Genomic DNA, 279,084 nt, shown 5'->3' on the forward strand with positions numbered 1-279,084 from the left:
ATGTATCCATTTTGCTGCTAATTTTCATATTGAACGAGCGCTGCTGCGCGCATGCGCGCCAAATAGGAGCGCAATAATTCTTAAAATCGGAAAATTCGGAAAATTAATATGCGATATTTTATAACACTAGAAATATCTTCTAATTATAATAATTTATCTTTAGGATGTTGGATAAGTTGCACTGAACTTCAAGCAAACAGAAGTACTTCAGTGAAGTAGCCTATAATTCAGGGAAGTTTATTTTAAGAAACTAAATGCCTATATGAATATACAAAAAGTTTTGGGTATAGGACCTATGCTACTTAATAAAGATGATGTATACTTATTTAGAATGCTGAGAATTACAGCTTTTAATGCAATATTTTTTTGGAAAGCAAGAATCCCCAGTTTTAAATGAGTAGATTTAGTTTCTAAAGTACATTATGGAGAGGATAACATTAAATTAAGAGCAAATGTATACATTTTGAAAAGATATGTGCAACTCTAAAATCAAAGAATATTCCATAAAATAAAGGAATATATATTATTAACTACATTTTTATATAACACTCCCTCCCTTTTATTTCTAGTAATTTGTTCTTTTATTTATTTACTTATTTAATATTGCATATTTGATATTCAAATAATATTACTTGAATAACTATTAGGAATTATGTGTCATTATAAGAGTTTGATATAAATATGTTAATGTTAAATTTTTATTACTATTTATTTATTGTTTTTTGTCTTATCCCCCTTAAATCATATGTAAAAGTGTCTATGAACTTTTTGGTTATTGTTCTATTCATGTGTGTTTTTAGGCTATGTGTTGGTGGGTATTATCACAAAAGAAAAAAAGTAGAAGGAAAAATAAGGAATATTTATTGGGGGAAAATATGATGTCTTTAAAGGAACTGTAAATTTGTATAATTGTGTTAAATGTGTTTAAATTGAAAGACATAATAAAGTACATATATATATACACACTAAAATATTTGTTATTTGGACATTAGATGTGCCTTATTTAGAATTTTAAACCTGTGTGTATATTTTTATGATAGCAATAACTGTAAAGGGACTATTGTAATGGGGTAAATCAAATGTAGGCTAATATACTGTCAATTACTAAGCTCAGATTCATCTTACCAGTTAAAATTTAAAATTTAAAATTTGCTTTTGTAATTATTTATTTTTAATTTTGTGATTTTAACTTATGCTTTACAAAGCTTTTTTTAGATTGTGTTCTAATGTTCTTCTAATCATAAACATGTACTACAGCTGCCAAACAAAACCAGAGAGAAATGTATTCATAAATCTTTAAAACAATCTAATTAAATCTTGGGCACAAAACATTCAGCCAGTAAAAAAAAGAAAACCTGTAGTAGATATATATACAGTGCTATGCATAAGTTTAGGCACCCATGCTAAAGTTGACTAAAAAGAGGAATAAAAAATCATCTTTTGGAAATTGAACTTAATGCCTTAATTTAAAAAAATAGGAAAAATCCAACCTTTAAGAACACCAATTTTCTTTGTGAATGAATAATGTATCGTAAATAAATAAATGTTCTTCCTTAAAATACAGGGTGCATAAGTTTGGGCACCCCTATGTTAAATTCCCATAGAGGCAGGCAGATTTTTATTTTTAAGTATTTAAAAAAAATTTTTTTTTAGGATACTATGCATCCTGATAAAGTTCCCTTGGCCTTTGGAATTAAAATAGCCCCACATCATCACATAGCCTTCACCATACCTAGAGATTGGCATGGGGTACTTTCCATAAGATCATCTCTCAATGCAAATCAAACTAGCTATTAGGCTAACTGAAATAAAACCATGCCAATCTCAAGGTATGGTGAAGGCTATGTGATGATGTGGGGCAATTTTAATTCCAAAGGCCAAGGGAACTTTATCAGGATGCATAGTATCCTAAAAAATTTTTTTATATATATACTTAAAAATAAAAATCTGCCTGCCTCTATGGGAATTTAACATAGGGGTGTCCAAACTTATGCACCCTGTATGTTAAGGAAGAACATTTATTTATTTACGATACATTATTCATTCACAAAGAAAATTGGTGTTCTTAAAGGTTGGATTTTTCCTCATTTTTTAAATTAAGGCATTAAGTTCAATTTCCAAAAGATGATTTTTTATTCTTCTTTTTAGTCAACTTTAGCATGGGTGCCTAAACTTATGCATAGCACTGTATATATATATATATATATAATATATTGTATTTAGGCCTATCAATCTATCTATATATATATATAGGTCTATATTGACTAATTTATCATTCTAGCCTTATTTAAGTTGATTTTTTGTATACTGTGTATTTATTTTTGGACTAATAGTGGTTAATAAAGTCCAATAATGGTATGAGAGAGTGTCAGTGGTAATATCATTGTGTTCCTATTGGTCAGTGTTAGAGGATCTGTGTAACAACTGAGGCTTAGCCTGACAGTTAGCCTGCCCTGGACCAGGCTAGTTTCCCAGCATAAGTTGCCGGGGTAACTGAGTTTGAACTTTTTTAAGTTTGATTTATGAAACCGAATCTACCAAAAATAAGCCTGACTAACCGAAATAAGCCTGGCTTATACTCTAATCTTGGTTTATGGAACAGCCCCCTGCTGCTGATTTGATGATGTTGTTTCGCATCTGTCAGATGCGCGTGTGTGTGTGGTGTGGCCTGGCCGCGCAGTGGAAATGCTGTTCTTATCGTTCTGTTCTTTATTAACACTGCTTATGATGACTTACATGCTTGTGCTCTGATTAAACTGTGGTGTATTCAAGCAGGTGTAGTTGTGTTGGCCTATTTTGATAACAGATGCATTTTAGGCTGTGCCCACCTGATTTTCTCTGGGCCCACCCACATTGTGATTCCTGGCTACGCTACTGAATGGGTTGTAAAGAAGTTTAATTCAAATGGGCGAGACATACAAGTATCAAACTTAGTCTCATTATTTGATAGGCTACATTAAGTATCCTTACCCCTTTTAAAGAAGGGCGTGTTAGAACTAAACTGATGGTTTGCTCAAGGCTGTAGTGATGGGTCGTTCGCGAATGAGCCGGATCTAAGAGCCGGCTCTTGTAGGTGAACGACGGGAGCCGGCTCGCATGTCTGAAGAGCCGACTCTATTTTTAAAAATATAGCCTATATAAATTAAATCATTATGTAGGCTAATAATGAAATAATGAATGATTTTAATTGCATTTAAAATAATTGACTAATTCAAAAACCAACAAAAACATAATTATATAGGCCTAAAGGCGCACACACATTTGTTTCGACTGTCTGATCAGCCTCACATTCTGTTCCTGTCAATCATACACGCGATGTCAACCAATTAAACTGCATGAGGGAGGGCCGAGCTAACTCACACACACACATACACACACTAGAGATGCGGATAAACCGCGGATCGGGCGGATGACGTGACGAAAAATAATATTTTAATTAAATTCGGGCGGGTGGCGGTTGAACCAATCAAATGAAAAAAGTTTCAATAGTACAGCTGTCAGTACTATTGGAGGAGGCCTAAACGTCTCTTAGATGAGACCGTCTGGGTTATTTTGTTATTTTGTTTCGATATTAATTATATTTTAAAACAGCCAATCGTAGCCTACCAATGTGGAATAGGCATTTAAAAGAGACAGATCATGGTCTGATATGACTCAGAAATGGGATGACTCGGGCAATGGCAGTGCAAGATGTTCAGAAGAACGCAAGAGCTAAACTTCTACAAGCTCAATAATATCCACATTAAAAAGTAAAAAAAGAAGGTAAGAAAAATAGTCAGTCATAACTTTGCCAATTAATTAGATGTGCAAGGCAAGCAGGCTAGTTTTTGGGTTGTTATGGACAATTAAAAATGTGAATATTCACGTTGCACAGTTGTGTGGTGGACTTTAAGCGAGTTAAAACATATTTTTTAAAGAGCCGTTTGTGAGTCAAAAAGAGCCGGCTCTTTTCAGTGAGCCGAGTCAAACGAGCCGGCTCACGAAAAAGAGCCGGAATGCCCATCACTACAAGGCTGTTGATCTGCTGAATTTCAAACAATGCTACAGTATAACTTCTTGCTTTCCTGTATTCTGCTTTAGCTCTCTTTCCCTTGGTAAACTGTATGCATGTATGTGTGTGTATGTTAGAGTAGTTTAAGTGACTAGTTAATAAAATCTTGTTCATGTCACATGTAAAGTTGTCCGTGTCTCAAGCTCATAACTGGAGTCACTAATCATAGTTTTTGTCTACTTGCTCTTAGTAGTACTGTAAATTAAGAAAGACATTTCCCATGCCCCGGAAATGTACATTTCTCAGAGTTATTAAACAATTAATCCTGAGTGTTCACGGGACAAACAGGTTAATTGATTGTAATATTAATTTACGACATTAAGTTAATTATATTAACTGATCCAAATATTCATAATCAATTATAACCAGTTATTATTGATTATTAATATTTCATAGAGCTAATTTGCTACAATGGGAAGACTAATCAATAAAAGTATATAAAACTTATTTCACTGCATTATGTATATATATAATATATACATATATAATCTTTGAGATAATGAAAGAACTGGGATTATGAAATGTTGAATTGATCAAGTTTTAACTGTCATGAGATTCAAACCATTCAGACTTAAAAATCTTGCACTTAAAACCTGGACTTTTGTATGATTTGTCACCACACCTGACACAAACCAATATTTTATGTTAAAATGTGAGGAGTTTTTGTTTTAATTTAAATTTAAATGATCGTTTTTTATATATATATAGATTTTTTAAAGGCTAAGTGATCAGGGCATTGGCAGATCTACAGAAAGGAGACTATAGACCGTGTTTGTGTGTACATACTCAACTGCATAAAAGAGAGAGGGAACTTGACAAACAGACAGAATGGTGAGTAAATTGATTATTAGTAATTCCAATTTCAAAGTCGTTTTTCTGATGTTGTTGATGTTGAACTACAAGGGTATTGTATGTGTGAGTGCAGGTTGTAACTGCATTCCGGGCCGTGGAGCACTGGTCGATCTACGTCGTTGAGTTGTGGCGGGCCTGGGTCGTGGAGTTGCGGTGGACCTGGACCATAGGGCAGTGGAGGGCTTTGACCGTACAGCAAAGGTGGACCTGGACCATGGAGCAGTGGCAGGCAGGCCAGGTCTGTGGAGCAGTGGAGGGCCAAGCTCTACATCTGCTGGAGCTTGATGTGACTTGGCTCACCACAGGCGAGACATCCGCGATCTCCTTGCCTGTCTTTCTGTATTCCGGCCCATTCAATCATTCCTGCCATATAGAAATGGACAATAGGCCCGTCGAGTACCAAACTCCGGTCTCGGGCAATGCCGCCCTCTTCCCGCGCAGGAACGCTCTTCCTTCAGCATCAGCCCGCCGCAACAGGCCCTCAGCAAGCTGCACCGCAGATTCAGTCCCGGCCAGCTCACACTCTCCACCGGCTCAATACTGTAAGAACACAGCCCAAATCCTTCTTGTTTTTGCTAAATCACGAGCACAGTCTACCGGATACACATTTTTGATTGTGGGAATACATGTTTTAAACTGTTTCTGTACAAGTGATTTGCCGTTCTAAACTAACAGGCTGCTTCCTTGTAGCTTAAACACACACATGCAAACAGTAGCTCGCACATTTCGTGCAGTCAGATCACAGGCACAGTCAGACACAGAACCATTAAGAACTCATTGTCAATGCTGTCCAACGATTTATCAACAAAATCAGTTAGAAACTGAAAGTAATATAGCATAAATGTACGAGATGGTCCTCACTGCAGAGCATAAAATCCGGGGGGAGGAGTCGGATAAAATCCAACTCCTCCCACCTTACATACCTAAACCTACTAATCTCCACCCCCTGATCCCTAAACCCACCCCTAAACCTACCCATCTCCACCCCTAAACCTACCAATCTCCACCCCTTATATAAGATCCGACTCCTCCCCTCGGATCTTGTGTACTGCATTGAGGTGCTACTGTAAATGTACAGTAGTCAACATTTGAAGTGGATCAAAAAAGTGCATTAAAGTTGTTCTAAGGCTAGAACGGGTATTGTTCGAAATTCAGGTATAACTTTGATTAAAGGTTTTGATCCACTTCAAATGTTGACTACTGTATTTATTTCTTGAAGTAATTTAAACCCACAGCTTCACTATTGGTAAAGAGACACTGCACAGATTGGTAGGACAAATTCATACATGCATTCATTCTCACTAATGCATTCAAATAAATGTAATCTTACCATTCCACTTCATCTGATCTGATTATTTAGTGATTTCATTAATTGTTTAGAGATCCTTTAGTGATTGTTGAACACAATTGAATAAATTCAAGGTGCACATTTTTATTATGCCTTTAAAAGACTTCTTCTTTTACCATAAGCGAGTCTCTTGAACTTCACCAAATTAAAGGAATAGTTCACTTTAAAATGAAAATTCTATCATCATATGCTCATCCTCATGTTGTTTCAAACCTGTATGAATTTCTTTCTTCTGCTGAACAGAAAGGAAGATATTTAGAAGAAAATAGTATACTTCCATAGTATATTTTTTTCCTACTATGGAAGTCAATGGGACCCAGAAACTGCCTGGTTACTGACATTCTTCTAAATATCTTCCTTTCTGTTCAGCAGAAGAAAGAAATTCATACAGGTTTGAAACAACATGAGGGTGAGTATACACAGCAAAAATATGTTGGGAGATTTGTCACCATGGGTGTTAAAATTATCACTTTCCGGGTGAACATACAGGTCCATCTTTGCTAGTGTTAAACAACACTGACGAAAGTGTTTATTATTCAAACACTGCATTAGTGTATCATTTTATCACTCAAGGTGTTGAGAAATTATCACTCTTAAGTATACACATTTAACACTTTATGGTGATTAATCACACAACCCCAGTGTATTTGTTCTATGTTGATTTAATGTAAATAATGTAAATACTTATTTTAAAATGGTAATGCAGATTAAATAAAAAAAAATTAAACCTGTAGATATTTTCCAAACACCAAGTGACTATGAATTTATTTGCACATAAAATTTTAAAATATTTTAATATATTAAACCTACAACTGAATAAAACAGCTCTGTTAGTCTCCAATTAGAGACTATGCTCTGTTAGTCTCCAATGCAATAGCAACTTAACAATGGTATGAAAATACACATTCATTGAGAAATATTTCTTAAATATAAATCTCTACTGAGTTTCAATTCAAACAAATTTATTTCTTATTTTTTTCAGCACCATAGGACATCTGTACACAGTGGCGGTCTTAACATAGAGGCATAGGTAGGCGGCTGCTTGGGGCCCCCTACCAGCGGTCGTAGTAGGGGGGCCCCCAACCAACCTCAAAAAAAGAAAAGAAAAAAAGAAAAGAAAAAGCCCCTTGTCATCATGAACGCTTCAAAAGCATGGTACATTTTATTAATATTCTTAAGAAATACGTTGAAACGTTGAAGTAGTTGTTAAAATTTCCAGTTAATGGTCATCTGTACCTACACATACACCCCCTACTTTCACAATGAAATGGACTAGCCCGTAATTGTGCGCGGCGCGAAAGATAAACACGCAGTGTGACAGGAGGACTGGGAAGTACAAAAACAGAGACGAAGCAAGATGAGTCTAAACCATAGGTCTAAACGTGAAAATGAAAAGTTTCCCAAGCGGCTCAAATAAAAAAAAAAGCGAAAAGACACTGATAAGTATTTGGCAACGCTGCCTAAAGATTACAAACTTTTTTACGGCTACTGTTGGGGATACAGACAGGAAGAACAATGTCCAAAGCGATGAACATGCTGCTAGCTGTGAAGTGGCTCTAGGTGAGGATAACGTTAACACACTCACATGGATATACGTGGATTTGCTTAGATCCAAATGCAGTGCACTTCTCCCCAGTTCGTCCCTCTTACCCCCTCTCACTCACTTAAGTTACTATAAATACTGTTTTGGCGCTTGTAAATGTGACGTGACCCGATCATCTCAACTAGCTAATAGTAAATAAAAACGAATGAACAATGTTGAAAGATACAGTTCAACTTAGCGAAATTCCTCATACATAATATTGATCAATCAGTGTTTTTCAACAGCGGAAAGGGGTCAATAAAACAGCTGGAGAACAATTGTCACATAACATTTACCTCAGGAAAGCCAATTAATGACCATAATATAGGCTATAGCAGGTTTGTTGGCTAGAAAAAAAGAGCTATATAGAGTATTTTGCTAAATATGTGTACTATACATATTTAATATATTTTTACTTATAATGCATTTTTATTACAATAAAAACTTTAATGATATGTTTAATTTGAGATATTTTTAACCTTAAATAATAATACTACCAGCTGATAGGGCTCTCTGTATGTTTACAGCATTATGTGAGTTTTTTTTTCTTGAGAGAAATTAACGCCTATCTTGTGTACCTAATATTTATCCAAATGAGTCAATATTGAATCAAATCACAAGAATTGAATTGAAATCGTGAAATTTGTGTCAAGCAATAATAATAAAAAAATTTAGCTTAGCAGAAATTGTACCATGTGAACATTGTAACATGTTTCTGTTTAGTTACTAAAATGTTTTGACAATCACAAAACTTATTGTGATGCAAGATTTTTCAGGTGATATCTGAAACCTTATTCTCTGTTGGGTTCCATCGTAACTATTAGTTTGTGTAGTGCTACTGTCTGTGTGTTCTCTGCTTTCCATCTTCATTTTGGTATAAATAAGTGTATGCAGGGTTTAAAGGGGAAGGTTTTTTTTCACCTCTCCAACCTTTACTTCCCCGTAGATTAGCTTTACCTGCCTATTCTTTACCTACCATTCAGTCGGTACAATATTTTTTTCGTTCTATTTTAAAGATCGAATGGGGGGCCCCATATATACCTTCGCCTTGGGCCCCCAATTTGCTAAATCCGCCACTGTCTGTACATGTTGATATACTTTGTCAAATAATCTGCACAGACACATTTTCAATAGAAATTGACTCAAAGTTTTTTAACAAGTAAACATACACTGCAATAACATCTTTCATTTGAAAATACAACAACAATTTAACATGTCATCTTTAACTCAATATTAACCATGTCTGGTTTAAAAATATACATTCATTCTGATAAAATATACTATTCCTTTATAGGCTAAATAATCACATAAAACTACTGAGTGTTTCAAACAAGTTCATTTCCATTAAACTGTTTAACAGTTTTGCTCTCAACTCTCAAGTGCGTGATGATTGGCTGGACGTGCTAGGATGGATTTTGTAGACTGTTGTCAGGAAAAAGGTGAACATGTTGCAGAGAGATGCGTCATATTGTGCACCAAAGACAAAATGAGCTTTAAAAAGCTCAAAGTGAAGTACTTGCTTGACAGGGTATGAGATTCTTGTCGACCACAATGTAGAACTTAAGCACATCTGCTTTGGTTTGTCCAGTGGCCAGAAGATAGGGCTGTCTGTCCTCCACCTCTGAGAGATGGTCCTCCAAACTTCTACAGGACTGATTAATAACAATATAAAAATTACTTAAATGCCATAAATTCTAGCATACATTTAAAATCAGAACATAGTATATTTACCACAAATTTAGACTCTTAAGAGAAAATTACATCTTTGAAACAAAAAAAAAAACCTTACATGCTTTAGTTATAACAGTTCACTATTCTTACGGTTTGGTTTAGTTATGATATTTGCAATGTTTAAGAGAAAATCCAGAACATAAGCTAACCTTTTCAAATTTCAGGAGGCAACCAACAGCATCTCTCAAACTGATCTTGGCTCTTCCTTCCAGAGGGTTGGGGTGCAAGGAGGTGTAACAGCAAAAGCAGGGAGGCTATTGCTAAAACCTGTGCCTCTCTGTGCGTCATAGTATTGTTCCTGTTAAAGAAACAAATTTGGGTAAAACGAACACATTAAAAAAAGCTAAGATTTTAAGTTTCAAACATCTTGAGCAACAAGCAAAGATACTTACATAGCCTGTCTTCCCTTCAGGATCGTTTAGGTTTGGAAAGAGAGTAATAATCCCAAGGGCATGCATCTCTCTTGTGGCCTTAAGTGGTATCCTTCTGCAATAATAAACAATATACCATGAAGTCTATTCTGCTCTGTTTACTTGGGGTAAAAAAAAATAGCATTTATAAAAACTGTTCTTGGTACACTTGGCGTAAAAGCAATATTAATGTTACAAATATTACAAAATTGATGTCTGTTTCTCAGCCCAAACGGATTGGATCACTTTAGAAAACATGGGTTAAGCAACTAGATTATGTATTGTACACATTGTCTATAGAACAGCATTTTTTTATAAACTGGAGAACATTTTCTTTAAGATGGGTTAGATCCCTTGTCTTACCAACCTCTTTTGCAAGCTTGGAATCATCCAACCTGGGTCTTTTGGAAGGGAATGCAGACGTTGTGTTGCCTTCATTGCATTCAGTAAAGGTTGAAGACTTGCTGACAGAGTTCCCATCAGTCAGAAGAGGGGACAACTCGTGTGCATAAGTGGAATCTGTATACAGTATATACAAATATTACTAGCAAAAGTGTAAACATCACCACAATTTTAAAATAAGACCAGAAAAGTATAAACATAATAACCATCATTAGTATGTAAACTAAAGCACATGCCCCTTTCAGCAACAAGTTCAGGAAATACATCCACTTCCACTTTTATAGAGGTGTCATCCGTTACCTTAACAGGTGTCTGTTCTCGAATGGCAAATGCTTTTTTTGCTGTAAAACAATAACTTCATTACCACCCAAAAATAATTATTTATCATTAAGACATCAAAGTACTTTGTGTATTTACTGTATAATATAGCTTCATTTACAGACTTACCTTCAGTGACAAACTCCAAAAAGTATGGCTCTTTGAGTTTTACATATTTTCTAGTGTCCATGTATTGTGTTCTTGCCTTTACTGTCCAACCTGTAAAAGTTAAGCAAACTTGAATGACATTTTATACAAACAAAAATGACACAGAAAGATAAAAATACATAAGATACAAATGCAAACAGAAAACTAATAAGAATTGAATTTGTCACCAAATGCATATGACAACATTACAGTGTGGGCACAGGCGTTGGTTTATGTGTTTGCCAGTGGGTGCTTGTCCTCCATAGGAAAAAGCTAACTAACAGACTCAATATAGGTCACTTTGTTTTACTACAGATTCTGTTTAATACCCACACACAAGAGCTACCACACTATGACAATTGTCAAAACAATTAAAACTTTATATTCACACATAAGCACTAAATACTGTTAAAGATTTACAACTATAAAGCTAGAACTAAGTTTTACAGAAATACTTTCTAACTTCAGGTCACTCACTAATGCACATCTGCTCAACTAATAATACAAAATAAGACAAAAAAATGCCTCGTCGGAAGAAACAAAACCTGTTTACCCGGGCTTGAGTTGCTATCTGTCGGCTGACGCAGCGTTTCCCTCCCGTATCGAGCACGTTTTTGCGTGTCTCACGAAGAGACGTTTTTGGGGCACTGTGCATAACGTTACGCGTATCAAAGTACCACAAGAACGATGCTAGATAGAACATACAAAGCGTTCCGCTCTTAAAGGAGAACTCCGGTCAGTTTTAACATTGAGCTCATTTTTTATGTACATTTGGAGTGCTGTCAGTACAGAGAACAACAACAAAAATCGGTGTTGCTTACACCGTGTTATCCTGTTTTTAAAATTTGCACCCTGTTGACTTCAATGGGGCAATATTAAAACCTGCTTTTAGCCTCTTAACATCCTTGATGTGTCATTACAAGTGCCCAGGTCATGTGAGTGATTCCTTCAGAGTGAACGCGAGTGAATCTGACTGCAGTAGATGTGAAAGATATGAATAAAAGTGATGTTTATTCAGCCAGCGCAAATACCTGTGTTTACATCCTGTTTTCGGTCGAAGTCCATAGTAATCGATTGTCGAGTTCACGCGCATTGGTTTAGTACGATCACGCGCGTGAACTCGACAATCGATTACTATGACACTTGACACATCAAGGATGTTAAGAGGCTAAAAGCAGGTTTAAATATTGCCCCATTGAAGTCAACAGGGTGCAAATTTTAAAAAGAGAATAGCACGGTGTAGGCAACACCGATTTTTGTCGTTGTTCTCTGAGTTGACAGCACTCCAAATTTACAAAAAAATGAGCTCAATGTTAAAATTGACCGGAGTTGTCCTTTAAGATAGTCTATAGGCCTCACACATGCGCAGCGCCGCCGTTTCCTTCCGTGCTCGGCCAAATCCGTTAGTGCTCGAGCCCCGGGGCGCAAGTTACACAAGGAAATATTACTTCAATAGCAATCAATTCGATTAACGTCAGCTTTCTCGTTTGCATGACATTTCAAAACACCAGAACTAAACCGTAGTTACTGGATGAACAATCCTTTACATCTTAATTTAGGTCTAACGTAACTTAACGTTACCCAAATGGTAAACTCAAAATGAACGGCGGATCAAAAGAGCGCGAAATTAAACTGAGGCACACAACATACTGACAGAGTAAAGTCAACCACATACCTCACTAATTACCGATATTATGATATTTCAATACTTATTTTAATACTTAAAGACGATTATGCAGTGTCGACTTTGTGTATTTATCTTGTGATAAATTAGAAATAACGTTAGGCCTAATCATACTGGCTTAAAGACAGTCAATATTTGGATAAAATTAGGCAAATAATGAAGTTATTTTTCACACAAACAGTATAATAAAAAATTAAAATTTAAATCACCAGATTTTATCACTAGCTACCCAACACTAGGTTTTTTATCACTCAGAAATTTGCTGTGTATGATGACAGAATTTTCATTTAAAAGTGAACTATTCCTTTAATGTGCGTGTGCTCTTAAATTACTTAAATGATATTCTTTAAAAAAATTACTTTATTTTCTCTATGCTTTTCTAACCTTGTTTAACTTTCTTTTCAGATGGAAATCTTGAAGATACCTAAAATTTAGGGAAAGTTTACCCTTCGTAAATGATATGTCCCATCCATCATTTATTCAGCATTTTCAATGACTCGGTATACTAAGCTCATAAATCGACTACTTTTGTTCCACTTTTAAAAAAGTATGTCAATGAATGGAGAGTTTTAGTGTATTAGTAAATCTTCCCTATTAAATGACCTTGTTGCCTTCACATGAAGAGGGCAGCACTGTTTCATTAGAATCTTAGAAATTGAAGGCGAGTTATAAATACAGTATCATATGTTTTCAGACAACACAGCATAACAGATAAGACTGACATAAAAACAGTAATATATAACTTATGTCTGATTATAATATAAAAAAGTTCTCAGTTTTCTTATTATAGTGTACTTTGCTATACTTTGTATTATATTTAATGTTTCAAAATATTGCATACTGTGTAGTGTTAAGGAATGTTTAGTTGATAATTATTACCTAAATACAATTTATTTACAATTTATTTTTTACTTTAAGCACTCCATACAGAAATTGGGCACTTGTTTCTGGCTGTGTATCACAAAAATGGGTAGAATAGAAAGTGGGCAATAGAAGAGGGCCTAAAATATCCAAGAATCTCTCTAGCAACCGTAGGCCAAAAAGACTGCAGCTAAGTTTAAAAATCCTCATAGGATTTAAATAAATATAAAAATCTATTAACACCATAACTTCACCATAATAAGATGTCTAGTTTTGCCATTCACACTAAATAAGTCACATATATATATATATATATATATATATATATATATATATATATATATATATATATATATATATATATATATATGCAAGTGAATCAACAATCACGTTTGTTTTCATTTAAAATCTCTCAGTGCGACTGGTACAATGGTCTCATCTCCACAGAAGTCAATCAAAAGGTAATAAGGGTTAAGAGTTTAGAGATACTTTGCTTACTGGGTGTGCACTTTTTCCCAGGGTCCTTCATCTAAACTACCTCCTGTTCCTCGACAAGGTGCAAACTCCCTAGGTCCATAACCCTAGTCAAAGCAAATACCTATTATAAGTTCATGCCCCACATTGGGGGATGCTTTGTCTTGGTCTGGGTATTTAAATGTATTGATTATCTTTGAATTGATTTTGTATTGTAATTGTTACTTTTGGATTTATTCGGACTTATTCTGAAATTATTAACTTTATTAAATTACGTTAAATCCAAAACACCACAAATTTATGCTCAGGTTAGAAACGGACTAAAATCCAGCTTAGGTGGAGCAGAGGACCACGCCGACTGAAATTTCAGAGCTCAGACTAACACATTGGCATTAGTCATGTATACTTAGACTGTAGAGGCTAATAATGGGTTTTACGTTTAGAGCAACAGAGTGTAGTTAGACCAATCTAAATACAGTGAGCCTCAACCTCTGATTATTGTAATATTATTCTAACTAAGTGTACATGGGAACCCATTGCATGATTATACAAAGTTACTATTAGAGGAAGTTAAGTTGTTCAGCTTGGTTCTATGGTAATGGTCATGACCTCTGGTTAGATATAATCTTACCTTAATTAAGTGTGTTCAGATTTATGGGGACTAAATAATATATTCTAAAATGAGCAAGTAGAGTACGGTCGTCTAGAATATTAGTCAATCGCATCTGTCTAATGACCAAGACTGACGAGTTTGTGATTATGAGAGAGTATACCCGGCCGCTGCGAGACTAGGAATCCGGATGAACGGGTGTAATTTCAAAAAAGAGTTAAATAGAATGTTCGAATTGCATTCTAACCTAAATTTGAGGTTGTTATAAAATCAGATAAACATTTAATTGGAAATAAATTGCCACACTGAAAAGACAGAACGTGCAGGAATCCTTCACCGGCTTTTCGGAATCTGTTGTTGGACCGATTGGGCGGGCCTTACAAAAGCTTTTTATTACTTAACAATAATCGTGAACTGACGAATTCCATGATCGAGAGGAAGTGACATCTTTGAGCCATGTTCAAATGTTGGCAAGTTCTATTTTCATGTAACATTCTTAATTTGTTTTTTATTCATCCTTGACAAGATTTTTCAAACATAGCATGACTACCATGTCACAGAAAATAAAAATAAAAATGTTTGTTTATATTTTTGTACTATTTATAGGCAAGTCATGGTTACACTTTACTTTATTGTTGGCCATCACTAACTGACACATTTAAAATAAAATAAAAATTTCAAAGATTTTTAGGAATATTGATGTTGTTTATGTTTTATTGTCTGTGTGTGAAAGAGGACAACAGTAAAAGAGTTAATAATTTTAGCATGTTAATGAAATATTTTTTACAATATTACAATACTGTTCTGAAAATCCATTTCCATTAAAAGGTTCTGAAAAATATTTGCATTATATGGACAAGCCAAAAAAGTATACAAAAAAGTATACAAGACAAAAATTTCAGATGGCACTTTTGCATCTGAACTCTTCATATCCTTTCTCATCTGTTGTTTTTATAGTTTTATTTTTCACTGAGCTGCAAGAGATCAAAATTCTAGAGCATCCAGAAGTCATTCCAGTAATGGCTGAATAAATCACCTTTAGTGCAGGAGTGTATCTTAAATGAAGGCGGACCAAAAAGCAACCTTGAGTTTCGCTTCTGAGAGGGAGGCAACTCAACGTGGAAAAACCCGTCCACTTCCTGCTGTTCAAATAATGCAGAAAATACGACAGCCCTTTCATGAAATCACTCGTTGAGGGCATTCCAGTATGGCTGAGTGAGAACAGCGTTAGAAATAAAGGACATCAAGGGATAAAAAGAGGAGGAGGATGATGGAGAAACAAAACTGTAAGAAGAGACAGCTGAGGGGATCGTCCTCCCTCTGCACATCAGAGAAGAAGAAACAAGCCAAGAGACAAAAGTGCCTCAGTGAGTCTAAAGCATTTTTACAAATAAAATGACAAGACAGTATTATTAATCAGGCATGTCCTTTAAAATATGAAGAGGTGCACTTAATGCTAACTGATTTGATTGTACTTGTTTCAGAATCATCTAAAGGACAAAACAATTCTCAACTTCCTGTTACATGTGGTTGTAAAGAGGGCATCTTGCATTTGAAGAAATATAATAACAGTAGGTGCAGAAACGTTTCTGTTAAAGAATGCAGTAATGTTTATGAGGAGCTACAGTAAGCTGTTGAATGTCTCAAGATTGTTATTGTGGAGCATCTAACATCCAAAAGCTCTGAAACAAGACATTCCAATAGTGGTTGAATAAACTGTTTTTCTGTCCTTAGAACAGGAGTGCATCTTCAGTGAAGACCAGTGGTTCACACCCACTGAGTTTGAGAGGTTTGGGCTGATGGACAGGAACAAAAAGTGGAAAACCAGCATCCTTAGCAATGGGATTCCACTCAAGAAACTCATAGAGGTACATAAGATCGGTTTCTATACATAATCAATACTAAGAGTTTCAACTAATGCACTTGAGTGCAATTATAATTACCTTCTTTTTTTATCATAACCTTGGTGATTAGTGAGTCGAAATTCATTTGAGAAATTCCAGTTAAATAACAGTTCCCTGATATAAAATGGACACAGGGAAGACAACATAACACTAATGATGACATATAGATTCATGACATATTCTGAATTTGTGCCATTTTCTATTCATAGGATGGTTTTCTTACATCTAAAAACTTTGTGAAAAGCAAGGTCCGGGACGCACAGGTTTGACTGCTATTGGATGGTTTTCCGATTTGATGAAGGATTTGCAGGGATAGTTCACCTAAAAATGAAAATCCTGTCATTATTTACTCACCCTCAAGTTGTTCTAAAACTGCATAAAGTTATTTTCTTCTGCTTAACAAAAAAGAAGACCATTTGAAGTATATGTACAAACAGTTGCTGGTCCCAGTTGACTTTCATAGTATGAAAAAAAAAAATTATATATATATGGTGAGTAAATAATGGCAGAATTTTCATTTTTGGGTAAACTATCCCTTTAACCTTTCTAGACTGAAACTATCACATGTGACATAAGTTAAGAGTGACCAAGATGTTCATCAACATTTCTCCTTTTATGTTCTGCAGAAGAAGAAAACGCCTGTGGGTTTAGAACAACAGGGTGTGTAAATTATGACAGAATTGAAAATAGAAACTAAATATTCCTTTAAAAAATAACTTACAACAGTTATTCAAAAAGATATTTAATAAAATATTCTGTTTCCTGAGTATTCTGTTTGTGTATTTGTTGTAGAATCAGATGAAAAGGAAAATCAAGATGATGATGGTGATGATGATGATGATGATGATGGTATTGACATGAGCGTGTTTGAACGTCCTACCCTACCTGTTACCTGCGGTTCTGGCTCTGGCATCCTGCACAAATCTCGCTTTGCCACAGGTGTGTGAGTGAGAATAATTATTTTGAATATTAATGTGTTGACTGTTTTACATTTCTTACTATAACAAAGTTAAAGTTCAGGGAAGAAATTAGAGGGAACTGACAAATGTAACTTTTAATCACCAAAGAAACAAACAACAAAACGAAAATAAAGCGTTGCAGACAACTGCGTATAAATATAATAAAACACCAAAATAAATTCCAGGCCTTCATTGTCCTCTTTCGCCCTTCACTGTCATCGCTCCTCCTTTTATCCTCCCAGAGCTCCACAGTGGGACTCGACACTGGTGTGGCGGGCAGGTGACGCTTATTATAGCACTAGCGCCACCGGTCTTGCTCCATTCCCACGGCTCTCGACCCCGCCCTGCTTACCACACTAACTAAGTGTTTCGAAGACAACATATTGACAATGAATGTAAATACAGTGCTTGACTGCAGTGGTACAAGTCTTTTGCTCACTCAGTTTTGTCTTTCTTTTTTTTTTTTTTTTTTTTTTTTTTTCAGGGCGTTGTGGGAGATGCATAAGAACAGAGAACTCCTGGCTGACCCCAGGAGATTTCATCAGATTGAACAAACCAGATGGAACATGGAGGAAAGACATTGTTGCCCATGGAATGCCCCTTGGAAAACTTATAATGGTAAAAGAAAATATATCATATAAAGCTACAGTATTAACAGACAAGGCAGTCACGTTGGGCCGTAACGACCGGGCCCTTCAGAGTCCCAGAGTTTTTTTTTTGGCTTTTAGTATGAATATGTTAGTCTTAAGCCCAGGATACACCAAGCCAACAATCGGCCGTCGGGCATTGTCGGGCCGTTTTTTGAGCATCGGTGTGTTTTTCGGTGTGTTGGCTCTAGTCGGACACCGTCAGGGTTTTTTTGGGGGCCGATTCAGCATGTAGAATCGCCGCCGGGGAGAGAGAGACTTCAGATTGGCTGTTCAGCTTAGTGAATTAGTCAGTGCACGAGAATAATAGCAAAATAGCGAGCAAAGAAGTCAAGACAGTACAGACAGAAGGCTGTTCTAATTTTACGTCATCTTACCAGAGTGTTCCTTGGCGAATATTTGAATATTAACATGAGCGGAGTGGAATAAAGAAAGTGATCAGCAGGATTGATATTCAAAATGGTAAGAACGCACTGCTTTGTTTATGGTTTGTGTATCTGCATCTTTCAGCGTCGGTTTCCCTTTTTGAATGATGAATATAGACAAATATATCTGCAGAAATAGACGGTTGTCTTATTTACACGCAGGCGCAGAATACGCATGCTTGCTGACAGTCGGCTGTAGTTCTTTTGTGTGTTCAAGTGCAGCTTTTTTGCCCCGACGCGAGGCGACAACACAGTCAGCTTTCATCAGCGCTAGTTCTTTGGCGTCGGTTTGGTGTGTCCCTATACCTTTACTTTTATCTATACGCTAATGTACTCCAAAACAATGACAAAATTAGCATTTAGAAAATATAAGCATTCAAAACTTACAGTTCACATTCAGTCAGTCACGCTCGACGTTACGTGGGGTCTCGCCTGGAAGCCCAATCACCTCCAAGTGGTAACAAAACGAGCCAGTGAACACTGGCCGGTGAGATTTGCATGCCGAGTCACACCTACCCGGACATACCGGTATAAGTAGGTTACTCACTTCATTCATATTTTGCTTCGGAGCCGAGCGGTTGTAAAGCGATCACTCATACCATTCACCTTTCAAGAGAAAGAGTAAATGTCTTCAAGAAAGAAAAGAGCAAACAGCAATTTGAATTGCTAACAATGAGACCTACTCCGAAAACAGCCATTTTAATTGTTATTGCTTGCAGCTTGTCGTGGGATCTCTCTGCCGGTATGAAGGCGCATCCAGCAGTGTCTCGTATCCAGCCTTGCTGTGCACGGAAGAGTGCAGTGTTTCACCACTCGGCGCTTTGGCATTCAGAGAAGTTTCCCTAAGAGTGCAAGATGTTTTCATGTTGGCATGGGTCCCTCACATGACAACAGTTAATGCAACTGCATCGGGGAGTGTGCTTCGGTCCTCTGGAGAGGATGAGGAAGCTGGGCTGCACCCCTCTGGGGTGGTTGTTCACGCTGATTCGGATTCAGAGTTGACGGCCATGCTTTCCCGGGCCACAGCGGATATCAGGGTTGAGTGGAACCCTTCACTGTCTCCGGAGCGCTCGTGGTTGGATGATTGGTATCTGGGTGCGGCGCACAGTTCACAGTGCTTTTCAGCCTTTTCGGCCTACGCAAATATGCATTTCCCCCGGTGAGCCTTCTCACACAAACACTGTGCAAGGTCAGGGAGGACGGGGAGCAGGTCTTGTTAGTTTTGCCATAGTTGACACTATCACTTCAGCTAGAGCCCCATCTACGAAGTGTGCTTATGCTTCACAGAGTGGTGTTTCCTGGCGGGAAGACCCCCGGAAATGCCCGATCGGCTGCTTTCCTTCCTTGAAGGTGTATGTCGCTGCCATCGCAGCACATCACAATGCTGTTGATGGCAGGTCACTGGAAAAGCACAACCTGGTCATCAGGTTCCTGAGAGGCGACAGGAGGTTAAATCTAAATCCAGCAATGCGTGTACTCTTTTGATGACGAAATTGTGGTCACGTGCACTTTACGCTAACGCTTGTCTACGCGTAAAAAGTGAAGTATACTTTGGCCTTAAGCTGTACTGTATCTTTCAACATATCCTCAAATGTTCATTATTGTTTATTTCATGCTGTTACTCGGGGCTGCCAACTCTGGCTGCCAGAAAAGTGTTGTATTGGTAATGCTATTCCGAATTTAAAAGGTCACTTGTTACAAAATGAATCAGTTTTTTTTTAAGTGAATTGTTCAAACAATGATTCAGTGATAAAAAGACTGGTTAAATTTAGAATAGCATAGTATATATATTCTTATAATACGCTATATATACTATATATACTCTCACTATATACTCTTATAGTACACTAGCCTAAATATAAATGTAACTTTATAAATCAATATACACTTCTATATTCTTACATACTTTTAAATATCTTTATATGACAGTAATAGTAAAAGTAGGCTAGTATGCTATTTTGATTTCAGATATTCACTTGTTTTTTTCCTGAATGTATTGATGTTTTTGATATCTTGTCGCCACCTACTGGTGTTTCCACCACTAATGCATAGACTACCAGTCTGTCTGGGACGCTGTCTGTGGGATGACAGCGGCCAATCAAGTTTTATTGCAATAAACACAATAGCCTATGATGTGTTTTCACATACTTTCCAGAAAAGAGTTTTGGAACCACATACAGTCAACTGTGATCAAGAAGACCTAGTAAGAAATCATCAGTCACAATTACAGTCATATCAAAAACATTTGATTCTTAACGTTTTAAGATGGTACAGTTTTATGTCTTTATGAACTCTTGTTCCAGCAGAATGATGACGTGTGTTTCGTGTGTGACTCTGGGGGAGTTCTGGTGTGTTGTGACGAATGTCCACGAGCTTTTCATTCACACTGTCACCTACCAGCTGTAGATGGAGACTCACCTGGGTGAGAGAGAGAGAAAACCTTTACCTGGTTTAGTCAAACTAAACAGTTGACGTGTGTAATATTGTGTGTTTTGTCTGTACTGAAGCCAGTGGAGCTGCACATTCTGTGTGATAAAGAATATGGAGGATTCCAGTCAAAAGACCCAGGACGTTTTGAGCAGTCCAGTCTCTCAGTACACACTGGTAAAGCTTATGCAAAACGTTTTGTCTGTACAATGGAAGTCTTTGGGGTCCAAAATAACATTTCTTTCATCATTTAGACAAAAAATAATAAAAACAAATAAATAAAAAAACTTGTTAGAACTATCACCTTTAACAATTTTGTTTGTCTGTCTTTTATCTTTCAGCACTGCCAGTGTTTGCTGTTACACCTGCTACATGAGAGCAAGACTGACCCCTGCACTAATGTAAAGCTTCTGTTTGTTTGTTTTAGATTATTTAAAGTTGGAATGTAAATATACACTCACCTAAAGGATTATTAGGAACACCTGTTCAATTTCTCATTAATGCAAATATCTAATCAACCAATCACATGGCAGTTGCTTCAATGCATTTAGGGGTGTGGTCCTGGTCAAGACAATCTCCTGAACTCCAAACTGAATGTCAGAATGGGAAAAAAAGGTGATTTAAGCAATTTTGAGCGTGGCATGGTTGTTGGTGCCAGACGGGCTGGTCTGAGTATTTCACAAACTGCTCAGTTACTGGGATTTTCACGCACAACCATTTCTAGGGTTTACAAAGAATGGTGTGAAAAGGGAAAAACATCCAGTATGCGGCAGTCCTGTGGGCGAAAATGCCTTGTTGATGCTAGAGGTCAGCGGAGAATGGGCCGACTGATTCAAGCTGATAGAAGAGCAACTTTGACTAAAATAACCACTCATGTTTTCTTGGCACACTTTAGGCCCCTTAGTGCCAATTGGGCATCGTTTAAATGCCACGGCCTACCTGAGCATTGTTTCTGACCATGTCCATCCCTTTATGACCACCATGTACCCATCCTCTGATGGCTACTTCCAGCAGGATAATGCACCATGTCACAAAGCTTGAATCATTTCAAATTGGTTTCTTGAACATGACAATGAGTTCACTGTACTAAAATGGCCCCCACAGTCAACAGATCTCAACCCAATAGAGCATCTTTGGGATGTGGTGGAACGGGAGCTTCGTGCCCTGGATGTGCATCCCACAAATCTCCATCAACTGCAAGATGCTATCCTATCAATATGGGCCAACATTTCTAAAGAATGCTTTCAGCACCTTGTTGAATCAATGCCACATAGAATTAAGGCAGTTCTGAAGGCAAAAGGGGGTCAAACACAGTATTAGTATGGTGTTCCTAATAATCTTTTAGGTGAGTGTATAGTATGTGACGTATGCACTGATATTGTTCAGGTTCCAAGATACAGTGAGAACATTTGTGGTCCCATGATGCTGGGCAGAGTGAAGCTGAACCTGGAGAATAATGATTATCAAACAGTGCAAAAGTTTGTCTCTGATATCGAATACGTTTTTCACCAATGGACTTCCAAAAGGGTGAGTTTCACTCGGGCTTGCAAATGTTACTAATGACAGGGGTCTTAAAAATTTGCTTATATATTGTCTTATTTTTATTGACTGAATTTGGCATTGTTCTTTGTCTTCTTTGTAGGATAATGACTTCAGTAGAATGACCTCTAGGCTAAAGGAACTTTTTGAAACCATCTTTAGACTCCTATAACATCACGCCGTAACAAGAGGTCCTTGTCACGGTATATATATTCACTGTCTCCTCTCTCGTCTTGTTGTTGAGTGTGTGTGTGTGTGTGTATGGGCGGAGCCGCTGATCACTGCTGCTGATCAACGCACCCTATTTAGTCTCTCTGTTGTCACCTTGTCTTTGTCAGAGCGTTGTTAGATGTTCCGTGTGTTCCTGCCTGTTTACCGTGTGATCCTGCCTGTGTGTTTATCATCGTCCTGCACTTCTGTCACCCACACTACATACTTCCTGGTTTCAGGATACAGTTTCATCCCCATCATTCTTCATCGGAGGCCTGGGCTGTCCTCAGCATCCTTGTGCTGCCAAGTGCAATTCATCCCCGGACATTATCTTTCACCACTCTCACCGTCTCTGACCTGCTCACTTGAATAAATATATCTTGAACTTGCGATTGAATCTTCTCCGTCATTTCATTACAGTCCTTCGACGTGACATTTGTGTGAAGGCTATTGTACAATTTAGACTTCATTTAAAAAATAGTGAAGTTGTGAACAATCACTATTAATTCGTGAATATGTTTCTTTCACTTGTGAGGTTATATGATACTATGGAAGCTTGTTTCAACAAATATCTAATATATCTTGAAATGTATTTATATCTTGCAATTCTGACTTTATTTCTTGCTATTCTGCAAACTTGCTAAATGCAAGTGTCTGACCATAAAGCCACAATACTAACTTTGACAACAAGGTGTTAATCATTTAAAAAATACCTTTTCCTGAATAGTACCGGTTTTTGGTTTCAAAACACACCACGCTGGATATAACCTGCCATGATAACATATCCTCGGATAAAGTCCTGCGATCCAACAGCTAATGCCAACACATTGCCTCCACATTGCATAGGCTATTGCATTTCACTCTCGTTGGATGTCACATTTGCATAGGCTGTACTATTTAAATTCATGATTGGTTGACTGCCAAATTAAAATCTTAAACAGAACGATACAATAACGTTATAAACAAGTTCATAATAGATTCTATTCGGAATATTTAAACTTGATTTTATTTTCGTTTTTATTCCTGTTAAAATTTCGTTCATTTCCGGGTTTTGTTTTCGCTCCTTGAACCAGTTCAGAGCCCAGGGCCTACATTTATAGCAATAAACTGAAGGGTGTGGATTTTGAAATAAACTGTTGCTTCAATGTATATCTAATAAGTGATTATAATCAAAGTATTCATCAATATTTTTCCTCTAAATATCACATGAGTTGAATGACTTCTCTACACTGTAAAAATAAAAGGTGCCTGGAGGAACCTTTTGGGGTTCTTCACTTTGCCACACCGGCGGAACCATCTGTAGATCCTCTAGGCACCCTTTAAAAAGGGCCGGTTCTCTGAGGAACCACACAGGTTTCCTGAGGAACTCTTATATAAGGCACTGTGTGGAACCACTTTGGGTGCCTCCAGGAACCAAATTTCATTTTTTTTTATATTTAATTTCATGGTGTTACTATGGTTACCTTTGACTTCTATTATAATAAACAAATTGAACCAAATACAAAATAAGAATTGTTTATTACATATTTGATATTCATTTTTATACATACACTTCCATGCACATGGGAAAAAAAGATAACTATAGATTAATATCAATGAATACACAAAAAAATAGTATAATACATAAGCAACATGAATAATCAACCATGTATATACAATAGATAAACAAGAAAAGACATATCAACAAAATGCATGGAAACACATATGTTCCACAAAATAAATCACTGGTGAATTCCAGTCATTTCAATAAGAATCCACACGATCAGCAATTTCGTTTGTGGTCAAAAATGTCACTATGGGACCAAGTTGGTGTGAGGTAGCCTACTTAAAGAGTTAGAAAAGTGAAAAGGTACAGCAGATTCGTTTTCCGTCTGGTTTCCCTCTTTTCTGGTGGATGGTCCAGGCACTTCAGTGATTTTCAGGTCTACAGGAGGATTTTTATTCTTGTTCAAACTTGTATTTCAGCTTACCGAGATCCCTGCAAAGTACAAAATTTACTGTTAGTAATGTTATTAAAGTGATAGTTGTGAAATTTAAATAATTTCCTCAGCTTTGTGATGTTCCAAACCTGTTTGACTTTCTGTCTGTGGAATCCAAAAGCAGATCTCAGGCATAATGCAACCCCAGTCACCATTCAGTTTCACTGCATGAAACACAAGCAGAAAAAATTGTGTAAATCATTCATGAAACCATTCTTATGTACACTTGTCTAGTTCAATTCAATGCAACAATTTATGTAAAAATGGTTAAGCTCCAAAAATGTCCCAGAAAAGATCCTAAAAATAATCAACGAGTTCACAACTCATGTTTTATGGGTTGTGTTGTAAGTCTTCTGAAGCCATATAATATCCTAGCAATATCCGAATATCCTTTTTTTTTGGTCGAAAAATACTAAACTTGAAGTTATAATTCAGAGTTAAAATGTCTTATATTCAAATGCAAATGATAAAGATATAAGACAAAATGCATAGCATTATTTGTGAACCAAACCTGTGATATTATTTTTCTGAGTAACATGATTGAGATTTGAGAGCATGAGGGAAGATTTTCAGAGAATAACTGATTAAAAAACACAAGTACACAGTCAAACAATACAATTTCACACAGAGAAAGTTCATAGTAATAAAGTACTTGCATGTGGTGCAGGTAACTTACTGTAATTCAATGTTGCCACTGATATGTTCAGATCATTTTAGAAATGTAATGGTTGTTCTGGGGAAACAAAAGAACAAAGCTGATTATTCACAACATAATATTTATTGACCAGTAAATGGCTTTAAAATGGTATTTGAGAGAATGAGGGCACCTGTAGCAGTAAATTTAGGCTATAAAAATAGACCAAACTATATTAACCTGCTTTTGTTATTCATAACAAACGCCAATGACGAAATAAATTAGTTAGGCTATATCAGCAATTTGAAGACACAGTTGTACAGAATATGTTGAATTGAATGACTAAATCAATCATTTCCATTTGTTCATTAGATCAACGTAGTTAGCATCGCGGCTAAAACCTTCATACCAGATACTGTGCAATAAACAAATGGTAAACACTGTAAAAACGTAGTAATGTATAATACATTTAGTTTATATATGTGTGTGTTTGAATAGTAAGTAGACTCTGTATTTATATTTATTTGGCGAGTTTACAAACCTTGTAACGGAGAGCCGAACAAATGGCGGAAGCTTTGATGAGAGGAGCCGTTACTTCAAACCCGATGACGTCGATCAGCTGAGCTTTGTTGCGCGCGAGCAGCGCGAGCATCACTGAAGCGACGACAGCAGAGGAATAGCAGCAGTTTCGTGACAGAATAAAACTTCTCTCCTCCTGGTTCTTCTTCATATTATTAATATTATTATTATTTAGTGTTGTTGTTTAAGGTTTAAATTACTTAATAAAATAGGCCTATACTAAATAAATGTAAGCTACCCAAGTGAAAAAGACGTAGGCTACTGTTAAATATATTAAAATGCATTAAAGTATATTTGTATTGTAGGTCTACTAAAAACACTCAAGTACATTTTTAATGCATTTAATAGTACGTCTTTTTCACCTGGGTATGTATACTGAATCAAACTTAAGTAGCCTATAATAATAATAATAATAGGATAATAATAATCTTATTCTGGCCTCACTGAACCATTGGGTTCCTCCAGATGCTGGCTTTAACATAAGAGATCTTCCAGGAACCACTTAAATGTTAAAAGATATTCCAGTAACCCTTTTATCACATTCAAGTTCCTCTATTTTCCCCCAAAGCACTTCGAGGTCTCATGGTAATGAAAAGGTGACTCCAGAACCTCTGAACTAAATACAAAGTGCTTAAAGGATCCCATAAGTTCCAGCAAGAACCTCAAAGATTGTCAATGCTCCTCCAGTAACCCTACTATAGGAGAAAGAGCTTTGAGGCACCTAAATTACATTTTGAAGTTCCTTGAGTATCCGACAGGATATTTGAGGCTCCTTTAGTTTTTACAGTGTAGGCTTGTGAGATTTTTCTTTGTTATAGAAGTTACCAGTGTGATTACTGAAATGTTCTTTTCATGTAATCTCTAATGTCTGTATTTGATATGAATGCAGTAACAGTGCTTGCTCATTTAGCCTGGCTTCCAGAAATGAAATATGGAAAGATGTTTTGTTTTGTTTGAGAAAGGTCTTCAACATGTGTCAATACATACATCTGTTTTTCTAGGGTACTCTGACAACTATGATCACAGGGGCCAATGAAGTCTATAGTTTAAGGGACCATCTCTTTGTAAAAGCCTTACTTTCCAGTTAGACTAAATTGTAGCTCTCCTTGAGAGAAAGAACTTATTATCTTGATGTTCTGAGCGGACTCTCCTGTTTATGGTTAGATCCTGGCCAAATCCAACCTTGAGGAAGCTGTGTGTCAGTGTGTGTCTGTTAGTCTTCTTGGTTACAGGTTAAAGGAACACGCCGACTTTTTGGGACTTTAGCATATTCACCGTATCCCCCAGAGTTAGATAAGTCCATACACTTTTCATCTCCGTGCGTGCCGTAACTCTGTCTGACGCACCCACCGCTAGCCTAGCTTAGCACAAAGACTGGAGGTAAACAGCTCCAGCTAGCATACTGCTCCCAATAAGTGATAAAATAACGCCAACATTTTCCTAATTACGGTGAATATGCTAAAGTCACAAAAAGTCGGCGTGTTCCTTTAACCTGTAACCAATAAGACTAACACACACACTGACACACAGCTTCCTCAAGGTTGGATTTGGCCAGGATCTAACTATAAACAGAAGAGTCCTCTCAGAACATCAAGATAATACGTTCTTTCTCTCAAGGAGAGCTACAATTTAGTCTAACTGGAAAGTAAGGCTTTTACAAAGAGATGGTCCCTTAAACTATAGACTTCATTGGCCCCTGTGACCATAGTTGTCAGAGTACCCTAGAAAAACAGATGTATGTATTGACACATGTTGAAGACCTTTCTCAAACAAAACAAAACATCTTTCCATATTTAATTTGCTAAATGAGCTAAATGGGCTAAATGAGCAAACACTGTTACTGCATTCATATCAAATACAGATATTAGAAATTACATGAAAAGAACATTTCAGTAATTACACTGGTAACTTCTATAACAAAGTAAAATCTCACAAGCCTAGAGAAGTCATTCAACTCATGTGATATTTAGAGGAAAAATATTGATGAATACTTTGATTATAATCACTTATTAGATATACATTGAAGCAACAGTTTATTCCAAAATCCACACCCTTCAGTTTATTGCTATAAATGTAGGCCCTGGGCTCTGAACTGGTTCAAAGACCAAAAACAAAACCCAGAAACGAAAAAAAAATTAACAGGAACAAAAACGAAAATCTGACTTCTGCTGATGAAACTGCAAACTATCTTCAGTAAATCTTTTTTTTTTCATTTATTATAATTCTGACTGTAAAACCCCTTACAATACTTTGTTATATTACCCTGGTATTTAAAAAAAAAAAAAGTCAACACTGCTGCCACCTCTGGATTTGTCATACAGTGCTGAGGGAGTGACTGTAAGTTTTTAATTTTTCTGACTGCTGTGCTGGAAGCCATCTCTCTCTATTTTTTCCCATATTTTTCTTTTTGATTAGCATCTGTGAGTGTGGTTGCAAGACAGTTGAAAATACAAGACAGGAAGATTTAAATTAATTTCGTGGAGAAACAAGTAATGTAAAGTAATGAGTTTTGTATCAAAGAACAAAATACTATGGCATAATTTCAGCAACTTTTGACAGTTTTTAAAAAAAAAGTTTTTACATTTTTTATTTAAAAAAAAACATGTAGGCCTATATTTATAGCACTACACTTTGCTATACACTGGCATTAAAAAAGACTCAATAATCTCTGCATAATTTATGCAATGATTAACATAGTAAATATAGCAAACTTGTTTAATATTTTAATTTGAAAAAACATGTAGGCCTTCATTTATAGCACTATACTTTGTTATATTACCCTGGCATTAAAAAAAGGAGTTACAATGCTGCGACCTCTGAGTTTACAATAAATGTGCTGAGGGAGTGACTGTAATCATTCTCTCACTATATATGTATTTTTTCATATTTTTCTCTTTGATTTTCATCTGTGGGTGTAACACAGTTAAGAGACAACAAGATCTAAATTCATGTTGTGGAGAAACCCAAAGTTGTTAGGTAAAGTAATGAGTTTTGTATCCAAGAACAAAATACTACGGCATAATTTCCGTAATGATTAACATTATTAATATTAAATTTTTTTTTAAACAACAACAACATTCAGACTTATATTTATAGCACTACCCTTTGTTATACACAGGCATTAATGAAGAGTCAATAAAATAACTACAAAGAAAAAAGGACAAGGGTTAAGCAACAAAACATACCTCTACAAGTTTACATAGCTTAAGGGCTTTTTTGTTTCTCATAAAATGTAAAGATTTGGAGACCACCACAAATTCCTTTTGGAAGAGTGGAAGGGAGGATTTACAAAAAAAATAATCTGTATTTGTGTATAAATGGTTGGCCAAAACCATAATATGTTGCATGTATTGTCGAGACACTGTCCCAGCCATTTTAGCGGGTAGTTCAGTGTTGTGGCAGGAGGGACAAAACATCTTGTTCCCTTCATCATGGAACGGAGGTTATATTGCAGGATACAAGATAGACTTGAGAAATTAGATAAATGCCAGACAATCTGGTTAAGGAGCGACCAGACCCCGAGAAGACAGGATCTTGCTGGAAATTACCATTTGAACTCACCATTTGAGACAAAAGTCTCACCTCAGAATACATCTCTTTCCCTCATCCCCCACTCCTTCTCCCCCATGCGAAGATCACCAAAAAAATCACCCAAGAATCTAAATGGTTTAATGTGAATGATTATCATAGAGTATTATACATGTTTAATATCATTTGAAATGCCTCAGTGCGACTGGTACAAATGTCTTATTTCCAAATAAGTAAAACAAAAGGTAATAAGGTTTTAAGAGTTTAGAGATAACTGGCACACAAAGGAAGGTGGTCTCCAGGTAAATGGTCTCCTACCCCCCAAAAGGTGTAACCTCTGAATGCAAATTTCCATTGTTAGCACATGTTTCCATGTGAAAGAGGTTCTGTCTATATAATGGAATGCTATGATGCTAAGAGTGACCAAAAACTCTTAGCATTATGTATTTTAATGTCGGGTTTGCATCTCTTCTCTTTATTCCAGAGCATTTGATGTTTTGTATCGATTATCTTTGAATTGATTATGAAATTGGCATGATACATTTACCTGACATAATAAATTGTTACATTTGATTATTCTGATTTAATGATGCACAGATATCATTAAAACCTTTTCATTTATGGAGTCAGATGAAATAACGAGAGAATACATATTCAAATGTATTGGATTTAATCAAAAAATACTTTGCCACGAGAAAAGACAGTAACACGCAAAGACCTTCCACGCTGGTCGGATGCTGGACCTTGGGCCAATCGAACGCGAGCTAACAGTAACAATGTAGTGGCATTAGGGGTCCCAATGGATAACGCCACAATGACCTGAAACGTGCTACGAGGTTTGGCGGTGTATTTGCTACATCATAACCTTCCCAATACCCCATGTAAGCCGTGTAGTCCGTCATACCATGCGGGGACAGAGAGGTCAGTACTAACAATGGAAATGGGTTGCTTCAGCCATTTCTTTTCTTGACATTTTCTGTTTTTTTTTTTTTTTTTTTTTTTTTTATAAGGATAAATTTACAGATGTGCTGACCAAGACTTAGCGCTGGGGAAGTGTTCTTTCTCCTATGCAGAAGAAAGCACACTACAGAGACAACATCCTGCCCGAATGGAGGTTAGCATGAGGAGAATACATTACATGGACTTACCAAATGGGAAGTACCACACATGGAAGAAAGTCCCACACATGGAAGAAAGTCCCTATGGTACACTGTAAAAACTAAAGGAGCCTCAAGTATCCTGTTGGATACTCAAGGAACTTCAAAATGTAATTTTGGTGCCTCAAAGCTCTTTTTCCTATGGTAGGGTTACTGGAGGAGCATTGACAATCTTTGAGGTTCTTGCTGGAACTTATGGGATCCTTTAAGCACTTTGTATTTACTTCAGAGGTTCTGGAGTCACCTTTTCATTACTATGAGACCTCGAAGTGCTTTGGGGGAAAATAGAGGAACTTGAATGCGATAAAAGGGTTATTGGAAGATCTTTTAACATTTAAGTGGTTCCTGGAAGATCTCTTATGTTAAAGCCAGCATCTGGAGGAACCCAATGGTTCAGTGAGGCCAGAATTAGATTATTATTCTATTATTATTATTATTATCCTATTATTATAATTATTATAGGCTACTTAAGTTTGATTCAGTATACATACCCAGGTGAAAAAGACGTACTATTAAATGTATTAAAAATGTACTTGAGTGTGTTTTTAGTAGACCTACAATACAAATATACTTTAATGCATTTTTAATACATTTAACAGTAACCTAGTCTTTTTCACTTGGGTAGCTTACATATATTTAGTATAGGCCTATTTTATTAAGTCATTTAAACCTTAAACAACAACACTAAATAATAATAATATTATATAGGAGAAGCAGGAGGAGAGAAGTTTTATTCTGTCACGAAACTGCTGCTATTCCTCTGCTGTCGTCGCTTCAGTGATGCTCGCGCTGCTCGCGCGCAACAAAGCTCAGCTGATCGACGTCATCGGTTTGAAAGTAACGGCTCCTCTCATCAAAGCTTCCGCCGTTTATTCGGCTCTCCATTACAAGGTTTGTAAACTCGCCAAATAAATATACAGTCTACTCACTATATATTTAAACACACACATATATATAAACTAAATTTATTATACATTACTACGTTTTTACAGTGTTTACCACTCGTTTATTGCACAGTATCTGGTTTTAGCCGCGATGCTAACTAACTTACGTTGATCTAATGAACAAATGGAAATGATTGACTTATTGTCTTAGATTGATTTAGTCATTCAATTCAACATATTTTGTACAACTGTGTCTTCAAATTGCTGATATAGCCTAACTAATTTAGAAAATTCTCTGATTCTTGGCGTTTGTTATGAATAACAAAAACAGGTTATAGTTTGCTCTGTTTTTGTTTAGCCTAACGTTAACTTGCTACTTACTACAGGTGCCCTCATTCTCTCAAATACCATTTTAAAGCCATTTACTGGTCAATAAATATTATGTTGTGAATAATCAGCTTTGTTCTTTTGTTTCCCCAGAACAACCATTACATTTCTAAAATAATCTGAACATTTCAGTGGCAACATTGAATTACAGTAAGTTACCTGCACCACATGCTGTACTTTATTACTATGAACTTTCTCTGTGTGCAATTGTATTGTTTGACTGTGTACTTGTGTTTTTTAATCAGTTACTCTCTGAAAATCTTTTCTCATGATCTCAAATCTCATTCATGTTACTCAGAAAAATAATATCACAGGTTTGATTCACAAAAAATGCTATAGACATTTTTAGTCTTTTTCGACAAAAAATAAAAATAAAAAAAAGGAAAAAGCTATTAGGCTTCAGAAGACTTGCAACACAACCCATAACACATGAGTTGTGAACTCATTGATTATTTTTAGGATCTTTTCTGGGACATTTTTGGAGCTTAACCATTTTTACATAAATTGTTGCATTGAATTGAACTAGACAAGTGTGCATAAGAATGGTTTCATGAATGATTTACACATTTGTTTTCTTCTTGTGTTTCATGCAGTGAAAGTGAATGGTGACTGGGGATGCATTATGCCTGAGATCTGCTTTTGGGTTCCACAGACAGAAAGTCAAACAGGTTTGGACCGTCACAAGGCTGAGGAAATTATTTCAATTTCACAACTATCACTTTAATAACATTATTAACAGTAAATTTTGTACTTTGCAGGGATCTCAGTAAGCTGAAATACAAGTTTGAACAAGAATAAAAATCCTCCTGTAGACCTGAAAATCACTGAAGTGCCTGGACCATCCACCAGAACAGAGGAAAAACAAACGGAAAACGATGCTGTACCTTTTCACTTTTCTAACTCGTTAAGTACCTCACACCAACTTGGTCCCATAGTGACATTTTTGACCACAAACGAAATTGCTGATCGTGTGGATTCTTAATGACTGGAATTCACCAGTGAACATTCACAGAACAACAGATCATTTTACTGCACCTTAACTCTGTTTCGGGTCGAAGCCTCTACTTCCTCTATCTTGTTTCATGAGAATACTCAACAACCATTTATGAACACTGTTGATTCAAGTCACACATTTAAGATTTTCAAAAGCCATAGTGTACATTACAGTCTCCAGTCTAACGGCATCCCAGACTTAAACATTTTATGATTCAAAATAGCTGAATAACTAACAATCTGAGATTTCAGTATAGAGATAAAGGTTACAGCACAATGAGTGTATAGCACTGTTGTTTGTTTTTAGCATCTGATAGAGCTTTTGGACTTGGAAACAGTGATGTCAGAATTACCATCGGACTGAAACACAAATGTTTTAAAGTTAAGTATGATGGACATTTTTAATTAGTTCAAATGTAATTTTATTTACATTGATTTATTTCGTGGAACATATGTGTTTCCATGCATTTTGTTGAGATGTCTTTTCTTGTTTATCTATTGTATACATGGTTGATTATTCATGTTGCTTATGTATTATACTATTTTTTTGTGTATTCATTGATATTAATCTGTAGTTAGCTTTTTTCCCCATGTGCATGGAAGTGTATGTATAAAAATGAATATCAAATATGTAATAAACAATTCTTATTTTGTATTTGGTTCAATTTGTTTATTATAATAGATGTCAAAGGTAACCATAGTAACAACATGAAATTAAATATTTAAAAAAAATGAAATTTGGTTCCTGGAGGCACCCAAAGTGGTTCCACACAGTGCTTCATATAAGAGTTCCTCAGGAAACCTGTGTGGTTCCTCAGAGAACCGGCCCTTTTTAAAGGGTGCCTAGAGGATCTACAGACGGTTCCGCCGGTGTGGCAAAGTGAAGAACCCCAAAAGGTTCCTCCAGGCACCTTTTATTTTTACAGTGTAGGTCCTACCTGAAAAGGGAGAGAGAGTCTCTGCCCAGGTGAAGACACAGGGTTTACTGACAGGAAAATCGAACAGTGGAGAATACATCAAATGGGAATACCACTAGGGAATTATCTCATATGGAGCACTTAGCCCAATTACACAGGCTTCCATGGCATACCAAGAATAATGGGCATGGTAGCGAATTCCTCCGCCAAATTTGCCTACCAATTTGTTAAAGGTTAAAAAGATTTCCAGGGTTTGACGAAAGGGAAACTCATTTAACCCTTTTGCACATACGATCACACCGGTGTGATCAGTCTTGGCTGGACCCTGGGGCGTACGATCTCACAGGTGTGATTGGAACGGTCAGTGCATCACATGATCAAATGTTAAATTCAAATGTGCTTTCGCGCATTGACTGGCGCTGAGCCAGAGACGGACGTGCCAAATGCTGTCATATATCACAACTATTCAGTGTTTTGAACCACATAATGTTTATTTTAGGTTTCAAACATTTAAAATCACATAAGTACTGTACTAGCAAAACAATGAATTTGAGTTTGTAAAATACACACTGATGTCTGGAAGCAGAATAATAATCCTTTCAATTATAATTAGACGACACGTTTTATTCACATCAGATACACATTGTGTAAGTAGCTTTAAAAGTTTTTAAACAAATTTTGTACAAAAGGATAGGAATCAAATTGGTTTCAAGTGCTTTTTATTAGGAGGTTGTGGTGCAGGGGACCTCCAACATAAATTTTGCCTAGGGCCTCCAAATGTCTAGAACCGTCCCCGTGTCCACTGCATTGTGATGTGCCACTATAGCAGCCACATACACTTTTAAGGTAGAGGGGACAGCCACCTCTCCAACCTCTTCTACAGGAAGGAAGCACTGATCCGACTGCACATCTCTGTGGGTCTTCCCTCAGGAAGAACACCAATCCTCGAACAGATGTCACATCAGACAGTAACTACCTCATGGAGGGGCTCTGTCCTGAGTGATTATGTCTAGCACCATAAGTGATAGTCCAATTAGGTCTTTGCCATCCCATCCAGGGGCCAGACCTGGAGGGTTCCAGAGGTCTGGGCGTGGGTGCCAAATTGTGCCCTGCCCCTGAGAAGCATGGCAACAAGAAGTTTGCAGAGCTCCATCAGGTGTTCAGAAACAACAATGATCCTTTGATTTATTTAGAGAGAAAGAAACCAGAATACTAGTGTGTTCCAGGGATTCTGCAAAGGAGCAAAATATGCTGCAATATTTGGAGCCTTGATTTGTAGTAAGCTGAAAACCCCCATTCTCCAGAGAGCAACAAGGCTGCAAATGATATGGCAGGAGAGATGTAGACAAATATTCCAGCATTGAAATGCAGCAGGTCAAACCCGGAGAAACACATTCTGAAAACACTAGCAGAGGAGGAGGACTTTCAAAAGTTCCTTCATTACATACATTTACAGAGGAACCACTTTAAAGATTTCATCAAAGCTGAAGTGAAAGCATATATAACAGGGGAGAACTCCCCAGCTCTTGCAATGATTAAGGGGAACATCAAGAACAAGGGGCAATGTGTCATTACGGCTGCTGAAAAAGCAACTCAGATTGTCTGAAAGACAAGCTTAAATACAGCAAAGAACATCTCACTGGTAACTGCTGTCAGGACATCACTGACTTTGAACTTCTAAAAGAGGTTGTGAAAAAATAACTTCAGCCCATCACAGAAGAGTCAAACAAATACTTACCAAAACCCTCTGATACTGAAATGAAAATGTTCAGGGAACAACCAGATGATATTTTAATTGAACATTTCTACCAGTGCTGCTGGGTTCATTCAGTGTCCCTTCTGTAAAGTTATCCGTGTTAACACAATAGAGGATTATCTTGGAGATCACATTACTCCCTTCCATTGTATCTGTGGGATAAGTCAAGAGGGATGTTTTACAAAGGTACAAGCTAAGGTGCTTGGAATTATGCACATCTTCAGTGGCAAGTGAAACATTACTTATTTAGTTTTATGGACAGAGTATAGAACAGTTGGTCTGGATTTTGAGGAATGGCGTCGCCTGGTGTCAATTCTAGAATGATTTGGAAGATTATTGAAAACCTTCAGTGGTTATGGTATGATTCCAAATGAATAGATCCTACACATAAAAGCAAGTTTTGGAGAGTTTGGAGAAATGCCTGTAAATTGAATAGCCTTACATTTTTTAAATGGAACCAAAGTGTCCTATAAGACCCAAGTTCTATTGTTTTAAGTTGTTACCTTTATCATCATATTCTTAGTATTCCCATAATATTATACTGTAATTTTTAATAAAATAATTTAAATACATTTTCTTAAAGTAAATTATGTTCATTAACATAATCAAAATATTTACATGACAAAAACAATTTTAAGGTAAGAAAGTATGGTTTAGGTTTTGTTCGCATGATGTTTATGCAATAATAACTGGCTGTCTGTACAATTTCCCGTTTAAATTATTTATCATACTTGTAGATTAGCATAAAGCTTCTCATTAGATTTTCCCCCTTGATGCCAAGTTTGCGCTTGCTAACAGTCATTGCCAGAAGAGGGCAGCATTAAATCATGAAAATCAGCAAGAGTGACGGTCAGAAACAGAACAGAACACATAGAATACAGCATGCAGGTATAATCCGAGATGAATGACAGAATCATAGACTTTCCTGTGCCATTTGAATGGTTTCATAATTATGAAATTTCCATAAAAGTATAATGGTAAAAGTGGTAATTTCGGTTTATTTAAACTTTTTTGAAAAGTTAAGTTTGGGTGTTTTTTTTTTTTTACATTTTGTGTGTGTGTGTGTGTGTGTGTGTTTTATTGATTTATGAGGACAGAAATTTGTGGGAAAAATGACATGGGTATTACACCCATGATTTATGAGGACATTTCCTGGGTCCTCGTATTTAAAATGGCTTTAAAAACGTAAAAAATACATAAAGTTTTCTGTGATGGGTAGGTTTAGGGGTCAGGTTAGTGTAGGGGGATATGATATAGAGTTTGTACAGTATAAAAACCATTACGCCTATGGAATGTCCTCACAAGTATAGTGTGTGTGTGTGTGCGTTTAATTTTACATGTGGAAGCAGAGGTTATTCAATGACGGTGAATTTTTATTGTTATTACATTCACAGTTAATTAAACAACACAACAACAGTTTGCAGCAATAATGTGAAAAATGTGCAAAAAACCTGAATAATGCAGAATATAGATGATCACCTTCTGGGAATATTACATTAATTCCATTCATCTATCAGAAATTTTGTGTACACTTTATAAGACGGTTGAATTAGTGAAAGATCTGTGATTTTGTAACAGATGTGGGGGCTCTGGCAAGATTCACTGTCAGAGATTTGCGTCTTTGTGGATTCTCAGCTAGTTTCCGTGCATCTTCCTCTTCCTCTCTCCAGAGCTCACGCTTTTTCCTCTCTAACTCCTCCTCATCTTCATAATTCTCCTCCAGCTCTCTCTCCTTTCGTGCAATTTCCACCTGTCTCTCCTCCAGAATCTTCTCTTGTTTTTCACGTTTCTTTCTTTCTGAGTTCGGGTAAAACGAATTTGTGTAGCAGCCTCTGCCATTGATGGCCACCAAAGTTTCAATCTTATCCAGAAGTTTAGTCACTTGCTCCAAGTTTCCTGTGTTCTTGTTATTAAAGAACACAAATCCACCACTGCAAGTGCGAATAAAGTTTCTAAGGTCTTTGTCTGAGCTGGCAATCACGTCGTTCTGCATTTTCCCTTCTAGTCGATCTCCATGTGTGAAAAGAACAACTGTGTAATTCCAAACGTTCTTTCCAAACATGTTCTGGATCAGCTTATGCATGTTCTTGTCCTCGTTGGTTAAGTTTCCCACCGGCAGAACCAGCAGAAACACGTGTGGTCCTGGTTTATAGAGAGAGACAGATTTCATGATCTCCCTTATCACCTCCTTCTCTATTCGATTGATCTTACTCAGTCCTGGCGTGTCGATTACGGCCACGGGCCGGCCGTTGATGTTTCCAGATGCTCGTTCACAGAACTGGGTGACTCTGCTCAGTTGCATGTCCGTGTTGAAGGCGTTCTGACTGAGGATGGTGTTTCCAGTTGAGCTTTTTCCAGATCCCCTCGCCCCCAGTAACATGATGCGCAATTCCTCTGCTTCAGCTGGAAAAAGATTATGCACATATTGAATCGAATTCAGTATATACAATGAAAGAACATGAATTATGTTCCAAATCTAAGAAAGCTCCTTCAATGTCAACTTTCTAAATACGCAGCCTTGTAAGAAGCATCCTGACCTAAATTCACCATTCACCTGAAGTTAGCATTTTGACTAATAAGCATAAAAAAACAGTACTCTCAAGTACTGGGGGAAATAGTTCATTCTCAATTCGCCTGAAATATATTTCAAATTGACACTCTGGAAAATGTTCATAAAGCTCCTCGCAAGGCATTCTGCGATTCTTCAGTATTTAAGATCGGCTCAAAAAGAGTTTAATTGTGTCAGGACTCAGGAATGTTTTTAATGCTTAAAATGCTATTATGTTTAACAGTTTGGAAGAGCACATATGACTTTACAAAACCTTTTTTAGTTTCAGTTCTGAGCATTCTAGGTATTCTGATCTGAAGTGTTTGATTCTTGTTTTTTTTTTTTTGGATTTACAGCACTGATTGAAGTGATTTCATGATTTTTTGAGTAATAAGTAATTGATTATAATCAACATGACAGTGTACAAAACTAAAGTAGCCTAAATTCACGTTTATTTTTACGTATCTGTCAGTCTGAGGTGTCGTTGCCATATGGAAGGCCGTAAAGACAAATATGCACCTGTTCTTGTTATGGCCCTTTCAGACAGGACACGGAATGCACCGCGCTATGAAACCCATTTATTTCAATGGCTTGCGGAAATCAAAGTGGATGAACCGCTTACTGTGTGTGTTGGAATTTCCTCTTCCTCCTTGCTGCTCTCTTTCTTCTTCACACTAGCAGGAATAGTGCTATTGCTCGCTTCTTAGAACGGGACAGATACATAGTTTGCTTTGCTGCTGACCGAAAGGAACAACAACAATCAAATAACTAGACGTATAGAACTCCCGCCTACTTTGCTCTGGCCAGCGTAGCGCAAATCGCTTTGTATCTGAAGGGCTACGCTGAACTTAGCGGCCAGCGCCTTGCATGTAGTTAACATAGATAGCGTTAAGGCATAATTCGCCTTTGGCTAAGCCACACCCTAGAATGTAGATTGACCAATCACAGCGCAGCCAAGAACGAACTCCGACAGAGGTCCGACACTTTTTCACAGCGCTCCATTGACTTTAACGCAGGCGTCTCATATTTTTGGTCTCGGCAGGCTATTACTGTCGTAGTTTTATAAAAAATACGGTTAAACGTTGTGCCTGGGGCATTTAACACAGATACGCGTTTCCCAGAGAGGTTGGAGGGGGGTGTCCGTTTTTTTCCCTTCCCAAAACCGAAGTCAAATCCTGACAAGTGTCGTCTTTGGATTAAACTGTGTGTGTGGACGTCCTCACAGTCAGGCAGCTAAACCCCTCAAGGATCAACAAGCACACTTTTGTGTGCTTTAAATTTTGCTTTTAACCTTACTGTGAAGTTATACTAGTTAGACAGTTTTATGCTGTTTGTTTTAGCTAACTTTGTTATTCAAGATATTTTGTTATTCAAGATAGGATAACATTAACGTTATGTGTTTTTATCTTGAATAACAAAGTTAGGCTAGCTAACATCCAGCCGCTAGTCAAAACATACAATCCTGACTTAACTTACGTGATAACTAAACTATCGCTAAGCTTGCTTGCTAGTACTAGCACCATGATTCTTCATTAATTAGGGTAGAGAACCGAAATCATAACCTAAAACTGTCTAACTAGTATAACTTCACAGTAAGGTTAAAAGCAAAATTTACCTTAGAGCACACAAAAGTGTGCTTGTTGATCCTTGAGGGGTTTAGCTGACTGTGAGGACGTCCACACACACAGTTTAATCCAAAGACGACACGGTTTTGGGAAGGGAAAAAAACGGACACCCCCCTCCAACCTCTCTGGGAAACGCGTATCTGTGGTAAATGCCCCAGGCACAACGTTTAACCATATTTTTTAAAAAACTACGACGGTAATAGCCTGCCGAGACCAAAAATATTAGACGCCTGCGTTAAAGTCAATGGAGCGCTGTGAAAAAGTGTCGGACCTCTGTCGGAGTTCGTTCTTGGCTGCGCTGTGATTGGTCAATCTATCTTAGCGTTTTTGCTCCCCCTGCTGGTCTTTTTATATTCTGCACTTTGAATTGGTTTCATTCAGTTTCCGGGGTTGGGTTCAAAAGAACAACACCAAAGAGTATAGAAGTACCAAGAGGCGAAACTCAATAGAACGTTCCATTCCAACAAACTCCCCCATGCGCAGAGCTGCAGCTCCGCCATCTTGGACTGAACGCAACACAGCTGTCATAGAATTGAACGATACCGGTTCAAATTCAAAAGCGGTTAAATGAATTAAAAAGTAGTTTCTAGTTTTTAATATCTCTAGAGCAGACATCCCATGTCTGCCGGAAGATCCGGGAGTCTCCCGCATATTGATAGCGGCTCCCTGATGCCCACAAATTAGCTAAAATCTCCCGTAATCTAGAGCGAGCGAGCAAGAGCGCGCAGCTCAAAACCGTGTAACGTTAGAGCACACGGCAGAAAGGGTGAGGGAGCGAGAGATATCAACATATCAACCTAAAATGTGGAACACAACTTGTTCATATTTTTTGCTTAAATTTTCTTGCAGTTCTAGAGTAAATATATATTTTGTACTACATATATTTTATATAAAATATAAATAATTATATTTTTAAATTTATACATTTTAACAAACTCAAACTTGTATAACTTTTTTCTGTTTCACTTTCATAATTTATTTCACTTCAACAATAATCTGACAAATTAAAACAAGACCAACCATAGGTCTATATTCCAAAGCATCCTTCAATTACAACCATTTAAGTTTGGATAACGTTAGTGATTTTCATGTTTATGCGAAAAAAATGTGACAGTTAAAGGGTTAATTTAGGGATAACAATGAATTAATAAATCGGTCATTTTGCCAGGTTAGGTGTTCGTATAACTTATCTCTGAAAGTATGCGATTTAAAAAGCCCATTTCGAGTCTTGACAATTTCGACCAAATACAGAAAATTAGCAAACTGTTACTGCGGTTATGGGATAGCTTACATTAACGTTACAGCACCTGTTATCGTTGACGTTAGCTCACTTTAAAGTTAGTAAAAACCTTTTCTACTTTACCTCTCTGGATCTTTGGGGAATCTATGAAATGCTAGTTGATTGGTTGTACACTGGTAGTTGTTGCAGTTGATGGCAGAACACTGTTTTCTTTGTTTCCAATTATTTCCAGACATAATGTTAATGCTGTATACGGTAGTTGTGCTAACGGTAAAGCCGTTGGTTCAGTCCAAAATGGCGGCCACGCTACCGAAGCGCCACCTAGTGGCTGTTGTCAAAACTGCAACGGAGTTTCGCCTCTTGTTACTTCTATACTCTTTGACAACAAAGCACATGGTAGAGCATATCGAATTTGCCGTCAGTCCATAGCAACAACAACTCTTAAACAAGGCACTGCCTGTAAGTGGAATTTGATTATTCGTAGCTTGTTAAAACATGGTTTGATTCAAATGGTCAACCTTACGGTAAAGCCTTAACTTTTAATGGGATATCCTTCAAACAGGCAGTCCCACCAAGACTTTTGCAGGGCTTTTCTCAAAATTGCAAAATTGTTGTGTTGTTTTGCAATAAAAAGACTGAAGAGATAATAATTATTAATTAGTTTTACAGTAATAATATTACTTGAAAATTATTTTGAAAGTGTGATCCTGGTCCCCCATACACAAAGCAATGGTGTCACAAGCATAGAAATACTTGGGTGATGAAAATGTTCAAGGTCTCTTGTATTTATATGTTTTTTGAAGGAATTTGTGTTTTTTTTTTTAAATATACAGAGATTAAAAATGTGTGTCTTTACGCCATTCCATAAAAGACATTTGTCCTTACGGCCTTCCATACCATTATGCCATTATATTGCCTATGCTATGGGTTGCATGTCTTGCTTCGGACTTGACTGACGGTGTCAGTCTCCGTTTTCACATAAAACTCCGGAGTAGTCTGGACAGCAGGCGTAACTGTAGCAAAAGTTATGCATTTTAAAACGAAAATGCACTATTGTAAAAGTACTCCACAGTCTACTCAGGAACTGATGCTCTTGAGCCAAATATGGTTCTTTCAGTGAGTATATGACTCGACAGCCAGAAAAAATAAACCAAACCATACCAAACCAATTTTTCTTGTGTTGATTCAATTAAAAATCCACATATAACATAAAATATTATATAATTCATTGATGTCTGTTTGACATAGCCTCTAATACACCGACCAGTCGTCATCTGGGCACAAGAAGTTCAAATTTCAATGGACAACGTGAAGTGGCGCGGTAATTTTCCAGTCATTCGTAAATCGTTTGAAAATTATATGGACAGACGATTTTACAATTATGAAGCGACCTGAATCTGCGTCGTTGAAACAAGGATGTTAATTGACTACAAAGCACTGCACAAAACCAGCACCAAAAGTAGCATTAATGGTAGGCCTAAAGGCTGATTTATACTTCTGCGTCGGACCTACGACGGAGCCTCTACGCTGTAGGCAACGCGTTGGTTTTCATTTATACTTCTGCGTCGTTGTCCGCGTAGAGTTGACGCGTTGTTACATTTTTGGAGAGGTGCACGTCAGGGTACGCCGACGGGTACGCGCGCTACACATAGCCTACGACGTAGCTACGGCGTAAGTTCGACGCAGAAGTATAAATTGGGCTTAAGTAGTATTGAAGTCACTTGTATTTAGTCTATATATATTGATACACCGTTTACCATTTGATCAAACTATCATAGTTGGTTAAATGAAGCCCAGGCGCCAACGCCACGCCACGCCACCTACAGGCCTATTATGTAAAGTGTAGGCTGACAACAAAATGACTTTATTATTTTAACATTTTTGATAATTATGCAGCAATAGTATGTACAGTACCGGTCAAAAATGTGGACACATTACTAAGTCTCTTATGTGTATCAAGGCTGCATTTATTTGAGGAAAAAAAGGATTCATCGATGAATAAAAAGTAAAAAAGAACAGCATTTAATTAAAATAGAAATGATTTTATAAGTCTTTATTATCACTTTTTATCAATTTAACACATCCTTGCTGAAAAAGAAAGAAAGAAAGAAAGAAAGAAAGAAAGAAAGAAAGAAAGAAAGAAAGAAAGAAAGAAAGAAAGAAAGAAAGAAAGAAAGAAAGAAAGAAATTACTGACCCCAAACTTTTGAACGGTAGTGTATATTGGTAAAAAAAGATTTCTATTTTAAATAAAGGTTTTTTAGTTTTTAAACTCAGAATCCTGAAAAAGTATCAAATGTTATAAGTGTATAGTTTAAATTATTTTAAATTGTAGTAATATTTCACAATATAACTATTTTTTCTGTATTTTTGATCAAATAAATGCAACCTTGATGAGCATTATATATATATATATATATATATATATATATATATATATATATATATATATATATATATATATATATATATATATATATATATATATATATACATATATATGCCCCTTTTAACATTTGAGCCCCTGCCCCTGAACTCTCTGCATGTCCCTGATTGCCAGTGGTAATTAATATCATGCTTACCATTCAAGGAGGGTAATTTTGAATTTGCTTTGAGGTCTTGAATATCTAAGCCAAATAAAGAACAGATTAATAATTATGTGTGTGTGTGTGTATATATATATATATATATATATATATATATATATATATATATATATATATATATATATATATATATAATTATTGTTCTCACATTTCTGCTTACCTTCCAGGGTTGGTGACATTGAGTTTCTTCTTACATTTTCGTATAGTTCATCAATCTCAGCTACATAAGATATTAATATTCATTAGTTTATAGACCTCGTATATCTTTCAGTAAAAGAACAGATTCTAAGAATGATTTGATTTGAATGAATGGGTTCAGACTTGATGTATTGATTCAGTAACTCACAGCTCAGTGATGATTCCAGTTCAAAGGTTTCTTTCTCTATTTCAGCCTTCAGACTGTCCCACAGGTTCTCATCTGAAGCCATCGCTCTGTTTAATGGAAAGCAAATTAATGAATGAAATAAGTGCCTTCAATATTTGAGACTCACTTCCCTATTCTAACAGTTTAGTCTCTTTATTTCTTTCTAGCATATATTATTTAACAGATATATTTAAGAAAATACTCACAATGGTCAGAGCTGATGTTTATGATTCTGGATCCACAGACAGAGTGTAAAGTGCTTGAATCTGAGTTCCTTCGCCACTGTGATTGACTGAGAATCCTGTTTAACCAGTGTCTTTAAGGGTTGCACAAAACGAATGAGAGGTCTTCTATCTGTCTTCTAAAAGGCATTTATGATAAGAAATGGAGCTAAACATCTTTCAGATATGCAAACAATTTCAGTAGTTCAAGTGACATGAGTAAAATGGGATGGCTGATCATAGTTTTACTGAAGGATTTCATCCAGTCAGACTCTTCTGTTTGCTATCTGACACATTTCTCAGGTATGCTGAGCTAACGTGGAATGAGCTTTTTTAATTAAGAATGAAGTTTTGATGACTTCGATTTCTGTTTAAATTACAAAAAAATACATAAATGAAATATTTGTCAAATGACTTCAAAAATATTGTGGAAGCAGCCAAGAGTATTAATTTGCTCATCTACTGCATTTAGAAGTTTCTCTTTGAGACGATAAATATTGCTCAAAAATATTTTCCTTCTTGGGTAAAAATGGGGTTCAAATTCAAATTTAAGATGACTCGTGCAGTTTTTAATATTTACACACTAGTTAAATGCAAAAAATAATGATCATGTTAAGTGTTTCGTCTGTCAGGATGTGATGTGTGATTTGTTGTCAGGAAGTGCATACTGAGATAACACCTGTGAGCTCAGCTATTCAACAACAACAAAACCCTTCAAACGGTGTTATCTCTGGATGCCATCTGTAGCTATTTTTAAAAATGTCTTTCATTTCCTAACTCAAGCATAGGTAAATTCAAATCAGAACACTCTAAGAGGAAAAGATATGGAACCTTCTGTCAGGCACATCATATATGCAACTTTTTAGGCATTCTTTTTATGGAATTAATTTTAATAAATTTAGTTTTAATTGGTATAACCCAAGGGCGTAGGTTTGATTTTGAGATTGGTGGGGACATCCCCAGAAGCGGAGGAATCAGGAAATTAATAGGATAATGTTTTAAGCCGGTTTTTAGTCTAAATGACCTTAAGGCCGGTGACACACTGGATGCGTGGCGTGAGCGTCTCAGCTGCGTGGCGTGTCCGTTTTTATTTCGGCTCCCATGTTAACAGGTTAGAACTTGCACACTGCCTGCGTGACACGCGCGTCTCAGGCGCGGCTCGAGCCGCGCGGAAAACGCGTGCCTACTAGAAATAGAACCGACGCCTATTTTTCACGCGACACGCAAGCGTCTTGGAAGCGTTTCCAGGCAAAATTGAATAGGAAAAGATGTTTATATGACATTTTGACACGAATACATATTAATAAATGTCATTTTGATGTTTGAAAGTGTCTAGGGTTTGACATAAATGCAAATATAAATGCAATTTAAAAAAATATTATCGATTTTCAAATACTGCACCTGTCAATACAGAACGAAATATTCTATAGTCTATATTGCCGTCAACACTGCCGACGTTGTCTTTGCTGCTATATATTTATGTTTAACATGAAGTATAGGCCTTCCACAACTCTCTCCCCATGTCACCAATATGTCACCTAGCAGCAGCAGCGCCGCGTCAGACACGCTTCTGGTGTGCAAAGACATGGAAAACGCGATGCAGCCGCCACGCAGCTGACACGCAACAGAAACGCCACGCTCACGCCACGCATCCAGTGTGTCACCGGCCTTAATACGTTAATTCATTAACACCCAAACATTTAAATCATTTACTCACCCTCAAGTTGTTTCAATCCTGTATGAATTTCTTTCTTCTGCTGAACACAAGAGAGGATATATGTGGACATGGCAGTGGCACACAGCAATACTGTCAAGTGTCACTTGTGAGCATTGCTCTCTGAGCCATGTTTTCAGTGTCCTAACTTATTTCAGTCCAGCTGATGAGACTGGGATGACAAGGATTTAAACTTGATCAAACAGGCCTCTCATTTCAACAAGACCAAACCTTCAACAGATCAAGCAATGTTATTTTTTCATGTTTTATGGGGACTTCCCATAGACATAATGATTTTTATACTGTACAAACTGTGTATTATACCCACCTAGACTAATCTTACCTATCACAGAAAACTTTCTGCATTTTTACATTTTCAAAAAAACATCACTTAGTCTGATTTATAAGCTGTAAAATTATTGTAAAAACGGCTGTCCCCAAATCAATATTTGACGCGATTTGCCCGTGTTCTTGAGCACAGAACTGTTGATTTCTCCCTTGCTTACCGCATCTAGGTTTCCTTCGGAGGAGTTTTTCCGAAATAGAGCTGGTAGTCCCGCCCATCCGTAAAACCCCAAGTGGACCTCTAGGTTGAAAAATCGTCAATGCAAGTGAATGGGAGAAAATAATTATTTTCTGGTCCCGTTTGAATTTTGCCATGAATGTGAACATGTTGTCTGTGAATTTTTTATATAATCTTTCATGTTACGAGTTTGACAGTATATGGTATGATTCTTCGGCTAGCAGTTGTGGAAAAGACATAACGAGAAAGACTACATGTCGCCTATGTGACGTCACCCCATAAAGTTGACTTACCCGTGGTTTTCGCCAACCGCAACGATTTTGTCCTCTCCCTGAAAGAAGGCGGTGAAGTGCACCAAAGACACATGTTTAGCGGGATCCGTGAGCTAGTGTCCGTGTGCTGGTGTTGACGTTTCAAACGCGTCGAAAGCAGCGAAGAGTTGTAGTCCACAAAGTGCTCACACACAAAGTCTAACCGTATCAAACTTCTACACGCTAAATTGTAGCATTCTTCACACAAAACTTTTTTTGGTTAAAAATCATTTTTTGAGCAAGTAGGCCTACATAACCAGCTAGTGTTCAAAACTATCTCCATACCTTAGCCCTATTCACAACGGTAAGCTTGTAGTAATGTATTCTAATTTGAGTGGTACTGGTAAGTTTCCGCGGGAAATAGGCTACGAGCTTGCCGCCGTCCGTCTTTGCGTCATTACATCACGTCTGTATAGCCTACATAAAGAAGGAGACCCGACTAGGCTATATCGCATGTGAGCAGATGCTGCAGGTGGCGGATCATTTATAGTCTTAAATACACATAGTCACGCAATGTTGATAGCATAATGTGGCGAGCAGGAGGAGGCCGAGGGCCGTGAGAGAATGATGCGAGCGGAGCGGAGCTAGCGTTTTCAATTCATTCCTATGGAAGTCGAGCTTCACGCTCGCGCAGTGCATTGTGGGATTGATAGCGCCACCACCAGGCACCGCGGAGAAGATCACAAAGCTTATGTAGGGCCAGATGGCAGTGCTTTGTGGGAATCGGACCAAGATTTTTTTTCTCTCGCCTTGTCTATCCACGTCTCTCGCCTCGTCTAGCTCTGCCAAAAGAGTAAACCTTGAACTTCATGCACAACGTTATAACGAACGTGGTTGACCAGGCCTGTTTGTCTGAACCGCGAGAGGCGTCAAAGCTTACACTACTCCTGCGTCATACATCGTCATTGTCAAGTGTCTTTTGGCGTAAGTCGACTTACGTACGGCCGTCTGCCGGAAGCTAGTTATTTTAGTCTATACATTTTAAATATGGATATTTTTCTTACACAAACGCATCGCTACACTTCAGAAAACCTTTATTAACCCCCCCAGAGCCATTTCGAGCACTTCTATCATGGATGGATGCGCTTTGATGGACTTCCAAAAAAATAGTGCCCATTATAACGCTTGGAAGAGCCAGGACATTTTTTTAGATAACTCCGATTGTATGCGTCTGAAAGAAGAATGTCATACTGTATACACCTAGGATGGCTTCAGGGTGAGTAAATCATGGGCTAATTTTCATTTTTGGGTGAACTATCCCTTTAAGTAAGAGTGTTGAACTTTCTTCTCCTGCTTCCTATTCTTCTGTAGCCTAGCCTAATCCAGAATGGCAGCACAGCTGAAAGCTTTGAGTTCCTCTCTTTACTGCATTAATGTGCATTTCCTTCAGCCTGAGGCTTTTTCACTTTTGGTGTGAAAGGGCCTTTACATTTGCCAAAAACAACCTATGTTTCTTTTGTTTTAAAAGAGCATAAACAATAAGCCCAGACCATCCCAGATGAGAAAAGTAACGTATCACATTCCATAACAAGTACCTAAATAATGCAATTAGATATTTTTCTTCAAGAGAGTAATGAAATATTGTAATGCATTACTTTTAAAAGTAACTTTTCCCAACACTGATGTAGTCATTTAAGACATTTCTCCTTATATAGAATCTTTTTGGCATGAAGGATTCTTTAAAAATGAGACAAGAACCCCACTGAAGCTTTTTTGACATATTTAATGATGTAACCATAGTATAAATAGACAAAATATGTTGGTATAAACAAAATGTGGCTAATTAAATGCAACAAAAATGCTTGAAAAATTATTATTTACAAGATATGAATCTACTGTAGATTACTTAGGATGAAAACACAAATGGCAAACTGACGTGCCATTAAAAAAACGTACACTTTGAAAGGCATACTTGCAGTAGGTCATTTACTGTTGTTCTTTAGTATAGTATTTTAAGCAGTGGAGGGCAGCACTGAGACAGGACGATCCCCAGGATGACGGAATAACATGAGCATGTAGTCAACCCAGTGTTAACCGAGTACTTTGGTATTTAAGCATCAACTGCAAGAGGTTCGAAAGAAAGAATCTCTGACACATAAGTGACACTCAACAGGAAGGAAAAAGACAATCACAGTTGCTTTACAGCTATGTCGGAAACTGGCCAGCAAAATAATAGGTTTTGGTTTGTTATTTCTTTTTATCCTGAATAGAATTCATTTTTACACTGGCGTTCTACGCATCACATTTAAGAATGGTACAGGCAGCAGATAAAATGATGCTCATTTCCCCTTGTTGTGTTTATAATTATGAAATATTTTTAGATCAATCAGTGAAGAACTACAACAGATCAGTTAAGAGAATCATACCTGACCGGAATTTGAAGGCTTTGCTTTTTTATTTTGACATTTCATCCAGATTTATTCCATCTAATTTTTCTTTATTGAATAATAGTGATATTTGAATTTGTCACATTGAATATCAAGTTTTATGTCTTATGGAGTGATGGAGATTTGTGTTGCAGGGGAAGATATGTATGTACATGTATATGTTTGAGGTATCTTTATTATTAGTTGATTCAACTTAGTTGCATCATAACTTAATTGAGTAGAATCATTATTTTTATTTTATTTTTATGTGATTTGATTTAGTTTTGTGCCCGGAGGAGCCTCATGTAACAATACACTTCAAAAGTGGGTCAAGGACACTGTTCAATTTTTTTTACATTTTAACAAATAATATAGCAAATGTTGGCCTATTTAATCTACATTCTTTTTGTTAAGGTGCACTATGTAATTTTTGGCCCTCTAGCAGTTAAAAAAAAAAAAAAACTTCATGCATTTTGCAGAAGAACATTGTGTAACCTTAAATTTGCTAGTTCATTCTATTATTTTATTTTACTATTTGTAAATAGATTTTTTTTATGTGTGGAAAAGAAACAGATGTTAAACAATAATAATCTATTTAAGAAAATGTTTTTCATATGAAATGGATCTCAAGCTATTAGCTGAAGACGTTACTGTAGCTTTACCCATTAATAGACACGGTACTTCCTTGAAAATAAATTCCAGCACAGCTACAACAACCATAATGAAATGACCCTTCACAATAGATAATACTTTACAATGAACCCTGTTAGAGAGCTACATATGCGAGTTTATCTGTTCAATAAAATACCTTACTCACCTGTTGAGTGATGAAAACACCATCTCCGCGTCACTTTTGCAACATTTCCAATCCCTCAGTTCTCGTTAGGAATGCACCTATACCACTTTTTAGAACTAGGCAGATACCGATACTTTCATTTTTGGTAGCCTACTCACCGATACTGACACCTGTATTTTCATTGCATTTGTCATTTTTAAATATATGACGTAGAGAAACTAAAAGAATATAAATCATATTCATTGGTTTAATTTGTTTAGCAATATATAATGCTTAATTATACCTGTTAAAATGTATTAATCAACTTACTTTATTATTTAAATGTTGTTAATTTTGAACAAAATAAAGTTGCATAGTGCGCCTTTAAGAGCATTAACTCTGCAAACCACCGCCAGCATTTTTGATTGCATTTTCACAAAAATTTCATGGCCCCCAGAATATTTTGTTGTATGAATATCTGAACATGCAATAGCCTATATTAAAAGAAAGAACATACCCTCTGCTTTGTAAAAAAAAAAAAAAAAAACTTTTTATTCTAGCTTCATGCATTCTTTTTTTTTATCAACACTTGAATATGGGCAAGTTTCATAAAAAAAATAATAATAATAACAATTTTGCTCAGTCAAACAAAAAATACATTTGAAGAATTTGCCCTGTCCATTTCTATCTCACTGTGCAAGCGGACAAATATTCATATAAAAACACAAACATTGTCATATAATTGGACAAGTCTCTAAATGGAAGACTTTCGGTCTGGGTGCCGTTTGGCTAGTTTGAAGGACATTTTTTGTTTGCCTGGATTCTCAGCCATTTTTCTTGCATAATCTTCTTCCATTCTCCAGAGTTCCTGCTTTTTTCTCTCCACCTCCTGCTCAGTTTTGCAGAGTATCATCAGCTCTCTCTCTTTCTGTGCAATCTGGTCTTTTCTCATCTCTAAAACTTTCTCCATTTTCTTCCGGATCTTTCTCTCAGAGGCCGGGTAGAAAGACGTTGTGTAGCAGCTCTTTCCATTGATGGCCACAAGGGTCTCGACTTTCTTTAGGAGTTCTGTCACGGGCTCATAGTTTGTCGTGTCCTTGTTATTGAAAAACAGAAACCCACCGCTGCACTTATGGATGAAACTGCGTATGGATGATACTCCTTGTCCGAGTATGCGATAACATCATTCGCCGTCTTCCCCTCCAGACGATCTCCGTGAGTGAACACAATGATGGTGTACTTCCAGATGCTCTGCCCAAACATGCTCTCAATCAGCTTATGCATGCTTTTGTCATCATTACTTAAGTTCCCAACAGGCATAACCAGCAGAAACACATGTGGTCCTGGAGAATAGAGAGAGGTGGACTTCAGGATCTCTCGGGTTACTCTCCTCTCTGTGTGGCCTATCCTGTTCAGTCCCGGCGTGTCGATTATGGCCACTGGCTGGCCGTTGATGTTTCCAGATGCTCGTTCACAGAACTGGGTGACTCTGCTCAGTTGCATGTCCGTGTTGAAGGCGTTCCGACTGAGGATGGTGTTTCCAGTTGAGCTTTTTCCAGATCCCCTCGCCCCCAGTAACATGATGCGCAATTCCTCTGCCAAAATCATGAAATACCAAGATTTCAATCATACAATATAAGAGTTTAATATAACTGCTTAACCCTCAAAGTCTCTCCAAGATCATTTTAAAGTCACCATGAAATCAAAAGTGACATTTCTAATTCTAAAATTCATGTGCCATCATAATCTTTAATCAAAATAACTTCAGTACAGGTTGACACTACATTGTTTTCTAACTGATTATAAACATTTAAAATGTGAACATATGGGTGTCATTAAATGTCTTACCTTGTAAGTCTGTTGATGCAGTTAAACTGGTTTTCTCTATGTTCTGCACATTTTCATACAGTTTTTCAGATGTTGCATCTGTGAATAAAATTTTGTGTTATTAAGTTCTCACACAAAACACATTTTGTGTTGACAGACCAATTTCTATGTAATCTTCACTTTTTTAAATGATAGACATTGATGTCCCTGATCTTAAAGTTGATAGTCACTGACTGTTGGAATTTTGAATGGAATTGTATGGCTTTTTGGGATGTCATAAGGTGTTGTAAACGTTTAACTCTGTGACTCACAGCCCGTTGATGAGTCCAATGCTGAATCATTCTCATCTTCCTCAAAGTCAATCCCATCTTCCTCAGACTCATCTATATCTTCATCTGCCTTCTTACTGTCCATCTTATCCTGAAGAGTAATTTTCTGATGTAAAAAGAAGAGAATTTCAAGTATCATGCTGCAGAAAACCATTATCTTATTCAGTTTTTTGTCGTTTTTCAGTAAAGATATTATTCAATTTAAATATCAGATATTTTAAGATATTATTTTTCTTATCTTGTTAGCATGTCTTTTTCTTGTTTGAAGCATAAACCTCTCTAACTTTCCTTAGATTTATGCTTAAAACAAGAAGAAGAAAAAAGTCTTTGAACAGTTATTTTTATGAAAAGTTTAGTTTTACTCTGTTTATTCTGATCATAACATCAAGGAAACGAGACAGCAACTTACCACAGTTGGTAAAGTTGATAGTGTTAAGCCTGTTTAATACATGCACTGATCAGCACCTCCACACTTGCATGAGACGAGGAAATTTGCAGGGTTCATATGCTGTGTTTGTTGTGGAAGATATGTAAAATATTCCACACAGGTATCGACTTTAGTTAGAGGGCTGGTCTTGTTAAAGGATGCAATCACTTCACTCAACAAGCGTGTCTTCCATTGAGGCATGAAGACTCGTTTAACATGTTAGTCAGGAATATAAAGAGTGTTTGGCAAGCACTTTTTTGTTGGGTGAATTCAGGTTGATTGGGACACTTTTCCCCAGTCATCTCAATGCCAAAAAGTGTCCCACTCAACCTGAATTCACCCCTAAATGAAAAATGCTCCTTGAGAGTGGAAGCTAGATTTTAACCTGAGTAACAGAGTAGATTAAACTGACAACATCTGAGCACACACCTGCACCTGTGTGCACAGTCACAAAGATACTTCACTGTAGTCTGAGCTGTATGGTTGCATTTCAAAATATCTGTCTATATCTACCTATTCTTCTGTTTTTTAAAAGAAGTCTGCTGTGCTCATCATCAAGCCAGCATTTATTTAATAAAAATACAGAAAAAACAGTAGGCTGATATTGTGAAATATTATTACAATTTAAAGTAATATACAGTTAAATATTAAAATAAATGTAATTTTCTATTTGAATATATAATTTATTTCAGTGATACAAAGCTGAATTTTAATCAGTCATTACTCCGGTCTTCAGTGTCACATGATCCTTCAGAAATATATTGTCAGCTGGAAAGATTTGAAAAAGAAACCCATTTCATCATATCTGAGACAGTTATTTGTCATATTTCCCCTAGAAAGTGTCTATTCAGCGTAATAATAATAAAAAATCGCTTATAGTTCCCTTTTATTCAAACCTGTGGGAGGGGTTTACGTTTCTGCTTGTCTACACAACCTATGTACACAACGCGCGGTCAAGAAGAACTTTTGTCCAATCATCGTTGAGGACATTTCTACAAGCCTTTTCATTGGCTCAAACGGACCCGGAAGTTGATCCGCTTGATGTTGACAGGGAAATATCTGCTGGAGCTGTGTATCATTCCCAATTCTGAACTCAGAAACCATATTATTTGTTTGCAGTCTAAATAAATTAGAGAAAAAGAAAGTCACTTTGCAGTTGCATCTTCCAGTTTGCGAGGATGGGATCTAAAGATCTGAAACTCCTGGATGTGTTTTCATACGAGAGTCTCGTGCATGCAGTCGCCGGTGCGATGGTAAAAACTCAGTTTTACATGATCACGTCACATCATCTGTAGGGTTTTTATATGATCTCGTTGACGGCTTTTTGAACGATGACACATGTGCAGTTATCACACATTTTGATCTGCTTTTCTGAACTCCACCTGCTGCATGACAACATTAAAAACAATTCAAGGAAAAATCAATCAGTCAATAAGTCTTCATAACATTTTGATTGCTTTGAACCTTTAAAGTCAGCATATTAAATGTGACACACACACACACACACAAAAAAAAAATCTAATATGGTAAATTTGCTCTTATATATATCATCTTTTTAATAAAAGTCATTTGTTTGCAGGGCAGTGTTACAGCAATGACTGTTTTCTTTCCTCTTGACACAGCTCGGCTTCGGCTGCAAGGTAAACAGTGAAACACATTGATTTTTGATTTTCTTTTTGCCCCTTTATGGTTTCTGTGTTTTAAAATATGGGACCACATTTCTTTCTGTTTCTGTGCAGTTGATGAAAAGCGGAAAGCCAAATCTACTCCAGCCATTCTGTCGGAGATCATCAAGGAAGAGGGTCTGTAAGTTATTTCACATGGTTTAAATCAATTCATGTGGCATCATCTAAGCCAGGGTTCACCAATCTCGGTCCTGGAGGGCCGCTGTCCTGCAGAGTTTAGCTCCAACCAGCTCCAACACACCTGTTTGAAAGTTTCTAGTATGCCTAGTGAGACCTTGATTAGCTGGTTCAGGTGTGTTTAATTGGGGCTGGAGCTAAACTCTGCAGGACAGCGGCCCTCCAGGACCGAGATTGGTGAACCCTGATCTAAGCCTTAAGGTCTTTTTCATTTTATTTCAGGTTGCAAGCATAACCAATTACCAGTCTTTTTTTTTTACTTAAATCTTTAATCTTTAATCTCTCTCTCTCTCTCTCTCTCTCTCTCTCTCCCTCTCCCTCTCCCTCTCCCTCTCCCTCTCCCTCTCCCTCTCTCTCTCCCTCTCCCTCTCCCTCTCCCTCTCCCTCTCCCTCTCTCTCTCCCTCTCCCTCTCCCTCTCCCTCTCCCTCTCCCTCTCCCTCTCCCTCTCCCTCTCCCTCTCCCTCTCCCTCCCCAGGTTAGCTCCATATAGAGGCTGGTTCCCTGTAATCTGCAGCCTCTGCTGCTCAAATTTCGTCTACTTCTATTGTTTCCATAGTCTGAAGGCCACCTGGCTGCAAGGTCAGAGGTCAACGCCAGGGCGAGACCTCGTCATTGGCATTGCTGCAGGTTTGCTTATTTGAAAATGTACTGTATGTGCTTCTCATAAATTTGATCATAATTATAGTAAAAACAGTAATATTATGAAATATTATTATCATTTAAAATAAATAAATGTTTGATTGACTTTTGTTTGAATATATTTTATTTAATATTTAATACAAAGAACAACATTTATTTTAAATAGAAACCGTTTATAACATGTCACTTTTAATCAATTTAATGCATCCTTAATAAATAAAAGTAGTGGTACTTTATCATGGTTTCCACAAAAATATTAAGCTGCACAGCTGAATTACCACATTTTACCGAATTACCAAAATATGAATTACCACAACTGTTTTCAACATTGAGAATAATCAGAAATGTTTCTTGAACACCAGATCATCATGTTAGAATGATTTCTGAAGGATCATGTGACACTAAAGACTGGAGTAATGATGCTGAAAATTCAGCTTTGACATAACAGGAGTAAATTATATTTTAAAATATATTAAAATAGAAAACAGTTCTTTTAAATTGCAATAATATTTCACAATATTACTCTTTTTATTGTATTTTTGATCAAATAAAAGCTGCCTTGGTGAGCATAAGAGACTTCTTTCTAAATTGATTATCTTATTTATTCCAAATATATATATATATATATATATATATATATATAGATATATAGATAGATAGATAGATAGATATATAGATATATATATATAGATTATATTTCATGTTTCCTCATCTTCTACTATATGCATGTACTGTAGCTTGTGCTAGGACTAGCATAAAGCTAACTGTCTGCCTTTAGGTGTAGTGAATGTTCTTGTGACCACTCCACTCTGGGTAGTCAATACCAGACTGAAACTGCAGGGTGCGAAATTCAGAAATGAGGACATACAGCCCACACACTACAGAGGAATTATGGGTAAAATATATCAGACATGATACTAATTTCATTCCCTTTAATTAAAATATGTGATATCATTAGTTGACCTGTCTCTCTTCAGATGCGTTTGTACAGATCATGCAGCAGGAAGGAGTGGGAGCGTTATGGAACGGGACGTTTCCCTCCCTGCTGCTGGTGCTCAATCCAGCTGTGCAGTTCATGATCTACGAGGGTCTGAAAAGGCATCTCCTGAGGGGTGTGAGCAGAGAGGTTAGACTACTGATACAAAAACTGGTCTTCTGGGGACTTCTTTTATGATGCTCTAAAGTTCATAGTCTGAAACTCTTACAATATTAAGGACAGTGCAGTAATGGATTATTTTCAGTTAGAGGTTTTTCTCAGCAGACCCGATTATGACAGCACATGAATAAACAGATGAGTCTGTTCTTAAGATCTCAGTTGCCTGGGAAACAGTAACAGCAGCATTTCTGATATTGTAGAGTGTGCAGATGATGATTAGAAATGTTAGAGTGGATCTGCCCATTCAGATCAGCACTCATGAGCGAGCATCTGTCGAGGATGAGTAAACCACTCCACAGATAGTGTATTGATTCCATAGTGATATAGCAATTACGATTATGCAAACACTAAGATGTCACAGAACATTCAGTTTCCATTGAAGTTCCATTAAAGTTTAAATTCAAATCAGGCTTTTTGGTTTAAACTTAAAGGGTTAGTTCACCCAAAAATGAAAATTCTGTCAGTAATTACTCACCCTCATGTTGTTCCAGCCCCGTAAGACTTTCGTTCATCTTCGGAACACAAATTAAGATATTTTTGATGAAATCTGAGAGCTGGATCACTCCTCCATAGGCTGCTTGGTAATTTCATCTGCCGGTCCAGAAAAGTTAGTAAAGACACTGTTAAAATAGTTCAAGTGACTACAGTGGCTCAAGCTTAAGTTTATCAATACTTTTTGTGTGCAAAAAAATAACGACTTTATTCAACTATTCATTTTCTTCTGTGTGGGCCTCTGAGTGAGTTCGCGAGAGCGCCACGACGCATGCGCGAGAACTGAGAAGATGACGCAGATGGGTCTCGATGTAGTGTTTCTAAAGTGTGCATTTCCTGGATGTCCAAATCATGAGAAACCAACGGGAAAATGTAAAAGTGCCTTACCAATGCCGCAAAATGAATGGCTTACCTTTCACACTTTCCCATCAAATGATCGTGAGCGTCATCTTCTCAGTTCTCGCGCATGCGTCGTGACGCTCTCGTGAACTCACTCAGAGACCCACACAGAAGAAAATGAAGAGTTGAATAAAGTCATTATTTTTGTTGTTCTCGTCACTTGATAAACTTAAGGTTGAGCCACTGTAGTCACTTGGACTATTTTAATGATGTCTTTACTAACGTTTCTGGGATGGCAGATATCAGTTACCTAGCAGCCTATGGAGGAGTGAGCCAGCTCTCAGATTTCATCAAAAATATCTTAAGTTCCGAAGATGAACGAAAGTCTTACAGGGCTGGAACAACATGAGGGTGTGTAATTACTGACAGAATATTAATTTTGGGGTGAACTTACCCTTTAAATGTGCTGTTTCCTCTGTGTTGACAGGGTGACTGTAAATGGGTTTGCAATGTGTTCAATTGTGATTGAAATGATTGATTTTCATTTTAGGGTGAACTATACCTTTAATTGATATGTTTCACTGTGATTCTGTCTGATTGTTAATAGCTGTCCTCGGTGGAGGTGTTTCTTATTGGAGCCATTGCTAAAGCCATAGCAACCACCATAACCTACCCACTACAGACAGTTCAGTCGGTTCTACGGGTAAGACCAGAATACATTTGGATTATATTTACCCAAGCAGGTCTCATGTACATTCAAAGGTTTGGGGTCACTAAGAAAGTCATTTTGAAATGAATTCATTCTTTTTCGAAATAAATTTTTTTTTTTGAGAGATATCCATCCTCCAAAATGCTTGTCCTGTTTAGAGTCATGGGGAAGTAGTCCATATGACAGAGCCATTTTAATACTTTTATTCAGCAATGATGTATTAAATTGATTTTATATTGTTACAAAAAAATAGCTGTTCTTAAGAAATTTCTATAACACTTAACTGTAAGGTTTCATTTTTAACATTAGTTAATGTATTAAGTAACATGAACTAATAATGAGCAATACATTTCTTACTATATTTGTGTGACTTTGTTAATGTAAGTTATTAAAAATCAAGCTGTTCTTTGTTCATGTTAGTTCACAGTGCATTTACTAATGTTAACAAATACAACTTTTGATTTTAATAATGTATTCGTAAATGTTGAAAATAACATTAACAAAGATTAATAATTGCTGTTGAAGTGCAGTTCATTATTAGTTCATGTAGTTAACTAATGTTGACAAATGAAACCTTATTGTAAAGTGTTACCAAAATTTCTATTCACCAAAAAATCACGTTTTAAACAAAAAATATGAATTACCACAACTGGTTTCAACATTGATAATAATAAGAAATGTTTCTAGATCAGCAAATCATCATAGAATGATTTCTGAAGGATCATGTGACACTGAAGACTGGAGTAATGATGCTATGATGTTGAAAATTCAGCTTTGATCACAGGAATAAATTAAAGTTGAATAAAAACTGTATGTGTGTGTGTGTGTATATATATATATATATATATATATATATATATATATATATACACACACCAAAATACTGTACAGTTTGATTGGACGTGACCACTGATGTCAACAACAAAAGATAGTTGAGGGAAGCATTTTCTCCTCCCTTTTAAGAGTGGATTTATTTATCTCTCTTAACTATCCTTGGTTAAATGGTTAGTTTCATTTGCTTATAATCATTTAGCATTATTTTTCTCTGCTGTCCCTATCAGAACAGATCTGCAGCCCACCAGTTCAGAACCACTGTTAGACATTAGGAATCCACACCTCTTCTAAAGGTTTTATTTTGTTTGTGTTCTGATAATATGGTCTATTTAACCTGTCCTGTCCCTCTGTGTTCAGTTCGGACAGCATGGCAGGCCTGCAGATCAGTCCAAACTCCTGAATAGCCTGAGATCTGTCATGTATCTGCTCATCAATAGAGTCAGGTGCAATTACACACTCTCAAACTCTCAAACACACACGTATTCCATTCTTAGCAGCTTAGCTCACTCACACATGTTATTATCTTATGACATCTGAACTCCTCCTGTCAAACTGACATGTTTGTTGATTGATTTACTGCAGGAAGTGGGGCATGCTGGGATTGTTTAAAGGCCTGGAGGCGAAGCTGCTTCAGACGGTCCTCACTGCCGCACTGATGTTCTTGCTGTACGAGAAAATTGCCAACACCACCTTCAGGGTCATGGGGGTCAAACGCACAGTGACGTCCCACTGATGTCATAGGAACTACTCATGTGTTGAGCAGTGGTCAAATGATGTGTGTTTTATAAATGGACGAAATATACAGGACCAGTCAAAGGTTCAGACACACTTGACTCGGTTTGTTTTTCAAGATATTTAAAAACTTTTGATTGGCTTACATGCTTGATATAAACACTGCAGGCAAATTTGCATATTGCCAACATATGAATAGCTCAACAAAACTTTTTTTTAATGGTTGAGTTGGACTGAATAGTGAAAGGAAATTCAACCAACTAGTGATAAGCATAAATGGAAACTCCGTCAGTACAGTATCCCATGATGCACCTCATTGTTTGCAAGAATGTCCAGAGTGTGCAGAGCTGTGATTTAGACATTTAATCATTTAGCAGATGCTTTTATATGAAGAAACTTTGAAATAAGGAACATCACAAGCAATTTGTCATAAGAGCAAACAATGTTGTTATTGTCATTTTCGGTAATTGAGATGAAGCTGAAATAAAATTAAATATAGATATTGGATAAAATCCTTAAAAACTTGAATAGCTTAAATGAAAATAGAAATGTTGCCTTTGCATCAAATTGAAATAAACAAGTTTAAGTACTAAAATTACTTTAACTGAAAATGTTTTATTAAAGCTATATAGACATATTTAACAAAGCAATTACTAAAACATAACCTAAAATTAGAATGAAAATATAATATATAGCTAATATAGCTAATTCAAAATATTGATAAATGCTATAATAGTATATAAATAATACTAAAATAAAACTGATTCATTTATGACCAGATTGAAAGTATAAACCATAAATGAAGTGTGGATACTTTAAAGAAGCTAAAATATAGGTTATTTTTGATTTGTGAATTTTTGGGGGGTTTTATGTAATTCTTTCTTTCTTTAGTGTTATTTTGTATTTTTAATGACTTCTATTGAGAAATTTGGCAAATAGTAATAAGGAGTGTGTCCAAACTTTTGACTGATAGTGTAGTAATACTAATTAATGTAGTATATATGCACAATTACTGAAATCAACCCCACTTAAGTAATTAATGCAATATACTCATTAATGCAAAATTGCCTTAATGCCTTGGTCACTATTTTATATAGTATTTTGAACTAACCTTGTTTACGAATACCAGTCCAGATACAAAGCGTCAAAAGGAATGTAATGCTTGTGACGGATCTGTTTTGTGAGAGAGATCATTGCTGTCAACAATGGACCCTGATCTCAGATCAGCCCTCCTGCATTGACGTACCATATAGAAACAACCAGGGCTGCGTTTCCCAAAAGCATCGTAATTTACACCAATGGTCTATGATCAACTTGGGCTTACCATGCTCGTGGGAAAGGCAGTCAAGGCTGGTTTTTCTGGTTCTGTTTAAGTGGTACTCGATTTTACTTGACAACTCAAAGCCACTGAGGCTGTAACAGACATTTAACCTAAAAAGTCTACAGCCTGAACTTTAAAATATCTTACTTTTATCATTCTTGATAAGGGACTGGAATAACCAGTTAGTGAGTCAGAATCACCACATCTGAACTCTGAATGTTGCACTTGCACACAGATACTGCAAGACACCGAGGCTTATGTGCATGCTTTATAGACAGACTCATATGTGAATCCATACAGATATCAAAATGCATTTGGACAGTAAAAGCATTTCAAAAGTCTCTCTCATTGCTGATGTCCACACTGTACTGAAATGTAAGTGGAATCGTCAGCATACTGTTACAGATGTTTATGAATGTAAAATGTGGATGTATTTTCCCTTGAATGTCAGAATGATTATTGATGTTGATTAATATATTAATAATCGCAATCCCAGTCAGATGATTCAAACTATAAATACTTTAGGATACTGTATTTATTGATGACTACTTAGATTTTATAATTGATGTCACATAAAATTTCTGTAATATTTTTTTATACAATAAAATAATTGATCAATGATAATGTGGTACAAAATGGAGTCGTATGCACTGTTTTGCCGTGTTTCAAGGTGTAAACCTCCATATTAACAGGGTCAGACAAACAGATTGCGTAAATTGTCCTCGAGGAGGCAGTAATCACTCTTTTTGCGTTATTCAACTCAAAATTCCCAGACTAGTGTCCATAAGAAGTTTTCCAAGTCCCTAAGATTTTAGTGACTAATTAATATATTTTTAAAATAATTAAAATATTTTAATTATAAAAATATTTGTAATAAATTATCATTGTTGATTTTTTTTTTTTTTTTTTTTTTGGAAACAAACAGACAAAGCCGAATTGTGGGCCACAAAAAAAAATCCCTAATCGTGTTATGTTATTGGATATATTTGTACAGTTTAAAGTATGTAGTATATACAATTTTTTATTTTATTTTGTAAATAACGTAGAAGCTAACTTTCATTTTACCATTTGGTAAAATCTCCACGCCGAGCTCCCACCCTCAACCGATGAGCATTCCGATTGGCCCTCTGATTCCACCGAGAACAGTGAGCAGCGCTGTGATTGGTTTAGTAGGTCATCGTTCAACACAGTCGACCTCGTTTGTTTACAGATATGGCTCTGGTTTGTCCCTGTCGCGGAAGTCATTTAAATGAGCCTATTGGTTATTTGCGATGCCAGTCTTCTAAGTACTCGCCAACTATTGGATGGCTCATAAAAATGGGCGGGGTTCCGGTTGAAGTTTTCTGGATATCGGAAACGATTAGTGAAGTCCAGACCATTGGAATACCAATAGATGATGAGATGTATCAACCATTGTAAAGTAAGACAACTGTTAAACTCATCCCTTGGTTTGACGCGCTACCGCTGTGCAGGCGCAGTCTTTTGATCCAAGACTTTCAGGGTGTTTAATATTGCATCACGAGCTTGCTGGAAGTTGCATTGTGAACGTTAGTTGGGAACAGCAAGCACATGGTCTGAGTTTGCTTGCCAGGATACTGTGCCATATGTTTACTGGGTGAGACAGCATCTTTTTTGGGGTTGTCCTGCATATGACTGAAGATTATTAGGGATACAGGTCACCTTGACCACAGTGGGCATAGGAGGGTGCTTGTGGTCCTGATGCTGTGAAGGTGGGACTGTTATGTAACGTGCATCATGACATGGTGTCTTTATTCTTATTATATTGAATGCATCTGTCGTTAGGTGAGTTTGCATATTATGACAGCTCTTAGAACATGTTATTTAAAGCTTTTAAAGTGTGTTCTTTTGCCTTTGTTCCAAAAGTACTATGGTTATGCCATATGTTTTGTTTTTGGACAATATACCTTGGTAAATAATACAAACAATACCAGATAGGTTTTGACATTTATGGTACTATCATACCATGTACAATATCAGTGTATGTGAATGTGGTATCCAAGTTCCAAGGTGTATGAAATAAAAATAATTTAGACACTTCAGTTAAAGTCTAAAGTCTTAGTTTAGTTAAATGCTGATGGTCATACAGATGCGTTTGATCTCTGTATGACTGCATTATTGCTTTATAAACAATAGTTTAATGTCCTGTTTTGCATTCATTTTGTTGGTTTTTTTTATATAAATGATTTTTAATTAACTTAAAAGTTAACTTTTTTTAGTTTATTTAATAATATAACATTAAGGTAAATAGGTTTATGAAAAAGAATGTGAGTATTTCTTAAAATTAGACATTTATAAAAAAAAAGTGACTTTTTTAATATATATATTAAATGGGTTCAAGGTTCTGCTGTAAGTGTCTTGAGATGTATTGTATGATGCATAAGACTTATTGATCTGTCTTTCTGTCACATCAGCGTTTTAACTGCAGGTTGGAAACATGATGAATATACAATATTTAACATATACACAATAATACCACGCAGTTTATGATCAACAGGCATGCCTTCTGCTTCACACACTGTGTGTGTGTATGAACTAGGTCAGCTGATGATTCATAGTGACTCAGTAAAGTGGGACAAAATGAACTCGAACTTCTGCTTCATTTAACACAATATAGAGACTTTGAGACAAACCAGCTTAAAATGATAAAAAACAACAGTCCTCACTTATTTCTGTAATATGTTTCTTGTGCCTTAGTCACTCTTACTTTTGTCCTTTTGTCTCGCAGCTCAGGTTTCAAGGAATGTTGAAGTTCAACTTTATCAGCAGAAGAAATGTGCAGCTTGTACTTTTGATAAAGCACTTTAATTCTTCTGCTAAAATATGTGTTATTTGGGCTGTAAGATTGTCTAATTTGTCCTTTAAGTTGTGGTACTGCTGTTCTATGTGGATAGACTTCTGGTTATGGGCTACCGCCTTTTTAGCATTTTTAATTATTTGCTAACTTGCAAGCATTTTGCTTTCTGTTATGTATTTCATATCATCTTTGTGACAAATCAGCAGAATTTGCAACAGCAATGCTATCTAGCTTGCTAACACAGATGAGGGTTTTGTGGAAACTACAAAAATGACTGTTAGCTATATCATTTCCAGCTTCTTGTTTTGTAGTTTAAACAAAAATCTTGTGAAGAAAAATATGAATATTTCTAAAATAAGTATTTCTAAAACATTAAATATATTAAACATTCTAATATATTAAAATAAAATAAAAATGAACAAATATTAAAATGCTTAACATGATCATTCTTTTGTGGTGGGGTCTGTGTTGACATGGTGAGTAAAAAAATGTAAACTACTACTGGCAAATCCTTATTGTCAAATCCTCATGATCGTTTTACCTAATACCCCTAATGTGAACCGATCTCTGAGATGTTTTTGGTAACATTTTTTTGGGCCCAATTCTCACTATTAACTAGCTGCTTATTGGCATGCACATCACTAGGATATTGGTTGTTTATTAGTACTTATAAAGCCTTATTAATGCCTTATTCTGCATGACCATATTCTACATCCCTGAATCCTACCCAAACTTAAACTTAACAACGACCTTACTAACTATTTATAGGCATTAATTAGGAGTTTACTGAGGCAAAAGTCAGTTAATAGTTAGTTAATTGTGAGAATTGGACTCTTAACTTAAGTGTGACCATGTTTTTTATTAGCTAATCTTTTGCTCTTTCTTTTCCTACTTTCTTTCTTCTAGTTGGTGGTGCGTCACACCTGACATGGAATTACTCCGGACTCTTTTGAACAGGGAATAAATCAGGTAACTGAATCACAGGCACCTACATGTAAACACTTCTGGGTATTTTCCACCTCACAGCTCCTTGTATTTATTTTGCTGTTGTTCTGCATTCCCAAAACCCTGTTATTATCTTCACTTCTCAGAAACTCAGTGCTCTTTAATTTGGCTTAGTAGATTAATATAGTTCAAACGGCATGTGAATTGATCATCTCTTTTGCTTTACTAGTTATATAGTAGCATGAAATAAGACATGAATGAACATCAGAAGGTATGTTGAAAGATACTGTACAACTTACCGTAATTCGTATCATGTCTAGTGTTATCGCTCAATTAGCATTTCAACTGTGGCGAGATGTCAAAAAACAGCTTGTAAACAATGTGTCACATAACGTTATATTTACCTCAGGAAAGCCATTCAGTGACCATAAACTCGTTAGTTAGCTAGAAAAATGACACCCTTTAAATGTTTATATTTAAAAAAAAACTACTTCGATTAGAACCATAATTGTGTAGGTAATTTAAAAGGTTACTATTATAAAAAAATAAATAAAAAAAATAAAAATGTACTCAATTTTACACAATTAATTTTAACCTTTAATAGTCATGTACCCATTGACAGGGTTCCCTGTATAGTTTACAGCTTTAGTTGACAGAGAATGATATCCTAGAGAAAAGTTGACATGTACTATACCTGATACACATCCAAATGAATCAATATCAAATTAAATTGAAATGAAATTGGTATTGAATTAAATGGAATCGCAAGCTTGTGATTTGAAATCGAACCCAGTCCTAGTTTGTATTCATAAAGCCTAGGAGTAAAAGTCAACTTGAAACACCATACACACCCCATTTTGCTTTTGTAATCTGATAGCCTATTTCTCAGAAAAAATACAAAACAAAAACTGACTGAAAGTCAGTTGGGATTGCGGGCCACTTGGATACTGTTGGCCTGTTGGCTGTTCCTGGCATAGATTAGCCAGCTGCCACTTTGCAGAGACAACAGGCACACGGCAAGATATTCTGACTCAGTGACCTCATCTATTTGGTGATGTGTGTAGTCTTAAAATGTTGACTTGTCTATGCCCCACGTGTTTAGCTTGGTAAACAAAAGAAACAACCATCCTGCCTGCTGTTGAAGCCGATAATAACGCCAGAGAGCATTTGTAGAAGGACAATTCATCCCAGAGATAATGGTGTTTTGCATTCTGACCCAGATAAAAGCAAATGTGCCTGACCACGAAAGCCAAAATAAGAAACTTGACCTCAGTTTTACAATTCAAAGACCTGAGGGAAAGACCTTGCTTATGCTGGAGGCTTGGCTTTAAGTCATATCCTGATTCCATTCCTCACCCATAAAAGTAGCCAAAACCCCCAGGAATTTGTTTGTGTACTGGCTTTAATTGCTGGGAGGTAATAAAATAGTGTATTGGAAAGACTGTAACTTCTGAATAGGGTAAGCAGTAATCTTCAAAGTGATGTACGATAAGTGATGTCAGTAAAGGCAATATGTTCCCAGCAGCTGAGCATCAGTTTCTCATAAAGATCAATAAATCATATACATTTTGTGTAAGTGTATAGTGTAATTATCGTGAGTGTGTGTTGGATGTCAGAGTCAGGATGTCTCGGTTTTAAAGTTCATCCATCCATCCATCCTGCTCATCAAAGCTGCATTTATTTGTTTAAAAACACAAAAAAAGTAATATTAAGAAATATTATTATAATTTAAAATAAATGATTTCTATTAGAATCTTTTTAAACAATGTTTTCCTGTGATGGGAAAGCTGAATTTTTTGGCATCATTACTTCAGTCTTCAGTGTCACATGATCTCTCAGAAATTATTCTAATAGGCTGATTTGGTGCTATATATGTACAGTGAAGAAAATAAGTATTTGAACACCCTGCTATTTTGTAAGTTCTCCCACTTGGAAATCATGGAGGGGTCTGAAATTGTCATCGTAGGTGCATGTCCACTGTGAGAGACATAATCTAAAAAAAAAAAAAAATCCAGAAATCACAATATATGATTTTTTAACTATTTATTTGTATGATACAGCTGCAAATAAGTATTTGAACACCTGTCTATCAGCTAGAATTCTGACCCTCAAAGACCTGTTAGTCTGCCTTTAAAATGTCCACCTCCACTCCATTTATTATCCTAAATTAGATGCACCTGTTTGAGGTCGTTAGCTGCATAAAGACACCTGTCCACTCCATACAATCAGTAAGAATCCAACTACTAACATGGCCAAGACCAAAGAGCTGTCCAAAGACACTAGAGACAAAATTGTACACCTCCACAAGGCTGGAAAGGGCTACGAGGAAATTGCCAAGCAGCTTGGTGAAAAAAGGTCCACTGTTGGAGCAATCATTAGAAAATGGAAGAAGCTAAACATGACTGTCAATCTCCCTCGGACTGGGGCTCCATGCAAGATGTCACCTCGTGGGGTCTCAATGATCCTAAGAAAGGTGAGAAATCAGCCCAGAACTACACGGGAGGAGCTGGTCAATGACCTGAAAAGAGCTGGGACCACCGTTTCCAAGGTTACTGTTGGTAATACACTAAGACGTCATGGTTTGAAATCATGCATGGCACGGAAGGTTCCCCTGCTTAAACCAGCACATGTCAAGGCCCGTCTTAAGTTTGCCAATGACCATTTGGATGATCCAGAGGAGTCATGGGAGAAAGTCATGTGGTCAGATGAGACCAAAATAGAACTTTTTGGTCATAATTCCACTAAACGTGTTTGGAGGAAGAAGAATGATGAGTGCCATCCCAAGAACACCATCCCTACTGTGAAGCATGGGGGTGGTAGCATCATGCTTTGGGGGTGTTTTTCTGCACATGGGACAGGGCGACTGCACTGTATTAAGGAGAGGATGACCGGGGCCATGTATTGCGAGATTTTGGGGAACAACCTCCTTCCCTCAGGTAGAGCATTGAAGATGGGTCGAGGCTGGGTCTTCCAACATGACATTGACCCGAAGCACACAGCCAGGATAACCAAGGAGTGGCTCTGTAAGAAGCATATCAAGGTCCTGGCGTGGCCTAGCCAGTCTCCAGACCTAAACCCAATAGAGAATCTTTGGAGGGAGCTCAAACTCTGTGTTTCTCAGCGACAGCCCAGAAACCTGACTGATCTAGAGAAGATCTGTGTGGAGGAGTGGGCCAAAATCCCTCCTGCAGTGTGTGCAAACCTGGTGAAAAACTACAGGAAACGTTTGACCTCTGTAATTGCAAACAAAGGCTACTGTACCAAATATTAACATTGATTTTCTCAGGTGTTCAAATACTTATTTGCAGCTGTATCACACAAATAAATAGTTAAAAAATCATACATTGTGATTTCTGGATTTTTTTTTAGATTATGTCTCTCACAGTGGACATGCACCTACGATGACAATTTCAGACCCCTCCATGATTTCTAAGTGGGTGAACTTGCAAAATAGCAGGGTGTTCAAATACTTATTTTCCTCACTGTATATGCAAATCTCTATACATCTACATCTATATACATTCACAGTCTGGCCCAAACAGTACATCTGGTGTTCTGCAGTCCCTTTTCCCAAACTTCCCTGTGTTCATCGTCGCTCTCAGCACATTTCTCTTACCGCAAATACTCCCACTCATATTTTTAGTATTACTTCACAGAAATGTTCTGTGAACCAACAAAAGGGAAGAAAAAAGCATATCACAGAAAACAAATGAGTTTACAAAACAATTTTACTGCAGTGCTGAGAATCTGAGATGTTAACAGAATGCACCTGTCAATCATATTTTCCCGTTGTGACATCATTCATCACCATGGCGATAGATTCCAGCAGCACTGTTTTGCTCAGATGGCCTGATGAGAAGTGTGTGTGTGTTTTGTGTGACTCACTCGGCACATGACTAATCTGTTATCTGCTCCTCTTCTCTGTACTCGAACCCTGTGGAGAGAAATGCGTTTCTGAAAGCACCTGACACTCCTTCTAGTTCTATCAAAACCAATTCTCTTGTTCTGCAACAAAGTGTTTTGTTTTCTGCTAACTTTCTGTGTAGAGGGAAAGTCTGATCCGTATGACTTTTTCTGTTCCACAAAATAAGACCGTTTAAGAATCTTAATGTAGCTTTTTCAGATTATACAGGACAAATAACCTCATCAAGAGCTCAGTGAGAAGCCTTACTACAATGAAATCCACTGACATTTTTCGTTTGTGATTCATGTCATTGTTAGATGACAACAGAAACATTAATTTTTAAAAAAAAATTCACCTAATTATGCTCAAACTAATTAAAAAAAAAAAACGAATACATTTTGCTCCAATATTAACTGTGCTTTACCAATTAAATAAGCTAAATTCATTCATATGGCTTCTGCTTGAGTTTGCAGCTTTGTTGATGCTTGCAACTTCTCAGTAAACTAGCTGAATCAACAATGTTATTTCCCTGTTATTCAAAGCAAGGTGATAGGATCTAACAATGATCTTTTTTTTCTGAAGAGGGGATTTTGTAACCTGAGATCAGTTCTGATGGAGAGCTCGAGAGTTTTTCATTGAAATTTCACTCAAGATGAGAAATCTGTGAATGCTTTCTGGATGTTAAAAACACAGTCATGCATTGTAGAATATTTCAAATTGTCCGGATCTTACTTGTAGCAATTACAAGAAATTATTCAGGACATTTTAAATATTCCATATTGACAGATCCAAAATGTTGTACGCAATTCTGATTATAAATTATTATGTTAACCATATTTTCTCATGTTGTGCTTTTTTTAACATGCACATGAGAGAACTTCCCCTGTAGTCAATAATTCAATCCCTTAAAACTCATATTTGAGCACCAAAATGGCATATTTAAACGTCTTCATGTCTTAAAATAGCTTGAATGTAACAACCTTGCTTCATTTAGCCTAGTATATGCAGTGCCATGAATATGAAAATTAGCCCCGCCTCCACTTACTCACAACAGCTCACAGATTTATGAACTTAACTGAACTTTATGAACTTAACTCGCTCAACTTAACTGAGGTAAATGGTATCGCTCTTTACAACGTCGGACACATAACAGTAATTAATATGATTAGCCTTTAGCTTGACTGTTATCAAGTCAAGTTGCTAATGTTACACAAAACATGTTCCTGTTCACCATCTCAGAGTCAGACAGTTGCCTTCTAACAATCCTTAGAAACAACTCAGAACGTCAGTGGAGAAAGACATATAGTTCTGTTATAACATCGTAACATCATATACATAATTCACCCGCTATAATGCTAAATGTACCCAACAGAAAAATATACTGGGAATTCATCGGTTCTCTTTAGACTCCCCTACTTCATAGAATGTAAATTATGCTAAAGCCATCCGGCACCTTGTTGTAATTAGTTACAAGAGACTGTCTTTAGTTCACTGCAGTTTAAAGAAGAAAAATACTCGGCAATGGTGTTGACTGACGAATTTGCACGTTTTATATAGCATATTAAAGTGCCACATTTAAACAACATTTAAAAACTTGATTTTCACCACAGGGGTCTTAACAGAAGATGCAGAAATTCAAAAATTCTGCTTTTGAACATTTAAGTGTTTTAGACGATGCAGACATTCTAAAATTCTGTTTTTGGACATTCCAATGTTCAAGATGTTGCAGACATTCTAAAATTCTCATTTTTTGAATGTTCTTGATGTTTCTGGCATTCTAAAATTCAAACGCTGTAGATGTTGCTGAGAAATGCAGACATTCAAAAATTCTCTTTTTTTGAATATTCAAAATTATATAGATGTTGTAGACATCTTAAAATATATATATTTTTTCAACATTTGAAATGTTATAGATGTTGAAGACATTCTGAAATCTGCTTTTGAACATTTAAACAATCAAAATCTTGTCCCATTCAGCACATGAAACCATCTTTCAGGTTCTGTAATTGAGTGTAAAAAGTGTAATCTGAGCTCTAGGTTTGCCGGGACATTTCACCATGACACAGAATATGTAAAGGTCAGAGCAGAGTAGACATGCTCTCAATTTTCAAATGATCTTTAAAGATTACTAACATTGGAAGTTGATGGTTGGAAAAAGTGAACCCCATTAGCAGATGCGGCCATGATTGAATTTCTGACTCAGTGTTGGGATGATACCTTCGCAACCTGTCACTGCAAAGATGCTGCTTTCTGCATGTGAAGTGTTATAACATGTTACCATGGTGATGGTGTTTGTCATCTGCTTAAAATGCTTGCAGCAGAGTTTGTGTTACCACTGTTTTTTTCTGTTGCAGTGAGATCATATCTCTTCACTACACACACACAATCCGAGATGAATGCCTCTTTTCTTTTTGTAACTAAAGGTCATATTCACAATGTTTTACTTTTTTCCTGGAAAATATCCTGTACATACTTTGAAAAACTGTTGTCAGAAATGATAGTTTGTTCCCTTTAAATGGACATAAGCCTAGCAAATTTAAGATAAAGTAGGGTAACGGTGAATGACTAATGTAATTATTTTTAATAGTCTGTTCTCTTTTTTTCCTTTAGGGCTGTTTTTGACCATGGCGACTATGGGGGAGGAGTCAAGTCCCAGTGTCACCATCCCTTCTCTTCCCACAGGCTCCGCCTCCAGTCCACAGAGTGAAGCCGTAGCCAATGAGCTGCAAGAACTGTCTCTTCAGCCCGTCCCCAACTTGCTTCCTATTCACGAGAGAAAGAATGGTGAGTTTATTATAATGCCAAAACAATTACATCTAAATACTAAATCTAAAAACATGATGTCTGGTATGACGTCAGAACTCGAAAGTCTAATTCGCCACTGGTTCCTTCTAGATTTTCTTCCAGGAACACACTCGTCACAATATTCCTCATTTAAATAATTTCCACCCAAGGCATCCTCAAAAAAGGGACTAGGCTTTGAGTTGCATTAGTGGTGTATTGAAAGGTTATGGTAAGGGGCGTGGCATTTCCGAAATGTGTTCTAAGCGGGGGACCAATCAAAACACACTGGTCCAGCTGACCAATCAGAACACATTGCACTTTTCAGAGGGAGGGGCTTCGCACAGACCGGAACTAAACAGAGCGTTACAGAGACTGAGAAGAGAGGTGCTGAAACAATGTAAAATATGAGAAACATTTTTAAACAGTTTAGACTCTAGCATGACCTATTCTAGAAGACCCTGAAAACAAAAGGGCATTTTGTAAAAGGGCATAATATGGCCTCTTTAAAACAACTGTTTTTTGTCATGTGAAAAATTAAATCATATCATATAGAAACTTTGTATAATGTGTAATTACAACCTATGCAATGCCACTGAAAACATTTACACTTTTAAGAGAAAGAATAGCTCATCTTAAAATAACCTGTGAAAAGGCACCATCTCACAAGTCCTGGACAGATTTTGTCCCTCATGTTTTTGTCTGGGTGTCTTAATGAGAAGAATATTTCACATTGATGGCAGTGTCACTGTCACCACATCTAGCTATGGGGGGAAAAAAAACTAAAGGCACCCTAGATAAATGTTTGATGGTAAATTTTCCACCACAAATATGTTAACTACTATAACAGTTAACTACTACACCACAACTACAACTAGTTACAACTACACCACAAATATGTTAACTACTATAACAGTTAACTACTATAACAAAAGCTAAGGCCGTGTGTCCACCAAAGCGTTATTAGCCAGCTGAAAACGCTAGGCGCTCTGCTAAAAACGCTCAGCTGTGGGCGCTTGAGATCGTTTTGGCAGCGCAGCGTTTTTTCAGTTGAGACGGTTGAGACCGAGACACTTTGCTTGTTATGATACGGAATATCCGCGAAAATCTTACTAGTATCTAATTTCACACATATTTTGTTTCTGTGTTGATTCTATATTAAAATGTCAATACAATGTAATGTATTTTATCTGGCTCTTGATTTTGTTCCGTTATTATGCTTGTTGTCATCTGTTGACGTTGTACAAGCAGAATCATGTGGCGGACGCGGTTGGTCGGTGTGGTATTAGTCCCGCCCCTCCTCCACTGTGATTGGTCGGTTGGGTAAAAAGTGACAGTGATGAGCGCTGCGTTTTACCAAAAGTTTTACATTCTTCAACTCTCGGCGACCAACTCAGCGTGTTTGAAAAAACACGCCAGCCGCGAGTAAAAACGCTTTGGTGGACACACGGCCTAACAATGAAAAAAAAACTTCTAAAGTATTTATTAATATCAGTTGATGCACATTTCAACACTTGCTGATACAGTATCTGTTAACATTATTTAATGGACCCGAGCTGACAAACTAGCAATGAACAGTTGTATTTTTATTAACTAATGTTAACAAAGATTATCAAATACTGTATCAATGTATTTGATTAAGTGGTAAGGTATGATTAATTTTAGACAATGTTTTATTTCGCAGGACTTTTGTAAATCTAGCAGCCAAATGGCAAGGAATTTTATTCTCATTTGCACTTATCGGATGCTGATTTTGGATCCTCTGTGCAATCACAGATTTTAAAAGCCGATTTTTAGTTTATTTTTTTATTTAGCTTGAGTCATACACACACACACACACACACACACACACACAAAAAATCACAGTAACACTTAACAATATGGTTCCATTTGTTAACATTAGTTAACTACTATAACAAAAGCTAACAATGAAAAAAAAACTTCTGAAGTATTTATTAATATCAGTTGATGCAAATTTCAACACTTGCTGATACAGTTTCTGTTAACATTATTTAATGGACCCGAGCTGACAAACTAGCAATAAACAGTTGTATTTTTATTAACTAATGTTAACAAAGATTATCAAATTCTGTATCAATGTATTTCCCACTGTTAGTTAAAGGGATAGTTGACAAAAAATTTAAAACATTTCTGTCATAGTTTTCTCTCCCTCATGTTGTTCCAAACCTGTAAGACATTTGTTCATCTTCAAAACACAAATGAAGGTATTTTTAATGAAATCTGAGCAATTTCTGAAAATCTCAAACCAGCTCTGTAACACAAAAATGAGTGAATTTATCTGAATAAAAGCCTAAATTAAATATGTTCGTCATATAAAGTGATCGTGTCTCTTCAGAAAATGTGGACTAAACCGCTCAATTCATATGGATTTGTTTTATGATCTCTTTAGGAACCTTTTGAACATGTTGTGTAGCTGTCAACGGAGGCACAGAAAGCTCTCAGATTTCATAAAAAAAAAAGATTGTGTGTTCATTTGTGTTCTGAAGATGAACAAAAGTCTTATGGGTTTGGAACGACATGAGGGAGAGTAATTAATAAAATAATATTCCTTTTTTCGTTAACTAAGGGAACCTTATTGTGAATAGTTACCAAAATCATAAACAGGACAAAAAGAAAGTGCTTCTACTGGCGTGCACAAGTGCATAATAACACAATGTTATGATCTGATATTATAAGCCTAATGTTATGGTTAGCATACATGCACATGGCCGAAATGTGACATGCTCACACGTGGCTAAGCTGATTAACCGTGTTCTGCCTCATAGCAATGACCTGTTTAGCATGTGGTGATCGGCCTTTGGCTAATAATGGTTTCTAGGTTTATTTTGCATTGCTTATTTTTGTAAACACCCACACTTGCCTCCCACAATCTCTGTATGTTCAGGGTGAAAATGTGGTTGGAGGAACTGTGTTATCTGTGAGGTGTTGCTACTGCCATCCAGTGGATCCTATCAGCACTTTGGTATTTTTTTTTTTTTTTTTTTTTATCCTGGAAAAGTATTGGTCAGCCTGAAATCACTTGCACTACAGGGGTTGAACAATGATACTGAAACAATGGCCAATAAAGTGTTGGAGGTTTCACACCTATATAAGCACGGCCTGGTGGCCAATCTGCACTGATTTTATACATCAGTATTAGCAGAGTGAAGGTTGAATTAGCAGAGCAATAGTACAGCTGCACATAAAGTATTGCAATACACACAACATTATGGGAGACATATCAGAGTTCAAAAAGGGACAAATTCTTACTGGCTCATCTGTGACCAAGACAGCAAGTCTTTGTGGTGAATGAAGAGCTGTGGGATCCAGGGTAATGTCGGCATATCTCCACATAGAACGAACTACATACAACAGGAGTAACTGTTGATGCAAAAGAGGAAGCTGTCTGAAAGTATTGTCCAGTACTAACCCAGATTGTATCCAAAAGATGTAAAAGCTGCCCAACTCACTGCAGAATTAAATGTGCACCTCGACTGTTTGTCAGGAGCGTCACAGAGAGTCAATATTAATGGTCGGGCTGCTACAGCCAAACCTTTGGTCAGTCGTACCAATGCCAAACGTCGGTTTCATTGGTGCCAACTGGGCAAATCTTAGACTTGGGCTGTGGACAATGTGAAACATGTATTGTTCAACTTCACTGTCTTTCCCACAAAAGTTACGGCGTGGAGAAGCCTCACAGAAGCTTAACACCAGGACTGTTGCTGCCCAGAGTGAAGCACGGGGTGGATCAGGGTCAGTGATGGTTTGGGCTGCGATATCATGGCATTCCCTATTGTGCTTGATGGACGCATCACTGCCAAGGACTGCCGAAACATTCTGGAGGACCGTGTGCACCTAATGCTAATACAAGTGCCGTGTATCAGCATGATAATGCACCAATACACACAGCAAGACTTGTGACAGAATGGTTTGATGAACATGAGAGTGAAGTTGAACATCTTCCTTGGCCTGCACAATCACCAGATCTAAATATTTTCCTACATCAGCATCACATAGTGACCTGGCCACAGTCTGGAAGGCTCAAAATCTTTCTTGCCACTGTGAAGGAATTGTATGTGTCATTCCCAAGATGAACTGATGCTATATTAGCTGCAAAATGAGGCCCTTCACCATACTAATAAATTATTGTCGACCAGGTGTTTCAGTTTCATTGACCAACCATATATATATATACAGTCTGGCAAGTAAGTATTCATTTAGCAGATGCTTTTTTTTACCATCCCTGATTGACCTGATTTAAGTGCCTTGTTCAGGCTAATGGATCGGCCCTAGCGAGAAGGGTCTGGCTGCAGACATGCACTCTACTCTGTCTACTCTTGCACTCTCTGCACAGGAACTGGAAATAAGTTGCATGATGTTGTAACAGATTTTGGCACTTTGATTTTTAAAATTTGTTTCTTATAATAAATATTTTGAAACAAATATAATAGTGTCAGCAATGAAACTCACATTGATGTGTGTTTCAGATGACATGAAATACAGTCAACCCAAAATTAACATTTGGACGCTTTTATATTTTGTTATCTTATCCGTAGTCATTTATTTTACAAGTGTAACTTTCAGCAGGTGTCTGAATAATTAAAACTGTATGTATATTTGGCCACATTGCAGGGTTGCCGCTGCAGTATCAGATACTGTCATACCAGATCATGTTTTGGATGTCAAATGGGGTGTTATTTTATTATTATTTACGGTATATACTATAATAGTATTTATTAATATTTGGAGCTAGCTGTTATTTTTGTATTTTCAGTTTTATTTAAATTTAGTGTTTTTTGTCATTTGTCTTATTTTTTTTTATTTTTTTTACATAATTTAATTATTTTTTAATTTCTTTTTTAAAATACTTAGTACTTTTATGTAATCTTATTTAGGTTAGATGCCAAGGCAACATTTAAATTTTCAATGTTAAGTTTTTAATTTTATTTAATTTGATCCTTTTTAATATTATTTAAATACTATTAAATATTCTTAATAGTTTTTGTTTTACTTAAAGTCTGTAAATTGCGATAGTCTTTTCTTCTCTATTGTGATGTATATCCGAGTGAAGCGGCTTCTCGAATAAGAAAAAAAGTATGGCGACCCGCCTTCACATCAACAAACACGTCATCTGAGAAGTGAAGAGATGTCACTGCAAGAGGGAGAGGAAGTTGTTTTGATGAAATATTACAAGGACACATAAATAAATAAATAAAAATTATAAATCATTTATAATAAATATTGTAGTATTCAATAAATAAAGAATTGTCAATTTTGATTTCATGGTGACTTTAACAGTAACAACATTAATGAGAGACTCCATTTGCCACTCAGGATGTAGGAGACAGGACTGTGTTTGCATATGCACACATTTTATTCTTCAAATGCGCAGTTTGAGAATTTTTCAGTTTCATTACTTGTACCCGTGAGCCAATCACATTTATCCATAAAGCTCAAGAATCTTTCTCGATTTGTCGCCTCCGAGGATATTTTACACCCTCACACTTCAGCGTGTAAAATCACATGCGGTTCAGGAAAGAGCCTGGGCCATATTTGCTAAAAATGGCTCCTAAAACACCTGCCAAACAGAGCGATTTTACACCTTAACAGTGAGGTGTGGCTGCCAGACAGACTTTAGATGCATTTCCAAAAATTCTGCAGTCTTAAATAGCTGCAACAGACAATTGTTCTCTCTACAGCTGCCTGAAAGTCTGCACATTTTTAGGAAGTCGTAATTCTCAGATTTTCATTTCAGCCATGTATTCATACTAAGAAATGAACGTACATATCTGTGTTATTCTGTCGGGAGAGATAAGTCATTGAGTGCAGAGTGGGTTGCCTTAAAAAAACACACACTACTCAGCACAAATGTGTGTGTGTGTGTGTGTTTGGAACGAATGACTTGAGGAACAGCTGCGGTAGTGCTGTCACACACAAACACACACACACACACCTTTCCCTGCGGATAACTTCAGTCTCCATGCTGCTACTGCAACAGCAGGAGCTTTGGATCATTGATGTGGCTGTTTCTTCTCGTCAGAAATCTCTCTTCTTTAATTTTTTTATTTCTAACTTTTCCATCATTTTCTACTCTCTTTTTCCCTCATCTGGATTCCTGTGAGCAGAGCAGCAGCTTGGGTGTTCTACGTGAATGACTGAAACAGATGAAATATGAAAGACACTAATGCTGAATGAAGTTTTTGAGTCAATTGGAACGTCTCTTTGAGGGAAAAGCAGTGAATCACTTCTTTTTGCCGCAGAAAGATTAATTTACCTTTTGAAAACATGACCACCATGCTGGACACCAGCTCTTGGCTCCACGCTGGCCCCGCCCCTTTTGGATCTGCTCCAATCAGCCGCGTCATGAGGAAAAGAGCTGTCCGATTGGACCGTGAGCGGCGTGCTTGCCTGAGTCTGAGAGAAGGTGTGGAGTCGTGTTGCATGTATGCATTCAGACCGACAAACACACTTAAAGCCTTTAGCAAGTGTCTGAACAAGGCCCTAACTCTATTCAACTTTGCCGCATAGATCAACCTTATACTACAGACACGAACTGTGGGGTGCTATTACGGTTTCATAAATATTGATAAATATATATATATAGATGCAAAAGCCTCTAAGTGCCATCTGAAATTTTCTTCTAGAATGATCATTTTTATCAAGCTCGTATATTTAAGTTCAGTAATTTCACTTAAATGGCAATGAAAATGACCTATTATTAGTCATTTAAGTGAAATTACTGAACTTAAATATACTAGCTTGATAAAAATTATCATTCTAGAAGAAAATTTCAGATGGCACTTGTTGTAAAACTATATACGTACGCCACCAGTTAAAAATCGTGCTTATTAGGATAAATGTCTTTTTTTATGGTCAGTTTTCTCTTTTAGGTCAAATACCATCATATTAGAGCAACAGTTTGAACAGATTATTGCTAAGAAAGTTAGTATATCTTTGTAGCATGAATAATAACTCACCTTATTTAGTGGCACAGAAGTTTGAAAGTAACTCTATTGCCCTCTGGTGTACTGAGTTTTGTTACTTTAAGACTAATACATGAGCTTATTTTAAGTATGTTGTTCAGCCGGGTCATACTTTGGCCAAGTGCTCATGTACTTGAATGTTTCTAGTCTAATACAGTCTACAAACTAGCAACTGTGCAGCTATAGAAAATCTTTCAAAACCCAGTATCTTTCTTCTAAACCTGTTTTACATCCATTAAGGTTTTTTTTTTTTTTTTTTTTTTTTAAGTCTAAAAACAAACACATAATTGAACGTTCGCAAAGACCCGCCCCCTTTAGTTACTGTTGCTATGCCCGACAAGCCACGCCGCTCTCACGCCTCGAAAAATACATTGCGGAGCAAAGAGGACTCTGATTTGACAGTTTAGTCACACCAAGTTACTTTTGATATGAAACAAAGTCTTAACCTTCAAATATGGTAATTTTTTTAAAAGAAATTTAAACCATAAATACCGTTTTGATGCTCTTTAATGTGTCGTGACAGATCGCTGTAGCGCCTCAGTTTAAGCTGCTCGTAAACCGATCATCTCTTCCTTCTAGTTAATTTATAGCATCAAATAAACATCAGAAGGAATGTTGTTTCAACCGTGGAAAGACGTCAGTACACACCGTTTTTCAAGTTTAAGTCCACAACGTTAATCTACTAACTCTCCTGACTGCTTTGTCGGACAAAAATGGCGGATTCGGCAGATTATGATTGGTCAGATCGCCTGTCAATCAAACTCCCTGCAAAGGGTGAATTAGTCGTATAACTAGTTTATAAATTGGCTGTGGCTTAGCAATCAGATCTAATTAGATCAAATGTGAGCTGTGATATTGTTTTATTGAATATTTTATCAGTGAGATATGTAAACACATGTGATCCACTAAGCTGTTTGCACGTGTTTGTGTGGCCGTGCGTGTTGTGCTTGGCGTGCCATGGGGGTGATAAGGGAACCAGAGTGATGACATTTCCCTCAATCCAGGATGAAGAAGCATCAGCTCATGCATGCACACACGCACATAAACACACACACACACACACACATGCTTAACAGCACATTTAGGTGTCCTGCAGGTTGCAATTTGAGACGTGAGGCGTAAATTACAATGATATCCCCAATAACTCAGCGGCAGCTCAGCAGCCTGCCACACAGATTGAGTGTCAGGTACAGAATAACTGTCAGGACACAAATAGAAACATATGGACTACAAGGTATCAAGAAAAATGGAGAGATTCCAAACAACTACCTTAAGTCTTGCATTGTGAGCTTAATTGTGATATTTGTGGTAAGAACGGAAACCATAAGTAAAGCAACTCTTTTAGAGGGGTTAGATCAGTTTGTATTCTGCCTTTGTTGAATCCTTGAATCTGATTGTTTGGTTGCAGGGTATTGATTAATTTTCTTCAACTACATGGCTATAAAGTAGTTTCAGGTATATAAAATATATCAAATAAAATATTATAATCTAAACTCTTAGAAATAAAGGTTCCAAATGGGTGATTTAGCATCAGTGCCAGCATGGAAAGGTTTCCCAAAGAACCTTGCAGTCAACAGTTTTTAAAATAACCTCTTTTTTCCCATAGTGTGCAGATAATTCTGAAGAAAAAATCTGAAGAAGCCTTTTCTACTATAATAACCTTTTGTGGAATGGAAAGGTTCTATGAAGAACCTTTATTTTTAAGAGTGTATGGTCTTTTTTTCTTTTGGGGAGACATTGTTTGGAGGTCACATGCATACGCAAGTGATTCGCAATCTAGTTGTTTATTTTAGCATTATTCGGTTCAAGAAAAATATGCTGCTTCATTAAATATTAGATGTATATAAATAATATTTAAATATTTTAGTTTAATATTTTCATATAATTTAAATGGTAAGCTTCACCATTTAACTGTGTGGCAAATGTATTTATGGGATATAATTACAAATAGGCTATAGTACAATATGTGTGCTTTTCATCTATATTACTATTTACATAATACCTGTGTAATATTTATATATAAATAATATTTACAAATAAATTATATTTTATATGTGATTTCGCAAGAAGTACTGTCTATTACTGATAAAAGCCTAAAAATATTTTAACTGTTAAACTGTGTTAAATTATAAACAAATGTGCCATTGATTATTTAGAAGCATCATCAACATTATTTGGGATTAGGAGAAATTACAAACCCACAATGGAGCAGAATATTAGCGTGCTGGGCTTGTGTACATTACAGCCTAGTTAGGACCTGCATCCCTTTATTCTCCTCATTTGTTCACACTCTTCAGGTCTCTGATGTTGATTCCTTTTTCACTCCAATACGGATGAAGTGCTTCTTTGCTGCAATTTGTGCTGAAACAACTAGGAATACACTTACACGTGGGTGTTACGATCATTAACTCGCAGTGTTGAGGTTTAATGTCTGTTAGCACCGTTGTCTTCCTGAAACGTTTGCACACGCCTCCTGTCAGCCATCTCGATTTCACCTCCCGAGCATCTTTAGTGACCTCATGCTAGATCAAAATTCAGAAGCACGTCAGCTGTTGCGTTGACCAAACGCCAGATCACAATTTAGCTGCGCAACAGATGCGACACTGGCTCTATTCCACAACACAAACAGGTGCTATAGGCGCTTGGTTAATAAATCTAACCGTACTGACAGGTTCTGACCTCAACAACAGCAGCCATGTTAAAAAACACGTCTTCAGGCTTTTGTGGTTGTCAAATGAATGTTAAAATGATTTTGTTATACAAACTATGGTACCTAACTGTATGTGTGTGTATGTACTGTATTTTATATACAATTTATTTAAAGGGTTAATTCACCCAAAAATGTAAATTCTGTCATCAATTACTTGTTCATCTTTGAAACACAAATTAAGATTTTTTTTAAAGAAATCTGAGAGATTTTGGTCACTTCATTGAAAGTCTATTCATCCTAAACTCTGATGCTTCAAAACGTTCATTAAGAGATCATAAAACTAATCCTTATGAATCGAGCAGTTTAATCCAAGTCTTCTGAAGAGACACGATCACTTTACATGATGAACACATTTGATTTAGGCTTTTATTTGCATATACACACTGATCAGCGAACACTCATAGAGCACTCAAATGTAGTAAACAGAAACTCAACCGTACTTGCTTGACGCGCGAGAATCAACTTCATTAGTTCTCGCGGAAGTTTAATAAAAGCCTAAATTAAATCTGTTCGTCATATAAAGCGATCGTCTCTCTTCAGAAGACTAAACCGCTTGATTCATATAGATTTATTTCATGATCTCTTCATGCGTCAGAGTTTTGGGTGAATAGACTTTCATTGGAGTGACAGATTACATTAGAAATATCTTCATTTGTGTTTCGAAGATGAACAAAAGTGTTTATAACAACATGAAGGTGAGTAATTGATGACAATTTTTGGGTGAACTAACCCTTTAATGGATATTAATAAACAATATTTAATAAAAATGTTGTATCTATCATATACCGGTATTGTTAATATTGCAGACTGGATATTTTCTTTTCTACATGTATTAGCAGCTCTTACTGTAGTTCCACTAACATCTAGATTCATGTTCACTTTACACCACCACACGGTTAATGACGACACCAGGGAGCAAATGTGACAAAATGTCAGATGCGAGAACCAAAACCACAGCTAGAGATGGCTCGATTTAGGCTCGTATCATGTTATTAATCTAACACAGAGAGGCCTGTTCCTACCACATGGTGTTTAGTTGCAGATTTGTTACATGAACAACTTGGATATGCATTCTCATATGCTATAAGTTTGAAACCTGCAGGGTTATGATGCCAAAATACGATTCTGATGCTTTGTTTCCGATAAAACCGCTGACACATGGCAAACCTTTTTTTTAATTGCGCTTCTGTTGGTGTTTCTTCTAATGAAGGAGAAGATGATTGACTTTTGCACGACATTTGTAGTTCGGATAATGACGATACTTTAATGCTTTGGTTAATCCAAATATGAGCCAATGAGCAAGAACCTTGTGCTGTCTCCTTATTTTACCTCATGTATTGTGGCTTTACTTATAAATCACTTGATTAACCAAATGTATGTTGTTGCTGTATCTTTGAGGTTTCAAATCAACCCCAGATAACCTGAGAAAATGTTTGCTTGAAGTGTAAATATCTATAACTCTAGCGTCTATATTGTATTATTCATGGTAGAAGTGCCAGGATCATTTTAATACAAGTTTCTAGGTTTAATCGCGATATAGATTCAAGTACTCTTCAAGGCAGTTTCATGGAATTGACAGTCTTTCTTCCTGTGGTAAGCCGTGGAAACATCTCGCACACTTGCTTCTGTTTTTAATTGTATGTAGAAACAGGAAGAGGAAGTATGTTGTAGTCTGTACTCTCTCCTCTATGACTGATAAGCTCTCTGTCGGCTGTCAGGAAGAGCTTGTTCGAGGGGAGGATGAAGGAGACAGATCGAGCTGCTCGCCGGGTATTTGCTCAACTTGTGTGTCTTCTGTCATGATGTGTTTCCTTTCGTTTATAGCCTGCTGTCTTCTGAACATGCAAATATTGAGGCGTCGAATCATTTTGTGAAGAGTTTGTAAACTTTTTTTCATTTGAGATGCCTTTCTGTTTTGAGAGATTCAAATGTGTTAATTGCACAAGACCTGCCTGTTAGCATCTTTTTTGCACTTTTTACTGGGTTTTCAGTCTATGAAATGTTTCATTTTTGTGTGTATATCAGTATAGTTATGTATTTGTGCACTTTTGACGTACATCTGAATCTAAATGTACAGTTTATCAGTCTTTTCATTGTGTAACAGTGCAACTTTATATCCAAATAATTGATGAAATGAGTTAAGTGAATTAAACAACAGGTTAATAAAGAGGGTTAAAAATACTCAGTTGGATCAGAGTCGTTTTGATCCTTTGATAATTGACTGTATATCTTCATCTTTGACTTTATTTTTTTCTTCTAGTGCTCCAACTCAAACTTCAGCAGAGACGGACTCGAGAAGAACTGGTTTGCCAGGGGATCATGCCACGTAAGAACCACTCACACTCTCCTAGTAGTACTAGTTAATAATCTGTTGTTATTTTGCACTTCTGTTTGTGGATCTTTCTGTAGTACATCTCAAATGTTCTGTTCCTTGAAGGTGTTTTTCCTTCTTTTGCACAAGTTTTGTCACACCTGGCACACGGTTTTCATCCTTACATAAATCTGGGCAAAATGTAGTTGCCTTGTGGTTAAACTTAGCAGATATAGCTAGTCTCTCTCATCCTGTCTAAGATGCTGATTTGGTTTGGTAAACATAAGATAGACTAGAGTCAAACTCACTTCCTTTGTGCTGTGGTTTTACAGAGCATGAAACGACGGCCCATTCATCTCAAAACTACAACTTTTCTGCTTAACTGTCGGGTCATCGCTATTCTGATGGTGCCTACGCACTCGATTTTGTCAAAAGGTTTCCATCTTGTGTTGGCTGGAGATTTTAATTTAAGTCAGTTAAAATTAAAAGATAGTTTAATTTGAATGCTTGATGAGTAAAATGAGTAGCTAGAGGTTTCACCCACACATAGATCCAAGCTTTTTTTTAGGTCAAAACTTCGAAAGTAACTCAGCTTGAATAACTCAAGACATCTCTCACTCTTTTCCTTTTGTACTTGTTCTCCTTCACCAAGTCTCTTATAGAAGAATGGCCAAATTATATGTAATTACTTGTGTTGCACCTCATAGCTAAGTTGGTCCTTGCTAAGATGTTGTGCAAGCAGAATTTTTGACATTTGGAATTCGTGTCTGCTGATGTTATTTGGGACTTTTGTCATTTTTAGTCATTTTGTTTCAGTGCACAAAAGCAGCCAGGTTCATGATGGTTCTGGTGTGCTTACAAGTTTTTTTTTTGGTAGTTATCAAGTTCATCCAGGTGAGAAGTTTGAGTCACGCCATTCTATGTTGGTGGTGAGTCTGAGAGTCATGTTAAGCGTCCTGTTCACACATAACTGAGACTTAAACACTAAACTGGCCTCACACAGGATGCACTGTTTAAAAAATGCAACTCTTTTAGACACATAAGCCGGAGACAAACTTAAACGCCTGTAAGAACGATTATGAATGTAATTTGATACATACGACTGATCAGAGAGAGACTGACTTATTACTGACTTATCTCCAGGATATGATGTCAACAGGCTATTGCTTGGAAATGTCTTGTCATTATTATAGGTCTGGCTGTATGATATATCATAAACAGAAGAATGTTCCTTACCACATGCTGCTATACATGTCATCTATCTCCATCTAATCATTATTTTTGTTTTTGATCTTCTGATGGTTTTCAGCTTTCTCTTTCTGCAAATTGTATAGTTATATCGTATGGTGTATAGCGAAATGACCCAGTACCCAAAATACTATCAAAACACTCCAATGCAGCCTCCATTCTTTGCAAAAGATGGATAAAAAAGCGCACAGGAAACAAAAACCTTGAAAAAATTATAAACGACCCCGCCAAATCACAGAGATGCCGATTCGCACGGGACTAATATTATCACAGGACCTCGGTGTTCGGCGAAATATGGTAGGTCATATGCTGGGGAATTTTTACTTTACAAATTACAGACATGGCCGATTCGCACGGGATTAAGATCACAGACAACCTCTGCAATTATTACAAATTACTTGAGGTCACCAGGTAATACTTATCCCGTGTGAATAGGGCTTTAGAAAAAAAATTATCCGTGAATTTATATGGAAACAAGCTTTAGGTGCTTTCCATCTTTACTCTCCTCATGTTACGTTGCATTCGTAGATCTGACAATATTCCAGCCACAGGAAACACTAACTGATAAAGTGAGTTGTACAAAACCTTTCTTTTTAGTAAACTTTGTGTACACAAACAATGTAGTCAATGCTCTCAAGTTCATGTGTAGAGCCCCTGGTGATACTTTATGTTGTGTCGAGCCTTCTTCTTCATGCCCCATGCACTCCCATTCAAACCGAAAATACGGTCAATCTTAAAAGCGGTATTTCCATTCTAATTATGCTTTTACATGAAAGTTTGATTTGGGTAGATTAACAAAAAGAGCCTAGGTTCAATTTTGGCGAGAGTTACCCTTTCAAACCTGCTGCAGTCGTTGCAAGAGTCTGTAAGTGTGTTCAGTTGAGTCTTAGGATGTTTCAGCTAGTCGTTAAGTGTTTCGTCGGCATTAACAGATCTGAATATTTAAAGTGATTCATTTATCAGTCTTCAAGAATATTATAAACTCATTTGCATGGACTATTATGGGTTATTCTGATGTACTCCTACAATAGTTGTACACAGGGCTTGACATTAACACCCGCCAACCTGCCAAATGCGGGTGGATTTCAGCTGTGGCGTGTAACGCAGTCACTCCTATTAGCCACTTTGGCGGGTTGAATTTGATATAATGTACATTTTCAACTGCACTGTAGGCATCTAAAATAATATACTAAGTGCAGTCTAGTGTTGTCAAAAATAAAAAATTTCCGATACATTCGATACTGAAATATCTGAAACTATTCCGCTGGAGACACAATTCCATCCGCGCGTTCTCGCTCTCTAATCTCTCGGACAGCAAGTGACACACAAATCCTTTACTCACTTGTTTCATTTGCTCCGGATGACTATTGTTGGTTACAGGGCTTGCATCTTGCCATGGGATTTCGCGTATTCAGCATAATACCCCATGGTATCTATTCATGTAAAAATTGTGGCCAGTGGAAATGCTGGCTAGCATTGGCTAGTAACTTTGGAAAACCACTAGCCATAGTGGCTGGTGAGCAAAATAGTTAATGTCAGGTCATGGTTGTACAGTGCTGAAAGACTTTCATATTGTAGGGTGCGATTAATTGTCACTAGCTATGTTTCCAGATTTAATTTATTCGAATAACTGGAATATAGCATAAACAAATTAATAAAGCAGTGTTTCCATACTTTACAATGTTTTTAAGAAAACAAAAAAGATTTTTTTTATTCCGTTTCTTTATTATTATTATTATTATTATTATTATTATTATTTTTATTGATTTTTTTTAACCAGTGCATTTACAAAACCAATTACAAAATACAATTCTGTCCCATTTTGTTACCAAGTTTCCAACTCCGCTAATCATGTACATGAGAAACCTACAACCAGTTGCATTCGTCGTTGCCATCCTCTGATCTCTCTAGCTCTACTCCTTTATGAAACATTATGCATAAACTTCTAAGAATATCTAGTGGAGAATCACTAGTTATATAATCCAAATGATCGGACTGATGTGATGCTTGAAGCTATAGAGCATAAACCATTCCCTTGCTCTGGCCCTTCATCTGAATTTGAATACGAGTTTGCATTTTGAATTAAATGTCATTCTTTCAAATGTGTAAATACCCTGTAACCGTGTCATGTTTTCTCCAGAGATCTGGTCTAGCTAATCAGAGATCTATATGTATTTTGCATGTCTTTTTCCAATTTTAATTTACTGCAAGAAATATGATAGTTTAGTATTTTAGTTTACTGTTTGAATTGGTAAAAAAAAAACACTTATCCGTTTCCAATATGTGCTATGTTTAACCTACTATACTGTAATTATGATATGACTAAAGATACAGTATATCACACATTCCTTGCATGCTCACAACACCTACTAAAAGATTTTATGTCAATTTATGTTTGTTTTGTATGAAACATTGGTTGTGTGACTGGCCCTTTAAGAAGGCGTGTTGAAAGTGGAACCACCAAATGCTTGCTTAAGATCTCTTCTTTGAATCATCTTAAAAAGAAAAAGAAATGAAAACTAGAAAAGCAGAAACAGAGAGTTCAAATGAAGTGGTGCTTCCCTTTAGTAGGTTTATGTAATGCTTCATACTGGTCCCACAATATCTTCCAGCATCTGTGATCCAATTTGAACCCAGTGTCTGCTGATATCAGCATCTCGCTTGGCACACTGACTGGACTGTCAACACTGTTCGACCAACAACGATGATGCCATTTAAAACACCATCTAAGAAGCAATTTCTTAGTGTTTTCCTTAATTTACTTTCCTTTTTTTTATATATATATATATATATATATATACATTTATTTTTAATACAGTGCATAATCAGAAAAAAAGTAGGTTTGGGAAACTCTTTTGAAAGCAGTTATAGCAAATCTATACCAGGATTCTACTCGTCTCACGTTAGCCACTCTACATGGCTGCTCGCTCTAACATTAATGTTAACCTAGAATAATGTGCGCATATCTACAGTAAGTGTTTGTGCGGAGAGTGGAAGCTAAATTAGTACAGCACTTGCAGCATGACATGTTTCACTTAACGTGTATTTCTTTCTAAAGATGCTGTACTGCGGAGATAAGTCAGCGTTGTTATCTTTGCCGGCGACATTGACTCAGAAAACACTTGTTTATTAATAAATATATAAAGCATAAACAAGCAACTAGTTGGCTAATGGCTTAAATGAACAACTACAAGTTGACTAGAAAAATCTTCAGTCCGGGGCAGCTCTATACACTACTACACGGTTGAGTACATAGTGTATAGTGCACCATTTGGGACAACACTAGTGTTGCAGAAAATAAACACTGCAGCTTTAAGGTTCAAGAATTTAAATGTTTTAATTGCAGTAGATCTCCAGATATTTGTATTGCAGACATTAAGCGTGTAAACCTCTAAAACGAGTCTAAGATGAAGATATTTTGTGCGCTCTTACTCGTAATGAGTGCATGACTAGCCATGCTCTTTATTGGGTGGGTTACACACACACAGACACACACACACTCCGTTGAGTCAGTGAGCAGGTGATAAGCAGTGTATTTAAATACATGCCATGTTTCCCATTATATCTGTTAGTAAAAGGTCAGACGCCTGCTATACTCATCAAAGCCATTTGCTTTCCAAATCCTTTTGATTATACGGAGCAAACTATATACTCTGTAGAGAGAATATAGCAAGTTGTTTGGATAGAAATGGTCTTTCCAAAATAGAAATAAACAGCTATGACAGCAGATGGCAACTTAAGGGGATCTTTACAGCTCTCACCCAATAACTGTCTGGATCTAAATATGGAGCCCAAGGGGAAGGAAAAGCCACCAGCAAATCTGCAAATGTGTATCTGCTCTTTTAGAGTATTCCTAGGCCCTACTTTCACTGTCTTCTCCCTTTCACTTCCTGTGTGTGTCTGCGCTTCCTGTCAACTTGAATGCCCTATTTCACTCTTATCTGCCTTGTCTGATCACCCTTGACTGAGTCGACATGCTTCCCCCATTAAAACACATTATTACAACCTTAGAAATAAGTACAATTTGACCTTTTGATGCATCAGAATCATCAGGCCTGATTGTAAATTTATTATTTTTCTAATATCGAAAAAATTATTTAACAGCGAAATTGAATTGAATGCTTTTTTATTTTATTTTCAGTTTGTCCTTTTTAATTTAGATTTTTTATCATCAGTTTTCACTCTAACTTTTAGTTTTAGTTTTTATATATATATATATATCCCTTGTGCATTGTTAGAATTTACATCCTTTCGTTATGTTTGTGGCTGAAAACAGCCACTACTTTAAACTGCTGTAAAAATGTATCAGATAAATATTTTTTTCAAATTTTTTTGCATTAATCTATTAATCAACCTCAGTCCTGCTCAAAAATATTAAATGTTTAAAAAAAATTCAGGATTTTAACTCTTTAATTGCCAAATTCGTAAATGATGTCACTGATTTGGGGGAAAAAAAACACAAAATTACTCATTTTCAATATAAAATGTGATTGTGGACTTATCACAGTCTTGGACATGTCAAAGATTAGAAACAACATTGGTTTTGATGCATTGTTAGTTTTTGTGCAGCATCAGATTTTAACTTTTTCTCCCTCATTTACTGTTCGTGGCTGTTTTTGCCCCATTGACTTCCATTATAACCACATTTTTTGATTGCAAAGCCATGACACCATATAATCATGCATTTTTGATTGTTGGTGGTTTTCCCTGTTGGGAAGAGGTAAAATTTGTAATTTTTACTGTTGATAACCAGGTGGCACCATTAACCCTTTAGATAGGCCTGTGCCAAAAAAAGCTTAGTTTCTGGCTTTTACATGGAGTTATATGGAGTATAACAGCATAATAAAGTGTGTGTGTGTGTGTGTGTGTGTGTGTGTGTGTGTGTGTGTGTGTGTGTGTGTGTGTGTGTGTGTGTGTGTGTGTGTGAACTCACCTTGATGCGTCTGAGAAAATCAAAATATGCACCTCAGCTCTCAGAACTGCATGGAGTAAACAAAAACAAAGTAAGTGTATTTATGCACCTGCTGCCTTTTGATGGTGAGAAATGCAGACTAAACAAAAACAAAGCAAGTGGATTTAAACGCGTGCATGCAAGCCTGCTGGTCATTTGATGGTGAGAAGAGCAGCAAGCAACATGAGAAAGGGCTTGACTTGTAGTGAAGTTTTAGAGATGATTATGCAGCCTGACCCTTCCAGCGAGCTGCAGGATGTTTCGTCTTCTCCCTCTGACACCACAGACTCAGGAGAGTCAGATCCTGATTTGGATGTGGCACCCTCATCATCCACTCTAGCTTCCACTGAAGGCGAGGAGGATTCGGAGGATCCTGGATCTGGGTGGATTGGGAGAAACGGCGAAGTGTTGTTTTCCACTAACGCGGAGACAACTCTCTTTCTTCAGCCTGCCAGTGGCGTGACTCCAGGGCCGACGCGCTATGCCATCACAAGGCATAGTCATACATGTTTGTATGACTGTACAAACATGTATGTGTTGACGCAAGTCATGCTGACAATGAGGTCAATCATCTCCTCCGTAAAAAACAGATTGAACACGGAATCCATGTTCTGGACCCTTGCGAAGGCATAGCGCGTCGGCCCTGGAGTCACGCCTCTGGCAGGCTGAAGAAAGGGAGTTGTCTCCGCGTTGGTGGAAAACCACACTTCGCCGTTTCTCCCAATCCACCCAGATCCAGGATCCTCCGAATCCTCCTCGCCTTCAGTGGAAGCTAGAGAGGATGATGAGGGTGCCACATCCAAATCAGGATCTGACTCTCCTGAGTCTGTGGTGTCAGAGGGAGAAGACGAAACATCCTGCAGCTCGCTGGAAGGGTCAGGCTGCATAATCATCTCTAAAACTTCACTACAAGTCAAGCCCTTTCTCATGTTGCTTGCTGCTCTTCTCACCATCAAATGACCAGCAGGCTTGCATGCACGCGTTTAAATCCACTTGCTTTGTTTTTGTTTAGTCTGCATTTCTCACCATCAAAAGGCAGCAGATGCATAAATACACTTACTTTGTTTTTGTTTACTCCATGCAGTTCTGAGAGCTGAGGTGCATATTTTGATTTTCTCAGACGCATCAAGGTGAGTTCACACACACACACACACACACACACACACACACACACACACACACACACACACACACACACACACACTTTATTATGCTGTTATACTCCATATAACTCCATGTAAAAGCCAGAAACTAAGCTTTTTTTGGCACAGGCCTATCTAAAGGGTTAATGGTGCCACCCGGTTATCAACAGTAAAAATTACAAATTTTACCTCTTCCCAACAGGGAAAACCACCAACAATCAAAAATGCATGATTATATGGTGTCATGGCTTTGCAATCAAAAAATGTGGTTATAATGGAAGTCAATGGGGCAAAAACAGCCACGAACAGTAAATGAGGGAGAAAAAGTTAAAATCTGATGCTGCACAAAAACTAACAATGCATCAAAACCAATGTTGTTTCTAATCTTTGACATGTCCAAGACTGTGATAAAAGGTAAAAAAAAATCCAGTCCACAATCACATTTTATATTGAAAATGAGTCATTTTGTGTGTGTTTTTTTCCCAAATCAGTGACATCATTTACAAATTTGGCAATTAAAGAGTTAAAATCCTGATTTTTTTTAAAACATTTAGTATTTTTGAGCAGGACTGAGGTTGATTAATAGATTTATGCAAAAAAATGTGAAAAAAATATTTATCTGATAAATTTTTACAGCAGTTTAAAGTAGTGGCTGTTTTCAGCCACAAACATAACGAAAGGGTAGTAAATTTGCCCACAGTGTACTGTTGAGTTTTTGAAAAATTTCAAAGCATTTTCCCAAAATATGTGTCAAAATAAGATTTGTCACCAAAAATCATTCCATTTGCTGAAACACAGAAAAAGTTATAGCCAAATTTAGACTCAAAAATACCCCATAGTGGATGAAAACATCCCCAACAGCACATAAGGGATATATATATATATATATATATATATATATATATATATATATATATATATATATATATATATATATATACAGTGCTATGCATAAGTTTAGACACCCATGCTAAAGTTGACTAAAAAGAGGAATAAAAAATCATATTTTGGAAATTGAACTTAATGCCTTAATTTAAAAAAATAGGAAAAATCCAACCTTTAAGGACACCAATTTTCTTTGTGAATGAATAATGTATCGTAAATAAATAAATGTTCTTCCTTAAAATACATGGTGCATAAGTGAGTACACCCCTATGTTAAATTCCCATAGAGGCAGGCAGATTTTTATTTTTAAGTATTTTTTTATTTTATTTTTTTAGGATACTATGCATCCTGATAAAGTTCCCTTGGCCTTTGGAATTAAAATAGCCCCACATCATCACATAGCCTTCACCATAGCTAGAGATTGGCATGGTTTTATTTCAGTTAGCCTAAAAGCTAGTTTGATTTGCATTGAGAAATGATCTTATGGAAAGTACCCCATGCCAATCTCTAGGTATGGTGAAGGCTATGTGATGATGTGGGGCTATTTTAATTCCAAAGGCCAAAGGAACTTTATCAGGATGCATAGTATCCTAAATTTTTTTGTAAAAAAATACTTAAAAATAAAAATCTGCCTGCCTCTATGGGAATTTAACATAGGGGTGTACTCACTTATGCACCATGTATTTTAAAGAAGAACATTTATTTATTTACGATACATTATTCATTCACAAAGAAAATTGGTGTTCTTAAAGGTTGGATTTTTCCTAATTTTTTAAATTAAGGCATTACGTTCAATTTCCAAAATATGATTTTTTATTCCTCTTTTTAGTCAACTTTAGCATGGGTGTATTCACTTATGCATTGCACTGTATGTATACATATATATATATATATATATATATTATATTATATTATATTATATTATATTATATTATATATATATATATATATATATATATATATATATATATATATATATATATATATATATATATATATATATATATATATATATATAATTATTTTTTATTTTTTTTAATAGGTCTAGTTTAAGTTTAGTTAGTTTTGGATTTAGTTTTAGGGTAACACTTTATTTCAATAGTCCACTCCAGACATTTTGCTGACTATAAGTAACTTTGCAAGTACATGCCAACTTATTCTTCTAACCCTGATCCTTAACCTTACAGTCTACTTATGCTCTGAGAATTAGTTGGCATGTGGTTGCAAAGTAACTTACAGTTAGTAGAATGTCTGAAGTGGACACAAAAATCTAAATAAAGTGTAACCGCTTCTGTTTTTTGTATTTTTGTAATGCCAAAGAATACTAAATGTTATCATTACAATTGTCAGGGCTGTCTATAGAAGTCATATGTTATAAAATAGTTTGAAATATGACACTATATTACACTTATATTGACTATTCTGCATCAAAACCTAAAACTAAAATCAATTTGTGGCCAATTTTAAATATTTCTGAATTTTTTTTGTTTTTCAGAACAAGTTAATAAAAATGTTTGGATGTATTTTAAGTGTACGTTAATGATGCTAATACCACTATGTTGGTGATTGATTTAGTCACAGTAGACGTGTTACTGTTGAGAATCATTTATATCTGTGTTATTAGCACAGTGAATCACATATCCTGGAATGGCTTGACGTGGATGTGGTTACAGGGACTTTCTGCTTAAATTCTGATTACATAACCTAAAACAAAATTAAATGTCTTTGGGCTCTGCATAAAGCCTCTACAGACATCTATGAATGTAGTTATAAGAGATTTACTACACAAACTAATTGTGTCTGTGCCATAATTCTCACCTTTTCTGCCTTAGTAGTTTCTCACTGGAAGATAAACGACAAACATTGCCATGTTTTTGACTGGCGGACCATTGTGAATGTCAGCTTTAGTAATTGGTCTGTCCATGATTTTGATGTCAGATAAAGCAACTGTATTTTACCCCAATTATACAATGAATCCCTAATATCAAGATTAGACATTATGTTTAATAGGGTTTTAGAGCTGAAAATGATGATAAGAGTTCACACAGATGAAGTGGTTTTTCACACTAACCTCATAATTTCTCTCTCACACACTGTTCTCTCTACAGGCGGAACTGCATTCTGTCTTTTTGCTGGTCAGGGTTAAAGGGCGTTGTTTATGTGTGTGTGGAGCTGCATGTTGCTGTGTGCAGTGAGTGCATGAACCACTTTGACCCCATAGAGACCATAATCTCTCAATAAACGACTACAGCACTCATCTTTTTCTTGCTTCTTTCCAGCCCACTCTTTTTTTTTCTCTTTCCACATGCTGTCATAGAATAATAACAAATATATAATATAAGAGATAAATTCAGTGTCTGTGGCTTTGTAATTCTCATTCATTGTAGGCAGGGTGCAATGTAAAATGGACATCAAAACAAAAGATTGAAGTGGTCTTAAAAAGTACTTAAATTGAATTGAATCAAATTAAACTTGATTTTACATATTTTTAAATGATTTTACATGATTGTTTTATATATTTACTGTATAACATTATGAAAAGGGATGGAAAGGAACAAAAAAACTTGCAGTACGCAATAGAAAATAGGAACAAAAATCATTCTCAGTTGTTTCAGACTGAAAACGTTATTTTTAAATACATTTCGCAATTATATTTATATACAGGGTTCCCACGGGTCCTTGAAATACTTGAAAGTGTGTGAATCTAAAAAAAATAATAACAATTAAAGGGCCTGGATAGTTTTTGAAAATAAACATACATAGATACAGGTCCTTGAAAGTGCTTGAATTTATTTTGTGCAAAAAGTTTTCTGAAAAAAATCCATATTATTCCCTGAGGTCCGCTAATGTGTTATTTCGCCAACACTTTGTGGTCTATGCATACTAGCTTGCTTGATTTACGGTAGTTACGCGCATTTATGCGTTAGCGTTAAGTGTTTCTCGCGTGAGGTTTATGTTGTACGTTGCCATGACATTCACGTGAGCACGAAACTACTACGATGGTACCTCAATGTTTAACAGACACACCGTGAAACATTGCATGAAACCGCTGAAACGTGATGCCTGGAAAATGCAAGTTTCAAGATATTTGGCTCACCAAAGAAGATTACAAAGAATGCTTCTTAAGATAATGTAAACCCATCAGGCAAGCAAAACTTAAAAGCATATTCATATATCTTAAAACTTCTCATTACATGAGCCTAAGCTCTTTTCAATAAAATCCATGCAGTTAATATCAGATCATTTTAGAATACAGTATAGGATGTACCGGATATTCTTCAGTTTTATGCAAAACAGAAATACGACAAACAGAATTTCAGATCTCTGTCATATGGCCAAAAATAAATGCAAAAAAAAAAAAAGCTTTTTTGCATAGTTGTGTTTGACACATGAAAACTGTAACAATGTATCTTACAAGGTAACATGGTGTTACCTTGCTCTTACTTGAAATGTGTCCCCACATTAAGGCCTTGAATTTGAGGGTATTGGACCTGGAAGTCCTTGAAAGGTCCTTGAATTTGAAGTTAACCAAGGTGTGGGAACCCTGTTATATACATACATACATACATACATACATACATACATACATACATACATACATACATACACACATTCACATATATAGAATTGCAACATTTAATTAAAAATAAAGTTTTAAAGGTAGGGTAGGCTACCAATAGCCAGCTAGATTTGAAAGCATATAACGTCACAAGTTTCAATCTCTTCCAAATTACTGTAGTGCATTTGACATAAACATAAGCTTTTTGTTTTAGTTCAGGAGGAACTGTAAAAAGTGGGTGCTGTTTCGGTTGCGGTGCTCGATGACTGAAGTCTGTTTAACTCTGCATAAGTATGAAAATACATATGTTGACAGGCAGGTAGGACATCATATTGTTGCATGTGGACCGAATGCAATGACTGGACGAACATTTTATGGTCCTACGCTTTCCACAGATGTTATGTATACATATAAATACATTTAGACCACTTAACTTTGTGATTGCTATCAGGATGTGAAGAGACTTTCAACCAGCATAACAAAACAAAAAATTAGGAGCAAATCACCTACCTTCCTTTTAGTCTGAAACAATTTACCCTTTTGAATTCTATGGTTTTAAGTGTCAGGATAATAATAAAAAAATAATCCGGTCTTTATCAGGTCTTAAAATTACATAAATACAACTTCAGATGAAAAATAACACATGACATATTACATTGTGTCATTATTTATTTAACAAACATAAAGCCAAAAAAAAGCAAACTAAGTACACCTTGTGATTCAGTTGCTTGTAGAACCACCTTTAACAGCAATAACTTGAAGTAATTGATTTCTATATGACATTAGTCTCTCACATCGCTGTTGAGGAATTTTGGCCCGCTCTTCTTTACAACGTTGCTTCAGTTCATTGAGATTTGTGGGCATTTAATTATGCCCGCCACAGCATTTTAATTGGGGATGCAACGAAATGAAAATTCTGTGTAGAAACGAAACTGAAAATTCTGGATGCACTTGGCCCAAAACCAAAACCAAAAATGACTTTTTAAAAAAATAATTATTCATTTCTTATTTTAAATTAGTTTTTTGTATAATTGTATTGATATTAGACGTTTTAATTAAATTCAGTAATTTCATTGAATCTGAATTTGAGAAAATGCAAGCCAATAAAATAAATAACCACACTTTTATTTAAAGAAGGCTAACAGACCAAAATTGGACAGAAATATTTTAGAATAATATTAAAGCCACAATATGTCATTTTTTTCACCACCAGAGGTCGCATTTTCAAAACAAATACAAAGACGAAGCTTGATGATGAAGGAGAGTGGAACTATGGGAGATGTCGTTTTCACCATCCAGAGATGTGTAGAATTCACGAATAATATAAATGATATATCAGCTAATAAATTAGTTTTTGTATTACCTGTACATTTGATCACACTATGTTATGTCATCGTAATGAATTAGCTGCCAGGAATGTGAAATGTAATGTTTTCTGTAAAAGTGTTTTTTTTTATATTTTATTGCAAAAATCTTACATATTGTGCCTTTAAATATCAATATATTATTCTTCATTCAGTTCTATGCAACAGAATCAGAGTAACAGATTTATTTTTTGATCAGTTTTCAGAATAATGTATAGTCCTACAAAGCTATTATTATCAGAGCATGTGAGCAGATAGCGGGGAGTGGATCAGTGAACGAGAGGGTAGCGTCATTTTACCAGCGTTGCCACGGCTATACCACACCATGTAACAGCAAAGTATGGCTTTTGCAACGGAAACAAGTCTACTACAGATCAATTTCATGTCGGCATGTTGTGTCAATGTTGTGCATCTACAAAAAATGCTGCACGAGAGTGAAACCTGAGCGCTGAATACAGAGGAGCGGGGCAGCTTATATTTTCGGCTAATTTTTCTGCCTTTTTTGTCTTTTGGCCTAAAACCGAAAATGCAATTTTCTGCCGATAATTTTCGGCCATCGAAATGTCGGTGCATCCCTAATTTCAATCGGGTTGAGGTCTGGTCTTTGACTAGTTCAGCAAAGTTTTGACTGACTAGTTCAAAACAAAGTTTTGAATGACTTAGGCCAGTTCAACACCTTTATTCTTTTCTTTTTCAGCTATTCTGTTGTAGATTTGTTGGTGTGCTTGTGATCATTGTCCTGTTGCATGACCCAATTTGGGCTAAGCTTTAGCTGTCAGACAGATGGCCTCACATTTGACTCTAGAATACGTTGGTATACAGAGGAGGTCATGGTCTACTCAAAGACCCCTTAGTATGAGGTGTTTGCGCTGATATTCTGTGTTTAATTTTCACCTAACGTGGTGCTGTCCATTAAATGGCCAAACATCTCCACTTTGGTCTCGTCTGTCCAGAGGACATTGTTCCAGAAGTCTTGTTGTTTGTTCAGATGCAACTTTGCAATAAGCTGTGCTGCCAATGTTCTTTTTAGAGAGAAGAAGCTTTCTCGGGGCAACCCTTCCAAACATGCCATACTTGTTCAGTCTTTTTATAATTCTACTGTCATGAACTTTAATATTTAACATGTTAACTGAGGCCTGTAGAGTCTGAGATGTAGCTCTTGGGTTTTTTGCGATTTCTCTGAGCATGGCACAGTCTGACTTGGGGTGAATTTGCTGGGACGTCCACTCCTGGGAAGACTGGCAACCGTCTTGAATGTTTTCCACTTAATAATAACAATAATCTTCCTCACTATAGAGAAATCGACTTGAGATTGTTTGGAAATGGCTGTATAACTCTTCCAGATTGATGGCAGCAACAATTGCTTCTCTAAGATGATTGCTGATGTCTTTCCTCCTTGACATTGTGTTTTAACACACACCTGACCGCTCCAGACCAGCAAACTGCCAAAACATCTGCTTTTATAGAGTTGATCACACTTGCTGATGATCAATTAATCAAAGACATTTGATTAGCAGCGCCTGACAGCTACTTACCCTCCTAATTCCTATGGAAGCAGTAGTTTGTCACACATGGCTTCTCCATTTTGGCCTAGTTTTTGTTAAATAAATAAAGACAAGTACTCAGACTGTGAATCTGCTGGGTTAAACGGTCTCTCAGATGTGCCTGTTGCGATATTATTTTTAGATTTTGCATGTACAAATGTGTACGTGCGTCTGAAGTAAAGAGATGCCGTGTAATATGCTGTTCCTGTTTCAAGGTCTTTATATTATATTTGTATTTGTATTTGTATAAAAATAACATGTTCACCTAATCCAAACTAAAAAGCTATGAAAAGTATTTGCAAGTTAACACACTGAAGCAAAACCGCTGCCTGCGATCTGCGGCGCAGATCACAAGTTTTCTATTTATGATATTTCTAATTTACCGAAAAATGTTTTCCATTTCTCACAGCTCCTTTTTTAAACAGAGAAACTTTATACATTTATATGTCAACTCAGGTTTAATAGTATTTTCACTTTGTATCTTTTTTGCCTTCCAGCACTGAAAAGTTCTGCGTCCTTTCATGAGCAGAGACGAAGTTTAGAACGAGCTAGGGTAAGTCCTACAACAAAGATTTATTTATTTTTCACTCTCACTTTATTCCTCATACTCTCCTCCTGTATCTCAGACTGAGGACTACCTGAAGAGAAAGATCCGCAGTCGTCCAGAGAGGTCAGAGCTGGTCAGGATGCACATTCTTGAAGGTGAGTATTTTAATAAACACCCCCTACAGTTCCAACACAGACACACACCTCACAGAGAGAGCAGAGGTTAAGACATATAGACTGGCTATCAAAAAGCTTAAAACAATATGACAGGGTAATATACAGCATGTTTAACTGTATGTATTTCCTGTATATAGAGACGTCAGCGGAGCCATCTCTTCAGGCCAAGCAGCTTCTGCTGAAGCGAGCTCGTCTAGCTGACGACCTGAACGATAAAATCTCCCAGCGGCCTGGTCCGATGGAGCTCATTCACAAAAACATCCTTCCAGTTCACAGCAGCCTCAAACAAGTCATCATAGGTACTAAATTAAAGCCAGAAACACAATAATGAACACACGGCAGAGTAAAAGCTTTATTTAGTTATAGGCCAATATACAAGCCGAAAACAGTTAGCCATTTAACATGAGTGGTAGTTTCCCCTGGTATTTGTTCTGTTTAATTCATTTGAATTAATTTAGCTTATTAACTTACTTTATTCTATTATGCATGTATTTCTTATTTTTTACATCCTTATGTTGGATTTTTATAATATATCTAGACTACAAATAACAGTTAGGTTGATAATCTGTCAGTTATTTAATAAATATTTAAAAGATTAAATATATTATAATAATATTTTTAATACATTTATTATTAACCGCTCATAACGTAATCTTATATATATATATATTTTTTGCCAGTTTAAATAACTAGAAATAATATTAATTATAAGTAAAAAATATATATATATATATATATATATATATATAATATTAAAGAAAAACAAAAGCACAAACCTACTGTAACTGGAAATTGGAAAGAAATTGATTGATTATTTTTTGATTATCAGTTTTGTTGATTAGTTGTTGTAGTCATTATTATATTGCCCTTATATCAGCCAAAATATAGGCATTAAAAATAAATCAGCCCAGGACCCGTTTTAAGATAGCAGTTACAGCTCATTGAACTTTCACACTCTCTTTCATACTCAGCATACATCTAAATCTTTATCTGTCTCTTTATTCACAGTTTTTTGTGAGTGACGAAGCGAAGCAAAGCTCTGTTTTAACGAGTTGGACAATTTTCCCTTCAACACTTACATTCGCATTTATATTCCTCTCACTCAACATTTCCCTGGATCATTCCATTTTTTCCTCAATCTGCAGCAAATCCATTCACAGGCACTTCACTTCTCATTCCAGCACCGCTGTTAGGTGGTATATGCGCATTCATCTTCATATTTATATCCCGCCACGTTCCTGCAGCGGTGCAGAGGGCGATAATTTGATGCTGAGTTATGGTAATGAGATCGGTGTGCGTCAAACACCAAGTTAAATTAATTAGAGGGGAATTTACATTCATGTTCAAACAGTATATGCCACTCTGTGGTGGCAGGAGTCGATTAACCGTGAAGTTTATGCAGCGTCACACAATGCAGCACAGAGAGAGAATGCTAAAAAGATGTTTGCACAGAATGACTTAAACTGTTTTAATCCCTAAATAACCTAATTAGAGAGTTAATGATTATTGGCATAATGCCACACTCTCAGAGCACACGAGCTCAAATTAAATAGAAATATAATGCAGTGGCATTTAAAGGTTTTATTATTCACTATAGGACAATATTAGTGCAGTGTAAGTGAAACAAGGAAATAGTGCTGAGGTTTACTTCGTGCTTTTTCTTATTTAAGATCACTGAGTATTTCTAAAACAATTCATTCATTTATTTATTTAATGGCAATATGAAAAATCCAATGTTTTAGCTATAGGCATGAATCGTATTTCTTTACTTATTATACCTGGCAGAAAATAAAGTGAAATGCAATTGTGAAAATAAACACTCTTTAAAATGCAAAATTAAAAAATACATCGAAAATAAACTAAATAAAAGAGTAAAAACATGTTTTTTGTGCCTGTCATCAACCTCCTGGATCATCCTAGCACCCACCACTGATGTTGACTTTAGAAAATGTACAAATCTTGCATGTTTACTCTAACCGTTCTTCTTTCGCTCTTTCGCCTTCAGAGACGGAGTTTCCAAAAGTAGAAGCAGAGAACTCTTCGTTTGATGAGGAAAGCAGTGACGCTTTCTCACCAGAACAGATACTCTGTCAGGACTCTCCCCTTGTCCACTTACCTTCTCCGCCTGAGATACCAGCCAATGAAACAACACCAAAACAGGTGCCATATCATAATTTCCCATATAAAATTATACCTCAGAGTAATGGAAGTATACTTTGGGCTATTGCAGCGTCGACGTGAAGCATTTTAGCTCATTTAAGACTGTTCTTATGAGGATATTTGCCCAAAACAGACATTTTGACAATTTTTTGTATGTTCAAGCACAATAAGGTGCAAAATGAGAACTCAAACCGGTGCTGGCACACTGTTTGAGAACTGCTTCACAGACAGCGCACCAGTACCGAATTTACGCGCTTGAATGGTTTAAAAGTACTTGAATGAATGACGATCATAGGATAGGCCTACACGCGAACCATCCTTGGCCAGCCGCTCTCTCTCACTTCACGAAGCTGGCAATCCAGAAAGCGGGATCATGCACTGTAACGCTAGCCAAAGCATGTCAGGAAAAAAACAGATGCCGCATTAATTGTGTTAAATATTTTTAATGGGTTATTAAGAAAGAAAATATGAATCAGAGAACTTTAGATGTTATTTTTTACAGGCCTTATATGTATACTTATATACTTATATGTATATATATATATAATATATAAATGACATATTGCATTGGCAAATAGCTGAAATAAAATAAGTTTGAAGTTTATTAAGTTTAAGCAGAAGTACTAAAATACTTAAAGTGAAATCAAATTAAAGCTAAATAGAAATATCTTAAAATAACAAACGATAAAAGCACATAACAAAATTATAAAACAAACTAAAATTGAAATGAAATCTGAAAATATAAAAATAAAGGTTAATTCAAAGTATTAATATATGTAAGGAATAATTGTCAACTCGAAGCGATAATTCAATAATTCAGTGGCCCCGGAGTCAATTATTGCGCTTATACTACTTTTACCACACACCTTAAGACATTGTTCAGATGATGTATTTCAAGACATTTGTCAGGTTTTTGTCCTTAAAACACTCTTGTGTGTAGGGCTAATTTCTTACACATCTCATCCCACGCCTCCATTGCTAACTGACGCCATTTTAGAGCTATGGAGGCTTGAGCCACTGATATCAGACTAATGCAGTTATTAGAGAGAGAGAGAGAGAGAGAGAGAGATTAAGCGTAGGTGAATTACCTGAGTTTGTGTCTCTCAACAGTGTTCGTCTCTGTTGTAAGTTTATCTGGTCCAAGAACAACGCCATTATTACCTCGCTAGTGAGAAATGTCATGTAGCTTTTAAGTTGCTAAACTATTTTACTGATAAAAATGTCAGAGCAGCGCCGACAACACGTTTCTGTGTGAGTGTGTGTCTGTACTGTATGTGTGTGTGTTTGAGTGAGAGAGAGCGGGAGAAAGAGAGTATGTGCTTTCCGTACACAGTAAAAAGTAATTTTGTGGCAAAAAAGATGGAAATAATTTGTCGTTTTTATCCTATCGTTTACTTTATCTATTTGGTTGGTCAGTGTCGTTGTTCTTTTGCTGTTGTCGGCTGTAAAAACCTATAGCTAAAATAACTGAAATAATTTGGCGAAGTGATACGGAGCTGTAATACTAAGATAACAATGCAAACAGTATGTGATAAAGGGATTAGTGGTATGTAAAAGTATGGCAAACGTATATACATTCCCATCATAGCGCATAGTATTGAGTGTCTCAAACACATAAAGGTAGTCTCAATTTGTTTTCCATTAAACCTGTGCAAATCTTGGCAGTTTCAGTAAATCCCCTCTGGCTTATAAATAATAATCTATCATCATCAGAATATCACACACACACTTGGAAGTCTTCGTGTAGCTCCTCATGCTCAGTCAGCTCTCTAGAGCTCTGAATTATTTGCAACGCTCACCATCTTCCTTCAGCTCATTAAACATCCACTCAGACACTTTCGCACACACTTATTCTAACAAGCATGCATGTAATCGCACTTGATCATCTGCACGCAATATTGTTTTGGTCCTGTAGTCACATTTACACACACATGCCCGCACTCTCTGAATAAAGTCACGCAGTCGTGATGGAGTTGCTTAAGTTCATGTGCTCCTCCTGTCCTGTCCTCTCTTAGGTCCCGCCCCCTCCTCCTCCACCTCCGCTGCCAAACGCAGCTGGCCCCGCCCCTCAGCAGAAACTAGCCAATGGAACAACAGGCCACAAGCAAGCTCCTGCACTACAAAAGGTGACGGTTCCTCATTTAACCCAGGACAGCTGTAATTACAATTTAAAGTCTTGCACACGTGTCCTATCATGCACAGTGCAATAATGCCACAAGATAAATCCTTTTCCATGCTAGTCTTAGTTTTTGCCCAATATTTTTGACATATTGAGAATATTTTGGACACTATTATGTAGCAATTAACTACATTAATTACTATATAAATGTGTGTATGTATATATGTATCCAAAACTTATCCAGTTATTGTGAAAGACTGGAAACGTCTTTATCGTCAAAATGTCATTGGTCAAAAGGTGACATTCCCTTACTAGTTTAAAGATTATTATCCGTTATGACTTGGGATGGGGGTTTGTCTGAATAACTAACATGTTAATGCTTAATCATAATCTCTTTCTGTCTTCTTTAGGGTGGTAAAGTGAGTAGTGAGCGCCCTGCTCAGCGCTCTAAGAAGGTGAGAGACAATAAACCCAAAGTAAGGAAGCTGAAATATCACCAGTATGTTCCTCCGGACCAGAAACCTGAGCGTGAGCCTCCGCCTCTGCTCGACTCCTCCTACGCCAAACTCCTCTATCAACAGCAGCTCTTCCTTCAGCTACAGATCATAAACCAACAGCAGCAAAACTACAACTACCACACCATCTTACCTGCTCCGCCCAAGTAAGATTAGCCACATACACATATTTGTATGTTGATTATATATTGAACTATGCATGTTTTACAAAAAACATTTAAAAAAAATCTTGTAATAAAAAAGAGAAATATATAAATATAATATATATATATATATATATATATATATATATATATATAAAATATAGTATATATAATATATATAAAGAAATATTGAAATAAAATGTTTTATATATATATATATATATGTATATATATATATATATATATATACATACATATTAAGAAAAAAAATATCGAAAAAAAATATATAATATATATTAAAGAAAAAAATATATAATATATATGTATATCATACAAACTTTAAGATTTTTTGGTAACACTTTACAATAAGGTTCATTAGTTAAAATTAGTTAACTACATTAGTTTGCATGAACTAATAATGAACTGCACTTAAACAGCATTTATTAATCTTTGTTAATGTTAATTTCAACATTTACTAATATTTTATTAAAATCTTGTTAACATTAGTTAATGCACTGTGAACTAACATGAACAAACAATGAACAGTTTTATTTTTATTAACTAACATTAACAAAGATTAACAAATACAGTAACAAATGTATTGCTCATGGTTAGTTCATGTTAGTTATTACTTTAACTAATGTAATGAACCTTATTGTAAAGTGTTACCATTTTTTTCAAATGTTTTTTTGAAAGAACTCTTGTGCTCACAAAGGCTGCCTTTATTTGATTTAAAAAAGTAAAAACAGTAAAATTGTGGAATATTATTAGAATTTTAAATTTTAATTTCATAATATCTAATGTATTGTTTTATTCCTTTTGATGATAAAGCATTTTCAGCAGCCATTACTCATGTCTTCTATCACATGATCTTTCAGAAATCTTACTAATATTATATTTTTTCCTCAAGCTTCTTTGATGAATAGAAAGCAGGGCATTTATTTGAAAATAGAAAATAGACAATTTTTCACTTTTGATCAATTTAATGCTTCGTCGCTGTATAAAAGTATGAAATTTACTGACCCAAACTTTTGAACAGTAGCGTATATATTACTGTTATTATATTGTTTTTTACACTTTATTTAGGCCTCCTGCTGATCAGCAGCTTGCCTCAGCCAATGGCCCATCATCATCCAGGAATGACACGCAACCTCAGTCAACATCCACTAATCTGACAGGTCAAAATCAGCATAACACTGCAAATGGAGGCGGGATTAAAATTGGGCCTCTGCCTCCTAACCTGGATGAGCTAAAGGTTGAATCACATGCTACACTTATCATTCTCAATTACACTACTCATTACTGTCTTGCTATTCAAATTGCATTAAATCAAATGAACTCCTGTTTCATCCTGTCGTTCACTTCATTTCCTGCAGGTGGCAGAGCTGAAGCAGGAGTTAAAACTGCGGGGCTTAACTGTCTCGGGCACCAAAAATGACCTTATTGAACGGCTGAAGAATTTTCAGGAGCAGCACGGTGGCACCAGTGCACCAACATCTTCTAAAACCAACACGCACTCAACAGCTGCCCCTGTAGCGGGAGGAGACTCTTCCCTCTACCAGTTAAGAGACAGGGGCATGGTGGTTGCTTCCTTCCCATTCGTTGCCACTGCTGAAAGGGGCGGAGCTCAGGTGACAGCACCACAGATAATGCAGTTTGGCAGCACTAGCTCCTCCCCTCCGGTTTCCCCCGCCCACTCAGAGCGCTCATCGACTGGACTGAGCCCAGATGAAACGAGCTGCAATGGGGATGCTTTTGGGGAAATGGTAAATGTTTTCTTCTATGCTTTCTTATCACTAGCATTCAGACAAATGAAAATGGGTAACTTCTGGATTAGCGATAGTGAAACGTGTACAAAGTGGCATTTACAGAAAACCTTACACTGTGTCTGCAATGGAAGGGACAAATGAAGCATTGCACCAAAACAGCTAGAGGCTGTCTAGTGTCAAAACTGCATGACACTTCCGAATGTTCACTCACCACAAACCAATCAGATGTGAGCTTGAGGCTAGACTTCAGCAACAGCAACAGTAAAAATGAAAATAAATTCCTTCTTTATTTGTAATGAAAATATGTTGGTTATATAATTGATGGTAATATTTTTGTTAATAATAATTTAGATTATTTCAGAATAATAATTCGGCTAGACTTCAGCAATGGTCAAATGAAAATAAAGTCCCACTTTTAATTAAAATCTATTGGTTGTGTACAGTAATTGATAATAGTATTATAATCAATTTTATAAATAGTCATTTAAATCATTTATTTTATTGAATACAATAAATAGGCTAGATGTTAGCAAAATCCCACTTTATATTTTAATGAAAATCTGTTGGTTTAATAATCGATAATTAAAATGAATTATTTCAAAATAATAATTTGGCTAGACCTCAACAACAGTCAAATGAAAGTAAAAGCCTACTTTATTTTTAATGAAATATATCTGATATAATAATTTATAGCATAATAATTAATTGTATTAATAATAATTTAAATAATTTGTTCCAAATTAATAATAATAAAATAATATAATATCTGTGCATCATACGATTATAAAATTCATTGCTATGAATTGTTTTTGTTTATAGTTCTATTTATTCATTTGTTTATTTGGTTAAAAATAAAAGTCCATCTACATTAGAATGACAGAAACATCACACTGGCTTGCAATGATTAGAAAATATTTAAAGTGCCCCTGTTGTGCTTTTTTGAATGTTTCCTGTCTTGCAGTGTGTAATACAGCTGTTTGTAAAGTTTAAATGTCAGGAAAAAAATAAAGATAAAAGTGCACAACAAATAAAGTTATTGTCTTTAAAAGGATGAGTTCTGACCAATCAGAGCAGAGTGGACCAATTACAACAGACCGGGCCGCGTGACCAATCAGAGCAGAGTAGACCAATCACAACAGACTGGGCAACAGATCTGACCAATCAGAGCAGAGTTGGATCGCGGAAAGGAGGGGTTTAGAGAGACCGAATCTGAATTCCTCTTTGAGAAATTAGGTGTACAATTATATTATGAGAACATTTATGATAAATAAAATGTATAGCAATCAATTATTTATTTCTTACATGCATAATAACATTATAATTATTTAATAGTTGTTTTTTTTTAGTAGCTCTGTTGCGAGTCAGAAATCACACAGTGTTCATCAACTAATTGCACAGTGCAGTATGTCAGCTGCTTCCAGTGTAGACTTTTCTGTTGATTATACTTTTGTCTCAGAAGACACTGTATTCCTCAAGTATGGAATTATCACATATGTACAATAATATACTGTAAATGTGTGAGCATTGTTGTAATTAGCAATATTATGAATAAGAGCTCATAATATTTATGTATGTCCCGTTTAGGTGACCTCTCCGCTTACCCAGCTGTCCTTGCAGCCTTCTTCCCCTCTCCCCACAGCGATCTGCATTAAAGAGGAGCCCGGCAGCCGGACGTCTCCGTCCTCCTGCTGCCTGCTGTCCCAGTCTGCTGCGCCCCCTGTAGACAAGGACCAGATGCTGCAGGAGAAAGACCGGCGCATTCAGGAGCTCACACGCATGCTTCTGCAGAAGCAGCAGCTGGTCGAATCGTTGCGCTCGCAGCTGGAGGGCAAACAGGTGGGCGTGTCGGTCCCAGTCAAAAAGGAACTTCCTGTTGTCACTATGGAGGCGGTCAGGGCGACCATAAAGGAAGAAGTCATAGAGGTGTTGGAGGAGAGTGAGATGGTAATAGAGCCACAGGTGTTCGCGCAGGCGGAGCAGCAAAGGACGCTGGAGCAGGACCGGCAGCAGCAGCAGCTCATAATGCAACAGAATCAGCGTAACCTGCAGCAACAAGCACATCAGAGGAAGAGGAAAACACAAAAACAACAGCACAACCAACAAAAACAAGTCAGTACAGTGTTTCTACAGCATTTTCCGACTCACCCTAGCAATACATTGCGGCCCCTTGGGGTTACGTTTGTGGCACAGCAGTAGTCGGATGCTTAACTTTTAATTGTAATGCAAAATCGTGGAGCATCTCACGTTTTTAACTATCCTTCTGTCTTTTCTATTTTTCCAGCAGTTGCCTCAAGCACTTACCAACCAGCAGTCAAGTCCTGTTTCTTCATTCCCAGTGGACGGACTTAACCCAAACTCCACCCCCGCGATAGTGACCGACAGTAATGGCAACCAGTTCCTGCTAACACTGTCAAATCAAAACACAGATGCACCAGCCAGAGGCCGCCGCCCCCAGGGCAAAGTAACCAATCAGATCAAACTACAGGTAATACTCATGGAGTTGAGCCTCAGTGCTTAAAGCTGTCAAAGTCTATACATTTATTATGTAATCATTGAGGTTTATGTCATTTTCAGAGACTACAGTCTACATCCACAACATTTCCCAACCAATCAGTGACTGAATTGCATAACAATAACACTCAATCTGAACAGCCCATACAAACTGTCATTTTGAAACAGCCAATCAAAAAGGTTTGTTCAAAACCACTTTTTTATTCATTGTACTATTTGGAATGAAGTACTACTGAATACTGCACACTATACACATTGTGTTTAAAAAAAAAAAATTAGTATGTGAAACAATACTTTTTGAATACAGAATTCTTACATGATCACATGATTTTGTGCAAAAATGTTAACTTTAGTCAGTCTGATCAATGAAATTAAACAAATATAAGTCACAGATGATATTACTTCTAGTTCAATCACCACATGCCAGGTCAAGTCACAATGCGCTTTGCATTGTGGGATACAGAATACTGTGCATTGTGCTCTGATTATATACTGCATGTTTTCACAAATGTTAATAGGGGAATTATATACATATAGAAAATATGAATACTGCACACAGTGTATTTGTTTCATACCCCTAAAATAGTACTGTATGAGTAGTGTACTAGTATGCTATTCTGAATATAGCCTTCCTTCTTTAAGCTGTCAGTGTAATTGAGAGTCTATGATAGCTAATAGGGAAGGACTTTTGCAGAAAATGACCATCTTTCCTTCATATAAATTAATGATATGTATAAAGCAGCATCACTTATTCTTGACAAGTCATTGAACACAATTATGAGGCTTTTAAACTCGCTTATTAAAATGTTAATGACTAATCACTGTCACTGGTGTTCAAATGAGGGCTGCATGCACGGGCTATTAGCCCATTAACACTGGGACTAATTGAGATGCATGTTTTTACTTTGACAGGCACTAAAGCCAGACCTAAACGTGACGACCAATTACAAAACATCAAGCTTTACATCAATCTCAGCACCATACAAGCTCCAACCGTTCTTCTCTCCAGTGGAGTCCATGAACGACATGGAGCCCGTCCCCTCATCTCCCAACAACAACAACAACAATGTAAGTGTTTTGTTTGTGTACGTACTAAAGATCTGTTCCAAAACCTAATTTGATGGCCATCTATAGATGCCTTTTACATTATGATGCCTTCTAATATACATGTTATTCTAACCAAATTCGAATGTAGCATCGCATCAGCTATCCTGGAGTTCAATCCAAAAAGAAAAAGAATAGTTTTTGAGTTTGCTCTTTACAAGAAGCATTGCCTCATGTAAAGCATGCCTTGAGAAAAAGAGATCTCAGAACACCTAAGATTAAGAATGGTTGACTGTGTAAAGTTGGAAAGAGTTTCAAAAACGGGTTTTTGGAGCAGAGCTTATGTTTGTGTCTGTACTCTATGTAAAGACTGTCTTGGGGCCAGCAAGACTCTTTTCTACAAGTAAATAACTAAATCTGTGTCGTACGAGGCAGGAATTCTAATAGGAACTTCAGTCGATTTTCAGTTGTGTCTAGACTGCTATAAGGCACAGATTCTGTTAGTGGAGTACAGATTTAAAGGTCTGTGATATAAATAGAGCTCACCTTGATTGTGGCAACATCTTTAGACCTTTATTGCAACATGTATGTTAACTATTTTGGTAGTTTGGCATGGCATCATGTACCTCACCAACTCTACATAATCTTACTCTAAACTCTCTTTTAACCACATTAAGAGTCATTTTGTATTACCAAACTGTCTTTTGTACCTCTATCTCTTCTCACCACACTGTCATTTCATCACCCTCATGTCGTTCCGAACATGTATGCTTTAATTTTTTTATGTGGAGCACAAAAGGACAACTTTAATGCAAATTCTTTTTCATTTTTCAATGGTGAACATATCTGTCAATCTACAAAAACAACAAATAAGCACCACAAATGTGGTTCAATAACATGTTAAAGTCATATCGACTATTACAAGTAAAGCTATCATATATTACAAGAAGACAATGGGCCCTATTTTAACGATCTGAAACGCAAGTGTCAAAGCGCAAGTAACTTTGTGGGCGGGTCTTGGCGCTGTTGCTATTTTCCCGGCGGGATAAATGACTCTCGCGCCCGGCGCAAATCTAAAATGGGTTGGTCTGAAGTAGCTTCATTATTCATAGGTGTGGTTTGGGCGTAACGTGAAATAAACCAATCAGAGCGTCATCTCATATTCCCTTTAAGAGCAGGCGCACTTGTTCTAAAGCGGATTCCTATTATAACAGCGGATTTGCCAGGCGCGCGCCAGGAGCGGTTCACAGCCGAGGAGAGCAACGCTCTCGTCAGGGACGTTGGGGATGGAGAAACCCACCCAAATTAACTTTGGTTAAAAAGGCGTATGATAATTTGGGTAAATGTGTAAGCTAGATGTATACTTTTATAATAAATTGTCTATCTATCTATCTATCTATCTATCTATCTATCGTAATAATGTATGATTTGGAAAAAATGAAAACTGCTGCTTCTGTGTAGATGAGAGAATCAAAGTGTATGCGCGTTGTGCACACGCTACATTGATTATGGCCAAGCATGCGCCCTTAAAATAGCATCTGAATAACACGCGCAACGCGCCACTGACTTTAAACTATTTTTTCCTGGTTAGTGGCGCAATTGTTTTCTAAACCTGCAAAATAGCATGAAGGAACGTTTGCGCCGGAACACGCCTCTTTTGCGCTGAACCGCCCAGGGAGCGCAAGTTCATTCCCTAGTTTAGCGACGTGCTCCTGTGGAGGGAAAAGCGCGCTTTGCGCGGGTGCAAAATAGGAATGATACATGCGTCGGTGTACAAAGTCAATTGCGCTGGGTGCAAGATAGGGCCCAATAAGTTAAATGGTCTACTCTTATGGTGCAAATGTCATGTTTTGGTGTTTTTGTCCTGTAAACTTGTTTATGGAGATGACCTTGTGAAAATGTATGTTAGTGTTCCATGGAAAAATTACGTGGAATAACATGTGGGTGAGTTAATAATGACAGAACGAATCCTGTAATATGCATCCATGTTTGTCTGTCAGGAGAAGATGTGTTTGGACCAGCATGCTTTGCTCTCTCCCTCCAACTTGTGTTCACCCATAGCTCTTTGCCATCAGGTACTGTCTTGTACTCCATCTCTCTTCCATCTTCTGTCAAATTTCTGTTGTTCCTCTGTGAGTTTGCTTTCTTTTCATATACATTTTTCTGACCGTTAATTTGTAAATCCATGATTTGTCATCACTTGGTGCTGATTTTGAACAGTTTTCCCATTTAATTTGTTTACTGAATGATTTAATGGATTTTGGGGAGCAAATCCCAATTCTGATTACTGAACGAAATCCCGATGGCTCTCCATGTTGGCATATTTAATGACGTTGGTGTTCTTGCAGGAGAATGGCTGCCATCAGCAGGTTGACGACCTGTTTGACATCCTAATTCAGCGTGGAGGTGATTTTTGACGATTTCTTTTCATATTTACTGTCATCCGAAGTAATTTAGATGAGAAAAGTGTATAGTTGCTCACATTCATGCTTTGTTTCCTGCATCCTACAGAAATCTCTGAGAATTTCAAAGCCGCCCCTGATCCTGTTCTCGAAAGGCTTCGGCCAAACACGCCCCTTTTCTCGAGCTCCTTCCCTCTCTGTCTTTCCCCTCCCTCTGATCTGCCCGTCAAAAATTTGATTTTAGAATCTCAACCTCCTTCCATTAAGGCTCACGGCATTTGTGGCACAGGAGGTGGGCGTCTTGAAGATTTCCTGGAAAGCACTACTGGCAAACCTTTGCTGGGATTGGAGCCAGGAGGACCGACAACGCTAATCGTCGACCTACACAACCAAATGCTCAGCACACCGAGTATCCTAGACCACCCACGTTCCCCAATGGATACGTGTGACATGAGCTTTTCCAATCACTCGGCCTCAGGTTTGGTAGACTCCGCCCCCGATCCTATGGATTGGATGGAGCTCGGAATGGGCGGGGCTGAAGGGGAGGAGCCAGGGATGGTACATATGAATGGACACGACTCCTCCAGCTTATTTTCTGCAGACTTTCTGGACACTTCTGATCTGAATTGGTCCAGCTTGTAGTGGATTGGCTTCCTTCGCACAGTACAGCAGCTTTTATTTTAGTTTCCACCAGTGACTTTTTCAATTTGGATTCAACAAGTTTGGATTCTCGTAATACTAATTTAACTTGGATCATGTTACATTTTGAAGGACTTTATCCCTCACCTCCCCTTGTACAAACGCTCACACCCCTCATAACACACGTATGTCACTGAGCAGTCAATCTGACAGATTTTTTTTTTTTTTTTTTTAATCCAGAAGCACTTTTTTTGAGCATTTTCTTATTTGAAACACATTTCTAAAACTTTCCAAATTTGGAAACAAGAAGAATAAGATGTTTTTTATGTTTTTATCAATTGAAATATGTGAATTGCTCTTATAATTATATGACACTTAAAACAAGATGCTTTCTAAATGATGCATTTGCTCAAAATGTTTTGGTGACATACGTGTGCTTATGGAAGTAGACATACAGACAAGCAATATATCCAGTTTTTGCCTCTTTAAAGTGACAGTTCACCCAAAAATGTAAAAATTAAAATTCCATTTACTCACCCTCAAGTTGTTCCAAACCTGTATGAGTTTCTTCTGTTGAACACAAGAGAAGATATTTTGAAGAGTGTTGGTAACCAGACAGTTGACGGTAGCCAAAAAAAACAAAAGAAAAATGCCATGGAAGTCAATGGCTAATGTCAACTGTTTGATTAACAACATTCTTCAAAATATCTTTTCTTGTGTTCAAAAGAAGAAACTCATACAGGTTTGGAACAACTTGATGGTGAGTTAATGACGACAACATAAAAATTTTTGGGTGAACTATTTGCTTTACCAAATAAAACTGGTCGACTTATGCATACTGGTCATTGAAAACTCAGTAGCTACAGAATATTCACCTGGATATTACCATTAATAGTATTAAACTAATGTTGCTAAAAAAAATGATAGCATATGCTATAACCCTATAAGCCAACAGATTTCGTAACATTTTGATAGCATTTACATTTGTATGTTAGCATAAGCATTTTAGTAATACTGCTATAACTACTACTTCTAATAATACTTGTTATTATTATTATTACTATTATTATTATTGCACCGTAGAAATTTCTACCTACGCCTTATTTTTAAACAATCAAGTTGGCGTTACAAGTCATTTCAACTCATTTAAATTGTCAAACTGACTTAAAAATCGAGTTGAATCTTTAAAGTATTTTGACGAGTTGACGAAAAAAACATATGTTGCCATGACTTCTTGATTGTATAATTTTTTTAACGGTGGTATTATTATTAACTAACTATTATTAATATTATGTATATGTATAAGTATTATATATTATTATTATTATTATTCAATAGGACAAAAGACTCAACATGCGTGTATCTCTATTCACAACATTATCTTTTAAACATTTTGTACAGGTGCCAAAAATATTATTTTATGGCTATATAGATAGCCAGTAAGCTATTCAAAATTTGACTGAATTATAATACAAAGGGACTATTCTACTTTAGTTATATTTTTCAATATGGTAAGACAAGCCATTCATACTTTGTTTTTGCTAGCCTGTTAGCATTTGCTAGCATTGCTACCCGATGAGTTTTTATTTCTTAAGTTATTAGTACAAAATAATTCCCAGAGTGCTTAACATATTGAGTTCTGAAGTTAAGAGTACAATTCCTAAAAAAATATTAGCCTTATTATTCCTTTTCCTTGCCAGGTTTACATTATCAATAATCACCTAAATACAGTTCAAAACAAATTCATCATTACATTTTAGCAAGCTTAAAAGAGGTCTTACTGCTTCATACATTTTAGACCCAGAAAATAATTCTGTGCATGTTATATACAAGACTCGGTGTGTGCTGGGAAATTACTTTATTACATGAAGCTGCATTTTAATTTAATGTTAACATTCTTAAAAATCGAACATGCCTGTACCTTTCAAAAACATTACGTCCAACCTATAGCTCTGAATGAGAATTTTTAAATGTTTTACTGTAAATATTCTGCATTGTATATGAACTGTATATGCCTATCACAGTACACAGCGTACTGTACTGTACTGCACTGCACTGTATTTTATCAATACTTCTGTCTATAGGCTGAAGTTTTGATAAAGGAATATGAGCCTAAGAGATAATGAATGTTTCTAAGATGATTTGAATGTATATATTTTTGTGTATAGAGGATTCTAATCGCATATAAACAAGGCATAACCACATTTTATCAATAAGCAACATTCAAATTTCAAGGACCCTCAAACACACTTATATTATTACTGTTATTCCCTTTATGCATTGCTTGAATGTGCAATTTTCCAGCGTTTCTGCATATTGTACATGAGCTCAGGAATGAATTGTGGTGTGTGCGTGTGTGTGACGTCGTTTGTGGGAACAGCATTACTGTCCGCAGTATTCACGCTCTCCATCTGTTTGAAATTGCACTTACAGAGTTTTGGCTGGTGCTTCCTGTGGTTGAGCCCAAATTGAACTTCATGTCCACATGGTCCTCAGTCCACCTTACCCTGCTGTATGCTGGAGAATCAAACTCCTCAATGCTTCACTGGCTGAATGTGTTCATTTTGTGGGGCTTTGGAGCCTCTCAGGGCTTAAGATCTTTAAGATTTTTTGGTTTTGTTTTTGGAAAATTAATGTTACAAATAAAAATAAATGTATTTTGTGCTTTCCGGGGCGGAAAGGGCAGTCTTGGTAAAAAAAAAAAAAATATTGTTATTATTGTGGTTGGGGTAAAAAGTATGCAGTAGGGTTGGGTCAGAATGGTCAATTTGCATGGGACATCCATATATTCCTTCTTACAAACGTGTTTGGTGAACGCTACCGTAAACCGGGCTTCCTTAACGAGACAGTTCACCCAAATATGAGCAAGTAAGCAAACAATGATTACATCTAATCACAAGGCTATTGTACAGAAGACTTGAAATTTACTGCATGAGTTGCGTAGACAAAGTATTTTTGGAGCGTACAGCCCTGACCCCCCCTTGACTTTCAATACTATTGGCTTAACCATAACATTTCTCCTTTAGGGTCACATATGGAAGACATAAAGTCATCAGATTTGGAATGACATGTTGGTGAGTAAATGATGACAGAAGTTATTCTTTTTGGTGAACTATTCCTTTAAGATTGTCTTGGTTTACTGGTTGTTCAGACAACCCATCAACTAGGCTAAAGTTTTGTACATCCGTATTTTGTATATTTCTATAGGCCTACATATTATTCCCGAAAGACCCCTACGTTCATCAGAATTTGTTCATCAAAATATCCCACAGTTCAATGCAATTGAATTTAAACCTCCGTGTGGTTAAAAATTTGAACTTTTGCCACTTAACATAATGCAACACAGAATAGATTTTTTATTTTATTCTTGCTGTGGAGGTTTGCTGCACTCATGATGCCTTATTTTTTTAAGTGTTAAACCAGACTCTCGATTAGGGCGGGGCGATAAAACGATAACGATAATTATCGCGATATAATTTTTCTCGATAAAACGATATCAAGAGTTCGATAAATGTTCGATAATGTTTATGCGCCAAAAGCGGAACGAAACTCATTTGAACCGCGCACCACACGGACCATTTATTCGCTCGGCTCAAAGTCCAAACGGCAGCGAGCGCGAGCTCACTAGAGGAGATGCGTTTACTCTGATCGGTCTCGTCACGAGATCCAGTGAGAAGCGCTTGAGTTCAGCGAAGAACACAAATGTCTCAGTGATTTAAACCAGTTTAAAGGCAGATGAAACAGCGCTGACAAACAGGAGAAACACTGTGCGCAGAAGGCTTTTCCGTCTACACATTCCCATAATTTACCATGGATTTACTGTAACGTTAGCCTAGTAATATTAACCGCACCATGAAATGTGGGATATACATATTGAATTGTATTATATTATTAATGTAGACAATGTATTAAAGGACTAATGGAATATCATTACAGTATTTAATAATGTATTTAGGCTAAGGTTTTTCATACAAATACCATAGAAACCATAAAGTTACATTTTGCCATGATAGAGGTGCTACAGGCTATGCCTGGTTTCATCTGTGGTTATCATGATCTAAATGCATGATACTGGATGACCAATGGTTAAGTTTAATAAAACTCAAACAGTCAGAATATTACATTTTACCAAATAAAAATTAGCACATGCAAAAACTAAGAAATTAATTGTCCAATAAAGATATTTATTTTGTTAAGGAAAAATGACAAATGTTTGAATGTTCTACCTCAGATTTGTGAAATGTTCACCTGTTTTGGCAAGAGTTTTTGTCATGATATGTTCTGACAATAAAGAGTAGTTTAAAACCACAGTTAACGCTCTGGTTTCTACAACTTTCACTTAGGAGAAGTCTGAAAAAAATCTGCCTTTAAACTTGAAAGAAATAAAGATTTAACTTTTATCGTGATAATTATCGATATCGACTGATATAAAAAAAAATTATCGTGATTTTTTTTTTTTTTTTTTGGCCATATCACCCAGCCCTACTCTCAATCAGAACATTTGCTCTATTTCATCCATGTTCAGTGAACCTTGTGTTTACAGGCAGCTTGTTGGATTAGATGGTGCGGGCATGATTACAAATTCATAACCGTCCTCTGGTGAGATCTGTGTAAGAGCACCTCCCCTGCTCGTAAATTACTAATTCACACCCTGGCGTCGAATGCACCTCTGATGAACCCATTAGAGAGTATCTTGACCTTAGGATGAACGATTCTAGACTGCACGTCTGTTGCATAATGTTCAACTGCATCCTGCCAGGATTCTCAAATTGTAACAGAACAGTCTGTTCCCATGTTCCACGCCCTCCTCGATGACATCATCGCCCCTGTCCGTGTGTTCTCCTCCTGGCTGAGTGTTTCAGTGTCCATTCATCACATTGTTTAATCAATTTACCGAGATGCAGAAATCTATCAGTCGTAATGGACTGCTGACCCAACCCCTTTCCCAGACAGCCCCTAGCTCTCTTAACGACCCAAATTAATTAAATAATGGCTCGTGCGGACGGAAGGGCTTGTCATTGTATTGCTCAATATACAGAGCATCATATTTAATTTAGTCAACACAATAAGGGAGTTGAGCTGAGGAGGTCAAAACCTGATGGACGAAAGAAACTACGGGTGTCTTGCATCTCATCGTTAGCGGTAGTGCAGGTTTCAGTGGTGCTTTCTCATGACTTTTAGACCTAAGGTCATTTATCAAGGGTGCTTGAAGACCAAAGAAAGCTTTTGACGTTTATGAATGTTTAAGGTGTGTTTTGAGTTTGAAATGAACTGGGAATACAGCAAATCAGGACCAATTTGTCTGAAACTCTAGTTGGTGAATGGATGTCTATGTGTGTTGCATCAAAAGTTTTGGTTGCGTGACTGATTTTCACTAGAAGAAGTATTTCAGTAAGACAGTGATAACGTGAGTTAGCCAGTTAGCAGGAGACCTAACGTTACACAATATAAAACTCAAAACTAAGTATTTTGAACACCATCTTTCAAGAGCAAGCGGTTTACGAATCCTACATTGAACTCCGAGATTTGAGAAGCAGTCGTCAGTGAAATAAAGGGAACACGGCAAAAGTTTAGGATTATACTGCTGTGATATCGTGGTAAAGATGAATTTTGACCACTGGTTCTTCACATGCTCTTCACATTTAGATTTCTCTAAATAAGCTCTAACTTTAATATGAACCAAGGGAAAAAAGGCTTCTGGGGGGTGTTTGGCTCGAGGTCATGGTGCAAAGGACCCTAGGTTGATTTTACTCCAAACCATCCCTTTAAGTACTACGTAATATTAATTAAATACATAGCCTAATTGTTATATGGTTTAGGCTTTGGTTTGGTTTAGTTGCATGTAATAATTATGCATAATTTATAGCCTACTTATTACTACAGTAACTACACAACAATGACACTGTAAAATTAAGTGTTACCCATACTTTATGGTGAGATTTATGACCATACCAGGAAAAATCTACCTAAATTTGCCCTTTTTTAAAGTTAATCTCCTACTTATTCTTCTTAAACTCTGCCCCTTCCTTACAAACAATTAAAAGCTCGCATTCAGATCTGCCTCCATCCGTTCATCAACTGATGCATAGAACCAAGTCCCTTTTTCTTCTTCGATCATGTGTTTCACTCAGATGCACGTCAAAATACAGAAGAAATGATCTGTTGCGACCTTTTCATCAAAACTTTGAACAAATGGTGCAACCAAATTAAAAGCAGAGTTAGTTAAAAACAAATTAGTCACTAAGCTCTAAGTGTGAACTTTACATCCCAATTTAGGAAAGACTTTATGACTAGTGCAACCCTTCCAAGGTGTTACAAACCTCCTTGTGTCCTGTGACAGTAACGCTGTGATTGACAGGTTGAAGTTCTAGAACACATGCAGATATAGAGCTTGGAACATGTGCTTGCCATGACCGTGTTCTGTAGAGTCCAACATTTATCTTCCGTGTGACTAGTGTCATGTGTCCACCCTCTTCTCGCTCTCACACAAGTGATTGATGGAGCTGGAGCTGACTCTGTGTTTTAATTGTGTGTGTAACAAAAAGGGTTGGGGGTTTGCAGGAGCAGTGTGTGTGTATGTTTGTGTGTCTGACTAGGAGTGTAATTGTGAAATGGCCTGCATTCTCCATAGACATAAATATACAGGAACAAAAGTGTGTGCTTGCTCTCTTTATAGTGTCTCTCCCTGTTGTTTCCTTTTCTATTGATTTAAAAAAAAAAAAAGTTTTGCTCTAGAAAGCTTTTATTTCTTTTGTACACAGTTTTCATCCTTTTCTTTCAGCAATCCTTCCCGATTATTTCATCATCTCTCTGTCTCTCTCAGTGTTTAAGTCCCGTCTTGCTGCAGTGTGAGAGAGGCATGACCCATTTTAGACATTTATTTATCACATAAACACACTTACCTGTAACATACTTTTACACTACTGTTTCAAAGTTTTGGGTTGGTATGAATTTTTTTAAATGTTTTTGAAAATGTTATTCGGGACATTGAGGACAAGTGGTTTATGTGTGTTTGTGTATATATATATATATATATATATATATATATATATATATATATATATATATATATAAATAACTGTTTTATGTTATAAAATGTCATTTATTCCTGTGATGGCAAAGTTGAATTTTTCAGTGTGACATGATCCTTATGAAATCATTCTAATATGCTGATTTGCTGCTCAAAAAACATTTATCATTATTGATTTTGAAAACTGTTGTGTGGGTTAAAATTTTTAAGAAAACTCTGATAATTTTAGGCTTCTTTTGATTAATATAAAGTTCAAAAGACCAGTGTTAACTTATTTTACTGAAATCATACTTCTTTTTTATCACTTTTTATCACTTTTGATCAATTAAATCCATCCTTGCTAACTAATAGTAGCATATTAATTCATTCCACAAAATAAAAAAGCAACAGTAATAGTTATTCTACTCTAATAAGCATACAAATACATATTGCAAACATTGGGTAAAATATTGTTTTGGTTTTTTTAGAATTAACTATGCATAATTCTTGGTACTAAATAAAATCTATACCAGACTTCTGTTCTCCCAATTCGTCTGCCATCTTTGATGAGTTTTTTGCAATGCATTCTGGGATTGTCTTCTCAGCAAAAGATACATGCGATGATGACTTAGCATTTTGCCAAAAGAAGAAGCTCAAGGAAAAGCTTTTGTGTCTGTTTATTGCTTTTGGTTTTGTTCTGCAGGTGTTGTTGTAGATATTGCATGTGTATTTCTCCATACAAGCCAAGAATGAGCGACAGATGTTCAGAAGTACAGTACGTCAAACATCAAGCAAGGATGAGACACGTCTGACGCCACTTATCTTTTAGGATCTGCAGGTAGAACACACTGAGGTTTGATGCCATGTCTTGATGTGCTGAAGCTGGTGTGAAATCATTAATGGCAGGGTAAATCATTCATTTAGGCTGTTAATCCCTCAGAGATAATGATGTTTTTTTTATTTTGATTTTCTCAGCACACACACACTGCACATAATGACATTTCATTGGTTTTGAATTGCTTTACTTCAGGAAATGGGCTACTGAACAAGAGCACCCTCTTAGAGATGTCAGCTGGCCCAAACTTCTCAAATGTTGTATTTTAATGGCAGTGTTGCGGGTAATGCATTTCAAGTAGTCATAAATGTCACTGACTTGGCTCATATTAGGCCTACCTCATGCTAACATAGAGAGCTGCAGGAATTATGTATTTTTGTAGGCCAAACTTCGGAAACGAGTTAGCATTAGCATGGATCCATCATCCTGAAGTCAATGTTTTTTTTGTTTGTTTTTTAACCCTTTGACACGTACGATCACTAGTGATGGGATGGTTGATACTAGGGATGCACCGATCCGATACTCAGTATCGGTATCGGCTCCGATACTGCCATTTTTGCCGGATCGGGTATCGGTCAGACGAGGCCGATCCAAATCCGATATTGTGCGTATACTATTCTGTGTTATTGTTAAGCCCCACAAAAGGCACACAAACATTATTAAGCACAGTGACGTGCGGTGATGTCTTAAAGAGGCTAGGCACTGAGTTATGAAAGCCAGATTACCTGATTTATTGTTTAGGCTAATAATACATAATAACAGTAAACGTTACGCACAAGCGCGGCATATCAAGAAATGTACAAATCAGGATGTATCTCTCTCTCTCTCTGTCACACACACACGTCTCACACACACACACACACACACACACACACACGCACGTCACACACACACAAGCGCAGCACACAGGCACACACCGGTAACAGTAGTTTATGTCCACTCCAGCATTAGAATGCAACCATTATTAATCCTTATTGTTGCACAACGGCCAAAAGTAAAAGTAAAATCACACACTGCTCAATTGAATATGAAGGCAAATGGCTTGCATTAATTCAACCATATTTATCAATTCAATATTAAGCCCAAAATAGTTTTTGACTCACCAATCGGTAGATTATTTGTAGCCTACATAAAATTCATCCGCCGCCCTTTCCTCGGGAAGACGTCGATCACAGCTTTGTAAAACTCGTCTTTACGGGCCTTCAGTTTGCAAAGTCTCTGGTTCTCAATTTAAAACATTAAACTCTGTGATGACGGCCTTTTAACTCCGGTGCTGTCATTTTGGCTTTGAATTTGGCGCGGGGATTAGGCATGTAGGCTAGCTGTGGTGTAACGTTAATGACGTTAGCTGCGCAAATGTCCAGTAATATCTCGATTTTAATTGGTCCATGTCTGATATGTTACGGAGATGTTACGGGCATACCATATTTACGTCCAAAGGCACAGCAGAGTTGTGCTTTTTTACGTACATGTTAAAGAATACAGGATCGAAGTGCGCATGCGCAACATGGGTTTTTCGCTTGCCGTCTGCAATGAATGGACAGTAAAAGCACTGCTTATTCTACGATTTGTTTTTTATTTGATTATGCGTAACTGCTACATTTGTCATCATAACACACATATTGCATATATAAATCACAAGAATAAACAGTAAAAATACAAATACAAGTTTATTATTTAATAAACAATTTTATTTTTGAATTTTGGCAGGGTAGGCAGTGCCTAGTTTGCCTACCCAGACCGCACGTCACTGATTAAGCACCATAAGTTTTCGTGCACAATATTATAAGTGTTCTGAAGCCATTATATAGTATAATGTGACATATAAATTAATATTTAAGTCGTTAAATTCAAGATCATATAAACGTTTCCCTCAGCTACGGCTGTCAATCATTCTTCATTCAGCGTTCCAACAGCGCGTCGCGTTCGGTTACGTCAGTTAACACGATGAAACTCTCTCCAAGATGATTCAATGTTACTATTATTATACTTGAACTGTAGATAAAGGTCTATGGTTTCGCATAAAACAACTTTATCTTGCTGGACTTTATTGCTGTACCTTAATCATGTTCTACCGGGTGTCTGTTAGATCACAACACTGGAGTAAAGTCAGAGCACTATTTGTTCTTCACGCGCACAGTAACTGAAATTTAAAACTGTTAAAAGTAAAGGCTGAATAGACTATTGCATAGATAGATACTGTATAATACACTACGCATCAATATGTATTTTCTTTGTGCTTTAAACTTTTCAATGCAGACTCGACGCGCTGCGCGCTGTGACTCATGTTGCTTCCAGCGCATCATTCTGCGCTCGGGATGCGCATAAGCGCTCTGTGCAGCACTGTATTTGGAGCCTTTCATATCATAATACAGTGACGCAATGAAACATTATTAATAGCCATTCTTGTTCTGTCCTATCTATTATGTTGTTACTTCATTAAACAGCTATTATAATATATAGCTAATATTTCTGCAATATTCCAAATGCTATGGAAAAATCCTATTGGGTTTTTGTCGTGTGGACCAGGGTGAATCTAAAATCTAGACTGGCCTACAAAAATACATCATTACTGCTGCACCCTTTATTGTTAGTAGATCTGAATTAAATTGTTGAATTGGTAAACTCATCCATGTGCTTGAGTTATGTGGTTTTATAGACCACATATGGTTTTACATCTTGACAAATTGGTCACTTTTGTCTGTTTGAAATAATGTCAGGTTTGTGAAACAACTGTAAATAGTTTATTTCAGGAGTGCACTTCCAACTGAAGTTGTATTTTAAAATCAGCCAGCTCAGCTGAATGTGAGCAAAAATTGCAGGAGTCAAGGGGTGCTTCTCAATATCCCTTTTGTCTCCTCGCTCCTCCGTCCTCCAGCCTATGACCCGGAAACCGATCGAGCTCAGCCATCTTGAGGGACATCTCAATTCTCGAATTTCACTGCGAGGAGTCGAGGATCGAGGAGTGAGGAAGCTTCCAGAGGAGTCATGAGCGAGGATACACAGGTGTATCCTATGCTGAAGAGTTTTATCGACTAAACTAAATTCTCCTCCCCCTTCACCTTGCTCACAATCATTTTAATTTATACTTTACCTTTGCAGTTTATATAAACCAATTAATCAACAGGGTATCTTGATTCATTATTATTGATTATGAATTTCTTAAATAAACAATCTTCAACAACATAAGGGCAGATCCTTTGAGCGCAGCTGATGACGCAGTGAAATGATGCTCGAGTGATCAAGTATTCCAATGTATAAAAAAAGCTTTCATTCGATTCCTCCGTCCTCATTTTCTTTCCTCGCAGCCTTCCCTCACATCCTACAGGGGTGGAGCTGAGACGCGAGGAAAGGAAATGAGGATGCACAAATAAGAATTGAGAAGCATCCCAGATGTCTTTGTTCCTTGAGTTTCTTTCCAATTAAACTGCTGTGATAGACAGCTTTGTGGTTACCTATTTCCAGATGATTTATTTCTCAGTCTACTAAAAACAGTAGGCATGCCAGCGTATCTTCTGTGTATTGCATATTTAACTGCTGAGAGCTGGCTAAATTCACCTGTTCCTTATTTACACCATTTCTACAGCTCAGTTTATGAGGTATTTGCTGTCAAATGTATTGGAAGCAGGACTTGCCGACATCTTGGAAGTGACGTCAAATGACGTGTCTCGCTGCAGTTGGGGTTGATCAATTGATATACCCCAAATTCGCAGGTCGAATGTCTGACTTTGAGTCGAGTTCCAGATATTATTTCCAAGGATGAGGTGAGAAATATTCAAATACTGAGCTGTCTGGAACGCAGCATTAATGTTTATATTTTTGACCATGCAGGATGGGTTGCGTAGGAAATTAAGTACTTCACCAGGCCGTGTGTGTCTTGTCATATCTGTAAATAATGTTGCTCCAGCTACTTTGATGCATATATGTGACCCTGGACCACAAAACCAGTCACATGGGTAATTTTTTTTAAATTGAGATAGAAGGTATAGATTTATGGTTTGTTAGGATAGGACAATATTTGGCCGAGATACAACTATTTGAAAATCTGGAATCTGAGGGTGCAAAAAAATCGAAACATTGAGAAAATCGCTTTTAAAGTTGTCCATTTATGTTCGCGATTGTGCTGCATTCATTCACAAAAATAAATATTTACATGAGGAAATTTACAAAATATCTTCATGGAACATGATCTTTACTTCATATCCTAATGATTTTTAGCATAAAGGAAAAATCGATAATTTTGACCCATACAGTGTATTGTTGGCTATTGCCACTAACTCTCGAACCGGTGAATCACCCATGTAAAAAAAAAAAAACGCTGAACAGAGGAGAGTCTGCTGGCAAAATCAAACGTGACGGTGCTTTTAATAAAACCAGAATCAACATTAGCTCCTTTTACACAGCAATCCCGGTAAATTACCGTAAAATTGCCAGAATGACTTTACCGGTAAATACACAAAAATGCTGTTCACACAAGCAACGGCATTCTGACCATTCACACATCAGCTCCAAATTCTGGTAAATTCTGTATGTCAGTCATCGGAAGTGATCTTTAAATGTCTGATATCGCCCCCCTATACCATCAAATAGGGCGTTATTTGAGGGGACAGCCATTTGTGGTAGTGTCCGAAACCTTAGTGGGCATTATTGAGTGTACTTATTCAATCCCACATTGCACTGCAATAACGAGTGTACGCTCAACGGCTGTCCGAATTTGTTCACTCCTTTTATTCACTCCTTCAAGTGAACAGTATTAGGGGACTAGTGAATGATGGTTTAGGGGGCGTTTTCGGATTTAGCCTGTATGTGTGAAAGGGGCTATTGACTTGACTTTTCGGAGATGGTGAGAACTGAAGGATTTGAAATGTTGTAAAAGCGACGTGGAGATGTTGTTTTTATCACTCAACAGGTGAGTAAGGTATTTTATTGAACGGATAATTTGCCATATTATGTAGCTGTCTAACAGAGTTTATTGTAAGGTGAAGGGTCATTTCATTATGGTTGTTGTAGCGCTGTGCTGGAATTTATTTTCAAGGAAGTACCGTGTCTATTTATGGACATTGCTACAGTAATGTCTTCAGCTAATGTTTTATGCAGCAGGATAATCTCTTTCTCTACTTTTCTTTTAGTAATGAGAAAAAAAAACATATTTTTGAGCACAGTCACACAGAGCTGAAGCACAACCAAACTATGTTCTTCTGCAAAATACATGCAGTTTTTTTTTAACCGCTAGGGCCAAAAGTTACATATAGTGTACCTTTAACATTAACAATTTATACTATTTATTAACTTTGTTAGTTCATGTCATGATACTGAATGTATTAACTAATGTTAAAGAATTTAACCTCATTGTAAAGTGTTACCATTTCCGATTTAACGTTTCCTTCAACTTAATGGAAAAAATTATGTCAAGCATACACCCTTTTCCTGTCTAAGTGGGAAGTGTTTGACCAAACATGCTGCATTCTGAACCAGATTTTATGTCCATAACTGAAAGTCAGGCTAAATGAGACCATTCAAATGCTACAGGTTCCTTTGCAGCATGTGGTTAACATCACAGTGTTGCATAAAACCTCAGTGCTTGTTTAGTCTATCAGTATAAACTCTGTTATTCAGTAAATGTTGCATGATTTTTTTATTTATTTTTTAGTAGATCTTCCCAGAAATTCCAGATAGATCCCCCGGTGATCATTAACCAGACTCAGCCCAGAGGAGTGTTTCACTCTGCCTTTTATTTTTTAAACAAGTTTATACAAAGAACACTTAACAATGTTTCTGTTATAAAGAGATGTTTAAAAAGCCATTAAATCAGTTGGACCATGTCCGTATGCACCTTATAAATTGCATCTAATGTTGTAGAAACAATTGCCGTTATCTTTGCTGTTGAGTCAGCATGGTTACTGTTGCCATTATCATCATCATCATCATTGCTCTTGGTATCTTGAACATCAAATTGCCTCTCTACCATATGTTCAGTTATTTCATTGCTTAGTAAAAATTGGTTTCATAATAATAATCATTATTTATTGAATAAGGTTGCTCTCATGCTGACCTAAGAGAAAGCATTTACAGACATCTTTCTACCTGGTAATTGTTGCATTGAATCATGGGAATTGTAGTTTTTATCACTAGACAATTTCAGTAGTCAATGTTCTGTAAATCTTTAAAGGAATATACCAGCTCAAAACAAGTTTAAAGTCTGTTGGCAGCTCACTTTACAGACAAGGTTAGTAAGCAATATTATCAAACATTTTAACACACATAATCTTTATGTTTAGCATTTATACTTTTGAGATGGTGTGTATTGTGATGTTTATGCCATAGACTTCCATTGTAAGCGCATTCAATTGTTTTAGGTTGTAATTACTATATTTTCAATGGTTATCGACAGCAGCTAACAGATGCTTTTGATGATATCTTCAAGACCCCATGAAGGCCCATGTCATTTAGCTTATAGAGTCTATAGGCTAATGTATTCCTAAAAGTTGATAAAAATATCATATTGCACATTCAAACTTTCAATAAACAAACAAAAAAAAAAACGTTCAATGTTTCCTACAAATCTAAGAGTTTCTTAGACTGACAGAACTGTTGATGACTCATTCTACACTAAACAGATTTTTGTCCAATCAGACCTGTAGGATGAGAATGTCCCGCCCTCTAATACCTTCATTCCTGTTGGTTACTTTTAAAAAAAGGGTGAGATTTGAATGTGTCCCACTTAAACTTCCTGTTTCAATAGAAAATGTCAACACAGGGCACAACATATTGATAATCAAGCGAATTCATGGGGTCTTAAGCTTGTTTTGAACCTTGGATATTCCTTAAGTCAAGCCAAACCTTCCCAGACATTATAACAGTCCATAAATGTCTTCTAATACGTACAACTTACACACTTATACGACTATAAATTGTGTTCTACTCAAATAGGTGCATTTCAGCTTCACTTTTGAATTGCCACAGTTTTTCATGTGCTTTCTACGGCAGTGTTTCTCTGACTGTCTCTCTCTCTTTCACCATCCTGTAAATTTTATTTCTCTGAATTATTCAACATCTCCTCAAAGTGCAACCAGACTTAAGAAAAAAAAGGCATGGCAGATATGGAAATGGGGCATTAGACGAGCAAAAGAGATGGAATACATGGAAACGAGAGGAGAGGATGACAGATCTCCTCTCTCCACCCACAGTTCTTCATCATCATGTACTGTATTATCCTCCATTTCTCTCTCTCTCTATCATCAGGAGACCCATATTAACTTAGATATCACCGACAGCTGAGACTTACGCCTCCCACTGTTCTGATGAGAGATGGGGGAACAAACACAAACGAGACAGTGACAGAGAGAACAGGAAGGAGAGAGAGACTACTGTAATGTCAGGTCTGCACTGCAAGTGAGTGATGCGACAAAACTAGATTATAATCAATGAAACTGTCCAAGTGTGAGATGGTGCAGTAGTTGAAGTTTGAAGATCAGTTTCTGCACAGGTTCCTGTAGGCAAGGGTATAAGGTACTTAAAAATGTGAGTGCTTCATCACTAAAGTGCAAATTCTTTTCTTTTAATGAGAAAATATAATTTTGTCTGCCTTATTTAGCCAAAAAGGCATATCAAGAAAAAAACAGTAAAATCAATGTAAAATGTACTGTAATTGGTCAAATTATGGTAATTCATCCTTGTTAAAAGACATCTCATCAATCACCACAACATGTGCCTATATATTGTAACCATTGTTGTAGATGAATTTGACTCAAACATGTTCGATCTGCACAATGCAGAGTTTACGTTTCAACATATTGATTTCAGTTTAGCACTAAATGCAGTTCAGTGTCCTATAGAGTCTTATATATTCAGACATTGAAGACAACTACGGTTAAATAGGTTGCAGTGTTTGATTATGATTTAATTGATTTCAAAAGCTTAGAAACAATCCTTTTATGTACAATTACGCCACAGTTCAAAGGTATAATTTCGGTACGTTTTCTAATTATTTTTAAAAGAAGTCTCTTATGCTCACCGAGCCACATTTATTTGATTGAAAATCGTAATATAGTAAAACATATTCAATGTTGAAAGCAGTGGAAAAAAAATCTTACTGACCAAACTTTTGAACAGTAATGTGAATGTAGAATATTTCTCTTTCACTCAAGTATATTGTAGGCTAATGTAAAATGTTGTCTTAGTACCCATACAAAAGTATATTTTCTCAGTACTTCTTACACCCCTGTCTACAGGTCCTGTGTGTACTCTACATTTACATCATTTTGAAGATGACAAAAGATGGTGACTGGACGTTCACACTGACAGTCATTTGCCATTTTTATTGAGGGCTGACAATTTCTGGGTGACACGAGCGACAACAACCCCTAATGCAACAAAGTTAAGGTATGCAATTTTATGCAAATAAACTACCATGTAATATGGTGACTACCATTAAGAATACAGGCAGGATAGACTCTGACCTCCAACAATTTAATCACAGTCGGTGTGAACGTCCATTAAGCCTTGATGAGTCAGAAGAGGAAGCTACGATGAGTGGAAAAGAGAATGAATGCTGATGACATAGAGCTAATGGAAGGAAAAGCTATTTATCTCAGCAAGGGAACCTGTGCCCTAACCAGGCATGACTTCAGTTATAGCATTGTGTTGGGTAGCCCCGCCCACGGTAAAATCTTATTGGTCCAAAATACTGCTTGCTAGAGTAAGTAAAATCCCCATTGGTCCCATAAAGCACTGCCAATGGCATAATTAAAGTTTTATGTTTGAATATTCTAACTTAATACTCAATACTATTTTTGATAATCAATGACTTTGATAATGAATCATTTTACATTGTACCATTATTGCTGATGTTGTTACGTCATTTGCAGTGCTTCTTGGTTTGAGAACTTCATCGCTTCAAATAATGTGAGGTATAGTCTTATACTTTTGTCTCTCTTTCCCACTTTTAAATGCATAAACTTTTTTGCTTAAATGTTGATCGAATGATTTATCTCAGAGCTGTTTGTTTGGTTCAATGCTTTTTTGAAATATCATTTGAAAATATTACTTCCAGAAACCAGGCTGTCCCTGTTGCAGGGTTTGCATGGCATTTTGGACGAATAAATTACTTGGAAACGTGTCGCTTCACACCTAGTTAGGACATGTTGTAACGCCACCTGGCTGCACCCAGAAAAGCATTTGAAAAGTTTACGCGCACAAAACACTGTGTTTACAATGTCAAATCCTCAGCTTTAGAGTGTGTGTGTATTTGTGAAAGGTTGTAAACTAATGCTGCATTATATTCACATCAAATACATACATTTTTACATAATATTTATACATTAAACTTTTTGCTCTTTTAACCCTGATGTATGACTAAACGGGCGTATATAATCAGTAAACATGTAAAACAAATGTGACAGGAGATATTTCTCAAAGCTAGTGTTGCGGTAAAAAAAATGGACCTTGTTTAAGTCAACAGACAAGCCTAATTAGTCTTCATGTCGTTCTTTTTATCAATGATGTAACCAGTGACTTTTAATTAGGATCAACCTGCAGTGCTGTAGCTGGCTTTGGATTTCCTTTAATGCTGGTAAGTTCAATCTTAGAGCAGTTATTATTATTTTTTTTCATGCCTGTAATAAGCTCTTATATGTCCTTAACACATTTTTGCATATATCTTTTCTGGGTTCAAACAAGAAAATATCTGTTTTCTTAAGGAGAGAACATTTTTTGCTTTGCGATGGATGGTATTACACAACCCATGAGTGTGTTAAAGCTAGAAACTTCCTCAACTTTTGATCGCTGAACAGAACATAACTTTCGCAAAGCCTTGCGTCTGAAATCTGCTAGAATTTACCATAGTAAACTCTGTCCACTCTGACACAAGCAACTGTACTCCCTCTCGTTGCATTGGGAAAAACAAACCCTTTTCATTTTCAACACGGGCAACTCCTGTTATGAGCACATATCTCTTTAAAAGCCCTTTGTAAAATTCATCCTAATTATACATAGACAAAAGGTACAAATTAGAATAGTGCATAAGATTAGATTGGTCAAACATACCACCAAACGAATAGAGCCATCAAACAAATGGGAACAATGATTCTCTAATATACATATTACATGTCTCTGGACGGGCAACTAAGATGTCATTCAAGCATTGGTTATATTACATCTTTTAAAAATGATTAAATAAAGCATATGCTTTATACATATAGCGCAAGCTTCAAATATGGCAAGACATCATTTAAGTTAGTAAGGAAAGTGAGAAGGGTGTTAAAATTCGGAAGCACTTCATCTCCGTCAAATGGTTGTCAACTGTGGCAGACTCGACTCTGATTCCATTTACGCTTACGGTACAAAAAAACGACATTGCAAATTGTACATAAACAGTAAAAAGTACATCATGTATTGCTAAAGATAAAATGCTACCCGGTGGCATTCACATCACAGGTAGAACACTTTTATGTTGAGAAGAAATCAGAAACAACAGTCATTCAGCTTATTTGTGTGGTTTAAAAAACCCACTGGAAACAAGTCTTCACACTGAAGGTATTCGGAAGCCGATATTTACACCTTGTGTTTCTTTGTAAGACATGATTTCACTTTTAGTCCTTAACCTGCAGAATTAAGAAGTAACCTGACCAATCCAGTGCTTTATTGTTTTGTACGAAGATTATTCCTGGAAGTTATTCCTCATTTGTTTCAGGTTTTAAGCTGATCTAGCCAGAGACATTGCCGCTGTGGTTTTATTGACAGCTGCATTCCTCAAAGACAGACTTCATGACCTCCTGGCCAACAGAGTGGCTCCATTTCAGGCAGAGGGTTGTGTAGCTGGCTCACCTTGGCATCGCTTGACATCTCTGTGCCAGGAGAGTCTGACAGCTGTGTCTGTCCTCCAGGGTTTGCCCCTGAAACCCAATGCCACTCTGGAGCCATTGCCACCGAGACAAAATAGAGCATCACTGTAGCTTAGGATAGTTTGACTCGATGCTGACCCATGAGAGCATGTTGATACATCCTCGCATCAATTCAACGGTTGAAAATAGCCATCCAGGAACATGCTCAAGCTGTACTTGCAGTCATATTTATGGAGCTGCTGTCCCTGGAGTTTGTCCAGAAGTAGAAATTATCTCCAAAATGAATCTGGTGAGAATAGAGAGAGAGATGGAGAGAGAATTTCTTTCTTTTTTGTCCTTTTTTATAGTTCATTACAGGCCCAATTGCTGTAAAGTATACTGCAATAAGTATAATGCAAACTAGTGTTCTCGTTCAGAGTTCAATAATCCATCTCTGCTTCTCGCAGTACTGCCATTTTATTTGCAAGCAGCAGTTTCGTTGAACTCTGAACATTTCACACACTTAAATAGTCCCTAGGTGGCTTGTACATTAACTGTCATTGGCGTTGTCGCCATTAATTGGTGTTGTACATTAACTGTCATTGTCGCCTCGTGCTTTTCTTCGAGCAAGAGTGCTAAATCTCCATTCAGATCCAGTGTGGATGAAAAAGAAAGGACAGACAAAGAAAAAACGAGTCTACAGACAGTATTGGAGAACATATTTTTGGATCTGCTGTATTAGAAGCAGGCCATCATCAATTACAGCGCCCCCTGCTGTTCTGTGGCAGTGTGGCAGCCAAACGCCTGGCTGAGAACAGCTTGGAACAGCAGAGAGTGAGTGAGTTTGACAGCTGTGTCCATCAGTCATTTGGCCCCAGGCAGGAGAGGACGGATAGGCCTAGTATTGCTACCATTTTCCCTGGTCTCTTGAACAATTCCAGAGACACCTAAAACTCTGAAACCGATGCCCACCTCCAGATTTAGTGGTTTTCCATGCCATGTGCATTAGGATGCTACAATAGGGTGTAGGTATTGCTGCTACATGCTAGATTTGGCCACCAAACTATCTGTGAAATAGGTTCTTGCTATTAGGTCCAAAAGCGTAATTATTTATATTCAGAAGTATTCTGAGGAAACAGGCTGTTTGACAGATATTGCAAAGAATACACATTGGTCATTTTAGCGAAGTTGGCAGTGCTACTTATGACATTGCCGGACTTGTTTACCTAGGTGTGTGCTCCTCCGTCACTATGGCACCTTATCTCTGCGGGCGACTTTTGTCCCCTGAAATGTCTCTCTTGAGGTCTTCCGGTAATAGAGACTTGCTCATTGACCTTGTCTCGAAAAAGAGATTGAAATAGAAGCAGCCAGAATAGCTATGACTTGAAGTGATGTTGGCGTTCCGCTCCCTAGACAAGTGCTGGAATGCATTCTTCGATGAAGGTGTTGAGATAAAAAGTCCTAGGGACATTGGACTTTGTCAATTTCACCTAGACCCTTTTCCATTGACTGAAATAACAAACCCTTGGACATCATAACAGTTGAAACTCTCTTTCTCTCTCCTTCTCTCTCACAGGACACCTTGGTTTCTTCACTGTCCTCTTCCTTATGCTTCCTCGCTGTTCTTTGTCCTCAGTGGTCTAGAATTGTCTGAATAATAACTCACTGTGTGGCAGCTCTTGGTTGACTGAAGTTGACAGCACAATGGCCTTGTCTGAAAGGGTGTGAAGGCTCCTGAGCTGTAGGGCTCCTGCCCTTTGCTATTGGACACATGGGTCTGGGCCACAAGAGACATCTGAAGGCCAGCAGTACAAATCCAGAATTTTAGGGGGAAGTAGGATCACCAGGGATTCAAGGCCCACCGAGAATCAGAATCAAGACCATGCAACGTTTTCCCCTTCGGTTCTCTGTATTATAGTACAGTGCATATAAATCTAGTCCAAAATATGTACAAGGAGGGAATATACTATAAATATAACTGAAGCACATGTGCAGAAGCTTTCACGTCCATCCAGTTGCAATGTCTAATCAAAATCATGCTTTCTTGTGTTTGCGTCTTTTCTAGGCTTTCACCTCAGACTGTCACTTCCGTTTTGCTGTTCGTGGGCAGTCCCTTGTGTTTCGGGTGAAGGTGCGGAGACTGTCCGTACCCCAGAGGCTGGTTGAACAACTCTGGAAGAGTCTCAATGCTAAACTGCCGCTTGTTGGTGAAGGCCTGGCGACGACTGTTTGGTTGGGACAGTGGTGGCTGGGCCATGAGAGGGACCTGATGTTGGACATGGCTCTTATTGGGGTCCCAGACTTTGAAGGCTGAGCTCGAGGTGAGTGGGTGGGTGTTGGTCTTGGAGATTTTGTGCTTGGGGACTTGGGCCGATGTAATGGTGATGGCCAAAGGAGTATGGATGTCTGGAGGCGGAAGGAAGGGTTTATCTTTTGGGTGGAAAGCAATGGGCTGGAAGGTTGCAGGCGAGGATTGGCGGTGTGCGTAATCCATCATAGGGTAGCTCTTGGGGTAGTAATCCCTTGCTGTAGTATCTGCAGGGAAAAAGGGCCGGGAAAAATTAACAGTTAGAGAGATAGAGGCTAAAATACAGCATAGCATTGTGACAAATAAGCAAACGATTTGTTTATTACTGTTGCTTCTACACTCACATACCCTACAGTATGCAGTGTACAAACCTAATGTATTTGTCACAGACTATAGTTGCTATATTTAGAGTTCAGAGGATTTAATGAGTAAAACACCTGGAGCAGAGGGTCATCAAGTGTGACATGAGGATGCCCTCAACACTTTTGCATCACGCCACACACATGCAGGCACGCACATGCATGCGTTGATTTGAGGAAGCTATGGCTGTACAAATCTTGGTCATGATGAAAAATGAATGTATGTGTCCCAAGGCCACTGTTTGAAAGAATCAATACAAGACATTTCAAGCGAAGAGGTACTGATGCATATACTGTAGTTTGAAACAGACAGTTTGGTCTGGTTTTGTTTGTATGGTAAAAATGTGTTATATTGACATTTTGTGCCACAAAGACATGGTAAAAATTAGCTGCCTATGAAATGGACTCATAGAGTTAGGAACAGTATTGTAATCGCTGGTTATTTTATTCTTTTTCAGGTTGAAGTGGGTTAGCATGTTAGCAACAGTTGACAGCAGAGAGTTAGCCTTTTAGCCTGTCTCGTCAAATTAGCCTATCTCCGTTGAGCACTGCAAGCTATAGACAGGGCCTCTCGCTTCACAGCCCTCAGACATAAACAACCTTGCTTCACTGTTTTGTCATTTTTTTTCTCCTTTCTCTCGTTTTCCATCCTGACTTCCTATACTGTCCCTTCTCCCTATCGATTAAGTCACGGCTAATGCATGAGGCATATAGCAAGTGGCAAGGCACACAAGCATGGAGCTTCATGTCAATGTTTGTGTACGTGTGCTCTCAAACGTATATATCCTGGCCCGATGGTAATCATTGTTTCTGCCAAAATACTGTAGTAGTCACTAAAGTAAAACTTTATTAGCCACTACTGTTATGATTAGTTTTGACTGCATCAGTATGGACGAGCTCAATGTTTGTAGTTGTGCATGAGTGAATGTAGGTTAGTATTACAATCAGCTTAGAAGGTCAAAATGAAACCTGAAGGGGTTTTAGAGAAATTGCTGCATGCTGAGGGCCAAAGCCATGTCTCAGCACTGCACATCTTAAGTGTTTAAAGAAGTGACAAAATCTGTGTCTAGAAAAATGACACAAATTACCCAAGTGAAGATGTTAATTTGTTCCTGTGGATAGTAAATCAAGCAGTAATTTGCTATTGCGGTTAGACATGCAGATTAGCTCATATTATTTTGTGCACACACATTAGCATATTCATGTGCTTTTTAATTCAGGACTGTTTTGATTTAAACTTGAAGGAGAAGAGAGGAGCTAAAGAATCACAACTCAGTCGTCTTACAGTGAAGGACCAGTGAATAGGTAATGTGGGCAGTGTGCGTTGAGTAGGCATGAATTATTTAGGAAGTGTGTTTAAAGAGAAGGACACTGAGATGTATTACACTGATAATGAGCAAAAGAAAAACAGATTTAACACTCACAAACACACACTTATGCCATATACACGACTAGCCTGAAAAAGAGAACTGCACAGCTACACAACTGCACAAAAATACAGAATTTTGAATATGCATATGCTGTACATTTCATTCATTTAATACATTTTATTTTATCTTTTGCATAATTGTAAGGTTTGATAAATCTGACCACTTCCTTTTGTGGACCTCTGGGGACGTCCTGAATTGGGAAAAGAGTAATAACTTTATCACTGCAAGAAGTGTTATTTTAGTCCTAAAGTTAGGGTTATGGTTAGTCTGTAGTAATTACTTTAAAATACCTTTAAACAATAGAAGTGGTATGTTGTTATTTATGTGTGTTTGGGTTTTGCCTTAATTTTTGGGACACCATGAGGAAAACACCTATAGTAGAGATACTGATTCCAGATACTGACAATCAGGTTTTTTTTTGTTTTGTTTTTTTAAATAGAGGTCACGATTCTTCCACGATTCTGTAGAGACAATTAAACAAAATAACATGTACAGTCATTTACTAAAGGTTTGGACCAAGTGTTATTTGGTAAAGTATATTTTAAAAATATTTAATTATTCTGAATGAATTATTTAAATAAAATCTGTTTGAATGAATGATTCAATGGCTCACTCATAAAGACTTTACTAGTTTCAATATTGCATGAATCAGCATTTTTGAACAAATCTCTTGAATGAATGATTCAATGACAAATACATTTTTAACAATCACTTGTCGCCACTTACTGGTGTAATGATGTAATCAATTCGGTACAATGTTATTTCAAGCTATTTGAATGTTACCTTCAAAAGGTGATTTACTCTATTTTGATCGCTACCATAGACATAAGTGTGTTTATTTACGAACTTATAAACATTTAGTGGTTTTGTGGGAGTGCGCGCTGCTCACGCGGTCGGTTGCATGATTGTCTGCTGTGAATAAAATGTCACATGCTTGGAATAATGAGAATAAATACATATTTAATGTAATAATAATATCATATTTATTGTTTGATTATTTAAATATCCTGTTTAAAAATAGGAAGAAATATGTGCTATATAGTTGAAATGGTTTTCTGTCTTTCAATTTATCTCAAAATGATGTATACAACTTTGTATACAATGTTCAATGTCATCAGAATACAAATTAGAAAAGAAGAGTTTAACAACGAGCTGAAAACGTAAAAAAAAAGACAAAAGAAAAAGAATGTGAGGGTAAGTGCATGTTATGTTTAAATAAGTTTCATAAGAAATGTTAGGTAATGCAGGGTCCAAAGATGAGATGGCAAGCTTTAAAGTTGAGACACTCACACACAGATATATAACGCATATTTTAAAAACTTTTTTGTATAAAATGTATATTTATTTGCAAAAGTAATGTTAACAGCAATAAGAAATGTCTGTTGTAAGAACAGCTATTCAGCTGATGGACAATGTGCTGCATTGTTATAGGAATATCCCAGGTGAAGATAATTAGGAAATTGCATTGTCTTTCGTTGCTCCCTTCACCAATTGCGTTCCAAACGGCTACATAATGTCACACAAGTGCCCTACTCACTCCAAAGTCCCACTTCAAGGCTCTGCCCTTCGAAGGGAGCAGGGCATAGGGATGCTCACGAGCAATAAGCACGTCCCAGCCGGGTTTGTCACTTATTGGGGTCCTCTGGAAACATTTCCGTTGTGGTCTGTTCTATTTGCAGCGCGTTTCTGTATTTGGTTGTGTTGTGAGTATTTGGTGCACACGTGTTGTAAAACTGATTAAGATGTTTTCTTGATTTGCGTGTGTTTTTCTATTTGCATGTGTTTTCTTCAGTTGCAGCACGTTGAGCTCTCTCGGCCACTGTATAAAAAAGGATTTAAACAGTGAATTTTTAAGTGATCTCTTCTTGTAAACTCAGAGAAGTGGATTCGGACGGCAATTAAATCACCACACGACCTTGGTGCTTGTCAAAAAACAGTAGGTAATTCGGCCAGGAATTTTTACGCGGGTGGTGGGAGAAAAAACACTGACATTCTGGATTTGGACGGCAATAAAATCTCAGACTAACTCGTGTAAATGGTGAAAATGCCATACGACCCCCTGAGAAACAATTACCGTCCGAATAGGGCTATAGCCGAATCGTTGTCATTTAGGAATAAGATCACGTGGGTGTTTGAGATTGCGGCTCTTTTAACAATTAATTCATCATGCAGCTCTACTTTATACTGATAGCCTACTAAATAATGTTGCAATAAAATGTAAAAATTCAAAAAGGTTTATGGGAGAGTTTGGTTTAAGATATTGAACACATCATTAGCTCAGTATAAATGCAGCTGCAGTTAATGGAAATTCCGCACCATGATAGAAAACGTGTGTGTGTGTGTGTGTGTGTGTGGTCCTCAGGGGCATTCAGGCACTGCAACAGGAGAGAATGTGACATAACGGCCTGATGATGTCAGACGCAGGAAGTGCTCAGAGAGTGAGCATATGCATCAAACTAATGAACAGACGGTAAATGTACCGACAGCCTCTCTGTCCATTTCTTCTCTCTTTTTTTGCTGTCTCTTCCTCTCTTTACCAGGTGTACCATCTCTCTTATATCCCTTTTTCTGCATCTCTCTGTCTCCTTCCAATCGTTATTCTTTAATTAAGATGGTGCTGGGAAGCTTTCTTAGGCACCTGCCACAAGTTGATTCATTCATTACACCCCCTCCCCATGCGCATGTTCCTCCTCCTTTTCTCCCGTCATCCTCTCATCTTTCCCTCCACTTGCCCTGCTGAACTCTCCCCCATCCGCTCTCTTTGCCAGCGCAGTCAGGGCTGATCCACCGCAAGCTTTCCAAATGCAATAATCCAACAGAAGACTCTGTGCCAGGGACTGCATGCGCATGTGTGAGGATGAACTGTATGACTACACCGCGTTTGAAGAGGGGAAAATAAATCCCTCTCCATCTTTAGGTTTTATCATCTCGTATCTCTTTGATGTTCTTGTTTCGCATATTTAGCCCGCAATATGTTTACATTAGTAAGATCCCACAATAGCTTTACTGAAATAAAATCAAATGTGCAAATTATGAGAAAACTGTACAGAAATAGGTCTTACAAATAGGTTTAACTTCATTCTACAATCATTAAATAAATAAAATATAATTTCTTATTGATTCATGACATTTTACATAACATGTATGTGTGTGCATTTATTAAAAGTTTTTTATTATTATTACTATTATTAGTAGTATAATGCGTCATTATTTTAGGACCACTAAAAATATTATAATTTCTAAAATAATAGGTTGTTTTTTATGAAAAAACGCGGGTGGTGGGATATATATATATATATATATATATATATATATATATATAGTGGTCAGCTAGCCTCTGTTTTGTTTGACAATACTTCGAACATCAAGTCTATAAATGTCTTACTCATCCTTGGCTCCTGTCATTATACTGGAATTGGAGAAAATAAATATAATACAAAATATTTTAAGTCACAAACTCTCCTTTTAAATAACAATATTGTGCGCGTGTGTGTGTGTGTGCGTGCGTGCGTGTGTGTGGCATCTGTCATCACCCTTGTTATGCCATTGCTGGTCATGTGTGCCAGCCTGCTGTGCCAAGTGACTTGCATTCTGACACAAACACTGACATCCAGTGAGAGTGTGTGTGTGTCACATATGTAGTTTGAAATGCATTGAATTGTAAATGTGTCGTTATCAGCACAGTCCTAGCAGCAGGTGCTTTAAGAAACCGCTCTCTTAACCTGTGTTGTCTACAGAATGAATATACTATAATTGTTGTGAGCTGAAAATACCATAATTTGACTGTCAGAAGGGCCAAATTAGCTGAGATGTTGAGCAGATCCCAAGGGGATCATATTTATTTGATGTATATAGTATGTCTATGGTTCTCAACTTAGTAGCCCCCCGACTGAGGCTGGTTTCTCCTAAGGTTTTTCTTCTCCATTCTGTCACCTGATGGAGTTTGGGTTCCTTGCCACAGTCCTCATGGCTTGCTTAGTTGGGGATACTTAATATTCAACAATATTATTGATCTGACTGTACTGACCCTGTTGTATGAGAACTGAACTGAGCTGGACAATGACATATTTTTACAGAACTGCTTTATAGATAAAATGTACTAGTTTAATAAGTGATGATCTTTACAACGGAACTGAATCAACACTGAACTGACTTCAGCTGAAAATCATAATTTTCTTTTGATTGTGCTTTGAAACAAGCTGTATTTTATAAAGCACTATATAAAAAAGGCGACTAGTATGTACTTAAGGTACAACTAAGGAACAAAGTAGTCCCCTTAAGGGCAATGTTCCCTCTAAGCTGCGCGCTTCTGATGCCGCGGCCGCGCAGAAAGAATAAAATGCCACGGGAACAGACGCAAAATGTGTGGAGAAATCCATTTAATTGTAGTTTAAGTGAGAAAATATTGCAGTGCTCTGGTCAACCGCTATAGAGTGAAAACTGGTGAATGCAGTTTACAGGTTTCATAGAAAGAGAATGATGTGAGTGCGTGTGATTGTCAGTGAGCCAAATCAGTCGATTAGTATAAATACTGCCATGTGTGTGCAGATAAATAGCTCAATACGAGAGGCAACGAGAAACGCAAAGACGTGAAATAAAATGACATCATCATGTTTTAAAGAAGAGTGGTTTGATTAAGTGCTGGAAATAACGGATGATGGACACAGAACTGTAAAAATTACACACCCAACCGCGTGCAAACTCAAAGTACATAATTACATTAGTTTAAATAGATGTTTTTGTGTGTGTGTGTGGTTTTCAGGGATGGTTAGATTACTATAAAAGAGTTCACATACATGTTTAGGGCTCCTTGTCATTACAAAGTTTGAAACCCCCTGCTAAAGAAAATATTGGAAATTCAGAAGCATTAAACAATCATTTAACTTTGGTTGAATGCTGCCAGTACAAAATTAATTGACTGTACAAAAAGCTTAATTTTTTTCATACTATATTATATTATTGTAAAGAATTGAACTGTCCTGCAGAAGATTTTGTATATTATTTTTTATAGGATTTCTTGACTGTACAGTTAACAGCACTGTAAAAAAAATCCTCAGGTATCCTAAAATGTGCTTCATTTAGTGACTTCTTAATTAAATGCTTGTTTTTCAAAAATATGATTTAATACCAATAAGTTACATCAAGGGTCAAATAAAATAGAAATGTCACATTCAAGTTAAAAGTTACAACTGCATGTTGAAACCATTGTGTTTCTACATATGCTGTGCAGGTCAGGTATAAAGAATATTTTTGCTCAAGTGGCGAAAAATGTCCGCCCAATAGAGAAAAGTTTTGCTCAGCAAGAAAAAAAATTAGAGGGAACATTGCTTAAGGGCTCTGGCACAGTGACAAGCTGAAAAGCAATTTTACTTTCTTTTTTTGCATCCATATATAATCTTGCATAGTGAGCAAATTAAATGCACTTAAAAACTTAATTTCAGAATCACTTTTAAAATTACTCCTTTTGTGTTCCACAGAAGACAAAAAGGTGTGGAAGAACATGAGGGTGAGCAAATGATTAATTTTTGGGTGTACACTTATTTTATTGTTAAACACTTTAAATTATGCATATGTGACCCTGGATCACAAAACCAGTCACATGTTGCACGGTGTATTTGTGGCAATAGTCAACAATACATTGTATGGGTCAAAATTATTGATTTTTCTTTTATGCCAAAAATCATTAGGATTTTACGATTTTCTCAATGTTTAATTTTTTTTTTCACCCTCAGATTCCAGATTTTCAAATAGTCGTATCTCGACCAAATATTATCCTATCCTAACAAACCATACATCAATGGGAAGCTTATTTATTCAGCAGCTTTCAGATGATGTATACATCTCAATTTCAGAAAATTGACCCATTGTGGTCCAGGGTCACATATGTTGTAGCCATAGTTTCAAAGCAGCTTTGTGGGTTGTGAGTGTTTTAAGACTGTGTGTGATCACAGGTTTGCTATATATAACTTTCAAAAGTTTGGGGTCAGTAAGATTCTTTTTTTATTATTATTATTATTAAAGAAATGAATTATTTTATTCAGCAAGGATGCATTAAATTGGTCAACCAGTGATCGTATTCTTCCTACCGCCAGTGACCGTAAAGATATTATATTGTTACAAAAATGTATATTTCAAATAAATATCTAGTTCAGTCATGACATTATAGAGGGCACCTGGTCTTTTAATCCATCTCTTTTGTCCACTTTCAACCATTTATGTCCTAATTTCTATGGACGGGTAAATGAAAAGGCTTTTTCAGATCTTTCAATCTAATGGACAAATTAGCAATTTATATATGAACGCGTCCGAAGACGATGGAAAAACATACAGAACGCAGCAGCTTTTGTTTCTCCTCTGATAGCTACAAGAAATCAGGAATGTGAGAGAACATTGTGCTTGTTAAGTTTTATGTCTTCAAACCAAATTTGGGTCTCCAGCTGACAAAGTTTAAATCCCTTCTGGCTAGTGCACTTCCCATAATGTTTACGCATTAGGTCAGTAGGCGGAGAGAAAGCGGTATTTTGTGGCTGTTCAAACTCATTCGACCACATGAGCGTTTACACTACGAAAGCAATCCAGTCAAATGCGATTTTCAACTACCTCTGAAAGTGGACAAGCTCAAAACATTTTAGACCCCGTTTACACCTGTATTTAGCGTCATACACTTGTGATCCGATCGTAGGCTAATCCTGCAGCACGCTATCAGAGTTCCTCTGAAATCCTCCACCTCCCCCAGCTCCACCTGTATAGATCTGCTACAGGATTTATGCTACATATCTTACATGCTCACAGCACTGAGTCTGTGTATCTATTAGCAGTAGTAAGTCCATACTTCAGCAGCAGCAGTGTAGCAGATCTAGTCCTCCAAGACCAAATACATTAACATTTAAGGTTGCAAAGGGGCGGAAAGTTTCCGGTAAATTTCCATGGGAAGTTTGGAAATATTCATTACCACGGCAACAGCTTGCGCATCCACTCTGAAAGTAACTGTACACATAAGAGACGGATAGATACATTATTTAAGGTTATTTCTATTCATTACAATATTGATATATGAACTTGTAGTCAAGTAAGCCCGTTGCGAGCATGTGCGTCTCTAAACTTTCAGTGTGCTGCACTGCTCTAGTTGACTTCTGCATCTTCCCCCCCGAAAATATCACGTTAATTTTGAAAACATAATTCCTTTTGTGGATCCTCTTGGTCTTTCTTCATGTTTCTTTGACAAATATCAGTGTCTCAGTCTCACGCACGCTGCACGCGAGTTAACCACGCCTACTTATTTACATGTCGCGTATAAACGGAATAAAAAAAAATCTGTTACGGTTGACATTTTCTTCCGTGGTAACGATACCGTCATACCGCCCAGCCCTACTTATGTGGTAAATAAAGTTATGCTAGCTTATTTAGCATCTAACTTATCATCTTGCTATCTACTAGATGAATACATTTGTATGTGATATTTGCAATTTAAACATTTAATAAATATATTTCCCCATAATATCATCAAAACTTACTTCACTTTGTTTAGTCCACAGGCTCAAATGTGTGCCTTCAATAGTCTTGTGCTTTGGGCTTCTGTACATGTGATGGAGGCATGCACAGTGCCAGTAGGGGGTGTGGTCTCAATAGCCATGCAGTAAGCAGTGTGCTATGTGCATGGGATTGAGGAATGGCATGGATATTCAAGTGTATTTGAATGGCATCTGTTTGTTTTAGTCAAGATTATGCTAAAATCTACTTTACTCAACTATATTTAAGTTCCCTATGAAGAGCCAACCCTCAACTTTGAAAATTCCCAGTTTATTCCCGTTTATTCCCATAAATTCCTGTTAATTCCCTTAAATTCCCATTAATTCCCATGGAAAGTTTCCATCTTTGAAAATTCCCAGAATTTTGCAACCCTATTAACATTGCCGTATTCAATAACATGCTAAAACTATTCTGAGAGTGCCGATGATACTCAGCTTTATTTTCCTCTAAAATCAGATACTGATTCAGTGTCCTCTTAGCTTGTTTAGAGGACAGCAGCTTCCTTCAACTAAATCAGAAAAAGACTGAAGTTATGTTGTTTGGCCCTTCACACCTTTTAAATAATTTAAGTCATACCCTGGGCCCCCTTCAAGATAACATTCGTGATAAAGTAAAAAATCGTACCTTACCTTTTTCCATTAGATCATCCCCTACCCATATTTAAATTATCTTACTGTATAAACATATTATTTTTCTCAGGCTTATTCTTGATCCAATTGCGCTTTTAGTTTTAATTGTTTTATTTGCTTGATGATGTATTGTATTAAATTGATTATTTTCTGATGTTTTCTTCTGATATATTTTATTAGTATTTCAATTTTATTGTATTATGATATTTTGTTATCTCTGCTTTGCAGCGCCTTGCTCAGCATTCTTGTTGTTTTAGGGTGCTATATAAGGTCAAACTTAATGTACGTATTTTTTAAATGCATCATGGTTTCAAAAAATATTAAGCAGCACAACTGTTTTAAAAATGTATACTTATAAGAAATGTTTCTTGAGCATCAAATCATATTAGAATGGATCATGGATCATGTGACACTGAAGACTAGAGTAATGATGCTGAAAATTCAGCTTTGACATCACAGGAAAATAACATTTAAAATATATTTAAATAGAAAACCTTTATTTTAAATTGTAATAATATTTCACAATGTTGCTGTTTTTACTGTATTTTTCATCAAATGAATGCAGCCGTGTGAGTATTAGAGACTTAATTCCTTATTATTAGAGTTTGTTTCCTTAGTACTAGAGACTTCTTTCAAAACACATTTTAACGGAGTATATATAGAATTTTATTTGGTACAACCAGGTTATTAAAGTTTATGTGTGTATGCACGCTTGTGTGAAGATCCAAGCTATTAACAAGCTTTATTACATGGCTTGGCTGAATTCCAATGTAGAATGCAGTCTGTTATTTCTTGATAACAGACCGCTGCGGAGTATAACAGACCGTTGCCATGAAAAACAGCGCGTTGCTATGGACGCGGAACGGACTATTTTCTTTGGCGGAAGCAATACAGTCGTTTTTAAATCAATAAACTCCTTTTTTAAATCAATAATTCGTGTCAAATTATTTATTTATTTTGTAGGTAGCCATGTAATAAGCGGGATAATGTATAGAGAGGCGGTCGTTATAGCGAATAACAACCCCTTCAGGCTGATTCAAGACCCCTCCGCTTCGCGTCGGGGTCCTGTTCAGCCTGTCGGGGTTGTTATTCGCTATAACGACCGCCTCTCTATACATTATCCCTTACTTAGTGTCCTTGAGTCTGTTTTTGTGTTGCTCCTGCAGCATGTGATGTATATTTTTCCTTAAAACCATGTATAAAACATAAGTACATTTCAACAGAGTTGCAATCAGCCTCAGCAAATGTGTATTTAAATGTATTTCGGGGGGAATGTGCTAAAAACGAATGTTAGCTCTATGTTTAATATTCACTGTTTTAGTGAATTCGCCTCTTCTTTGATTCATAAGGTCACACTACCTAGTGTGTGTTTGTGTTTGTGTCCATTAGCATATCCGTATGTGTACTGTACACGCTCCCGAGATCATCCACAAGACATTAATAGCGCTGTTATATTAATAACATGTCAGAGGGTTTTTTCCTCTTGATCTGAGAGGTGATATTTGCTTATGTGATTATCATCCTAATATATGCACGGTTGTGTGTTCTCCCTGCAGTCAATGACAGCGAGAATGATTTGCAATGGTAATCAGTGGTTGTGGGTAAAGTGACCTTGATGAACATGCGTGGCGTTTATGGTGTACATTACAAGATGTGACAGCTGTTTGTGTGTATATATTGTGTGTGTGTGTGTGTGTGTGTCTTACCCATAGTCTTGAGAGAGGAGTATTTGTTGAAGCCCAGGTTGTTGTGTGGCTGGGACAGAGTCATTGCGGAACTCAAAGGAGGAAGCGTGACGTTATTCAGGTGGTTATGCTCTGAAGGAAGAGAGAAAGCACAAAGGAGCATGGAGAAGGAGGAAAGGGAGCAAAGAGGAGAGAAGGAGGGGTGTGTTAGTATATGGGAAGTCAGCACATTTATAGCGACAAGTGCATGTGATTAGGATCAACTCTGCCATTAATTTAAGCGAGTAAATGGGAATGAAGGACATGCATGCATAGTCAGAGGAAGATCTTATAGCTCAGCAACGCCAAAGTCATGGGTTTCAGTTCTCAGGGAACATGTGAACTAATGCCATGGATGCACTTTAAGTCACTTTAAATAAAGTGTCTGTAGTATAAATATAAATGTAGGCTGCTCTTGCATAACACAATCTTAATTTGTTTTATGCAAGTATACTGCAAAAAAAAAAACCTTTTTCAGTTCTTTTTGACTTGTTTCACAATTAAAATATCTAATAATCCTTAAACCAAGACCAATTTAATTAAGAAGTGGCAAAGCATAAGATATCAAGAGAAAATACAGTGTCTTTTACCCTATAAAGCCTACTTATCATATTTGATACGCAAATTTCTAAGGCCTAGTTATCAACATGATCAAAGCTTTGCTGAATGAGTTTTAGAATTTATTATAATTTCATAAAGCTATCAGAATGTCTGCCATATAAATATCAGCAACTGCACCAAATTGCATACTTTTGCTCAAAGTAAAAACTCCATATTCTCCTATATAATGCTACATATCTTATGTATAGCATGATAAATGAGCCATAAAAGCCTGATGTATCAAATATGATGGCATGCAAACCTTTTTAGATTTTGTCCAAATTAAATCAACTGTTCCATTTAAAAATATATTTCATATGTCAGACTTTACAGAGTTAGTTAAAGTGTATTTTGGCTTAATGGCATTTATTCCTGTTTTAAGTATAAACAAGTTAAAAATAAGTGAAAAACATCTACCAGTACAATAAAACAAAATGCACATTTAAGTCTATCTTATGCAATGTCAGTTCTCAAATAAATAAACCTTCCTTAAAGGTTCTTCTAGATATTTTAAACTGCACAAAAAAAGCATTTAGTCTTGTGCGTGTATTAAACACTGTCTTTGATGTTTATTTTAAAATTCCTTTAAAGAAATAAAATGGACAATTGTTGAGACATAATACAAGTGTAGAACTGTGAAATAAATATGGACAGCAAAGCTCAGATCAGTTAGTCTTGGAGGAATTTGATGAGAAGTGCTTGAGTTCATATAAAGGACAACAGTGAACATCCACCCACTTTTTTTTTCTTTTTTTTTCTTTTTTTTTTTTTTAGCAGTTTTGGTTCTGGCTGTTTTTCCCCCATTTATCTTCTAGAAAAGTTCCTACGTGACTATGTACTTAAAGTGCCCCTATTATGTTTTTTTCGAATATTCTCTTTCATGCAGTGTGTAATATAGCCGTTTGTGAATGTAAACGTCAAAAGTGCACGATAAAGTTAGTTAACTATTAGTAAGTTATTGTCTCTGAACCGCCTAAATGAGTCCTTTTTCATTCGAATCCCACTGCTGTCCGGTTCTACATCACTAGAAAATACATTTGCGTAATGCCCGCCTATGTTATATGTTGTCCGCCCGCAAACAACTTGACCAGCTCACAAACACGTCATTTTACTGACGACTGCTTCTCAAAACTCGTTGGAGCGCAACACGGGATTCGTTAAATGCTTGCTCTTGAAAGACGGGTCAGTACCCAGTTTATTTGGACCAGCTTGGTCCTCAGAATCACAACCTGTAAGTATGAATAATAATTCTACCGGGAGTTCAAAATAGTTTTGTGTTTTATATTGTGTAAGTTTTCGGCCAACCAGCTAACTCACGTTATTATTAAAGGAACACGCCGACTTTTTGGGACTTTAGCTTATTTACCATATCGCCCAGAGTTAGATAAGTCCATGCATACCTTTTTCATCTCCACACCATAACTCTGTCTGATGCACCCACCGGAGAGATAAATGTTTATTGAGAGTGTAGAGAGACAATTTTGATGAAGTCATTTGCAATGCTTCATGTGAGCGAGCAGTCACTGTTGAGCTCTGTTGATTTCTGCTTCCATAGTAAAATTGATTTCTTTCATCAGATTGTGGGTAGCGTAAATCTGAGTACAGTTTTGAGGCATTGTTTGGATCTCTTCTGAAACTGAAGGAGACGTGAGATTACTGGCATCTTTTTCTTATGAGAAAATGTAAGGTTACATCTAGTAGAAACAATTTAGAGAGAGAGAGATCACATTTTCTCTTTCCTTTGGGCACGTTTTTTTGCATGCGTGCAATTTATGTCCATTTCTGATGCGGATGTTTGTTAGACTGCAAAATGCACGATTATCTGCGGTCTATATGCTGTGCTGAGGTCACTAAAGGTTATTTGGGACACACATCCAGTGTCCTCCCCTTTGGGATGGGGTGTGTGGATACTGACCCGATTCTGTCAGACCACTACGTGCTTGTGTGTGTAGATGCACTTAACCCTTGTGCATCAATTAAAAAAAAGTTACACATAGGTCCATAGTGGACAAAAATGTCTGTGCCAAAAAACTGTCATAGAAATTTGAAGCTTAGGAGCACAGACTTAAGTTTGGTCTCATTTTAAAGAAGACCCTTGGCAGATTATGCTAAAGTAAAAACATTTTAAAAAGTAAAACCTAAAGTTGTATAGGTTTAAGTTTATGAAAATGATTTATTAACATTATTTTATATAAAATTTATATTTTATGAAATATTTATTGAACTCTAAAACAGCTAGAAAATCAAAGCCATGAATCAAAACAAGTTGTGTTCCAAATTTGAGGTTGATATCTCAAAAAATGAGCTTTCAGTTAGATTTTGTTTGGGCGCAGTACCACATTTTCCCTATTGGATGCCAGCAAAATTCCACTGGTCACACAGAGGTTTGATTTGTTATTTGCAGTAGAGTTTTTCTCTCTCAAATAACACACACACGCACACATTCACATGTTTTTTTATTACATGCATACAAACCACACTCTGACATCCATACCAACACACCCACACAATTATCGTTGCATAATTTATCCAATTGGCTCCATAATATGCCGAAACAGAAAACAGGAATAAAGCGAGTATTTGCTTTATAGGCCAAACCTGAAAAAAATTGCACCATCTGGTAGAAAATAGTAAAAATTTAAATTTTGAAGCCTTGCCAACAGAATGAAAGCCTCTTAACAAAGATTGCATCATGTTATATTTAAATGGCCCTGGGATTAAAAATGGCAGTTTTAATGGGTTTCAATGTGGACATTTTTGTCCAAAAGGTGCTGAGAGGAACTATTTTTTTTGTGTACCAAGTGCAAACATTTTTTTTAAAGAAATGGGGGTGAAATAGTAAAATTCCAATAGAAATACACAACTGAGCCAAATGTTATGCAGTTAGCATAAACACAGGCAAAGTTATCAAAAAAACAAAACTGAAAAAGACAAAAATGTCCATAAGGATGCACAAGTTAACATGTGCATATGTGTGCTTTAAGTGTGGCAGGGCGGATCGTTACTCCACATACACTAACGCTCACATACATGCAGTCCAGTTACAATTAAACCAGGTTATATCACAGCAAATGGACTCAGGTCACAGGCGATATGTGCACATGACTCATAGGCATTGTTTATCGACACTGTCTGACACATTTTAAAAAGGGTAATTGTGCGCACGCAATCACATACAGTGTTGTAAAAAGTATGTTAATACTTTGCAGTCCAGATATGCTTTCAAATTACTGTCAAATGTGATTTCTGCATATATTTGTGTGTTTGTTTGTTTGTTTGTTTGTTTGTTTGTTTACTTTCCACATGCAGCTTGCTGAATTCTGATCATTTTGAGAATGACAATTAAATATTGCAGCACTAAAGGCTGGTGATATGTAGAGTACAACACTGACTTCCAACTTGTTTTGGTTCTGGAAGTGCTTTTCCCATTCATTTTCTCCTCAGGGATTACAAACAATTCTTCAATAAGAAGTTCACAGCAAGGGATCAAACCAACAAAGATAAATCATAACATTACAAACTTTGATTTGAAGCTAAAGAGTATATTAAAATCAGGAAAAAATAAGTATTTTGTATTGATTAAACAACAACACCATGAAGCATGAATGATGGAATCAAAAAAAATTATGGTACAATATAAAAATATCAATGTATAAGCAGTATATATTTATAAACAGTATATTTTAAAATGTATTGCTATATATATATATATATATATATATATATATATATATATATATATATATATATATATATATATATATATATATATATATATATATATATATATATATATATATATATATATATATATATATACCCTCACCTAAAGGATTATTAGGAACACCTGTTCAATTTCTCATTAATGCAATTATCTAATCAACCAATCACATGGCAGTTGCTTCAATGCATTTAGGGGTGTGGTCTTGGTCAAGGCAATCTCCTGAACTCCAAACTGAATGTCAGAATGGGAAAGAAAGGTGATTTAAGCAATTTTGAGCGTGGCATGGTTGTTGGTGCCAGACGGGCCGGTCTGAGTATTTCACAATCTGCTCAGTTACTGGGATTTTCACGCACAACCATTTGTAGGGTTTACAAAGAATGGTGTGAAAAGGGAAAAACATCCAGTATGCGGTAGTCCTGTGGGCGAAAATGCCTTGTTGATGCTAGAGGTCAGAGGAGAATGGGCCGACTGATTCAAGCTGATAGAAGAGCAACTTTGACTGAAATAACCACTCGTTACAACCGAGGTATGCAGCAAAGCATTTGTGAAGCCACAACACGCACAACCTTGAGGCGAATGGGCTACAACAGCAGAAGACCCCACCGGGTACCACTCATCTCCACTACAAATAGGAAAAAGAGGCTACAATTTGCACAAGCTCACCAAAATTGGACAGTTGAAGACTGGAAAAATGTTGCCTGGTCTGATGAGTCTCGATTTCTGTTGAGACATTCAGATGGTAGAGTCAGAATTTGGCGTAAACAGAATGAGAACATGGATCCATCATGCCTTGTTACCACTGTGCAGGCTGGTGGTGGTGGTGTAATGGTGTGGGGGATGTTTTCCTGGCACACTTTAGGTCCCTTAGTGCCAATTGGGCATCGTTTAAATGCCACGGCCTACCTGAGCATTGTTTCTGACCATGTCCATCCCTTTATGACCACCATGTACCCATCCTCTGATGGCTACTTCCAGCAGGACAAGGAGTTCACTGTACTAAAATGGCCCCCACAGTCACCAGATCTCAACCCAATAGAGCATCTTTGGGATGTGGTGGAACGGGAGCTTCGTGCCCTGGATGTGCATCCCACAAATCTCCATCAACTGCAAGATGCTATCCTATCAATATGGGCCAACATTTCTAAAGAATGCTTTCAGCACCTTGTTGAATCAATGCCACGTAGAATTAAGGCAGTTCTGAAGGCGAAAGGGGGTCAAACACAGTATTAGTATGGTGTTCCTAATAATCCTTTAGGTGAGTGTGTATATATATATATACGTATGTACGTATGTATGTATATGTATGTGTGTGTGTATAAACACTACCTTGGCTTTGCCATTAAAATAAATTACATTTTAAAATATATTAAAATAGAAAACAGTTATTCTATGGGGCCGTTTACAAGCATTTTCAACTAAAAACAGAAAACGTTTTGTGTTTTGGTCGTTCATTTACACGACAACAGTGTTTTGGGGGCCAGAAATGCAAACTTTTGCAAACGGGTTTCAAAGTGCATGTTTTTGAAAATTATACAGTTATCGTCTCCATGAAAACATCATGAAGTGACATCGCCAACTACTGGCCTGGCATGAATAATACAGCGATTTTAATCATTTTTACGGATCCGATCGTTTTGACAGTGTTGTCGTCTGACTTCAACAGAAGCATATACCATTGATGAATTTTTTTTTTTTTTATCAAATTCTCTATGGACCTGACTAATGCTTTTATTTGTTGTGAATATAGTCACAGCTAAAGAGCTGTTTCTTTATTTTGTATGCAGCTGCAGCATTGTATTGACCAAAAAGCATTCCGCACTGGAGCTATGTGTTTTAAATATGTAAAATACTTTATATATTTTATATACATCATGTTTTATGCAACTAAAAGACACATTTCTTCTTGGCTCTTTAAACAGTTCCAGTCTTTGCAGTAAAATTATCCTGATTTAGACCCATGTTCTGTCAAACTCCAGGCCAACCCAATCTCATTCACAACAGGAGATCTCTGTCTATGCCTCTACTTTATTTCTCTTTCATCTCTCTCTCTCTCTCTCTCTCTCTCTCTCTCTCTCTCTCTCTCTCTCTCTCTCTCTCTCTCTCTCTCTCTTTTATCTGCTATAAAAGGTATACATTTAATAGACATGCATTTCTCTCTGTCTCTTTCTGGATCGTAATATTTGCTGTAACTAGACGCATTCTTGCATCATTCTTCTCTGGACAGACCATGTTATTTAAGGACATATACTGTATAATAAGAGATCTCTAACGCTTCACACCGATCTAGTGTTTTTCTCTAGAGGCTTATTGTAGAGTAGAAGTGTGAGACTCCAAATAATTACAACTGCATCCTTTTTCTGTTTCTTCTGCTTCTTTCTATTTTCTCTGTTTGCTAGGCTATGTTGTGAAAGAGAATGGGTAAAAACAGACTGTGGTATTGTTTGGGAAAATGGATATGTCAACCAAGCAGAGAGATTCTTTAATTAACAGCACAGATTTGCCACTCTTCCGTTCAATGGATTAATTAAGAATGTCAGTTTGTAATTGAGATTGGTCAAAGAGTCCTCCTCCCTTTTGCATGTGAAGTGATGCTCCAGTGCAGGACTGTCCAATCCTGCTCCGAAACATCTGCCTGTGAAGTTCTAATGATCATGAAGACTTTGTCCAGATGTGTATAATAAGGGTTGGAGCTAAACTCTGAAGGTTGGCCTTCATCTCTGCTATAATGGCTAGTTCCAGAATGTTGAAGGTTCAACTTTGTTATTCTGGTCATACACAATTTGCTTATCAAAGTATTGAAATTTGTAACTTAAAAACAGGCAGTTTTCTGTCTGTGTTGGCTCATTTCTAAATGAAACAGCATTGGAAAGATGTGTCTAAATTGACACGTGTGTGAAAAAGAAAAAAGATTGTTTTAAATGCATATATCTGCTAAAACTTCATCTGAAAGCTGTTATTAAACTTTGAACTTCACGCAGCATATATTTTACCTTTCAGTCCATGTACAGTAGCTGTTGATGACGTTTGTTGATAGGCTGGTCTGAAATCAGCTGTGAGGATGAATTTTCTGCCTGAAGAGAGATCTCTTGGTCTGCCTGTGCACAATGCCTGGAAGTCCATGCTGTTCCGAGTTCTTGCACTGGTGGATTGACATTTCGTGCACGCGGCTCTGAGCGATATTTCTGCGTCTGGCTGAAGTTGTAATCTAATAATCTAAACTCCATTACACGCATCAGACTCTGATGAAATCAGACATGCAGTATAGTGTCTCACACTGTATCTGCCCCTCACCCCAACCTCTCGCTCTCTTATTTGTCTTGAAACGTTTGCATATTATTCTTTCATTATCTCCACTAGTTCTTAATTTCTTGCCGATTAATTCATTTCACAGGAATCAAAGTACACAACTCAACCCATCTGATAAAAAAAAAAAAAACCTTTTGGGGGATGGGGGCACTTTTTATGAATGACATCATGTGACATGTTAAAGGTTAAAAATATATTGCTTGCCCCTATTCTCTGCACTCCATTATTTTTTTTCCATTGCTCGTTCCTCATTGTTGATAGAGTGATGGATGGGCAACCTGCGCTCCTCTCAGTCTGGAGTTGCGTAACTTAATGAAGTGCTAAATGGCTATCGAACTGTCGCTCCCTGTCACGGCCCCTTTTCCCAATGGGAGTCTGACGTTTGCGTCATAATTAATAATAACTGCATGACGATAACTGCAGCAATCTGGTACCCTGGTGAAGTGCGGGCACTGACCTAGTGAGGACAAACGGGGGAGAATAACTTGTGTGTTTTAGATTATTAATCCGATTTTGCTGCTCAGGGATTGTTGAAATGGTAAGATTGGTTTTGGGTTTATTTGAGAGCAAGTGATCGATATCAGTCAGGGTTGATTGGTATAAATAAGTTCACGAATTGTTCTTCAATGACTAAGCTCACCTCATTCATTCCACTTCTTTTTCATTGCTACATGAGGGAATCTCATTATGCTTAGGCAATGAATGAGTTCAATAATGGAAGTAAAAATGGAAACAATGATATTCCAATAGAATTCCAGTGGATTTACAATAGATTTATATCGCAATATAGTCACAAAAAGAGCTACATTGGAGCTTGTCAGAGGGTAAAACCTGTTTTATTTTCTTGCGAACATTTGATATTGCTTTTTTGTGATTGATTATTTTGTTTAAGTGTCCAATAACTGATATGCCGTTGTCTGATTTTTAAAAAGTTGAGCTATGATCCAAACAATGTATCAAATAACTGCATTATGCAAATTATTTAAGTTTAACTTCACCTGGATACCATTCACCCTGTGCTTCTGTGCTTCCCTGCAAAGTAGGGAGTAATCGTGGATATGCTGTCACATTAGAACCGCAAAAGAAATCACAGTTAAGCGTGTGGGAGCTAAAACTTGTAGTGTTTTCTCAAAGTAAAGGTCAGGTATCAATGGAGAATCACATTGAAGAGACAGAAAGAAGTATGTTGAACCTTGCAATTAAATCATCTCCATTTTACTGTATATAGAAGGAGGTTTCCAGCTGTTTTTGAGCATCCACAGGAGGTACAGCTTAACTTTTTGAGTCAGACTTCGCAAAACTTTGTAGTTGATTTCTCACTGAAGAACAATGTGTGCGGCAGAAAAAGTGTTTGATATCCATCCATGGATCCGCTCCATTGGAGTTGGAGATTTCTTTACTCTGAGGGCAGGCAGTCCCTCGGGATCAAATTCAATCAAAGACACATGGCTCGCCACAGAAAACGCAGTACTTCTCATTAATAATGCATCATCCCGCTCAGGAAGAAAGAGCAATCAACATGCATATTCATTTAGCTTTTTAAATATTACTGTCCAGCCCTTTAAGGCTTTGAAGAGCATTTTACAGCAAGGATGAGAGAGAAAGCGAGAACAAGACAGGGAAAAAAGAGATAAAGAAAGGGTAAAATAACCTAATATACAAAAGAAATATTGACTGCCACGAGGGAAAGAGAGAGTAAGACAGGGCCACATTACCTTGCTTTATCGCTTTAGAAGTGGAATTGAGTTTGTGTGGTTGTGTGTGTAAGATCATCTTTTTTGTCACACCTCTCCACATACACACTTAGAATTTACTTGAATTGGCTCTGATATAATTTGACGAATAATCAGTAGTGACAGTGATGGCTTGTGGGACTGTACTGGCTCACACACACACATACAAACCTTTTTCTGTCAAACTACATTTGGCCCCAGATCTGAGCCACAACACACAACCTGACACAGTTTACTGCTGTCAACATTCATTTAGTTACCTCACATGCGCGCACACACACACACACACACACACACACACACACACACACACACACACACACACACACACACACACACACACACACACACACACACACACACACACACACACACACACACACACACAGACACAGACATAAGTTTCCATTTGTTAAAGGGTGTATGCAACATGAATTTTAGTGCCTCCCCAACCCATGGCAGACACAATGCAATCACACATAGCCAAAAATGCATAGGCAGGTTACATGGACTTTGAACATTACAAAATTATATTGTTTGTATACAAAGTTTTTTTGTTTGGAAGATTTTTGAACATGACATTTTGGCATAATTAAAGAGTTTAGCAAATGCTGTATTTGCCTGGTGCTTTTTATAAGGTACACTGTAAAAATGATTATTTATAAGGTACACTGTAAAAAAAAAAGTTTTTTCGAATTTGTAAATAAAACAAAGATTATTTCAATAGGTTTCACAATAAAATACTATTTCAGACTACCGGTACTTTTACAATTTCATGTTCAATTCAGTGTGTTACTTGTGTTACGTTTCTTTGTAATTATTTGTGCCTTTACTTTAAATTGATGTATTTTCCTAAATAGTGCTCCTTGTTACTGTTGCTCATACTTTGTTCAAATCCCTTTCCCTAAGTGTTAAACTTTTGTGTGTCACTTGTCCTGCATGGAGACTTGAGGGTGTTTTTTTTTTTTTTTGGGCCGTTAAGCAAACTCCCCCTCCCATCACCGCAGCAGCTGCATAGCAACACCCTAGAAACCACCTAGAACACCCTATAGCAACCGCATAGCAACACCATGGATACCACCCTGGTAACACCCAAGCAAAGCATAGCAATACCCTGCAAACCACGCGGCCACCATAGCATCTGCATAGCAACACCCTGGAAACCTGCCAGAACACTCTAGCACCTTGGTTGTGAGTTTTGCATGGACACCACTTTTCTTCGTAAAATCTAAACATCTAGGTCTGTGTTTAATTTTTCTTGTCTTAGTTAATAGTGAGTTAGTAGTTAATCATGAACAGTTTCTTTGTTAGTGTGGGAGAGTAAGAAGAACATGTGCGTTAAGGCACTCCGACTTAGAGAGCTTGAACAATTTGGAACAAAATCATGCAGGACAGATCGATTGGGACAAGGTTGTATGCAGATGTTTGCATTTATTAGCATACTTCTAGCTGATAATTTCCATATTCTTGAGCATCAGGGCTTCAGTGAGATGCTGTAATTCACATCTGGGGATTTACAACACAGACTGAAGCACGTAAATGACAGCGCAAGAGGCACTGTATGTGTGTGTATCAGTGTGTGGTCTCTTGATCTAAGTTGCTCAAAGAATTGTTTGGATGAATATAGACTACTGTTCAGAAGTTTAGGGTTAGTAAGATTTTTTTGTGAAGTTTTTGAAAGAAGTCTCTTATGCTCACCAAGGCTGCATTTATTTGATCAAATATACAGTACAAACAGTGAAATATTATAACAATTTAAAATAACGGTTTTATATTTTAATATATTTTAAAATGTAATTAATCTCTGTGTTGCAAGCTGATTTTCAGCATCATTACTCCTGTCTTTAGTGTCACATGATCCTTCAGAAATCATTGTAATATGCTGATTTGGGGCAAGCTTTGGCTGTTTAATATTTTTGTGGAAACCATAATACTTTTTCAGAATTATTTGATAAATAGTTTAAAAGAAGAGCATTTATTTGAAATATAAATATTTTGTAACAACATAAAAGTCTTTAACTTTTGATCAATTGAATGTGTCCTTACTGAATAAAATTATTCACTTATTTAAAAAAAAGAAAAAATCTTACTGACCTCAAACTTTTGACAGGTATTTACATATATTATTTATATTATATTATATGAGTATAGTATTATATTGATTTATTTTAAGGTACTTTAAAGATTACTATAGTACATGTCCCAAAAATCATAGACATGGCCTAAAAATATTTCCATGGTATCATGTTTAAACCAATAAGCATCCATAAAGCAAAAAGTATGTACCATAGTACATATTTAATTTTATTAATTTTATAACGTTTTATTTAAAGACTGCGTCCGTATGGGATTCAAAACGGTGAACAAAAACACAGTCCATACTACAAAACAGTAGATTGAGTCCATCAACACCCCCAAAGCTTCACAGTCCTATAGCTCGTCCTGGGTCGACATTTCATTCAGTAACATTAGGCAGTTTTGATTTATATGCGTTTTAATGTCTGATGATCGCGTTATTTTACATGTGCGCAAGCAATGCTTCTATAGCTTGTTTCTACTTCTTCCTCGCATGTGTTTTGATCAGGAGATTCAGTACTCTTTCAGAAAATGTTTAATAGCGCCCCTACCTTGTAACAGTGAAATCATGGATTGCTGTAAATTTACGTCAATTTCAGGGAAGCACTGTGTCATAAATGACGGAAAATTACGTCAATGGCAGGGAAAGAGATAAATTATGTAATACCTATAAAACAGGGTATTGCCAACTGTCTAAGGTCTAAAACCATGGTGCTTTTTTATTAGTGTTGATAAATAGATAGTCACTTTATTGATCCCCAAGGTTAAATTACTGTACAGTTAAATAACACACACACAAGTCTGGTTCACTATCTTTGTGGGGATTATTTTTATCTGTCCACTAAGGTTTTATTTTTCCGCTTCTCAATGGACTGGAACTACTTTAATGACACATTCCACTAGATCCACAAGCCACATACAGAATACTAACACACAAACACACACACACACACACACACACACACACACACACCATAACGATCAGGACAGGAAGTTAGCAAGTCTCCCCAGACTTCATTTGTATGTGTCATCAGATCCCATATAGGAGATACAGCAATCAGTGGGAAGTACAGCCCAGCCATTTATAACGTTGATGGACCAACACGATTCATACGTACAGTCTGTGTGTGTGTGTTAAAGAGATCGGTGAGCATGCAGTACAATGCAATTCATTCACTCAGCAGCACAGCCTGACCCAATCTCTACAAAGTGCTTGCGAAGCAATTGTGTGTGCATGTGTGTGTTTGGCTGAACGCGCTCAGTTAAACCTGATTGATGCTCTTACACACACCGGCAGCTTTCTGACCTTCAAACCACCTCCAATCCCTCTCCCCCCTCTCCCTGCTCTTCAGATGGTACGACCCTGCTCTGTCTCTATTAGAGCACAGTAGGAATGGGTCATTGTACCTGTAGAGAAGGGGTGTTCACCAACGCTCATGCAGCTCTCTAATTGGACTGCATAAAAGAACCAGAATGAAGGAGAAAAAAGAGCAGCAAATATTGTTGAAAATGGCAGAAGACAAAGGGAAGATTTTAAGGCCTTTTGAGTCACATTTGAGTTATTCATGCAGTTACTTGTGTTTGGGGAGAAGAGCGAAAAATAAAAGGGGAAAAAAAGACAGGAATGAGGAAAGACAGGACAGAGGGAGAGAATAAGGCATGTATGATGTCTAACACAGAGACCAGCTGCTCTACTGTCACACTAAAAAAACCTCACTCTTTTTCTTATGCCTCTCTCTTTTGATGTGCTGATGCTGTCACTGCGAATGCATATTTCAAAAGAAGTGTGTGTATGTCAAAGTGTTGTTTGTTGTGGTTATTTAGAGATAAACTGGTGAGTATGCATTTAGTTACAAAGATGTAGATGGTTAGTAATGCATAAGCGACGAGAAACTGTGAATTAAAGGGATTGTTCAGCCAAAATGACAATTCTGTCATCGTTTGCTCACCCTCATGTCATGCCAAACTTTGTGACTTTCTTTCTTCTGCAGGACAATGTTTTTTTTCCCATGCAATTACAATGAAGTAAGAGTAAGTAATGTAGCTTTCAAGCTTCAAAAAGGACACAAATAACTAATGAAAGTAGTCCATGTAGCTCTATATTCTACAGACCCATAAGGGGACATGGTGATGGAAAATAGATTGGAGGAAAAATTGTATTTAATGCATTTGTGTTTTCTTGCAAAACATTTGAGTTCCCTTGAGAGTCTTTGAGTTTGCTAGAGCTAGTTTTGCGAGAGAACGCAAATATTTTGCAAATAAACGCAAACTTTCTCGTGGGAACCAATTAGAGAGAACGCATAAGCATTGAAGTGTAATTTTACCTTCCATCTCATATTTTTTTAACATGTCCCCTTAGGGACCACTTTAATGATCCAGTATTGTTTAGAATAACATGTGTTAGCCAGGTTTAGAAAGACAGATAAAGAAGGCACGAAGATGAGGATAAAGTTCAAGAGGAGGAGGCTTAAGAGGCAGACGAAGTGATGGTGACAGGAGATGACGAAGGGATGGTGACAGCAAGACGACGAGACCCCGGGGCGATGATGGTGAATGGCCGGTGCATTGGACCCATAGCTCGATGACGACAGCCCACGGTGGAGTCGAGAGAGTAAGGTGCCAAGTGGCTGACGGTATCCTGGTGACGGCCGATGGATCCCAGAGCGCAGACGGAGAGACAATGGACTTGAGCGACACCGCTGGCACTTGAGACCTAGGCGGAGTTGTGGCGACGAGCGTCTGAGGTGGAGCAAGAGTGCCCGAGGACTGAGGTGGAGCCGGAGGGAAGGAGGAACCCGCTGTTACCGTAGGGGTGGAGGAACTGAGCATAGCGTAAGGCTCGCAAGTCCATTGTGTAGTCAGAGTAATTACTGACCAAGGGGGAGTAGGTAGGTGGGACGAGGGAACCTGGTGAAGCCGCTAGGTTGAAGGTCTCTGCTGGAGCAGAGGGTGGGAGTATCCAATGCGAAGCCGACAGGCCGAGGTGGAGCAAAGGGATTAGAGGCCGGAGGCGGAGCCACAGGATCCTCTTGTTTGGACGAGGCTGGTGGTTGCACGACCTGCGGCTTGACGTCACAGCAAGGCGTTTCCGAGGAAGACGAAGAGCTGCAGGCATCCAGCAGGACAGTGATTTTGAGTGTCTCGTCATCGTAGGGGCAGGTAACGGCAAGACAACAGAATTATTCCATGTAACTAAAGAAATCGTGGCTCGTCTGAGCCATCGCATCAAATTTAGCAGCGTATAAATCTAACAGTTACTACAGATAAAGATGCTAACACAAATGAGACAGGACAAACTGAGTGAAGGTGAGAAACTTATTTACACATGGTGATAACCCAGATGATGAACAGCTGTGATGATTAGTGACCATGAAAACTGATGAATGGCGGGAAAACTCAAACAAAGGAACACGTGTTGAATGAACACAAACTAAAAGTCCATGAAAACTAAACTAACAAACATAACGAAACGGACATATCGTGACAACATGAGTAGGGTGACCAAACGTCCTGTTTTCCCAGGACATGTCCTGTTTTCATGTCCTGTCCTGGCTGTTTTTTATAAAGTGATGAAAATGTCCTGGTTTTCATTATTTTTCTTTGGGCCATTAAGCATGTACTTTAAATACACACTTACCTTTGCACACAAAACATATGAAACCGGCTTCGGCTTCGCCCCATCTTGTTAGAATCAGTGCGTTCCTCAATCCGCAGCGGCAAGCAGAGAGCACGTCAGAATACAGAGGTGTGTGTGTGTGTGTGTGTGTGTTCATCTCAGCCTCATTGGTCTGTCACTGCTCGTCAATGTCAGAATATTTGAAATGACCAAAGTAGGCGGACTTTACATTCACAGAATTTTAGCAGCGTGACTCGACATTTCAGTTTACGGTCAAGTGCGAGATAAGATGTAAGTAGCTAACAGCGTAAAAAAAAAAGCCCAAATGGAAAGAAAATTCCTGTGTTTTCATTTCGGTCGGGATCCGTGTAAAGCAGAATGCATGAACTGCAAAGTATGTGTCAGTGTCAAATAAAGGTGCTGGCGACCTAGAAGCCCACATAAAGAAAGTATAGGCAACAAGAGAACATCAGGAGGATTGAAATTGTTTTTTTTTACTGAAATAGTGTAGTAGATTTTTTATTTTAGTAGTAGATTTTTAACCTATGGCCATGAAAAGAAATAGTGTCATGTAAAAGGTGTTAAAAGCTAAACTTTTATTGTAATTTGTAATATTTAATATTACATCACATTTGTCAAGTATTTTTTGATGCATTCACCCGCAACCACGCCCCCACCCCTTAACCACGCCTCCCCAAACCACGACCCCACCCACCAACCACGCCCCGTCCTCTTTTCTGAAAACTAAAATATGGTCACCCTAAACATGAGGCTTTGTAAATTATACATTTTAATTTGAAATTCTCTTTCTCTTTTCTTTAATTCATTCTCTTTGAAATTTAGAAAGGTTTAGAAATACTTAATTTCTGCACATAAATCTAAAGCAGAGCATTTCTTCTGACAGCTTTTGCAGGATTTGACCATCCGTTTTCCACAGAGTTATGAATAACAGCTGGATTTGAGGACATCTGAAAACATCTGTCACTAATACGAAGGTCAAACCAGATGAGTCTCACACACACACACATCCCGCCTACAGCTTGTCTATGTCAATACATAAAATTCTTGGAAAGTCACATCCCATATTAGATTCTAACTCAAACTCACTCATGCACACACTTTTCAATCCATTGCATTGAATTCCATAGGAAGCACATATAGAAACTAGGGGTATTAATACAAATTCCTTTAAATGTAAAATAGCAAACTAAATATGAAAAGAAATGATCAAGGACACCTTAAAGGGATAGTTCACCCCAAGATGTTGTCATCATTTACTCACCCACATATCGTTAAAATGCCGTCAAAAAGCATAACAAAGGAAATCCACGACTCGTGCAATATATTTTAAAGCTACACTGTAATTTTTTTAGTTGATTCTTAGCAAAAAACACTTTATTCTTTCAAAATGATATGTGCTCATTAATGTGTAATTACTTCTACCAACTAATCAAGTATTCTCGTAAGCATAGAATCTGCCATTTATCAGCCTCCATCTTGAAAATGCATTAGCCAAAGAGGGACATACCTGGAAATTCAAGCTTCGCCTTTCGCGTTTTTACACTCAGTGGCACCGTGACGAATGCGAGGGGGAGATTACTCGCGACTGCCGGCAGATTTGAAATAATACGGCCACCGTAGGAGTTAAAACGCCCTCGGAATGGGAGGGACTGGAAAGTAATATTCATTTGGTAGTCATAAACAATTTCACCGCTAGATGGGAGAAAGTCCTACACAGTGTAGCTTTAAGTCTCCTAAAGTGATACAATAATTTTGTGCAAGAAACCGGCTAACATTTAACCCTCTATGTTATGCATTATGTTCTAACCATGAAATATTTTTTCAAATAATTTTTTATTACATGAAATAGCTTCAATCATACAAATCCAAAAAAATTTTTAGAAATTGATATATTTATATACTTGGAACTCATGCAAACCAAAAATAAGTAGATCCCTATCATTTAATCCCTATAATTCCCAATCATTTGGCTAACTCATCCTCACTCTCATTACATGGAAGAGATAACTCTGCACTCTTCCTTTTGACCTTTCCGTAAAATATCGCTGTATTCATTTTCTGAAAAGAAATCAATTTGTTATTTATACACAAATACAACTATACTACAATAAACACTTCAAATAAATAAATAACTGCAATCATATTGTTGATGCTACTATCTATAAAAAGAAATCCCAATGGGGAAATACATTACTGCAATTCCACTGTGGTACAGCGTTGCCATACGGCATATTTTTCCATAGTGGTGCAGCTTTGTCATATGGAAACAATGATATTTTCTCAATTTACAGTAAAACTATGTTAGACGAAGTTGATTTGTGAATAAAAATATGTAATTTACTTATCAAAAATGCCCCTTGAGAAGAGCAATTTCTGGAGCACTTCAACAGGTATTTTCTGTGTGAGGGTGATAGTGGGAAAGAGAGTTTTGGACTTGGAAGTGAGTAACAAGGAAGTGAGTAGAAATTTATTGTTGCCATATGGCAACACCATGGGCCCTATCTTGCACCCAGCGCAATTGACTTTGTACACCGACGCATGTATCATTCCTATTTTGCACCCGCGCAAAGCGCGCTTTTCCCTCCACAGAAGCACGTCGGTTAACTAAGAAATACACTTGCGCTCCCCGGGGCGGTTCAGCGCAAAGAGGAGGCGTGTTCCAGCGCAAACGTTCCCTCATGCTATTTTGCAGGTTTAGAAAACAATTGCGCTACTAATCAGGAAAAATTTGTTTAAAGTCAGTGGCGCGTTGCGCATGTTATTCATATGCTATTTTAAGGGCGCATGCTTGGCCATAATCAATGTAGCGTGTGCACAACGCGAATGCACTTTGATTCTCTCATCTACACATAAGCAGCAGTTTTCATTTTTGCAAATCATACATTATTACGATAGATAGATAGATAGATAGATAGATAGATAGATAGATAGATAGATAGATAGATAGATAGATAGATAGATAGATAGATAGATAGATAGATAGTTTATTATAAAAGCATACATCTAGCTTACACATTTACCCAAATTATCATACGCCTTTTTAACCGAAGTTAATTTGGGTGTGTTTCTCCATCCCCAACGTCCCTGACGAGAACGCCGGTCTCCTTGGCTGTGAACCGCTCCTGGCGCGCGCCAGGCAAATCCGCCGTTACAATAGGAATCCGCTTTAGAACAAACGCGTCTGCTCTTAAAGGGAATGTGAGATGATGCTCTGATTGGTTTATTTCACGTTACGCCCAAACCACACCTATGAATAATGAAGCTACTTCAGACCAACCCATTTTAGATTTGCGCCTGGCGCAAGAGTCATTTATCCCGCCGGGAAAATAGCAACAGCGCCAAGACCCGCCCACAAAGTTACTTGCGCTTTGCGCTTTGACACTTGCGTTTCAGATCGTTAAAATAGGGCCCCATACCATAAAGTGTTAAAGGTGCTCTAAGCTATGCCACGCGTTTTTTAGGCCAAAACATTTTTTGTCAAATACAGCAAAAATCTCCTCACTATCCGCTAGCTGTCTGTCTCCTGAACACACTTCAAAAAAACGCGGTCTCTCTAGACACCACAGGCTCCACAAACGGCAACAAAACAAACTGGGCTCACCCGCACCACGAAACACTACAAACAGTGTTCCAGCCAATAACCGACAAGAAGTATTGGAGGGTGGGGTTTGGGGGGGTTAGTGTACGTACACATGAAGGGGGTGTGGAGGAGAGAGAAAGCATGAAGAGGGAAGTTTGAATTATGGCCGACACACGACCAAAGAGACGACGTTCCGATAAACAAATTGCAAAGAAGAGTGACAAGGATAAGAAACGCGCAAAGTACCGAATTTACATCGGAAAAACCTTCGAAAGGTGGCGAGAACTCCGCCGGCAGAAGGGCTTCCAATCCGACATTCAGTTGCTCTGTTTTTGCAGAACAGGTAAATCCATTTTTATTTCTAAACAGACGTTCATGTTCGCCAAACCAACACAAGGATGTAATTAGCTAGAACTATGCAGTCAGCGTTAACTTTGGTGAATACAACATATGTTTCTAGCAGCGATCAATCTCCATTGTAAATGATCAAGCAAATTCACAGTAGGGCGACAATGTGTGTGAATGATTGTTTTCATCCACTGTTTGTTATGAATATGAATGTTCATTTATAGGCTATTGACAACTTTGACTAAATTTGTTTACGACGCCGTCATTGTTTATGCTCACTGGGAAACGCGAAGCTAACGTTATCATGCTATTATTGCGTCCTAGTATGGGAGCTATAGTTATAACCTCAAGTGGCGAAATGATTTTAAGATAATGTTTCTCTTTTTCTGCATTCTGTTCTGTAATATATAAAAGCATTTATCTAACTTGGCGACATTACACATTGAATGAAGTATCAGTAAAACTTAACTTTGTTTGTAGTGACTACTTTCCTTTATGCCGGAAGGGAGGGGAGGAGGAGGGAGGAGACGGGATGAGGAGGAGGGAGGGTCTAGCAAGCCTCCGTTTTGTTTGACAACAATTCGAATGTCAACAAGAAGTTACGACTCCCGGGATCGCTTAGAGCACCTTTAAGTTATTTGCTGAAAATCTTCCCTTCCATCCATTGTGATTTAAATCAATTAGACTCCAGATATGTGAATTGAAACCAACTTTTCATTCCATGAATCGTTCAATTGTAAGTCAAGTCAGGCATCACTGTTTCTCTGTTTGAACACTCTAAGGGATATTGTATGATTTCAAGAAGACTTTTATGATGCTTTTGTGTTCTTTTTGATGCTTTAAAGTCTCAGTTCCTCATTCAGAGTGATTGCACGGAAAAGAGTGACAGCCTTTTGTGTTCCACAGACGGTTTGGAAGGGCATGAGTGTGAGTTAAATAACAACAGAATTTGAATTTCTGAGTAAAACTAATCCTAACCAAATTTTGGATGAAAAGCAAAAAAAGAACTGGCCAAAAGAGCATTCTAGGGTTAAAGTCATGTATTAACAGAAGCATGCATAAATACGTCATCCTGCTATACTTGACATTTCGGTGTCTCTGCTCAGACCACATGTACTATCTGCCTTGTGACATTTAAACCTCTCTCAGATGGAAGGAGAATGGTTGAAAGGGCAATGTTTTCCACTGTTCTGGGTTTTTTCGTATTTTCAGCCTTTCCACTCCATTTCCTAAAAAGCATATCTCAACTTGATGTCTCCCTCTCCCTCTCACTCTCTCTCACCATTGTACTTTTTCTCTTTCCCCTTTAATCAGACTCCTTTCACACAGACATCAATGCATGTTTGATTGACATATTCTACTACCGCTTTTTTGATTGGTGTATTTGCAGGAAAAAAGCTTCCTGTTGTTAAATTGATATGCTGACTTCGATCCCTCCAAAGTGCAGTGAAGTAACTTGCACAGTTTACACCAGATGATGGGTCTGACCACAGTACGGTACACTACATTATTTTGTTAGCTTTGGAAAAAGAATGGAGAGAATGAGTTTGTTTGTTTTGTTTGTTTTTTTACACATTTTTGTTTTTCAATTGTACTTTTTAATTATTTTTTTACAAATGTTATCATTATACTTAACAAATATTGTTAAATACTGATTATGATTTCACTTTTCTAACTTTAGTTAGTGTGTAAGGTTGCTGTTTGAGCATAAACAACATCTGCAAAGTTACAACACTCAAAGAAATCGTTTGTAAGGACTACAACAAACGGCTGGTAGGCACTACACAACATTCCTCCCGGGTTAGTGACATCACTAACCCTAAAATTTACATAAACCCCGCCCCCGGAACACGATTTATAGATTATCATGACAGAATATGCTAATCAATGACTAGAAGATGATTAACTCCACATCAGTTGCATAAATTCATCTATAACCATTCAGAAATGTCCTGTTGCACTCTACTTCTTCTTCTTGAGTCTCTCCATCTTTGTCTGACTCCGGTTTGAACATAAAAGGCTAAAGGTTTTTGAAATGTTCAGTGTGTGAGGTAAAAGGACTTGAGCTCTTGAAGAACGGTGCGTTTTTGCTCACCCTCAAAAAGTGACAATTTTAACATGCTACATAAAAATATCTGTGGGGTATTTTTAACTAAAACTTCACATACACACTCTGGGGACATCAAAGACTTGCAGTATTTTACATCTTGTGATAAGGGCAATATGCCACCCCTTTAAAATAAAGTGTTTGAGTGTAAACATTTCTTTATAAAATTGTAATATATATATATATATATATATATATATATATATATATATATATAATTATATAATTAACTTACATTTTCCTGTAAACTATCACTCAGAACACCATAGAACCACATAGCAAAATGTTAAAAAACACTACAAACTTTTGCACAGGCAAAGAGCGCTTTTATTTATTTATTTTATTTTTTAAATATCCCTTTAAATTATGTATTTAAATGATGCATTATATGCGGTCTATTGGACAACTTTTATTCATTTTATTGTTTTATTTATTCGGCAAAGCCCATTTTTTTAAATCCATTTGGTGGTTGGCTTGTATCTTGTGTGAATGTATCAAAAAGAGGGAACTTCCACGACTAATCCTAACTATTTCTGGTGTGCAATGGCCTTTATTTAAAGCATTGATTTCAAATATTGTCCTCCTGTTACAAGACACAATTCCAAATATTTCCCTTCCTTTCTGACCTTAAAGAGATCTTCGAACATTTCATCTGATCTTTTTCTTTCTGAAGTACTTGTGATTTTCATCCCTCTTGAGATTCCACCTTTTCTAAGATGACCTTTCAGCGGTAACAGACTGCATGCGGAAGGTCACGCTGTAATAATCTTCTTAATTGAGAAATACAAAGGGCTTTGAGATCCTGCCAGAGCAGAACATCACAGGAAAGAATTAACATCCTACCATGGTTACAGTAGAAGTTTACATGTTTTGAAGAAAATGTGAGTGGTGTTTGTCTGCGAAAAAGTCGCCATGTTGTAAGGATGATGCTAAGTGTTTGGAGTGTTTTTTAACACATTACTATCTAGTTTTTATGGTGTTCTGGGTAGTTGTTTACTAGCAACAAAAATTACATTTTTTATATATATATATATATATATATATATATATATATATATATATGTATACTGTATATATATATGTGTGTGTGTGTATATAATTATATTATTATTATTATTATTATTATTATTATTATTTATTTTTTCAGTTAAAATATCTTATAAATGTGGTTATTTTTGTCTTATATTTTAGTCAAAATATCAAAAAATATTTTAAACAAGATAAATGTACTGGAGAAGCAACACAACCTGGAATATTAAGACTTGTTTTCATAGTTTGCATCTTGAAAATGCGTGTATTATTTCTCACTGCACTGGCAGTGGCAGATTTATATCAATTGTTTTAACTTAAAAAAACATGAAAGAAGCAAGACAAAATACATTCATTAAAGATACTTTCTTCGAGTACATTTATGTATATAATTTTTTTTGTTGATATTTTTAGATATTTTGACAAAAGAAATTGACAAAAATAACTGTTACGAATAGTGCTTGTGCAGTGATTCTCCATAAGAGAGCGTCATGTCTGTTACCGGATCCTGATTACTGGTTCTGCAGCCAGTTTAGCTTGAGGCTCACTGCAGAAATCACCTCTGCTCTGTAGAAACATCAAAAGAGCTCAGATCAGTGAGCATTAGAACTGGCCTCAGATCTGTTTAACCCTGTTATGAAGACGTGCAGCGATGAAATGAATGCTCTGTCCTGCTGCGGCTTCGGAAGATTGGGATAATGTCCAGCTGTTTGTCCACTGTGATCTGTGTGTGTGTGTGTGTGTGTGTGTGTGTGTGTGTGCGTGTGTGTGTGTGTGTGTGTGTGTACTTGTACAATCTTTATGAGGACCAGTTTGAGTTTTAGACCATTGGAGTGAGGACAAAGAGAGTAAAGTGAGGACATTTTGGCCGGTCCTCACTTTCTAAGAGCCCTTTAAAGGCCTGTTTGAGGGTCAAGACTTGGTTTTAGGGATAAGGTAATAATTAGGTTAAGGGTTTAGGGTCAGGGTTCGGGTTAGGCACTTAGTTGTGATGGGTAAGGTTAGGGTAAGCGGCTAGAGATTGCATTGTGTCAATGAATGTCCTCATAAAGATAGATGTATAAGTGTGTGTGTGTGTGTGTGTGTGTGTGTGTGTGTGTGTGTGTGTGTGTGTGTGTGTGTGTGTGTGTGTGTGTGTGTTGGGGTCAGCGGAAGGCTGTAAGATAGGGTGTGAACTTCCACTTCATTACACACACACACACACACACACACACACACACACACACACACACGATGGAGGCACAGTAAATGTCCAGCCAGTCACATTGGTGTAGATTCTCAAGGGCAAAAGTGACACTTCTTCTGGATTTAGTCTCAGTTTTTTCTGTTTCTTCATGTATTCATCACAGACTCGATGATGGTGAGACCAGATCATATTGGCTGTTGTCAGACTCTTTGTGCAAACAAAAATTATTACAATTAATGGCAAAAGAAAAAATGTTTAGAAATGTAAACTGATATTTCCTAGAGACAAACTACAGCAAAAGATATAAATAACTGGCTTAAAATCATTTTTTTGTACAGTAAATGCTTTATATATATATTTATATATATATATATATATATATATATATATATATATATATATGTGTGTATATATATATATATATATAGTGTGATGATTCTGCCTTCTTGTCTCTGATTTTCCCTGGTCTTGAGGCAGGATCATGACAGGCCCATGTTTTGTGTGTAAGCACATGGCCATTTGTTTGGCTGTGTGCTTGTGTTGTCTCGTCATGTTTCCCCGCCCCCTTGTTATCTCATCTTGTTATCATTATTGCTTCACCTGTGTCACCCGTTTCCCTCATTAGTTTCTCCCTATTTAATCCCCTTGTGTTTGCTGTCCTGTGCCGGTTCATTGCCAATCTTTATGTGAAGATTCATTCGTGAGTAACCTGTTGAGAAGTCTTGTGAGGTGTTTGATCCTGTCTTAGCTGTTAGTTTATTGTTCTGTTTTCTGTCAGTCTTAGTCTATCCTGTCTTGTTTTGCCCCCTCGTGGGTTTTGTTTTCCCTGTTATTTGTAAAGAATAAACCTTGTTTCCTGCTCTGTCTTCTCTCCATCCGTCTCGCTGCCTGTGATCCCGGAGGGTCGTGTCCTGGCTGTTGTTGCCCAGGGTGTTCAGGCTGGTACTGTTTCGTCTCCTGAGGTTTTACCCACACCTGCTGATCTCCGTGGCAAACGAGGGAGGCGAACTTCATGGGATTCTCCTTCGGAGTCATCTTCTACAGAGTCAGCGTTGCCCGAGAACGCCCTCCCAGCTCCAGTTACGATCCCTGCTGAACATCTCCAACTGGTTGCTAGTCCGGCTACGGATTCCGCTTCGCGACCAAGGAGAAAGAAGAGGAGAAAGGGAGCCTCTCGCTCTTCATCTCAGGCTGTCCCTAGCGCTGTTCCAGAGCCCGCGGCGGCAAGAGCGGTTCCAGAGCCCGCTCCTGCAAGCGCTGTTCCAGAGCCCGCTCCTGCAAGCGCTGTTCCAGAGCCCGCTCCTGCAAGCGCTGTTCCAGAGCCCGCTCCTGCAAGCGCTGTTCCAGAGCCCGCTCCTGCAAGCGCTGTTCCAGAGCCCGCTCCTGCAAGCGCTGTTCCAGAGCCCGCTCCTGCAAGCGCTGTTCCAGAGCCCGCTCCTGCAAGCGCTGTTCCAGAGCCCGCTCCTGCAAGCGCTGTTCCAGAGCCCGCTCCTGCAAGCGCTGTTCCAGAGCCCGCTCCTGCAAGCGCTGTTCCAGAGCCCGCTCCTGCAAGCGCTGTTCCAGAGCCCGCTCCTGCAAGCGCTGTTCCAGAGCCCGCTCCTGCAAGCGCTGTTCCAGAGCCCGCTCCTGCAAGCGCTGTTCCAGAGCCCGCTCCTGCAAGCGCTGTTCCAGAGCCCGCTCCTGCAAGCGCTGTTCCAGAGCCCGCTCCTGCAAGCGCTGTTCCAGAGCCCGCTCCTGCAAGCGCTGTTCCAGAGCCCGCTCCTGCAAGCGCTGTTCCAGAGTCTGCAGTCATGAGGGCTGCAGAGCGAGCAGCGGCCGATTCAGCTGCTAAGGCTGTTTTGCGGTCGGTTTCGGCGAGCCACGAGATGCCGATTGTCATCGCTGCAAGAGCCTTGTCCGAGTATCTGTCCAGTCTAGCCAAGATTCTGGAGATGCCTGTCCCAGCTGATGTGTCCAGTCCTGTCCCAGCTGATGTGTCCAGCCCTGTCCCAGCTATTGCGTCCAGCCCTGTCCCAGCTGATGTGTCCAGCCCTGTCCCAGCTGATGTGTCCAGCCCTGTCCCAGCTGATGTGTCCAGCCCTGTCCCAGCTGATGTGTCCAGCCCTGTCCCAGCTGATGTGTCCAGCCCTGTCCCAGCTAATGTGTCCAGCCCTGTCCCAGCTAATGTGTCCAGCCCTGTACCAGCTGTCACCCGACCTCTGTTTGTTTCCCCGGACACCCCTGTCACCACTTCACCCCGGTCTGTTTCCCCTAAGACTGTTCCTCGTGTTTCCCCATCCAAGTCTGCCCGGACCCCTCGTCCTCAGCCATCGTCCTGTCCACCCAAGACCACAGTCCCACCCACCCACCCTGGACATTCCTCCATGAACTCTGTGTTGTCTCCACCTCCTCTGCCTTGTCTGTTGTTTTTGATTTTTCACCCCAACCCTGCTATTGTTTATTCATGTTTGCCGTTGTTGGTTTTTGTCATGTTTTGTTGGTTTGTGTCCATGTCTCAGTCCGTCATGTCACGTGTTTAGTGTTCCCTTAGGGAGCGTCTGGAAGCCGCTCCTTAAGGGAGGGGTTCTGTCATGATTCTGCCTTCTTGTCTCTGATTTTCCCTGGTCTTGAGGCAGGATCATGACAGGCCCATGTTTTGTGTGTAAGCACATGGCCATTTGTTTGGCTGTGTGCTTGCGTTGTCTCGTCATGTTTCCCCGCCCCCTTGTTATCTCATCTTGTTATCATTATTGCTTCACCTGTGTCACCCGTTTCCCTCATTAGTTTCTCCCTATTTAATCCCCTTGTGTTTGCTGTCCTGTGCCGGTTCATTGCCAATCTTTATGTGAAGATTCATTCGTGAGTAACCTGTTGAGAAGTCTTGTGAGGTGTTTGATCCTGTCTTAGCTGTTAGTTTATTGTTCTGTTTTCTGTCAGTCTTAGTCTAGTCTTGTTAGTCTATCCTGTCTTGTTTTGCCCCCTCGTGGGTTTTGTTTTCCCTGTTATTTGTAAAGAATAAACCTTGTTTCCTGCAAACCGTCTGCAATTGGGTTCATCCTTGCATCACCATAACATATAGTAATTTTTACATAAATTTACATTATAGAAAAAATAAAATTGTCTTTTTCTGTTTTCCTCAATCTGTTGCCATTCTTGTTCAGATGGTATCATATTTATGAAAACTTATTCATACAAGCAGTGCTAGACTGCTTTTTCAGTAACAACACTAATAAAAATTTACCCCCAGGCACGTCGCCCTCAACACATTCACATTTTTGATTTGATGGATGGGTTTTTCATGGGTGGTCTGTAGTACAACCAGCCTCAGCCCACACACACACACACACACACGCTGTCTGCCAAGAACATGATTGGCACATATGGCACAGAGTCTTTCTCTCTTACACGCACACAAACAACGCAATGTCTCATCATCAAATGCAAACAGTGTGACAACTCATGCTGTTGCACTCATTAGCTGCACATATGAAGCATTTTGCACTCAGCCAGACCCGTAAGATCTCCATCTTTAGAAATGCAGTAAAAACATGCTTGTATCAGCAGTAAAATCGTCTGCTTAAGAGATGCATCTCTCCAGAGCAGGTGAAAAAAAAAAAAACGGAAGTGTTTTTGCCTACAGGCGTTTGACTGCTCGGTCAGACAGCAAGTATGAACTTATACTGTAAACTGGAACATCTCTCCACCTGTCACAGCCAAGCTGACAATCACACATACTCATTTTTTTGCGACGAGTAGTTCAAATTAAAGTAGTTTTTCAGTGGTCTTGTATGTGTCTTCAAAGCTGGCTAGAAGAAAAATAAGATACTCATTTTATTTAGTATGCAAGCTACTTAAAAATTCAAATAAAGATTTGTATTACACTGTAAGAGTTGTTACGTGCAGCTTATAATTAAGTTTCATTTTACTACCCTTAAATGATTTTGCCGGTTTAACGTAATGTTGCCAGATTGTTTGGATGCTTGGATGCATTTTTCTCATGAAAATGTTCTTGCCCGTGCAAAACTTGATGCTAGGGTATTTCTGGGTGATTGCTAGGGTGTTGCTATGTGATTGCTAGGGTGTTCTGGGTGCTTGCTTAATGGGCCATGTCGAAATATCCAACCTAAATCTCTAGATATGGATCAAGCACTCCTTTAATGTAATTCTATGGGATGTTTTCCCACACATTTTCATTGAAAATGTAATACACCTCTCCTCAACAAGCTGCACGATATTATTCATGTCCACTGCACGAGCACGAACACTGTGGGTTGAGCTACAGTTTAATGCATTGTGTTTATACTAACCTTAGATATTATTAAACTGTGATTCTAGCCATTGCAAGCATCACTAACAACAATCATAATTGGAACTAACACAATCATAATGATACTTATTGAACGCATATGCTTTTGCAGAAGGTCATGACCCCAGGATTTCAACGAGTTGATGAGCTGGGATGGAAGGATGATGAAAGAGGGAGAGACCGTTCTTTCATTCACTTCTCATTCTCCTTTCTAAACATCACTCTAATTCTCGTTTCATTCGACAGCCTATCACACCCACACCATTCCTCTCCCACACTCATTCATCTTTCCTCTTGTCTCATTCTCTCTTTCTTTATTCCTCCCCTCAGGTCTTTTTCCTTCCCCTCCCATCTCTCTCTCTCACTATTTATTCATTCAAACTGTCTCATTTTCCTTCTGTTTCTCTCTGCCAGGTTCCCTCACCTATTGGTTTTTTTGATTCTTCAAATCTCATTTTCCTCCCTCCAGGAAAGTGGTTCTCAAACTTTTTCAGGTGGTGGACTCGTTCCACAGAGATTGCGGACCACTTTAAACTCAAAAACTGGGGGAACCACCAACTACCTGAAGAATTACCTGCAGTTTGGTCTAAAAAGTACAGTTCATTTTGTAATGACTGTTTTATGCCACGTAGTGGTAATGCAGGTGGCCATTACACCTTGGGTGTGCATTATGTTTTCAATAATTCAACGGCCCGGAGTCAATTATACCACTTATACTACTGTTACCACACCTCAAGATATTGTTCAGATGCTGTATTTCAAGACATTTGTCAGGTTTTTGTCCTTAAAACGCTGTTTGAGAAAGAGAGTATGTGCTTTCCGTACGCAGTAAAACGTAATTTTGTGGCAAAAAACATGGGAACAATTTGTTTTGTTTTTTATCCTATTGTTTACTATAACTATTTGCTTGGTCAGTGTCGTTGTGGGTTTTGGTTCTTTTGCTGTTGTAGTCTGTAAAGACCTTTGAAATAATGTGGCGAAGTGATACAGTATGGAACTGTAATGCATTTAATGCTTTAACATTCGTCAACCAATCAATACAGCCCCGTAGTATATAAATAATTTCTTGTTTTATTTATACATTTTTATTATATGTTTTTCTATGCATAATATTTCCAGACTGCTGTTTTGTTGAAATTAACTAATTTCTATTTTAAGCTAATTAACCTAAATGAGACACATCACACAATAATGCCAACATAATTATTCAATGCATTGTTATGATTATATTAATCAAGAGATTAATTCTATGCTGGTGCTCTTTGTCAATTTTAATTATTTGATTCTGTTTATTTAGGTCTATTTTTAAGCAGACAATCTTGGATACCTTCACAAATCTATTTGAGAACTACTTTTCTAGGAGCTCCTCATCCCACTCCATCTTCATCACTGCATTTCTCCTTCTCTAATTTCCATCCATCCTTCCTGACTCCCTGTGTCGACTTGAGTTTACCTGTCACGACTCTATTGTGTGTGTGTGTGTGTGTGTGTGTGTGTGTGTGTGTGTGTGTGTGTGTGTGTGTGTGTGTGTGTGTGTGTGTGTGTGTGTGTGTGTGTGTGTGTGTGTGTGTGTGTGTGTGTGTGTGTGTGTGTGTGTGTGTGTGTGTGTGTGTGTGTGTGTGTGTGTGTGTGTGTGTGTGTGTGTGTGTGTGTGTGTGTGTGTGTGTGTGTGTGTGTGTGTGTGTGTGTGTGTGTGTGTGTGTGTGTGTGTGTGTGTGTGTGTGTGTGTGTGTGTGTGTGTGTGTGTGTGTGTGTGTGTGTGTGTGTGTGTGTGTGTGTGTGTGTGTGTGTGTGTGTGTGTGTGTGTGTGTGTGTGTGTGTGTGTGTGTGTGTGTGTGTGTGTGTGTGTGTGTGTGTGTGTGTGTGTGTGTGTGTGTGTGTGTGTAGACTGATCGTTCTTAGACCCTTGGCTTGTGACCCTTTGTGTGATCAAGCTCGCTTAATAAGCACTTAATTAAACACTCAATGAAGAGAAGAAGGATTTAGAAAAGGAAGAAGATAAAAGAAGTACGAGTAGAAACACTGGCACAGTGGAAATTCTCACACTCCCAAGAAATAATCACACCTGTGATGAAGTGCGTGTGTGAGATAGAGAGATAAATGGGTCCCTAATTCTCAGACAGAAGGACAGTGTGTTCTTGATCAGCAGGCCTTGGCTGAAGTTTCTTAATTATGCCTTAATTAGCACAGTTGCTTCGTTAAGCCACTTCCTTTTCCAAGGCTGAGAGGGAGCAGCAGTGGGATCTCTCATATCCGCAAATTTAATTACTCCCCCTTTCAAGTTCATTACCCTCACTGGGTCAAAAAGTGATAGCCTTTAAAGCCACAGTGTTTTTGCTGAGGTTTCATCAATAATGTTGTCGGCAAATGTGTATCTGATAATAATTTAATGGATTGTGATCGTGCAAGAATAATGTGAAATGATGACCAGCTATATTTTCAACTTTGTTTTTTTTTCTTTGTTTTTTGCAACAAATTTGGGATTTATTCAAGCTGTAGTGTGTCCTCTACCTCTAGTGGCACCAAACGGAATTACAAAAATAAAAATCATCACCACAGGAGTTCTGGGGGAAATGCTAGGTTGTTTCTTACTAGTATACGACGGTGCACTCGTATTACTATGAGTGGGAGAAATTGCAACACACAATATTGCAGAATAAGTCCCGCCTTCTAAATAAAAGAGCCAATCGCCAATTGGTAAAGTCATCGCGTCACTGCAGAAGCTCCAGCTGCTACAGAAAAAGTCAGTGTTCTGAGACGCGTGCTTATGACTGTACAAATGCATTGGCTGGTCTTTTTTTTGTCATGATTTGAGCGTTTAAAAACTAAATCTATGAGACAGTTTTTGTCAGATTTTATTTGTGATTTCAAATATGAAATTTAATCGTAAGCTTCGTGAACATCTTTGGATAATTTGATGTTTCCCCGTTCAAAGAGAAATGAGCTGCACTTGCATGACTGAAAAAGTCGCCCATTTCAAAGATGGCCGCCGAGTGAAATGACTTTCCTTAAAGGGACTTTGGTATAAGTCAAAAGAGCCCAACTTTAGGTTCTATGATATTCTGGTCTTTGAGTATGGCTCAGTTCTCTCATTTTTTTCTTTAGCCTTTATGAAAAACATAAGTCGGATTCTGAAATGTGCTATGGACATGAATTGTGCCTCACATTTGGCACGTTACACAGTGTAATGGCACAGTTATTTTAGTATTATTGATATAATATAGTATTTATTAATATTTAGAATTTTCATTAAAATTTTTGTTTGTTTTAGTAATTTTGTTACATGCTTTTGTTATTTGTTTTTAGTTATATAGGGATCAAGAAAGTATTTTAACACATACATGATCAATAATTCACATTCAAGTGCCAAAATCTGCAAGGCTCATATCTTGAGAATTGGCGACGGAAGCAGAAATGCAAGCAACCTGTCAAGGTCCCTTTTTACCCCAGCATTGAATGTTTGATGTTCATTATGTAAGGGTTAATGCCCGACGAGGTGTCCATTATCAGGTTTTAATGGACGACGGCGCGGAGGACGGTTGCCTCTGCCGAAGTCCATTAAAATCTGATAATGGACACCTCGAAGGGCATTAACCCGCTTATACCATGGTTACTTACGAAAGAAAGAAATATTTAATCAATTAATAATACTTTAATGTGTTTTAGAGTAAAAATCGTGAGGGTTTTAATTTATAAAAGTCGAGCGCACTATTTAATATCTCCCGTATACAGGCGTTGCCAAGCAACGTGGCCACAGCGACCCGACCGCAGCAGTTGATCAGTGAGTTTGAGCCAGCGCAATCATTTAGAACTGTCATCAGGCAAATTGACGTGACGCCTTTCCTAGGTGTCCATTATCACTTTTTAACGGACACCCTGCAGCCAATCAGAATCGAGTATTCACCCAGACCATGGTATAAATTTCATTTAACGTTCATCTGTGAGTCCCTGTGATTGGGCTCAGCAGAAACCCTACAGTAGCTGTACGTCTGGAGATCTGACTTACCGTTGTTGGTGCGCATTGACCTGCCAGAGATGCCATTAGATCCGATGGGGTGGTGACCTCCTCCTCTGTCCACGCCCCCGGCCTCGCCTGGCTGTTTCAGCAGTTCTGTCAGGGCCCTAAAAAGAGACAGGTTTGTACACCATCAGTTCCTCAGCAGGGCATTTGGCAAACAAGTATGAGCGATACAAACCAGACATGATCCCACGCCAGAGTTTTGCATTCGATCCAAGTCACGTCTCACTTATTCAAGTCATTTGTCTTCAGGTCTTAGAAACCTGGAAGACGTGTCTTGATGTGAGGAATGAACATGAGATTTTCAAGAGCGGTGTGATTTGTAAACCGTGCTGAAGATTAATTTTAGGAAAGAATTATGACATTGCGAAGTATTTTTATCTGTTTTCTGCAAATGTTGAAATTATGGCAATTATTTTTGTGATTAAAAACTGCGAAGTGAAGATAACCACGTTGCGTGTTAACATGCGTTCATATGCTCGTGCACGAAATGAAATGCGCACTTTCCAGCAAAACATCTGTGGGGACCAGTACAATATGGGCGTGATGGCACTCCTCATTATAGGCACACATCCTTTTAAAGCAAGACAATGATTATCTAGTCTCCAAGTCAGTTTAGTTAGCCTACAACTCTGCAATAAAGCAAGATGGAAAGCAATGTATTGACATTGACTATTGATTTATAGGCTATATTGCATTTAATATGTTGATTGGCTGGACATACTGGTCAATATGGATGCACATCCCTCAGTAAATAATAACCATCAAGTATCAAGTATTGCTTTTATCATTTAAAACACGGTGACATGCTATGGCGATGCCAATGTGTGAACACCTTGTAAACTTAAGAGACAAGACTTTTCTCAACTTCCTAGGTTGTCTGCTAGGTAGACTTATTTTTATGTTAAGGACTCTGGACTTTTTTACCGGGAAAATCAAAAGGATGTGAAATTTATGTGCGCCCCCCGAGAGCCTCTCTTCAGTTCAGTGACACAAGAAACAAATGCTTAAACTGTGTTCAGGATAATGCCGAAAGAGCTATTCTGTTCTGTAATGTCTATGTTTCATGCAAAGAAAACGGATTCATTCAAACTATAGTCTCACATTGCCAACTATCATAACAGTGCAATTTAAATTACCTCATCTGTCGACATGATGCTTGTGAATTGCAGAGCTAATGCAAACATATCTACATATATCGCTATGATCAGATGCTTTCTTAACTGCTGTTTATTCACCGCTGTAATTTTTGTTGTGTGTTTATTTTTTTATTGAGAGAAAAGCATGCAACACAATTTCATCTAAATGTCACTCTCAGCAGCGTGGACGGTGTCTGGATGTTCGTTAACGGTATATCGCTGTACAGGTATTTTAAACTTTTTACTTCTAAGCAAAGAGCTAAAAAGAATTTCGTAATGAGTGAAAATGAATCTCTTGTACGTTACATGTCCATGAGTGCAAGCATGAGTAATAAGTTGCTGGCTGCAGTTCACTTAACAGCCACCGGTGTCGCTAATTACAAGGGTTTCTGAACTCTACATATAGCCGCTTTAAAAAGGACTTAGCAAAGAGATCGTGGGTTGTTTTATAAAATGGAAGGCTGCTTCCTAGTAAGGCTGCATATCTCAGCTGCCACGTCATCAAGCACATGTTTGTTCTGATTGGTCAGTCATGACATTCTGTGGTCAGTTATCAAATGGCAAAAATGTATAATGTCTGCTCATTGGGGCATTTGAGGTTGGTGCTTCTTTCAACTATATTTACTGTCAAAATGAAACCATGAAAAGTATGGTAATATCAAAACCATGACTTAACCTTCACTTAATAATATTAATACTAGGCCTATACTGTAATATTGTTGAAGTGTTCGTCATGTTGCTAGAACCATTGTTATGTACACTGTAATGTTTTACAAAATAATAAACAGGTAGGATTTTAAAATGGTTTAATTTCCCTGTCTTTCATTTATGTGGTTAAAAGCCTTGTAATAAGTGATAGGACTGTTCATTATCCCTTAAATGTCTTTCTTGTTTGAACTTGTTCGTTCGTAAGCTCCAAGCTGCTTGCTAAGAACTGTTTGAGGAAACATTTAATTAGCTAGTAAAATATTTCAACAATATTTTGTGTCTTATTATTTACTTTTCACCCTGTTGGGGTTTACTTTGCGATAACAAACGGCTGGATGTCCATTATCCCTGCATATTGTATTCCATTGTTAAACAGGAATCATTCCAATAGTATAAGAACTCTAAAATGAAAAACAGAATTGAGTGTCACCTCACACCATCTACTGGTTTATTTTTATATTAGACTTTAATATTTGATGTATCTACCCTCTTTTTGTGCATTTCCATTTATTCACATGTAGTCTCACTCAGTAGTTATTCTATATTTCAATTCAATTCTTTCTTTTATTCCCATACCACTTCAGTCATTCTGCCTTCATGCTTTCAAAGAATGTTTCAATCACTGCCTGTCCTTGAACCTCACCCGTCCCTTTGTTCACTAACTCCTGTTTGCACTTTCAGAATCCAACCAAATCCCTCACTTGGAGCATCAGTGACCGTAACCTTCACCGATCGTCCACTGAGCCATCTTTGAGCTCTCAGTGCAGCCATAACATCTCACTAACACTTAACTAACAGCCAACCCTCTCAATTCACCCGTCCCTACTGGCAAGTGCTTCAGTGGTTGCATTAAAATTGTGTAGGTGCGCAGGAAGTGCGAGCGTGACCTGATTCCAGTGCGATTGAGAATACTTCTGGACGGCTGCTCTTCAAGGTTCTGTGATTTCCCTTGTGATATCATTGTCTCAGCATTCAGGGCAGGATGGAACCGTGGGACATGTCGAAAGCAACAGTTGCCAGGAACGCTGGACTGAGGGATACGAGAAGGGTCTGTGTGTTTCATGATAAGGACCAGGAGAATGAGGCACTCCACTCCGCTGTACACTCAAAAAAATAATCTGTTGAACGAACTTAATTAAATTAAGGAAAGGTTTTCCACGAAATTGAATTACATTTTTCCAACAAAATCGAAATAGTTTGAAATAATTTGTTGTAATCTTGTTGTATGAATTTAAATTAATTTAGTCATTCCTGCTAGATAAAGTTTTGTCAGGTTAACTACATTTAGTTTTTGTTCTGCCTTAAATAACCAACATTATAATTTTTGTTAATTTGACTCTATGGTCACTTCTAATGATAGACACTACTATTATTCAATTGAATTATTACTTGTGCAGGACTGTAAGCGAGGTTTACACAGTGTATACAGTACTGAGTGCCCACAGCCTGAGCACAAGGTTTAATGCACATATAGCATAATACTGAGCCCACAGCCTAAACACAGTCGCCACTCTTCTGCATAATGGTAACCACAAAATTCAATAACATTACAGAAAGTCCTCTAAGTTTCTAACATAACTGAACATTAAACACTAACATTAACTAACAACATCTTTCCATTTACTGAAAAACACATAAAATAACACTTTTTCCCTAAATTGACCCTCTTAATGCAGTCCCTTGCAAAGCATGCTGGGAACTACAGATCCACTGCCCAGTTAGATGTCAACAACAATGATTCATGTAGTTTTCACACAAATGAATTAGGTTGATTGAACACAATTAAATTAAGTTGTGACAATATTAAACAATCGTGTTACTTTTGCTTATTGTAATTAATTATTTTAACAAGAGGCCAAAATTCTTTTTTTGAGTGACATCCGGTTAAGACGAACAAAAAATATTCATGTTGACTCAATTAAAAAAAATTTGGTAAACCAAATTTTTTACAAATTACATTGATTACGTTTAATGAAATTAAGCTGGAATCATTTCTATGAAGGGTTGTGTTGTATATGCTCATTTTAATTAATGAAATTGAACAAAGAGCTAAAATCATTTTTTTGAGTGTATGCTCGACTGATGTGCTGCCCTGTGAATCACTGCTACCGTCTCCTCAAAGCCAGTGCAGGCCACACAGGAAGATGGCTGTCCGCACATTTCTATAAACTTCCTGGCCCTCTGGTGAGCCGTGAAATATTCAGTCCTGATGGCTTAATTTACACTCAGACAGGTAATTGTGAAGGTAAGGTATAGGAAAACAGTTAGGGACACTAAAAGTTTGGGGTCAGTAAGATTTTTTTCTTTCTTTCTTTTTTTTAAAAACAGTAAGTAAACAGTAGTTTAATTCAACAATGATGCATTGAATTGATCAAAAGTGACAGTAAAGACTTTTACAAAAGATTTTATTTTTTATTATAGAAAATCATAAAAGAAGCCTGAAAAATGTATCATGGTTTCCACAAAAATATTAAGAGGCACAAATATTTGCAACATTGATCATTAGAAATGTTTCTTGAGCAGCAAATCATCATATTATAATGATTTCTGAAGGATCATGTGACACTGAAGACTGTAGTAATGATGCTGAAAATACAGCTCTGATCACAGTAATAAAATATGTTTTGTAATATATTCAAATAGAAAACAATTCTTTTAAATTATAATAATATTTCACAATAATACTCTTTTTACTGTATTTATTATCTAATAAATGCTGCCTTGTTTCAGAAATATTAACAAATCTTACCAACCCCAAACTTTTTACAGTAGTGTAATTAAACAAAATCTGTACTATTATAATAATTAATTTGTTTATATTATTTGCTTGGTAGCAACACCACAACAAAATATTACTCCTAATATCTGTATATTACACTTCATGGGTGTAATATATTCATTAATTTAATGTATTTTATTTATACATTTTTATACATTTATTTTCCTGGTAAATATATATAGAATTCCTTAAAATAAGATATGTTTACTTTTCGAAGTGAAACTTTGATAGAAGACTTGTTTTCATAGATAAATGAAAGTGTATTTTGTCTTACTGCACTGGCAGATTTATTTATTTTTTTCACTTATTTATGATTAAAACATGAAATCTGCCAGTGCTGTAAGACAAAATACTTATATAAGATTTAAAAAAATTCTGACAAAAAATCGTAATATTTTATTTAGTGTTGCTTCTCAAGTAAATTTATAATTTTGAGATATTTTAACAGGAAAATTAGATATAAACTTCTTGAGAATCTGGTGTTTTGCAGTTTACACATCAGATATGTTCAGATTGGCTGAAGCCAAATTAAAATCATCAAATGTAAGCTTATTCCCCAACTCAAATTTGCAGACAGATACTTTAAGACCTAGAGCAACAGTGGTTTTATTTAATCGGTTTCACATATTTATGAGACATTTCACAAACTGCAGAGTAATTAAACATTAATGTCAGTTAAAAAAATTCTCTTTCAACTACCAAAGTGGTCAACTAAAATGTATTTTCTATTTAACTGATTTTTAATTATGAAAATTGGGCTGTGAGCCCGAACAGAGGCAGTCCAGTAATTTTTCACAGTAATCACTGGGCACAGTTTGTTCTTGTTGTAAAATTTAATGCAGATTTCCATTGGGAAATTTAGGTACAAATATGTAAATAGAATGTTTTTAATACAAAACCTGACATGATAATTGAACTGACAAGCCAATTATATTGATCTTAAATCTGCACTGTGCTAAACCGAAACTAAACACTTGGACTGATCTCTACTGGATCAAGGTTGTGGCGACATGATGTTTAAATGCACCTCAGAGCTCGTGTCCATGTCTTACTTTCACCGTTGCTCTCAGGACAATGTTTCCTATGTCATGTTCTCATGCACAGAGCATGTACACATGGAAATCTGAGAAACATCGACACACATCTCCATTCATCTGCTCCCAGCTGTGTTCACCAAGAATATCTCCGTTTACTTTTCTGTTCAGCAATTCAATATTTTAAATGGCTCAATCTGTATCACCTACGGCCGTACTTCAGAACACAGCAGCAATCAATCATCATTCAGTCGTTTATTGATAGAAAATGATCGTTAATCACGCTGATGGTCTTAACTTTCAGGGTCGTTACTGTGTGTGATGAATGAATTAATGATTGGCCGTACATATGCTGGATTGGATAGGATTGCGTGAGTGTGTATTAGGTGAAATTATGTGAGCCATTTCCAGTCTTGCTGTTGTTCTCTCAGCATGTTCCCTTTTCATTACAGGAACATGGGGTCTTTAATTAAACTGTTACTTTTCAGCAAGATTCTTATAAAGCGCTGCGGTGGTAATCACAGGTGGAAAGACTAACTGCAGGCGTTCCAAATCAGTCTTAAGTGCCCCCAACTGGCTTCTAAACTCACTTAAAGACTCGTTTGGGGGCTTTTGGAGAACAACTCATATAGGCCTAAACTAGATTCCCTCTTGATCAATATAGTCACTGCCATAATGGGGGGGAAAAAAACATTCAGACCATTTTGGACCATCTTACATTTCAGTTACACTTTTTTTTTTTGAGTCACAGTTTGGCAAAAAAGTTAATAAATAATATTTTTATAATAAATATAAATTGCCAAATAATTTATTTAGCCCAACTCACTCTACTTTGAATGGGATGCACTTTTATTAGACAAAAATAACATTTTTATGATAATGTCAAAATGTAACAGAATTTTACAAAAGAGGTGTTCGGCCTCTTTTAACTGGAATGAGTATGAGTGTGACTTCTCCACCAGAGGGTTAAACAATAAAGCATATGCAACAGAATTATGCATTCTGACTAGCATGTTAGGGTTCGACTTCACCTGTGCATTTGCTTTCATTTCAGCGAATTAACCAGCTAACAAAGAAATCCAGGCAGCGTTCAGCTCTTTCAGCACAACCGGCTCAATCCCCAACAATGTTCTTTGATTAGATTGTTTTTATTGATAACTATAATAAGTTATCATCATGATGCATCTTTTTGGTCTTTTGGCAAAACATTCCGCCAATAAGCATTTTTGCCAGTAATGAACTTGATTCAGTAGTAGATCTGTTACTGGCAGCTTAAGAAGCTTATTGTACCAGCTTGACTAGTGCAACCATGCAAAAACGAGGCTTGAAGGTGGCCAAAACATTCCTTTTACATTATTATGCAATAATATGGTTGCAGCTGGTCATTTAACTTGGTTATTTAAGCTCGATTAAACCAGCTTATTTGGTCTGCTATTTTTTTTTTTTAGCAAGGTTTAGCTTGGTTAGCCTGCATGACATTCAACCACTATTTCACTGAAGTTTGGAGCACCAAATAATATCAAAATATTCAGCAGAGAGGTTTAAAAAAAATGTAAAAAATAAATCTCGTCATGCATTGTGAATCAGTTAGTTCAAACTTTGAGCTGGTGAGGCAGATGGTTCTTAGTGGCCCGGTTAGCCGCAGGGCTAATGCTGCTCCAGTGGGAAAGACTGTATGTGTATGTTTGTATGTGTGGAAATATGTGTGCCTGTGTGTGTTTCTGGTGCATTAGCCATTAGCGATATCACAGTAGGGGAAATATTTGATTGAAACACAAAGATTGCGTGTGTGTGTGCGTCTTTGCGTGCTAATCTGCGTAATACAGATCTTTTAGTCCCTCCCCCCACCCTTGTCGTTTACATGAGAAATTTGTCTGCTGGGGTATAAAATCATTCAGATGTCAGTGCATGTAGGCCTATCTGTTTTAGTAATCTATGGGCGGGAAGGGAAGATTGGGGGTAACGGAAAAGCAATGAAGTTTGACATTCTTCCCCTTCTGACGGATTTTCTGTGGTCAATAACACCGGAGAGCAGCAAATTCTCTCTGCTGACTACTGGAATTCATAGATTATCTGCTGATTAACTTGACCTGAGACAAGAGCATTGTGGGGAAATTTTATATTGTTTTATATATATACTGTATATATATACTGTGTAAGAAAATCAAGTCTGATATGACTTCTTTAATGTAAGTGTACAAGATATTTTCACCCAATCGTTTTGTCTGATTTGCTTATTAAAAGGTCTAATAAAGAGGTATCATTTAAATCTTTAGCTTAAACTCGGGCCAAGTTACATGTTGAAGTTGAATACAAAGGATTTTGAAAACCACCTAACCATACATTAATTGTTGGCTTGACTTAACGCAACCAACTACATTTGTGATTTTGTCCTTGATATTCTTACACAATTGCAATTTGACTTTGTCTTTTCAAGTTGCCCAGCTGAGAAACACCTTAAAGCACATGGTCAGATTATTCATGAGCGCCACTCCAAACCCAGAGGTAATAAAACTTGCACACACAATGTTTTGTCCCTGGGGATGTTTTTGTGGATATTTTGATGCACAAACTGATATTGATCACGTATTGAAATACAGACACAGACATATCAAACACACGCAAACGCTCACAGTTCAGCAAACAGCAAAAGTCACCCAAATGTCATGATCATAGGTCTGTTTTCCAGCAGCCGTCCTCGTCTCTCTGTCTGTCTTTCTACTGTTATCTACACATGAATGCAGTCAATTGTAATCTCGTCATTCTTCTTCTAAAAAATGGTTCCCTTTATATTCATGATACCTCTCTTGAATTCTAATGAACCTGACAGCTGCCAAGTACAATCCCGGAATGCTGAAGGTGTGTGTGTGTGTGTGTGTGTGTGTGTGTGTGTGTGTGTGTGTGTGTGTGTGTGTGTGTGTGTGTGTGTGTGTGTGTGTGTGTGTGTGTGTGTGTGTGTGTGTGTGTGTGTGTGTGTGTGTGTGTGTGTGTGTGTGTCAGCAACCTGGGATTATAAGCACTGCAAACACTATTGATCTTATTATAAATAAAACAATATTCCTTCTTAGCTGTTTACACAGGTTAAAGCTCTATTCCATTTATATTCATATTTGCATGATATGAAATATACGGACATGGGAGAAGAAATTCAATGCTTTTGTGTTCGCGCAGAAAACTTTTGTGATGGAAATAATATGAGGTGGGAGGGAAAACTATATTTCAGTGCTTTTGCGAGCGCAAACAAAGTTTCTCGGGGGAACAATAGTTTTGCAAGAAAGCATTTTTGTTATTATTTAAATTGTAATCGTCATGCAGTTTGCTGTTTGTGATGCAAAAGACTGGAAACATACTCCACATTAATACGTAGAAGAAAACGCAAATATTGTAAGCCAGTAGTACTGCTGTTAAGTCTACTATACGTTTGGCAGGCTTTCTTGCTAGCTGGTTATAAACATGTTAGTCTCAAACTCAGACGTCACACCCACAGACAGCTGGCTGACTGTCTGATGCATATGGCACACATAATTGGAAACACTTCAGGAGTTTCAAAGTCATCATTTGATTGGTTGAATTCTACAGGATTTCTACGTGTTTGTTGCGTTCTTTAACGGTCCGCCTGGAAACAAAAGATGCCGTGATGCCAAACCCCCTCATGGAAGAAGTCCTAAACAGATTGACGTAGCATGTGAAGTGTTGAAAATATGTTATTAAAACTTGAATGTGTTAATGGGTTAGTTCACCCAAAATTGAAAATTATGTCATCATTTACTCTCCATCATGTCGTTCTGAACCCGTAAGACTTTCGTTCATCTTCTGAACACAAATGAAGATCATTTTGATGAAATCTGAGAGCTTTCTGTCCCTCCATTGACTGCTACGCAACTACCACTTTGACGCTTCAAAAAGCTCATAAAGAGATCGTAAAACTAATCCATATGAATTGAGTGGTTTGGTCCAAATTTTCTGAAGAGATTCGATTGCTTTATATGATGAACACATTTGATTTAGGCTTTTATTCACATATAAACATTGATCAGAGAACATAAACAGAAGCTCAACTGAACAAGCCTGTTGCGTGATAACAAACCTCTAGTGGAAGCTCAAATGTGCAGCATAACACACAAGAACGAACCTCATTGGTTCTTGCAGAAGCTAAAACGTGCTGCGTAACACAAGAATGAACCTCATTGGTTCTTGCAGAAGCTCAAACGTGCTGCGTAACACAAGAATGAACCTCATTGGTTCTCGCACGTCAAGTGAACATGCTTGAGCTTCCGTTTACCACAACTGATGTGTGAGTTGATGAATGTTTATCTGAATAAAAGTCTAAATTCAATCTGTTCATCATATAAAGAGATCAAGTCTCTTCAGAACATTTTGGACTAAACTGCTAAATTCAAATGGATTATTTTTATGATCCCTTTTTGAACCGTTTGAAGTGTCAAAGTTTCAGTTGCGTAGCTGGCAATGGAGGGAGAAAAAGCTCTCAGATTTCATCAAAAAGATCTTCTTTTGTGTTCCGAAGATGAACAAAAGTCTTGGAACGACATGAGGGAGAGTAAATGATGACAAAATTTTAATTTTGGGGTAAACTAGCCCTTTAAATTCAGTTACTTATTTCAAATATGACTTTTATATTCAAGAATAGGGCTTCTTACATGCTAGTTTCTTATTAAGAGTGCTTCCTTCAGTGCGGTCAGACTTGTAAATCTATCCCTTGTATCAGATTCCTGTATTTCACCTCTCATCATTATCTGAATGAAAACATCACAAAAGGCTTCCCCCATTCTGCCACACACACTGCAAATGTCACTGGGGCTGCAAACACACACAAACACAGCACTTTCCAGAACAGATAAGGCTTCAGGACAAAACTAAATGACTGACGTCACTGTGATTCATCAAACACACACACACACAGCAAGCAAACATATGCTGTGAAGTAGATGCTTGTGTGTGTATATATTCACACTAAAAAAGTAAACATGGATGCTAAATTATCACACGCAGAAACACAAAACCAAAATAGGACGATTCACACCATAGAACACAGAGTGTAATATCAAAACACCCAGGCCCCAGGGAACAGATCGAGTGTGTTTGTTTTTTGATGTGATTACACTCCAGACACCCCATCACACACTGCTGGAAGGCAGGCACATGTGGTCAGAGATGAAGTGCTTTCAGCCAAATACAGTAGAGTTTTCAGCAGATGTGGCGTACTATAAATATAACTGTATTTGATGTATGCGCAAGACATGTTGTCGTTTGAATGTTCTCTGGTGTAGTATGATAGAACTAGACAAACTTTGATGTTTGTGTAATGAAGCTTTGCCTGAAAGTTTAAAATGGTTTCACGGCATGAAAATTTAAAGCATAGATGTAGATTTTCTAATATTTGGAATTTTTTAAATCAATATTTAAAAGAATTTAGAGGTCAATATATACATATTTTACATTACATATTTACATTCTATATAAAGTGTGTGTGTGTGTATATATATATATATATTTATATGTATATGTATATGTGTGTGTATATATGAACTGTAAAAGGCGGCTAGCACTAGCAGGGTACGCGGTGGTATGGAAATACATACAGTATTTTGACAGGCAGGTAGGCCATCATATCATTGCATTCGAACCGAATGCAATGGTTGGACGAACATTTTTTGGCCCAGAAACTTCCACAGAAAACATTTTTTTTATATTTAGACCACTTTTATTATTGACTGCTATCAGGGTGTGAAGAGAGTTTCAATCAGAATAACAAAAAGTGCCTCATTGCCTACCCAACCTTTAATACAGACTCCATTATTAATAAATAGTCACTACACTACAGCAATAATAATAATACAATGTGCTTTATGAATATTGAAATGCAAAATATAAATGAAGTATAAAGGCTGTAATGTAAAAAGATATTTATAATTATTTGTATTTTTTTATGTAAACATTGAATAAGTAAACTTGAAAATGTTGTGTCAAGGACTGTGCCAAGTTTGGTGGATTGAAAGCCCATGGAGGAATAAAACATCTGGGTGCATTGCAGTGGTGTAGTCTACGTGATACGCAGGTATACGCCGTATACCCACTATGGAAAGGCCAGGATTTCCGTATACCCACTTAAAAAAGCGTGAGGATACATATCAACTTCGTTTTGTGTCAGAACTCTCACACTTTCATTCATAAATTCACCCGTCTGTGCTTGCGAAGCGACACGGATTGAATCGTGGAATCCAGTATCCAGTGTATCACAGTATACTCACTACAAACAACTAGACTACATTGCTGTAATAATAATTTAGGAGGCAAATATCATGTTTTTAATGGGCCAATGGAAATTATATTTTGTTGTCAAAATAACTTTTATTTATTTATTTGTTTAGAGGTAGAATATGACCAGGACATGTTTTTGACAGCTTCTGTGAGATGCACCCTGTCTCTCATTGCAGCTGCATCTGTACTGAATGCTAAGCAGATTGGTGGTGACCTACAGTACTAAGTTCATGGCTATTGATTGGATCTCTGCTGTTGAATTAAGAATATCTAAATCTACATCCCAGCATCGTAATGACCTCCTGTGGTCACATGACCCCGTCACTAACATGCCGCTACTGAATAATGACTCACGCACATACCCTACATAAATCAAAGGACCATGCGCACTGCATAAAATTGTGTGCGTGTTTATGCGATTCTCTTTCTTGCTCCCTGTGTTATAGCGGGCCATTTAGCTGCACTTAGCTACACCTGTCAGCACATATCAGGTCTGTAAAGCTGTAATATCCCAAAATGCCCTGTGATTCACACATACACACACATGCACAGATTTAGATGCTTTTTGGCTGCGAATTTACATTCTCTGACTGACGCTTTAAGCCTTCAAAATCTTTCACAAAATTACACACGCACAAACAAACTAGGACCAAAAAAGATACTACGTCATTATGCAAATGTAGACACAAATGCTTGACCAGAGCATCATGATGGTATCAGTTAACAGTTAACACTGTTCGCAACACATTTACTTAGTCACCATGATATCAAAATGGACAATTCTTGTTTTGTATGGAATATTGCAGTATTTATTATAAATGATTTATCCATGCACATAATATTTTTTATTCATGTATCCTCTCAATCTTTAGGCAAAAAAGCTTCCCCTCCCTCTTGCACTGACATGTTTATATTAGTGAAATCAAGCTTGTGTATCTGTTTGTGTACAAATACTTGCACTGAGTATGTTTTAGATCTAAGGCACCTGTAAACCACATGTATAAAAGCACTTTGAAAAGCTGTAAGTGACTGTATGAATCGGCCGAGACAATAAAGAGGATAAACATCCTGTATCTCACCCTGAAACGCCTCATCTATTACACCTACACGCACAAGCAAATTCATGTAGCAATCAGAATAAAGAACAGATTGAAGCTGTACTAGCAAGACTTCAATCCCTAAGGCAATTCTCTCTCTCTTGCTCTCTCACTCTCTCTTTTTAACAGTCTGCCATCAGATTAATGCAGATTAATGAAGTCTAAAGGCAACTCAAGACGTATTGGCACCCTTCATGAAATTGAGAAAATGGGACCATTTAAATTAAACAAATACACCATGAGACATATTTTGGGCTCAGTAATATGAGTCATGTGCTTTTAACACATGCACACACTTTATTAAGTAGTGCAAAGCAAAGGTTTCCTAATTATTGCCATCCTTAAATGTTATTTGCTAAATCCTCTCTTGAAAATGTAAGGGTTGAGTCCACTTAAAGGGGACTGGGTCAAACAAAGAGTGCATTCTTTTTTGTTCTATTTTCTCTGTTTCAAACCCGATAATAATAAGAAATGATTATTGAGCAGCAAATCAGCATATTAGAATGATTTCTGAAGGATCATGTGAAAATTCAGCTTTTCTATCATCGCATGAATGAATTACATTTTAAAATATATTCAAATTGAAAACAGTTATTTTAGTCTCAAGTCTCAAGTCAAGTCTTATTTATTTATATAGCCCTTTATGCTACGTTGTAGGCCAAAGGACTGAACATCCAAGAGATTGTAAAATAAAATAAGATAAAATAAAATAATAAAATACATAAAATACATGACATACAATGACAAAGTCAAGAATTAAAAGCCACAGAATAAAGATACGTTTTAAGACGAGATTTAAAAACCACAATTGAGGATGCAGACCTTACATCAGGAGGAAGTGCATTCCACAGTCTAGGACCAATAACTGAAAAAGCTCGATCCCCTTTTGTTTTTAAGCGAGTTCTCGGTACAAACAATTGAAGACAATTGGAGTACCTTTGTGCTCTGCAAGAGTTCATACGCACCAAGTCCTTAATATATTTCGGGGCCAAATCATGCACAGCTTTATAAACGTACAACAAAACCTTGTACTGTATACGCTGTTTCACAGGGAGCCAATGCAGTCTTTCAAGAACTGGAGTAATGTGCTCCCTTTTCCTGACACCAGTAAGGAGCCTTGCGGTAGCATTTTGTACCATCTGCAACTTCGAAGTAAGAGATTGACTGATACCAACATAAAGAGCATTACAATAATCCAAACGAGACGTAATGAATGCATGAATAACTTTTTCTAAGTCAGGAACAGACAGAAAAGACTTCATTTTCGCAATAGTCCTTAATTGGTAGAAGCAATTTTTTACCACATTTTTGACCTGATGATCGAACATAAGAGCACAATCAAAAATTACCCCTAAATTTCTTATTTTGGGATTAACATGTTTCCCAAGAGCCAAGAAGGCCCCCTAAGTCCCTGTCGTCATTGTTTGTCCCAAAAACCAAAACTTCCGATTTGCTGGCATTTAACTTCAGGCCGTTTTGCTCTAACCAGGCAATAACCTCCTGTAAACATAGTACCAAGGATTGATTAGTGCTAGGGACACCAGCACTGATCGGTAAATATACCTGAATGTCATCTGCATATAAATGGTATGAGATACCATGTTTCTTAAAAATGATGCCCAAGGGCAAAAGAAACAAAGAAAAAAGAATAGGGCCCAAAATTTAACCTTGTGGAACTCCACACTCCAAAATAATTGACTTGGAGGAAAAATCCCCAACCCTAACAGAACATGAGCGTCCCTTTAGATATGAGGAGAACCATTTTAAAACCGTCCCTCTCAGCCCCACTACATGTTCCAACCGATCAATAAGAATAGTGTGATCGATTAAATCAAAAGCTGCACTCAGATCTAACATAATTAAAGCTCCTCTAGTCCCTGAGTCTGCAATGAGTAGCATGTCATTTGAAACTCGCAGTAAAGCAGATTCAGTACTGTGTCCTACTCTGAAACCAGACTGAAAAGCGTCTAGCAACTCATGATTGGCCAGATACGAACTTAACTGTGCTAAAACTACCTTTTCCAATACTTTGGAAATACAAGGCAGCTTAGAAATGGGCCGATAATTATTGAAATCCGAAGGATCAAGGTTAGGCTTTTTAAGAAGGGGCTGAATAACCGCCTGCTTAAAACTATGAGGAAAAATGCCTGTATAAAGACTGCAATTGACAATAGCAGTAATACAAGACCCAGTATAATCAAACGTCTCGGACAACAAGTCAGAAGGCAAAACATCCCAACTTGCAGCGGGTCGTTTCAATTTGTCAACGATCAGTTTAATATCCTCAGTAGTAACCATATCAAATTGATCAAAATTATTAACACTTTTAAGAGTACCTCCTGTCAAGCCCTTCACAGCACTAAAGCTAGCTCTGATTGTATTAACTTTTTCTGAAAAAATATTCAAAAACTTTTCACAACATTCTGTAGATGATGGTAATGACGCAGTGTGAGAGTTCAAATACCTATTAATAGATTGAAACAAAGTTTTTGGTGAGTTTGAGTGCTGCAATATAATTTTTGAAAAGAAGGCTGATTTAGCCTCCTTCACAGCCTTCTGATATCCCTTGCGTGAATCTACTAAAATCTGCTGCGAGATCGTAAGTTTGTCCTTTTTCCAGGCCCGTTCTGCTCGCCTACACTGCTGTCTAAGTGTACGTGTATGATCATTCAACCAGGGCTGTAAATTGACTTTACTAGACCTAAGCTTATATGGGGCAACAGAATCTAAAATTCCAGAACACACCGAATTAAAGGCAGAGAGTAATTCTTCAGGGTTGGCCTCAGTAGATGCAGACTCCAGCCAGGATACTTCAAAAATTGAGTTAAAAGAATCACCAAACGCCTGTGGTGTAGACTGAGTAATTATACGTGAGCGTAAACCAGAAGGCTGATGCTCCGCCCGTACAAATTGCATATTTAAATTAAATGTGACAGGCATATGATCTGAAAGGCAGGCATCCATTACAACAACATCACAAACAGCTACACCTAAGGAGAACACAAGGTCCAGTGTATGTCCTTTCTCATGAGTGGGCCCAAGTACATGTTGTTTAAAATTAAACGAGTCCATTAGGTCTGAAAAAACCTTTACCAAAGGCTTCCCAGGGCAGCATATGTGAATATTAAAATCCCCAACAAGTAAAATATGATCAGACAATAATAACATGGGGGATAAAAACTCCGAAAATTCTTGAATGAACGCTGGAGAGTACTTTGGAGGTCGATAAACAACAATTGCCAAAACAGGCTTGTGAAACTCAAGCCTTAAGAGCTGAACCACAAAACTCGAGTAACATGTGGTCGATAAGCGGTGGCATTTATACTGCTGCTTACTAACAGTAGCTAAACCCCCGCCACGACCCATTTGCCTCGGAGTATTATTTAAGATATAGTCAGGTGGGCAAATATCCACACAGGGACTCCACTCCTCCCCATTTATCCAAGTCTCAGTGATAAAAAGGAAATCCAAGGCATTGTGCAGTATAAAATCATTAGGTCTTATTTAGGACCGAGCGCGCATTTAAAAGCGCCATCTGTAGCGTGTGCAAGACCGTGGGGGCTGCTGTGATAGCGCCCAACTTTACCGTCTTAGGACAGCTCAAGTTGCTCAGGCATACACCTCTTCGGTGTGATGAAATCTTCATATCATGGCGAAACCGCAGCACTGACAAACCTCCATCTGGATACACGGGCAGCAAGAAAGAACATCGCCAGCCCCGAAGATCTACAGCCCGATCCGTATTGCCAGCATCATCTGCAAACTGCACCTCAACAGAAGACCCCCGCCGAAATCTCTGCCTCGCATGAGCGCCCGCACGTCTCCCTCGTCGTCGCCGGCGCCGCTTACGCCTGCAGCAGCAGCAGCACACACATCCAGTCGGAGAACGCCGTAGATACGGCGGCAGTGTGTGATAAGGAAAAGCGCACTTGTTCACATTACTGATCGCCAAGTATACAACTTGAGATCGAATCTGCAGCAGGGTAGTGGAGTCATAAATCCTCAGAGACTGACATGAATGAATTAAAACGTAGAAGAAAACATAAAACACAAACAAACTAAAAAACAGAGAGGAACGACGGCAAGCCACTGCACTGATCGGCGCCATCTTGGGGCGATTTTAAATTGTAATATTTCAAAATATCAGTGTCACGTTCATTTATTGTTTTAGGATATGTTTAACAGCAATGTACTAAAAATCAGAAAGGTTTTCCCGTAGACAACATTTTCAAAATGATCCCCATTCACACTGGTCTGTGAAAACAATTAAAAACGCTGTATTATTCATGCCAGGCCTGTAGTTAGCGATGTCACTTTGTAAAGAAACACTACCCACCAATAGACTAAACACGTAATAGGCATGCATTTAACATCAGCGTTTTTTCAGATTCACGTTTTTGTAGATTTCACAGGGGGGGGGGAAACGTGCACTTTGAAACCTATTTCCAAAAGTTTGCTTTTTCAGACCCCCAAAACATTGTTGTCGCGTAAATTACCAGCCCATTAAAAGCATAAAATTTTTAATGCATATTAAAGTGCATAAAAAGTTTTCTCTTTTTTTCTGGCTCCTTAGTGTCTGCACCGTAAGCAAGCGGGCGAGGCGCCACGTAAAAAGTCAGTGATGCTGTCTGCACTGAATGCGACATGACACAACAAATTCCAGACAGTAAAGTGATGCCCCTTTTTATTCCTGACGTACTCCAAGCGCTCGTGCTACTTCTGAACACGAAAAACAAATGAATTTGCGACGATCGCTTTGTCGCGTTTGTAGACAGCCTCAAGTTGTTGCAGCGCAGTGCATCCGAAATCACTTATTGAGTAGGCACTACATTTGAATTAGAATTTACTTTGCGCCCATTAAAAAAAAAAGTAAGCTCTATATAGTATATGAAAAGTAGTATGAATGAAATTCGGATGTACTCATAGGCGTAATTTGTGGGTGTGGGACATGTCCCCACCACTTTTTGAAATATCTCATGGCACGGATGTACCTTATACAAATAAAACAGTAAAAGTGTCCATCGAATGCACACTTGCAAATCTCGCCGGAAGTAGTAAGTCGCCCGAGTACTTTTCGCCTACTGTTCCCTTTCAAGAGCAGTAAATCTACATTGCATAGCAATGCTGGGGGAACTCCTCCCTTCTCCACTTTTGTTGAAATCTTATATGCTAACGCCAGCTTGGAACAGCTGGCCAATTGTCGCGAAGTATGCAAATACTGACAGGCTTGCGGGCAGTATAAAATGCATGGGCGCGCCATTTGCGTCGGAATCTCTTTCTTCACGCTGCCATCGTGGAAGCTGAACCAGGAGGACTAGGAATATTTTTCTCGAAACATCCGATGGCCTCAACTTGGCAGATTTGTGCGGGCCCCATCGCCCCGCCCGACGAACATGAGTTCTGCGTCGCCTGCCTGGGCCTCGCCCACACCGAGGCGGCCTTCACAGACTCCACGTGCGCCCACTGCGCCGAGCTGCAAAAGTGCCGAGCTGCACCCCGCACTTTTTCCAAGTGTGTGGACGCAGCGCTTTCTCCCCTCAGAACGAGCGGAATGCACATTTTGAATTATCTGGACGATTGGCTGATTTTAGCTCACTCCAGGGATGTGCTAATCAGTCACGTGGAAACGCAGCTTCACCATCTGGATACACTGGGACTGCATGTGAATGTGCAGAAGAGCGTGTTTCAGAAGAGACAATTTCATCGACTCTGCGCCATTTCAGACTGGGCAGGTCTGTTTCACTGAGGGAATTTCAGAGGATTCTGGGGGTGATGGCGGCAGCTTCTTCAGTGTGCCATCTGTGCCTGCTGCATATGCGGCCACTGCAGTTTTGGCTGAAAACACAAGTCCCGCCGAGGGCGTGGTCTTCAGGTCACACGCGCATTCCGGTCACTCACAGTTGCGTCAGCGCTCTGAGACTGTGGCGCAACCCGGAAATGTTCAGCCAAGGAGTGCCTTTGGGAATAGTGACACAACGCACCGTAGTCTCGATGGATGTGTCGACCTCAGGTTGGGGAGCAGTGTGCTTGGGCGTGCCTGCCTCAGGTCTGTGGTCGGAGTCACAGAGGGAGTGGCACATAAACTGTTTGGAATTAAAGGCGGTGTCCTTAGCCCTGCAAGTTTTTCGGTCGAGTTTGGAGCAGCAGCAAGTACTGCATGTCTGTGGTTTCGTACATAAATCGCCAGGGTGGCATGCGCTCCAGAGCTCTTTTCAAACACACAGTGAGTCTCCTGTTGTTGGTGGATCGACACTTTCTCTCCATCAGAGCGGTGCATATCCCCGGTTGGAGGCTTTACCCCGGATCAGTGTGATTTGGGATCGATTCGGGAGGGTGGACGTGGATCTGTTTGCCACAAGCTAAAACTCACACTGTCAGACATTCTTCTCGCTATCTCACTCCCTGCTGATGGGAAATGCTCTGACATCACGTTTGTCGAAAGCCAGGCTTTACGCGTTCCCTCCGGTGAAGATTCTGCCTATGGTGTTATGCAAAATCAGGGAGGAGAGAGCGTCAGTAATCCTCGTGGCCCCGAATTGGCCGAACCATCCCTGGTTTGTGGACCTGAGAGAGATAATGGTGGCTCCCCCATGGCAAATCCCCCTCAGGAAGGACCTGCTGTCTCAGGTGACCGGCACGATATGACCCGGTGATCTGTTCCATGTCAGATGTTTTGCGCTTCCTACAGCACAGACTGGATAGCGGGAGTTTGCCATCCACGCTGAAGGTGTATATGGCCGCTATTGCTTCGTTTCGTTCCCCGGTTGACAGGCAATCGATCAGTAAGAACACTCTGGTGACCAGATTTCTCAGGGGAGCGAGGAGATTGTGTCCTTCACAGCCGCCATCGGTGCCACCGTGGGATCTAGCTCTAGCTTTGAGGGCCCTCTCTCTACCGCCGTTCGAGCCTTAGCTTGCATTGCTGTTAAGGAGCTCTCCCTGAAAATGGCTTTGCTCCTTGCTCTCGCCTCTGCAAAGCGCTTGGAGACTTAAACGCATTCTCGGTGAATGACGATTGTATCTGTTTCGGACCCGCTGACTGCAGCGTTACTCTCTGGCCAAGACGGGGCTACATGCCTAAGTCACTCTCTACACCGTTCAAAGCACAGGTTGTTTCCCTGCCCACATTATATGCTGAGCCGTCATCCTCGTGTGACGCTGACGCTCAGAGCGCTGTTTGCCCTGTCAGGGCTTTGCGGATGTATGTGAATCGCTCGGCCGCCTTCCGTCAGTCAGACCAGCTTTTTGTGTGCTTTGGTGTATGTACTAAGGGACGTGCTGTCTCAAAACAGAGACTTTCTCACTGGGTTGTGGACGCTATCGCATTGGCTTACGATTGGCTTATCGGACATTCGACGAGCTCATTCTGTCTTGTTGCTGGCTGGTCTTCTCAGAACACCTTCGCCAGATTTTACAAGCTGGGTGTACCGTCTGTGGCGTCACAGTATTGTGAACTATTGTAACCAACTATGCAGTGGTTACCGCTACTGCCATTGACACTGTGTTTAACCCTCATGCTTAACCCTGGATCAGTGCAGCCTTGGCTTTCATTGCATTTGTATATACAAATTTTGATAGGGTCGGAGCTGATGTCTCATTGGTCTAGTTCCGCCTATCAGATACGAGCACTCCTAGCGGCGCGGCTATTGGCTGACTGTCTGTCTCTTCCATGGCTGGTGTAGCTTGACCCCGTTTCTCCGGGCTTATCTTCACTACTCTCACGGCGGGACTTAATACAGTTCCCGCAGTGTTGCTACGCAATGTAGAGTTACCGCTCTCGAAAGGGAACGTCTCCGGTTACTATCGTAACCTCGATTCCCTGAGAGGCGGGAACGAGACATTGCGTTAGCCGCCGTGTTCCCTGTTTGATCCGCTGTGCAAGCATTCAGGGAACCTTCTATGCAATTACTGTAGACTTACTGTACTATGGCGTACTGTTTTTCGCATACTGTATAGTAGGGAAGTATTCGATTTCAGATGCAGACGCAGATTTCTAAGTATGTTTGCATTTGTTGTCATAGTTACTCTTGTTGTCATGGTTACATAGTTACATTGATTGATTAGCACCACCTGTCTCTTGTTTTCTTTCCTCAGTTATCCTGTTTATAAGTTTCAGTTGTTGTGGAAAAGTGCAACCAGTATGATTCTGCGAAACTCGTTCTTGGAATGACATGAAGGGTGTTCATTTTTGGGTCAAGAGACAACACATTAAAGAGCCTCATTTCTCCTTCTCATGTCTCTTTCAGTGCTTTTGCTGAGGTTGTTTTCTGATCTTTCTCATATAGACGTCCTGTGATCTCGTCCCCTGTGGAACTCCATCAAAGAATTCATTCTCTCTCCTCTGGACCAACTCGTTTTGTTTTATAACGGCACTTTTCATTATGGCCTTATCAAGAAGGAGATGGAGAGAGAGATTAACACACTCAGAGGGCGAAATGCTGGGTCACACCTCCTCACTTTCAAATGAACAGGTCAGTTTTCATTGATTGCCTGTTTTTAAACTGGGCCAATGGGAATACTGGGTTTATATACGGCACTTCACTCAAGGGCACATGCTCTCGCTTTTTATGAATGTGTGTGTGACTTTGTGTCCTTCTATGGTTGCGTCACTTTGATCCTAGTGGTTGCATTGCTATAACTGTAAATTGTGTTATTATCTGTAGAGCTGACTGGGCTAAACCGAGCACTGCATTATATGCTTGTGATGTCTAACACACACACACACACACACACACACACACACATTCCTACGAGATGTCAGAGGGAGGTGAGAAATAAAACGCTAGATTCAGATAAAATCCGTGAGCGATTTGAGAGTATTTACTGAGGGGAGACGGAGCTTTTAGTCTTAACGCACAAGAGATTTGAGAATGTGTGTGTGTGAATTGAAATTAAAGTGTTAGGTAAAGGGGTAGAGAGAGAATTTTGGGATATTTTTGAAAGAGAGAACCAGAAGAGGAATACATTTTTAAAAAAGTGAGAACTGATAGACTGTGAGCAGTTTCAAGAAAGAATTCAATTCAATTTAGTGCTGTGAAAAAGTAAATACCCAATGTGAAAAGGTTTGTCTTTTTACAACATGTGGTCATACTGATACAGGAACTCATTCTGGACATATTTATGGGTGAAGTTGATATAATTAAAAAAATAACCATGCATTAGTTTGGAAATGGTTAAATTCCTTTCCAAATTCACGTCTCAACAAACTTCCTTTTAAGGGACTCCAGCTCTTTCGATACATTTCAAAGCTTATGATCAAACCAGACCTTTTTTTTTTATAATGTTGTACTAATTTGCACTTGATTCATATAATTGGTGCACTGGATTCTAATTTTAACCACTTGATGTTCAGTAAAATTGTCATTTCTGTTTATTTAACCTGTTTAAATAATTACAAAATACATTCCAAGTGTCATTTGTTAAATTATATTACATTTTATCTTTTGAAGTTAATGAAATGATAATCCATTATATGTGTGTCTTTATACGTCACTTTTTATGGGGTGCACTTACTTTTTCACAGTATTGTATGCAAATTCTCCATGTAACAAGTATCTGGTGAGCGACAGGTAATTTGACTGTCAACACCAAAAGAGAAGAGAAAATATAGTGCAACGCTACACTACACAGTCACAGTCAATCAGGATGTATCTGATGTTTTATGTCCATAATATATAATATTCATGTTTGATATTTTATATGACTCATGTGGGGCATTTTAGTTTGTATTATACTCAATATGTGTATAAAAATATGGCACAAAAATATTTGTTAATGCTTTACTTAAAGCCTTTATGTATAGTGCATTATAATGTACATTATAATCATTATATCTTTTTCATAAATAATTGTAACCAAGTTAAAATGCATTATAATATTAGCAAATTCCTTGTTACATATAAAATGGAATGTTTGTCATGTATTTAATGCATATGTGTGTTTAATATATAAATGTTATAATGTATTATAACTACAATTATTCAGACATTATTAATGCATGTTACCAAATATTTATTCATGTGATCAAAGCATTATTATATTCATAATATTTTATATTTTCAGCATCATTACTCACATGATTCTTCAGAAATCATTCTAATATGATGATTTGCTGCTCAAGAAACATTTTTGATTATTATCAATGTTGAAAACTTTTTCCTGTTAAACATAGATAACACGGCACATTATACAGAACATTGAATCTGTGTGTGTTTGCTTGTGATGTGGGCCAGAGGTACCTAGTAAATTAAATTTTGTGCTGCAAGCAATTTAATCCCAAATCAAGTTAATCAGATATACTGTCTGAAAACCAACAGCCATTTGGTGTACGGCCGCACAGAGAATTCCAAACACATCCACAATGGACATGTGGTTTGAGCCAAGCACTTCAATTTGGGTCAGCTGTTCTCGAGCTAATGTGCTTGTGGAAGAAACACCGAAGGGTTTTTGCTCTGGGTTTTGAGGGGCCAGAATGTTGTTAGACCAGGTTCAGTGAACTGAGTGGCTGAATGTGATGAGGGGTTTAAAGAGAGAAAATGAATCCACACATTTATCACTCCCTTATGAGGATGAATACTTCACGTAGGTATTTAATCCACTTGGGAGAAAAAAAAACAGTCCCTCTCTTTCACACACAAACATCGACTGACTGAACTGGTGCACACACCACAGTCCAAGACGGTGCAATTAGAGAGAAATGATGAACCACCAGGACCTTTGCTGAGTGAAGGTTTATAAAAACATCAATCCTGCACCACTGCACCGGCTGGCGCACCAACCGCCCTCCTCTCTGGAATGAGAGAAAACCGCTCTCCACCTCCAAGATGAATGACCTGAACCTCCATGTGGACCTGCACCTCCTTCTGTAAAGGTCAGACTGCACCTGCATGCTTTATAGAGCAGATATGAAGCCCGTCTGCAGGGGTTATTGCTGTTCAAAACAAAAAGCTATCTTTTATAGTTGCAATTAACATTTGTTAATATTCTTGAGTGATACAGTGAGTTAATTATATACAAATATAGTATTTATTAAAATTTTAATTTACTTTTATTATGATATTTTCATTAGGTCCATGACCATATTATTTTAGGTCATGTTTTAGTAATTTTGTTATGTGCGTTTGTCTTTTTTGTTTTGGTGTTTTTTTTAAACATTTCTCTATACTTTAGCTTTAATTTATTTTTATTTCAGTTTTAGTTTGTCATTACTACAACTTAATTTTTGTATTTTATTTTATTTCAGCTTTATTTAAATTCTAATAATTTTTGTTATAGTTAACAATAACAACACTGTTAGGGATGAGCAATTTGGAAATTTCGTCAGCTAAAAAAGTAAGCTACACATAACTGCGCCAAGCAGTCAGTGTGAAAAAGACGGACAATGGAGTGGGTTATTATTATTCTTATTATTATTAATTGATGGTATTTGTAAATACTGTATGCATCAGAAGGATTTTTCTTTTCAGCATCTCGCACTGTAAACGTTTAGTTTTTGAGGTGATGTATCAAGTTAAAATACATGCTCTCAATACCCCATTTTGTTTGTCAGGATGAGCCTTCATTCTTTGATTCTACTTGATTCACCAGTCAAATGAACTAACACATTTCCTTCCTTCCCCCACTTCTCACACTCTGTCCTTCCTCCACTCGCTTCCTCGATCTCCCACATTTTCCCGTCGACTGTCTCCAGTGTGTGTAGCTTGATTGACAGGACAGAGATCAAGATAAATATCTGTATAATCCCTACCTCACACCCCCTGGTCTCAATCAGGTCCTCTCTTTCTACACTCGGCCTTGACAAAGCCCCCATCCATCCCCTCCTGCCATCCCTTCTTGGAACAAGTCTGTTCAGGATGACTGAGCAGCGCTGAGCTTCTAAAATGAGGGATGAGACGCGGAGAGGGAAAGAATCGGTCCTCCCGCAGGGCTACAGCTCTGAGCAGCTCATTGGTGATACTTATCGCTGCGCTGCTTTGTGTTTTCACATTCTTTTTTATGGGGAATTAACAGGAAACTGTGCAGCAGTAATTCAGGATCAAGGTGAGAGAGAGAGAGAGAGAGAGAAGAAGGTAAAGTACTCAATTGTTGTAACAAATTGCAAATTAGCCATCGACTTTCCATCAATGTGATTAAGGCACAAAGCACATGTACAAACACACAACTCACTGTGAAGGCCAAACACTTGTACTGTTTTACATTCTAAAAAGTAGGCTTTGTTTGGATTATTTTCACCTGCAAATCAAGAATTTCTCGTGTGCACCACAAATGTTGCCTTTTTTCCAATTAAGTGTGACGGGGAAAATTTCCAACAAGTAGTTTTCAATCAAATTGAAATCAAAATGACAGCACGACACAACAAATCAACATATTTGATGTTCAAAATACAGTTATATGGAGACCAATTTCACTGGGGGCGGAGTTACCCGTGCTGGAAAAGTAATGACATGCATTTTTATTATAATTAACAAATTTTACTGGATTTGATCCTGGTTGATTCAGCCATATCAAATGGCCTAATATTTTTACTTATAACCAGTTGCATGCTGAGCTAACATTGAAAGTATTGGAAGCTAACTTCAAAGTATTAGAACTGAATTTTGATCAGTTTTAATCTTTCCTCATTAACCATAACATTTTTGTGCAGATTAAAGGTACCGTATGTAGGATTGTGGCCAAAACTGGTACTGCAATCACTTTAAAAATACCGTAGAGCCGTGTATCACCTCCCCCTCCCCCCTGACTCGAGGTTGCCAGATAAGCTGCAGGATTCAGCAGAAACGTAGGCTGCTTCAATGAGCTTCCAATGGCAAGTGACGACGAGACGTACACAGTAAGTTTTTTTTTCTGTTAATTGTGTTTATGCTTTATGAGAGATATTTTGATGAGTAACTACTTATTTAAAAAATGTACTAATTGTTGAGGTGCTGGGGCCATAATAGCTGAAGAGATAAGCGTTTTTGATTTGATATTTAGCCTAATTTGATTTGATTTCTTTATTTTGAACATATAAATACAATTACAATTCAAAAAAAATCTGAGGAAAAAAAAGGATAATAGTAAAACAAAACAAAAAAACATATAGACTTAAACAACAAAATAATACTTCCTTATTTTTCAATACGAAAAAAAAAAAACCTCGATATCACCAATGGCTATCACAGGGTTGTTTTCAGTCCCATCAGAAAATATTGTTAGAGTAACTAAATTACATTAGCAATGGTCATACAGGTCAACTTGCAGCATGTGTAACTTAGTCCACGATATACGTGAAGAAAGAATGACGAATAATTTTTTCTGAGGTAATGTTAGGCTTGTCTCAATTACGTTTCAAATTGCCATAATGGGCGTGCTAATGTTTTTATCAGCGTCTCAGCATAACGACAGAGAAACGGGCTCCTATAATGCATTGCAAATGCATACGTCCATGTGAGCTAACGTTACGTTGCTTGAACATGCATAACTTTGTTCGACTGTCATGAATATATGAAATGTCCATTGACATCCAGTACAAGTTAGCCAAGCATAGATGAATCTTACCTGTCCTGGAGAAAATTAGCAACGTTGGCGTCTGTGTTCAAATTCTTCTCCGTTTTCAGCCGCCTCCATCTTTCAAAAGCATCTCCTATACAAATTCTGGTTTTATTTCGGACTTTGTCACAACGAATTTCTGAATTATAACGAGGTCTTTTTGATTTAGTAACGTTAGACATTTTTATCCGACTAGAGTTAGGGTAGGTTAGGTTAGAGCAAAGCTGGCAACCCGGATCCCGAAACACTACTGACTTCGTGATTGGTAGATAGGTGGAGGGAGGCGCTCAGGCCAAAACACAAAATGACAACATCAACATCAGTTGAGGGCTGCAAGTCCACTTTTTAAATGACAATATCCTAGCCATACTACTGTTGTCAGTGATATAAGTATTTGAAATGAACATGATTTCTTAATGTCTAGTGACACAACAGGGCAATTTTATGATTAATTGAAATAAATTTCTTACATACAGCTCCTTTAAATGGTTAAAAATGATTAGAGCATAGACTTTATTCACTAACATATAAGTAGCAAAAAGTACATTTTTGATCAATATATTCTTCCTTTTGTGGTTATTAATATTCATGGATCTTTTCTAAGCTGGTAATGCACAGAGATTTTTTACCAGTTTAAAAAAAAAACTCCAATAAACTGGTTTTAGGTAAAAAAAAAAAAAAAACTTTTATACTGTTATGTAAAACAGAATTATGCAAGACAAACCAGACAAAAAATGTTTACTGTGTGGCCCAACGCCACAGGCATAGAAAGCAAAATGTCATGTTCCAGTCATGGCTGGTTTGGAGATCAACTCAGAAAATAGCTTGTTGCACCTGATTATGACGTGTATCTATATTCACAAATACAGCTAGTTTTACTCTAAAGAAAAATTATGTTATCTCATTAAAAACATGGTGTAGAGCAAACCAAGCACCGCTTCAGCTTTTGATCCTTCTGTCTTGTGTCTCTGTCTGCAGACGTTTGAGGTATGAAGTTCAAGAGTGGCCAGAGGAAGTTACGTGACCACCAAACATAATGTATGTTTGAGGTAATGTATCATACACATAGATGAATACCTCCCTCACACACTAGCGGTTCAATATGTTTTTCTTTACATCCACATATGTGTAGCTATAATCTCTCAAAACTTTCTCTCCCTACTTTTTCAAGCATTTCCAAGATTCATAGCGTGCTCCTGACATGAATGCTGTTCAAAGATACCTTTTAAGATACCTCATTTCAAAATGCATGTTTTCTTCACACAGAAGGCAATCCCAGAATGCCTAGCAAAAACATTTACCTATTTTTTTTTTTTTTTTTACCTATTTGATTATACGGAAGCAGCGTTAGCTAAGCTACAACCCAGCTAACAAAAAATGACCGTTTTGCTAACGTTCCCATTACTTTTCCAGAATGTTATCCAAAGTTCTGAGAATGTTCTCTGTTAGCTAGGATGCTAATAATGTTTATCTTATACTAATGTTTGGATCTCCTATGCACTTTGATTAGTGTGGCACATGAATGCTAGCCGAGCCAGAGCACTGTTGTTAAGTTCCATTTTAGTGCTAATTGTGTAGACAGCAAGGCAGTTGACTATGTTTTGGAACAGAGCTTGTATGAATACTGTGTGTGTGTTAAGTTTGCTGTTCATTAGCTATATTACAAGGGTGGGAAATGAGATGCGTTTAAGTGATGTCACACACTGTGCCCGGGGTGTATTCAATATCACCCCACGTTATGTAATGCTGCAAAATGTCTGTATGTGTTGTGTGTGTATTACTGTTAAACAGTTGGGGACCACAAATATGCTCTGCATGCAGTGGAAGCCGAAAACAGAACACACGCACCACAGGCAGCTACGGCTTTTTAAACTGAAGTCGACACGGTTCAGTGTGTCCATTTTATGGTTATGCATAAAAAGGAGAATTAGATTTTGAAGCCAAAAGGCCTCCTGAATCAGCATACTGTATATGTTTTTTTATTATTATTATTATTATCCAGATAACGTAATTGAGTGAAAATTAATATATATTGTAGGAATGAAAGTTCTTCCTCATTTACTCACCCTGTCATTACAAACCACAATGACTTTCTTTCTTCAGAAAATGTGTTTGTTTTTGTTTGTTTTGTTAAAAATATCCTGGCCACTCTTTACCATAATGAAAGTGAAAGGGACTAGGGCTGTAAAGCTTTAAAGGAACACTCCACCGTTTTTTCATATTAAACTATGTTATTCCCTTAACTAAGAGCCTGTTTACACCTGGCCACTTAATGCGTTTTCTCAGATCGGATAGCTATCTGATTTATCAAAACGATTCCATTTACACCTGGTCACATAAATGTGTTTTTGCGAAACGGATTTAAATCCGATATTCAATTCCCGCGATATATGCAGATTTAATGGAGTGCACGTCACGAAAGCAACAGATATGAGCTGCATTTTATTGATCATCAGCTAAAAATTTCTAAATCAAAGACCGCAATAAGAGAGAGCGGCAACAGCCCTGGTAAGATCATTTCCTTTCTCTACTTTTAATGATGATGATTGTGTGTTAAGCGTCTGCGACTTAGTTTCACTTTGATTTGCGATAGTTTGCACGTTGGCTTAATGAAAAGATGCTCAGCTGCTCATCTGCGGTGACGCGCGTGTTCCAGTAGCGTCGTCATATCTGGCTATAACATTACATATAGCCTATAACACGCTCTCACACGTTTATATTTTAGCATTTTTGGGAGGAGTACAATTTACATATGTGGTTTCAACAACCAGATGCATTTACACTTGTCCAGTTTCGTCTGGAATGCGGCCCAGACCTCCTCCTGAAGTGGTTTGAGCGATCAGATTCAAATCCGTCTCGAATGCGTTTCGGAGGGCATTTACACCTGGTCTTTTTACGATCGGATAGCTATCCGATCTGAGAAAACGCATGAAGTGGCCAGGTGTAAACAGCCCCTATGACGAGTTGATACATACCTCTCTCGTCTCAGTGCGTGCACTCAATCGCTCTGGCGCGCGGCAACATTTTGATAGCACTTAGCTTAGCCCAGTTCTATAATGTATGGCGGAATAGCACTCGGGAGCACTTCGACTCGGCGCAGTAAAAAGTCACGTTGGTTCTAATGACAGAAGAGAGGGGGAGAGGATTTTTCAGGCGTGACTTTTCACTGCGCAGAGTCGAAGTGCTCCCAAGTGCTATTCCGCCATACATTATAGTTATCCTTGTTACCCGCTTAGAAAAGCGCCACGTTTTATTTTGTGTCACCATACTTGGTCGTGTAACTACTCGTGTAACTGTATTTAAATAGGGAAAACGTGGAGGTGTTTGGTCGCTTCTAGCTTCATCTCTGTCTGGTCCCTAATGAATGAACTGGGGTAAGCTAAGTGCTATCAAAGTGTCGCCGCACGCCAGAGCAATTGAGTGCACGCACTGAGATGAGAGAGGAATGTATCAACTCATCTTAGTTAAGGGAATAACATAGTTTAATATAAAAAAACAGACCATTTTAAAAGCTTTGGAGGCTAATATTATTAGTAAATAATGATTTGTGGTCTATTCCATACACAGATCTACTGTGGCTTTAGAAGACTAGAAGATGATTTAAAAAGACAACTTTTATGATAGGCTACTTTTTTTTTTTTGTCAACTGTCATTTTTGGAGTCTGACATCCCCAGTCCCAACATACTGTAGGCTCCTTTGAAAAAATGTGCTTGCAAAACTCTAAAAACATACCTATGCTATGTTACATACCAAATGATGATTACAGTGGTAGATTATCAATTCATAAAGTTGTTCGTTGCATGAATTATAAACTAATACAATTTGACATTTGCATCATATAACCAGCTCCATATGTACGGCTTTTCTGACTTAGTAAACTTGCTTGGTAGCTCATCTGGTACAGCGTTGCACTTGAGACTCGGAGCGCTCGAGAACAAGTCCCGTGAAGCACGAGTCACGATAAAAGAGCTCAAAGACTTGTATATATGGTTGCTTCAGAAAATGCGTTTTTCTCTCATGTTTGCTTATCTTAAAACTATCAGTTTGGTTTAGGGTAGTGTTTAATGTAGGTGGTTCCTTATTTTCAAGCGCAATAGAGCATTAACCTTTTTTTGCAACTCACCGGATATTTCATTTCCGAACTGCCACGATACTCACAAAAAAACAACGTAAAATTGCTGCCATATTCATGTTCATTCATTCATAGAACACACTAGCCCTTTCAGAGAAAATTTAACGCGCTTTTAGCACCACTCACTGGACATTTTATTTTAAAAATGCCGCAAGGCAATAATACAAGTTTGCAGAAATGTCATTGCTGGTATGTTTTTCTCAGTGAGCCTGGGTTGCCCAGTCTTCATTCACTTTCTTTACATCAAAAAGAGTGCCAGGATGTTGTGCTTTTCTTTCTTTCCCTCAGTTTTTTTTTTTTAGAAAATCAAAGTCATGACAGTATGACATTACATAATTTTTGTCCCTTTTAGTAATGTCTTTCTGCCGTTAGACTAGTTTGCCTTCTGACTTTATTTTTTATGTCTCCCCAGCAAAATACATAATTTCTTTGCTTTTAGCCTTTTACTCCTCGTGGTATTTGAGTCAAAATGAAATCTGGGGCAGAGCAGTATCCTGCGGTGAAGCTCTGTAATCGGTGTCTAATCCATCCGTAGTGGCAGCATCTGTCAATGACATCTTTGCTCTTGAGCTCAAGGTGGCAGTTTCCTAAAGGAATTGCAACAATCATGGGCACAATGGTCCATTAAGTAGCTTTACGAGACGGTCACCTTTATAGCCGTAGTGATGTCTGTCCGTGTGTAACGTGCAGTTCAGCTTCCTCACCGAGGCATTGATAGACAGGAAACATGCAGTGAAACTGCAAATCTCAAAAGGCTCTGATAGCTCGAGCCTGGGGCTGCCAAAGAGCCCTCTGTACCCTCTCGATCTTCAGTGAAGCAGAACAGGACATGTGTGTGTGAACATGCGCGCGTGATAGGGTGTTGGTGTGTCAGAGGTGCTGAAGTGCGGTTATAGGGTGCACTTGCTAATGATAAATAGAGTCAATAAAATTGACAGGAAATTACGAGGAGATGAGATTTTGCCATTTTCTGTCACCCGCATGGGCACCACAACTTAATGTGTCCAAGCATGCATAGAAACTGACAGGTCACGTCTTCAACCAACAGGACGTTCTGTAGAGGAACAGTAAAGGTGAACAGGGATAGTTGTCACACTTCATTGAATATTTCAGAAGATAGTTTTATATTAGACAGTCAGTTTCTATACAGACATTGACTTTAAAGTCTTGGCTACAAGAAAGCTATTGAACATTTCCACTATTATAGCCCAGGAAAAAAAGATCCAGATCAATGAACACACTAACAATTGTCACACTATATGGGTAATCTTTTGGGGAACTGCTAATAGGCTATTTAAAGCTACACTGTGTAGGATTTTCTCCCATCTAGCGGTGAAATTGTTTATGACTACCAACTGAATATTACTTTCTAGCCCCTCCCATTCCGAAGCTTGAATTTCCAGGTATGTCCCTCTTTGGTGAATGTATTTTCAAGATGGAGGCACAACATGGCTGCCGCCATTCGAGCGACTCGCTCGTATGTATCCTAAATGGCAGATTCTGCGCTTACGAGAATACTTGATTAGTTGGTAGAAATAATTACACATTAATGAGCACATATCATTTTGAAAGAACAAAGTGTTTTTTGATAAGAATCAACTTAAAAAAATACACAGTGTAGCTTTAATATTTTCGTAGCGAAATGTTAATATTATCAAGCAAAAAAAATCAAACCAAATATCGTTTTAGCAGATATTGTAATCGATAAAATTACAAAATGCAATAAACATGACAACCTGCTTCGACCTTACATTTAATAAAAAATAAGTAAATGTAGAGGATGAGAGGAAAATGTAGTATTTTAGTATATAGTATTATTTATATATTATTATAGTTTTTATTAATATTTTAAATTTTAGTTTAACTTTTAGTAATTTTTACTTCTTTTTTTGTTAGTTTTTAAATATTACTTTTTATGTTGTTTATTTTCAATTCAGTTTTATTTATTTCTATATTTATTTATTTATTTATTTATTTATTCCAGTTAAGTAACTTTATTGCTTCAAATTATTGCAGGTAGTTGCCAAGGAAAGGCAACGTTTCTAATTTCTAGATTAGTTTAAGTTTTTTAATCTAATATTTATGTTTTATTTCAGCTTTACTTCAGCTAACAAAAATGTTGGTTTTATTTAAAGATAATAAACCTGCAGTGTAAAAACTAAACTTAAAATTTTAAGGCAGAACAAACACTTACTTTTAAGTTAAAACAACAATTGTTTTTACAGTGCGTGCATGTCAGTGTGGTTTTATTCATTTTAATTATAACCAACAGCTATAGAAAAAAAACTTGACATTGAAATTTAATTTAAGATGGTTTTACAGTAGATATTTGAATCCAGCTAACAAAGCCACAGCTGAAGAAAACATGTGGGGATGTCAGGCTATCTGACAGCCTTCCCTGTGTGACAACAAGCCCCCAATCTCCTCTACATACAATTTTTTTTCTTCTCTAGAGATGCTTTCAAAGACAATGACTAATCAGACTGTATTCTCATGGCCTGAGCCAGGAAACAATATCACAATGACACTGATGAGGCTACGCCAGTTAATTGGGAAGCTAATTACTGGTAAGGACAATATAGTTCGCAATGAAATGTTTTCAGTGAACAAGATTTCAAAGCCAAACACATCATTACAATAGTCCACTTGTTAGTGTTAATTGCTAACAGTGAAGTTCATCTTAGGGTTTTACACAACTTAGCATTTTATTTACAATTAACCTGCCTTTATCGTGATAGGCTACTAAGTTTGAATTTTTACCAACAATTAACACAGTTAAAGCAATATGCATTAGCATGTTAAGGAGGGCCTTGTAGGATTGAAAATAATCCAAGATATCTGAAATGAACCAAGACATTTGCTTTACTGTTTTCCACCCCCTTTTCTACCACAACGACCATTTGGAGTTCCTAAACGCACAGATGGGCTGATAGTGATCAAGGCCTGTAGGCCAAGATGTGTGCACTTTGGGGGTTGATGAACTGTCACACCTTTAGTACGGTGGGGGAAGTTTTAATTATCTGATTAGTCAGTTTGAATGTCTCACAATTGGGTTTTAGTCATATGGTCAGGAAAGGATGAAAGAAGATTGAAACTGTTGCTCTGGCTCTTTGGTGCTCTGGCTCTCTAATTCTCTGGGTCCCTTTCTTTGGGCCCTCTCTCTTTATCTCCTCTTTTCTCTTACTCTCTCTCTCCCCCACATGTTAAGCTATTGTAACTGTGCTTATTTCCGTCGTTGGTATAAGTAGCAGTGGGTGGAAGAGACGAGAAATGTAAAGTTTTCTACCATCTTGCTAATAACATTTCTTTAGTCATTCGGCAGTCTTGCAGACTGAACCCCTGCAGGAAATCCACCCTTACAGCCTTGAAGATTTATCGTAGGCCTAAAAACACAATTGGGTTTACTAGAATGTTCATAAAAAGGGTAAACAAGACGTAGTAGCATATGCATGATTTGTTATTGATGGAAATTTACAGGGTAATTAGCTAACTCCTCAGGAGGTGGACATATACTTACTGTTACAGATACTGAAAGAATCAAGGAATTTAGTTTTATTCCAGCTTCAGAATTTTATTTATACATATTCCGATAATTGTACCGTTTGGACTATTTTCACTTCTGTGAGGAAGTAAACATGTAACAATTTTATAGTTGAAATTCCTTTTTCTTTCTAGGCTTTTTTTGCAAATCAAGAATCATTTCTTCCTCATTACACTACCAAATGTGTCAAGAGTCATTCTGCATCAGTTCTCATCATCTTTTTTCTTTCTTCCCTTCTGAAAAGCTGTGAAAAACACCCAGGAGTCTTTGACCTGTGGGTAAGTGAAGTGCAGCAGGTTTCAGTGTATTCATGAGGTTTGTATGGAAGGGCCTGTGAGACGTCTCCCGCTGGTTTCTGCCTCACTGTGGAGTTCAGTTTACTTTGTTTGTCTAGCGTATTAATAGTTCCAGGGCCAGCTTTGGGAATCATATCTATTAGAAGTCGTAATGCATTTTTAATGAGACACGACTGTATTCTGTGGCCCAAGTGTGTTGGTCAGTAAAGCTAAATATAGACTATAGCAACAACAAAAAAAACACTATGAAATCGGAGAAAGAGAAATCTATGGTGAGATTTATCCGTAAAATGAACCACAAGGTCCTCCAATGTACACGTACATAAGACATTCAGTGTGTATTTCTATCTGGAAGATCTTTAATGTGTTGTTCATACGTATGCACTACGCTGCTAAAATGTGCCAGTTTTAAGAGCTTACAATGACATTCACCACAACAGTCAGGAATTGATTGGATCGTGACTATGCCATTTCAAACTTTTAGGAGCCCTCCAATAAGCTGACCACTTGGGGGAAAAAACATCTACAGTAATATAAATATTTGTAATGTCAGAATACACAGCTATAGTACTTTTGAATGGACATCAGTGGTGAAAAATGCCTTTTTGAACCAGATGATGTAGTTACGACATCTACCACCAGGGGATAACTGGATCATGCTAACCAGACAAACATTGACCCATTCACCTCTGCCTGCTGAAAACAGACATTTTGACCAGGATATGGAGGATGAAGGTGAAGTTCATCCTTGAGAGCATCCGAACATAGCCGGTGGTAACTATTTTTCAAGTTTACCAATAGGCCAATTATGGCCAACTCCTGGCAACTTGATAGATACATGGGTTACACTTTATTTTGATGGTCCACTTCAGACATTTGATTCTTAAACACACAAGTAACTTTGCAACTATATGTCAACTAACAGTCATTAGAGTATTAGTAGACTGTTTGTTTAAAATCTGTAAACACTTTGTTTTGATGGTCCTCCAACAGACATTCTAATAAGTAACTTTGCAAGTACATGTCAACTTATTCTACTAACCTGAACCTAACAGTGTACAGTAGTTAGTTGGCATGTAGTTGAAAAGTTACTTAGAGTTAGAGGAATGTCTAAAGTGGACTATCGAAATAAAGTGTAACCGCTACAAGTATTAAGAAAATAAATAAGTTCCAATCTGATGCCGACTTTAAAATAGAAAGCAGGCATCTTGGTACAGTATGTGTGTGTTTCCTAAGGACACTTATTAAAAACTTAGTTACAAGTTTCTGCCCTTAATTTTGTCCTTCTCATGTTCTTTCTTTCCCCCAGCCGTTTTTTTTATTTATTTTATTTTGGGGTGTTTCTGCAACTACGGGCACTTTTGACTATCCCAGTTTTAAAAAAATCAACCTCTATGAATTTCAATTTTAACCATCACAGTCTATAATACATATAAAAATGTACACAAAATAGAGTGTAGTCGTTAAGATTTTAATCTGGAACATGTTTATTTTTTATGTTTTTTGGGTCATCTTCTTAAAAGTGTCCTTACCGCAATGTTACAATAACGTTCATTTTATATATTTTTCTTTAGTAATTTCTATAAAAAATGTAATCTATTTAAATAGCTTTTTCAAATTTGATGCAGTTTTGTAAATACTGATGTAAAAAAAATAATACACAAAATAGGGAATTTCATATTTTTTTCTATGCCATGTAAAAAATTTACAGTAACCTTAGATGTCAATTGTTTCTATACACACAAAAGATAAAATAATTAACTTTTTATGACAGATGTTGCAATTTCAATGTGTTAATCATCTCAACTTAAGTGTAAAAATATTTTTTTGCAAATGAAAATGTGAAAAAAAAGAAAATAGAGCAGTGCTGCGGTAATGGCATCTTGTGTCAGTAAGGACAAAATAAAAAAAAATTATGTAAAAAATGGCATGTTTATATATATACTAATATATATATACTAATATATACTTCAGTACTAATAATATACTGAATATTTGTCATTTAATATACAGTAAACCTTGAATTTGTCTCTACCGCAACACAAGGTCTTTACCGCAACACCTAAATTTGCTGCGGTAAAGACATGTTGCGGAAATAACATTTTTGCTGATATTTTAGCTAATTGGCAGCTAGCAAGGCCTACCACATTAGTTTTGACTCTTAGCATCTTAATATACATGAATTCAACAGTAATATACATTTATTTTTAAAATGTAGTTCAAAAATACACAATTATTAAGCTGAATGGTAAGGACGCACAATAAATACTAGAGCAGAAAAAATTATGTTTACCTTATTTTTTTGGTATCTTGTGAGTGAGGTAGTGTGGTGGCCCAGTCTGTCAGCAATGTGCTCAAGTGATAATTTCTGTTTCCATAGAAACTAGACTTGTTTGTGTTCGATCAAATTTTATAATAAAAGCTTTTTTTCATTGTTGCGGTAAGGATTCAAAAGTGTGGGACAGGCACATTTAGTTAAAAAAATCATAAAAATGATCATTAAATAATAATAAAAAAATTAAGATGCTGTAAATGAATCTGTATATTAAACAATTCCATTTGAAATAATGTCATATTGTAAAAGAATGAGCTAATTTTAAGTATCTCAACATTGAAATCACGGGTGTGGGACATGAGCAAAAATGGTGTTTGGACCTATAAAAGCTTCATAATTTTACATTAAATCATATTATTTATTCATTATTTTTTATATCAAGGTGTGTATTGACACTACGTTTATATTTATGAAACATCAAATGACAAATTTTAACATAAATCTAAAATTTCACTCCTGGGACTTAAAAGTGCCCGTAGTTGCAGAAACACCCTTTTACATGTTCACACATTTTAGACATTTAAAAAACATTAAAAAGCTTCTTCCATTTATTGTCGGTATGATCATGTAATAGGGAAGCACTCAGCACGGACGTACCATGTTTACTTCGTAAGCACACAAATACTCTCTCAAACACTCTCTCGGTCTCTGTTTTCTATCTCTGTCTTGGTAAAACTTGGCATGTCCGACCAAGAGACTTGTCAAGCATGCACTTAAAAATAATACAAGTAGAAAGCAGTGCGTTTGTACAGTCCAATCATCACTCATGCTGAATTGGATAGATTTTACAGATGAAAAACAAACCCATAGCACTAGCAGCACACACACAGTTTGCAAACATACTCGCATATGATTCGCCCTTCAAATACACTGAAGGTAATTATTAAAGGTCAGATTATGCATAAAAACGTAAAGCCTGAAGGACTCAAGCCAGCACGGTCTGTTTGCTCAGAGCGCACGTGCATTCACACACCCAAATGAAGCACATCATTTCGGTTTCTAGACATTTCACCAGTCATTAGTCACTGTTCTGACCCTGCGATTTTATAAGGTCAGTGACATAGGATGGGTTTTGTGTGTGTGTGTGTGTGTGCACGTTGGGCTCTACACTGGCTGATGTTTGTGTTGGATGAATCCAGTCATGTTGGCCTCATTGGATTTTCAGAGCTGGTCAATAGAATCACTCTCACTCTCCTCGATGTGCCTCTGTATTTCGTCCCAGCACACACTATAGCTGTGCCGTTATGACACACACTTTATATGCTACTTTTGGCACCCATTTATCGAGCCTCATTAAGCTTTCCAAATCGTGTTGAATTACAAGAAGCTGGCTACACACTTTGCTAGCTTGCCCTTCCAACACTGCCTGTGTCATTGGGCACATCTCACACACACACACAAAATGCCTGTGTGTACAAGAACCCAAGTATGTCCTTACCAAGAGAAACTCTCATAAACTTTAATACACTCAGAAATATATCTCTTTTATTCCGTCTTCAACCCGTAAAAGATTAGTTTTTACCCACCCCACCACCTAATATAGTCAAACAGCGGATAATCTATCATCCGTTCTCTCTCGCGCACACTTTCTATCTCAGGCATGGCATGCTTCCAGCCCTTATCAATAGCCCTCATTAAATCATGGTGGTGTCTGTCTGCCATGCCACATTACGGATGAGAGACAGATAGCTGGACTGACGTCCCACTCTTCCCACCCCCGGAGGACAGCGCTCCGCTTCTCCTCACGCCGAAAAGACCAAAGTGTCAACTTTATTTACATTGTGATGGTGATGAGTGCTTTAAAATAGTTATTTCTCTTCTTCTTTTTTTACCGACGTGATATAGTTAAGATATATGTTAAGAACACATAACAGAGGAGTACAAAAATGTACATTTTTCATTGTGCTGCTTCTTTTAAACTGATTGCAGCGAGTGCTGTACTGCTCCACTCAAACAAAAGCTGAGCTCTGAGAAATAAACATGAACGTATATCTTAGAAATACAGTGGGAAGCAAATGTCTGAGATCATATTGAAAAACTGGGATTTTAAAAATGGAAATGTTTTTGCATTTCGAAATTTGTAAGGCAGTGAATAGTTATGATGTAAAAGGAAGTAAGATTTTAGATTCATCACTATTTCTAGGTTACTAATCAAATTTGTGACATTGATCATGTGACTGTATAAACAGACAGTCAGATGTTCTTGCTTTCACTGAAGCACAAATATGCACTTTGAATCATCTTAAATCATCCAGGAGAACATGGTTATCAGGTTTTATAAGAACTTGCAGAGTTCATGCTACTCGAAAGCTGCTGTCATAAAAAATATTATTTTCAAAATACTAAGATGGGGGGGGGGTTCATATTTTACCTCAAATTGTTATGCTAACAATATATTTTGAAACAAAGAATATTGTATTTCCAAAATAGAAGCTTTTTCACTAGTGATCTCAGAAGTTTGGTCCACTCTGAATCTTAGTATCCAGGAAAGATATCTTGTCTTATCAAGAATAATATAAGGTTCTATATAAGATTCTAAAAGCTATAGTTCTTGAACTGGCTTTATGGTTCTTTGAGGTTAAAAAAAGTTATTGATGTTACATTATAGATTCTTCAGGCGTGTTGGCATGAGTATTAAACTCTTAATGAAAAACTCTTAAAAAAATAAATGTTCCAGATAGGGTTTTACACAATGATGCCATTTTGAGCTCCCCTAAGAACATTTCAGTGAATAGTTCTAAAAAGAACCATTTCTTTCTTTGTGTGAAGAACATTTTAATAATCTAAAGAACCTCCTACGTGCCAACACAAAATTGCTGTTCTATGGCTCTTCATGGAACGATAGATGGAAGTAAAGAATGAAGATGATAAAGTTCTTTGTGGAACTCAAAATGGTTCTCCTATGTACAGAGCTCGTCTGCAATCGAAAGTCTGAGATTTCAATGTACCGAGATCAAAATGTTCTGTACTCTGCTCTGTACTTTTAATGCACGTCAACAGTTTGTCCGAGAACTTAATTAACGAGCAAACCTCTGAGAAATGAAGTCATCCTTACACCCACTCACCTGGAGTTTGTCATTTCCGTCTGTCCTCCTTGACTTTTTTCCAGGCCCAGTTTGGTGAAGATCCCAACCAGCACCATGATGGCCACCACTCCACATATTATGTACACGATCATGTGAGTGCGGTCTCGATCCGGTTCCTCCTGGACATCGGTCACCGGAGCCGCCGGCTTGCCCGTGTTGGCCCACACTGGCGTGTCGTAGTTGGAACAAGACGTCTGGTCCAGGCTGTGGACCTTGAACTGGCAGCAAAATCGATAGTAGCAGGAGCCGCAGCAGAACAGGTAGATTCCCACGTTACAGTTAAAAGAAGGATCCCATTGGCCCATCACGTCGTAGTAACCCCAACAACGGCTCCCGTATGACGGGAGTTCTTCTGCTTCTGACCTCGGGGTCGCGAGAGTGACCTCCGGAGCACCAGACGGAGCAGCGGTCCGATTGGTGTCCTGCTCACCTGTGCTGGCAGTGTTGGATTTTTGACAGAAAGAGACGTAGCTCAGCAGTAAAATAGCAGTTAACACATTCAAAAACAGGTGTGAGGCGGCCATAATCTTCTTCGAGTAATCCCACAATGAGTATCCCAGAATGCAACAGCGCCACTTGGGACAATTAAACCAATGGAGTTTAGATAATGTGAACCAAGAAAGCAAGTTTGCTGAGCAAAGAGTTGTCTCCGAGTTTAGAGCAGGTTTATTGCTGACTTGTTGCCCGGCAAGCTGATACAGGGAAAGCAGCCCTCATCAGTGAACGAGACAGAGAGCTTTCCACGGCACTTCAGCACACAACAGGCTCGCTGTTGTCATCACTGCAGGGAGAGAGCGAGAGCGAGAGTGAGCAAGATTCCTCCCCTTTGGAGAGACTCCAGATTCAAGGATCTCACCCTGAGACAAACTGTTTGTGGCCCAAGAGAGAGAGAGAGAGAGAAAAAACAGCACTTAGTAAAATTCCAATTCAGAAGCCTGAAGGAATCACATCGTTGGACTCAAGCCCTATCCGTGATCTTTGTCCTACTGAACATTGTGTGATGCCAGCGAGGAAGAGATGCGTCACTCGACAGTTCGTAGGTAATCTACAAGTCATTCTCAGTGTTTTCCACTCTTCTGTTCTCTCAAAGGAATATCTGTTGTTCTTTAGTCCCCCTGACGCTTTTGTTTTCACAATCAAGGTGTCTTCCTTCTGCTTGGTTCTGTCCCCTGTGACAAAACACCAAACATATTGTCAAACACTCTAGTTTTAGTTTTTAGACTCTAGTAAAGAAAAAAAAAAGATTAAAGATTTATCCTAAGATGTTTTTTTATACAGTGTTCATGTACTAGGTATGTATAATTTACACAAGTTCTAAAAGTTAATATATATATACAGTAATTATATATAAATGTACATATCTTTTGGCTAAAAATATATTCCATCCCAAATATTTTAGCTTGTGCTTATAGTTATAAGTCTGAATACGTAAATGTTAATCAGAATATATAGTCATAAGTCTAAATATATAGAAATAAATATTACATATACTTCTAAATGATAATAAAATAGATATACATTTTATATACATTCGGAGCAAAAACACAGTTCTTCTTTCTGAATATCTCGAACTAAGAGGGCTGATCTGCTGAACTCTATTCTGTGTGTGAACATGCAGCTGTATCTCACATTGGACACTTTTGATCAGATATTCTCTCTCGTTCACACACACTCTCAGCGTCTCTCTTACTCACAAACACACTTGCAGTCCCCACAGGACAGATACATCACAAATGAGATCTCTTTAACATCTCTCTTCCTCCCTCCTATAGACCACAGTCATCTCTAAATGGAGACTTTCAAGAGAAATCGCCACATTGTCTAAAACTGTGCTCTGGTTCGACCAACACACCAAAGTCTGCAATTTCAACATGAGCTCTAATTCCTTTTGATCTAATGATCTGAGCTACACTTAATTTCTCCAAAGAAATTTTAACTGAAACATCTGAGACTAAGTTGCTACTCAAGCAAACATAAGTGAGAGGTCTCCTGATCTATAAAAGAGCAACCTCTGAGCAACATCAACACATTTTCCTCTGGGTCTGTGTGGCTTCTTTGGGGCCTCTTCTCTTTTTTTCTATCGTTTTGCTGCTCTCTTTCCTTTGATGTTCTTCTGAATCTACCACACACACACACAGAGAGAGAATGAAAAAGAGGGTCTCAGCATTACAGCTCCTCGGTTTCTTCACTTAGAAACCACACACAAAAACACAAAACGCTCACACACAAGCTAAAAGCCACAACAGCACACCTAATCCAGCTCCCAAAGCACCTGCTCTAAGCTCCCTCTCTATGTCTGTCTTTCTCCATGTGGATGAGGCAAAATGCACGGTGCAGATGCACACGTCTCAGAATGCAACAGATCAGCTTCCTACAACGGAGGAAATGCTTCTGAAGCGTAGAATCTGAATCCATCGGCTTACCCATACGCTGTTTATGAAAACAGGCATACTGTATATTGATATATGTATAGGATTGTTATAGATATATCTCTATATGTATGTGTTTTCACTGGATGCTCTGAAGAAGTTCTCCTCAGAAAAAGAAAAAGTGACAGTGGATGACAGATGAGTGAGGAAGACCAACAGATGGCAGGTATGTCTTTATTCTCCTCAGTTTTTTCGTCCCAGTGCATTCCCGTTTCTCCGCTCCCAGCCTGCCAGATTCCGTGTTCCAGGGATGGTGTGTTCCCGTGTGGAGTCAGGAACGAATGATAGTGGCTTGCTCTCCCGCTCTCTCCCTCTCTCTCCCCCTCCCTCTCTCCCTCTCTCACTCAGTTTGTCTCGTGAGCGAATGAGCGTATCTCGTTTGCTGACTCGCCCCCCTCTCCCTTTTTCTCTCTGTCATTGACACCTTCTCCCTCCTTTGTCCCATGTTTTGTTCTCACTGTTCAAAAATATTCCTGTCATTTCCCTCTGTTTCTGTCTGTTCCTGCCTCCTGTTTGCCATATGTTTACTTGCTCTCACTGTCTCCACAACCTGCGATCCGTTTTTTTGTGCGTCAATCAATGGCGTAGGTTTGATTTTGACGTGGATGGGGACTTAAAAGCAGTTCATGCCAACATTTTTTTGTATTTATGATAGACTTTTGACCACAATTTCATGTCAACTATAGCCTTTAAAGTCGCCATGAAATGGAAGTTGAGACCGTCTTTTCTTCCTTATTGTGAAATATTTCTAAGTAAAACGGCTTCTCGAAAAACAAAATATGTGTGGCGGGACTTGATTTTGTCCATTGGGAATTGATTGGATGGTTGGATGGTTGTGGTTTGCTATTGCTGTGATGTCATGTGAGTGACAGGTTGTCCCATCCTCGTGCCAGTAAACACATCATCAGAGAAGAGAATTGGAAGTTACTTTGATTAAAGGTTATGAGGACACATGCATTTTTAAAGAATTATTAATGTGCACCAATAAATCATTTATAATAAATACTGCAATATTCCATAAAAAACAAGAATTGTCCATTTTGATTTCATGGAGACTTTGTGCCAACACACTCTTGTCTTTAAGGGGCTTCTTAATGGCACTGTTCATCACTTTATTTTAATATTTTAAATGAATTGGACCAATGATGATGAATGAATATTGCAGTATTTATTAAAACCTATCATTGTTTTAAACAAAAATAATGTGTCCTCATAATCTTTAGTCAAAATATCTTCCCCTCTCTCTTGCAGTTCATCACTTCTCTTCTCTGATGACGTGTTTACTGGCGTGAGGGCGGGGCAACCTGTCACTCACATGACATCACAGCAATAGCAAAACACAACCACCCAATCAATTCCCCATGGACAAATTCAAGTCCCGCCCTAAATTTTTTCTTGTTCTAGAAGTCATTTCACTCGGATATACATCACAATTGGGAAGAAAAGACTATCACAACCTGCTTCATGCCGATTTAACTTCTCAGGTAATGTCAGTGGTATGAATCATTGCATATGCGGCCAAAATTACAACAACAGTGGTTATATGTGTATTTTATATGTTTGGGCAAAATTTCTAGGGACAATTCAATAGTCACTGGAAACTGGTTTAGGAACATGTACCTACTAAATTCAATGCCCTTGGTGTCAATTATCCATTGCTTCTTTTACTTTCTGTCTGTCTCCCTCTCAAAATCTTGTGGTTCAACAGATGACTGCAGCAGTTTTTACTGAGACAGCAGGTCACAGATTTTCTGTGTGTGTGTGTGTGTGTGTGTGTGTGTGTGTGTGTGTGTGTGTGTGTGTGTGTGTGTGTGTGTGTGTGTGTGTGTGTGTGTGTGCACTCTTTTGGGGTTTGGCTGAGATGATGGGCAGGAAGCAGCAGGAGATTAACGGAACAGAGGGATCATGGAGAGGAAGGAACGACGGAAGAGATGAACAAGAAATATGGACTGAGGAGAGAGTAAATTTGAAGGTTTAAAAGGAACGATGGGTCTTATTTCTCTTGTAAAAGCAAAATTTGTCTGAATCTCATGTAGAATATTTTAATCTAAAAAAGCAAAGAAAAAATTACTTCCAAATTGTAGATACTTTTATTTTGAAGTACAGGAGAAAAAATAATCCTAAAAAATGCACCAAAGGGTCTCCTAAAGGTCTTTAGGTCTCCTAAACAATAGACCAAAATATAACATATTTGAAGTTTCACAGAACTGTATTTCCAATGAACTGACAGTTGGGGAGGCGGAGTTTGACACAATTTTGTCGCTAATTTTCAACCCGCTTTGTATTATTGTTACAATGTTGGTAGGCTAGTATATGAACTGTAGCTATGTTTTAATCCACTTATTTTTATGTGCATTTTGGGAAAAAACGTATGCACTCATTTGAGTCGGATACATTTTTTTTATCCGATAAGAAAATATGCTGGAAACGCATTTACCGAATAAATGTCTCGATGCGCATCATGTGACTTTGCGCGATGGGACGGCATAGACTAACCAGTGGACAGATCTCGTTGCAGAGCATCTGAAATGATGTTTTGGTCATTCTAAAGTGCCTTAGAAAAGTCTGTCGTCAAAGTGGTTCGGTATAATTACCTGCCAGAACTGTCTTACACGACTGCGTTCCCAAACAGCAGGCATCTTCCTCCGAAATCTGCGCAAGTAATTTATTATATACGAAAATGATTATATTCAGTGGCTTCTCCAACTTTTCTTAGTGCTAATTAGCACCAGTTTATCATTTATTTATTTTTTCTCTTCGACTGAATGTATGGAAACGCTGCTTTTTTTTTTGTTTTTTTTTTGTTTTTTTTTCGTTTTATGCAATATTCCCATTTTGCGCATAAGTTATATCTGCAACTTTGGATGGAAACATAGCCATTGTTTACTCTTTCTAAGCGTTACCTGGACCAAGAAGTACCTGTTTATTTGTCATTGACTTTTGACAGCTCCATGGCCTTGAAGGCCTTCGTGAAAAATTATACTTCCGCATTTTTGTATTCGCACCCACAGACAGTCGGATTGACAGAGGGTTACTAACAGAACAGTTATTATAAAGGCAGGTTTATCATTGAAAATTGTATCATACTTGGTCTACTCTTTAAACAGCATTATGGTAAAAATAACAGATTTCTTACCTGCACGTGACGGCGTTTTGCTTCATCTGAAACTGACAGAACGACAATTTCTTTCAGTTTTCCACTTCGTTTGGCCTAAAACACTGTTCTTGGTCATTCAGTTTGAAATGTTGACCACAAAAGAAAAATGTTTTTCTGATTTTTTGTTGAGGCTTCTCTCTGTATTTATGATTCTTTGCAGCCTTTGGCCACTGCCTATAACACGCCGGATTCTTCACTGGAAACCGAAAGTAAAAACGTTTACTCTTTGAATTCTTCGAGGGAATAATACAAGTCGACACCATTATGACTAAAAGTTTGCTAAGAAGTATTTCCTACTAATGCAAGGCAGTATTTGACTCTGGTAAGTGTATCCATATCAGACTGGTGGGAGTGGCCTTAAATGGCAACATGCCCAGTGCGGTGTTGATGTTTTCGATGTCGATGTGTTGATGTTTTCCTACCTAATTTCCCACCTATCCCTACCTATAACAGCCTTTTTTCTCTGTTTTCTCTTGTCAGGTAGCACAGATAAAAAATTAAAAAAAATCACAGTTCTCCTGTATTGGAAGCCAAGTTTTATAGAAAGCCCATTTTGCCAGCGAAGTAGCTCTTAAACTATCATGAATATTGTCTCAACGCAACAAATCGTAAAGGTCTTAACAATTCTTTCCCGGCAGCTTTCGTGAGATTCACCCACTGAGAGTTGGATAAAAAGCAGCAGAGACAAGAAAATAAATGAGGTCAAGGAAAGAACAACAGGAACAGAGAGAGAAGGAGAGAATAATTTGCATATATGATAATGTTTTCGTTGAGTGTTTTGGTTGCCGGTGGCTCTGTGAGCTCTGATTGCTGTTAAATATTTCTGACTCATTTAAACGGCCTGATCTACAGCAGTGTTGTTTCAGAAAACGGGCCGTGGCCAACAGAGACTGGGGGAATTTTAGTCTTCCTATGGCCACGGGGAATCGTCTCACGTAATCCATTGTCTTACTGCTTTTAATCACTTACTCACATTTACAGTCAATCACTTTTACAGTGCACTCAAGGTTGTTCTTATGAAGGTAATATGATGCCATAAAGAATCGCATGCCCAGGGTAAGATTTGTGAAAGTGTACATAGGATTGCAAGCGTAAATAAAATTTGCATGTGCAAGATTTGTAAAGGTGTAAATCGCCTTTCTGGCCATTTTTTATGGCATCATATTACCTTCATATGTTCTCTGCAAACTGAACCCCATGACTTTGATAATTTAATAATTTGTTTCCTTGCATTTCTGGGTTTCTTTCTCCTCCTGTAGCATCTTTGTATTCAAAATCAGTCTCCGGGTCTGTGTTTTTGAATTATTGCTTGTGGTTCAGCAGCGGCTCTTGGCACCAGAGGGAAGGAACGATGAGTCCAGAGGTCTTGTGGGAGAAATAAAGGGCAATGAGCGTTCAGGCCGGGGGTAACTTATCTTTAATCATTTCAGATACTCTCTCTCTCTCTCTCTCTCTCTCTCTCTCTTTCTCTCTCTCTCTCTGGCCTGATCATGCCATTTCTCTTCTAAATGGAGGCAAGTAGCCTTGGATAAACCCATGTACTCATTTGCTTTGTGTTTATCTGTCTGTTTGGTTCATCTCTTCCAGGATCTGAATTCTGCGGGTCTATAATTTGCCATGCAAGAGGTTTTACTGACATTTAGCATATAAACCATGAGGGGCAGTGCATCACAAAAAAAAAAAAAAAAAAATTTGAAGTTTATTTTACTACAGTTTCTACAGTGTTTTGTGTTACTTGTTGCTTTGTAATTGTTTGTGAAATGTACTAGCAATATTTAAGTGAAAATTGTTTCTAGAACCAAATATTTGTCCTTTATATACCATTAATATTTTTCAGCGTACCATTATAGAGAGAGTGAAGTTGACGTCATGCCGTGTTGTTCTGGGTAACTGTCTCGTTTAGACGCCATATTTGGAGTAGCCTTTCTGCTGAGTTTAATGCAGTGATTTGATTTTCTGTTGTGATTGTCAAAAATGTCGCTATTGTAGGTCATTCATGCTGCATCAAAAACTGCCATAGTAACTCGCATCGTCGTTCAGTTAGAAAACTGGACAATATCTATGTTTTTTTCTCTTTACGTGTAAAAACACTATGGGAAGCAGGTTGAGGGGGTGAAGAGAATAGCAAATCTATCATTAAAGCCACTGCCTATCACTCAATAAAATAATACATTTTTTGTATTTTGTTTGGTTTAACCTTTGCTGTCACTCGGCTTGCATGCAGCCACTTCAAAACTGTTGATTTTGGTTGTCGTGTGTTATACAGTAACACTGTACAAATAAACAGTGTTGGTGTCTGTCAACTGAGTCAGAGTGTGACCAACAATCTCTGATTCCCCTCCGTGGCCAATTGGGAAAGTGAATATTTACAATGACAACAATAAAAATTCAGTTGCATTTAAACTTTTCTCGACTTCTTTCAGCTTGTTGAACACATATTTGTATTTGGACATTTCTACTGTGTGTCCGCTGAAACAGCCCAGAGCGTCCAGTGTGTGACACTGTTTTCACTGTAACCAGATACATAAATTCTGCGGTGAAAAAATCAAATGATCATGCCATGAATTAAAATAGCTTATCTTCCCTGCAAACGATGCCATGGAGAATGTTATTATTCAACATGTCCAAGCTTTTTACAGAAAATATTCAGATGTAACCCCGTTTGTAATCAGTAACATTTTCACAAGTAGGCTAACTGTTATTTAATTACACATTTCTTTTTCAGTAACTGTAACGGATTACAGTTACATTTATTTTGTAATGAATTGTAACGTTAATTCATTAGCCATTACGTAACGTTAGCCATTACATGTAACTCCCAATTCTGAGTATCTGTAGCAGAGGGCAATCCTTTAAGATTGAGGCGCCTTCCCAGCATGCAACTTAGTGTGACATAGCTTCACATTCTCTATAGTGATTTTACCACAATTTAGAAGTGCTATTTGGCATGATGTTGTAAGCTCACGCTCGATCGGCCCAAAACCGGCATCCGACCAGCGCGGAAGGTCTTTACGTGTTACTGTCCTTTTCTCGAGGCAAAGTATTTTTTTAAATAAAAAATGCAATACATTTGAATATGTATTCTCTCGTTATTTCATCTCACTCCATAAATGAAAAGGTTTTAATGATATCTGTGCATCATTAAATGTGAGCGAATGTTTGGCTATTCCTTTGAACTCTTTAATGAAAATAATGCCAAAGTCGGTTAGAATAATCAAATGTAACAATTTATTATGTCAGGTAAATGTATCATAATTTACAATTTCATAATCAATTCAAAGATAATCGATACAAAACATCAAATGCTCTGGAATAGAGAGAAGATGCAAACTCAACATTAAGATATACATGAGGCTGAGAGGTCTAAAATAATAAGGCCCCGAATCCCCTTCTGCATTTCATTATATAGTCAGGACCTCTTTTACTTGGAAACATCTTTTAACAATGGAAATTTGCATTCAGAAGTTATACCTTTTGGGGGGGTAGGAGACCATTTGTCTAGAGACCACCTTCCTTTGTGTGTCAGTTATCCCTAAACTCTTAAAAACCTTATTACCTTTTGTTTTACTTATTTGGAAATGAGACATTTGTACCAGTCGCAATGAGACATTTCAAATGATACTAAATAGCCCATGTATAATACTCGATGTTAATCATTCACATTAAATCATATCTTCTTGGGTGAGTCCTTGGTGATCTTCGCATTGGGGGAGAAGGAGAGGGGGATGAGGGAAAGAGGTGTAGATTAGGATGACTCTGAGGTGAGACTTTCGTCTCAATAGCGCACGAGGAGGAGTTCAAATGTTAATTTCCAGAGAGGTCCTTTGTCCTCTCAGGGTCTGGTCGCTCTTCAACCAGACTGTCCGGCATCTCCTAATTTCTCAAATCTTACAATGTGGAGGTTAACTGTGATGAAAATCACTGTAACGCACAACTTTTATAAAGCAATTCTTTTTTTCTTTTCTTTTTGAAACATGATAATCCAAACAAGCAATTATTATTATTATCATAGAAATAGTCCTCATTTACTCCTCCTCATGTCTTCATGTTTAAACCTTCTGAAGTCATATCACTTACAAAAATGTCATTATTATGCTAAAGAAGTTATTCAAAACTTCTCTTTTAGTTTTCAGCAGAAAAATGTATTCCATGTTTATAACAAAATAAGGGCAGATTAAAGGAGAACTCAATTTTAACATTGAGCTCATTTTTTTGTACATTTGGAGTGCTGTCAATACAGAGAACAACGACAAAAATCGGTGTTGCCTACACCGTGTTATCCTCTTTTTAAAATTTGCACCCTGTTGACTTCAATGGGGCAAGTACTAAACCTGCTTTTAGGCTCTTAACATCCTTGATGTGTCATTACAAGTGCACAGCCAATGTGAGTGATTCCTTCAGAGTGAACACGAGTGAATCTGACTGCAGTAGATGTTAGAGATATTAATAGAAATTATGTTATTTAAGCCAGCGCACATACCTGTGTTTTCTTCCTGTTTTCGGTTGAAGTCCATAGTAATCGATTGTCGAGTTCACACGCATAGGTTTAGTTACCTATGATCACGCGCGTGAACTCGATAATCGATTACTATGGACTTCAACCGAAAACAGGAAGAAAACACAGGTATGTGCGCTGGCTGAAATAACATCATTTTTATACATATCTTTCACATCTACTGCAGTCAGATTCACCTGTGATCACTCTGAAGGAATCACTCACATTGGCTGTGCACTTGTAATGACACATCAAGGATGTTAAGAGGCTAAAAGCAGGTTTAAAACTTGCCCCATTGAAGTCAACAGGGTGCAAATTTTAAAAAGAGGATAACACGGTGTAGGCAACACAGATTTTTGTCGTTGTTCTCTGTATTGACAGCACTCCAAATGTACAAAAAAATGAGCTCAATGTTAAAATTGACCGGAGTTCTCCTTTAAGTAAATGATGACAGAATGACTTCAACTTAATTTTGTTTCCAAGGCGACATTTATGTTTTTCATTAAAAATAATCTAATATCTCTATTTTATTTCAGCTTTATTTCAATTCATTTTTAGTTGCCAATAGCAACACTGGTTTAAACATGACTCATCCAATCAGAATTTAGTCAGCTCTCTCTATAATATTTCCTTATCTCTTATTGTGACCACACAACACCGATACTTCATCTTCTCGCCTCCACCTCTTCCTCTCTCACCCCCTTTTGTTTTTCTCTCTATCTTTCTCTATCTCACTCTGTTTGTCAGGAGCTGTCAGTCACTGTAAATTACTTTTGACTCCTGGTCCAGAACGAAAGAAGGTGAAAAGGGGGGAGGGGATGTTGGTGTTGTTTTACAAGACTAAGAAGAGATGGAAAATGGTGCAAAGAGAGAGAAAAGCTGATCACAATGAAGTGTGATACTGATCATCTGAAACTTTCTAACTCTTTAACTCTGCACCAAGGGTGCTGTAAGTGTAAATGTGTCTGTCCACCTGTTGTCCTTGGCAGCTTTGCATCTATATTTCAGTCTTTTCCCCATCATGCATAATTTCTCCATCCATTTCCTTTTTCTTCTCCATCAGGAGAACTCTTTTTGGTTTGTTTGTTTTGATTTGTGTTTGTGCGTGTGTGTTTCTGTGACATATAATCCCTCATGTTTGTTTTTCCCAGATACGTCTGTTCAGCTCCCCTGGCAGAGAGTGAGTGTGTGAGATGGATGGATGGAGAGAGAGAGAGAGGGTGGAAAATGTCTCTGTAATCAAACTCCTCCTTCTCTCTCTCTCTCTCTCTCTCTTTCTCTGCCAAACGAGCTCATCTCTCTCTCCTGATCCCTCCATCTCCATCAGCTCAACTCCCCAATTACTTTATACCTCTATTTATCATCACTCTTTCTTTCTAGCTTGATGTACTCTTGCTTTTTTCTCTCACTTACTTCTACTCTCTCTCCTCACCTTCATCATCTGAGAAACATGAGACGAACAGACATTTTGAGAAACTTGAGCATTCCTTGGCTCTTTGATCAGCCTGATATTTTATTAAGATCATTAAAATATTTATCTAAGACAGATTTATTCATTATTAAAAAAGCAAATTTAGCATTTTAAAAGTCAGTAAGGCAGCTAGAAATGTGTGTAATTCTTCAATTTGAATGTTTTGGTATTGTGTTTTCATGGTAGAAGATGATGTAGCCTGAATAACTTTAAAGGGTTTAAAGAGAGACATGAAGCTGTTACTTTGACAGCTTTTGATAAACCTTTTGAAACAAAACAAAAAAAACATGCATTTAGGTGTTTTATCGTTGCTGATGTACACGAAGCTGATCGTTTTTGTATTCATCAATGTTCAGCAACTTCACGAGGTACTAAGCAAGTTTCAAAGTTTGAGGTAAAGAAACACACCTGTCCTCAATACATTTTCAGCTATTCTCACCCTGTTTGACTGTAAAATGTTTACCTGTAAAAGTTCATAGTACTTTAGGGTAGATATAATACTTTAAGGTACTGTAATAAGGTAGCCTACTCCAATGCCGGCATCCGGTAGGAGGGGTGAAGGTCTCTGCGCGTTACTGTCTTTCCGCGTGGCAAAGTAATTTAATTCCATTTAAGCTTTTATCTGACTCCATTTTATAAAGACCTCAAATTTAGGTTAGATTGCCAATTGGTTATTGGTCAATTATATATTAGTTTAGCAATACATTTGATTGCTCTATTTAACTCTTTACTTAGCCTATTTTTTACCCGTTATTAGGAAACTATGTCGCTCAGAGGTCCTCACGCCTTCTGTTTAACGCGGGTCTCACGATCACAAGCTCGCCAGCTTCGCTCACTAAACAGGGGTAATTGGCTATGTACTACCTGAGATGGTCGCATTAACGCTTACACAATCAAAGATACTTTGGTATAGCCCCTGTGGTTTTGCATACACTTGAATTTAAAGTAACGTTTATTCAGGCAGAGGTGGCCACTAGGCTACTACAGATATAAGTCGACCAACATTACTTCCATTGTGGATTGGCCATGCAGTGGTTTCTATCTAAAGTAGGCTAACATTAAATTAAAACAGAGGTAAGACACACCCAAATTTAGGTTGGTCAAGCAGCATTTTTGCTGTTTTAAACGGAAATTCACTTCTTGTCTTTGCAAACCAAATACACTTGTAATATAGTCGTCACTAATCTGACGCAAAACTTACGGTTACATACGAATCCGTTTAATCTACTTGGGAAAACAATTTCGGAGTCAGTCAGAATAAAATCAAATGTTTACAATTTATTATGTCAGGGAAATGTATCATGCCAATTTCATAATCAGTTCAAAGATAATTCATACGGAACATCAAATCCTCTGGAATAAAGAGAGAAGATGCGAACCTGACATTAGAAATACATGATGCTGAGTGTCTTGCCCACACTCCGCATCACGGGCTAATTTGAGCTACAAATCACGCTGAGCCTCTCGTTGCATTTCTTTATATAGACAGAAACTTCTTTTCACATGGAAACATTTGCTCACAATGGGAATTTGCATTGAGTTAACACCTTTTGGGAGCAGGATGCCATTTGCCTGGAAGACACACCCTCCTCAGTGTGCAAGTTATCTCTAAACTCTTAAGAACTTTACCTTTTGGTTTACTTCTTTGGGAATGAGACATTTGTACCAGTCGCACTGAGACATTTCAAACTATACCAAACATGTATAATACTGTATGATAATTATTCACATTAAACCATATAGATTTTTTGGTGAATTTTGGTGATCTCAGCATGAGAAAAAGAAGGAATAACAATAATAACCTTTATTTGATAAAGCGCCTTTAAAACCAGCTTCTCAAAGCGCTGTACACATAATAAACAATTGTTAAAAGCAACAAGAAACACATCAACAGGAAAATGCAAGTTTAAAAAAATATGTCTTAAGTTGACCTTTAAAAATGGCATAAGTCTGAGCTTCCCTAAGTTCAAGAGAATTCCAAAGGACATGTGCATAGAAAGAGAACGCCCTGTCACCCATAGACTTTAAGCGAGTTTTAGGAACAACCAGCATGCTCGATTGTGAGGAGCGCAACCTGCGATTAGGAGTGTAGGGGTACAACAGTTCTGCTAGATAATTTGGAGCCAGGCCGTGCTGACCCAGTGACGAGCTGTTGTACCCCTAAAGGTACAATTTTCTGAGATTGTAGACTGAATTTTTGCCCTTTGAAGGAGAAGGAAGGTCACGGTTGTGAGGTAATTTACTCTTGAATGTTTCCAGGGCAGCATCACATGGCTGAAGCTCTGTCCTAAAAGTCAACTTTGAACTAACCCCTTTTTACTAAGTTATTTTTATAATTAAAAATGTACTTTATTTACTTTTTTAATGAGCACAAGCAGGCTCTATTACTCATTTTGCATGTAAAGAGGGTGTTTACATCTATCTATCTATCTATCTATCTATCTGTGTGTGTGTGTGTGTGTGTGTGTGTGTGTGTGTGTGTGTGTGTGTGTGTGTGTTAAAAAAATAAAATAATGTTTTCTGTTTAGAAGAAGTTATTTATTCATGTGATGGCAAAGCTGATTCATTTCTCCAGTCTTCAGTGTCACATGATCCTTCAGAAATCATTCTAATGATGATTTGTCCAAGAAAAAAAAAAAAAAAAAAAAAAAAAAATGATTTGTCCAAGAAACATTTCTTATTATCATCATTGTTGAAAAAATTTCAGCTGCTTAATATTTCAATGGAAACATTGATCAATTTCAGGACTCTTTGATGAATAGAACTGATTTTTCTGAAGTAGAAATCTTTTGTGACAATATAAATGTATTTACTGTCACTTTTGAGCAATTTAATGCATCCTTGCTAAATAAAATTATTAATTTAGAAAAGTATTTTTTAAAAGTTTTAATTAACAATAAATAAAAAAATCTTCCTGACCCCAAACCTTTGGATGGTAATATGACTCAACTCACTGGGGGGGGGGGGGGGGGGGGGGGGGGAAGAAAAAGAAAAACAGAAAAAGCCACAGGAGGTTCTCCTCATCCTTGAGATCTGCTCACACTCACGGATGAAATTACAACACACGTTTCAGACGTCACAGAGGTGGAGGAGATAGAGAGGAAGGGGAAAAGGAGAACTTAACTCATGGAGAGAGAGAGATTTCCATGTCAGCAGGAAGTAGCAAACCCTTTATGATATTCCTACCTCCTAGCTGGAATAGCAACAACCAATGAGACAGTGACCTAGAAACAAGAAGACAACAAGAAAAACATCTTACGGCGCTGTAGCTTGGTCATAAAGACGGCACTGCTCTTGAATTACAAGAGATAATAATTTTGTACTGCCTACAAACAAATACACAGACAAAAACACATTTATTTGATCACATTTATGTACGAAGACGCCACATTCCCATGTAGCACTGTAATATTTGTCGAAATATCTGCAAAGAAAATATATTTTGCAGCCTCGTTAAACTAGGTTGAATATACGGACTGTCTGCCGGGCTCTGAGAGAGACCTATTTCCTGTCTTTGGTTTCCAAAACAAGGTTTACTTCTTGCTGCGGTTGTCACTGGTTTACAAAGAGAGATCGACTCATTCGCATTTCATACAGGCAAGTAAATGTCAGATAGAGGCCATTTACTTGTGAAGCAAAGCATCTTGGGAAAAGATGCTGAAAATGGCTGTCAGAGGCTGTTTAAGTCTGTCTTATTCTGAAATTATGAGCTCTATTTTTGTGCCTAGATTACGTGGAGAACAGGGAGACAGCAGGAAAGAGAGAAAGGAGAAGAACATGTGGAGGGCGACTGATTAAGTCATATTTACACGCTTACATATTTACACCCTTCTTTCTGCAGTAATTTGGGTGTCAACAGCTGATGCAGACATAATGATGCACATCTGGAACGCAGCTGCATGCCCTCCAATGATGCAAATGAACAAGGAAGCTGAACTATATGCATTTATACTGAATATAAATGGATATCATATTACAGCAATCTTTTCCTTTGAAGCTGCTCTGAAACAATGCACATTGTGAATAGCACTGTAAGCCTGACTCGATCGGCCCAATGGAGGCATCCGGTCAGCGGGTGAAGGTTTTTGCGCGTTACTATCTCTCCTCGTGACAAAGTAATTTGATTAAATGAAATCTTTTTTTTCATATGCATTACATCTTTATTTCATCTGACTCGATAAATGAAAAGGTTTTAATGATATCTGTGCATCATTAAATGTGGGCGAATGTCTTTACTGACTAACTCTTTACTGAAAATAATGTCAGAGTCTGTTAGAATAAAATCAAATGTTTACAATTAATTATGTCAGGTAAATGTATCATGTCAATTCCATTATCAGTTCAAAGATAATAGATACAAAATATCAAATGCTCGGGAGTAAAGAGAGATGTACACCTTGATATTAGGAAATACAAGATGCCGAGAGTCTCGGTCACTCTCAGCATCACGGGCCAATTTGAGCTACAAAACGCGCTGAGTCTCTTGTTGCATTTTATTCTAAAGACAGAAGCTTCTTGTCACATGGAAACATTTGCTGACAATGACAATTTGCATTCGGAGTTAACACCTTTCGAAAGCAGGAGGCCATTTGCCTGGAAGACACACCCTCTGTGCGATTCACCTCTAAACTCTTAAATACCTTATTACCTTTTGGTTGACTTCTTTGGGAATGAGACATTTGTACCAGTCGCACTGAGACATTTCAAATGATGTGTAATACTGTATGATAATTATTCACATTAAACCATATAGATTTTTGGGTGAATTTCAGGTGATCTCAGCATGATAGAAAGAGGGAACGGGGGAATGGGGGGTCAAGGGAAAAAATTGTTATTATCCTAAAAACAATTCCACCCAGTCTAAATTATAAACACTTATAACAGACTCATTATTTCAATTTAGTTAATTTTAGAAAAAAATATGTTACAGTGTACCTTTAATTCCATGCTTAAATTGTAAATTAAGGTCCATTACCACCACAACCAAACTGTTGCTTGTCGAATGCTAATATAAATTTGATTTTGGTTTGTGGCATTGTCAATTTTTTTTCTCACCCTTTTAAGTGTAACTACTAAGACTTCACAATAATGTCTCATCTGTTATCATTTAGTTAATGCATTGGCTAACATGAACTAACAATGAGCAATTATTTTCTCAGGATTTTATAAATCACTCTTACTGTAGTTAATAAAAATAAAATTGTTCATTGTTTGTTACTTCATAGTGCATCAACTAACATTACATACTAACATTTTGATTTTAAAATATATTAGTAAATGGTAACATTAACTGAGATTAATAAATGCTGTAGAAGTATTGTTCATTGTCAGATCATATTAAGTTATGCAGTTAATGTTAACAACTGAGACCTTATTGTAAAGTGTTACTGTGCAATTGTTGAAAAATAATACCATCATTTTTGCAGTGAGAAAGAAACAGCTATTAAATCATAGCCTATAGCTTTTTTACTATGACTGCACAGAAATTGAAAACAGAACCTGAAATGCAATCAGCTATATGTCTTTAAAATGAATTGCGAGGTTAACACAAGTTGACACAACAAGAGTGCTATGAAGCAGGCATACATCACTTTACATTCATGAAGGTGCTCATCCCACATGATTCCGACCGGCGTGTGAGGCCGTCGGTTTGCTCAACAGCATTGAGCATCTGCCTTTGCTCTTGCTCCCCATTAATCAAGGCAATCAATTGATCAATTAAGTACATCACCATAGATACCAGAGGCCCCAGGGGCCAGAACAACCTTGCTTGATCCCCCTTTGTGATGTTTAACCATAGAGTAACAAAATCTCTGAACAAACTATAGAAATCATTGAACCCACTTTGTGGCTAAATCAATCGCAGAGCTCTTAAACATCTGTCATTGTGACAGCAGTAATATAAGAGGATCATGGATATGTTTGCTGCTGTCAATTTTTCTGGGACAGTGCGTCAGCTATTGTGATTCACACTGTTACAAAAATTTGTTTGAGAATGTAATGTCAGTTTAAAAATGCAAAAACAAACTAAAATATATACTATAGCAGAATACGTATGCCAGAGAGATTAAACATTTAAGAGACTAATAAAATCAGTTGTTGACAAATTACAGAATTGCTCAATAAAGAGGATTGTTCAATAACGGTTTAGTTCCCATTACATTCTGTATTTTTGTCATATAATTATCACTCTATATTGTTTATATTTCCTCCTGTTTAAAAAAAAAAGGTAAAATGCAAAGTTCTGTCATGAAACTCCAGATGGCGCAGGCTACTCAACTCAATCTGCTTGCAATCACATCATTCTCTATAGGGCACAGTTGACTGGTTCCAGCTGTATCAGTAGCCAATGAGATCACTGCTCAACCTTCAAATACTTGTCAGTATTTGCTGTAGCAGTTGCAGTGCACTTTCAGAAACCCTTCACCTTCCCCATCTGCACCTGTGTAGATCTGCCACGGGTAATTCATGGACACTATATTGTACAGCAGCAGCAGCAGCATGTCTTACATGCTCACAACAGCTTGTCTGTGAATGCACTGGCAGTAGCAAGTCCTGTACTTGCTCTGCCGCAGCAGCATATCAGATCTATTCCGCCAATACCAAACAAATCAACATTGTCATATCCATTACCATGGATACCACTCCGAGATCCAAAAAAAAATCCCCAAAAAAAAGAAAAAAAAAAAAAATATATATATATATATATATATATATATATATATATATATATATATATATATATATATATATATATATTTTTTTTTTTTTTTTTTTTTTTTTTTTTATGGTGGAACTGTCAGGACAACTCTACGAGGAAACTAACATCGGGCTACGAGGCTACCCGATGTTAGTTTCCTTAGCCATCATCCACTAGCTGCATTGGTTTGTGATGAGGAAAAAGTGCCGCCCAGTAGAGTTCTCAACGGGTCGGGTCGGCCCGACAAACCCGACGGGACCCGCAGGTTCGGGTCTAAAATATAAGCAAATGAGTCGGGTCGGGTCGGACCTCGGGCTTAACCTTTTCCGCTCAGTGAAAAACAAAACAAAACAAAAAAAACATTTTATTAATCATCGCTGCTGTTCACCGTAAAGAAAGTCTGGCTGCTGCGTGCAACGTGCATCATGGAGAGGGGCGGGGGCAGACCTGACGCCGATGCATGCACGCCTTTAGCCTGGTGAAGAAGATGGGCTGAGTCCCAATTCGCCTACTTATACTACGACCTAAAAGTATGTACTTTTTTGTGATGATAAAGTACATACTTTTGAGTGTGTAGCAAAAAAGTATGCACGTTCTGGGACATACTTCGATGACGTCATGCAACGTGAACTTGAACGTGGTTGCCTAGTTACGCACACCGCGACTGTTAACAAAATATTTAACATTTCATTCATTCTATCCAATATAATTTTATTTACTATTGCCATCTTTTTTTTCCACAATACATTTACAATGTGTTTACCAAATTGAGGAGTGAAGCAGGGCGTCGTCGTAGATCAACCAAACGCAGGTCGTTTGTGCGGCTGGTTCTGACGTTCATGTGCAAATGTGTGTAACGAAAGCTAACGTTAGCTAGTTAAAATATTTAAAGTTTATAGTGTAACTATTGTTTAACGTATTTTATACTTAATCTTATACTTATGTATAATACTTAAAAATACCCCGATGAAAATGAACCATGCTTTTACTATAGTAAAAGTGTAGTAACCATGTTTCTTTGGTTGGACTGATAAAGTTAACATATGTACAGCCACAGTATTACTACAAATAAGTCAGACAGAAACATCAAAAGAAATACATAAAAAAAGACACTTGCATGACACTGTATTAGAGCCTTTTTATTTATTGTTTTGTAGCCTGCAATGAGGCGCTCGGTATCTTCATCGGACCCTACAAGATAAACACGGTACTTTTTTGGCACAACATAAACCCATTAATATTACGAGACAATAAAATATAACTTTAATTAGGGTTAAACATTTGAATTCTTACACTTAAAAACTGAGGGCGCATCTCCGTTGCTGCATCCGACTGCCAGGTTTACATCACCATCATCACCGCAAAACTCCTCCCTCCCGCACGCGATGGGTTGTGGGCAATATTAGCCGTTAGAGTGTGCATTGATCTGCACTTCGAATTCTAACCGGAAATAGTAGACCATCCGGGTATCTTTGGAATACTCATTTCAACATACTACGATTTGGGACGTACTAATTCTAGTTTCGCATACTATTTAGGACGGATAGTATGCGAATTGGGACTCAGCAATGGTGAAAAGTAAACTTGCCGCAGGTCAATTTACTGTCTATGTGAATTCACCGTCGCTACTACAGGAGTGGGAAAATCAGAGGTCTCGAAAGTTGTTTGTATTGTTAAAAGGCATGAACATTAAAGGTTGATTTGAATTCCCGTCTGCTGGTCATGATAATACGTGTATGAGAAAAAAAAAAAAAATCATCGTCGGGCCGCGGGCCGGGTTCGGGCAGATAATTCATGATGATGTGTCAGGTTACATCGGGTCTGGGCTTTAAAAGCCACGGGCCGGGTCGGGTTGTAATTTTCAGGCCCGTTGAGAACTCTACCGCCCAGAAGGTTATAAAACAGCTCCAAGACTCAGTTTATTGCCAGCACTTCTCTCTAGCCCTACAAAGGTCCTCAGAGTCGCAGTAGATGTTCAGCACCACAGCTGTCAAGGTGAACAACGACGTCATCTAGGTAAGCAGATGCTTAGCATTAGTGAGGCTGCAACTTATGCATTAATCTCTGGAATGTGGCAGATGGCCTAGCCTATATAGGCCATAAGGTCTTTCCCTCACTGTGAGCGAGAAGTGACCTTGCCAGTATCCCAGTGTGAGATCCAGAGTAGAAATGAACCTCAATTTTGGAATAGGGTAGCTGTCAAAATGTTGGTGCTTTCTAGTAGACCAGTCAAGCCGGACCAGTCTTACAGGAAGACAATTCCTTTACAATCCCAGATGCAAATGCTGGGCCAGGGCTTGATGCGTGCGTCATTGTGTACTTTGAATATGTATGTACTATGTATGTTCAGTAGATTAGTAGTTGACTTAGACAAGGTACTCCTGAAACATTAGTGCCTTTTTGCACTATGGATGAAACATTTATTAAAATACACTTATGAACAAATAATGAATAGCATATTGGATTGATTTTTAAAATGCAAGTGAGTATACATTTTTCTATTTTATTTGAATTTTTGATGACACTTTATTTTGATGGTCCCTTTTAAAATATTCTGTTGACTATACGTAACTTTGCAACTACATGTCAACTAACTCTCATTAGATTATTAGTAGACTGTCTGCTTAATATCTGCTAACTCTTTATTGTGATGGTCCTTTGCATGTACATGTCAACTTATTCTAACCCTAACCCTACCAGTCTACTGATACTCTACTAACACTCTAATGAGAGTTAGTAGACATGTAGCTGCAACGTTACTTATAGTCAACAACAGAATGTGTCAAGGGAACATCAACATAAAATGAAACCAAATTTTTTATATATTTGACTGCATACCAAGGTGGGATAGGAGAATATGTTTTAGTAAAGCAGTGCATTTATATTATCTTACATTATTATATTTTTTCTTCTCACTAATTGTACTACTGTTATTATTTATTATTATTATTATTATTATTTACTTATTTGGTGACACTTTACAATAAGGTTTCATTTGCTAACATAAGTTAATGTATTAACTAACATGAACTAACAATGAGCATTACATATGTTACAGTATTTATTCATCTTTGTTAATGTTAGTTAATACAAATACAGTCATTCATTGTTTGTTAGTTCCCAGTGCATTAACTGATGTTAACAAATACAACTTTTGTTTATTTTCTTACTTATTTTAATCAAATGTATTATTATTATTATTTTTATTTTTTTTTTTACACTTTTTAGCACTCCCTTGCTGCCCCCAAGGGTCCCTGGACCCCAGTTTTAAAACCCCTGCACTAGGCGATGACCTCAGTGTGTATGAAGGAAGTCTTCCACATTATCCTGCGATCCTTTCCTGTACCTGTTGTTGTTTCGTGACATGCTGCTGGCAAAAAGTATGTTGGTCAAGTCAAGTCAAGTCAACTTTATTTATATAGCGCTTTTCACAATACAGATTGTATCAAAGCAGCTTCACAGTATTAAATAAAATAGTACATCAGTGTTTGTTTCTAGTGTAAAACGTCCACGTTTGGTAATGCTCATCAATAGTATTGTTGATTGATTTATTAAATTAAGTATCCCCAACTGAGCAAACCAAAGGCAACAGTGGCAAGGAACCGAAAAACTCCCATCAGGTGACCTAATGACCGATGACCTATCAGTCTCGAGGTCATGAACGCATGAACTAACTTTTCTGCATCAGAAACTGATAGCATATTACGTAGCTTAGCAATGTTTCTAAGGTGGAAAAAGGCCGTTTTTGTAACATATGAAATATGACCCTCAAAAGACAGGTTACAGTCGAGTATAACACCCAGGTCTTTTACTGTAGTGGATAAAGTAACAGGACATCCTACTATGTTAAAGTTGTATTGTGAGAGGTTTTGTGGGCGGTTTTTTGAACCGATGATTAGTACCTCTGTCTTGTCTGGATTTAATAAAAGAAAATTGCGCGTCATGCAATCTTTTATATCTATAACAAATTCTGTCAGTTTGGATAATTTAGCGTTTTCATCTGGCCGTGATGAAATATATATTTGAGTGTCATCAGCATAACAATGGAAACTTATTCCATGTTTCCTTATAATATTTCCAAGTGGCAGCATATATATTGAGAATAACAGAGGGCCTAACACAGATCCCTGCGGCACTCCATAGTTTACTGGAGTTATGATCGATTTTTCTCCATTTAAATAGACAGAATGGTATCGGTCAGATAGGTATGATCTGAACCAGCTTAATGCTTGTCCTTGAACACCAGTATAATTTTGTAGTCGATCTAAGAGTATTGTGTGATCTATAGTATCGAACGCAGCACTAAGATCAAGTAAAACCAGTATTGAGATACAGCCTTGGTCAGAAGCTAAAAGTAAATCATTTGTGATTTTAACGAGCGCAGTTTCAGTGCTATGGTGCAGCCTGAATCCAGACTGAAACTTCTCATAGATGTCATTTTCTTGTAAGAAAGAGCCAAGTTGGGCAGACACAACTTTTTCTAGTAATTTAGACATAAAAGGAAGATTTGAAATGGGTCTATAATTTGCTAGGTTATTTGGGTCTAATTGTGGTTTCTTAATGAGTGGTTTTATAACTTCCAGTTTAAATGTTCTTGGAACATGACCTAAAGATAAAGATGAGTTAATAATATTGAGGAGAGGCTCTTCCAGGCTCTTCCTGGATAGGTAACACTTCTTTCAGTAGTTTAGTTGGTATGGGATCTAATAAACATGTTGTTGTTTTAGAGGAAGTGATACGTTTATTTAACTCTATTTGTTCTATGTTGTAAAGCACTGTAATTGTTCTTGTGGGGTGATAATCGAGGCTGAGTTATAAGGCGCGATTGAGGATTGAACGTTTACAATTGTGGTTCTGATGTTTTCTATTTTCTCAGTGAAAAAATTCATGAAATCATTACTACTAAACTGTAACTGTCACAGTATATACAGTGTTCTGTGTTTTCTGTGTTTGGTTCTGTGTTGATTGTGTTCACCTGGACTCATTAACTCTGATTACACCTGTTCCTTGCTTCCATTGTTCCAGCTGCCACTCATTTAGGTCATGTGTATATATATTCTGTCTTGTGTTGTGTCAGTTGCTGGTTCATTGTCTGAATTCAAGTTTCTGTGTTAATGGTGTTGTGGTTTTATGTATTTACTATATTCATTTGGATTACCGTGTTGTCTCGTGTTTGGATTATTGTTCTTCGTGTCGTCTCCGTGTGGATGTTCCGGTCTGTTCCTGGTTTTCACCATTGATCATCTTCCACCAACGCCACTACCAATCATCCAGCACTCTCCACCACCGTTATCCTTTGATCATCGTTGTTGCTATCTGGACATTACACCATTCCTCATTTCTGTGTTGTGTGTTTACCTGTTTATAATAAACTCTCTTTTACTTTGCACTTGCGCCTACATCCTCATCAATCGCACCGTGACAGAATGAACCAGCCAATCATGGATGTAGCGAGTGCGATGGACATGATCATTTCACTCTTTCCCGAGCGTCGACCACGAGAGAGAGAGGTGGAAAGGAGATCCAAGCCGGTTCACAAGATGGCTACCACTGCTGCTCCTGTTCTTAAGATGGCTGCCAGTCCTACTCCTAGTCTTAGGAGGGCCAGTCTAGAACCGATCACGTCAACTCCTGTTTTAAAGATGGTGTCTGTTCCTGAGCCGGTGGTGTCTGTTCCTGAGCCGGTGGTGTCTGTTCCTGAGCCGATGGTGTCTGTTCCTGAGCCGGTGGTGTCTGTTCCTGTTCCTGAGCCGGTGGTGTCTGTTCCTGTTCCTGAGCCGGTGGTGTCTGTTCCTGTTCCTGAGCCGGTGGTGTCTGTTCCTGTTCCTGAGCCGGTGGTGTCTGTTCCTGTTCCTGAGCCGGTGGTGTCTGTTCCAGTTCCTGAGCCGGTGGTGTCTGTTCCAGTTGCTGAGTCGGTGGTGTCTGTTCCAGTTGCTGAGCTGGTGGTGTCAGTTCCAGTGCCTGAATCGATGGTGCCTGTTCCTGAGCCGGTGGTGCCAGTTCCAGTGCCTGAGCCGTTGGTGCCTGTTCCTGAGCCGTTGGTGCCAGTTCCAGTGCCTGAGTAGCCAAGATGGCTACACATGAGCCTGTTCAAAGGAGGACCACCGCTGCGACACCCAAGCCACTTCACAAGATGGCTGTCACACCCGAGCCACTTCACAAGAGGGCTGTCACACCCGAGCCACTTCACAGGATGGCTGCTACACCCGAGCCACTTCACAAGATGACCGCCTCACCCACCTCTCCAGTGCATACTAGGACCCAGAGGTTAATGTCTAGTCTGGTGGATACCCAGATGATGTCGGTACGGGCGGCTGGGATCCTAAGTCCGTTTGTTTCCAGTTCTGTGGTCTCTACAGTGCCTGAGGTATGTCCTTTGACTTCTGTGCTGCCTGTGTTGGCTATGGCTCTGTGGTGTGTGTGGTCGGCTTTCTGCTCTTTTGTTTCACAAGAGGTCTCTCAAACCCATGAACCTGAGTCTCCTGCATTTCCTGTCACGCCTGAGAGGTCCGAACCTGAGTCTCCTGCACTTCCTATCATGGCAGAAAGGTTTGCATTTGAGTCCCCTGAGCCTCTGATCTCGACCAAGTTAGCTGAACCCAAGTTTCCTGAATTTCCTGTCCTGACCATAAGGCCTGCTTCCGAGTTCCCTGAGTTTCCTGTGATGGCCAAGATGGTTACTCCTGAGTTTCTAGTATCCTGTGGGTCAGCTGACATGGTCGCTTCCAAGCCCCATAGACTCTCTTCCCTTGCCAAAATGTTCGTGCACGACTCTCAAAGTCTCTCTGTCTTGCCCAGTGAACTGCCTAGTGTGCTGCCCAGTGAACTGCCTAGTGTGCTGCCCAGTGAACTGCCTAGTGTGCTGCCCAGTGAACTGCCTAGTGTGCTGCCCAGTGAACTGCCTAGTGTGCTGCCCAGTGAACTGCCTAGTGTGCTGCCCAGTGAACTGCCTAGTGTGCTGCCCAGTGAACTGCCTAGTGTGCGGCCCAAGATGGCCGATCCCGAGCTCTCTGAACTTTCCGCCTGGTCCAAGATGGCCGATCCCGAGCTCTCTGAACTTTCCGCCTGGTCCAAGATGGCCGATCCCGAGCTCCCTGAACTTCCTGCCTGGCCCAAGATGGCCGAATTTGAACTCCTTGCCCTGTCTAACCTGGGCCAGAGGGCCTCTTTCTGCTCTCTCCCTCAACCCAGGTTCCTGTTGCCGCCGGCACCACCGTGGGTTGCAGCTCCACCCTGGTCTCAGGTTCTGCCTGTGGATCCGTCTTGGCCTCCTGCACTGCCGGCCCCGCCCTGGCTTCCTGCTCTGCAGGCCCCGCCCTGGCTTCCTGCCCTGCCCGCTTTGCCTGCCCTTCACGGACCTGGCCCGCCTACCCTCCCCCAGATCCACCTCTGTTCTTCCAACCACCTGAACTTTCTTTGGGAGTGTCTGGAAGCCACTCCTTAGAGGTAGTAACGGAATATTTTGTTCAGGTGACGCTTGTTTATTTGTTAGTTTAGCCATGGTGTTAAATAAAAACCTAGGATTATTTTGGTTATTTTCTATTAGTTTGCGGAGGTGCTCAGCCCTGGCTACTTTTAGGGCCTTTTTATAACGTGACGTACTGTCTTTCCAAGCGATTCTAAAAACCTCTAAATTAGTTTGTTTCCATTTACGCTCTAAATTACGGGTTTCTCTCTTTAGAACACGCGTAGTATTGTTGTACCATGGTGCTTTAATTTTCTCTCTGACCTTTTTTAGTCTAATAGGTGCAACAATATCCAATGTTCCAGAGAGAATGGTGCTCATAGTGCTAGATAATTCCTCTAGTTCATCTATTTGTTTGGGTTCACTGAGCAGCTGAGACAGATCCGATAAGCAATTTGAAAAATGATCTATGGTGGATGGAAGGATTGTTCTGCCTAATCGATAACGCGGCGCAGCATGATATATTACAGGGGTACGTAATATGCAAGTTACCATGTAATGGTCAGTTACATCATCACTTTGTGGAATGATATCTATATCGGTTGGATCGGTTCCATGTGATATAATTAAATCGAGTGTATTCTTAAAACGATGAGTGCTGCGTACCGTATCGATCAGATTCCTGAAGTCTTTCTTCAGAACTTCCGTCTGGAGCAGCCTGATGTCGTTCACTCCCGCGTGCAAGACCACAGTTCCGACGCGCTCGTTATCGTTCAGAATCTCGGGAACGTGAGCAGCGATTTCAGAAACACGAGCACCAGGAAAGCAGTGACTGTGCACCTTACTTTTACCTAATGTAGCGTGGACGTGCCGAACGATGGAATCGCCGATGATCACAGCATCGCGTTCTGTTTCGCGAAGAGGGGAGAAGCGGTTTTGTGTGGATAACTCGAAAACCGGGAGGGTCGGAGAGGGTCTTGGTCTAGACCTGACTCGCGTCTTCCGCTGCGGAACTATCCAGGCTTCGTGGTGGCGTGTTGGAGCCGGAGTGAACGAGACCATGGCTGATCGCGACCTCGGCGCTCGGGACCGATGCTGAGTAACGCACGGAGTAGACGAGGTCGGAATCAGCGGGTTAGTAACGTTAATCACTGATTTGTGTGCATCGGCGCGTGATGTTTCAAGAGCTAACCGCCGGTCTATCAGTTCGGCTTGTCTCACTAAAAGGTCGTGGATCTGTTTCTCAACAGCTTCCAGCTCGGACTGCACCGCGTGCAGCTCAAATGTGTCCTCACCTGCACCAAAAGGTAGACTACTTACATCTGATATATTCGCCATTTTAACAGATGGACAGTAAGTTAGCAACGACGCTACCAGTGATGCTATCAATATTAATACTAATTTATGACTGAAGTCTTGGATATAATCGTTTTTTTTTTTTTTAAGTGTAGAGTAGACGCACGATAGGCGAAAAATGTTTGTAAGTGAGTGTTGAGAAGACGCGTTCAGCCGTGATCCACGGACGTAACCTATAAGAGTATCCAGCGTTGGATACGGATATATGTGTTGGTGACACATATAAAACCTCATTCTACAACACTGCAGCAAGAAAATTAACAAGTAAAGTACATGAATATTAAACCTCAAAGGGTTTTTTTAGTGCATACTAAATGTGCATGCTAAGTGTGGGTGATCTGGTGCTTGTCTAGGTGGTGCTTCAGAGCAGAAAAGTGCTTCTCTCTCTGTTAACAAGCAGAAGGAGGTTGGGCGATGCTGTTCGTTTGCTTCCTGTTATAACTGGAGAGACATGTTAGTGTCACCGGAGTCATCGCTCACCTTATTGGGATGCCAACCTCCTTTTGTATCATCCACTGATAATTGAAGCTGAGTTCTATGTGTTTTCTATCATGATGCACCATTCACAGCATCTGTTTTGTGTGTGTGTGTGTGTGTGTGTGTGTGTGTGTGTGTGTGTGTGTGTGTGTGTGTGTGTGTGTGTGTGTGTAATTACCAAAGATGATACTGAATTTGCATACAGTTGTAATCGAAAGTATTCAACCCCCATTGCAAAACAGGCAACATTTACAGACTTTCAGGTGTTTGCAATGAACAAATCAAACAAAAGTAATTGAAATAGCTCAACACAACAAATGTCTCAAGTTGTTTCCCCAAATTCAACTGAAAATGCAACTTTGAATGACTTCTGCAATCTCAAAATTATTCAACTACCTGATTAGAATCCCTCATGACAGCACAAACATCCAAAACAGGTATTGTCTCAAGCACACCTGATGCAACTAATCAAGGGCTTCATTAGTTGCACCAGGTGTGCTTGAGCTAGAACACATGAAATATATGAACTGGCTCTGCCTACAGTTCAGCATGGTGGTGGTTCGGTGATGCTCTGGGGGTGCTTTGCATCGTCTGGCACTGGAAACCTGCAGCGTGTGGAAGGCAAGATGGATTCATTGAAGTATCAGGAAATCCTAGGAGAAAACTTCATGCCGTCAGTGAGGAAGCTGAACCTTGACCGACATTGGACCTTCCAACAGGACAATGATCCCAAGCATACCTCAAATTCCACCAAGGCTTGATTGCAGAAGAAGTCCTGGAAGATTCTACAGTGGCCATCAGAGTCACCTTGCTTGAACTCCAGAGAAAATCTCTGGTGGGATTTGAAGAAGACAGTTGGGATATTTACCACGGTATGGGCACGCAAACCCAGGAATATTACTGAACTGGAGGCCATCGCTCATGAGGAATAGGTTAAGATTCCTCAGAAATCTTGTGTCTGGTTATACATATCGTTTGCAGCAGGTCATAACAGCAAAAGGGTGTTTTACTAAGTACTAAAGATGCTTGCTATGAAGGGGTTGAGTAATTTTGAGACTGCAGAAGTCATTTAAAGTTGCATTTTCAGTTGAATTTGTGGAAACCACTTGTTGTGTTGAGCTATTTCAATTACTTTTGTTTGATCTGTTAATTGCAAACAGCTGAAAGTCTGTAAATTTTGCCAAATTTTGCAATGGGGGTTGAATAATTTAGATTACAACTGTATATAACTCACCCTTTATACATAAATAATATCTATGATAATTTTTATGATGCACTATAAAAACTAAAATATTTCTTATACTTACACTTTATATTTTATACTTAGACCTTAAATAACATATAAAGGCATACAGGCATAATACAAGAAATGATAACATCAGTATGACGAAGAGAGCAAATTTTAAGGCTTTGTTGGTTGAATTGTCCCACTGACACAGAAAATCCAAGGAAAAAAGCAGAACAACGACAGAGGACAGAGGAAAGAGGGAAAGAAAGATAGGAACCCAAGGTGCCTCTTTTGTTTAATTAGCTGAGCCAAATTAATTAGTAACAGAAGCTTGAATTAATTATGGTTGAAAAGCGGCAAAGAGACTGACAGTCATGGTAACGTCCCCAAAGATTTACTGTTTCAGCTTCTGTTATTGTGCAATTAGGCAGTCTCTCTCTTTCTCTCCTGCTCATTATAATATAAATAACATTGCTTCCAAAATACAGCTTTTATTTCATTTCTACTTGTGTCACGCTGTGTGTTTCTCCTCTGGATCTGATCTTTCTGATTGGGCTCTGTAATTTGTGGCCTTTTATTTGTTTTAGTGCCTGAGTGCTTGCTGTTATTTGTTTTAGTGCCAGTGCATTATTGGACATGTTTGGTTTAAGTCACACCACTTTAAAGCTGGATCATGAGGACTTTGGATTGCATGAGTCGATCCACATCGGATGCTTTTGTCCTCACTAGGCTTTTTAACTAGCTTAATCAGCAAGGTCAACCTTTCTTTTTAGTCAAGCATGAGTGAAACATTTTTTAACTGAGTATGATTTTTAATTCCAGTTCAATTTCGTAATTTGAGGTAGAAAACAGGATGCAGAATTGAATACTATAAAGTAGAATAAACATATTGAAAAGTATTACATTTGAATATTGAAAGTAAAATAAAGAATTCAGTCATTGTATATCATTATACCGGTGCATTAAATCATATATAACTTTCTATTTTTATTTTTTTATTTTTTTATTAGAAGAGCAAAATTTGTGGGCAAACTTGAATGCTGGCTTGACAAATTCTTGTTTTAAGTTGTGAAAAATATTATATTTGAGCTTTTAAGGTTTATAGGCCTTTTATAAATAGATAGATAGATAGATTATTACACTACTGTCAAATAAAAAGCACAGTAGATAAAAAGCATTTGAAAAGAAAAAGTTCTGTATGCAACAAAACACAATATACTGTATTTTTAATACACAGTAAAAAATTAATTAAATCACCATCTATAGCATCCTTGGCACCCTCAGCCGAAATGCATTGCAGTATTGATGACTGACCACATTTACAGCAGTTCATTGGTCCTCTGATCAAAACGTTTTTTCCCCAAGGCAGGTCGACTCTCGGTTCTGCGAAAATACAGTACATACTTGCTAGAAATCAATTTGACAGTTTAGTTACGAGTTTGAGGGTGTAGAACGTGCTACAGTGAAAGCTTTCTCATATAAAGTACTGTACTGTAAATATACTGTTTGTGTAAGTAGTATATAAAACCCTGTAGACCAGCTTCCCTCGTGGTCATTTCATGCACAAGATCATGATCAATTAGAGTGCTTCATATTTCATCAGGAACAAATGTTCTTTGAGTCCCTCCCCTTAATTTTGCTCTTCTTCTTCCTCTTCCTCTTCCTATCTCTCCCAGTTTTTTAGCTCCCCCACCAGTGTTGAGATGTAATTACCTGTGGCCCCATTTAGTGTTAATGTGTCATCAGTTTTGCTACATAATATGGATAAATGTGTGTTATTTGAGTTTATATTGTGACGCTTGAGTCATTTATAAACTGTAATTGTGCCTTCTGAATGAGAACATCAAAAATTAGGTTGTATTGAGACAAAACCTTGTATTAAAGCAGTCCCTCCAGTTTTCCGCGATTCCGCGATCGCTGAATACAACGCAAAATCAACAAAATGTCGCATTTTTTTGCGGTCCTGCATAATTCCTAATTTAACCGCAAAATAATCACAAAAATTAAAAAGACCTCACAAAACATTAAATTATAATCACCCAATTGAAATATCTCTAGTTTAATTACAGTTTCAATGCATTTTTACGTGGATACAGATGTTGCGGGAAAAGGGGAAACTCCTTTTCCTCGATTTACTGAAGCCTATAATGTAAAACGCATTTTGCAGCTGCACAGCTAGCACAGCGAGTGTCTGGCTCACTCATTGGCTGTGCTGCGGAAACTGCACATCCAATGGCGCGGGCGCCTCTGACGTGTGCGCCAATGAGCTAGCATCACGCCATTATAAGTCCCGGCCTTAGCCTATATTATTCTTTTACTGTCTATGATATTCCAGAATCCAGAATCGGTCTGTCTTCACCGGCCAAAAGTGGTCAGCGCAGACCACAACGATCTGTCCAGGTCTGTCGGTCCTGGGCGAGCCTCATCCAATTGTGTCCCAGATCTTGTCGTAGCGAGTCGCGCCATCGTGTTGCAGGGCGTCCACGTGGCCGCTTGATGTCGATCGGCAGCCAGACGGTGACTTCGCGCGTCCATCTTTCGTCCGTACGCCGCATCAGGTGCCCGGCCCAGTGCTTCTTGGCCTTGTTGGCCAGGTCCACCGCGTCGTCCACCCTGGTCATGGCCCGCAACTGCTCGTTGCGGACGTGGTCGGTCTGTTTGACCCCGATCATACGGCGCTCGATTGCGCGTTCAGTCACGGCCAGCTTTAACCGGTCGGCCGCCGTCATTGTCCAGGTCTCAGCCCCATAGAGCATGGCAGGCAGGACGGTGCTGTTGAATAGGGCAGCCCTGATGTCCGGGTCAATGGCTCTATTGTTGGCCATCTCGGCAATTGAGCCGAAGCTGACCCAGGCTGCTCGGCGTCGTCGTGCCAGTTCTCGGCCAATCTTGTGGTCGATGGTCAGCTCCTGGCCCAAGTAGATATAGCTATCCACTTGCTGGAGCTGATGCTGGTCGACATGGAGGGTGGTGTCGGCCACCTGGTCGTTGCGTTGTCTATGATATTAGTCCCCGAAAAACGCCATTTTAGCAGGTTTAACGACTGAAGCGACAACTTGCCAGGTTACTATAGTGTGGCCGGCTACGCAATACTCGTTCCCTACTCTCAGGGAACTGAGGTTACGATAGTAACCGAGTAGGTCCCTTTCGAACGGTCACTTCGTATTGCGTAGCTATACGCAGTGGGGACGCCATGCAAAACGCCGCACTATAAGTAACTGGTTGCCTACTGCAGCTCAGGACCCCTCAACTCAGGATTTACACACAGTTCTACGGTATAAATTACTTCACCTGCTGTTAATATTTACATAGGTCAGGTAGAAAAATTGCCCATAGGTTGTTTTAAAAGTTAATTTGATGAGAATTTGATTAGACCAAAATAAACAAGCTTTATACATTTTGTTTGTGATTTGTGCCATGTATGACTATTGTGCATCTGACATAATACTATTATGGTAAATGTGATGTCCTAATTATAAAATATAAAAAGCGCAAATTTTTTCACAAATTTCTGGAAATTACCACCACAAAATCAGTAATTTTGATCGCAAAAAATCACACCAAAAAATCGTGAAATCCTGGAGGGACTGATTAAAGGGTTAGTTCACCCAAAAATGAAAATTCTGTCAGTAATTACTCACCCTCATGTTGTTCCAACCATGTAAGTCTTTCGTTCATCTTCGGAACACAAATTAAGATATTTTTGATGAAATCTGACAGAATTCTGACTCTTCCATAGGCTTCCAGAGTGACCGAAACTCGCCGACCCAGAATAGTTATTAAAAACATCGTTAAAATAGTCCAAGTGACTCCAGTGGCTCAATCTTAAGTATATCAAGCGACGAGAATACTTTTTGTGCGCAAAAACAAACAAAAATACCGACTTTATTCCACTATTCAATTCCTTCTCTCTGGGCCTCGTAGTGTTTTTGCGTAGCGCGTCTGTGTTGCACGTCACCACGTAGGCTCACAATTGGCCGAAGCAGGTCATATGTGTGATGCGTGATGACGTGCAACACAGACGCGCTACGCAAAAACACTACGAGGCCCAGAGAGAAGGAATTGAATAGTGGAATAAAGTCGGTATTTTTGTTTGTTTTTGCGCACAAAAAGTATTCTTGTCGCTTGATATACTTAAGATTGAGCCACTGGAGTCACTTGGACTATTTTAACGATGTTTTTAATAACTATTCTGGGTCGGCGAGTTTCGGTCACTCTGGAAGCCTATGGAAGAGTCAGAATTCTGTCAGATTTCATCAAAAATATCTTAATTTGTGTTCCGAAGATGAACGAAAGACTTACATGGTTGGAACAACATGAGGGTGAGTAATTACTGACAGAATTTTCATTTTTGGGTGAACTAACCCTTTAAGAACTGAATTAAGGGTTTGGCAAATCTGGCCAAATGAATCTGTTAAAGTGTGTTATCAGGACAAACTGTCACCCAAATACAATACTGCAAGATATAGAAATATGTATTGTACGTGATTAAAAAATGGACAGAAAAATCCATAAACTGTGGCCGATGAACAAGTTCAGGAGCAGAGCAGCTTGGTGGAGACCTACATTGTCCCAGATGACAACAAATCTTGGCTGTTGTGGGTCATGCATCTGGTCCGTTTGGCAGGAGAAGGTCATACAGTACCTATATAGGCAGATAGAGTATAAGCAATGTTGTTGGCCGTCATGTTGGCTGATTACTGGACACATTTGTGCTATTTGCACCACTATATCTTGGAACATTCATACTGTTGAGGTGTTTGAACCCTATTTTCTTGGTTTTATAAGGGTAAATCCAACCTCGCCTGTAATAAAAAAAAGAATTTATAGTGACTACTAGCTAGAAGATTAGCTGAAACAGATAAAAGTACAGCACAGGAACAGGAAAATATCTAGAGCAGTCAATCAAGTGTAGCACTATACTCTAGAAGAGAGTAATGTGTCTGTGTAGTGCTGATAGGACAGTCAGCACTGTGATAGTATAATATAGCATGCTTGCACTGCACATCATAGAGTGTTTTCACACCTGAAAGTCCGCACCAGGGTCCGAACCAAAGTTCATGTTTTGATACATTTTATACATTCGGTAAGTTTTGGTTTGGTTGAGCGCACTAAAGAACTTTACATGACATACTTCCGTCCTGTCGTCATCATCTATATGGGCTGCATCTTGACATTGATAGGTTTGTAAACGGACGTGCGGCTGACGTCAGCGTGTTGTCAATTCTGCGGGTAACTTTGACAAGAATGAATGAACAGACGCATATCATTGCCATTATACTGTTGTTATTATGTCATTACTACCTGCAGCAACTATACTCGAGGCTAGTTCAAATTCGCCAAATGAAAGTCCTCGTTGTGCGAACATTTTATCATCGCCGGCAGGAAAGGAGGAGAAGACTGCAAGCAATCCTGGGAGAACCATCGGAACTTCCTGTAAATGGTTTGAAAGTCCGGACCATACAGAAAATGCTTTCTCACTAGAACCAACGAACCAAACCTTTGTTCAGTTTGATCCGGACCGAGACTACCTCTTTTCGTCAGACCAAATTTCGTCTTTGATTCGGACCGTAGTCCGGGGGAGGTTTCACACCTGTAATTTTGATTCGGATCAAACTGAAAAGTCAGAAAATCCGGACTAAACAAGGTAGGTGTGAAAGGGCCCATAGTGCAGTTCTTAGATTTTGTCTGAGGGCCTTTTTACACCTGGTCACTTCATGCGTTTTTACTGATCTCACAGCAATAACAAATTATTGTTGCCATGGAAGCGAATCAATCAAAACTAACTTTAGCTGGAAAATAACTTTATTAAAGAACTGCTATAAAGCCAAAACAATCTCTGTTACCATAAATTATACGTTTATCTCTGTAAAGCTTCTTTGAAACAATCTACATTGTTAAAAGCGCTATATAAATGAAGATGACTTGACTTGACAATCTTGATTTGTTTAAACGGTTCCATTTACTCTTGGACACATAAATGTGTCTCCGCAAAACAAATATAAATCTTCAATTCCCGCTCTATATGCAAATTTAACGGCGTTCACGTCAATAAAAGCAACCGATATATGAGCTGTATTTTATTTATCATCAGCAAATTTCAAGATCAAAAGGAGAGAGAGCGGCATCAGGACAGGTTTGATCAGATGATTGCGTATTGTGCTTCTGCGACTTACTTTCAGTTTCATTTGTGGCATGAAGTGACCAGGTGTAAAAAGGCTCTGAGATTTACTAATTGTTTCCAGAATAGCTGCTTTATCCAGGTGTGGTTGTGTTGTAGCACGTGGACAATAGTTGCCAAGCTCAGTAGTTGATGTTTGCAAATACTAACAAAGTGGCAGATGAGTGAATCTTTGATACTACAAAAAGTGGCTTTAGAATTGTTTGCATTATTAATTGCTTTATTTTTAAACATGTTTTTTTATATATATAATTAATTGGATTTGCCAGTTAAGTGGCAGCCCAAGTAAATATGTTATGCCGAACAATTTTGGATTTGTTTCAGATGAGCACTGCATCATCACAGTTTTTAACAATAGCTGTTTCCTGATCGGCGTGAAGATCAGCTACCGTCTCGCAACTCTGCAAAAGATCTGTTTTTGGAAGAGAAACTATTAGGCTTCACTGAGGTTGCTCAGCTTTTTTCAGCTCATCTCAGTGGGAATTGCTGAGACCTTATCATAGCCTGAGGAATGGCAACACGTCTTTAATGTTGAATTAGGATTTAAATGTTTTATCTCGCAAGGAAGATGGGCTTCAAGAGACTTTCACAAGCGTATTTAAAAATGTCAATCATGGCTTTATTTACAAGACTAAATATTTAGATCCGATCATTTAAATCCACAGTCAATCTAAGATGTGTGAGACTCAGATATTAGAGAGAAGAGGATGAGAGGGAGGAAGAGTGATGAAGATAGAAAGAAACAAAAAAGATCCTTGAGGTTTGATATTAGGCAAGTTAGACTTAGTACAGGAATTACAGTCTCGAGTGAAAGTAAAGCAGTGACACCCTGGGGAAAAAATGTTATAGTTATAGTGAAAAATGTGTTGTTACCAAAGGAATAATAAGGTAGAGTTATTTAAAGTGTAACTTCGTAGATTTCACCCCCTTTGTATTGTTTCAATGTCAGGTAAATGAACAATGTTTACTCTTTCTCTGTAACCTGGACAAAGAAATTCATGTTTATTTTTCAGCAAAAGTCCACTGGATGATGCAAAACGTGTCATCCGACGAACTTTTGACAGCTCCATGGCCTTCTTGAAAAATACAGATTATACTTCCGCATTTTTGTATCCCCACCCACAGATTATTATAAGGGTAGGTTTATCACTGAAAGTTGTATCATACTTTATCTACTCTTTAAAGAGCATTAGGTAAAAAATACTTTGACAATATCTTTGTTACCTGCATGAGACACCGTTTTGCTTCATCTGGAACTGACAGAACGATTCTTTCAGTTTCCCCCTCCGTTTGGCCTAAAACACTGTTCGTGATCATCCAGTTTGAAATGTTGGCTACAAGCACGGAGGTTTTTCAGATTTTCCGTTGTGGCTTCTCTCTGTATTTATTTATTCTGTGCAGCCTTTAGCCACTGCCAACAACCCGCCGGATCCTTCACTAAACTGAAAGTAACTCACTCCTGCTAAACGTTTACTCTTTGAATTCTTCCCAGGAAAAAGTCAACATCATTATAGCCTAAAAGTTTACTAAGTATTTCCTACTAATGCAAAGCAATATTTGACTTGGAGCGTATCCATAGCAGACTGGTGGGAGATGTTTTGGACAGCATGCTCAGTGCATATGGGTGTTGAAGATTTCCTTCTTTTATAAATCAGTGCTGACAATTCAGTGTGCATAATGTAGTGGGGGGTATATTATACATGCAGTGTGCCATAGAGTGCAGTCAACAGTGTGAAAAAATATGCAATTATACAATTGATTGAAAAAGTTGTAAAATAGCTGATTACATTAGTTGAAATCTATATATAATGTACTAAATTAATCTATATTAATATATTAGTAACTGATTGTGTGAATCTCATGAAAATTTGTCTCAAATTTAACAGAAAACATTTGCACACCGAAAAGGACTATTTTTAGGACCATTAGGAATTTTTGCATTGTAATATTATTTATGGCAATTAAGCACGTTCCCCCACAAATTCTCATTACTGGACTTAATTAAATACTATATTATAGAAATTAATAAATAAACAGCACAAAAAACTCATAAAAGTATTTTGCCTTGATTAATTTACATATAAAATCTATATTTATATATTTTTTTTGTATTACATTAACCTTAATTGTTATGAAAATAATGTTACAATGCAAAATGTTTTAATGGTCCGAAATATATGCTTCGTTTTCTTTTTGTAAAATGCATTTTCTTTTGACGTTATGATTAGGAAATATTTGTGTGTGTTTTGAGGATTCGCCATATTGCTTTAGTCAGCTCTTAATAGTTTGTTAACAATTTTAGCTTTCACTGCAAACACCCATTCTAACTACACACTCTCACTCTGTAACGATTACTGTTTTATTTAGTTTTTACTGTCAATATACATTTGCAAATATGCATAACAGTATTGATGTGATGAAACCCTTGATTGTAAATAACCCAACTTCTACTCTTTAAATTGTGTTATGCATAATTCTCTATTTCTGTGGTTAGCTGCATCCTAACACCACATTGGGGCGGGTTGCAACAGTTTCACAGCCTCATAAATTCTATTACGCAGCATGTCATAAGCGATACGCAGCCGGCTCCTACAGAGGCACAGTTTTTATCTGCAGGCATGTTAGCCAGTGTTAATATGCTCAAAGCTCACTTTCCTAAAGCATAATTTCACGCTGGTGGTTGTGAAAATCTCAGTGATTGAACCTCAGCAAAGGTCATACACAAGTGAGATAAGAACAGTTGAGATATACAGCTACATTTTAGAAAGTCTAAAACTGAATCTTAGAGCTTATTTTCTTAATTTGACATTTCATATGAGCAATTTAATCCGTCAAGATAAAACCTTGAATACAGTCGATTTATTCAGGTCAAACAAGAAACATTAACTAAACATGGAAGTTACTAGTACAGACATGTTGATTGCTTATACATTTTCGATGCTAAAAAGAAGTGTCTGATTTTTGTGTCCAGTTTGAGTCTCACTTGTCTGTCTGGTTTGGACTGGATCTGTCTGCATAAAACTCGCCAAAAGCAAGCAGAGGAGCGAACACCCCACATTTAAGATTTGGTTTCACTGTGATCTCTTTAGTGTCCATTCGGATCCTGTTATTTTCTCTTCTAGCTCCCTGTGTCCTGCCTACACACGCACAAGCATACACCTCGCCTGCTTGCAGTCTCTCTGTCTCTTTCTCTTGCACATACTTTCTTTTAGGCCTGTTAAATGTGTCGTTTGAGATTAAGTTTGACGTTTAAAGAGAGAATCCAAGTCTGAATACCAGAATACCTGCTGCTGCCAGTATTTTGATTGAGCCAAAGGATTCAGATAGAGCTCAGACATAAAGACCATCTCTCTGTCCGTTCATCCAACCATCCATACGACTGTCCTTCCATCTATCCAACCATTCGTCCATCCGTCCATCCTTCCGTCTGACTGTCAGTCCATCCATCCAACCATCCGTCTGACTGTCAGTCCATCTATCCGTCTGACTGTCCGTCCATCCATCCAACCATCCGTCTGACTGTCAGTCCATCCATCCATCTGACTGTCCGTCCATCCATCCATCTTGACTGTCCGTCCATCCATCCGTCTGACTGTCCGTCCATCCATCCAACCATCCGTCTGACTGTCAGTCCATCCATCCATCCTTCCGTCTGACTGTCCGTCCATCCATCCGTCTGACTGTCCGTCCGTCCATCCATCCAACCATCCGTCTGACTGTCAGTCCATCCATCCAACCATCCGTCTGACTGTCCGTCCATCCATCCGTCTGACTGTCCATCCATCCAACCATCCGTCTGACTGTCCGTCCATCCATCCGTCTGACTGTCCATCCATCCAACCATCCGTCTGACTGTCGGTCCATCCATCCAACCATCCGTCTGACTGTCAGTCCATCCATCCAACCATCCGTCTGACTGTCAGTCCATCCATCCATCCATCCGTCTGACTGTCAGTCCATCCATCCATCCATCCGTCTGACTGTCCGTCCATCCATCCAACCATCCGTCTGACTGTCCGTCCATCCATCCATCCAACCATCCGTCTGACTGTCCGTCCATCCATCCGTCTGACTGTCCATCCATCCAACCATCCGTCTGACTGTCCGTCCATCCATCCAACCATCCGTCTGTCCGTCCATCCATCCAACCATCCGTCTGACTGTCAGTCCATCCATCCAACCATCCATCTGACTGTCAGTCCATCCATCCATCCATCCGTCTGACTGTCAGTCCATCCATCCATCCATCCGTCTGACTGTCAGTCCATCCATCCATCTGACTGTCCGTCCATCCATCCATCTTGACTGTCCATCCATCCAACCATCCGTCTGACTGTCCGTCCATCCATCCAACCATCCGTCTGTCCGTCCATCCATCCAACCATCCGTCTGACTGTCAGTCCATCCATCCAACCATCCGTCTGACTGTCAGTCCATCCATCCATCCATCCGTCTGACTGTCAGTCCATCCATCCATCCATCCGTCTGACTGTCAGTCCATCCATCCATCCATCCGTCTGACTGTCAGTCCATCCATCCATCCATCCGTCTGACTGTCCGTCCATCCATCCAACCATCCGTCTGACTGTCAGTCCATCTATCCGTCTGACTGTCCGTCCATCCATCCAACCATCCGTCTGACTGTCAGTCCATCCATCCATCTGACTGTCCGTCCATCCATCCATCTTGACTGTCCGTCCATCCATCCGTCTGACTGTCCGTCCATCCATCCAACCATCCGTCTGACTGTCAGTCCATCCATCCATCCTTCCGTCTGACTGTCCGTCCATCCATCCGTCTGACTGTCCGTCCGTCCGTCCATCCATCCAACCATCCGTCTGACTGTCAGTCCATCCATCCAACCATCCGTCTGACTGTCAGTCCATCCATCCGTCTGACTGTCCGTCCATCCATCCAACCATCCGTCTGACTGTCAGTCCATCCATCCAACCATCCGTCTGACTGTCCGTCCATCCATCCGTCTGACTGTCCATCCATCCAACCATCCGTCTGACTGTCCGTCCATCCATCCGTCTGACTGTCCATCCATCCAACCATCCGTCTGACTGTCGGTCCATCCATCCAACCATCCGTCTGACTGTCGGTCCATCCATCCAACCATCCGTCTGACTGTCAGTCCATCCATCCATCCATCCGTCTGACTGTCAGTCCATCCATCCATCCATCCGTCTGACTGTCAGTCCATCCATCCATCCATCCGTCTGACTGTCAGTCCATCCATCCATCCATCCGTCTGACTGTCCGTCCATCCATCCAACCATCCGTCTGACTGTCAGTCCATCTATCCGTCTGACTGTCCGTCCATCCATCCAACCATCCGTCTGACTGTCAGTCCATCCATCCATCTGACTGTCCGTCCATCCATCCATCTTGACTGTCCGTCCATCCATCCGTCTGACTGTCCGTCCATCCATCCAACCATCCGTCTGACTGTCAGTCCATCCATCCATCCTTCCGTCTGACTGTCCGTCCATCCATCCGTCTGACTGTCCGTCCGTCCATCCATCCAACCATCCGTCTGACTGTCAGTCCATCCATCCAACCATCCGTCTGACTGTCAGTCCATCCATCCGTCTGACTGTCCGTCCATCCATCCAACCATCCGTCTGACTGTCAGTCCATCCATCCAACCATCCGTCTGACTGTCCGTCCATCCATCCGTCTGACTGTCCATCCATCCAACCATCCGTCTGACTGTCCGTCCATCCATCCGTCTGACTGTCCATCCATCCAACCATCCGTCTGACTGTCGGTCCATCCATCCAACCATCCGTCTGACTGTCAGTCCATCCATCCAACCATCCGTCTGACTGTCAGTCCATCCATCCATCCATCCGTCTGACTGTCCGTCCATCCATCCAACCATCCGTCTGACTGTCCGTCCATCCATCCATCCAACCATACGTCTGACTGTCCATCCATCCAACCATCCGTCTGACTGTCCGCCCATCCATCCATCCAACCATCCGTCTGTCCGTCCATCCATCCAACCATCCGTCTGACTGTCAGTCCATCCATCCAACCATCCGTCTGACTGTCAGTCCATCCATCCATCCATCCGTCTGACTGTCAGTCCATCCATCCATCCATCCATCCGTCTGACTGTCAGTCCATCCATCCATCCATCCGTCTGACTGTCAGTCCATCCATCCATCCGTCTGACTGTCAGTCCATCCATCCATCCATCCGTCTGACTGTCCGTCCATCCATCCAACCATCCGTCTGTCAGTCCATCCATCCAACCATCCGTCTGACTGTCAGTCCATCCATCCATCCATCTGACTGTCCGTCCATCCATCCGTCTGACTGTCCGTCCATCCATCCAACCATCCGTCTGACTGTTCGTCCATCCATCCGTCTGACTGTCCATCCATCCATCCAACCATCCGTCTGACTGTCGGTCCATCCATCCAACCATCCGTCTGACTGTCCGTCCATCCATCCAACCATCCGTCTGACTGTTCGTCCATCCATCCGTCTGACTGTCCATCCATCCAACCATCAGTCTGACTGTCCGTCCATCCAACCATCCGTCTGACTGTCCGTCCATCCATCCAACCATCCGTCTGACTGTCCGTCCATCCAACCATCCGTCTGACTGTCCGTCCATCCATCCAACCATCCGTCTGACTGTCAGTCCATCCATCCAACCATCCGTCTGACTGTCAGTCCATCCATCCAACCATCCGTCTGACTGTCCATCCAACGAACCATCCAACCATTCGTCTGACTGTCCGTCCATCCATCCAACCATCCGTCTGACTGTCCATCCAACCAACCATCCAACCATTCGTCCGTCCGTCCGTCCATCTATCCATCTATCCATCCGTCCGTCCATCCATTTATCCATCCATCCAGCCAAACATCTGTCCGTCCATCCATCCATCCAACCATTCGTCCGTCCATCCATCCAACCATCCATCTGACTGTCCGTCCATCCATCCAAGAATCCGTCTGACTGTCAGTCCATCCATCCATCCGTCTGACTGTCCGTCCGTCCGTCCATCCATCCATCCAACCATCCATCCGCCTGACTGTCCATCCAACCAACCATCCAACCATTCGTCCGTCCAACCGTCCGTCCGTCCGTCCATCTATCCATCCGTCTGTCCATCCATTTATCCATCCATCCAGCCATACATGTCCGTCCGTCCATCTATCCGTCCATCCATTTATCCGTCCATCCATCCATCCATCCATCTGACAGACAGAGAGATGGTCTTTGTGTCTGAGCTCTATCTGAATCCTTTGGCTCAATCAAAATACTGGCAGTAGAAGGTATTCTGGTTCAGACTTCAGGTATCTGTCCATCCATCCATCCCAAGGTTTGCACAGGCAAGCACCTCTTATGTTAGAACATGTAAATATCCAGTTCTGTCTGTGACTCATTCTTGAGCATTTGACTTCCTTTCCTCTTTGTTACCTCATATTTGTTATTCTGTGTTTTTATCAGTGTTCAGAGTCTTTACCAGAGGATGTCAACCAATAAATACCTGTAGATGGGTGAAATCATGCGGAAGAACCTTTTTCCTCATGTTGGAACCCACTTACACACATTCGACGAACTAAACCGCAGTCAAACTCATTTTATTTCATTGTCTAAAGGTCACTGTCTCCACCACTGGGCTGACCCAGATAAATTCAGTTGTGTGTATTAGCCATTATTTGACTGCGGACTCTCAGGCGGTTGCCACAAAAGTGCCACCCCTTCCAAAGCTACTGACCCATATTACAAACACTGTGACTGCTTACAACACACTGGATTTCATTTAAGGTTTGGCTGCAGCGATTTCTGAAAATTCCCAAACTCTCCCACCCATTAAACCCCAGAACAGAAGGGCCTGGTTTACATCACCCACACTTGCACACTAAACACACATTCCTGACACATTTAACAACTCAAATTCAGTCTTTGCTTCATTATTTCAGCATCCTGAGAAATATGCAATTCTCAGGTCTTCTTTCCTGAGCTCCGTGCGCCTTCCTGCATATATTACTTGTTAATTAATTTTGGTACACTGATAATTAGAAAGCAGAGAAAATCCACTTCTTAAACATGCACACACACACACACACTCATCTGTGAGACAGGCAGGTATTCTTAACACTAACAGGAGAACAACTATTTTCAGCTCATTCAGTTCCTGCCTGGCTGCTCTGGTAACACACACACACACACACACACACACACACACAGGGAGAGAGAGAGGTGCTGGCACAGTCAAGTCCTGATAGAATACATTATTTTTTGTAAGACTGAGTGATAACCTAGGTGGAATTGCATCATGTGTTTCTGTGCTTACTGCTGGCATGTCTGCTGTCAACAATGTTATCCAAAAGAAAGTATTCAAGAGATCCAGTTAACAAGGTCAATTAAATATTTTACAATGCCTGATGCTGATGATTAAAAATATTCATGTTTTATATATATATATCTATTTAGATGACAGAATAAAATTTTTTGGATTCAAATCTCAGGTTGAGGGTATAACAGATGCTTCTATCAGCCCATTTCAATTTAAAAGTCTTTGTCACTGACTCGCTCATAAAGACAGTCTTTGCTGCCATCTAAAGGTGTAATAATGTAGCTAACTTTCACTGAAGTCAAAATCACAATCAGCCTTTCTCAACTCCAAATACGGCATGTTATTTAAATAAAATATTACTTATTGATCAATAATATTTAAATAAGCAATATTAGCCATTATAAAAGTATAAGAAGTTTGTGCAATAGGAAATAAGCAAACAGTTCAGTCAAAAGTACAAAAGCAAAGCTAGTTATAGTCAGAGCCTAGCCTATATGATTTCAGTTAAATTAAAATATAAAGATATGCAACTATGCCCCTAGCCAAATCGATTTGCTCTGGAACAAGTAATAGATGAATAAAACCAAAGATTGCCTGTTTTATATACCCAAAATGAATTATACCTCATGCTTAACCACTATCTACATAAGAGCCAGCAGCAAATTCCCGAAGGTCTGGCCGAGATGAAGATGTTCTCTGCGGGTACATGAGCGCTGAACGGCTGCTGACGGTCTGGAGCTCAATCTCCGACAACGCCTAAACAAATTGTCAAATTTGGGGGTCTAAATAACTACATTCTTGCCTAAAAAACTCTTAAAACTACATTCAGTGACACAATAACAGTAGTATTTGTAAAATTATGGTGGTTTGCTGCTTGTCCGCCATGACACTCTGTGTGAGAAATGTTGCAAGCGGAGTGGTTCAAATGGTGAAATGGTTCCAGTGCTAATACTGGGGGAATATTGCATGGCTGGAAAAGGCCAATCAGATTCGAGAACCAGAGAGTATATACTGTATACTGTATATACACACATATTTAAATGTACACTCAAAAAATAATTCATTGGATGAACATGATTTTATCATGCCACCTATATTCCATCTAAACAAACCAAGTTAAGTCAACCAACCTTTATCATATTATTTGAACACAAAATAGATGTGTTGGTTAAACATGATATTAACATTTCCATTAAACTCATTTTAATCTTTTTTGAGTTACATGTTCATTCTTAGTTAATTTAGTGAGATTACTTTGAGTGTACAAAAAAAAACACAGAAAACATGCAAACAATTTAAATTTTTTTTTTTTTTTTAATTGGGCTTTAACATGCACCAGTTAAGTCTGAACTGCTTTCTTCACTTTAAGTATCCCATTCATCTGAGTGTTTGTAACATGATATATAAGAAACATTTAGCTAACAAAATCTTGGCTCTTGAGAAAACTGATCCCCAAGCAACGCTTGCAGGACTTTAACGGCCCTTTTTTCTTAACACTTCTAAAAATTAAGCAATTTTAACACTTTCCTTTTTGGGAATTTGTAAGGTAAACCATGGCCTGATACAGAAAAATGTTACATTTGAAAATAAACATGAATTTAACAAACAATTGTGAGTAACAATTTGAGCTGTAAAATAATAATAAAAAAAGATTGTCTGATGAAATACTGGTGTATATATAAAACATAAAAATAAATAAATACATACCTTAAAAAAATAAAAACCTTACAGCAGCTTGCTGTGATGAAATCACATGAAAATTATTTTGATAATTCTAAATTACCAGTGTAGCTTATGTTCCTTCACATCTTAAAAATTAAGCCATTTTAATAATACCCATTTTGGGAATTTGTAAGTGTAAACCTTGGCCTTGACACACACACACAAAACAAAAGTAAAATTTGAACAAACATGAATTTATAGCAAGTTTGTAACAACTGCTCCAGTCAGTTGTCCCTTTGGTAAAACACTGTTGTAGTCTCAGTCCATCTTTTTCAAGCTCACTTACTCCAAAAGCTTGTTTTTGAGGAACTGTGCCTTGGATGATAACATCTGTCCATTTAGATTTAGAAAGATCTTCTGCAAGACTTCAAAAGTGCATTTGAGCTCTGGTGGGTAACTCAGGTTCAAACAGTATATCAGTCCAAATAACAGAGCACAAGCCTGACTATTCAAGTCACTGAGCACTTCCACACCTTCAAGGACACCAATGTCTGCTGGGTCATCGTTAGGCAGCGCTCCCTCCTTCAGTATGACATACACTCCTATCACAGTTTGCTCCATGGTACTTTGTGACTCAAATTCTGAATCCTGTGGGATAAGAGCACAAGCAAAAATTAGCTCAAATATTTATTACAAGAAATGCACACTTAAACACTCACTGGCCACTTTATTAGGTAAACCTGTAAAGTAAACTTCAATCCAATACAGGAGCTCTGCTGTGAATCCTACATTTACAAGGTTATAATTATTCAGTTTTTAAGATGAAACTGTCAGAAAGGTGATAATTCTACTGTTTATTATTGAGGTCACAGTGGGTGCTGGAGTATAATGTGGTGCATTATATTATAAGATTGTAATAATTTATTTGGCCACCATATTTAAAATAAATTAGGTGGCTAAAACATTAGAACCACTTTGGAATATAATGCACTGCAATAAAACAAAAGCATACATGTACAGTTTCTGATGCCATTTTTTTAAAATGCAAATAAGGCCCCTTGAGAGCTCAACCGATTTGAATAAAAAAATATTTGTTTTCGTGCATCAACCAATTCACATAAGAACTGTGTACCATCAGTTTCCTATAAATAAACAATTTGTCCAGCTCAGTTATTTGACAAAGTTAAGTGTTCTCTCAAGTCACATGTTTGTTGTAGCAAATAGGGGAAAACACGGCCCAAGTACAGATTCAATGGGCTTTTAAAACTGTATTTTCTTATCAACTCACCAAATATGCCTTCACTAGTTTTTCAGGGTCTTCATTCAAGTAGGTGCACAGAGACTTGATGACACAGGCTCTTCGGGTATGTATAGTGTCATTCTGTGGGGTGGGGACAAGATTAACTCAAACTTCAGTGGCGGCACAGCTTAAGAGTACTCTTTGGGAAGAAAATGCATTGAGAATGACTATTAAATATACACAATTTAAATATACACAAACATAATGATTGTCGTTTCCAAAACAATGGTGTAGTTTATAATGCTTAAGCAATTTGTACCTACAACTCTCCTTTGTAACACACTGCCTGCACTGCCACATAAACGTCACTGAAAGAGAAAGAAAAGGAAAGGTCAGTAATCAAGGATAGTTAGTTATACATTATATGTGAGTGTTAAGAAAAACTACTTACATGTAATTAAGGTGAGGTTCACACCAGAAGAGCATGGGGACAGCTTTATATTGTGATGTATTTCATCTTTTGTATGAAGAAAAGAATAATTTTCGCTGTAAAAAAAGTAAAGAAAAAAAGTGTATAAGACTGACTTCAAAAAATGGGCCAAAGAAAATACCACTACTGGCTGCTGTTACTAAATATAAAGTTTTACTTATATTAATAAGTATATTCCATAAATAAAACATGTATACCTATTCAATCATAACTTTAACTGCCATTTATTAGGACACTTCAAATATGGTCGACTGCATCATAGATTTTACTTGACAATTTTTGCACACTGTAATCAATAAGCTGGGTAGCATTAAGTAACATGTTTGAAAAGACAGAAATGGCAAGATACAGAACGTTTAAATTAATATTTTGCTGATATACATACATGAAGGCCAGGCCAACATAAAAATGGCAAAGACACAGAATTGAACCAACACATGTGCTTCAAGTCTGGGAAAATAAGCCTGCTTAGAAACATCGCAACAGTGTCTAATAACTTAGTTTTATCCCACAGTAATAATTACAAATAGGTACATATACAGGGGCGTCACTAGGCCCTTTTTAGGGGGGCTTCAGCCCCCCTAAACTTCTGCCCAGCCCCCCTAAAAAATATTTGATTAATACATTTTTGATCGCTTCAGTCCCCTTTAAAAAAACTCATTTGAAACGGCGGCAAGCTGCGTCAAGTTTCGGCTCCACCCCTTGTCTGAGTCTGCTTGGATTTAGCGCATTTTTCAATCTGCAGGGGCGCCGAGCAGAGCGAACATCAGAGAGTACAAGGTGTGTCGTGAGTGCATTTATTGATAGATTGCTATGATATTACATCTGCATCGGTGCAGTTCTTTGTCATAAATGCATTGCAGTTTACATAATGTAATGTTACTGGAGCATTGAGCAACACGGGACGGTTTGGTTTCTCACCCAATACCAATACGTTTCGCTGCGTTCACCTTTCAGCCCTTATCACAGTGTGATAGTTGTTTTTTATTCCTACAAAAATGAAGCGATTAACACCCATGAAAACATACTTTAGAAAACGATCATGATTTATTTTAATTTACTTTTTAAACTTTAAAACATATTATTTTGTATTTCGGCATTACATTATGCAGCCATGCACAGAAATGATTAAAGACACACATAATTGTCTGAAAGCACTAGATGGCCCAGAGAGAGAAACATCATGTGGAGTTATTTTGTTTTGTATTAATAGTTTTGTATTAAGTAATAATGAATCAGGAGGAGTGTATCATGATACATATATTAGAGTAAGAGTAGAGTAAAGGGATTTGTGATTTTCTTTTAACCTGTTAACCGGTGGGCCCAAATTCATTACATATTTAAAACAGTAATATCCTATACTAAACCTAAACTAATCTTGACAAACTATATATCATTTGAAAGCTTACAATCTCTAGTTTTCATATTTGGTGACTGATTTTCAAAATAAATTACAGAGGAGCCGTAATTTATCAATTTGCAACAAGACTATTTTCATATTCCTAGGTGTGTTCAGACCTTTATTTTGAAATAGCAATGAACATTTTTATGTGTTTCTTAGAGGTTGAATTCATATCAAAATCTGCCAAACTTCCCATATTACTTCTGAATAGAATGTCTACTTAATAAATTGTATGAAAATTGTGGAAATAATGGTTCAGATGATCACTCAAACCACATATGGAAATGGAGGCGCCCTTATATGGGCAGTAATGGAGTCTGGTTGTCACCTAGTGAAAATGTTTGGTACTGCGCCCAAACAAAATCTTACTGAAAGCTCATTTTTTGAGATATCAACCTAAATTTTGAAACACAACTTGTTCAGATTTTTTACTTTGATTTTTTTTGCAGTTTTAGAGTCACCCAGGTTTTAAAAATATATATTTTATATAAAATATGAATAATTAAATTTTTTACATTTTACATTTCCATAAACTCAAACTTCTATAACTTTTTTTCTGTTTCACTTCCTTAATTTATTTCACTTCTACAAAAATCTGCCAAATGTTTTCTTTAAAACAAGACCAATTGTACATCTATACTCCAAAGCATTCTTTAATTACAACCATTTAAGTTCGAAATGTGCATTTTCATGTCTACTCAAAAAAAGGGGGGTGACAGTTAACAGGTTAAGTACTTGATTTATAGAAGTGGCAAATTGATAATTCATGTTGTTATTTTTAATAAATAGAAATAAATATAGAACAGATTAATCATATTGCCAATAGACAATTACATTAATACATGTTGGTTAGTTAAATGATTTGAAATTAAATAGATTTTCACGGGGTAACTTGATGAATAACCAACCGTATTGTTGATTATAAAGGCTAAAAAGCTTAAAAAATAAAATAATTTATATTTCATTGTAGATGGACTTAGTTACCTAGCTTTCCTGGTAGCTTTGTCTGAGAAAATGATTCATGAATCAACCTATCAGTTGACCCTATGTTTACTTTCTTCACTGACAGACAAAAATAAAAAGCCTATATCAGTCAAAGCTCAGCTTTAGGAAGGGAAAAGACAGAGCAAGATAAAAACAAAGAGAAAAAGAGTGTGCTGCTGATGAGGTGAGAAAAAAACCCAGCTGCCCGCACATGGTTTTAAAGCTATTGTCATACAATTTTTTTGGCCTTCAAAACATCTTAAAATGCACATATGTAGATCAGAGAAATCAAAATTTTCTCGGGGAAGCATGCCCCCGAACCCCCCTAAATACCTCACATTCGGGACCTCAGTGATTATAAAACCGTGCCATATGCATGTTGCTGGATGAATGAATGAAACTAGTTAATAATGAGCATTAGACCATAAACTAACTTTTTTTCTTTCTTTTTTTTTACATCATACCCTCATTGGGGGCTGAGCCCCCCTAAAATGAAAATCCTAGAATCGCCCCTGTACATATATCAGGTACTTACCCTCAATATCAAGGATGCAGAACGATTAGACCGCTCACAAAACGTCAGGAATTTCAGCCTTCTCCACAGTACATTTGAGCCCGGCCGCGTGTCCCCGAACTTCCCGCCGCAGTACTGAGCATGCGCAGTGTGACTCACCAGAGAGAATTGTTGATATGAAGCGCCTCAATCTCATTGAATCAACAAGTGCAGATCTAATTCATTCAATTATTTCTTAATTTAGTTCCAACTAACAAGAATGAATCATTTAACACAAGTAAACTCGTTATATTCTTATTAATCAGACATTTTTATTTAGCAAATCAAGCAAGTGGCTAGTTGAGTTTTTTGAGTGTATATATGTATTTTAAATATAACATTAATATTACATATTATAAAACAATCTATATATAAATATATATATATAAATATATATAAATATAAATATATATATATAAATATATATATAAATATATATATAAATATAAATATATATATAAATATAAATATATATATAAATATAAATATAAATATATATATAAATATAAATATATATATAAATATAAATATAAATATATATATATAAATATATATATATATATAAATATAAATATATATATATATATAAATATATATATATAAATATATATATATATATATAAATATATATATAAATATATATATATATAAATATAAATATATATATATAAATATATATATATATATATAAATATATATATAAATATAAATATAAATATATATATAAATATAAATATATATATAAATATATATATAAATATAAATATATATATAAATATATATATAAATATAAATATATATATAAATATATATATATATAAATAAATATATATATAAATATATATATATAAATAAATATATATATAAATATATATATATAAATAAATATATATATAAATATATATATATAAATAAATATATATATAAATATATATATATAAATAAATATATATATAAATATATATATATAAATAAATAAATAAATAAATATATAAATATATATATATAAATAAATAAATAAATATATAAATATATATATAAATAAATAAATATATATATATATATATATATATATATATATATATATATATATATATATATATATATATATATATATATACACAATTATAATTGTCATGATCCCAGTTCTGTCTTTTTTTTTTGTTGAAATGTATTCTCTGTTCTCATTGTTTCTGTGTTCCCTACCTTTTTGTTTGCTGTTTCTCCTGGTTGTCTATTACACAGGCTTAAATACACAGATAATTAAAGACAGGTGTAAATAATGACAGTAACTATACCAACTTACTGTCATTATTTACACCTGTCTTTAATTATCTGTGTATTTAAGCCTGTGCTTTTCAGCTACAGCGTGCCAGCCACAGCCACAGTTCCTGTGAGAGAACGTCCTGAGTCTGTTCCTGTGAGAGAACGTCCTGAGTCTGTTCCAGAGCCCTTTTCAGTCCTTGAGTTAGCGCCTGAGAATGCAGTGCTGAATATTATGGCCACGACCATTTTTTGTGTGTGGGCTGCACACATAATGGCTCCAGCCCCTTAGCCCAGTCCAGTGATGGCTCCAGCCCCTGACCAGAGTCCAGCAATGGTCCCCTGAGCTGCCTGCACCGCCATAGTCCCCTGAACTTGCCGGCGCCGCCTGGTGGCTTCCTGTTTGCCCGAAGCTGGCCCTTGTCAGTCTCCAGGGTGCCCATCCTCCCACCCCTGTGGATGTTTTATGGCATCTGTAGGGGTACTATCACGTCATGTGTTATTTTGTTTACGTATAGAGTTTGTTTGTCTGTTCTGTTTATGTCTGTTTCTAGATTAGTTTTCACTGTGTTCAGTTCATGTTTCCCTCTGTGTCTGTATTCCCAATTCCTCGTTTCTTTGATTAGTTCTGTCTATTTAAGTCCTATGTTTTGTCCTGTTTAGTTGTCCGTCGTTGTTGCGTTATGCTCGGTTGTTCTGTTCCTGTTTATACATTTTTTTATTATTATTATTGAATAATTGTATTTAAAAGAATATATTTTTATAATATATAAGCGATACTTGACAAAATCTGTGTTGTTACCACAGACAATAATTCAGAGAAAACATGTTTACACTAGCACACTTACAATGGGGCATGCGATCAGCTCCACTGTACATAAGTACAAGAAGTAAAATCTGTTTACAAGATTTCACTAATCAAGCCAAATTTCCAGCAGGATGCCACGCATGCGGAATGTTAACTTGTATTGAGCCCGGATCATTCTTTTAATCTTCGCACTGATAAATCCATCAGAGGCCTGCGTGACTGGAGTGTTATAATCCTGCAGCGCTGCACTGCAGTGAGCCCTGTTTATGTTTGGGTTTTGAGTTTACATGCTGTGACGTCACCACCTCGCCGTACAAAGCCTGAGCCGGCTCCCCCGCCGTGACGGCCTATAACATCAAAGAATTCACTGAGGCAACATGGCATCCGGCGTGAAGCAAGAGAATTTCTGGGGGATCCAGATACAGTGTGTGTGTGTGTGTGTGTGTGTGAGTGAGTGAGTGTGTGTGTGTGAGTGAGTGAGTGAAGGACTAGAGATGGCGTGATTGGGGAAATGTGGATATCAGCAAAGAAACATCAGTTTATCGTAGATCTGGAGGGAACAGCAAAGGAGAAAACAGCAGAGAAGACAGAGAATTATGCTGATTATGGATATGTCCCGAGGTTCCAAAATCTACATGTGCATTGCCACAGTGTTTTATGGGTGTTTAAAAATAAAGGCTCTTTATTGGTATCGATGGTTCCATGATGATGAAGAACCTTTAATTCCAGAAAAGAAAAAGGTTCTTTAGATTTTGATGTTCTTTACACTAAGACAAAATGGTTATTTTAAGAACTGTTAACTGAAAGGTTCTTTGGGGAACATTGCTGTAAAAAAAACCTTTTGGGACCTTTATTTTTATGGGTACTTTTAGCCCTAATGACATTGTGCAAACTCTCATTAGTTTATTTGATTTAACTACTGTTTAACAGTGTATACACATCATCAGACTTATGTCATTGTTTTCCGAAAGCCATAAAAATTCTCACCACAGTGTCATTTCCAGCACATCTCCAATCACCTGACTCCTTTGTCTTGCTTTGACTAATTTTATAGCTAGCATCTTATGCATCCTTAAAGCTGCAGTCCGTAGTTTTTCCTCTTTGTCGCCATTTCCAACATAAGAATTTTCACCAGAAAATGTCATCTGAACAAGTAAGTAACATCCTTTTGTTCTGACCAACTAAGGGGGGAAAAGCATTGCAGTAAATCGCGCTGATTAAAGGTCAAACCGTGCAAATTATACTTTGTTCTCAAAATGTTAGTGTTAACAATCAGCATTGAGTGACTATTTAATGTGTATTGGGGCTACCTGTAGTTCAGTTCTCCGTAACTAAATTAAGCGAACAAGTACGCTACTGTTATATAATTGAACCATTGAGATGTCTTACCTGTCCAGCAGAAAAAAGCCGTCTCTGCGTTCGTTTTGAACCCCTTCAAAACACGGAGTTCACGCCACCTTTCAAAAGCCCTTCCGATATTTATCCTTGTTTTCGCATGTGCCCGGTTGCAGTCTCTTTTTTTCTGTAGCCACTCCGAAGTCTTTTGCATTTTACAACGGGTGAATCTCCAGTTGTCACTGGTGATTGTCGTTTGAACCTGGATCCGCCATCAAAATGAAAAGTTGAATTATATCATTTCCTGTGAGAAAAGGATATAAATCTCCAGACGTAATGACGCAAAGACATGCTCGAATTTCCCGCGGAAATCCACCAGTAGGCTACCACTGGAATTAAAAACATTATTACAAGCTTACCGTTTTAATCGAGCTACGGCAAGCATATCGTTTTGAACACTGGATAGTTATGTAGGCTACTTGCTCAAATTTATTTTGGATAATTTTTAACCCAAAAAAGTTATAGACTGCAGCTTTAATACACACAAATAAATAATATTTTCACACTTTATGCATAATTCGACAAAATTGCAGCTTGATAGGAAATTATGCACAATATTGAGAGAACAAGTCGCACATGACTACAAGTTGCACCATGTCAAAATTGCATTGTTACGTGTAAAAACAAAACAGATAAGCAAGTGTATAAGTCATTTTATTATTATATTCAGAAATAATGTAAAATAGTGGTGAATAAAATGAAATGTTTACAAATATTATGTATTTTAGTTCTCCTCACTCCATAAATCCTTTAAATTTAAGGGTATTCAGAACAGAACATGAAAAATAGGCTATATGTATAAAACAAACAAATTATAATGTCATTATTACAAACAACATTTATCATAAGCACCAAGCCTAAACAAATTTATTTAAAGCACAACTGAAAATGACCAGTGTGTGGGAAATGCGCTACACAAATAAGGCCTAAATGTTCTAAAGAATGGACAATCTAATCCAAATGTGTGCACTTTGCGCCTGTTTCGTTTGCTTGACGTTAATTGTATTATAGAAGTCGCTTTGAAGAGAAGTCGCAGCTTGTTTCAGATGATTAAAAAAAGAGACTTTTATTATGATTTAAAAAATAAATAAAATTAAACAACCCCATTTGACATAAAAGTTCCTGAAGTTGAGGAAACATCCTTAGGCCTATTCATTTGATGTAAACAAAGTATTTATAATTCACACTTGAGTGAAAATTTCACCTGAAGGCCAGATAATTGTTCAGCTTGAGAAGGCATGCATGCTTGTGTGTGTGCATGCTAAGTAAGGTGCAATCATGGAGATGCACAAATGACATGGAGAATCAGAGAGTGAGAGAGAAAGGGAGAACATGTGGCTGCTGTGTGTCATTTCTGTGCCCCTAGTGGCACCAAATATAATGGCACAAAAAAAAAAAAAACACCAGTGCTTGTTTGACTAAAACTCGATATCACTTTGCTCAAGTTTTGGGGTGGTGGCAGGAATGCTGCTTTGCAGTTGCTTAGATGGTTTGATGTTTTGATATTGAAGCAAACAAATGTTTCATGCATTATGTAGCTTATTGATTAGAGATCATTACTTCACTGAATGCCGAGTCTAGGTGGCTTGATGCAAGTATGTAGCCAAATAATCAATACTGAAGGGAGGGTCAAATTTTAAGAATCAGTTATTGACAAAACCCACATTGATCATCCGTGCAAATATTGGAGAGGGAATATTGCTTCCTCTTTTACGTCACTAAATAGAGTTCATAACAAGTGGGATTGGGAATCAAACAAAGCCAATTTCAAAGTCAGAAAAGCAAAGTTGAGTGCTTTTTCTGAGGATTGTTAATTACCTCTGTCTACTTGTTTTTCTTTTTGTTATAAATGACAGTGATTCTTTATGCCCTTTTCATTTATACAAATTGCGGGAAGGGAAAAAAAATTGATGGGAGTGAGAAATGATCTTTAGAGACTATAGCCATGGGCTTACTATAAATCAAAATGGTCCATAAATCACACTTTCTGCAATAAAGTAAATTTTTCAAAGTGTTTATTGTGCCTGCTGTATTGGTTAAACACAACACTCTGTTTTTTTGTATTGTTGTCCAGATGCTGCTTGCTAGTAAAATGTACAACCCCAGCATTTCTCAGTCCAGTTACATCATGGGCATCCATGTGTCGGACTAAGTAACTGTCTGTCCTGCCCCCAGGAAAAAAACTGCTTAGATGAGTCAATATTCTCTGTCAATGTATGTCACTGAATCACTGTTTAAAGTCAAATGGAATCAGCAACGTCAGTACTGAATGTAAGTTATGAGGAGCACTTGAAATGTACTGTACCTGGAGAGCTTGCTGGTCACCCACCAGTGGAATAATAGAATTCCTTTTGCCTTCGCAGCTACAATGGGAAAATGTCACAGATAACAAATTCACTCCATATTCCTCTTGAACACACACACACACACACACACACACACACACACACACACACACACACACACACACACACACACACATAGGAAATAGCATTGGATATTGTGTGTGTGTGTGTGTGTGTGTGTGTGTGTGTGTGTGTGTGTGTGTGTGTGTGTGTGTGTGTGTGTGTGTGTGTGTGTGTGTGTGTGTGTGTGTGTGTGTGTGTGTGTGTGTGTGTAAACTAGTTTTTTGTATCTGGCAACCCAGTAGTTGATGCTTTTTCAATAGCTGTTGAATGCCATCTAAAACGATTTGAATATAACAGCTGCATCTAGTGAAAAGCATTTATATTGATCTGCTCTTAGATACAGGAAAAAACACTACTCACAATTTGCAGAACCAAAACTCACAGATTGCAGGTGGGGTTTTAACTTGTTTATGTAGACTGTGACATTGGGTATATTTGTATTATTTAATATATTCATATTATTAGTTAACTAATATGAGTTTTTCAAAAGCTGATTCTTAAGAGCTTTTTTCTCTGACCTTCAACAACAAAACATATTTTGATTGTAACAGGGTTAAATGGTTTTTGAAAGAGAAATGTTACTATTTTTTTATTTTTTTATGTTTCTTACAAAGTACACAAAACCAAATACTAGTTTTACGGGTATCTGTGTTAGTTTCTATTGTGGGTGGGTTTTGCTTATGTATGGTTCTGTTTCCGTGTTTGTAGTTTGTTTGACTTGGTTACTCATTGTTTGATTATCATTATCACCTGTGGATTGTTTAGTTCATTGGTTGGTTCAGTGTATAGTGTATTTGTATTTAACACTTCTAATTTTATTGGGAGTTACTCAGTTTAGTTTCCACAACACAAGGTAATACACTGAAAGGAAATGGTATAGAAACAATTTTCACTCAAAAATGTCTCGTAAATTTAAATACAAAAAAAAAAAAAAACGGCAAATAACATTGAATTAATTTTGAAGTTGAATAATTGACATAGTATTTTCTTGTAAAACCTGCTCCTATAATTTTTGTTTTATTTTCAAAATATTTTTTACAGTGTATGTGAGTGCACATGTGAGTGTTTTGATAACTCAGTTAAAATGTATAGAACCACTGTCCACAAAACAGCTAAAATCAAATTAAAGGTTTAATGTTATGATAATGTTAATTAAAATGTTTTTCATTATGTAAGTAGTAAATCATGTGTTGCATGGTTTTTATGTGTTTGCCTGTGAGTTAGGTCTTAATGAGTTTAATATACTGCATGTGTGAGAATGAGCGCGTGTGTATTTGTATGCATTGTGCATGTTGAGCGTGTGCATGTATTTTGTATTCATGAAGACATCAAAGTAACATTGGTCACGGTGTTCCTGTTGTTTCAGGCAAATATACATGCAGTACTTTTTCAACTAAAGTCACATATGCGTGAACAAACTCTGTCCTCTGTGTGCACATGTGTGTTTATCTCGTTGGCCGTGACTGAGGTGGGTCATGCCAATCTCAGGAGAAACCCATATGGCTCCTGCCCTGCAGCGGTCCCCCTCGGGTCAATGTCACAAAACTTTCTAAAAGACAAAGTAGTGAACAGAAGGACAAATGAAACTTTCATGGAAAATAAAAGCTTGCTGGACCCGAAAGAGATCTGATTAGTATAATTGCATTAGCAATTATTTTTTACAATTACATTTCATCTAATACTAAATTCACTTGCAACTCCCAAAAATGAAATTAAAATGAACTGACGAAACAGAATTCTTGAACATTTCATACTTAAATTAATCCTGTGTTGGGACTATGAATCCTTTTTGTTGACGATGTTAGATTTGTAGTTCTCAGCATGCTGTGCACAAGACTGGATTGGGAGAGTAAATGTTGAAAATAAGTCTTATTTTATGTGTTTTTGAGTAATGGGAATGTGTTTAGTTTTTTAGATATGATGAAGATTTTGTGGTTAGCATTGAGCAGAAGAGTGTAGCTTGAGCTTAGGTTGAGGGCAGGTACTTGAAAATGATGGTGTCGAGTTTTTCCCATCAAATGTTGTTGTAGGTCAGTGGCAAATCACTTTTATTATACCATACTTTGTTCAGTAGGAAAAAAGGGTAATTTTTATGCGTTCTAATATATGCTACTAGTTAGTAGTTTAATTAACTGATTAATATTATTTACACCACAGGAACTTCAGTTAACTTTCTGCAACAAAAAGCTTGTAGTCTGTTTTATGAACTTTAATTGTGTGGAAATGTTTTCCAAATTAAGTTTTTTATTTAATTGAACTAATTGAACTCATTTTAATTTTACTTTCATTTTATTATCAAGTAATTGAACAAATATTTTTAGAAAAGAAAAAGCTTTTTTATTTTTTTTTAATGCAAATAAAACAGTTAATCGCCTGTTTTTAGAAATCAAGACAAATCATGGTCATTTCCAAGAAATACTAAATGTGCTTGTACAGTATAGTCAACATTTGAAGTGGATCAAAATAGTTCTTCAAAGTTGTCCTAAGACAAGAACGGGTATTGTTCAAAATTCATGTATAACTTTGATGAAAGGTTTTGATCCACTTCAAATGTTGACTAATACATACAGCTTTGTTCAGAGAGTTAATTTGGTGTATCTAATTCCAATCTCTTAAGTGTTTTGCTGTTGTTGTTGTTGTTGTTCTGTAGTTAGAAAAGCTATGCTCTTGTACTGGGGAGAAAACTATAAGGGCGAGAGGCTTAAAGGAAAAATGAAATAATATATTAAAAAAGATGCTTGTTATGGTGTGAATGTGTATGTCAGTGAACTTGAGAATCTGAAAAGTCATGAGAGATTGTTGTGAGGGACAAGAGATGAGAAAAATGGACGGAGAGATATTAGAAGCCAAAGTGGAAGAGACACGAGTACATGCACTCAAGCATGAGACTCTCGCTCTCGTTTCAATTTATTCAGTTCATTTCTGAGAGTGGCAGAGAGACAGAGAGAGTTTGAACGTTCTCAGAAATACTTTAACCGACAGTCAGACATGCAGATCTCCAGATAAAGCTGGGATTAAACCCTTGGAGAAGCTTAGTTCTGCTTTTGTCTGTGAGTCGACCCACTTAAGATGGGACATCACATGCAGTCAGAGCGAGTGTGAGACATCATGTCTGGACATTATGATGAAACACCAAAAGAGTCTGCGGAACGGCTGAGCGGGAGCTAAAACTGGCTCTATGACATCATCACCTTCTCAAATTAAAGGGACAGTTCTGATTTGAAAAGTCACTTGTTTACTCACTCTTATGTCATTCAAACCTCTATGATTGTGATCTTTCTACTGTGGCACACAAAATGAGATGTTTTAAACAATGAGCATGCTACATGTTCCCATACAATTGAGACAACAAAGCCTGCAAAAAAAAGCACATTAAAACGGTTCCCTTCTGCCATACTCTGAACAAAATTTGGTGTTGGATTTACTTTTTGATTTGTGAAATTAAATATCCATTTCTGAGTGAAAATGTAAAGTGAAAAGAGACGGCAAGTAAGCCTTAAATCTCAAATCTCATTTGCACGTTTCAAAGTTAGTCATACAAGTTTAAACAACACGAGGGTGAGTAAATGATGACAGAATTCAAATTTTAGGGTAAACTGTTCCTTTAAAAGGTGATCTTATTTTTTTATTACTAAAGTTTCCATCCACCTATTTTATGCAAATTTTGGGATATTACACAAAAAATGCTGGATGGAAACGCCACCCAGCAACATAGTTTCGGCTGTACCAGATGTGGGCCGGATCTGGGCCGACACTATGTTGCTGTCTGGGCAAGATGCTAATAAATTCTAAAATGCACATAAAAAACAAATGTGGTCAATTGAGGTGGATAGATTGTTTTATCCAATAAGAATACATGCACATAAACTACAATGGAAATACGTGTACCGAATAAATCCCTCAATGCTCAACAAAAAACTCACATGAATTTACCTTAACAGTGGATGCGATAGGATATCTGGATTAGCCAGCGACCAATTTCCTTGCACAGCATCTCAATTGTTGGTTTGATCATTCTGAAATGCCTGAGTCAAAGTCTGTCATCAGAATGATTTGGTTTAATTCCCCCAGAAACATCTCGCATGATTGCGTTCACAAGCACCAGGCCTCCGAATGCAAGAAAACATGACAGCGTTTGTTGCACTTTGTCTGCTCGCTCTGAGGCACAAGTCATTTATGATCAAGGAAAAAAGAGCTACAGTTTCTTCCCCGATTGCAGCAACTTTCATTTTTATTTGGGGCTCTTCTCTGAGGAAGTGATGATTTTCTTCTCTTGAACACATGGGATGAAAACGCCTCTTTATTTGCAAATGTTTTATAGCCTACGATAAGCCAATTTTGTTTAATTTGTTAAAATTAGAACTCTGGATGGAAACATAGCTTAGCTAATGACATAAGAATTGTTTATCAATGTTGTTTGCTGGAAGTGTTCCCTCAATTATAATGCCCCACTATTGACATTTCACATAAATGACAAAGCATTTAACAGAACAGGACGGAGTACCAAGAGAATCCATCATAGGTCTCTATGTGGGGATTAAGTTATTGTTAAACTGCTTATTTCTATTCTGAGAAGCACTTTCAGAACCTTTCTGGGTCATGTTTACGTGTGCACCAGGACGTTGGGTTGTCAGATCGAGGGTCTGTCACAGTCATAACACAAAAAACACACACACTCTTGCGACCGCAAGTGTGTGAGAGTATTGGCGACGTCTCCGCAGAGGTCACACCTCCCGCAGTGACAGTGTTAGCTGGAGAGAATGAGTCAGTGAATGAGTGTAACCAGGTTGACTTCAGGCGCCCCTTCTCCAGTGAAGCATTCAGTCGCAATGCTACAAATGGACATGCTACAGAAATGGATAAGAAAGCTGTCATTTGAGGAAGTGTATGTGTTTTTGTGACCAGCTCAGGGACCCTCAACGATGATCCCCTTGTGAGGGACTCCCTTTCTAAAATCACATTTATTCTCTTTGAGAAAATGTGTTTATAATGTATGTTGTTTGAACAATTAAATTATTGCCTTTTAATATTGTCACTCTATTGAAAAGAAAAGTGATTTGTCTTAATTATTATGAGAAAAAATATATTGAAAATGGGCTCCATTCAACTACTTAAATGACTTGGTATTAAATCTCTGGAATAATAATATGCTGAAAATCTTGGTCTTATCTTGTCTCACAAAGGATATTGCACTATTGATCACAAGTAAATGAGGAAAAGTGTCCCATGCTGCCGCACGCTGTTGTTTTTATTCCATTCTGGAGGAAAGTACCAGAGAGCTGAAGGAAAGCAATGTTGCTTTGTGTAACGTCTCCATCTTGTGTTTTTATAGAGTAGTACACTTTTAAAAGAAATGCCTCCCTTCTCATGTTCTCAGATGTAGTCATATGACAGGGATAATCCGTTTCATCTGCATAATCTGCCAAAAATACCTGTCTTTCTGCCTGTGATAAGAGATGTTCTCTGATAAGAGTCATTTTGATTGTACAAAGTAGAGAAAATTCTGTTTTTTTAAAGACAATTACCAAGTAGGCTAGGCTAGTTGTATTTATTTACTTATTAGGCTACTTGATAGCATTACACATTTAAATTATTTGTATTTAGATTTACATGTTATTATTATTAGATTCTTTAATCTAAAAACGTTATGTATTACAGTACATAACTATGTAAATTATTGATCAAAATTAACTACATTTAAATGAGTCAATACATCATAAATCCTTCTTCCAAAACGTGTTTTGTCTTACCCTGATTCATATGGTAAGTCTATTATAAGTGTTTTTATTTTAGGCCAAGTGGGATGGTTTTCACAGGAAATATAGAAAGGTTGCTCAGGCTTTGAAGCATGTATGGTGTGGGAGTGGTTCTATTTCCTTTCGCTCCAGACCGCCAGAGGCAGTGGAAAATCCTTCGCGCTCGAGCCTGACCGAGAATCGAATAACAAAGTTGTCACCTCGTAACTTATGACGTGTCTTCAGCTATAATAACCCCCTAACCCGTCAAATTGATCTCTTTCTTTTCTTCGGGATAGGCTACGCGAGCTGTTTCATTGTCATCGCCTCACATTACGGATTTTCTCACTGGACGCGTTCCCTGTGCATGACGATCGCGAGGGATATTTTATAAGTTTTAGAGAGGCTTCAATCTTCTGGTTGCCTGTAAGTTTGAATGCCTCAGTGAAGACATGCATTCGGAAGCCCTGGCTGCCTTGGTTTGAGAGCGTGTGTGTGTGTGTTCATCGCTGTGCAGATCACCAACGGCAAGGAGTGACGGATTTATTTTCCTTTTGGATTTAAGGTGAGTATTTAATTCGTCATGGATGCACTTAGGTGTTCAACATGCCCTAACATAATGGATATCATGGATGGCCATCACCAGTTCCCTGCGTGTCATGGTATGGATCATCTTAAGGAGGCATTGTCTGACCGATGCCCGGAATGCTCTATAATGCTGCTTGCTGTGCGTCGAGTGCATCTGGAATCCAGATCGGAAGGTTTGTTGCTTTCTTCCAGTATTACTACTGTTGAGCGTAAACAAGTATCGCAAAATGAAAGGAAGAATAAGAAGACAAAATCTTCAGATTTAGCATGCAAGGTTGACCAGCTGTCTACTGCCATATAGTTGTTACTGCCTGTCCTGGCTAAAGCACAGCCTAATATGGAGATACAAGAGAAAGCTCTGCAGAATCAGCTATCGTTTCGTCACCAATGATGCATATGGGACAGAGTTAGATGTGAAGTCAGTTGCTGCCTCTGACTCGCTTTTTGAAGCTACTCCAGCTTCACTGGAAGGAACATTAAAAGCAATGCTCGCCTGCATCAATCTGGATCCCCCCAGCAGCTGTAAGCTCTGAGAATGTTTTTCTACGTCATGCACAGGAAACATCCTTTACGATGCCTCAGTGCAATGACTTTATATCTGTTTTGGTGTCTGCACTACAAAATTCATCAAAGGCTACACGTCCGGATGTGTTAGCCCGCACACTGGCTGTGATGCAGGACCCAGAAGCAGTGGGACTTGGTAGCATGCCGCCTATAGAATCTAGTGTGGCAGCACTCATTTTGTCCTGATAAGGCACTTCGCGAAAACGTGTGCTGCCCCAATGTTGAGTGACGATGCACTGATGAGCTACTGTCTCGTGCATACAATTCTACAGCAAGCCTTGGCTGTGTTTCTAATTCTTTGGCGCATATGCTTGTGGCCTTACACTCCTCTCAGAGTGGAGCTTCATTTGACCCATTAGGGGTGAGTCTAACTGAACTTGCATTACAAGCCATGGGTGTTATCACTAATCACTGTGGCACAGCTTTGGGCACTCTTGTGCAAGCTCAACGGAATGTCGGAATAATTTGCGACGACTGCCATTGGTACCTGGACGAGTTTTTGGACCAGCTGCACAGGAAGCTTTGGACTTTTTTCGCGTGTCGGTGTCTGAAACTCGTTTGCGTCATGTGGGGACAGCCGCAGGATCCAGGCCCTCTCCAACAGCCTCTGGTGCCCGTTATCATAATGTTGGTGTAAGACCTACATATAGTCCTCCTCACCATTTCCAAACATCAGAATCCACAAGCTCCTCCCCCCAAGACGTGGTGGGACTCAGCCACGTGGTCATCATTTTCAAGCACAACACTCAGGCCCCCAGCGCCATCCCCCCACCTCTACGGAAAAGCGTTAACGGGACTGTTGACGTGGAAAGGTCAACAGTGGGCTGTTTTACAGAAAGTCACCTGGATAATTGGAGATCAATCACAACAAATACCCTGTCGACAGGGTACCATATACAGTTTCGCTGTCGACCTCCTGTTCAAACTGGCGTGAGACATACAATAATTCACAACCCACACCAGTCAGAAGCGCTTGCGCACGAAGTTCAGATGTTGTTGCGCAAGGGTGCCATAGAA

At 37.8% G+C, this 279,084-nt stretch overlaps 5 protein-coding genes, 1 long non-coding RNA gene and 1 pseudogene across 21 annotated transcripts; 3 read left to right on the top strand and 4 right to left on the bottom strand.

Moving 5' to 3' along the window:
- The first annotated feature begins 14,205 nt into the window (after nucleotides 1-14,205).
- Nucleotides 14,206-24,077, top strand: LOC308690444 (nuclear body protein SP140-like protein). 4 transcript variants are annotated; one of them, XM_081364869.1, is made up of 14 exons: nucleotides 14,206-15,837; nucleotides 15,955-16,041; nucleotides 16,205-16,338; nucleotides 16,584-16,637; nucleotides 17,001-17,034; nucleotides 17,167-17,313; nucleotides 17,818-17,951; nucleotides 20,561-20,608; nucleotides 20,712-20,827; nucleotides 20,913-21,009; nucleotides 21,174-21,233; nucleotides 22,219-22,359; nucleotides 22,475-22,574; nucleotides 22,821-24,077. In XM_081364869.1, the coding sequence occupies exons 1-13, from the start codon at nucleotides 15,738-15,740 to the stop codon at nucleotides 22,541-22,543; spliced, it is 1,221 nt and encodes a 406-aa protein (XP_081220995.1). In that variant the 5' UTR covers nucleotides 14,206-15,737; the 3' UTR covers nucleotides 22,544-22,574; nucleotides 22,821-24,077. The 4 variants fall into 4 exon arrangements, with proteins under 4 accessions (XP_081220995.1, XP_081220994.1, XP_081220993.1 ...); XM_081364868.1 differs by having other exon boundaries at nucleotides 14,614-15,837; nucleotides 20,709-20,827; XM_081364867.1 differs by having other exon boundaries at nucleotides 15,557-15,837; nucleotides 20,709-20,827; nucleotides 22,475-22,562; nucleotides 22,821-22,970.
- A 12,867-nt stretch (nucleotides 24,078-36,944) lies between these two features.
- LOC308696263 (GTPase IMAP family member 7-like) lies at nucleotides 36,945-43,841 on the bottom strand (the record flags this gene model as incomplete). Its single annotated transcript, XM_081374786.1, has 2 exons — nucleotides 36,945-37,798; nucleotides 43,760-43,841. 2 exons carry the CDS (start codon nucleotides 43,839-43,841, stop codon nucleotides 36,945-36,947), a joined length of 936 nt encoding a protein of 311 aa, XP_081230912.1.
- Nucleotides 43,842-50,441: 6,600 nt separating this feature from the next.
- LOC308696269 (GTPase IMAP family member 7-like) lies at nucleotides 50,442-52,353 on the bottom strand (annotated as a pseudogene). The gene is made up of 4 exons: nucleotides 52,253-52,353; nucleotides 51,826-51,949; nucleotides 51,536-51,613; nucleotides 50,442-51,282 (listed from the first exon to the last, which is right to left on the bottom strand). The product of its transcript is annotated as a GTPase IMAP family member 7-like (transcript).
- An 885-nt stretch (nucleotides 52,354-53,238) lies between these two features.
- Nucleotides 53,239-60,987, top strand: slc25a17 (solute carrier family 25 member 17). The gene is made up of 9 exons (XM_081364956.1): nucleotides 53,239-53,523; nucleotides 53,850-53,910; nucleotides 54,010-54,076; nucleotides 54,609-54,760; nucleotides 55,551-55,667; nucleotides 55,750-55,898; nucleotides 57,367-57,462; nucleotides 58,660-58,745; nucleotides 58,885-60,987. Exons 1-9 carry the CDS (start codon nucleotides 53,449-53,451, stop codon nucleotides 59,033-59,035), a joined length of 954 nt encoding a protein of 317 aa, XP_081221082.1. The 5' UTR covers nucleotides 53,239-53,448; the 3' UTR covers nucleotides 59,036-60,987.
- A 688-nt stretch (nucleotides 60,988-61,675) lies between these two features.
- Nucleotides 61,676-118,509, top strand: mrtfaa (myocardin related transcription factor Aa; the record flags this gene model as incomplete). Of its 10 annotated transcripts, none has more annotated exons than XM_081377500.1 (19): nucleotides 61,676-61,775; nucleotides 64,077-64,139; nucleotides 70,630-70,803; nucleotides 82,754-82,819; nucleotides 97,995-98,050; nucleotides 98,124-98,199; nucleotides 98,358-98,519; nucleotides 100,226-100,380; nucleotides 102,396-102,506; nucleotides 102,910-103,160; nucleotides 104,244-104,412; nucleotides 104,534-104,923; nucleotides 106,511-107,035; nucleotides 107,208-107,411; nucleotides 107,501-107,617; nucleotides 108,350-108,505; nucleotides 110,482-110,613; nucleotides 110,830-110,887; nucleotides 110,993-118,509. In XM_081377500.1, 17 exons carry the CDS (start codon nucleotides 70,644-70,646, stop codon nucleotides 111,523-111,525), a joined length of 3,321 nt encoding a protein of 1,106 aa, XP_081233626.1. In that variant the 3' UTR covers nucleotides 111,526-118,509. The 10 variants fall into 10 exon arrangements, with proteins under 10 accessions (XP_081233626.1, XP_081233627.1, XP_081233622.1 ...); XM_081377501.1 differs by having other exon boundaries at nucleotides 61,733-61,970; XM_081377496.1 differs by lacking the exons at nucleotides 61,676-61,775; nucleotides 64,077-64,139 and having other exon boundaries at nucleotides 70,581-70,803.
- On the bottom strand, nucleotides 70,586-78,469 carry LOC308697908. Of its 2 annotated transcripts, none has more exons than XR_014031007.1 (3): nucleotides 78,276-78,469; nucleotides 77,075-77,214; nucleotides 70,586-70,782 (listed from the first exon to the last, which is right to left on the bottom strand). It is a non-coding gene; the product is annotated as an uncharacterized lncRNA (long non-coding RNA). The 2 variants fall into 2 exon arrangements; XR_014031008.1 differs by lacking the exon at nucleotides 78,276-78,469 and adding an exon at nucleotides 77,778-77,881.
- A 10,469-nt stretch (nucleotides 118,510-128,978) lies between the features above and the next one.
- Nucleotides 128,979-216,529, bottom strand: LOC308697914 (protein shisa-9). 2 transcript variants are annotated; one of them, XM_081377602.1, is made up of 4 exons: nucleotides 215,729-216,529; nucleotides 175,784-175,899; nucleotides 144,149-144,259; nucleotides 128,979-132,721 (listed from the first exon to the last, which is right to left on the bottom strand). In XM_081377602.1, the coding sequence occupies exons 1-4, from the start codon at nucleotides 216,271-216,273 to the stop codon at nucleotides 132,261-132,263; spliced, it is 1,233 nt and encodes a 410-aa protein (XP_081233728.1). In that variant the 5' UTR covers nucleotides 216,274-216,529; the 3' UTR covers nucleotides 128,979-132,260. The 2 variants fall into 2 exon arrangements, with proteins under 2 accessions (XP_081233728.1, XP_081233729.1); XM_081377603.1 differs by lacking the exon at nucleotides 144,149-144,259 and having other exon boundaries at nucleotides 130,551-132,721.
- Between the last annotated feature and the right edge of the window lie 62,555 nt (nucleotides 216,530-279,084).

Source organism: Scardinius erythrophthalmus (assembly GCF_964197995.2).
Source record: "Scardinius erythrophthalmus genome assembly, chromosome: 1".
NCBI classification, from domain to species: Eukaryota; Metazoa; Chordata; class Actinopteri; order Cypriniformes; family Leuciscidae; genus Scardinius; species Scardinius erythrophthalmus.

Bases quoted from the DNA above. Each gene is read 5' to 3' on its own strand.
- slc25a17 (XM_081364956.1), top strand. From the start codon at position 53,449: ATGGGATCTAAAGATCTGAAACTCCTGGATGTGTTTTCATACGAGAGT. The intron at 53,911-54,009 runs GTAAACAGTGAA...GTTTCTGTGCAG, and splicing joins AGCTCGGCTTCGGCTGCAAG to TTGATGAAAAGCGGAAAGCC. The intron at 58,746-58,884 runs GTGCAATTACAC...GATTTACTGCAG, and splicing joins CTGCTCATCAATAGAGTCAG to GAAGTGGGGCATGCTGGGAT.
- LOC308697914 (XM_081377602.1), bottom strand. From the start codon at position 216,273: ATGGCCGCCTCACACCTGTTTTTGAATGTGTTAACTGCTATTTTACTG. The intron at 144,260-175,783 runs GTAAGTCAGATC...CTCTTCCTTCAG, and splicing joins GTCAATGCGCACCAACAACG to AGCATAACCACCTGAATAAC. The intron at 132,722-144,148 runs GTAAGACACACA...TTTTCCCTGCAG, and splicing joins CTCCTCTCTCAAGACTATGG to ATACTACAGCAAGGGATTAC.
- LOC308690444 (XM_081364868.1), top strand. From the start codon at position 15,738: ATGATGGAGAAACAAAACTGTAAGAAGAGACAGCTGAGGGGATCGTCC. The intron at 20,609-20,708 runs GTAAGAAATCAT...CTCTTGTTCCAG, and splicing joins ACTGTGATCAAGAAGACCTA to CAGAATGATGACGTGTGTTT. The intron at 22,360-22,474 runs GTGAGTTTCACT...TCTTCTTTGTAG, and splicing joins ACCAATGGACTTCCAAAAGG to GATAATGACTTCAGTAGAAT.